The 288,358-nt window shown below is 44.0% G+C and overlaps 2 protein-coding genes across 2 annotated transcripts in view; both read left to right on the forward strand.

Moving 5' to 3' along the window:
* The first annotated feature begins 35,031 nt into the window (after positions 1–35,031).
* RPS6KA3 (ribosomal protein S6 kinase A3) lies at positions 35,032–210,702 on the forward strand. Its single transcript, XM_077294621.1, has 22 exons — positions 35,032–35,343; positions 66,840–66,893; positions 164,400–164,516; positions 166,237–166,318; positions 171,731–171,811; positions 172,618–172,697; positions 174,198–174,304; positions 174,631–174,668; positions 176,777–176,919; positions 179,815–179,885; positions 181,709–181,797; positions 183,083–183,147; positions 184,095–184,197; positions 186,916–187,040; positions 190,802–190,924; positions 195,127–195,216; positions 196,223–196,381; positions 197,778–197,939; positions 199,570–199,646; positions 200,979–201,096; positions 205,856–205,996; positions 208,063–210,702. The coding sequence occupies exons 1-22, from the start codon at positions 35,281–35,283 to the stop codon at positions 208,186–208,188; spliced, it is 2,214 nt and encodes a 737-aa protein (XP_077150736.1). The 5' UTR covers positions 35,032–35,280; the 3' UTR covers positions 208,189–210,702.
* A 59,244-nt stretch (positions 210,703–269,946) lies between these two features.
* The window catches only part of EIF1AX (eukaryotic translation initiation factor 1A X-linked), a 19,350-nt gene continuing 938 nt past the window's right edge, over positions 269,947–288,358 (forward strand). The window contains exons 1-7 of the mRNA XM_077294622.1: positions 269,947–270,197; positions 276,641–276,724; positions 278,814–278,917; positions 279,424–279,474; positions 286,247–286,328; positions 286,408–286,499; positions 288,285–288,358. The exon at positions 288,285–288,358 is cut by the window's right edge and continues 938 nt beyond it. Coding sequence (XP_077150737.1) covers positions 270,182–270,197; positions 276,641–276,724; positions 278,814–278,917; positions 279,424–279,474; positions 286,247–286,328; positions 286,408–286,499; positions 288,285–288,290 — 435 coding nt within the window. The 5' untranslated portion in view covers positions 269,947–270,181 and the 3' untranslated portion in view covers positions 288,291–288,358. The remainder of the gene's footprint in view (positions 270,198–276,640; positions 276,725–278,813; positions 278,918–279,423; positions 279,475–286,246; positions 286,329–286,407; positions 286,500–288,284) is intronic.

The raw sequence follows: 288,358 nt of genomic DNA on the forward strand, positions 1-288,358 counted from the left end.
AATTGGAAGAGCAGATAGCATAGCCACCTTATCTGGCGTGTCAACCTTCTTCAGCAAAGATACATCAAAAACTGAATTAATTTTCCAGGACAAAGCAATGTTTAATCTCACCGCTGCAGAGTTGACAATGTGAACCACTTTGAAAGGTCCTACGAACTTCGGCCCCAACTTTTTAGAAGGGATCTTCAAATGCAGATTCCTAGAGGACCACCAAACCATGTCCCCAACAACAAACCTTGCCTGTCATGGTTCTCAATGGCAAGAGAACGTAGTAAAGCATACAAAAAGGACTAGCTCTTGGAAGATGGGAACTCGAGCTGACTGTGAGCTAAACCTACCGCACAAATAACAGTGGCCGGGTAGCGTGCCTACGTTTTATCCCTAGACGCCCAGCGCCAGCCGGAGAACTGACTGACCCTAGCAGAGGAAAATACAGACCTGGCTTACCTCTAGAGAAATTTTCCCCAAAAGGCAGACAGTAGCCCCCACATATATTGTCGGTGATTTCAGAGGAAGTTGACATACGAAGTATGAAGATAGGTTTAGCAAATTGAGGTCCGCTTACTAGACAGTAGGAAGACAGAAAAGGGAACTTCACAGTCAGCTGAAAACCCTTTCAAAACACCATCCTGGAATTACTTTAAGACTCTAATATCAACTCATGACACCAGAGTGGCAATTCCAGCTCACAAGAGCTTCCAGCCTCAGAAATAAACAATCACAGAGAACTGGAACAAAAATGCAAAACAAACTTAGGACTACAAGTCCAACTTAGCTGATAGTAGTCTAGGAGCAGGAACATGCAACAGAAAGGCTTCTGGTAACATTGTTGGCCGGCATAGAAATGACTGAGGAGCAAGGCTAAATAGACAACTCCCACATCCTGATGGAAACAGGTGAACAGAGGCGATGAAGCACACAAGTTCAGTACCACCAGTGACCACCGGGGGAGCCCAGAAACCAAATTCACAACAGTACCCCCCCCTCAAGGAGGGGGCACCGAACCCTCACCAGAACCACCAGGGCGATCAGGATGAGCCCTATGAAAGGCACGGACCAAATCGGAGGCATGAACATCAGAGGCTGTCACCCAAGAATTATCCTCCTGACCGTAGCCCTTCCACTTGACCAGATACTGAAGTCTCCGTCTGGAAACACGGGAGTCCAAGATCTTCTCGACAACGTACTCCAACTCACCCTCAACCAACACCGGAGCAGGAGGCTCAACGGAAGGCACAACCGGTACCTCATACCTGCGCAACAATGACCGATGGAAGACATTATGAATAGAAAAAGATGCAGGGAGGTCCAAACGAAAGGACACAGGGTTAAGAATCTCCAATATCTTGTACGGGCCGATGAACTGAGGCTTAAACTTAGGAGAAGAAACCTTCATAGGGACAAAACGAGAAGACAACCACACCAAGTCCCCAACACAAAGACGAGGACCAACACAACGACGGCGGTTGGCAAAATGCTGAGTCTTCTCCTGGGACAACTTCAAATTGTCCACCACATGCCCCCAAATCTGATGCAACCTCTCCACCACAGCATCCACTCCAGGACAATCCGAAGACTCCACCTGACCGGAAGAGAAACGAGGATGAAACCCCGAATTACAGAAGAAAGGAGAAACCAAGGTGGCAGAACTAGCCCGATTATTGAGGGCAAACTCCGCCAAGGGCAAAAAGGCAACCCAATCATCCTGATCCGCAGACACAAAACACCTCAAATAAGTCTCCAAGGTCTGATTAGTTCGCTCGGTCTGGCCATTAGTCTGAGGATGGAAAGCAGACGAAAAAGACAAATCAATGCCCATCCTAGCACAGAACGCGTGCCAAAATCTAGACACGAATTGGGTTCCCCTGTCAGACACGATATTCTCCGGAATACCATGCAAGCGAACCACATTTTGAAAAAACAGAGGAACCAACTCGGATGAGGAAGGCAATTTAGGCAAGGGGACCAAATGGACCATCTTAGAGAAACAGTCACACACCACCCAGATGACAGACATCTTCTGAGAAACAGGGAGATCAGAAATAAAATCCATGGAGATGTGAGTCCAAGGCCTCTTTGGAATAGGCAAAGATAACAACAATCCACTAGCCCGAGAACAACAAGGCTTGGCCCGAGCACAAACATCACAAGACTGCACAAAACCTCGCACATCTCGCGACAGGGAAGGCCACCAGAAGGACCTAGCCACCAAATCCCTGGTACCAAAGATTCCAGGATGACCAGCTAACGCAGAAGAATGGACCTCCGATATGACTCTACTGGTCCAATCATCAGGAACAAACATTCTACCAGGCGGGCAACGATCAGGTCTATCCGCCTGAAACTCCTGCAAGACCCGACGCAAGTCTGGGGAAACAGCAGATAATATCACTCCATCCTTAAGGATACCTGTAGGTTCAGAATTACCAGGGGAATCAGGCTCAAAACTCCTAGAAAGGGCATCTGCCTTCACATTTTTAGAACCCGGTAGGTAAGAAACCACAAAATTAAACCGAGAGAAAAATAACGACCAGTGCGCCTGTCTAGGATTCAGGCGCCTGGCAGACTCAAGATAAATCAAATTCTTGTGGTCAGTCAATACCACCACCTGATGTCTAGCCCCCTCAAGCCAATGACGCCACTCCTCAAAAGCCCACTTCATAGCCAAGAGCTCCCGATTACCAATATCATAATTTCGCTCAGCGGGCGAAAATTTACGAGAAAAGAACACGCAAGGTCTCATCACGGAGCAGTCGGAACTTTTCTGCGACAAAACCGCCCCAGCTCCGATTTCTGAAGCGTCGACCTCAACCTGAAAAGGAAGAGTAACATCAGGCTGACGCAATACAGGGGCGGAAGAAAAGCGGCGCTTAAGCTCCCGAAAGGCCTCCACAGCAGCAGGGGACCAATCAGCAACATCAGCACCCTTCTTAGTCAAATCAGTCAACGGTTTAGCAACATCAGAAAAACCAGATATAAATCGACGATAAAAATTAGCAAAGCCCAAAAACTTCTGAAGGCTCTTAAGAGAAGAGGGTTGCGTCCAATCACAAATAGCCTGAACCTTGACAGGGTCCATCTCAATGGAAGAGGGGGAAAAAATGTACCCCAAAAACGAAATCTTTTGAACCCCAAAAACGCACTTAGAACCCTTTACACACAAGGAATTAGAGCGCAAAACCTGAAAAACCCTCCTGACCTGTTGGACATGAGAGTCCCAGTCGTCCGAAAAAATCAAAATATCATCCAGATACACAATCATAAATTTATCCAAATATTCACGGAAAATGTCATGCATAAAAGACTGAAAGACTGAAGGGGCATTTGAAAGACCAAAAGGCATTACTAAATACTCAAAATGGCCCTCAGGCGTATTAAATGCGGTTTTCCACTCATCCCCCTGCTTAATTCGCACTAAATTATACGCCCCACGAAGATCAATCTTAGAGAACCACTTGGCCCCCTTTATTCGAGCAAACAAATCAGTAAGCAGTGGCAAAGGATACTGATATTTAACCGTGATTTTATTCAAAAGCCGATAATCAATACACGGCCTCAAAGAGCCATCTTTTTTAGATACAAAGAAAAAACCGGCTCCTAAAGGAGATGACGAAGGACGAATATGTCCCTTTTCCAAGGACTCCTTAATATATTCCCGCATAGCAGCGTGTTCAGGCACAGATAGATTAAATAAACGACCCTTTGGAAACTTACTGCCCGGAATCAGATCTATTGTACAATCGCAATCTCTGTGCGGAGGTAGTGAACCAAGTTTAGGCTCCTCAAAAACGTCACGATAATCAGATAAAAATTCCGGAATCTCAGAGGGAATAGATGACGAAATGGAAACCAAAGGTACGTCCCCATGAGTCCCCTGACATCCCCAGCTTAACACAGACATAGCTTTCCAGTCGAGGACTGGGTTATGAGATTGCAGCCATGGCAATCCAAGCACCAACACATCATGTAGATTATACAACACAAGGAAGCGAATAATCTCCTGGTGATCCGGATTAATACGCATAGTTACTTGTGTCCAGTATTGTGGTTTATTACTAGCCAATGGCGTGGAGTCAATACCCTTCAGAGGTATAGGAACTTCCAGAGGCTCTAAATTAAACCCACAGCGTTTGGCAAAGGACCAATCCATAAGACTCAAAGCGGCGCCAGAGTCGACATAGGCGTCCGCGGTAATAGACGATAAAGAGCAAATCAGGGTCACAGATAGAATAAACTTGGACTGTAAAGTACCAATTGAAACAGACTTATCAACCTTCTTAGTACGTTTAGAGCATGCTGATATAACATGAGTTGAATCGCCACAATAGAAGCATAACCCATTTTTTCGCCTAAAATTCTGTCGTTCGCTTCTGGACAGAATTCTATCACATTGCATAATCTCTGGCGCCTTCTCAGTAGACACCGCCAAATGGTGCACAGGTTTGCGCTCCCGCAAACGCCGATCAATCTGAATAGCCATTGTCATGGACTCATTCAGACCTGCAGGCACAGGGAACCCCACCATAACATCTTTAATGGCATCAGAGAGACCCTCTCTGAAATTCGCCGCCAGGGCGCACTCATTCCACTGAGTAAGCACAGACCACTTACGAAATTTTTGGCAGTATATTTCAGCCTCATCTTGCCCTTGAGACAGGGCCATCAAGGCTTTTTCAGCCTGAATCTCTAAATGAGGTTCCTCATAAAGCAACCCCAAAGCCAGGAAAAACGCATCCACATTGAGCAACGCAGGATCCCCTGGTGCCAAAGCAAATGCCCAATCCTGAGGGTCGCCCCGGAGCAAGGATATTACAATCCTGACCTGCTGTGCAGGATCTCCAGCGGAGCGAGATCTCAGAGACAAAAATAATTTACAATTATGTTTGAAATTCTGGAAGCGAGATCTATCCCCGGAGAAAAATTCAGGCAAAGGTACTCTAGGTTCAGATATAGGAGCATGAATTACAAAATCCTGTAAACTTTGAACCTTCATAGCGAGATTGTTCAGACCTGTAGCTAAACCCTGAGGATCCATTTTCATCAGGTGAAGTCAGAACCATTCAAGGATTAGAAGGAGAGAGAGACGAAGGCTGCAGTAAGCAGAGAAGCTAGTGAATCAACTAATGAGCAAACTCAGAAAAAAAAAAAAAAAATTCTCTGCAGACTTCTTTTCTCTCCTTTCTTCTGCCAATAATTTTAACCCTTGGCCGGCCAAACTGTCATGGTTCTCAATGGCAAGAGAACGTAGTAAAGCATACAAAAAGGACTAGCTCTTGGAAGATGGGAACTCGAGCTGACTGTGAGCTAAACCTACCGCACAAATAACAGTGGCCGGGTAGCGTGCCTACGTTTTATCCCTAGACGCCCAGCGCCAGCCGGAGAACTGACTGACCCTAGCAGAGGAAAATACAGACCTGGCTTACCTCTAGAGAAATTTTCCCCAAAAGGCAGACAGTAGCCCCCACATATATTGTCGGTGATTTCAGAGGAAGTTGACATACGAAGTATGAAGATAGGTTTAGCAAATTGAGGTCCGCTTACTAGACAGTAGGAAGACAGAAAAGGGAACTTCACAGTCAGCTGAAAACCCTTTCAAAACACCATCCTGGAATTACTTTAAGACTCTAATATCAACTCATGACACCAGAGTGGCAATTCCAGCTCACAAGAGCTTCCAGCCTCAGAAATAAACAATCACAGAGAACTGGAACAAAAATGCAAAACAAACTTAGGACTACAAGTCCAACTTAGCTGATAGTAGTCTAGGAGCAGGAACATGCAACAGAAAGGCTTCTGGTAACATTGTTGGCCGGCATAGAAATGACTGAGGAGCAAGGCTAAATAGACAACTCCCACATCCTGATGGAAACAGGTGAACAGAGGCGATGAAGCACACAAGTTCAGTACCACCAGTGACCACCGGGGGAGCCCAGAAACCAAATTCACAACACTTGCCTCCCTTCTTCTCTTGTCAAAATATTTCTTAGACCTCCAATTAGCCTGTTTAAGATTATGGCACACACTGATCCAAACCCTTTCCAAATTTCCAGAAAAACTCTCCTCCTCAGGCACCGCCGCTCCAATCCTAGAAAAAGGACCGAAAGATGGATTCTTCCCAGTACAACAAAAGAAAGGAGAACACCCAGCCGAAGAAGACGTATGACTATTGAGAACAAACTCAGCTAATAGTTGATATTCCGACCACATCTCCTGATTGTCCGCTACAAAACATTTAAAAAACTGCTCAACGTCCTGGTTCTTCCTCTCGGTCTGTCTATTGGACTGCGGATGATAGCCCAATGAAAATGACAAATGAACCTTAAGTCTGTCACAAAAGGCATGCCAAAAGCGAGCCACAAACTGTGGTCCCCTATCGGAGACAATGTCCATGGGAACACCATGGAGTCTGACAATCTCTTTCACAAATGCCCTGGCTTAGCGCAGGGTAATTTATTGAATGGGACCAGATGACACATCTTACTAAACTGGTCCACAACAACCCAGATAACAGAAAAACCCTCAGAAGACCGGCAGGTCGGTGATAAAATCCATTGCAAGATGCGTCCCTGGAGAACTAGGAACCTCTAACAGGCAAAGCAACCCTGCCGCCGGGGCATGAGAAGCCTTAGACTTAGCGCACACGGTACACTGACGCACCACTTGACAATTTCTCTTAATCACCCCAGCCCCAAGAAACGCCGACCGATCGACTTTCTTGTTTCAGCAATCCCTGGATGACCCGCCAAACAAGAGTCATGACATTCCGTAAACAAAGCTCTCCTCAGAGCTTTAGGAACAAATAATTTCCCATATGGAGTGTTAGTTTGTGCCGCATCCTGGGCTTTAAGAATGCTATTTTCCAACTCAGAACCTAAGGGCTCATTTCCACATGCGAGGCACACGTCCGTATCTCGCATGTGGAAACCAAGCTCTGGCGCCGGCACTTTGGAGCGGAGCTGTGCAGCTCCATGTGTTCCTATGCGGCCGCACGCTCCGCTCTGCAGTGCCGGCTCCACAGCTTGGTTTCCACATGCGAGATACGGACGTGTGCCTCGCATGTGGAAATGAGCCCTAATGCTGCCACCACTCCTCTCTGCAGAATAGATTCTTCCTTTTCAGTATTAACTGCTGGGGAAAACCTTCGAGACAAAGCATCAGCTTTAAAAAATTTTGTCCCAGGGATATATGTCACAAAGAAATGGAACCAGGCAAAAAACAATGCTAGCCACCTAGCTTGACGGGCATTCAAACGTTTAGCAGCATCCAGATAGATCAGGTTCTTATGATCAGTAAAGACTTGTATAGGATGTATAGAGCCCTCCAAAAAATGTCGCCAATGCTCAAACGCAAGCTTAATAGCCAGCAATTCTCGGTTCCCAACATCGTAGTTGAGCTCCGCCTCTGAAAATTTCTTAGAAAAGAAAACACAAGGATGCACCCCATCCTCTCCCTCCTGGGACAGAACAGCCCCCACTGCTACTGATGAGGCACCCACCTCTACTAGAAAGGGCTTAGTCTCATCTGTCTGGATCAAAACAGGAGCAGAGTTAAACCTCTCCTTGAGATGCTCAAAAGCCTTAACAGCCTCAGGGGACCATTGGACAGTATTGGAACCCTTCTTAGTAAGATCAGTAAGGGGTTTTGCGATAACAGAAAAATTCTTTATGAATTTTCTATAACATTTAGCAAACCCCAAAAATCTCTGAATCAACTTCAAGCATTCAGGTCTAGGCCACTCCAATACCGCCTGAACCTTCACCGGGTCCATCTCAAAACCATCACTGGAAACAAAGTACCAGTAATTTTCTGTACCACAAACTCGCATTTCTCCAGTTTAGCAAAGAGTTTGTTTTCTCTCAGAATCTGCAGAACCTCACGGACTCTCTGCCAATGCAACTCCAGATCGGGCGAATAGATCAAAATATCATCCAAATAAACAATCACACTCCTACCAATCAACGGCCTCAGGATGTCGTTAATGAAATTTTGAAAGAATGCCGGAGCATTTGTAAGGCTGAAAGGCATAACTAGACACTCAAAATGACCTTCCGGGGTACTAAAGGCTGTCTTCCATTCATCGCCTTCTTTAACCCGCAGCAAATTATATGTCCAATGGAGATCGATCTTAGAGAATCACTTGGCTCCAACTAATTGGTTAAACAAATCCTCAATTAGCGGCAAGGAGTAAGGATTGCGCACAGTGATCTCATTAAAGAAGTTGTCCACTACTATAACCTTTTTTTTTTTTTTTCATAAATCTTGCTATTATGCGCCACTGAAAACATCTACTGTGTTTATTTTAGCAATATTACCTTTTATCATGCTGTAGCAGCACATCTTTAGTGCTGGATTCAGCTCTCATGGGGTTAATCGACAACTTCCTTTCTCCTGAGTTATTGTTCTCTAATACTACAAGTTCCATGATGCATTGCACTGCTACTAAGCACGAACCTAGCACACCCACTCCAAAACACACCCAAACCCCTCCCTCCTCTCCCCCCTCTAGCTTCAAAAAGATTTGTGATGTCATTTCTGTCCAACCTCCTCTTTTACATTTGTCCAACCCACACTCACACACAATAGAGGGATAGATAGATAGATAGATAGATAGATAGATAGATAGATAGATAGATAGATAGATAGATGAATACATACAGATATCTCTATATATCTGTCTATTTCCATAGATATGTCCATATCCATGTTTCTAAACCACTTCACCCCTGGAGCTTTTTTGTTTTCGTTTATCGCTCCCCTTCTATCCAGAGCCATAATTTTTCCATCAATATGGCCATGTGGGAGCTTATCTTTTGCGGGACAAGTTGTACTTTTGATCGACACCATTGGTTTTACCATGTCGTGTAACAGAAAATGTGAAAAAAATTCAAAGTGCAATGAAATGGCAAAAAAAGTGCAATCCCACACTAGTTTTTTGCTTGGCTTTTTTGCTAGGTTCCCTAAATGCTAAGGCTGTGTGCACACGTTGCGGATTTGATTGCAGATCCGCAGGGTTTTTTGCCGCACTGAATTGCATCAAATCCGCAGTGTAGTGCACAACCAATGTAAGTCTATGGGAGCCGCAGAATTGTTGTGCACATGCTGTGGAAAAAGCCGCACCAAAACGCAGCTTTTTTTCTCGCAGCATGTCACTTCTTTTGTGCGGAACTGCAGCGTTTCTGCACCCATAGACTTTCATTGACTTGGGCACATCCGCAGCAAAACCGCAGATGTAAAAAAGATCTGCAGTTTTGCTGCGGATGTGGGTCCGAGAAACGCTGCAGTTCGGGAGTAGGGAAGTGTGTGGGCGGTGACGGGGTGCGTATATGTGTGTGCGGGCAGGGTCTGCGGGCTGATCGGATGTGTGCGGCGCTGTGCGGGACTGTTCGGGTGTGTGCGGCGCTGTGCGGGACTGTTCAGGTGTGTGCGGGGTCTGTGGGCTGTTCGTGTGTGTGCGGGGCTGTGCGGGGGGTCTTTTGGGGTGTGTGTGCAGGCATCATCCGATGGGACTACAAGTACGCAGCATCCAATCTGCAGCTTATTCGGATGTAATCCGGACAGTGGACACACCCTACGCTATCCATACATCTATCAATAGATATATCTATCCAGACACATCTACAGATAGATATATGAATAGATAGATGTATGCATCTATAGATCTATCTATATGTAGATCTGTCTATCCATTTCATCTATCATCTGTCTATCTGTGTGTTTAATGGAGTGTGGGTTGGACAAATGTAAAAGAGGAGGTTGGACAATAATGACATCACAAATTTTTTTTTTGTTCAATAATACATCTTTATTTACCTTTCAAAAATACACCAAAACGCCTAAAAAACGCGCAAAAACCGCAACAAAAGCGAATTAAAAAATGCATCAAAACTGTGCAAAAACCTGCATAAAAAACGCATCAAAACTGAAAAAAAAGCATCAAAACCGCACCATAATTGCATCAACATTGCACCAAAAACTGCATCAAAACTGCGCAAAAACTGCACCAAAAACTGCATCAAAAACTGCATCAAAACTGCACTAAAACCACACCAAGAACTGCATCAAAAACCGCACCAAGAACTGCATCAAAACCGCACCAAAACTGCAAACTGCACCAAAACTGCACCAGGTTTTGATGCAGTTTTTGGTGCAGTTTTGATGCAGTTTTTGGTGCAGTTTTGATGCTTTTTTTGGTGCGGTTTATGCGCGGTTTTAATGCCGTTTTTAGGAAATAAGTAAATAAACGGAAAATGTGCATGATTTGAATGGAAACATGCATGAAAAAACGGATTCCAAGGCCGGATTCATCATTTCACAGCTCAGTTTCATACTTTGCCGGATCCGTCGCTGTGCGTTTTTTCGCCGGACAAAAAAAACGTTCCTCTGTATGTGTTTTCCATCCGGCGGCAACAGCTTTTTTGACGGAACCGGTAAAAAAAGGATGAAACGTGTGGCCATCAGGCGCAATCCGGCGCTAATACAACTCTATGAGAAAAAAACCGGATCCGGCGGAAAAAAATTGATCCGTTTTTTTCAAAACTCGCCGGATTGTGCCTCACGGCAAAAACCTGATATGTGAAAGCAGCCAAATACATGGATAGATACATCTATGTTTCTATAGATATATCTATAAATATATCTATAGATAGATATATCCATAGATATATAATAGAAAGGCCAATGTTTCTAAGGCCTCTTTCACACTAGCGTCGTGCACTGCACATCGCAATGCGTCGTTGTGGAGAAAAAACGCGTCCTGCAAAGTTGTCTGCAGGATGCGTTTTTTCTCCATAGACTTTTATTAGCGACGCAGCGCGACGGCCCCTTACCGATGCTAGTGTGAAAGCAGCCTAAGGCTACTTTCACACTTGCGTTTTTAGCAATCCGTCTTTTTCGGAAAAAAACGGATCCTGCAAATGTGCTCGCAGGATGCGTTTTTTACCCATAGACTTGTATTAGTGAGGGATCGCGACGGATGGCCACACGTCGCGTCCGTCGTGCAACGGATGCGTTGTGTTTTGGCGGACCGTTGGCACGTCCCTCGTGTCTGCCATTTTCTACCGCGCATGCGCGGCCAAAACTCTGCCCCCTCCTCCCCGGACTTCAGAATGTGTAGCGGATGCGTAGAAAAACTGCAACCGCTGCCCACGACGTGCACAAATTTCACAACGTGCGTCAGTACGTAGGCCCGACGCATAGCGATGGACCCGTACCGACACAAGTGTGAAACAGGCCTTAATGAGCGTTTAATTTAATAAAAACCGGAAAAAAACGGCGTGGGCTCCCGCGCAATTTTCTGCGCCAGATGGGGAAAGCCGACGGCCGGGGGCCAATATTTGTAGCCTGCTATGAATATCAGCCAGCAGCTGTCTGCGTAGCCTTTACTGGCTATTAAAATAGGGGGACCCCCCAAAAAAATAATGTGGGGTCCCCCTATATTTTATTGCCAGAAAGGCTACGCAGACAGCTGCGGGCTGATATTCATAGCCTAGAGAGGGGCCATGGATTTTGGTCCCCCCCGGCTACAAATACCAATCTGCAGCCACCCCAGAAATGGCGCATCTGTAACATGCGCCAATTCCGGCACTTAGCCCCTCTCTTCCCACTCCCATGTAGCGGTGGGATATGGGGTAATAAAGAGTTAATGTCACCTTGCTATTGTAAGGTGACATTAAGCCGGGTTAATAACGGAGAGGCGTCAATAAGAAGCCTATCCGTTATTAATCCAATACTAATAAAGGGTTAATAAAACACACACACATTAGGAAAAAGTATTTTAATATTCTTCATTTAACCATACTTGCCATACTTCAGCCCCTGCAAAAAACGTAAAATAATAAACCGTATACTACCTGTCCGCCGTAGTCCAATTAATAACGAGTGTCCCACGACGATCTCCCCTATAGAACAGTGACATCGGGTGATGTCACTGCTCTATAGGACCCTCAGTGACACACTGACAGGATACAATGGCTCCTGCAGTGCATCACTGAGGTTACTATAGTTCACTGGTCTCACTTTATGGCAAAAAGCTGCGTGGGAACTTTCTCATACAGCATGCCATAAAGTGAGACTAGGGACTATTTTCTCACAGGGGCGTAGGAATACATTGTGGGGAATACATTGTGGAAGGATACCTTCCTCCCCTCATTGTGTTCCTGGAACCCCTCAAGAGTGGTCGCATTTTGCAGATGCTCCTGCTCTCCACGGGAGATCGTCGAGGGACACTCGTTTTAATTGGATTTCTGCGGATCAGGGAGTATATTGTTTGCTTATTATTTTAATATTTTTTACAGATGACAATGGCTTCGGGGATCAAAGTGACAAGTGATGGTGAGTATGTACTCTGTTATATGTACTGTATGTCTGTATGTTTGTTGTATGTCGCATGATGTCACATGTTGCATGTTGTCGCATGCTGCATGTCGTCACATGGCGCATGTTGTTGCATGCTGCATGTCGTCGCATACTGCATGTCGTCGCATGTCATCACATGCTGCATGCCGTCGCATGCTGCATGCCGTCGCATGCTGCATGCCGTCGCATGGCACATGTCGTCGCATGGCGCATATCGTCGCATGGTGCATGTCGCATGCCGTCGCATGGCGCATGTCGTCGCATGGCGCATGTCTTCGCATGGCGCATGTCTTCGCATGGCGCATGTCTTCGCATGGCGCATGGCGCAGCATGTCATTGCATGGTACATGTTGCATGCTGTCGCATGGCACATGCCGCCGCATGGTGAGTGTCGTTGCATGGTGCATGTCGCCGCATGGTGCATGTCGTCGCATGCTGCATGTCGCATGTCGTCGCATGGTGCATGTAGTCGCATGGCGCATGTTGTCACATGGCGCATGTCGTCGCATGGCGCATGTTGTTGCATGGCGTTGCATGCTGCATGTTGTTGCATGGCGCATGTCATCGCATGCTGCATGTCGCATGGCGCATGTCATCGCATGTCGCATGTCATTGCATGGTACATGTCGCATGGCGCATGCCGCCGCATGGTGAGTGTCGTTGCATGGTGCATGTCGCCGCATGGTGCATGTTGTCGCATGCTGCATGTCGTTTGTCATCGCATGGTGCATGTTGTTGCATGGCGCATGTCGTCGCATGGTGTGTTGTATGTATGTATGTATGTATGTATGTATGTACTGTATATGTGTATTATTATTTTTTTTATTACATTCAACACATTAGCCGAATGATGGGACTACTACTGTCCCATCATTGGCTAATGTGTCACTCACTGCCACTGTAGCAGGCAGAGCCCGATGGGACTTGTTGTCCCGTCGGACGATGCCTGCACACAGAGACAGACAGACACACACACACCACCCCCCAGCACATACCGGTCCGCACAGCGCCGGCGCCCGGGACCGCACAGCGCTGGCGACCGGGACCGCACAGCGCCCGGGACCGCACAGCGCCGGCGACCGGGATCGCACAGCGCCCGGGACCGCACAGCGCCGGCGCCCGGGACCGCACAACGCCGGGGACCGCACAGCACCGGCACCCACCCGCACATCCCTGCCTAGCCCCGCCCGCCCCCAGCACAGCCCCGCAGGCAGCCTCAGCCCCGCCCACAGCCCAGTCACTCTTTATGAGTGACTGCTGTCTGTGGAGTCTGGGGTCACGCCTGCTACTGACGTCACGTCAATTTCCAGAGTCTGGAAATTGACGTGACGTCGGCGGAAATGAGCGGCGGCTGAAGCCTGGGGGTCACGTGACCCGGACTCAGGCACCAGCATAGCGCCGCTCACAGGCGAAAACGGCTAAAGAAGGTATTTACACAAATCATCAGGGGCCCCGGGGGGATACATAGGGGGGTTAATTGAAAGTAGTGGACAACCCCTTTAATCTCACTGAAATCCAGACACGGCCTAAGACCCCCATCTTTTTTTTTTTTTTACAAAAAAGAACCCCACAGCCACAGGGGACTTAGAGGGTCTTATATGACCTGCAGCAAGACTAGTCTGCAAGTATTCCTTTAAGGCCTCTCTCTCTCGGGAATCGTCAGATTAAATAAACGACTCTTAGGGAGAGTAGCAAGTGGGACGAACTCAATAGCACAATCGTAATCTCTATGGGGTGGTAGAGCTTGTGACTCCATTTCTGAAAATACTTTCCAGAATTCCTGAATGGCTTCAGGTAGCTCATTTTTCACAACATCAGCAATGTGTACATCACAACATTTTCCATAACACTCCTGACCCCAGGATCTTATCGTACTTGATGGCCAGTCCAGTACAGGATTGTGCATTTTTAACCAGGATAACCCCAGGACAACTGGAAAAGGCAAGTTATCAAGTACAAACAAATCTAAAGATTCCTGGTGTTCCATATTCACAGTGAGTGGAAACCCGGTGACCTTTCGAGAAACACACCCATGCTCTAGAGGAGTGTTATCAATCACCACTACAGGAAAAGGGCATGATAAAGGTACAGAATCAATCTTATACTTGTCTAGAAATTGTTGATCAATCAAATTAAGTGCAGAACCACAGTCCACCATCACTTGAAAATCAATCGAATGACCACGACAAGTAGAACTACCAGAAAAATAAACTCCTGCCGACCGTAAAAATGCAATGCGAAAGGGAAGGTTATTTCGATTGACCTTTTTTTCTCTTTTCCTTGTTTATGCGACCTTCACATTGCTTAATAAAATGGTCAGCCTTACCACAATAAAGGCATAGCTCCTCAGAGAATCTTCTCTGCCTTTCCTGGGAATGAGAGGACATCACCCCAAGTTGCATCGGCTCCCAACAGTCAACGGGGCTCTCCAGCAAAATTGAAACCTTCTCCTCATTCTGTCTACCTCTCAATCTTCTATCCACCCTGATAGCTAATTGCATAGCAGCCTCAAGCGTAGCAGGTACAGGATATGCAATGAGCAAATCTTTAACCCTGTCATTCAAACCTGCTAAAAACTGACTCTTGAGTGCTGGATCATTCCAGCTGACCTCTGCAGACCATTGTCTGAACTGGGTACAACATCTCTCAATGTCGCCAGAACCCAGTTTCAGCCACCTGAGTTCTGCCTCGGCTGTAGTGACCCGATCAGGATCATCATATAATACCCATATAGCAGAAAAAAACGCTTCTACTGACATCAAACAAGGGTCATCCGGACACAATCAAAATGCCCAAACTTGTGGCTCACCTCGCAATAATGACATAATAATCCCCACACGCTGTAATTCAGCCCCTGAAGACCTGGGTCTAAGCCGAAAATAAAGTAAACATGCATTTTTAATTGAAAAAAATTCCTGCCGTTTTCCAGATAAACATTCAGGCAAACCCACCTTAGGTTCTTCAGAGCGGATGCCAGGGCAATTCCTCACGTGCTGTTGTAAGCTGGCAACTTCCAACGTTAACCCTTGCAGACGCTGAGCAAGATCTTGAATGCTGTTCAGGTTGCAGAAATCCGGTGGTTTTTTTTTTTTTTTATACTTCTTTCTGTCTGGACAAACTGTTATGGCTCTGCAACACAGGACCAAGATAGAAGGGGGAAAACTGACCCTGCACTATGAGTAGGCTGAAACCCTACAATGGAGTGGGCGACCCATTCCTTGCGAATAGATCCACCGACGATCCTAGGTTAATCTCAAGCGAAGACCTATAGATAAGGGGAAGAGGTTCCCTAAAAGAACTAAGGACTGGGTATAAAAACGGGTCACCTCCTAATAGAAAACACAGTGAAGGCTGCAGAAACCAATAGAAAACAGAAACTAAGGCTAGCAGAACCAGAGGTACCAGCACTGCACAAATAACACACAAAGCAAAGCACCAAGCTAGAGCTCAAGCAGATTAACACTGTTGTCCAGCAAGGACTGGGAGGGAGGTGCTGGTTAATAAAGAGTGATACAAACACCTGACCCAAGACAAACCCACCACCAGAGGAAAAAGACCAGCAGCCAGAACTCCACAAGAAAATGGCGGATAGTCACAAACTAAACAGATTCTAACACCAGGAAGCTGAATTTCAACTAATATACAATCCCCAATTACAGGGAGAATAAGATAAAATAAAGTATTTAATGTTGAAATGCCATCCAAAGGGCTTTTATGAAACTATGGGAGGTACAATTATGTGAAAAAAAACCCTGTCATGGTTAGGACATCATTAATATGATGTTCTCTCGGGGTTAATTTTGCTGGCCTCCCTTTTGATCTGGGAGGGGTATTTATACTCACTTCAGACTAAAATTCGCTTCGCTGTCAGCTATACTTTCTGTTCTAGTCTGTGTGTCTGACCCCTGGAGTGTGTGCCTGGTTTTGCAATTATTTTCTTTGCTCTCCGTGCGTTACTCTGTTTGTTTTTCTGGATTTATCACCTCTGGCTTCACTTCTGACAATCCCCTGTCTCACCCCTTTGGTACTTCATTATCTTCTGGCTCCGATCTTAGCTTGTTCGACTACTTTCTTGTGTTTATCCTTTCTCTGTTCCCTGGCATCTGGCTACACCCCCAATCACCTCCCACTCTGTCACATTGTTCAGGTCCTATTTGTACCTGCTTAGTAACACGACGTTTTGTTCAGCTCCCTTGCTGCTGTGTTAAAGGGAACCTGTCACCCCCAAAATCGATGGTGAGGTAAGCTCACCATCATCAGGGGCTTATCTACAGCATTCTGTAATGCTGTAGATAAGCCCCCGATGTTACCTGAAAGAGGAGAAAAACAGGTTATATTATACTCACCCAGGGGCGGTCCCGCTGCGGTCCGGTCAAATGGGTGTCTCAGATCCGCTCCGGTGCCTCCTAGCTTTATTCCATGACGTCCTCTTCTGCTCTTCATGCCGCGGCTCCGGCCTGTTGAGGGCAGAGCAAAGTACTGCAGTGTGCAGGCTCCGGGCCTCTCTGACCTTTCCGGTGCCTGCGCACTGCAGTACTTTGCTCTGCCCTCAGCAGGGCAGACAAAGTTCGAATGCACCAGAGCCGCGGCGTGAAGACCAGAAGAGGACGTCATGGAATGAAGATGGGAGGCGCTGTACCAGACCTGAGACACCCATCGGAGCAGGACCGCCCCTGGGTGAGTATAATCTAATGTCTTTTTCTCCTCTTTCAGGTAACATCGGCGGCTTATCTACAGCATGTAGTACTGTTGTAGGAACTCAAGGATTCTGATAACGTGGGGCAATGAACAGACAGAGACGGGTTTCTTTAGTGCAAATAGTGTATTTGTACAACAGCAATAACACCCAAAACAATATACTGATAACCCACAGTGTCCTGGAATGAAACAAGTCCTTGAAACATATACAGCAAATCGGCAGAGTTCTTAAGGCAGAGTCCTCACCAAGGTGATCAAACGGCGAGTGTGACAGGTGACGTGGTGCAGATCCAAACACTGTGTGAGTCAAATCCAGGTATGAAGTAAACACAGGAAAATCCAGAACAAGTCCACAAGTTTATCCCAGGTGTGGCATGAACACAGGTAAGTCCAGAAACTAGTTCACAAGTTGATCCCAGGTGTGGCATAAACACGGGTAAGTTCAGAAACAGGTTCACATTTAAGTATTATACTGGTGTTTCTTCCAACAGCTCCCACCGGGGGGAGTAAATGAAGGATTAAGTAGCAACACACAGTCCAGAAACAAAGTCCAGAAACATAGTTCCAAAAATACAGTTCTTACCTGAAGGAATGAACCAAGGATTAAGTTCCAAGTCAGCAGACTAATGATAACATAGAGAGTGTAGCTTACATATGCAGGGAGTGTCCAGAGCCAGAGGTAGAGACACACTCAGAACCAGCAGCTGAGCTGAAGGAGAACAGAATCAGAATACTCCAGCAAAGAGGCTGACACCTGACCCAGGTTTTAAACAAGCGAACAGGAAGTAGGGCAGACAAAAACAGCAAACTCCATCTTAACAAAGGGCAAAATCATTCACAAGGTGACTTGGAAAACCCGGAATACTGACACAGCATTACATTAATGCTGTAGATAAGCCCCTGATGACGGTGAGCGTAACTCACTATCGATTTTGGCGGTGACAGGTTCCCTTTAAGCATTTCCCACAGCAGTATTACCCGGGAACCATGACACCCCGATATATAAAAATAACTGTTAAAGGGGTTGTCCACTACTTTCAATTAACCCCCCAATGTATCCCCCCGGGGCCCCTAATGAATTGTGCAAATGCCTTCCATTGCCGTTTTCGCCTGTGAGCGGCGCTATTCCGGTGGCTGAGTCCGGGTCACGTGACCCCCTGGCTGCAGCCGCCGCTTATTTCTGCCGACGTCATGTTAATTTCCAGACTCTGGAAATTGACATGACGTCAGCAGCAGGCGTGACCCAGCCTCACAGTCAGCAGTCACTCATCAAGAGTGACTGGGCTGTGGGCGGGGCTGGGGGCTGCCTGCGGGGCTGTGCTGGGGGTGGGCGGGGCTGTGCTAGGGGCGGGCGGGGCTAGGCAGGGATGATTGTGCGGGTGCCGGGGGTCTGAGTGCCGGCGCCGGTATGTGCGGGCGCCGGGGGTCTGCGTGCCGACTCCGGTGGTCTGCGTGCCGGTGCCGGTATGTGCGGGCGGTGCTGGGGTCTGCGGTGGGTCTGCTTTGGGGGTGGTCATTTGTGTGTGTGTGTCTCTGTGTGCAGGCATCGTCCGATGGGACTACAAGTCCCATCGGGCTCTGCCTGCTACAGTGACAGTGAGTGACACAATAGCCAATGATGGGACAGTAGAAGTCCCATCATCCGTGTGTTGAATGAAGAAAAAAAAACACATACACATATACAGTACATACATACATACATACAACACACACCATGTGACATGTGACATCATGCAACATGTGACAACATGGGACATGTGACAACATGTGACATGCAACATACGACATGCAATGACATGCAACATACGAGTACATGTGACAACATGCGATGACATGCAGCATGCGGCATGCGATGACATGCAGCATGCGGCATGCGACGACATGCAACATGCGACAACATGCGACATGCACCATTCGACATGTGACAACATGCGACGACATGCACCATGTGATGACATGCAACATGCGACATGCGGTGACATGCAACATACGACATGTAACATGCGATGACATGCGACGACATACAACATGTGACATGCGACGACATGCAAAATGCAGCATGTGACATGCGATGACATGGAGCATGTGACATGCACCATGCGAGGACATGCAACATGTGACATGCACCATGCGACGACATGCACCATGCAACGACATGCACTATGCGACAACATGCGACGACATGCAACATGCGACATGCACCATGCAGCATGCACAATGTGATGACATGCGACATGTGACAACATGCGACGACATGCACCATGCGACATGCACCATGCGACGACATGTGACATGCAACGACATGCACCATGCGACATGCACATGCGGCGACATGCAACATATGGCATGCAACATGCTATGACATGCAGCATGCAGCATGCGATGACATGCGACATGCGATGACATGCGACGACATGTACCATGCGACGACATGCAACATGCGACGACATGCAACATGTGATGTGCACCATGCGACATGCGACGACATGTGACAACATGCGACGACATGCACCATGCGACATGCACCATGCGACATGCACCATGCGACGACATGCGACATGCAACATATGACATGCAACATGCGATGACATGTGACATGCAGCATGCAACATGTGATGACATGCGACATGCGATGACATGCGACGACATGCACCATGCGACATGCACCATGCGACATGCACCATGCGACATGCACCATGCGACGACATGCGACATGCAACATATGACATGCAATATGCGATGACATGTGACATGCAGCATGCAACATGCGATGACAAGCGACATGCGACGACATGCACCATGCGACAACATGCGACATGCAACATATGACATGCAACATGCGATGATATGCGACATGCAGCATGCAACATGCGGAGACATGCAGCATGCAACATGCGATGACATGGAACATGCGACGACATGCAACATGCGTCGACATGAAACATGTGACATGAACCATGTGAAATGCACCATGCGACGACATGCAACATGCGGCAACATGCAACATGCGACGACATGCAACATGTGACATGCACAATGCGACATGCACAAAGCGATGACGTGACAACATGCGACGACATGCACCATGCGACGATATGCACCATGCGACGACATGCAACATGCGACATGCAACATATGACATGCAACATGCGATGATATGCGACATGCAGCATGCAACATGCGGCGACATGCAGCATGCAACATGCAATGACATGCAACATGCGATGACATGCACCATTCGACGAGATGCGCCATGTGACGACATGTGACATGCACCATGCGACATGCACCTTGTGACGACATGCGACATGCAACATGCGACGACATGCACTATGCAACATGCACAATGCAACGACATGCAACATGCGACATGCAACATGACATGCAACATGTGATGATATGCTACATGCAGCATGCGACATGCGACGACATGTACCATGCGACAACATGCGACATGCAACATGCAACATGCACCATGCAGCATGCACAATGTGATGACATGCGACATGTGACAACATGCGACGACATGCACCATGCGACATGCACCATGCGACAACATGTGACATGCAACGACATGCACCATGCGACATGCACATGCGGCGACATGCAACATATGGCATGCAACATGCTATGACATGCAGCATGCAGCATGCGATAACATGCGACATGCGATGACATGCGACGACATGTACCATGCGACGACATGCAACATGCGACGACATGCAACATGTGATGTGCACCATGCGACATGCGACGACATGTGACAACATGCGACGACATGCACCATGCGACATGCACCATGCGACATGCACCATGCGACGACATGCGACATGCAACATATGACATGCAACATGCGATGACATGTGACATGCAGCATGCAACATGTGATGACATGCGACATGCGATGACATGCGACGACATGCACCATGCGACATGCACCATGCGACATGCACCATGCGACATGCACCATGCGACGACATGCGACATGCAACATATGACATGCAATATGCGATGACATGTGACATGCAGCATGCAACATGCGATGACAAGCGACATGCGACGACATGCACCATGCGACAACATGCGACATGCAACATATGACATGCAACATGCGATGATATGCGACATGCAGCATGCAACATGCGGAGACATGCAGCATGCAACATGCGATGACATGGAACATGCGACGACATGCAACATGCGTCGACATGAAACATGTGACATGAACCATGTGAAATGCACCATGCGACGACATGCAACATGCGGCAACATGCAACATGCGACGACATGCAACATGTGACATGCACAATGCGACATGCACAAAGCGATGACGTGACAACATGCGACGACATGCACCATGCGACGATATGCACCATGCGACGACATGCAACATGCGACATGCAACATATGACATGCAACATGCGATGATATGCGACATGCAGCATGCAACATGCGGCGACATGCAGCATGCAACATGCAATGACATGCAACATGCGATGACATGCACCATTCGACGAGATGCGCCATGTGACGACATGTGACATGCACCATGCGACATGCACCTTGTGACGACATGCGACATGCAACATGCGACGACATGCACTATGCAACATGCACAATGCAACGACATGCAACATGCGACATGCAACATGACATGCAACATGTGATGATATGCTACATGCAGCATGCGACATGCGACGACATGTACCATGCGACAACATGCGACATGCAACATGCAAAATGTGACATGCACCATGCGACATGCAGCATGCTACATGCAGCATGCGACATGTGACAACATGCGACATGCAGCATGCGACATGTGACGACATGCGCCATGCAGTGACCTACGCCATGCAACATGTGACATCATGCGACATGCACCATGCGACAACATGCACTATGCGATGACATGCAGCATGCAATATGCAACATGTGACATCATGCGACATGCCACATACAGTGCATACATACAGTACATACATACAACATACATATAGACATACAGTACATATAACATAGATTACATACTCACCATCACTTGTCACTTTGTTCCCCGAAGCCATTGTCACCTGTAAAAAATATTAAAATAATAAGCAAACAATATACTTGCTAATCCGCAGAAATCCAATTAACAACAAGTGTCCCTCGACGATCTCCCGTGGAGAGCAGGAGCATCTGCTGATGCGACCTCTCTCCAGGGGCTCCAGGAATACAATGATGGAAGGTATCCTTCCACAATGTATTCCCCACAATGTATTCCTACGCCCCTGTGAGAAAATAGTCCCTAGTCTCACTTTTGGCATTGCTGTGAGAAAGTTCCCACGCAGCTTTTTGCCATAAAGTGAGACCAGTGAACTATAGTAACCTCTCAGTGATGCATTGCAGGAGCCATTGTCTCCTGTCAGTGTGTCACTGAGGGTCCTAGAGAGCAGTGACATCACCCGATGTCACTGTTCTATAGGGGAGATCGTCGTGGGACACTCGTTATTAATTGGACTACGGCAGACAGGTAGTGTACGGTTTATTATTTTACGTTTTTTGCAGGCGCTGAAGTATGGTAAGTATGGTTAAATGAAGAATATTAAAATACTTTTTTCCTAATGTGTGTGTTTTATTAACCCTTTATTAGTATTGGATTACTAATGGATAGGCGTCTTATTGACGCCTTTCTGTTATTAACCCAGCTTAATGTCACCTTACAATAGCAAGGAGACATTAACCCCTTATTACCCCATATTCCACCGCTACTCGGGAGTGGGAAGAGAGGGGCTAAGTGCCGGAATTGGCGCATCTTACAGATGCGCCATTTCTAGGGCGGCTGCGGACTGGTATTTGTAGCCGGGGGGGCCAATATCCATGGCCCCTCTCTAGGCTATGAATATCAGCCCGCAGCTGTCCGCGTAGCCTTTCTGTCTATGAAATATAGGGGGACCCCACGTCATTTTTTTGGGGGGGTCCCCCTATTTTAATAGCCAGTAAAGGCTACGCAGACAGCTGCGGGCTGATATTCATAGCAGGCTATAAATATTGGCCCCCGGCCGTCGGCTTTCCCCCTCTGGTGCAGAAAATTTCGTGGGAGCCCACGCCATTTTTTTGTTTTTAACTGAAACATATTGTTCATTAACCCCTTTCTGCCAGCTGACGGAATAGTACGTCAGCTTGCAGTATCCCCCGCTTTGAGGTGGGCTTCGGCGGTGAGCCCACTTCAAAGCCGCTACATGTCAGCTGTTTCAATTCAACAACAAAAAATGTACATGATCGCTAAACGGCATAGCGAGAAAAAAAAATCAAAAGCCAAAATTATGTTTTTTTGGTCTCCGCGACATTGCATTGAAATGCAATAACGGGCGATCAAAAGAACGTATCTGCACAAAAGTGGTATTATTAAAAACGTCAGCTCGGCGCGCAAAAAATTAGCCCTCACCTGACCCGATATCTCAGAAAATATAGACGTTACGGGTATTGGAAAATGGCGCAATTATTTTATTTCTTTTTAGCAAAGTTTGGAATTTTTTTTACCACTTAGATAAAATATAACCTAGACGTGTTTGGTGTCTATGAACTCGTAATGACCTGGAGAATCATAATGGCAGATCAGTTTTATGCTGTGTGCACACGATGCAGATTTGGGTGCAGAATTTTCTGCACAAAATCTGCATCTCCTTGCAGAAAATGCAGCTGCGTTTTTTATGCATTTTTTCACGTTTTTTTCATGTTTTTTGCGCGGTTTTGATGCGGGTTTTTTGTGTGGTTTTGATGCAGTTCTTGGTGCGGTTTTTGGTGCGGTTTTTGGTGCGGTTTTTGCGTGCTTATGATGCAGTTTTTGCTGCAGTATTTGGTACGGTTTTTTGCGTGGTTTTGATTCAGGTTTTGGATGCTTTTTTATGCAGTTTTTGGTGAAGTTTTGATGCAGTTTTTGGTGCAGTTTTGATGCAGTATTTGGTGTGGTTTTGATGCAGTTTTTGGTGCGGTTATGATGCAGTTTTTGGTGTGGTTTTGATGCAGTTTTTGGTGCGGTTTTGATGCAGTTTTTGGTGCAGTTTTGATGCAGTTCTTGGTGCGGTTTTGGTGCAGTTCTTGGTGCAGTTTTGATGCAGTTTTTATGTGTTTTTGGTGCATTTTTTATGCAATATTTGGAGCAGTTTTGATTCAGTTTTTTGGTGCGGTTTTGATGCGTTTTTGATGCAGGTTTTGCTGCAGTTTTTGTGCGCTTTTGATGCATTTTTTTATTTTTTTTGGTGCGGTTTTTGCGTGTTTTTTGTGCGTTTTTGTATGTGTTTTTGAAAGCTAGATAAAGATGTATTATTGAACAAAAAAAAAAGATATGTGATGTCATTATTGTCCAACCTCCTCTTTTACATTTTTCCAACCCACACTCAATTACACACAGATAGATAGACATATTGATGATAAGTGAAATGGATAGACAGAGCTACATATAGATAGATCTATAGATGCATACATCTATCTATTCCTATATCTATCTATAGATTTATGTGGATAGATATATCTATTGATAGATGTATGGAAAGTGTAGGGTGCGTGTCCACTATCCGGATTACATCCGAATTAGCTGCAGATTGGGTGCTGCGTACTTTTAGTCCCATCGGATGATGCCTGCACACACCCCAAAAGACCCCCCGCACAGCCCGACACACACCTGAACAGTCCCGCACACACCCGAACAGTCCCGCACACACCCGAACAGTCCCACACAGCGCCGCACACATCCAAACAGTCCTGCACACATCCGAACAGCCCGCAGACCCCGCAACACCTCAACAGTCCCGCTCAGCGCCGCACACATTCGAACAGCCCGCAGACCCCATCCGCACACACATACACGCACACCGTCACCGCCCACACACTTCCCTCCTCCCGAACTGCAGCGTTTCTCGGACCCACATCCGCATCTAAACTGCAGATCTGTTTTACATCTGCGGTTTTGCTGCGGATGTGCCTGACTCAATGAAAGTCTAAGGGTGCAGAAATGCTGCAGTTCGGCACAAAAGAAATGACATGCTGCGTTTCGGTGCGGCTTTTTCCGCAGCATGTACACAACAAGTCTGCGGCTCCCATAGACTTACATTGGTTGAGCACTAAAATGCGGATTTCATGCAATTCTGTGCAGCAAAAAACCCTGCAGATCTGCAATCAAATCCGCAACGTGTGCACACAGCCTTAGCATTTAGTGAACCTAGCAAAAAAGCCAAGCAAAAAACAAGTGTGGGATTGCACTTTATTTGCAATTTCATCGCACTTTGACTTTTTTTCACATTTTCTGTTGCACGACATGGTAAAACCAATGGTGTCGTTCAAAAGTAGAACTTGTTCCGCAAAAGATAAGCCCTCACATGGCCATATTGACGGAAACATTATGGCTCTGGAAAGAAGGGGAGCGATAAATGAAAAAAGCTCCAGGGGTGAAAGGGTTTAGAAACATGGATAAGGACATATCTATGGAAATAGATATAGATATATCTGTATGTATCTATCTATCCATCCCATATCTATCTATCTATCTATCTATCTATCTATCTATCTATCTATCTATCTATCTATCTATCTATCTATCTATCCAGCCATCTATTTATCTATCTATCTATCTGTGTGTAATGGAGTGTGGGTTGGACAAATGTAAAAGAGGAGGTTGGACAGAAATGACATCACAAATCTTTTTGAAGCGAGAGGAGGGAGGGGTTTGGGTGTGTTTTGGAGTGGGTGTGGTAGGTTCGGGCTTAGAGGCAGTGCAATGCATCATGGAACTTGTAGTATTAGAGCACAATAACTCAGGAGAAAGGAAGTTGTCGATTAACCCCATGAGAGCTGGATCCAGCACTGAAGATGTGCTGGCACAGCATGATAAAAGGTAATATTGCTAAAATAAAGACAGTGGATGTTTTCAGTGGCACATAATAGCAAGATTTATGAAAAAAAAAATATTGTAGTGGACAACTTCTTTAAGGAAACGGGAATACATTTTAAAATATATTTCAGTGGTTACTTGTGGTTGTAAAAAAAAAGAGAAAATGTGAAAAACAGACACACGTTACCTCTATTTTCTCACCAATATTGCCCAATAACGGCAAAAAAGCTAAATAAAAGTGAACATTAAAAAAGCATGAAAAAAAGTTGCTAAAATGTTTTGAATATCTGAATGAGAAAAAAAATCAGTTCTTTAATCTGCATGTACATGTAAACAGCAATGGAAAAATGCCACATTGATAGTATTTTTGTAAAAAACAATGCAATACTAAGTTAAAACTGTTGTCCCAAGGTATCAGCTATCCATAGGATAGGGAAAATATACTGATTATTAGGTGTCTGACTGCTGGGTACCCGTGTTTGCAAAAATGAGGCTCTGTAGATCGGCACAGAGCGACAGTAAGGCCACAAAGCAGACTTACCGTACATATACAGGTGTATAAAAAGTATACTGATGTTTGCCTGCTTTAAGGATGCAGCTGGACAGGTCTTAGATGGGAGATATAAGATGGTCAGCTTTGGTAATGTCAAGCCCGGAGAGAAGGCTCCAGGAAAGCAGTGCTGAGAGTTTTTTTTTTTAATGGGTTCAGATTTTTGGAGTGGCCAGATGAGCTAGATGGGACTGGCAGTTCCCATATTGCCATGCCAGGGTTTGACTGGATTATTTAAGGCAGCTCACAGGTATCAGTGTGTGGAGTGAAGGACAATGTTATGTTGTTTAGTCTCTGTCAGAGAAAGAGCTGGACACTTATCTGAATGGGTGAGTGTGCATGTGCCTGTATTTAAATATTTATTTTACTCACTTATACACTTATGTACCACCATTAATTCCACTGCGCTTTGCAGACATTATCGGCACTGTCTCCATTGGGGTTCACAATCTAGATTCATTATCAGTATGATTTTGGAGTGTAGGAGGAACCTGGAGTACCCGGAGTAAACTCATGGATAAGATACAAACTCACTGCAAATTTTGTCCTTGGTGGGATTTTAAACCACGTCCCCAGTGCGGCGAGGCTGTAGTGCTAACCACGGAGCCCCCGTGCTGCCCAGTATATTGACTTTTTTTTGTTTACTGTTTTACTGAGAAATGGCTCACTGTTTTGACCTAAGAACCTTGTGCCTGTGCATACCGAAGCATCTACCAGAGAGTCGCACCCCTACACTGAATAAGAGCAACCTTTAAGTTTATGCCAGGATATTGCCTTGCTTCAAATTTTATTATTATAATAATTATTTTTTGTGAAAATGCTTATTTTACCAGGGGCTGCTCCACTAACACCTTTTAAGATTTGCAGGAAATATTCATTAAAAGATCCAAGTACTTTAGAGAACTTGCTCTCATGCGGTAGTTTTCACAAAAGTTACTATAGATCGCATGCAGAATTATTAGGCAAGTATTTTGACCCTATCATACGTATGGATATTTTCCAAATCCAAGCTGTATAAACTTGAATGCTTATTAGATAAAGCAGATCAAGTGATGTGTATTTTGGGCAATGAGGGGGGTTGTGGCCTATTGATATTAACATCCTTTATCAAGATGTCCAGAATTATTAGGTAGCTTGTTTTATCAGGTAAAATGGTCCAAAAAAAAAAATATTTAACCGCTTCTGTAAAGCTAAAACTTGTTATGTTTTACAGAGGGTTGCAGAACTATTGAAATTGCTAAGATATTGGGGCGTTATCACAGAACCATCAAATGTTTTGTTCAAGTCAACAGGGTCACAAAAACATATTGAGAAAAAAAGGCACATCTTTGAGAAGAATGAAATATGAAGCGACCAGGACCCATTAGTCTCCACTGCTGTCATATTTCAGAACTGCAAACTCCCTGGAGGCCCAGAAGTACAAGATGCTCAGTGCTTAGAAACATGGCCAAAGTAAGAGAGGATGACCCAACCACCACTGAACCAGACACAGAAGTGGAAATGTCAAGACTGGGCCAAGATATATCTGAAGAAAGATTTTTCAAAGGATTTATAGACTGATGAGATTAGAGTGACTCTTGGCGGACCAGATGGATGGGCCCGTGTCTGAATCAGTAATGGGCAGACCTCCACATGAATTCAGACCCTACCAAGGTGGAGGTGGAGTCCTGCTATAGTCTGATATTATCAAAGATGAGCTACTAAAGTTGGCCCTTTTCAGGTTTAGCATGGACTCAAAGTCAACTCCTAAACCTACTGCCAGTTTTGAGAAAACACTTTCTTCAAGCAGTATACTGTTCAGGAAAAAAGACTGAATCTTTCAAGAAAAACATGATTTGTATACAGGATAATGCTCCATCAAGGCATCGAAATCTCCACTGGTCGGCTGCCAGTAAAGGTCTTAAAGAGTACTTGACATCACGATTTAACCTGTTAATGTAAAGGTATGACCGTAATGGGCCTGTTATACTGATTTAATGGATACCTGTAGTGAAAAAAAAAATCCATAGCCTGGTTCTTGTTTAATTCATCTTCTGGTGCAATAGCCTCTTTGTGCATTGGGACGGGACTGTGGGGCGGGACTGCTGGTAGGTTCTTTGGCTCTGACGTGGCCCCTGCATTTGTCTTATCCTCCTTTTTTAAATTTTGCACCAGTGCCACCTTTGTCCCGAGCGGTGCTAGCACACATTTATGTCCCAGCGTTCTCCAATAAAATAGCGCCAGAGGCAGCGCACTCTCACATTGGGATCTCAGCTCGGTGACAAGTAAAAATCTCGATCTGTGCATGCGCTGCCATTGGCGCCATTTTGCTGGAGACCTTTAAGTTAATCTGAGCATGAAACTGATCATTGACCTTGTGCTTCTAGACAACATCTGTTTGAGTCTAATAATACTATCAAGCATGTACCAAGTTACAGCCCAAAAACTACAGTCTGGAAATGCACGGAACTATGTACTAAGTAGTTAAAAAATGATGTTTTACTGTGCTGGAAACAATATAATTTACACTCAATTGAGTGCAGCTGATGCTTTTTGTGTCATACAATTTCCAGCATATTTTAACAAGGCATTATGGACTTTAGCCAAAATGACTTTGCGGTAGTTGTAGCATCAGCTGTTTCTCACATTACAAATTCCTTCCCCTATTCTTTTCATACATTTGCTTATATTGGGAAGTATACGCTTTGTTTCTACATCTTGTGAACTCTTCTTCTGCATTATGTGCCTTACAAACTGCTTACAAAAGACTAAACACGAAAACTTAGCTGTACGATGCACCTTCTTCCTTTGACAAAGCTGCAGATTGGCTTCACACTGATTTTAATAAACAGTAGATGCTTAAAAAAAAAAATGTTGAGCGTTGTGTTTTATGGGAACTGCCAGCAGCCCGCAGCTGGATGGAACCGCCATCTGATATGATCTAACCATTTGTATAATCCCGGAAAATGGTCAATGTCACAGCAAAGCAAACAACTCAGAGCAGATAAGACACTGCATTATAACTAAAGATGAATGAATATGACTGGAGCCACAACATGAACAGGAGCACAATACACCCAGAATCAAAATAATGATAAATTAGTGACCTTGGATATTGCCAACGACTCATGCAAATACTGTAGATTGTGAGTTTCACATAAGCATACTGTAGATCGCCATGATGATCTGTGGACTAAACATGTATGGTGACACAGTTAGGTCTGGTGAGTGGTTGTGTGCTGAAAAACCTGAGCTCAGGTGACTTATGCCAGGATAGAGAACGCACACTTATCAGGTGACGTGTGCGAGGATTGGAGATGCATACTTATCAGGTGACTTGTGTCAGGATAGGACACACACTTATTAGGTGACTTGTGTCAGGATAAGAGGATGCACACTTATCAGGTGACTTATGCCTGGATAGAGAACGCACACTTATCAGGTGACTTATGCCTGGATAGAGAACGCACACTTATCAGGTGACGTGTGCGAGGATTGGAAGATGTACACTTATCAAGAGATACAAAAATTGAAAGGAACGGATGGCACTCACTGGTTAAAAAAACTTCTTTATTCCAATACTTTAAAGCATTGGGAGGATGGGTGCAGGAGTGGAATGGACGACAGCCGTTTCGCGCTGCAGTGGCGCTTCTACTGGTCACACAGGTAAGTAAGACTGACATCACCTCTTAACAGAGGGAGGCAGCTAAACCCCACCCCCGGTGCTTGAACACATGTGCAGCAGCTATACTTAACAATTAAAATACATATAGAAAACAAATGAAAACAATAGAAAAACACAATGCATACTTATCAACAGATTTGTGTCAGGATAAGATGAGCACACTTATCAGGTGAATTGTGTCAGGATAGGAGGACACACACTTATCAGGTGACTTGTGTCAGGATAAGAGGACACACACTTATCAGGTGACTTGTGTCAGGATAAGAGGACGCACACTTATCAGGTGACTTGTGTCAGGATAAGAGGACACACACTTATCAGGTGACTTGTGTCAGGATAAGAGGACGCACACTTATCAAGTGACTTGTGTCAGGATAAGATGAGCACACTTATCAGGTGAATTGTGTCAGAATAGGAGGACGCACACTTATCAGGTGACTTGTGTCAGGATAAGAGGACGCACACTTATCAGGTGACTTGTGTCAGGATAAGAGGACACACACTTCTCAGGTGAATTGTGTCAGAATAGGAGGACGCACACTTGTCAGGTGAATTGTGTCAGGATAGGAGGACGCACACTTATCAGGTGACTTGTGTCAGGATAAGAGGACACACACTTATCAGGTGAATTGTGTCAGGATAGGAGGACGCACACTTATCAGGTGAATTGTGTCAGGATAGGAGGATGCACACTTACCAGGTGACTTGTGTCAGGATAGGGGGACGCACACTTATCAGGTGACTTGTGTCAGGATATGAGGACGCACACTTATCAGGTGAATTGTGTCAGGAAAGGAGGACGCACACTTATCAGGTGAATTGTGTCAGGATAGGAGGATGCACACTTACCAGGTGACTTGTGTCAGGATAGGGGGACGCACACTTATCAGGTGACTTGTGTCAGGATAAGAGGACACACACTTATCAGGTGAATTGTGTCAGGAAAGGAGGACGCACACTTATCAGGTGAATTGTGTCAGGATAGGAGGATGCACACTTAGGTGAATTGTGTCAGGATAGGAGGACGCACACTTATCAGGTGACTTGTGTCAGGATAGGAGGACGCACACTTATCAGGTGAATTGTGTCAGGATAGGAGGACACACACTATCAGGTGAATTGTGTCAGGATAGGAGGACGCACACTTATCAGGTGACTTGTGTCAGGATAAGATGAGCACACTTACCAGGTGACTTGTGTCAGGATAGGAGGACGCACACTTATCAGGTGACTTGTGTCAGGATAAGAGGATGCACACTTATCAGGTGAATTGTGTCAGGTTAGGAAGACGCACACTTATCAGGTGAATTGTGTCAGGATAGGAGGACGCACACTTATCAGGTGAATTGTGTCAGGATAGGAGGACACACACTTATCAGGTGAATTGTGTCAGGATAGGAGGACGCACACTTATCAGGTGAATTGTGTCAGGATAGGAGGACGCACACTTATCAGGTGAATTGTGTCAGGATAGGAGGACGCACACTTATCAGGTGAATTGTGTCAGGATAGGAGGACGCACACTTATCAGGTGAATTGTGTCAGGATAGGAGGACACACACTTATCAGGTGAATTGTGTCAGGATAGGAGGACGCACACTTATCAGGTGAATTGTGTCAGGATAGGAGGACGCACACTTATCAGGTGAATTGTGTCAGGATAGGAGGACGCACACTTATCAGGTGAATTGTGTCAGGATAGGAGGACGCACACTTATCAGGTGAATTGTGTCAGGATAGGAGGACACACACTTATCAGGTGAATTGTGTCAGGATAGGAGGACGCACACTTATCAGGTGAATTGTGTCAGGATAGGAGGACGCACACTTATCAGGTGAATTGTGTCAGGATAGGAGGATGCACACTTATCAGGTGAATTGTGTCAGGATAGGAGGACGCACACTTATCAGGTGAATTGTGTCAGGATAGGAGGACGCACACTTATCAGGTGAATTGTGTCAGGATAGGAGGACACACACTTATCAGGTGAATTGTGTCAGGATAGGAGGACGCACACTTATCAGGTGAATTGTGTCAGGATAGGAGGATGCACACTTATCAGGTGAATTGTGTCAGGATAGGAGGACGCACACTTATCAGGTGAATTGTGTCAGGATAGGAGGACGCACACTTATCAGGTGAATTGTGTCAGGATAGGAGGATGCACACTTATCAGGTGAATTGTGTCAGGATAGGAGGATGCACACTTATCAGGTGAATTGTGTCAGGATAGGAGGACGCACACTTATCAGGTGAATTGTGTCAGGATAGGAGGACGCACACTTATCAGGTGAATTGTGTCAGGATAGGAGGACACACACTTATCAGGTGAATTGTGTCAGGATAGGAGGACGCACACTTATCAGGTGAATTGTGTCAGGATAGGAGGACGCACACTTATCAGGTGAATTGTGTCAGGATAGGAGGATGCACACTTATCAGGTGAATTGTGTCAGGATAGGAGGACGCACACTTATCAGGTGAATTGTGTCAGGATAGGAGGACGCACACTTATCAGGTGAATTGTGTCAGGATAGGAGGACACACACTTATCAGGTGAATTGTGTCAGGATAGGAGGACGCACACTTATCAGGTGAATTGTGTCAGGATAGGAGGATGCACACTTATCAGGTGAATTGTGTCAGGATAGGAGGACGCACACTTATCAGGTGAATTGTGTCAGGATAGGAGGACGCACACTTATCAGGTGAATTGTGTCAGGATAGGAGGACGCACACTTATCAGGTGAATTGTGTCAGGATAGGAGGACGCACACTTATCAGGTGAATTGTGTCAGGATAGGAGGATGCACACTTATCAGGTGAATTGTGTCAGGATAGGAGGATGCACACTTATCAGGTGAATTGTGTCAGGATAGGAGGATGCACACTTATCAGGTGAATTGTGTCAGGATAGGAGGACGCACACTTATCAGGTGAATTGTGTCAGGATAGGAGGACGCACACTTATCAGGTGAATTGTGTCAGGATAGGAGGACGCACACTTATCAGGTGAATTGTGTCAGGATAGGAGGACGCACACTTATCAGGTGAATTGTGTCAGGATAGGAGGACACACACTTATCAGGTGAATTGTGTCAGGATAGGAGGACGCACACTTATCAGGTGAATTGTGTCAGGATAGGAGGACGCACACTTATCAGGTGAATTGTGTCAGGATAGGAGGATGCACACTTATCAGGTGAATTGTGTCAGGATAGGAGGACGCACACTTATCAGGTGAATTGTGTCAGGATAGGAGGACGCACACTTATCAGGTGAATTGTGTCAGGATAGGAGGACACACACTTATCAGGTGAATTGTGTCAGGATAGGAGGACGCACACTTATCAGGTGAATTGTGTCAGGATAGGAGGATGCACACTTATCAGGTGAATTGTGTCAGGATAGGAGGACGCACACTTATCAGGTGAATTGTGTCAGGATAGGAGGACGCACACTTATCAGGTGAATTGTGTCAGGATAGGAGGACGCACACTTATCAGGTGAATTGTGTCAGGATAGGAGGACGCACACTTATCAGGTGAATTGTGTCAGGATAGGAGGATGCACACTTATCAGGTGAATTGTGTCAGGATAGGAGGATGCACACTTATCAGGTGAATTGTGTCAGGATAGGAGGATGCACACTTATCAGGTGAATTGTGTCAGGATAGGAGGACGCACACTTATCAGGTGAATTGTGTCAGGATAGGAGGACGCACACTTATCAGGTCACGTGTGTCAGGATAGGAGGACACATAATTGCACCAAAATGATCAACTTGCCACATCTTTTGATGCAAAATGCTGACATCAACAAATAAAAGCCACTAGGTAGAGTATTACACATTAATATCATGGGATCTGTTTAGAATGGATAATGTGAAGGATCCAAGCAGACACTGGAAATCTTAATGGAAACCTCTAAATTGTGGCAGCTCTGCAGTAATAGAAAAAATGTATAACAGAAATACCACTTTAAATACATTTCTAAAGGCCTAGAATTAGAAAGTCACTCGTTTTTCACTAGGACATGAATTATTATGGAATGAATTGGCGGCCATATTGTTACACCGCAGAATGGTGACCGTGCCGGGGCCAGTGAGCATGTGCAGTAGGGCTGTGCTGCTGTGACCTGGAGATGTGTGGTGCAGGTACCGCCACCTCACCGCTGCACATGCCCACTTGCCCCGGACCGATCACCTTCTGTCAGGGTGACAAGGCAGCGGTAATTTAATCCCATAGTGATGAACTTTCTGAAGAAAATTAATGTGATTTACTATCAGTATTTAGGAAATGAATTATTCTAGCCCTTTTTTTCATTCCTTGAGTACGTCTTTAACCACTGAATGTTGGTGTGAACAGGGCCGACATATCTACGTTTAATACTCAGTTTTTTTCCAATTCATTAAAGAGAAAAACTGAAGTCAATCACTAGCAGCGCGGGCACCAGCAGCGATCACATCAGTCAGGTTTCTGTTAGCCAGGCACAGTTTCCCAACCGAATAATTAAATATTTCCTTTAGCCCCCCAAATTTTTCCGTTCATCATAAATCTGCTGTCACATTACTATGGTATGGACAGATTTACAAGTGTACTATACACCTCTAACCTCATATTGAATCACAGCATACAATATAACAGGACGTATTTTAATTTCTTAAAAATAGCAAGAGATAAAAAAAAGTCTACAACAAAAACCGCAGCCGAATTTAATTGATTCTGAAACTTAAGCGCGCACTGCCACAACCAAGATGGCCGCCCACACGGACACTGCTGGCCATCCCACACATAGCTCCGCCCCATTCTTCTGCTCTCTATCACCTGGTGGCCTTAGACCGAAGGCGGGGAATGCAACGCCCACCCGATGACGTCACCATGACGTCGGGAACGCTAGCTGAGAACGGCAGGTACTTCAGAGGACGCCATGTTGTGAGAGGAAGTGAAAATCAGTATGTGAGTGAGTGTGACTGGAGAGGAGCTGCGCTGGAGCGGTACGCGTTCGCCCGCTACCGGACAACCGACAACGGAGCCAGCAGTAAAGCGGGCGCCCAGCTGAGAGAGCCGGCTCCTTTTGTCCCCTCTTTGAAAGCTGTACGGGAAATCCCAGGGCACACCGCTGCCCGTCCTGCGCCGGGGAAGATGCCACTGGCGCAGCTGGCAGACCCGTGGCAGAAGCTGCCGGTGCAGAAAGTGGAGAGCGAGGTGAGCAGGGAAGGAGAGGGCGGAGGCGCGGGCATGTTGTGTCTTGTCAGCTGCGGCAGGAAGTGAGCGGGGAAACAAAGTGACGGATCCGGAGAAGTTTGTACCGGGCGGCGCGGCGGCCACTTACTATATATGGTGATCACTGCACCGGGGACTGTGCCCCGACCGGCGACTGCACCGGGGACCGTGCCCCGACCGGCGACTGCACCGGGGACCGTGCCCCGACCGGCGACTGCACCGGGGACCGTGCCCCGACCGGCGACTGCACCGGGGACCGTGCCCCGACCGGTGACTGCGCCTGGGACTGCGCCCCGACCGGCGACTGCGCCTGGGACTGCGCCCCGACCGGCGACTGCGCCCCGATTGGCGACTGCACCGGGGACCGTGCCCCGACCGGTGACTGCACCGGGGACTGCACCCCGGCCGGCGACTGCACCGGAGACTGCGCCCCGACCGGGGACTGCATCGGGGACTGCGCCCCGACCGGGGACTGCGCCCCGACCGGTGACTGCACCCCGACCGGTGACTGCGCCCGACCGACGACTGCGCCCCGATTGGCGACTGCACCGGGGACTGCGCCCCGACCGGGGGCTGCACCGGGGACCGCGCCCCGACCGGCGACTGCACAGCGGCATGGGCTGGACTTGACATGTTGCTTGAATGTGGCTGGCTAATTGACTACACAGGACTGTGCCCAGCTAGTGACTGCATAGGGCTGTGCCTGCAGCAGGGCAAAGGTGACAGCAGATGATGGTGTGACACTTGTCAGGAAGCAGGTGACAGTTAAGGAGGAGTTCACACAGCGTTTCCCTCAATTACATGTCTAAGTGACTGATCAATGGAACAATCTAAGAGGGGAAGAAGTTATACAAATGAGTGATGGTCATCATCCCTGTGATCAGAATCACCACCGCCTCCCATCCCTGGGATCGTATCGAAGAAACTTCATTGATCAACCCGGTGATTGATCGTCGTGGGTCACAGTGCAGTAGAAATCACTACGGTATATGTCAGCCACCTCCTATTTATAGTATTACATTCATTCATGCATATGATTGCGAACTTGGAGCAGGAGGCACATGACGAATCACCGTGGGCTGACTAATATGGTAGTGCAGCCTACAGAAATGACAGGAGGATCTAGGTGGCTGGTAGCCCTGGCGATCCATTGTGTCCATCGGCTGCTTTCCATATGTGCTGTGTGATGTATATACTATGTATATATGCTGAGCGGACGCCACCTTTTACACATGCAGATGAACTCTCCTTAACGAGCGCCGATCAGCAGTGTCAGAAGATGATCAATAATAGTTTCATATCCTTTTTTTTCACTTAGTGATTGAGGGCTTTGTACAACTGATCACTGTGGATCCATCACTCCCATACGGTGTACACTGTTGTCAGAAGCCTGTTCTCTCTCTACTGACAACGATCATTTTTATTCCCGCAGAGAAGATGCAATCAATGTGTGAACGACCATTCAGCCGATCATTACTTTGGTCAGGACAATAGTGTTCCCCCTTTACAAATGCATATGGGATTAATATACGGGTTTAAGGCAAATCTACATCACTATGGGGTTAAGTAAGGTTTCTTTGTCACTCAATAGACACAATACTACTACTTTACCACAGGCTGGGCAATTCTATATAATAATTAATCCTTCTGTATAGTAGTGCAGGTGACCAGATCGTAGGCGCACCCCGCATGTGCAGAATTGTCTGTAGGATTTTTTTGGCACAGATGTTGTATGTGAGCGGTTCTTTGTTAGGCGGACTGATCTGGCGGTGACCCCAGTTCTGATGTCCTTTTCAACCTCTAAACCTGGCCGAGTAATTGGGCATTAGAAGGCTATGGAGAAGAGCCAGAAAGCAAATTCCCTGCTGCTGTCATCTCACTGTGTGCTCATCTGTAACTTGAGGACCATTAATAGCATTCATCTCCCCTAAAACAAGTCAGTCTGGCAGGGAGAGGCAGTGGATTATTTATGAGGTTGGAGACCTCTAGGCTCTTACATTTCTCTTCTCCTGTTTCTGGAGGATGAGGGGCAAGTTGCTGCAGTGAGGTGTTTGGCCCCCTTTGTTCTCATTTTCTCCACCAGACAAGAGGTTTGAATCACAGTTCATCTTCTCAGCAAGTGTCAAAAATGTAGCAACATGCCGCTTCCTGAATTAGAAGGATTTGCTCCTCTATGGCAGCAGGGTGCGGCTGCAGGGGAGTCTAGTAGTGACATCGCAACGTTACTCAGATTCTCCTCTGATCTTGCAACATCATCTGTGGGTGGTAATGAGTGTGCAGGAAAGATGAAGAGTATCCAGGATGTTTGGTGGTGCCTGCCAGTGTAACGCAAGCATGGGGCTGTGTGCACAGTGAAATCTGCTCCCGGGAGATCATCCTGAATTTTTGCTAATTGCTATGTAATCTGAGTGACACATGCGATACCATGCCATTAGCAGCTTGTCAGACATATCTGCACAGGATTCTGTCAACAAAATGAAATCAGAAAAAATTATATATTTTTCCAAAAAGGTTATTAATCAATTTAAATTATTTGCATAAAGGCAATAAAGTGGAGAGTTTTATAACGACCTGTAGTATTAACCCCTTCATGACCTTGGGATTTTCCATTTTTACGTGTTCGTTTTTCTCTCCCCTCCTTCCCAGATCCATAACTAATTTTTTTTTCCGTCAATTTGGCCATGTGAGGGCTATTTTTTTTGCGGGACGAGTTGTACTTTTGAACGACATCATTGGTTTTACCATGTCGTGTACTAGAAAAAGGGAAAAAAAATTCCAAGTGCGGTGAAATTGCAAAAAAGTGCAGTCCAACACTTGTGTTTTGTTTGGCTTTTTGCTAGGTTCACTAAATGCTAAAACTGACCTACTATTATGATTCTTCAGGTCAGTACAAGTTCACAGACACCTAACATGACTAGGTTATTTTTTATCTAAGTGGTGAAAAAAAAAGAATTGCGCCATTTTCCGATACTCGTAGCATCTCAATTTTTCATGATCTGGGGTTGGTTGAGGGCTTATTTTTTGCGTGCCAAGCTGGCGTTTTTAATGATACCATTTCGGTGTAGATACGTTTTTTTGATCACCCGTTATTGCATTTTAATGCAATGTTGCGGCGACCCAAAAAACATAATTCTGGCGTTTTGATTTTTTTTTTTCTCGTTACGCAGTTTAGCGATCAGGGTAATGCTTTTTTTTTTTTTTTTTTTTTTTTTTTTTAATTCGGGCGATTCTGAACGCGGCGGTACCAAATGTGTAGGTTTGATTATTATTTTTTTTTTTAATTGATTTATTTTGAATGGGGCGAAAGGGGGGGGTGATTTAAACTTTTTATATTTTTTTTTTTTATTTTCTCACATTTTTTTTTTTTTTTTATACTATTGCCATGCTTCAATAGCCTCCATGGTAGGCTGGAAGCTGGCACACCACGATCGGCTCTGCTACATAGCAGCGATCTGATGTTCGCTGCTATGTAGCAGAAATGCAGGTGTGCTATGAGCGCCGACCACAGGGTGGCGCTCACAGCTGCCCGGGGATCAGTAACCATAGAGGTCTCAAGGACCTCTATGGTTACTATTCAGAAGCATTGCCGACCTCCGATCATGTGACAGGGGTCGGCAATGCGCTCATTTCCGGCCGCCCGGCAGGAAGCGCCGGTTAAATGCCGCTGTCAGCATTTAACTAGTTAATAGCGGCGGGTGAATCGCGATTTCACCCGCCGCTATTGCGGGCACATGTCAGCTGTTCAAAACAGCTGACATGTCCCGGCTTTGATGTGGAGCCCTGCATCAAAGCGGGGGTTCTGACCTCGGACGTACTATCCCGTCCGAGGTCAGAAAGGGGTTAAAAAAATCTACTAGAGCCTTAAATAGCTTTAAGTGTGTGTATGTCCTGCATAGGATAATTTGATTTTTCAAGTTTTAAACGTTTTCTTTTGAATATCTTCGATGCTAATATGACATATATGGTTTTGTTCAGAATACAATTTTGCTTTCTCTCCCTGTAATATTTTTAGCTTTTGAAGCAGTTTTGCCTGAAATTATTGCAACAATATGGGAATTGAAAGCACAACTAAATATTGTACAGCTTCAGATCCAAAATTAGCCAATCACAGATGAGGTTCTTGTGACCAATCATAACCTGGATATGGCAGCCAATTACATTGCATCACATCTGCTGCTTTGTTTTATCTGTTGGTCTATCTTGTGACTCATACTGTAAAGTTTTATGATGGGAGGCTTCAGATTTTTGTCAGCGGAGGATCGTGTGCGAGTTGTGGTGCTACATGAAGAGGGTTATACTGGCCCCCAGATCGCAAGGAAGGTCAGCTGTAATCGGAGTACAGTTGTAAGAATTTTGCAGAAACATAAGCAGCCTGGAATTACCCAGGACAGGCCCAGATCTGGTCAGCCCAGAAAGTCAACTAAAAGGGAGGATAGAGTACTGATTAGAACATCCCTTGCCAATCGAAAGCTCACCTCTCCTCGGCTTCTGCGAGAATGGCAAGAAAAGTGCAATATTGAGGTAGCAACATCAACTATTAGGAAGAGATGTTTGGAAGCAGGATTGAGAGGGTGCAAGGCCCGAAAGAAGCCATTGATCACAGCCATACAAAGACAAAGGCGAAAACTGTGGGCATTGAAATATTTAAAAAGGAGGAGTGGGAAAAAGTGCTATTTAGTGATGAAAGCACTTTTTGCATTTTAGGAAATGATGGCAAGTCTTATGTGAGAAGGTTCCCACATGAAGAGTACAAGCCAGAGTGTTTAAGCTTCTCTGTGAAACATGTAATGAAAGTAATGGTCTGGGGCTGTATGGCAGCCAATGGTGTTGGAAGAACAAGGTTGCTACTATTTACTGGCCAGCTCAGTCCCCGGACCTCAATCCAATTGAAAATTTGTGGCACAAGGTATCATTAGAGATATCTAGGAAACAGCCAAGGACCAAGAGTGAGTTGATTGAGGCTCTGATACAGGCCTGGAACCACATCATCACTTGTGAACATCTGCAGAAGCTTGTTCACTCAATGCCACAGAGATGCAAGCTGGTGCTCAAGAGCAAAGGCTGGCCAACAAAGTATTAGACGCTAAAGATGCACTCAAAAGGCCCTTTTCAGGACTCTGAATTAAATACCTTGTAGATTGTGAGCCTTCGCGGGCAGGGTCCTCTCTCCTCCTGTACCAGTTATGACTTGTACTGTTTAAGATTATTGCACTTGTTTTTATTATGTATACCCCTCCTCACATGTAAAGCGCCATGGAATAAATGGCATAATAATAATAATAATATTATTTATATAGCGCCAACATATTCCGCAGCGCTTTACAACTTATAGAGGGGACTTGTACAGACAATAGACATTACAGCATAAAAGAAATCACAGTTCAAAACGGAACCAGGAGGAATGAGGGCCCTGCTCGCAAGCTTACAAACTATGAGGAAAAGGGGAGACACGAGAGGTGGATGGTAACAATTGCTTTAGTTATTTGGACCAGCCATAGTGTAAGGCTCGGGTGTTCATGTAAAGCTGCATGAACCAGTTAACAGCCTAAGTATGTAGCAGTACAGACACAGAGGCTATTGACTGCATAAAGTGTATGAAAACATGATGCGAGGAACCTTTTTTTTTTTTTTTTTTTTTTTTTTTTTATTTATTTTTATTAGGCCACACAGGGATAGTTAGGTTAATGCGTTGAGGCGGTAGGCCAGTCTGAACAAATGCGTTTTTAGGGCACGCTTAAAACTGTGGGGATTAATTGTATTAACCTAGGTAGTGCATTCCAAAGAATCGGCGCAGCACGTGTAAAGTCTTGGAGACGGGAATGGGAGGTTCTGATTATTGAGGATGCTAACCTGAGGTCATTAGCGGAGCGGAGGGCACGGGTAGGGTGGTAGACTGAGACCAGAGAGGAGATGTAGGGTGGTGCTGAGCCATGGAGTGCTTTGTGGATGAGGGTAGTAGTTTTGTACTGGATTCTGGAGTGGATGGGTAGCCAGTGTAATGACTGGCACAAGGTAGAGGCATCGGTGTAACGGTTGGTGAGGAATATGATCCTGGCTGTAGCATTCAGGACAGATTGGAGCGGGGAGAGTTTGGTAAGAGGGAGGCCGATTAGTAGAGAGTTACAATAGTCCAGACGAGAATGAATAAGTGAGACAGTAAGAGTTTTTGCAGAGTCGAAAGTAAGAAAAGAGCGAATTCTAGAAATATTTTTGAGATGCAGATAAGAAAAGCGAGCCAGTGATCGGATGTATATGTATGTTCATTCAGACCAAAAGTTTGGACATACCTTCTCACTTAAAGACTTTTCTGTATTTTCATGACTATGAAAATTGTACATTCACACTGAAGGCATCAAAACTATGAATTAACACATGTGGAATTATATGTATTATATGTATGTACTGTATACTTAACAAAGTGTGAAACAACTGAAAATATGTCTTATATTCTTGCTTCTTCAAAGTAGCCACCTTTTGCTTTGATGACTGCTTGCACACTCTTGGCATTCTCTTGATGAGCTTCAAGAGGTAGTCACCGGGAATGGTCTTCCAACAATCTTGAAAGAGTTCCCAGAGATGCTTAGCACTTGTTGGCCCTTTTTGCCTTCACTCTGCGGTCCAGCTCACCCCAAACCATCTCGATTGGGTTCAGGTCTGGTGACTTTGGAGGCCAGGTCATCTGGCGTAGCACCCCATCACTCTCCTTCTTGGTCAAATAGCCCTTACACAGCCTGGAGGTGTGTTTGGGGTCATTGTCCTGTTGAAAAATAAATGATGGTCCAACTAAACGCAAACCGGATGGAATAGCATGCCGCTGCAAGATGCTGGGATAGCCATGCTGGTTCAGTATGCCTTCAATTTTGAATAAATCCCCTACAGTGTTACCAGCAAAGCACCCCCACACCACCTCCTCCATGCTTCACGGTGGGAACCAGGCATGTAGAGTCCATCTGTTCACTTTTTCTGCGTCGCACAAAGACACGGTGGTTAAAACCAAAGATCTCAGATTTGGACTCATCAGACGAAAGCACAGATTTCCACTGGTCTAATGTCCATTCCTTGTGTTCTTTAGCCCAAACAAGTCTCTTCTGCTTGTTGCCTGTCCTTAGCAGTGGTTTCCTAGCAGCTATTTTACCATGAAGGCCTGCTGCACAAAGTCTCCTCTTAACAGTTGTTGTAGAGATGTGTCTGTTGCTAGAACTCTGTGTGGCATTGACCTGGTCTCTAATCTGAGCTGCTGTAAACCTGCGATTTCTGAGGCAGGTGACTCGGATAAACTTATCCTCAGAAGCAGAGGTGACTCTTGGTCTTCCTTTCCTGGGGAGGTCCTCATGTGAGCCATTTTTTTTTTTTTTTTTGTAGCACTGGATGGTTTTTGCCACTGCACTTGGGGACACTTTAAAAGTTTTCCCAATTTTTCAGATGGACTGACTGACCTTCATTTCTTAAAGTAATGATGGCCACTCGTTTTTCTTTACTTGGCTGCTTTTTTCTTGCCATAATACAAATTCTAACAGTCTATTCAGTAGGACTATTAGCTGTGTATCTACCAGACTTCTGCACAACACAACTGATGGTCCCAACGCCATTTATAAGGCAAGAAATCCCACTTATTAAACCTGACAGGGCACACCTGTGAAGTAAAATCCATTTCCGGTGACTACCTCTTGAAGCTCATCAAGAGAATGCCAAGAGTGTGCAAAGCAGTCATCAAAGCAAAAGGTGGCTACTTTGAAGAACCTAGAATATAAGACATATTTTCAGTTGTTTCACACTTTTTTGTTAAGTATATAATTCCACATGTGTTAATCCATAGTTTTGATGCCTTCAGTGTGAATTTACAATTTTCAGTCATGAAAATACAGAAAAATCATTAAATGAGAAGGTGTCTCCAAACTTTTGGTCTGTACTGTAAATAAAACTAAATGGAATATAGCCATTTAGTGAATATTATCATGAACAGAAATCGTTAACAGCTTTTGGAAAAGGAATTCATTTTGGCTTGCCTGCCTTATTGGATAACTATGGCACAGTGCAGCAAATCTTGTGAAAACTGATCAACTGCCTTGACAGGGACTTCTGTGGGCATAATTATAATTAAACTCATGCAGCACTGCGTAGATTAGATCATTAGCATCAAATTTGTGGCGGTCCAATAGCCAGCAATCTCCACAGCTCAGCTGATTTTAGGATATGTCATCAATAGTTTTGATGCCTTCAGTGTGAATGTACTATTTTCATAGTAATGAAAATACAGAAAAATCTTTAAAGAGGTGTCCAAACTTTTGGTCTGTGCTATGTATGTATAAGCCAACCCCCCCCCCCTCCTAATTTTGCAACCAATAACTGGGAAAACTTATTGACTCGAGTATAAGCCTAGGGTGGAAAATGCAGCAGCTACCGGTAAATGTCAAAAATAAAAATAGATACCAGTAAAAGTAATATTGAGACATCAGTAGGTTACCGTAAATGTTTTTGAATATCCATATTGAATCAGGAGCCCCATACAGTTCATGATGGGCCCCATAAGATGCTCCATATTTAAAATATGCCCCCATATAATGCTGCACAAAAGCCAATTATGGCTCCATATTAAAATGTGGCACATATAATGCTCCATACAGTTCATTATGGCCCCATAGATGCTCTATATAACAATGTGCCACATATAATGCTGCTGCAATAAAAGACACTCGCCTCTCGTCGCTGCTCTTCAGCGTCTCGTCTCTCCGCACTGATTGTTCATGTCAGGGGGCGCGATGACGTTTTAGTATGCAGGCCGCCCTCTGCCTGAACAGTCACTGCAGAGGATGTGGAAGACGGAGCAGCGGTGGAACGAGGAAAGGTGAGTATGTAATACTCACCTGCTCACGGCACGGTCCCTAAAGCTTCTCCCGGACAGATGGTCTCCAGCGCCGGCAGCTTCTTCCTCTGTTAAGCGGTCACTGGTACCGCTCATTATAGTAATGAATATGCGGCTCCACCCCTATGGGAGTGGAGTCCATATTCATTACGTTAATCAGCGGTCACGTGGTACCGCTCAACAGGGTAAGAAGCTGCCGGAGACCATGGGACCTGCAGGGACAGGAGCAGGTGAGTATGTGACCGTCGTCGCTTACCCGACTACCCCCCCCGCCAACCAAATTGTCCCAAAAGTCAGGGGTCGTCTTATACGCCGGGTGTGTGTGTGTAATATATATATATATATATATATATATATATATATATATATATATATATATATATATATATATATATATATATATATATACTCACTCACTCACTCACTCACTACTTTATTAGGTACACCATGCTAGTAACGGGTTGGACCCCCTTTTGCCTTCAGAACTGCCTCAATTCTTCGTGGCATAGATTCAACAAGGTGCTGGAAGCATTCCTCAGAGATTTTGGTCCATATTGACATGATGGCATCACACAGTTGCCGCAGATTTGTCGGCTGCACATCCCAAAGATGCTCCATACAAGGCAGGATGGATCCATGCTTTCATGTTGTTTACGCCAAATTCTGACCCTACCATCCGAATGTCGCAGCAGAAATCGAGACTCATCAGACCAAGCAACGTTTTTCCAATCTTCTACTGTCCAATTTCGATGAGCTTGTACAAATTGTAGCCTCAGTTTCCTGTTCTTAGCTGAAAGGAGTGGTACCTGGTGTGGTCTTCTGCTGCTGTAGCCCATCTGCCTCAAAGTTCGACGCACTGTGCGTTCAGAGATGCTCTTAGGCCTACCTTGGTTGTAATGGGTGGCGATTTGAGTCACTGTTGCCTTTCTATCAGCTCGAACCAGTCTGCCCATTCTCCTCTGACCTCTGGCATCAACAAGGCATTTCCGCCCACAGAACTGCCGCTCACTGGATTTTTTTTCTTTTTCGGACCATTCTCTGTAAACCCTAGAGATGGTTGTGCGTGAAAATCCCAGTAGATCAGCAGTTTCTGAAATACTCAGACCAGCCCTTCTGGCACCAACAACCATGCCACGTTCAAAGGCACTCAAATCACCTTTCTTCCCCATACTGATGCTCGGTTTGAACTGCAGGAGATTGTCTTGACCATGTCTACATGCCTAAATGCACTGAGTTGCCGCCATGTGATTGGCTGATTAGAAATTAAGTGTTAACAAGAAGTTGGACAGGTGTACCTAATAAAGTGGCCAGTGGGTGTGTGTGTGTGTGTGTATATATATATATATATATAACACACACACACACACACACACACACACACACACACACACACACACACACACACACACACACACACACACACACACACTTACTTGCTTCTGTAGTCTTGGTGATTTATGTCTAAGAACTCTTGTCTAAAGAGAAAAAAAAATGTAGAGGTGCACACAAGGTAGAGCTTGATTGATAGGGATCCCATCACTTATAAAGGAAAGGCTCCTATAGCTTTACTAAGGATTAGCCCATTGGGGCAGATAGGCCTATAACAGTGATTAAAAAATGTCAAAAATCTGCAATACGTACGTCGCCTGCAAACTTTGTGAGTTTTGCCTTTCAAAAGAGCATGTCAGGTGTGAAGCTTTTAGTCTGCGCTATAAGGCTACATTCACACATTCAGTATCTGTAAGCCTAAATCAGGATTGGAACAATCAGAGGAAAAGTATAGTAGAAACACGTCACCACTTCTCTGTTTTCTTACTCCTAGTTTTGGCTTACAAACACTAATTGTGTGAACATGGCCTAAAAGCTTTTGAGTCATAATGACAGAATTTAGTCTTACAAAAATTGAAAAACTGATGACGGGTGAAAGTTGGCATGTACTTGTCTTGGCCACAGTATAAGGCTACAAACATACATCAAATTAATACTAGAACTGCTACCTATGTAACTTGTCTCCCATAAGTGCCCCAAACCCTTTCTCGGGCATGTCACATTGGAGGTGATAAAACACTTATCCAACACAATCTTGACTATAAACTGGTCAGACCTGTTTTTTAACTGTTCAGCAGACATTGTACAGCTTAGCCAAAAATATGTACCGTAGTTTTTTGTTGTTTTTTTTTACACTAATGGGAATGGCATGTCTTCACTTTGTTGCTTACATATTTTTCATTTTATTTTTCAACAATTTACTGAAAGGGGCATGGCTGTCTCCTGGTTATTCTCTGCCACGTATATAGAACACTATACAGTACATTGGCATTTAGCTTCGGAGGCACTGTGTGCCCTGTTCATTAAGACTGCTGTTGTGCATGCTAGTTTTAGGACTTATGCATACGTGGTTTTGCTGCGTTTTTTTTGTGCGCTTTTCTAGTGGAGAAAAAAAAAGTTGCACGCTCCTGAAATCTGTGCGCATACCCTTAATGATCAGTAGTAATGAGGTGAAATGTGCCTAATTTCTTTAAAGGAAATCTGTTACCAGGTGTTTCCTATGTAATCTGGGAGCAGCATGATGTAAGGGCAGTAACCCTAATTACAGAGATGTGTCACTTATTGTGCCGTGTTTTTCTGTTTCAATATAATCAGTGTTTTATCAGCAGGAGATTAAGATCACAGAACTGGCCTCTTGCATCCTAGTCCAACCACCGCCAGCACTGATCAGCAGCTCTCTGTCACCATACATGGTACACAGGAAGCTGTGGTGTGGACGGGGTTATACACAGCTCAACATCTGACCTCTGCTCAATCTGCAGCAGAGAATGACTATCATAACTGCTATACCCAGTAAACTAAGTTATTCATCCCAGGAATCAGGGTCTCTGCCCCCACATCATGCTACTTTCAAACTACATAACAAAGACCTTCAGACTAATTCCCTTTGAGCGAAATGGACACATCTTACAACTGGTGTGCTTTACTGCCAGTGAGTAGCAGACACTTTCGCAGAAATCTACACCACCAAAATGACATACATTTTTATCGGTTAGATGGGCAGTTTAGCCACCCACCATCCCTTTCAATGTCCCCCTATTTTGGCAGAGCTGGCTGGGACTGGTGTAAAAATGCCAAAAGTCGCAACATTTTTTTTTTCAGCTACCTTGATTAGCGCAAAACTTTACAAAGTTTAAAGGTGTTTTATATCTGAAAACTGGGGAAGACACCTTTTGTGAAGCAGTGCCTACATGAGCCATTTTAGATAAGGTAAAATCCTTAAGGACATATGGCCTAAATAGATACGCAAGCTTTTAAATTCCGCAGTTTTGACTCTCCCCAAATCTCTGCCAGCGTCTTATTGGCGATTAGCAGGGAGCCCCAGTCCCTGACGCCATGCTACACTCCTTTTATAACATTGATTCCCAAACCAGGCAAGGATAGACTAGACTGTAAAAACTATAGACCGATTGCCCTTCTCAATTCAGATGTTAAGATATTCACAAAAATTGTAGCAATGCGTCTGAATTTATGGTTGTCGTATATGATCCACAAAGATCAAGTGGGATTTGTCCCTTTTAGACAAGGCAGTGACAACACCAGAAGGGCAGTTGATCTTATAGAAACAGTTAAAAAAAAACAAAAAAAAAACTGGGGAACCCACTCATCTCCTGAGTTTAGACGCTGAGAAGGGGTTTGATCTCACTTGGCCTTTTATTCTTAAAGGGCCACTGTCACCCCCCCCTCCAGCCGTTATAAACTAAAAGAGCCACCTTGTGCAGCAGTAATGCTGCATTCTAACAAGGTGGCTCTTTTAGTTTTAGGTTCAAGCATACCCCAAATAAAACGTTTTTATACTTAGCCACAATTCCTGTCTCTAGCCAGGTAGGCGGGTCCTCACTCCCCAGCTTGGCCAGCTCCTCTGCTGTCACTCACATCTTCCTGCGCTTTCGGCGCCGCCCCCTCAGCGCTGTTATCGTTTCAAATCCGGCGACTGCGCTGTGTACTGGTGTCCTGCGCAGACGCAGTAAGCTCTGGCCGTCTGATGTAATGGCTGATACCAGAGAACAAAAGACATCCACAGAACACCAGGATGGATCTGCTGCACAGCAAATAGCTGTAGGACCTGCGATGACGTCACTGCCATGTGATTGCCCTAATCACAAGGAAGTGACATCATCGCAGGTCCTACAGCTATTTGCTGTGCAGCAGATCCATCCTGGTGTTCTGTGGATGTCTTTTGTTCTCTGGTATCAGCCATTACATCAGACGGCCAGAGCTTACTGCGTCTGCGCAGGACACCAGTACACAGCGCAGGCGCCGGATTTGAAACGATAACAGAGCTGAGGGGGCGGCGCCGAAAGCGCAGGAAGATGTGAGTGACAGCAGAGGAGCTGGCCAAGCTGGGGAGTGAGGACCCGCCTACCTGGCTAGAGACAGGAATTGTGGCTAAGTATAAAAACGTTTTATTTGGGGTATGCTTGAACCTAAAACTAAAAGAGCCACCTTGTTAGAATGCAGCATTACTGCTGCACAAGGTGGCTCTTTTAGTTTATAACGGCTGGAGGGGGGTGACAGTGGCCCTTTAAGGCCCTTGGAACATAATGGCATAGGAGGCCCTTTTTTAAAAGCTGTAGAGGATTTATTCTCTAGTCCGTCAACTACAATATATCTTCCTCATAGCTCCTCTAAGCCAATTAAGATAAAAAATGGCACCAGACAGGGTTGCCGGCATTCCCCTCTACTTTTTGTTTTTTGCATTGAGCCTTTGGCTGCAGCCATTAGAGCATCACCAGACATTAAAGGAGTTCAGTTTAAGGGCGGAGAATTTAAATTACCGTATTTTGCGGTTTAGAAGACACACCCCAAATTTTGATGAGAAAAGTAGAAAAAAAACAACTTTTTTTTTTTTATAAAATAGTGGTGCTTCTTACAATCCAGGCATCTTATTGCTTGCCAAGGGTGGTGGCTGCGGTGAAGCGGGGTCCTAGGGTCGCTGCTGGTGTTCGGTGGTGCAAGCCGCAGGGGAGCAGGGTTGCTGCTGGAGGAGGCAAGAGTGCCTCTGGAGGTGTCCAGTGGTGCAGGGTTTCCGCCAACATTTTGTGAAAGCCCAGAGCCTCTGCACTGTTTATTATGCGGTGGACTCTGGGAAAATGGCTGCCAGGGCGGCGCATGCGCAGATAGAGTTCTTGGTGCTGAGATCTCCATCTGTGCCTGTGCCACATCGTGGCCATTTTCCTGGAGACATTGCGTAGACAGGCGCAGATGGAGATCTCAGCTTTCCTCCATCTGCGCCAAGTTAGACGATGGACCCCAGAAGAAGAATGGCGACTGCCATATGCTACCGCTCACTGCCGTACCACCACCGCACGCTGCTGTATCACCACCGCACACATGGGCAGGAAGATGTCATAGAATTCAAGGTCGGTAATGTTGGCTAATAATAAAAAAGAAAAGATGGGAGGACTAGCAGCACCTAACTTTGTTCTTTATTATTGGGCCTCACACCTCAGCTCGATCCCATTGTGGTCTTCTAAACCTGCCTATATGAAATGGATGGAGATTGAAAAATTATGGTTAGCCCCAGCTCACCTTAACTCCCTGATCTGGAATGGGGCCTACAATTCCCTGTCAATAGACCTATTGGGTCCAATGATGCACACCAAAAATATATGGAGGGTCTGCGCTAAAAAATGCAATCTGACACCAATGAATTCTGCCCTTCCTTCCTTTTCCATACGATTTTCCATGGAAGTTTAACCCACTCATTTACAGGGGTATGGACTCAAATCTGGCTTGTTTAACTTCACTGACATAATTATACAATGCTTATTCGACACTCCTATGATGAGCTGAAAACAAATTTCTCCCTACATTCTCTTACATTATTTCAAATATTAAAATTAGGCACTTTGCCTCATCATTATTCCACCGTACTACAGACCTCCATTCCTACCTCCTTCGAGAGACTGTTTAAGAATAGTTCAATAACAAGGTTTATTATCTAGTATTTCCAATATTCTACAGGCTCCAGACACAGATTCCGTAATTAGACACTCTTATATGCTCAAATGGGAGGAATACCTGGATAAAACACTGACCGTTGTAGAATGGAGAAATGTTTGGACCAGAGCAGCCAAGACTGCAACTTGTATTTCATATACAGAAAATCAGTACAAAATCCTTCATCTCTGGTACCATACGTCTACATTTTTACATAAAATGGACCCATCTATTCCTTCTCTTTGCTGGCGTTGTCCTGTCTAGAGGTCCTATAGTTCTAATTTTTTTGGGTAAGTGCTGTTTTTAAAATGGTATCACTTCTGGAGGTTTTCCAATATATAGGACCCTCAGCGTCACTTCAAACCTGGATAAGTCCCTCAAAAAAAATAAATTTTGTACATTTCCTTGAAAAATTACTGCTACATTTTTCATGTTTAAACCTCCTAAAATGCTAACAAAATAAAATAACATTTTACTTGTGGTGCTGATATAAAGCAGACATGTGGGAGATGTTTATTAATGTTTTTCTATGGTATGACTATCTGGATTAAAGGGATATCATTCAAAGTTTGAAAGTTGAGATATATTATTATAATAATAATAATAATAATAATATTATCCCGGTCACGAAGTGGTTGAGAGGTTGTCCAAGTACTGGACATCTTCTTTAATTTTAGTTTCAGTGGCAGTGATTCTTGTCATTTACATGCAATGATTATGACTGTTCTGAATAGTCAGATTCCCTGCAGAATTGGACCACGTGCGCTGTCCTGTAAGCTCTGCTTGCTGTGGTGCTGAAGGTGTGAGCAGTGCCCCACTGTGATCCATAATCTCCAAGGTTGTATGGAGCTGGGATGCAGTCATGGGCATGGAAGAAGTTGTGGCTCTCAGCTGCTGGCCAGAGATCTGTGTAGCTTGTTTGACAGTCTTCCTGTTTATGTCTAAGAGTGAAAAGCAAATGCATTAAAGGGAACCTGTCACCACGTTTTTGGAAGATGGGATAAAAATAGCGTTAAATAGGGGCAGAGGTGGGCGTTACATTAGTGTGTGTGTTATGCGTTTATTACCCACCTAAGTTGCCGAAATAACTTTGCAAAGTCTCCGTTTTCGCCTGTCAATCAGGCTGGTCAGGTCGCATGGGCGTTGTCTTCCCCCAGATTTGGCGTAGTTTTCCGTTGGTGGCGTAGTGGTGTGCGCATGCCCAAGGTCCGGAATCCTCTTCCAGGGGATTTAAAATAGCGCGGTGTTCGTTATTGCATTGGTGATCGGTGGGCGCGGCCATCTTCCTTTGGCCGCGCGTGCGCAGAAGCGGCGCTCTGCTGGCCGCGGCTTCAGGAAAATGGCCGCCGCGATATCCATCTGCGCACGCGCGGCATCCCGCGGCCATTTTCCTGAAGCCGCGGCCAGCAGAGCGCCGCTTCTGCGCACGCGCGGCCAAAGGAAGATGGCCGCGCCCACCGATCACCAATGCAATAACGAACACCGCGCTATTTTAAATCCCCTGGAAGAGGATTCCGGACTTTGGGCATGCGCACACCACTACGCCACCAACGGAAAACTACGCCAAATCTGGGTGAAGACACCACGCCCATGTGACCTGACCAGCCTGATTGACAGGCGAAAACGGAGACTTTGCAAAGTTATTTCGGCAACTTAGGTGGGTAATAAACGCATAACACACACACTAATGTAACGCCCACCTCTGCCCCTATTTAACGCTATTTTTATCCCATCTTCCAAAAACGTGGTGACAGGTTCCCTTTAAAAAAGACCTGCTGCTGCATTACTGTGTATAGTAGACTGGATGTGTAGTGAATTACTTACAGTTTAGTTTTTGTTTTTCACTGAATTTTAATTACATTTTCCAAATAATTTACAGAATACATAAACTTTAGGAAGGTAGCATACAATATGTAACTGTATAACTTGTCAATCTGCCATCGATAAAGAATGGACTCAGCACTGAAGAATCCACATCTTGTAATCCTATTTAGACACAGACAAGACCATAACAGGGAGGGGGGGTTAGAGAATATTTCTAAATGCACAGATTGCAAGAACTGCTTTTTGTATCCATGACTATGAACAATCTTTGTACCCAATATGTGTCCCAAAGAGTCCAGACTGCTTCAAGGAGATCGACTATTATTAAGTTTGGCTTTAAGGTATTCCATGCTTTGTACATCTTGTATGCGCGTGCAGTGGTACTCCACATAGTATAAAACATTTCTTCAAACATTTTAAAAAAAAAATTAGATTCAAACAAAAGTAAAAGGCAATTGACACATTGGGTCAGGCTATGTACAATTATTTAGGACATGCCGTTCATCTCCTAAAACAAGATATTATAGTAATAAGTCAACCTCAATACAGGTATGCAAAATGGAATTAGTAATGGGTTAACAGCCGTTATAATACATAGGACAGTAGGCAGCAATCAGTAATGTATAATATCCTCACGAGCTCCTTTGCTTTTCCCCTCTTAGCTCCTCTTCCCACAATTGCATACAAGACTTTTCCCATGCAGCCACCCTACTACTCTATACCCCAATAAATCAGTACCGTGGAATCCTTCAAAAGGAACCTGATGACCCACCTCTTCCTACAAGCATACAACCTGCAGTAACTGCCGTTCCACCCTCGTTTTTTTTTTTTTAAGATTACTTGTTTTTTTTTTTTTTTAATGTACACCCTTTTTTCACTTGTAAGGCACCATGGAATAAATTGCGCTATAATAAATAATAATGTTCAAAATTTATAGTAGTAAAACCAACAGTATCTCCCATACAGTTTATCCTACCATCTTAGTAGATCCATGTATACTAGCTGCATAGCAGCATGTGGAGAGACAAAGTGACAAAGACACATAAAGCTGTATCAAGAAATGTAGAAAATGTGATTGGTAAATACATACCTATAGAGAGAGGTTTGCCTGACCAACGGCATCCCAAACCCCAATGTGCGTTTCGCCTTGCTCAGAGGTTGTATGTGAAAAAAATTACCGTAGTATTTTACACCATGTGCAGTACCATTGCACTTGTTTTATCCACCTGGGCAACCCCCAGGTGGATATGTATTATATATTGCTGTTTAATTCATAGGGTGCATCCCCATACTTGTTGATGGATCCATATAAAGATTATTGTCCTATATATTTCGGATACGCGTGTGTAATTCAGTACTTGATGGGGGGGGGGGGTTACCAGCCTCCGTTTACATGCTATTAAACTTGAAGTGGTCATGGGTAGCTGAATCAAAAGCTTTTGGGATTTATGGTTTGCTTGAACCTGATTATTGAGCTGGTAGAATTTGGGATCCAAGAGTATCAGAAAACCCATGACCCTAAAAATGAGTCTTAATTTTCCAGATACCTTGAATACCTGTACATGACCAAAATAAATTATGTAGGTCACACATTATTTCCACCCCTGCAACAATAGGTGGGAATATCAGGATTCAATTTGTCATTGGGAAAAGAGGTATTATACCAGAACATAAGTACGGTACTGTAGTTTAAATTGATTTTCCCTGTAGGTGAAGCATAAGTCTTGGCTGCTCTTCTCCATAGTCCTTGAGAGGTACTAGGACCGAGGGATTCCCCCTAGAAATGATCTCTAAGAGGCCTAAAGCTAAAGATGACACATTTCCTTTGTATTTTAGGAAAAAAAATCTTTTCATCTTCTACACTTGAAAAATTGCAAAAAGGAAAATGGGTCGATGCTAAAGTTTGCAAAGGAAGAATTTGGTTGGATCGGGGGATAACCGTAATTTTTTAATCTCCATCTAGCTAGAGAATATTCTAAGCTTTTTCATCCATATTTTATACCCAGTGCCAGGAGTGCATCATAGTAGGAGGAGAAATATACAGGGAAGATTTTGCCACTTTAATTTTTTTTTTTTTTTTAATTATTCATTTCTGGGTTTAAGTATAATGTTGCAGTTCACAGTAAAACATAAGGCACTTTTTGCTGCCGGGACCTTGACTACATGACAAGAGAAACTCCCCATCGCTATGTATTATAAGCCTCATTACGTATCTCGCACACAACATTTTTGGAGCTAAGCATCACTGCTAATGACAGCACGGTGGCGCAGTGGTTAGCACTACAGCCTTGCAGCGCTGGAGTCCTGGGTTCAAATCCCACCAAGGAAACCATATGCAAGGAGTTTGTATGTTCTCCCCGTGTTAGTGTGGGTTTCCTCCTGGCTCTCAGGTTTCCTCCCACATTCCAAAGATATACTGATAGGTGATTTAGTTTGTGAGCCCCAACTTGTTTTCCAAGCCTAAAAATGGAGCACAAAGCCATAGCACGTGATACAGGTTCGATGTGGATGATCGACGTTGTAAAGAGCAAACATTTAAATGTGACTCTAGGGTGAACAAACAAACCCGCTGTCAGCCATTTAGTAGACAGATGCGATGACTGGTCCTGTTTACAGGGGGTGTCTTTTTTTTTTTTTTTTTTTCATAAAGGAGGGGAGAGACCAATTACAGCAAAGACAATATACCATATATACTTGAGTATAAGCCGAGAATTTCAGCCCCAATTTTCTTTTTTTTTAGGCTGAACTTGCCCCTCGGCTTATACTCGAGTCATTCCCAGGGGAGCAGCAGCCGTATAATAATACTAACTTGCTCCTGGCGCGGTGCAGTCCCTGGTTCTCCGGGTGTCGGTAGCTTCTTCCGGTATTGAGCAGTCACATGGTACCGCTCATTACAGTAATGAATATGGACCCGGCTCCACTCCCATAGGGGTGGAGCCGCATATGCATTACTGCAGGTGAGTATAACGCAGTGCCTGATATTCACATGTTCCCCTGTTCTGCCGCTGCGTCTTCCCCGTCCTCTGCAGTGTCGCTCAGGTCAGAGGGCGCGGTGATGCGATTAGTGTGCGCACCGACCTCTGCCTGAACAGTCAGTGCAGAGGACGGGGAAGACGCAGCGGCGGCCGTCGGTGGAACGCGGACTGGTGGATATACCAAGTGTCGGGGGCTTGAGAGGTGAGTGTTTTTTTTTTTGTTTGTTTTTTAAAAAAAAAATATATATATATATATATATATATATATATATATATATATATATATATATTATATATATTTTCGAGTATATACGGTACATATATTACATTTAGTTGTTATAGGGGTTGTCCCATAAACTACATTTATCCATTATCAATCTCCATATGTGTTGGGCGTTAAGCTGCTGAGATAGTGATTCCAAGAGAGTGGGTCTCGCAGGCCCCTGTGTGAATAAAGCATTAGTGAACATGTGTGACTATGGTCCATTACATGTCTATCATTCCTGTATGGTCGCACATGCTCATTAGCTCACCATTATTTCTTGTTCTTGACATTGCTTGAGTCCTCTGTGCTTACATTTCTCACCTTTGCTGCGGTATGATGTATGCTGTCTAAGGGACAACCCCATTAAGGTGCAGGTTTTCTGCTGTCCCTGCCAGGTTATGGCACTTCGGAGAGCATACAATGTGTATGGATTTTCATGGAACATTATCTGCGATAAACACGGATTTACAATGTGTACAATTTATGACGTTGCTGGTGTATCCCTCGCCTCCTGCACTTTTATGACTGCGCCCTAAGAGAGCATTTATTACATATTGGATGATAAGCCCAGAATGTCCTTCAGATTCCTGTGATAAACGAGCGCTGGTTACGGCAAGTAGTTTTACATTTTGGTCCAAAAGAAATGGCCCTCGATGGTTCCTATTAATTCTAATGGACAATAAACAGCTGTCAGCGTTCATACGCGACCCGAGCTTCAGGGAATCTACTGACAGATTCTGACTTGTCAGTTTTATTCGTGCATAAATGGATTTCTTAGCCTGGCATGCATGGCATCGTCCTTTCATTGTTCCATGATCAGCGGAGATATTCTTTAGGACAGATGACATGTATTTATGACATGGCATCTTGAGCGATGTTCATAGTCACGCTGACACCAGCGTATATGAAGAGAATGCTGCGATGTGTGAACGTCCACTTGAAATTGTGAGCAGCAGCTGAAGTCAATGTGTTTCTGTGCGGATGAGCCAGCAGAAGGATGTTCTGCTCAAGTGGACTCCTGTGGAAGTGAAAATCCAGACTCCAGAGGTTTGTTAGGAAGGTGGAAAATTACACTGAGTTTAGGGAGCAACCCGGATCCGCTTCTAAGATAAAGGGCCTATTGTTTGTGCTGATCTGCTGTAATTGGGGGCTGTAGGTACAGGAATTTAGGTGCCCTACGTCATTTCTGCCAGGCATTTCCACCTAGCTGTAATGAGTGATACAGTAATTGGGCAGGACTGCACAATTTCCACATTCGTATGAGATTTGACGCTGTAAATATCCAGAGTAATATTGTGGTGACACATACGTGTGAATGTTATGGCGCTTGCCTAAAGCTATAAGGCACAGTCATAGTATACGGTCCTGTCCTATCCTATCTTGCCTGGAAGAACATTTTTATTTAACCCTCTCCACTACGTAACTGTATAAGGAGGATGCAGTCTGAGGGTTTCCTGTAGTCATTCATTTTCCTGACTTCTCACATTCTTTTCCTTTTTTGCTTTTGATCTCGCTGCTCAATACATTTTTCATTCGCAGAAACCATTCTTTCTCAGCATTTTATCAATTCGGCATGAACATCTGGTAATTCCCCATGAATACGAGACATTAGTCTGCATTGAATGATCTTTAGTGTAAAGTCACTGTCTTATTTGGTAGTCACGCAATTACAAAGTAAGCGTTATACTGAAGAATACATTAAAGTAGATGCATTTTTCAGGGGAGAACTTTCCCTAAAGGAATCGGATTCATGCTAACCCTCCTGAAGGGAATTTATGTAAGTCTGAAGTTTTTGCTTAGCCCTTAGTGACGGAGCCAAATTTTTGAAATCTGACGTGTCACTTTATGTGGTAATAACTGCAATGCTTCAACAAATTCCCGTGATTTTGAGACTGTTTTTTCGTGACACATTATACTGTATAATAATGGTAAATTTAGGTCAATATGTTGTGTTTATTTATAAAAAAAAAAATATCAAACATTTGAGAAAAATGTTAAATTTGCAATTTTCAAAATTTTAATGATTATCCCTTTAATCCAGATGGTCATACCACAGCAAACCATTAATAAATAACATTTCCCACATGTCTGCTTTACATCAGCACCATTTGTAAAATGTTGTTTTATTTTGTTAGCATTTTAGGAGGTTTACAAATGTAGCATCAATTTTTCATTTTTTCAAGGAAATTTACAAAAAAAATTTTTTTTAGGGACTTATTCATGTTTGAAGTGACTTTAGGGGTTTCATATTGGGAAACCCCCAAACATGATACCGTTTTAAAAATAGCACCCCCTGACATATTGAAAACTGTTGTCAGGTAGTTTATTAACCCTTCAGGTGCTTTACAGGAATTAATGCAAAGTGGTATGACAGAAATGAAAATGTATTTTTACCACCTAAATGCCACTAACGTCTGAACAGAATACTACAACCGTCAGACTCTCTAAGGCCACTATTTGGTCGTGAATTGCCATCGCAAACATCAGTACCACAAAATCATGATCTGAGGGCACCAATTGGGATAAAAAGGAAGCCCCTACACTGTTAACCATTTATAATGATGTAGTAACTATTGACAGCAGCATCTAAGGGGTTAAACAGATTTGGATGGTGCAAACACTGATCATGGCTGATACAGCAAGTTGTCAGCTATAGTGTACAGCTGCGGGATTGCTACCTGTATGGTGAGGCTATTCTCATCTCAAAGGGGTTAAATTTTGCAGCATTTGATGAACATGTAACTCTTTACGCTAAAGTCATAGGTTGAGGACAAAAATAAAGAGCATTTCTGATTTTTCTCAAAATTCTTCAACGATATGAGCCATTTTTTGAAGAATTTGGCATATAAAAAGTCACACATCACAAAATAAAACCAAAAAAAACCTTGCTCCAGTGGACTCTGTAAATGTTTACTGTACTTGAGGGGAGGGAGAAGAGAAGCTGGATGGAGACTGAATCGGGCAAGACGCCTTGCCACCAGCTAGCTTTATTTTTACTCTAAAACGCGAGTGTCTGACTCGTGTCATCTGTGGCTCGGGCAGCATGAATCTGATTCAGGTTCCCTATAGAGATATCGGCTTAGTATGACATTTTAGGAACAATGATCCCCCAAGAAAAGCATGCAAATAGCTATGTCCCGAAAGAAACGAAATTTGTCTCTCTAGCGCCACTTAGAGGTAGGTACACTGTATGTCTGTCTGACAATTAAAATGGCCTGACAACATGACCAGAATTATTAAACCCATCACCCATGAATTCACGGGGTAAATATTGTATGTTTAATTTTTCTACAATTTCCTGTCCAGGGGCAAATTTTCTAAAATGAGCAACTCATTTAAGGTTCAGTGGACACTAAGGCTGTGTTGCCGAAAAAGTAACACATTGGAATTTCTTTGCGAATTCTCCCTGTTTCAACTGCTAAGCATTAAATGGGGTGAAAACTGCAATGAAAATTCATGTAATTGAACGCATGCTACAGATTGGTAATCCACACCGTACTTTCACTTTCGGAAAACATTGGAGCTTTTTGTCAGAGGTGGCTATTGAGAGCAGGACGCTTGGATAGAACCACATTTGGATATAGGAGAGAAAGTATAAAGACTCAACCAATAAGGTACAAAGGTAAAAATACTGAATGTTAAAAAGTCTGACAACAAAAGGGAAAAATTGTTTGTTCTCATTGATGATTAGCTGCAGCCGGAGGTCCGACAGTGGTTTATTCATGGTCGCCTGTTCAGGACACATGCACAACCCAACAAGCACTCTCCGACAGGTGTACAGCCGCCATTATGCATGCCAGATTGGGTCAGCAATTGCCATGTGTGAATAGTCCTGAAGTTCATCCTACCCGATTAGAATATCTGTGGTGCACTGGTCAATAACTGGACTTTAAACTTTTTAATACAGACATTGGAATGTGTGATCCTAATAAGTCTGAAATGTTACAATAGGGCGGTAGAAATATTAGATTCTCCCAGCAAAGAAAAAGGAAGTCTTAGGAAATGACACAACGCGTCATCAGGTACTCAATATATTAGTTATAAACCACCTGATGTCTTCTTTGTAAGAGCATGCCATCTCCTAATGTATCGCTATGGTAAATCTCATGCCTCCTGCTGCCATGGGTAAACGTCCAGGAAACAGATCTATTTTCAACTATTCTTTCTTCCCGAAGGCTACCATGGAAACACATGATCCTTTACCCTCTGCTATATCAATATGCATCTTCATTATTTTACCAGCTCTTGCATCCTTTGTTTTTTTTACGCTGTATCTAAGGCTACTTTCACACTAGCGTTAACTGCATTACGTCGCAAATCCGTTTTTTGCCGAAAAAACGGATGCGTCAAAAAAAGTGAAAAACATATGCAACGCATACAGCATTTCGACGGATCCGTCGCAAATCCGCTAAACGTTTCCGTCAATACTGGATGCGTTGCATACGTTGCATCCGTTTTTACCATCCGTTGCATCCGTTTTTACGACGGATCCGTTTTTAAAATGGGAGGCTCCCAAATTTGATTGGCTACTGGAAAATATGGAAAACTATATAGTTACTGTTTTTACAGCCCATCTTTGAGGGTTTTAGTTTTGTGGCAGCGATGGAAGGTGTTCTTGTGAGGATTGCTAGTTTGGTTACCGACGTTATCTTTGAGACGAATCGCCTGGATATCATAGTGCGGGAGAAGGAGGCGGCAGCGGAAAGACGTAGGATGCTTCTGCAGCAACGGAGACGGAGGCGACTCTGGATACATCAGATTAATGAACTACGGATGATGATAAAGGGATCCAAACCCTAACCCTACCCCTAACCTCACACCTAACCGTTTAATGAACATTTTCTGACAGTCATAGTGCCACGTATATAAGTGCCACGTATATAAGTGCCACGATATTTCAGTGCCACGTATATCACGTAAATGCCACGCTATTTCAGTGCCACGCATTTAAGTGCCACGCATTTAAGTGCCACGTATTTACGTGCCACGATATTTCAGTGCCACGTATAACCACGTGGTTATAGTATTTATAGTACGTGGCACTTAAATACGTGGCACCTATATACATGGCACTTAAGTACGTGGCCATATATGTGGGGTTGAAGGCCCAGGCCAGGTTTATATAGATTTGGGGGTGTCTGGCCAATTGGCAACAAAATCCAGCTTCTGAGCATGCTCAGTGTAAAAAAACGTATTGCAGCGCTGCATTGCGTCATACGACGTGTCCCGACGCATCCGTCGCTCATCGGCTTCCATTGTAGCCAACGACGCATGCCGCAGGATGCGTCGCGACACGTTTTTTAGGCGGAGACAAAAAACGTTACAAGCAACGTTTTTTGCCGACGACGTGTCGCCAAATTTCGACGCATCCGTCGTACGACGCACACGACGTATGCCAATCCGTCGCAATACGTCGCCAATACAAGTCTATGGGGAAAAAACGCATCCAGCAAAAACTTTTGCTGGATGCGTTTTTTCTGAAAAAAGACGTTTTGAGACGTAATGCAGTTAACGCTAGTGTGAAAGTAGCCTAAGCTGATAATGTCAGGTGATATTTGGCCCATATGTAAAGGAGATTCCTGTGAAGGCTTCACTCAAAAGGAGGTTCTTAAAAAATGTTTCTTGGCTCTTTACATGAATGACTGAGTATATCAGTCGGCTGCTGCTTACTTGCAGTTGTGAATTTTCTGACTTGATTGGATTGTATTTAGGATATGTTGGGGATTTTGTCAGGTTCTTGTGTTCAGCTCTAAGGTTTCACAACTTTGGTCATGGATGGAAATGCCAATGTTCATTGAAGGCATATTAGCTGGTTTTGTCTATTTAAATGTTGTTTATTTTAATTAAAGGGAACCTGTCACCATGAAAATGCAGAGTAATCTGCTGGCACCATGATATAGGGAGGAGGGCAGGGCAGATTGATGTGTAATTTTATGAGGAGATTCATTATAACCCATGCTTTCATCATTTTAAACCTCTGCTTTCTGAGATTTTCAGTCCAGTGAGCAGTCCTATCAGTGACTGACAGCTGTCTTTTTACATGCAGAGGTAGCTGTCAGTCACTGATAGACCACCCACCGGGGGAGAAGATTAAATGATGAAAACAGAGGTTATGCTGAGTCTTGTCATAAAATTATGTATCAATCTACACTGCTTTATATCATAGTGATGGCATATTGCTTTGCATTTTCTTGGCAGCAGGTTCTCTTTAAATTTCAATTGTATTTTATTTGCTTTTCGGTTATAGTATACTGGTGTGTTGTGTCGAGCGCTTTTTTGGTGGACAGTGTGAAAGCGGCCAAATACATCGGGAAGTTTTTATGCTGAATGCGACAGTTCTGTCCGTTCTTGCATCAAAAAAGTGTATCATGACTGACCCCATATTATGTATTTTGGACCGTTTCTGCTCCTTGCCAGATAGGCAGCAAAGGCTTAGTGGAGAGACAGAAGCCTCTTCATGGGTCTGGAGAGCCCTGATGAGTGGCATGCACCTCGCCATAAATCATACTCCAGCTCTTTGTAGAGTAGGATTTTTTGCGCAGTAAGCGCTGCCGCTCATCTTGAATTTGATGTCCCACCCAAGCTCTACACCTTTTCTCAGAGCTGGCATGAGACCGCCAAAAGTAGCGCATTTTTGGTGCAACTTGTAGTTGTGCCTTAATTTTGGGACTCTTCAAAGCTTTTACACTAAAATTCTGGCATGAAAGCTTTAATGCATCAGGCCCTTTAAGTCCAATTTCCATGCCCATTGTTTTTTCTAACCTAATCCTCTGTTATTGACTTTGGCAAAGAAGGGAATAAGTGGTGGTGGTTTCTGTGACCTAATATGATTGACAGCATCACTCATCTGATCACTTTGGACAGTTAGCTTGTTGTTGTTGTGGCAAATTTAAAGATTAGAGTAGATTTCTATTAAGGGTTTCATGTGGATTTTCCCTTGACATACCGTAATTGTTTCAGAACACGCTGTTTTGTTTTGTTTTTTCTTTTCATAGTACTTTGTGTTCAGCTTCTTCACACATTATTATAACTCAGAGCGCAGGGATTGCTTGGTACTTAGCACAATGTTTCATAGTAGTTTTTGCCTAAGCACAATTGTGTGTTGTGCTGGGCAATATATGTAACTGGCTATTATATTTGGATTCCATTAGATTCCTTTTACAATGGCATGTAACAGTTTGTGCACAGCTAGTCAAAATTATGGAGTTGCAGAAGATGAAATGGCCTAAAGTTAAAGATGACACACTTCCTTTGTAATTTAGGAGATAGATAGATATAATTCTCTATTTTAAATTTTAAAAAGTATAGAAAGGAAATTGGCCTATGAACAAGTTTGGGTACCCTTTGTGTGCTCAGATAACTTTGACCAAGGTTTCAGACCTTTAATTGGCTTGATAAGGTTATGGCTTGTTCACTATCATCGTTGGGAAAGGCTAGGTGATGCAAATTTCCCAACTTAATAAAAACCCAGCCTCCTCTAACCTTGTGCCCAAAAACAGCAGCCATGTGTTCCAAGCAGCTGCCTAACACTCTGAAAATGAATATGGTGGAGGGCCACAAAGCAGGAGAAGGCTGTAGGAAGATGGCAAAGCGTTTTCATGTTGCTTTTTCCTCAGTTGGAAATGTAATTAGGAAATGACAATTAAGAGTAAAGGTACCTTCACATTAAGCGACGCTGCAGCGATAGCGACAACGATGCCGATCGCTGCAGCGTCGCTGTTTGATCGCTGGAGAGCTGTCACAAAGACCGCTCTCCAGCGACCAACGATGCCGAGGTCCCCGGGTAACCAGGGTAAACATCGGGTTACTAAGCGCAGGGCCGCGCTTAGTAACCCGATGTTTACCCTGGTTACCAGCGTAAAATGTAAAAAAAAAAACAAACAGTACATACTTACATTCGCGTCCCCCGGCGTCCGCTTCCTGCACTGACTGAGCGCCGGCCCTAACAGCAGAGCGGTGACGTCACCGCTGTGCTGTACTTTCACTTTCACTTTACGGCGCTCAGTCAGTGTGGGAAGCGGACGCCGGGGGACGCGAAGGTGAGTATGTAGTTTTTTTTTTTTTTTTACATTTTACACTGGTAACCAGGGTAATTATCGGGTTACTAAGCGCGGCCCTGCGCTTAGTAACCCGATGTTTACCCTGGTTACCAGTGTAAAACATCGCTGGTATCGTTGCTTTTGGTGTCAAACAAGACGATACACGCCGGTCTGACGACCAAATAAAGTTCTGAACTTTGTTCAACGACCAGCGATATCACAGCAGGATCCTGATCGCTGCTGCGTGTCAAACTAAACGATATCGCTAGCCAGGATGCTGCAACGTCACGGATCGCTAGCGATATCGTTTAGTGTGAAGGTACCTTTACAGTGGAGGTCAAGATAAGGTCTGGAAGACAAAGCTAAATTTCAGTGAGCGCTTCTCAAAGGATTGCTAGAGGCAAAATCAGAACCCACGCTTGATTGCAAAAGATGTTCAGAAATTAGGAGACTCTGCAGTTGTAGTACATTGTAGTACTGTTCAGGGACATCTCCACAAATATGGCCTTCATGGAAGTTATCAGAAGAAAACCTCTCCTGCATCCTCGCCTTTTAAAATTTTAGCTTCAGAAGTATGCAAAAGAACATCTAAACAAGTCTTATGCATTTTGGAAACAAGTCCTGTGGACTGATGAGATTAAAATAGAACTCCTTTGTTCTTCCACAAGATCAGTTGGTGAGTCTTTCTGTTCAGCAGCAACGTATTCTATTTGTCTGGGCGGCAGCCACCCGTAGAAGTATTTTACATTTATAGGCACAGGATAGTACGCCCTCTTTGAGCTTAATTAATACAAATGTAGTCTGTTTTCAAGATGGACTGGATAGTCCATACTGAATAAAGAAAAATACACTGAACGGTTTTTATTTACATGGTCCTCTTTAATTAATGCTCAGACATTATCTATGCGCCAGGCGATTCATGGTTGCTTCCAATTTACAGACTGGTACATGAGAGAGCAAATGGACGGCCAAACTCCTGTCAGGCTTGAGTGATATTATTTTATGAAGATGCAGTGTGTTGCGGGGAGGGAGGGAAGTTGGTTATAATTATAATACTCTGTCTAAAAATAGAACTCCTTGGCCACAATGATCAAAGGTGAAGAAAAGAGCGCAGAATTTCAGGAAAAGAACATCTAGCCAACCGTTAAGCATGGGGGTGGATCAGTTATGCTTTTGGGTTGTGTTGCAGCCAATGGCACTGGTAGAAGGAAGAATGCACCAAGAATTTGTTGAAACTTCATTGAATCCAAACATAACACCATCTGTAAATAAATTACCTCCAAAGGCGCAAGCTGAAGGTTTTACAATGGCCCTCACAGTCCCCTGATCTGAACATCATTGAAAGTCTGTAGCTAGACCTCAAAATAGCAGTGCATGCAAGACGCCGACCCAGGAATCTCACAGAGCTGGAAGAATTTTCCAAGGAAGCATGGATGAAAATCCCTCAAACCAGAATTGAAAGACTCTTGGCTGGCTACGTAAATCATTTACAAGCTGTGCCACTAGGTACTAACCATGCAGGGTGCCCAAACTTTGGCATCGGCCTATTTTCCTCTTTGTAATTTTTAAAATGTAAAAGATATATATATATATTTTTTCCCCTTAAAATACAAAGGAACTGTCATCTTTAGCCCTTTTAGACATAATTTCATGTTCAACTTGCTTAACTGTACACAATAACAGTAATTTTGCCTAGAGGTGCCCAGACTCTTACATGCCACTGTCCATGCTGGTTATGGCTGTGCCTGGTGTTTATTACTCCCTTAAACACTCGCCTACAGTACCCAGAGGAAGCTCCAACTAGTGCCCTGCTCAATAGCCGCAATCTCTTCCGCCATGTACAGGCGAATCCAGTTGACTAGTCTGAGCTGATGCCACTGAACACTTTAGGTTAATGCTCTTAGGGACTTGGAAAAACAACATGGGGCATCATAACAAGTATGTAATAGTAGTATCTGGACACAATAACGACCCTTTTAAAGGGTTAATCTAGCTCCACTTCCATGGAAATGAGTGGTGACTGTGACATCGCATCTACAGATATCAGCTGGCATGCGAGTGACAGGTTGTGTGCATCTAGATGTGATTTCACTGGCCCTTCTCTCACCGACACACAAGCGAGTGGAGTTGTATTGCACCTTCTAAGCTTTACTTCTGTGAATTGGCTAAAGTTGGATTCAAAATCTAAGGCAACTTAGGGCTAGATGAAGGCAGTTAATCTTTGCGACTGGTGGGAATCTAAAGTCCAAGACCCATCTAATCACCATTTCTGACCTGCTAAAAATTGATTAAAACGATGTGACAATACAAGTTGCTAGTATGGAAAAAATATTTCAGTGAGTGGCTTCTTGACAAAAATGGGCAGCACGCTGATGGTATCCTGAGGTTTATCTGTGTAAAGTCCATTTTTGAAAAGCTTGAGAAATCTCCATAATTTTGTTTTAGGCTATGTGCACACAGTGCGTTTTCCCGCTCAGAAATGGGCCAAAAATGCTATAGAATCCTTATGCAAGCTAATTCAATGACAATCTTGTAGTGTTGTGCACATGATCAGTAATTTTCCTTGAGTATTTGCAGTGCGTTTTTTTTTTTCTGCAGCATGTCAGTTCTTTGTGTGTCTCTTCAGCGTTTTTCACCCATTGACTTCAATTGAGTCAGTCAAAGCCGCAACAAAAATGCAGGTATAAAATTGTTTGCTGATTTGCTAAGTGTTTGTGTTTCATTGGCTCCCTATGGTGTTTCCCACGCTGTCATCTGTGTGACAGCGTGGGAAACACCGGCGTGGTTATTCTTATCGGCAGTAATGCTACTGCCGGTAAGACTGTTGGTCAGAGCGCTGCGGGGTCATGCTGTCAGATGTCAGGGTTACCCTTAGCGGCGACTTGCGGTAAAACGCTTACCACAGGTCAGCAGGTGTGGGCTGATGAGACTACTCCTCCCATCGGGCTGCGTCTGCTGTAACTGATAACAGCCGCTGATGGGAGACGTAGTATCTGCCGGGGCCTGTGCTCAGTTAAAAAAAAAAATAAAAAAAATAAACTTCATTTTTGCAGCAGCGTTTTTCCTGCCAAGAGATGCAGAAACCTTGCAGAAATTTCTGCAAGCAAATACTCAACGTGCGCACATAGCCTTACTCCGAAACGGTGGCATCGTAGAAAAAATGTACTTTGAAAACCTGGCTGTGGACTAGTCTGCGGTAGGTACCTGGCCGCTTATTCCCACCTCGATCCCTTTAGGTGACCGGTTCACACATAGAGACAGTCTAGACTCAGCCAGGGAGAAGTCACCAGGGACCAGCCTCAGACTAGCCATCCCTGACAGTCTCCAGCCACAGAGTAAAACATGCATAACTGCACTAATGCAGCCCGTGTCTAATCCATGCTACCCGTGGTCTGAGCAGCATGAATCTGATGACCTGTTCCCTTGAATTTTTGGGGGGCATTATGTATTTTTGAATAGTTTAAAATGAAATGTTTAATGATGTATAAGACTAATAAAATATTTTTTTATTACAATTACAGAATGGACAGCAGTTTGCAGAGGAATCGATGTGTGAAGATGACAATGAAAACAGTGTAAGTTTTCTTTAAATATTGCAATGAGTAACAAACGCGTAAAAAAATTTGTATACACATTGTAACCTTAACGAAATATCACGTTGCGCTTCCTGGTTCCCATCGGCACCCTGTGATGTGATTGCATGGTGCTGATTGGTTATTATGGCACATGGGAACCTGCTGGAGGCCCCTGTCACCACCATCTAGGTACACCTCTCAAGATGGGCTGTATGCTGAGCCGCAAAGGAGATGGAAATTTACACTATATAGAATAAGCAAGACTACAAAAGATAGTCGGTGTGTATGTATGTATATGTATGTATATATATATATATATATATATATATATATATATATATATATATATATATATATATATATATATATAAAATGTTGAATATCTTATTAGAATAATAAAATCTGAATCCATACAGCTATAGTAGAGGTTAGAGTCAGTCATCAGACGGGACCTGATGAGTTTTGTTTTACCCTCTTTCTGTTCACAAGAGACACAAATGAGTTTTATAGCAAAGCGTTTAAAGAGGTTGTTCACTACTTTTTCATGACTAATGAGTCCTATACTGAATTACTTGAATTTAGCATAACTTTTCATGTTTGTGTATTTGTATTATGTCATACAAGTCATATTTATTTTGGTACTGGTCACTGGTTTATGAAGAGATTTGCTTATTTAGATATAGTCTGTCACACACAAAACTGTTTAAACCTAGCACAGCACTGTGTATGGGACTTGGCCATAATGGGGGAAAAAAAAAAAAGTATCTTTAATGTCCAAATCCATTACTACGTGGCCAGAAATAATTTTGTATTAAAATAAGCTAAAGAGTTGCTAGATGGAAATCACGTAGATGGCAAGGTGCACTGAGCGGCTGAGCCACACCATGTGTGCACCAAGTAGCTCTTTAGCATATTTTAATAAAACAATTATTCCTGGTCAACGCAGCACAAATATGAACTACGGACCGGTACTGAAATGAATGGTATAGATTGCTCTCATGTACTTTACTTGTTTTTAGTGGACCACACCTTTATAACTTGCAGATCAGTGAGTGTCCCACCGATGGGACCCGCACCAATTAACAGGGAAATTTTATCCCCAATACAAAATGGAGCGGCAGGTTTGAATCCGACCACATCTGCATTCACTCGCCTGAAAAAGCCGAGCCAAGTACTCTGATGCCCAATAGTGAATGAATGGAGCAACAGCCAAGCGTGCCCATTATCACTACATTCTCAATTCGGGGATAGAAGTGCCCCACTCTGACGAATGGTGCAGGTCTTAGTGGGTGGACCCCCATCAGGATAGGCGATAACTTCTTTTTACTGGACAACCCCTTTAAGTTTGCATGTAAATGTACCACGTTAGAGATATGTAACTAAGCTAGAAATAAAGTGTTCAGCCTCCAGAGGTGATAAGGTTCTGTACTGTGGTAGAGTGTATTTAGCAGAAACCGTTCATAACTGGAAGAAACAGTTTTATTAACCCCAACTCTGTACAAAATGCCTATTCGAATGCTGATCGTGTCTGATCGCCATCCTCTCGGTTGAGTTTGTTAGACTTGTTGTCTTTATATTTTGTGGCACAGCATAGTACATTTAAATAATCTGGCATAATTCAGTGGGTGAATTGAGTGAAATAAGGCCTCTTTCACACTTCAGTCTTTTTGTTCCAGTCAAAATCCATCGTTTTGTGGAAGAGAAGGAAAAAAAAAAAAAAAAAAAAAATCTGATCCAGCGAATTTGCTCGCTGGATCCATCTTTTTCTCATAGACTTGTATTAGCGACGGATTACGTCAGATGGCCTCATGTTTTGTTCGTCATGCCCTGGATCCGTCGGAATTTTTTTTTTATCCGTCATCTGGAGAGGACGGACAATGTAACGTTTTTGTCTGCGTCGAAAAGTCGGACAGCGACGGATCCAGCGGCGTCCGTCGTTGGCTAGAATGGAAGCCTATGGGGGCAGGATCCGTCGCTGTCCGTCAAATGACGGAATCCAGCGACTGATTCCGTTTTTTACACTAAACATGCTCCAAATCAGTATTTAGTAGCCAATTGGCCAGACAGCCCCAAATCTATATAAACCTGCCATGCGGCTTCATTCCTCAATGTGCCAGCAAGAAGCATATTAGCAAGAGCCTGCCAGCAACCTGCCTGATGGATAGATGCATAGATGGTCACAATATTTGCTAGCACTCCTTCCATTTCTGCCACTTGCTCTACAACCTCTCAAAGATGGGGTGTTAAAGCACTCAATATATAGGTTTCCATTATTTTCCAGTAGCCAATCGCGTTCGGGAGCCTCCCATTTGGAGATATGAAAAAACGGATCCATCGAAAAAACAAACGGATGCAACGGAACCTTTTTTTTTTTTCGACGGATCCGCTACAGTAAGCATGCAGTCTAAATAGGCTACCAATGAGTGAGCAAAACTCTCATTCCTTAAAAATGTCTTTTGTGTGAAAGATCATCTCTCTCAGCAGCACATTGCCCCGTGTAAATAAGACTTGCGCTGCTGAGAACAGTGGCAGCCTATGTACACTGAACAAGCTTTTACAGATCACTCAGTGCGCATGTGAACTGTGGTCTAACTGTGTAAACCACCGACAACCAGGAAAATGTTGTCGGTTGCGAATGTTTTAATGCTGCTTCCTCTTTGGAAGATAATTTCATTTCGTTTAGCAACTAAATAATATCTTCATTACTTAAGTTCATAGTTATTAGCAGTCTAGTAGCGCCTCCCTTCAGTACCGTGCAGTACTACATCTACCTTCTCTCTACCTGTACAAGAATCGGCCACTGTAGATCAGAGGAAGGTGTAATTTCTGTGGTGCCCTGCGTTTTGTACAAATCCTGTAGCTTGTAACTTTTATATGTAAGCATTTGTTTTATCTGTTAGTTTCCTACTTCTTTTCCTTTGATCTTCACACTTATTTTTTTTTTTTACCTTTTGCATTGTGAAACAATTCCTAGTTTTCCATGGAATTATCGTATTTTGTTGCAACGTTTTCAGCATACTTTGGCCTCCCCAAATGGAATAGAGGGAATGTGTATGACTAGTGTTTAACCCCTTAACAACCAGAGCTATTTTTGGTTTTGCATTTTCATTTTTTGTTCCCCTTCTTCCCAGAGCCATAACTTTTTTTTTTTTATTTTTTTTAGTCAAAATGGCCATGTGAGGGCTTGTTTTTTGCAGGACGAGTTGTACTTTTTGAACGACACCATTGGTTTTACCATATCGTGTACTGGAAACCGGGAAAAAAATTCCAAGTGCTGTGAAACTGCAAAAAAAGTGCAATGCCACGGTTGTGTTTTTTTTTTTTTTTTTTTTTTTTTTTTTTAATTACCATGTTCACTAAATGTTAAAACTGACCTGCCGTTAAGATTCTCCAGGTCATTACAGTTCATAGACACCAAACATGTCTAGCTTCTTTTTCATTTAAGTGGTGAAAAAAATTTCTAAGTTTGTTTACAAAAAAAGCGCCATTTTCCAATACCCGTAGCTCTCCATTTTCGTGATCTCGGGTTGGGTGAGGGCTTATTTTTTGCGCGCCAAGTTGGTGTTTTTAATATTTTGGTGCAGATATGATCTTCTGATCACCCGTTATTGCATTTTAACTCAATGTTGCGGCGACCAAAAAAAACATTAATTCTGGCATTTTGACTTTTTTTTTTTTTCCTCCTTATGCCATTTTAATTCATTCATTTAATTCATTTTTTGTTTGTTTTATTTTTATATTCGGGCGGTTCTGAATGCAACGTTACCAAATATATGTGTTTCTTTTGTTTTTTATTTTATTTTGAATTGGGTGAAAGGGTTTTTTTTTTTTTACGTAATATTTTTAAAAACCTTTTTTTTTTTTTTTTTGCATGCTTCAATAGTCTTCATGGGAGACTAGAAGCTTCCATAATCTGATCTGATCACCTCCTGTATGTAGAACTGATCACCTGTATGTAGCAGAATTGTTCACTTCCTATGAGTGCTAACCATCGGGTGGTGCTCATAACAATCCAGCAGTGACAACCGTGGAGGCCGAAAGTGCAAGTTAAATGCAGCTGTCAGTCATATTTATATTTAATTCAGGTGAGGGTGAGGCGCCCTCTGCTGGATGTTCTCATGAACTGCAGCCTTGGCAAAGTTCCCACGCTCGAGTTCATGTGAGTTCATCCTGCAGAGGGCGCCTCACCGCGACTCAATGTAAGTACAGATCACCCAGCTTTCCTTTCAGCACCCGGGGTTTACAGGTACGAGCGAGTGCTTTAGCACAGCTCCTGCCTGTAAATTGATTTAACCCCTTCAGATGGATTTACTTCGTGGGACGTGACAGATCATCTGAAGGTACGTATACTGTTGGTTTATTATTTTTCAGAGCGAGGGTCTTCAGGTGGATTGAGAGAGCAATAAAATATTAAAACAACCTGTGTGTTTATTTCATTAAAATACTTTTTAATAATGTGGGTTTTTTTAACCCTTTCAGACAACTGGATTAATAATGGAGAGGTGTCATAATTGACGCCTCTCCATTATTAATCTGGCTTAATGTCACCTTACAATAGCAAGGTGACATTAACCCTTCATTACTCCATATCCCGCCGCTACACGGGAGTGGGAAGAGAGGCCAAGTGCCAGAATAGGCGCATCTTCCAGATGTGCCTTTTCTGGGGTGGCTGGGGGCAGATGTTTGTAGCCAGGGGGGGCCAATAACCATGGACCCTCTCTAGGCTATTAATATCTGCCCTCAGTCACTGGCTTTACCACTCTGGCGGAGAAAATTGCGCGGGAGCCCATGCCAATTTTTTCCGCCATTTAACCCTTTATTTTAGCAGCTACAGCGCCCAAATTTTGCACATACACACTACTAACATTAGTAGTGTGGAATATGCAAAAAAGGGGGATATGAGATGGTTTACTGTATGTAAACCATGTCTCATATCCTGTCGGGTTTGTGAAGGAGAAATGAAAAGCCGGCAATTGAATTACCAGCTTTTCAAATATATCGCGCTGAATTAAAATATATATATATATATATATATATATATATATATATATATATATATATATATATATATATATATATATATATATATATATATATATATATATAATTTTTATTTATTTTTTTATTTATTTATTTATTTTTTTTTACGAGCATTTGAGCCCATAAATCCATTAGATGTCGGTTTTGCAAGCCTGCGAGAAAATGTTGCAGTACGGATGCCATATGGATTACATGCGGAGGATGCCATGCGCAAAATACGCTGACACACCCTGCCTACGGATGACATACGGACCACTATTTTGGGGACTTTTCTGCGTATTACGGCCGTAAAAAATGGACCGTATTTTTATACGCTGAGTGTGAGGCCGGCCTAAAGGTCATTGTGAAGGGAGGAGAGGAGTTCAGCCTAATAACATAAGATCCACCATTGGCTATAGTGTAAACCTGGGCTGGGGACTATGGTCTCTAGCAAAGGTGCATTTACGTTACACAATGAGCGGGAAACTTGTTCTTCAGATTAAATGATATTTTTGGTTTGCAAGTTCATTGTTGTCAACAGCACATATAAACAGGTGTAAAGAGGACCTGAGCTCCTGAGAACAATGGCAGCCTACATAAAATTTATTACTGATGGTTCTGTGCACGTCTGAAGCGCAGTCTGCCTGTGTAAACGACCGCTGACAAGCAAACGTGTTGGTCAGTGGTCATTTTAATGTCGACCATCTGCAGATTTAAGTGCACCTTTAAGTCTTTTTGCCCTGTGTAAGGGTATGTGCACATGCTGCGGATTACTCTGCAGATTTTTCCAGACTGATTTTTGTAAATCCGAAGGTAATCCGCACTGCAGATTTCCTGTGGAATTACCGCAGATTTACTTGTTGTGTTTTTTTTTTTTTGCAGATTTTACCTGCGATTTTACACCTGCGGATTCCTATTATGGAGCAGGTGTAAACCGCTGCAGAATCTGCACAAAGAATTGACATGCTGCAGAATAAACAACGCTACATTTCCGCGCGGTATTTTCCGCAGCATGGGCACTGCGGATTTTGTTTTCCATAGGTTTACATGGTACTGTAAACGCATGGGAAAACTGCTGCAAATCTGCAGCGGCCGATCCGCAGCATGTGCACATACCCTAATAGTTGTAGACTTGGGTCTACATTTTCCCCATAATGCAGCCACCCCCTACTAGATCCTCCTCAGGGGCTGGCCCTGTTACTCCTCATGTATCCATTGAGTCTTTGCTCACCTGTATTATACTCACATTCTGCACTTTTTGCGCTGGTATCGTTATTGAACTAAAGGCTGATGCAGTCCCCCTCAGTTGGTATCTGTATATTTTTAATGTTTTTGTCTACTTCTCCCATCTACTATATAATTATCTAAGGGTCACTTCCGTCTTTCTGTCTGTCCTGTCTGTCTGTCGCGGATATTCATTGGTCGTGGCCTCTGTCTGTCATGGGAATCCAAGTCGCTGATTGGTCGTGGCAAAACGCCCACGACCAATCAGCGACGGCCATAGTCTGGCAGCGAAATGGCCGCTGCTTTACTGCCCTGCAGTCAGCGCTGAGCGCTCACACAGGGTTAATGCCAGCGTTAACGGACCGCGGTGTAACGCACTCCATTAACGCAGCTATTAACCCTGTGACCAACTTTTTACTATTGATGCGGCATATGCAGCATCAATGGTAAAAATATCTAATGTTACTAATAATAATAATAATAATAATAATAATAATAATAATAATAATAAAAAAAAAAGAGGTTATCGCCTTCAGATGTGGCGCCCTGTCCTCGCCAGTGCAAGCGACAGGTTCCGGTGCCAAGGATGCTATGCGAGAAGGACCTGCCATGACGTCACGGTCATGTGACCGCGACGTCATCACAGGTCCTGTGCTCATACCAACCCTGGGACCGGAAGCTGCCGCGTGTACCGCACACAGGCGCCAGGACTTCAAGGGGCCTTCGGAAGGTGAGTATATATTTATTTTTTATTTTAAGTTTTTTTTAACCACGCATATAGTGCCCACATTGCTATATACTAAGTGGGCTGTGTTATATACAACGTGCTCTGTGCAATATACAACGTGCTCTGTGCAATATACAACGTGCTCTGTGCAATATACAACGTGCTCTGTGCAATATACAACGTGCTCTGTGCAATATACAACGTGTTCTGTTATATACTATGTCACTGTGCAATATAGTACGTAGCCTGTGCTATATACTACCTACATATTCTAGAATACCCGATACGTTAGAATCGGGCCACCATCTAGTTTGTTATATAAGCTAAAGCAGACTGTTGCTTTTAATAGGGTTTATTCTCATTGTAATCTGGTGGTGGTGATGATGATCAGAAATTTTGAGTCTTTAGTCCTGGGGTGTCAGATTGAATATTGCAAGATATTTTTTTTTTATTTTTATTTTTTCTAGGCAACCTGACAGGTCTGATAACCCTGTTAACCAGTAGATATAGGGTTAATCTGTAAGTTCATAGCATTATGAAAATGCCCAGCCGCTATACTGAAATTGCTGCACCTGGGAGAAAATTAACTTTATTCTTCCCAGGAGCCACCGATTTTTACTGGTGCAGTGATCACTACACTGTGATAAGTGTTTGCTGTAAGCACACCTTGATACTTTGACTGACAGCTGGCTTTGCACTGCTGCGGAACTGAGCTGGCTGTCAGTCACTGCCGGGGTGTACTTACAGCTGCCCCTGTAAGCAGTGACTGGAACTGCTCCCGTCATGACTGAAAGCCGGAAGAATAAAGTTCATTTTCTCCCAGTTCAGCGCTTTCAGTAAATCGGCCGGCATCGTAACTCTATTAACCTGCTGACTGATACCATATCTGCAGAATAAGGGCTTGTTTCCACTTGCGAGAAACACTTCCGTGTCTCGCATGTGGAAACCAAGCTCTGGCGCCGGCACTCCAGAGCGGAGCGTGCGGCCGCATAGGAACACATGGAGCTGCACACTCCGCTCCAATGTGCCGGCGCCAGAGCTTGGTTTCCACATGTGAGACACGGACGTGTTTCTCGCAAGTGGAAACAAGCCCTAAGAGTGTTATCTGACCTGACAGGTTCCATTTAAGTCATTTAGTCCAAAACTATGTCCACAGTAAGTCATATTCTCTCATCATTTCTATTCGCTAATTGCAGAACATTTTTGTGCTATTTTGGCTAATAATAATATGGATCTGTAGCTGCAATTTGTTTTTGTTGTGACTGCTGTCTGTGCCATATAGTATATGTGGGTTCCACCGATGAGACTGGCATGTATCTAGTCTTTATTGTACTGCAATATATTGCATTTCATTTGTTTTTGTTTGTTTTTTTTCATTAATTTTATTTGTTTTTTGACAAATTGTGAATTTTCTTTCTTTGAGATAGTCTTTATTACTCCAAGAAAGATCTCTGCATTGTATCTCTGTTGTGTAGTCACCTGTAATGTGAACGAGTAACGGATTTCCTGGGGAAGTTTCTAGCTCTTGGCATCGGGCCTCTGTAATCCTTAAGACTTGGAATTCTGAACATTAAGAAGGCTTCTCCTAGACATGTCTAACCTCAAGCCTTGAAACTGCAGGATTCCTGCAAGTGCAAATTGCTGCCTGATTTATTATGAGGCCGCATTCAAGCTCCATCACTTAATTTAGAGCTGCAATGTTACGAAAACTTGTTTTGTTGTGAATTGTTTGCAGTTGTACACAAAAAAGTCATCTTTTTGATTTTCAAGGCAATGTCACCTTCACCAAGTAACCATAAAAAAACAAAATAACTCGTGCCATTAATGGAATGCATAACTAACTAAAAGTATTTTGTAGCATCAATAAGACATTTGGGTATCAATTCCATAAAGTAACAGAACTACTTAGCTGTTGAATGCCATGATGCGCCAGTGCTGCCGTGGAGGTGTTCCCCCTCTGTTTACTTTTCTGCATCGACTGCATCCCGACTACTAATGCGACTTCTTCAGCCTATTGACCCAGCACAAAAATGCTGAAGTTGCTTATTAGAAACCCCTTTTAGTCCTCTTCACAGTAGCATCATGACTTGCTGTAATTTCAGATTAGAACCAAAATGCTTATAATAGATCCTTTTCCAATAGATTGACTATAATAAGATGCAGTTTTTGTGTTTTGCTACCTCACAACCTGGAATTTCACTTTTTTTTTTGCAACTGTGAACATTTGTTTTTCTGGTTATTGTGAAGCAAACAACAAATAAAACAACATTACTGAAAACCCCTGTGTGCACAAATATTCCCCCCTAAAGTCAGTATTTTGTAGAGCCTCCTTTTGTGGCAATTACAGCTGTCACTTTTGAGAAGTCATGCAGGGATTGCCTGTTTGGTAACCAGTCGCTTCGTGTGTTGGGGCTGTCGAAAACCCTCGAGACATGCAGCCGCGGTGACACGAGCATGCTCAGAATAGCGCCTTAGGCTACTTTCACACTAGCGTCGAGTGACGTACGTCGCAATCCGTTTTGTGAAAAAACAGATCCTGCAAATGTGCTTACAGGATGCGTTTTTTCCCATACACTTGTATTAGCGACGGATCGCGACACACTGCATCCGTTATGTGACGGATGCGTCGTGTTTGGCGGACCGTCGGCACAAAAAAGGGTACATGTAACTTTTTTTACATCGTGTCCGCCATTTCCGACTGCACATGCGCAGCTGGAGCTCCGCCCCCTCCTCCCCAGACATTACAATGGGGCAGCGGATGCGTTGAAAAACTGCATCCGCTGCCTCCGTTGTGCTTTTATTTCACTGTATGCGTCGGTATGTCGGCCCCGTACCGACGCTAGTGTGAAAGTAGCCTTATCCGTGTACTCTCACTTAGCACTGATGGTTTTTTCTGAACAGCTATCTTCAAGTCTGACCACAGAGTCTCAATTGGATTAAGGTCTGAGCTTTGACTAGGCCACTCCAAAACATTTACACGTTTCCCCATAAACCACTCAAGTGTTGCTTTAGCAGTATGCTTTGGGTCATTGTCTTGTTAAAAGGTGAACCTCTGTTCCAGTCTCAGATCACTGTCAGACTGAAACCATTTTTTCTCAAGGATATCCCTGTTTTTCGCACCGTCCATCTTCCCCCTCGACTCAGACAATTTTCCCTGTTGCCGAAACACTTCACTACAGAATGACGCTGCCACCACCGTGTTTGACTGGGGATTATGTTCTTCGAGTAATGAGCTGTGTTGGTTTCGTTCCAGACATAGTGTTTACCTTGGTGGCTAATAATTCAATTTTGGTCTCATCTGACCACTGCACCTTCCTCTGTACATTTGGGGAGTCTCCCACATCTTTTTACAAACTCAAAATGAGCCTTACGATTTTTGTCTGCCCACTCTTCCATAAAGGCCACCTCTATGGAGTGTATGGCTTATTGTGGTTGTATGGACAGACAGTCTCTGCTTGGGAACTCTGCAGCTCCTTCAGGGTTACCCTTAGTCTCTTTGCTGCCTCTCTGATTAATGCCCTACTTGCCTGGGCTGAGGGCTTTGATGGGCGGCCCTCTCTTGGCATGATTGTGTGGTACCATATTGTTTCCTTGTTATGATTTAATGGTGCTAATCAGAGATAGGGATATTTTTTTTGTAACCCAACCCTGATTTTTACTTCTCAACAACTTTGGCCCTGACTTATCTCCTCGGTCTTCATGGTGTTTGGTTTGTAGTGCCTCTTGATTAATGGTGTTGCAGAGAAGGTGTGTATATACTGACAGACCATGTGACACTTTGCACACAGGTGGACTTCCTGTCACTAATCATGTGACTTATGAAGGTAATTGTTTGCACCAGAAATTTTTAGGGGCTTCATGGCAAAAAAGTGAATATATATGCACATGCCAATTTTTAGTTATTTGATCTCATTAATTTGACTATTTTTCTCACTTCACCAACATAGACTATTTAATGCTGGTGCATCACACACTAATTGGATTACAAAAATATTTAAACACAGGTTGTAATGTAACAAAATGGGTAAAAAGCTGTTAATACTTTTGCAAAGCACTGTATTGGTAATTTTGTTAGTTCTAATGACTACGACTAGTTAGCGATTGCCGATGGCTGCTACAGCGCAGGCGGGGGCCATCTTGGAGGAGGAAACTTTTTTTTTTTTTTTTTTTTTTTTTTTTCCTCCCTCTAACCAGATGGTGCTGCCAGGGCCTGTGCAGTAGTAGCTATCAGTTAAACCGCAACCACAAGATGGATTTTATCAACCATGGGTTAGAATCGGGCCACCATCTAGTCTTTTTAATCAGTATAATGGCGCCAGCCTGACACTGTAGGTTACTGTGCACAATCCTGCTGACAGGTTCCCTTTAAGATGTTCCTCTTTGCCTGCAGTGATCACGTGCCAGTTACATCACTATGCACACTTCATATTCCTGGCATCATGGCTTTCTGTTTTATCCCATGGGGGGGATCCTGCTCTATGAAGTTTATATACCCCAATAGGCCATATGGACAATGGCTATGTTCATGAAATAACCCATATTAAAGCACTTGTCTCCTGACTCGCATTGATGGCAGTGGCATTGCCTCATGTATCTTTGTGCTGAGGCGATAACTCGCGGTGTTTGTCTTCAGTGGCAGCGAGGGGTGGTCACAGCTTATTTTATTCTCCCTTGTGGGTGGTAGTAGTCGCCCTTCGTGATACATCACTGCTTCTCTGGACTCCTTTTCTCCATCACTTGTTTCCATTTCTGTGGGATATGTTTGATCTAGGTTGTAAATATTGTTTTTTGAGAACATATTTACTGCTGACAGAATGTATATACAAGTTTAGTAAAATTGTTGAGAAAATGAGCACAAACATGTCAGTCACATGCAGCCCAAAATAGAATCACTGTGTACATCCCGAGGATTAATCTTCCTCCTCTAATGTCTCTGTAAGGAAAACATAGAGGTAAGAGAAGATTTGAATGGTGGCCAAAGCCATACTTTCGGTATTGATGATTTATTGGGCCATGATCAGACATAGTGGATTTAGTTCTTATAGTTAAAATATTCACTACAGTACAACGTAAATTAATGTGTTTTTTTTTTTTTTTTTTTTAAATAAAGTGAATCAGTTATTGGAAGATTTCAGGGCATCTTGAAGAACTATTTCTGCTACATCGGAGTATAACCTAAATGTCAGAAATTTGCATTAACCCCTAAATGACCACCGATACGCCTTTTAATGGCGGCAGTTAAGGGTACGTATTCCTCAGCACTGCTTTTTAACGGCGCTGATAAAGTTATAGCGCCCCCCCACATATGGGGTATCGGTGTACTCTGGAGAAATTGCACAACAAATTTTGTGGTCCATTTTCTTCTGAAACCCTTGTGAAAATAAAGTTTGAGTCTAAAGTACATTTTTTGTGAAAAAAGTAAAATGTTCATTTTTTTCCATCCACATTGCTTTAATTCTCATGAAGCATCTAAGAGTTAATAAACTTCTTAATTGTGGTTTTGAACTCCTAAAGGGACGCAGTTTTTAGAATGGTGTCACTTTTAGGTATTTTCTGTGATATTGACCCTGAAACTCACTTCAAATGTGAGGTGATCCCTTAAACAAAAAAAAAATGGTGTTGTAAAAATGAGAACTCACTGGTTAAAGTTTAACCCTTATAACTTCCTAACAAAACAAATTTGTTTCCAAAATTGTGCTGATCTAAAGTAGACATGTGGGAAATGTTATTAAATAACTATATTGTGTGATATGACTGATTTAAGGGCACAAAAATTAAGTTTTAAAAATGAAAGTTCGCCAATTTTCTGTTTTTGTCATAAATAAATGCAAGTTGTCGAAGAAATTTTCCCACTAACATGAAGTACAATATGTCACAAAACTTTCTCAATCAGTGGGATACGTTGAATTGTTCCAGAGCTATAACTTCATTAAGTGACTGCTTATAATTGTAAGAATTGGCTTGGCCATTAAGGACAAAATTGGCTGTCACTAAGGGGTTAATCATCATAGTTACATAGTTATTGAGGTTGAAGGAAGACTTTAAGTCCATCTAGTTCAACCCATAGCCTAACCTAACATGCCCTAACATGTTGATCCAGAGGAAGGCAAAAAAACCCCATGTGGCAAGGAGTAACTCCACCATGGGGAAAAAAATTCCTTCCCGACTCCATCATGATGTACAGTTCCAAAAGAAAATAATTTGTACAATAAAGTACCATCATGCCTGTTTGTTTTTTTTAGCAGCTGTTTAAATAGAAAAATTTTAAGTTGCCATACTTGCTATTGGAAAATATATGTTGTCTTCTGTGTGTCCCCCCCCCCCCCCCCCCCAAGTTACCGTACATATTAGTATACACACATTTGGTTTTGATCTCTTTATTCCTTCAATAATGTCATTAACATTTTCTCACTGGTATTAATAAGATCATGTTCAATTGGAAATAAAGATTTTACAGATGAAGTTTGAACGGAAATTGTTATATCCTGTGTTTATGGGCTAGGCCTGCTATACACCAAATTAAATGTTACTATTTAAGTTTTTTCATTTCCGCTATTAGTATGTCATTTTACACCACGATACTACTTTATTGTAATCTGGTCAAGTGTCTATAGAAAATAAAACAAAACCATGTTCATTTTCCAAAAGACTCTTACACAGGGGATACTGTGCGCTAGGTTATAAAGCTTTTGCAGCCCTGTATCTGGAAGGGCACATTGAGGCGTCCATGATTATGCGCTGTGATGTCTGGACTGGCCACTGATCACATGACCTAAAGTCTACAGCCCCGTATATGCCTACGAGGCTCTTGTGTTCGGGTCAGTAGCCATTCAGGCCCTCTAGACATCTTGGTCTGTACTCGGACATTGATATCTGTCTGCCTGAATTCGGCCATACATGCAGCAGTGAAGTACGGTAAATGTCAAACGTAGAGAATTGTCATTTGCATAACTCGAGATAAAAGGACCCGAAATAAGATATCCGGACCTTTACTCTTACCCACAGATCATCATCAGTGGTGATGAATCACGTCAGAGGCCATGTCAGGCCGTTTAATTAAGCATGGTATATATTTCAATGTTTAAGTTTAAAGGTTTTGCCTTCTCATAATATATGCATTATTACTTTGGAGGTTTGTTACAGCCATACATAATGTCACTGTACAGATGTGACTGATGAATTTTAGGTGATCATTGGACACAAGGTAGCAGTTAATTAGATCTTTTTTCGGCAAACTACGATCTCTCCTGCCTACGACATATATATGATTGCTCGATTTTAGCTGAGCATTTATGTGTATTCAACTAGTTATTAATATAACTTATATAACTAGGAAATAGGAAAAGGCTGATGCCATGGGTAGCTCCCCTGAAAACACAAGAATCGGGCATTGAAATTCCAACCACCCAGTCCTCCTTTACCCCAGCATCCCTTATTGAATTGCTCACCAGATGGTTTTCCAGTCCCATTGAATTTCTGTTCAGAACCACTTTGATGTTTAATGGCCTTTTAGCCTTTAAACAGCCAAACTTCTATGATCACCTGTCTCTGGAAAGAATATTCTAGCTGGCCGTATACATGATTCCTATCATTCAGTCATCCTTTTCTAGATTCTATTATGTGGGAGACAGCACAGACTTGAATTAGTACAGTTAGTGTCAATTATCCCAGTCAGGATGACCCTACAGAGATGACCTTTTTTGTGAGCAAATCTAAAGCATATGTTAATGGCTAGTTCTCATTCTAACGATACAGGCTACAAATATAAGAAAAGTGTTAGTCTCAAGAATGGTTGAACATTTTAACAAGCAGAACATTGCAAAATGTCTTGTATTTACAATCATTATTCAACAATACCCATTTATGAAATGGAATAAACCTAGAAGTATTTCATAATTTCTACCAGCGCAGTTAAAACATCTGGCCACTGGCTTGGAAGTTGATTCTGACTTACAGTTTGAGTACTTTTTAATTTATACTGTTTCTTGTTTAGAATATCTGATATTACAGAAAGTTTCTAAAGTAAGGCAGGTCAGTTTTGAAAAAAACTAACAGCAGCAGTTTCTCTTCCTGTTGACAGGGCGGGGACTACTAGCATCATGCTGATTGACAGCCTTCTCTCTGCTGCCTAATTGGACGAAGCCAGCTGTCAATCAGCATGATGCCAGTAGTTCCGCCCTGTCAACAGGAAGAGCAACTGCTGCTCTGTTGGACAGGGAGTAGATGAATCTCTGGCAGGAGCAGTCAATGACATCGCTGGGTACAACAGACACGTAGTTGCCTCTGTTAGCTTTCCTTTTTAACGTCCTGGATATCCCCTTCATAAAAAAAAAAAAAAAAAAAAAAATAGCATTAGATAGGATAAGTTTTGCAAATACCCCTTTAAGACACATCTTTTATGTATTATATTTTAAATATTTTTAGTTGTGATTTTATATTTTAAAGAAATCTTTAGATTATTTTTTTTCTTCAAAGATATTTTAAAGAGTGTCTTTAAAGTCCAAAATAAACCCTTTTCTTCCACTGTCCCCATCCCTCTATTTATACCAGTACTGCAGTATATTGGCCCCTTCCTTTGTGCAGGGAAGTAACTGTAAAATACAGTAGTCTGTTTTTATCTTTGGATGAAGACATCTCTTCCTGTTGCTCACTGCCTTGCATGTTACTTTCTGCTCCTCATACAATCCTATGTGCGTTACATTGCCTCCAACTCTGCTGAGATGCCGCACAGCACAAAGCTATTAGGGAATGGATGCTGCACATCAGTGTGGGCTTCTCATTTGTCTCATTATTTCATGCTGACACCGCTTAATATGTTACGCTTCTATCAAGGATAAACAGACAATGAAAAATATCCCCTAGCTGTTTCCTATTGAATGGACAAGTAATTCTTGTAGGTTGTTGGTTTTGTTTTGTTTTTTGTTTTTTTGTTTTTTTTATTTGTGCAGAACGGGAGCTAAGTTTGTGAAAGCTTTTATTCACATAGTGTTATATGAAAATGTTTGATACAAGCAAAAATTGCCCATAGATTTCCGTTCACCTATCAATTGGCAAATCTGCACAATAGTATGTAAAGGGGGTGTCTGGCCTTGGGGAACAAGTTCTATATGACTTCAGCCTTCACAATCGCATGCACTGCACGTTGTGGCGATTCTCCGGGTACAGGCAAGTATGTGAATTGCATAAATGCAGTTACATGCCACCTAGACAAGCGAGGCCACACAGGCCTTGTTGGAATGTATCCAGAAATATGCAAATTGCAGCCACATGACCACCTGCATTGTGAGCGCTGTGAGGATTCACAAGTCTGCAGACTTGTACCCTAAGGCCATGTTCACACGATCCTTTTTTTGCTGCGGATCTGCAGCTGTTTTTAGGCTGCAGATCCGCAGCCGTTTTCCATGCAGGGTACAGTACAATGTTACCCTATGGAAAACCAAAACCGCTGTGCCCACTATCCTTTTTTTCGCAGGCAAATCCGCGCGGATTTGCCTGCAGAAAAAAAGGACCATGTCTATTCTTTCTGCGGATTCCGCTCCTGTTTTCAACATGCACCAATAGGAAAGTGCTGTTGAAAACCCGCAGAGGAATCCGCAGAAGAAAAAGCAGGAAAATCAGCGCTGCAAAAGCACCGCGGTTTTGCACTGCGGATTTTCAAAAACAGGACCTGAAAAATCCGCAGCAAAAAAAGGATCGTGTGAACATGGCCTTAAGGTACCTTCACACTAAACGACTTTGCAACGAGAACGACAACGATCCGTGACGTTGCAGCGTCCTGGATAGCGATATCGTTGTTTGACACGCAGCAGCGATCTGGATCCCGCTGTGATATCGCTGGTCGTTGCTGAAAGTCCAGAACTTTATTTGGTCGTCAGATCGGCGTGTATCGTCGTGTTTGACACCAAAAGAGACGATGCCAGCAATGTTTTACAATGGTAACCAGGGTAAATATCGGGTTACTAAGCGCAGGGCCGCGCTTAGTAACCCGATATTAACCCTGATTACCATTGTAAAGGTAAAAAAAAAAACACTACATACTCGCCCTCTGATGTCTGTCACGTCCCAAGCAGTCCGCGCTGCTGCTCAGAGCTTCCTGCACTGAATGTCAGTGCCGGCCATAAAGCAATGCACAGCGGTGACGTCACCGCTGTGCCCTGCTACTGCCGGCGCTTACACAGTGCAGGGAAGCTGAAGACGAGGGACGCGACAGACACGGCAATGTAAGTATGTAGTGTTTGGTTTTTTACATTTACACTGGTAACCAGGGTAAACATCGGGTTACTAAGCGCGGCCCTGCGCTTAGTAACCCGATGTTTACCCTGGTTACCCGGGGACTACGGCATCGTTGGTCGCTGGAGAGCTGTCTGTGTCAGCTCTCCAGCGACCACACAGCGACGCTGCAGCGATCGGCATCGTTGTCGATATCGCTGCAGCGTCGCTTAATGTGATGGTACCTTAAGGCTATGTTCACACTTTGCGTTTTTTTTAATGCAGATTTTAAGCTGTTTGCAAAACAGTTTTTTCTGCATTTTTGCTATCTCTTGTGCATGTTGATAGCTTAGTGGCCCAAAAAAAAAGCCTGATTGAACTTTCTTGGGTTTTTGCAGCACAAAAAAATACCCGTGTTTTTGTACTTACCCATTGCTTCCTAAAGGTTAAAAAACGCTGCAAATATGCTGAAAAATCACTGAAAGTGACATGCTGCGATTTTCCAAATCCGTCAGCAACATAAAACCAATCTCACTCTGCTGGGGCTGTAATTTCAGCGTAAAATTTGCATTAAATAGGCTGCAAAAAAGGCAACGTGTGAACATAGCCCAAGACTGCGCAACTTCTTTGAAGCGTACCTGCCACGAGGTCAAAAGTGGTCACTTTTTTTCTATTTTTTTTTCTTTCAGTTTTCTATACAAGCTTTTTTTTTTTCTCTCCTTATGCAGATTTTTGTTGTCTGTACAATGGGGTTTGGCTCACTGGATTCTGTGGGGGGCATGTCTATTGTCTGCTTAGCAAAATTCCCCTGCAAGTCTCGCATCGCCCCCCTTGGAAAATGCCATAAAAATTTTCAGGCAATAATAAGACCCAGATCTCTGAAACCATATGGAGAATTGGCCACTGTTGACAGGTCATCTTTAAGGGGAGTTTTCAAGAATTTATTTTTATTTCATAGACTCCCACGGAGTGAAAAATAGGTCGTTACTTACCTTCCTTTCCTGCAGCGAAATCTCTTTACCCCTGCCTACAGTCTGTGCTGACAGGTTGCAGCCTTGACGTGATTGGACAGCACAAGCGAGTGCAGTGTTTGTCTGCAGCGGTTAATCTGACGTCATCACTGTAGCCTGTCTACAAATATGATGAAAAGCCGATGCTGGAGCACTGAGGTTTTCCCAGTGGGGGAGCCGAAGTATAAAAATCATTCCTGGAAAACGCCTTTCAGGATTTTGTTGCCAGATACCACAGGCGCTTTCAAAATTCTTGTTGGAGCAATGCCTTAATAGATCAGAACTTTTTTTGCCAACGTGGGGGGGACCTGCCCAAAAATAGGTTGGAGATTTTAAAGTTGCCTCTTAAGTTAGGCTACTTTCACATTTCCGTCTTTTGCAGACCGTCACAATGCATCGTTCTGTGGAAAAAATGCATCCTGCAAAGTTGCCTGCAGGATGCTTTTTTTTTTTTTCACATAGATTTGTATTACCGACGCATCACGACGTATGGACACACGCTCCATACATCGTGCATTGGATGCGTCGGTATTTGGCGGGCCGTTTTATCTAAAAAACGTTCCAGGTGATCGTTTTTTTTCGTATGTTGTGTCCTGCATTTTGAACTGCGCAATTTTTCTGCAGGATCCTGTTTTTTCCCACAGACTTGTATTGGTGACGGATGGCCATCCGTTTCATCGGTCGTGCGCTGGACCCGTCGGAAAATAGCGGTCCGTCTTGCGGAGAAAAGCTCTCTCTCTCGTTCTCTCTCTCTCTCTCTCTCTCTCTCTCTCTCTCTCTCTCTCTCTCTCTCTCTCTCTCTCTCTCTCTCTCTCTCTCTCTCTCTCGTGAAAGAGCCCTAACTTTCATCTAATTTTGTAAGCTCATTGCTATGGGGCTATTGTAGGTATTTGAAGCCGAGTTTTGACCTACTCGCTCCGCATTGGAGGTAATGTAAATGACTCATTGCCGCTGCACAGATCAATACGGGGCCATTAAGTGTTCAGCAAGCGATAGCTTCCTCCATTAGGACAGCACCAGAAATAGGCCTGTTTCCAGACTGCTGATTCCGCATTCAGTGCTCTTGCTTAAGTGAGGACATCAAGCAGTGTTTTATTTTTAAGGAGGAAACCTACGCATCCTGCGTCTCGTAATGTGTCCAAATAAATCTCCTGACATCCTGTCGCAAATATTGCGTTGTCAGGGCTGTGTCCACAGAATACTTCTTATTCTCCCGTGTGAGAATGTTAAGCTGGGATTGTTCTGCTATAAGCGGAGTGGTCAGAAAAGGGGGGGGAAATATTTGGTGAAGGCTGAACAGTTAGTTTTCAAAGTAAAAGATGGAGCTTTTCTATAGGCTATATTCACATGTTGCGTATTTTTTTTGCAAACTAAAGGCCCCGTCTCACTAAGCGATTTACCAACGATCACGACCAGCGATACGACCTGGCCGTGATCGTTGGTAAGTCGCTGTGTGGTCGCTGGGGAGCTGTCACACAGACCGCTCTCCCCAGCGACCAACGATCAGGGGAACGACTTCGGCATCGTTGAAACTGTCATCAACGATGCCGAAGTCCCCCTGCAGCACCCGGTAACCAGGGTAAACATCGGGTTACTAAGCGCAGGGCCGCGCTTAGTAACCCGATGTTTACCCTGGTTACCAAAAAAAACAAACACTACATACTCGCCTTTCGGTGTCCAGGTCCCTTGCCGTCTGCTTCCTGCTCTGACTGAGCCGCCGTACACTGAGAGCGCAGCGGTGACGTCACTGCTGTGCTCTCACTTCTCACTGTACGGCCGGGAGTCAGTGAGAGCAGGAAGCAGACGGCAAGGGACCTGGACACCGAAAGGCGAGTATGTACTGTTTGTTTTTTTTGGTAACCAGGGTAAACATCGGGTTACTAAGCGCGGCCCTGCGCTTAGTAACCCGATGTTTACCCTGGTTACCAGTGAAGACATCGCTGGATCGGTGTCACACACACCGATTCAGCAATGTCAGCGGGGCCTCAACGACCAAAAAAAGGTCCAGGCCATTCCGACACGACCAGCGATCTCGCAGCAGGGGCCTGATCGCTGGTACGTGTCACACATAGCGAGATCGCTATGGAGGTCGCTGTTGCGTCACAAAACTTGTGACTCAGCAGCGATCTCGCTAGCGATCTCGCTATGTGAGACGGGGCCTTAAAGGTACCTTCACACGAAACGACATTATAACGATATCGCTAGCAATCCGTGACGTTGCAGCGTCCTCGCTAGCGATATCGGTTCGTTTGACACGCAGCAGCGATCAGGATCCTGCTGTGATGTCGCTGGTCGCTGAATAAAGTCCAGAACTTTATTTGGTCGTCCGATCGCTGTGTATCGTTGTGTTTGAAAGCAAAAGCAACGATACCAGCGATATTTTACACTGGTAACCAGGGTAAACATCGGGTTACTAAGCGCAGGGCCGCGCTTAGTTACCCGATGTTTACCCTGGTTACTAGCGTAAAATGTAAAAAAAACAAACAGCACATACTCACATTGCGTCCCCTGCAGTCTGCTTCCTCCTCTGACTCAGCGCCGCAAAGTGAAAGTGAAAGCAGCACAGCGGTGACGTCACCGCTCTGCTCTCACTGTACGGCGCTCAGTCAGTCAGGAAGTGGACGCAGGGGGACGTGAATGTAAGTATGTGCTGTTTGTTTTTTTTAGATTTTACGCTGGTAACCAGGGTAAACATCGGGTTACTAAGCGCGGCCCTGCGCTTAGTAACCCGATGTTTACCCTGGTTACCAGGGGACCTCGGCATAGTTGATCGCTGGAGAGCGGTCTGTGTGACAGCTCTCCAGCGACCAAACAGCGACGCTGCAGCGATCGACATCGTTGTCGCTATCGCTGCAGCGTCGCTTCGTGTGAAGGTACCTTAAGGGTATGTTCACACTGGGCGTTTTTGCTGCCTTTTTTATGCTAATTATAAGCTGCTTTGTTCCAGTACCAGCAAAGCTTATGAGATTTCAGAGGTGTCATGCAGTTTTTTTTTTTTTTTTTTGTCGTCAGGATTTTGTGCTTTGCTGCGTTTTTTTTTTTTTTTTGTACATGGAGCATGTCACTTCTTTCAGCGTTTTTTTCAGCTTGTTTGCAGTGTTTTTCACCCATTGACTTGAATGGATGGTGATGCAACGCTGCAAAATGCAGGTTGACTTTTTTTTGTAGCGCTGATGTCAGGATGTTATCTGTCAGACATCTAGATGGCAGGTTGCATGATGTGACCATACAGCCTGTCATGCAGCAGATACACTGAGCAGCGGACCTCCACCCCATTCGAATGGGAGACTCGAACATACAATGTTTGCCAGGCTGTCATGTGCATGACACGCTGCAAACACCGCTTCTGATAGGCGGTAAAATCATCCCTGCCAGTCAGAGCCGCGGTTCCCACGCTGTCAAGACAGCGTGGGCGCTCAGCTCTGATCGGAGGTATGAAGTGTTTTCCTTTGGTCACTGGTGTCCCATCACCTGACTACACTGCCCATCATCCGACACCTGCTGCCGCTAATAACAGTGAGAGCAGGAGCAGCTGATGGGAGTATTCATCAGACGGCTCCTGCGCTGTAAATAAATTAAAAAAAAAAAAAAACTTCTTGGGTTCCCCTGTATTTTTGATAACTAGCCATGCCAAACTCACAGTTGGGGGCTGCAACCCTCAGCTGTCAGCATTACCAAGGCTGGTTATCAAGAATAGAGGGGTCCCCACACCATATTTTTAAATTGGGTAAATACCGGTAGTTTTTTATTTTTATTTTTTTAAATGCCCCCTCCCCCTTACGTCACGTGCAGCATTGAGTGTTGTGTACCCCTTTAAGAATATTGTAGATGGCCACATTTCTATATATGATTTGCCTTTGGGACTCTTGCAATCAACTCTTTGAAATGGTTTTCTTTGTTACGCATTCATAAAGGCAAATATATGTCCTCTGTAGAAGAGCACCTGCCAGTGAGGATTATTTACAAGGGGAAGCAGATTTAATTGGACTAGAAGAAACTATGCGATCATATCATGGCTGGATAGGTTACCGTATATACTCGAGTATAAGCCGACCCCCCCTAATTTTGCCACAAAAAACTGGGAAAACTTATTGACTCGAGTATAAGCCTAGGGTGGAAAATGCAACAGCTACCGGTGAATTTCAAAAATAAAAATAGATGCTCCATACTGTTCATTATGGCCCCATAGCTGTGCCATATAGTGCTCTGCACCATTATTGCCCCATAGCTGTGCCATATAGTGCTCTGCACCATTATTGCCCCATAGCTGTGCCATACAGTGCTCTGCACCATTACTGCCCCATAGCTGTGCCATATAGTGCTCTGCACCATTATTGCCCCATAGCTGTGCCATACAGTGCTCTGCACCATTACTGCCCCATAGCTGTGCCATATAGTGCTCTGCACCATTATTGCCCCATAGCTGTGCCATACAGTGCTCTGCACCATTACTGCCCCATAGCTGTGCCATATAGTGCTCTGCACCATTATTGCCCCATAGCTGTGCCATACAGTGCTCTGCACCATTACTGCCCCATAGCTGTGCCATATAGTGCTCTGCACCATTATTGCCCCATAGCTGTGCCATATAGTGCTCTGCACCATTACTGCCCCATAGCTGTGCCATATAGTGCTCTGCACCATTACTGCCCCATAGCTGTGCCATACAGTGCTCTGCACCATTACTGCCCCATAGCTGTGCCATATAGTGCTCTGCACCATTACTGCCCCATAGCTGTGCCATTTAGTGCTCTGCACCATTACTGCCCCATAGCTGTGCCATACAGTGCTCTGCACCATTACTGCCCCATAGCTGTGCCATATAGTGCTCTGCACCATTACTGCCCCATAGCTGTGCCATACAGTGCTCTGCACCATTACTGCCCCATAGCTGTGCCATATAGTGCTCTGCACCATTACTGCCCCATAGCTGTGCCATACAGTGCTCTGCACCATTACTGCCCCATAGCTGTGCCATATAGTGCTCTGCACCATTACTGCCCCATAGCTGTGCCATACAGTGCTCTGCACCATTACTGCCCCATAGCTGTGCCATATAGTGCTCTGCACCATTACTGCCCCATAGCTGTGCCATACAGTGCTCTGCACCATTGCCCCATAGCTCTGCCATATAGTGCTCTGCACCGTCCATTATTGCCCCATAGCTGTGCTGCTGCTGCTGCAATAAAAATAATAAAACACATACTCACCTGTCTTGCTTGCAGCTTCTCGGCGCCATCTTCCCGGCGTCTCTCTGCACTGACTGATCAGGCAGAGGGCGGCGCGCACACTATATGCGTCATCGCGCCCTCTGCCTGCAGTCAGTGAGGAGAGAGAGACGCCGGGAAGATGGAGACAGCGCCCGGCGTGTGGAACGCGGACAGGTGAATATGACATTCCTACCTGCTCCCGGCGTCCCGCTCCTTCCCCCTGCCTGTGTTCGGTGCCGCAGCCTCTTCCTCTGTCAGCGGTCACCGGCACCGCTTCATTAGAGAAATGAATAGGCGGCTCCGCCCCTATGGGAGGTGGAGCAGCCTATTCATTTCTCTAATGAGCGGTCCCACGTGACCGCTCAGGGGAAGAGGCTGCTGCACCCGGAGACCGTGGGACGGGCAGGGGGAGTGACAGGATCGCCGGGACTAGGTAAGTATGCCTCAGCGCCCTCTCCCCCTCACCCGCCGACCCTGCCACAGACCGTGACTCGAGTATAAGCCGAGGGGGCACTTTCAGCCCAAAAATTTGGGCTGAAAATCTCGGCTTATACTCGAGTATATACGGTAATTAAATTGCTGTAATCTGGTCACTGTGTCCTTCCTGCATGTCAGGGTGCGTCAATCTAAATCTGTAGAGACACTTTCCATCCCTCTAATTTAAGAGGTTTTTTGCTTTAAAATCTTAAATGGATGTGTTCTTCTTTGTCAGCTTCCATGCCGGCTGTAATGTCCCTCATTCACACTGTAATTACTCCCAGCAGACTCTTGTGCCAGAAGTGGTCTGACTTGCAGATTTTTATTGCGTCCATGACTACGTTTATGCACTTTGTGGTAGTGTCGAAGCAAGGAATAAAATGATTCACTTAGTCAGTGTGCTTAATATGTCTAGAGGACAAAAAGATGACTTGATGTACTCTGAAGTATACAGAGGATGTGGGACACACCGAAATCCATTTAGAGTATATTTACCCAGAGCACTGTGTTGGACAACACATTTGGTGGAGCATGCGGCAAAGGTCTGACCCCATCATCTTATACCATAGAACAGAAGTGCTTACAGATGAGCTAGGCGTGTATTATTGCTCATGGGAACGTGTATTTACCTTCTCGTTTTGGCTTTGCTACTGATTAAAAGTAAGGCGTCTTGTTTGTTTGCCCTCAACCTTGTGTTAGTGAACTGTCTTGCGTGTTGCTGCTTCTGCTTTGTGGTTTTCAGAATCTGTGGGATCATATCGCTGTCAGCCATTGTAGGACTCGAGCTTCCTGCTTGGATCTCATGTCCGGCAATATCTCAGTTTGTGCACTGAGTTTTTTTGTTTTTTTTTTGTCAGAGGAAAAGGATCAGGAGTCCTTTGCTAGCAATCTCTGACTCTCCCCTCACAGGAAATTTTCTAATTGCCGGAACAGCTGGTAGCAGCAAGAACTTAAGGGGTTTGGCCTTCCTCTTTAACTTGTCAGATGTCGGTGCAGGACAGTCTTAACAATATGGTTTTATGGCCATGTTAAAGTTTTGGGGTCTACGGATACGTTCTTTAAGGGTAAGATTTTGTTCTGTTGCTCCCTCCTTTCCTTTTGTGTATGAGGGTAGTACAGTGACAAGAGGTGCGTTGTCATAAGGTGACATGTCTCTTCTTGTTCTACATGGCTGTGTATTGTTGTCGGTTAGATTTTCAGCAACTTCTTGAACGGTGGCTCTAGTTTTTTATATTTTATCTGTGTACTCTTATGTATTGTTGGCTTTTGTGTCTTGTTGTCAGTGGTTGCTTAGTATGTGTGGTCCCTGCGGTCAGTGTATGACCATTGCTGCATTTGAGATGTATGATAATAAATATATATAAAAAGGGCCAGATCTACTAGATTGTGATCGTATTGCACAATATCTGCCTACACGGAGGGGAGACCCTGGAGCTGCCTGCGTCTATGGTATACGTCAGCTGACATTTCAGGGAAGTGAACTCGCTTATCACTGAGTTCAGATATTTTTGTGAATAAAATGATTCATTTAGTTTGAGGTGTCACATTAGGCCACATTACACAGGTCACACAGTGAAGTGAATTACATTGTGTGACGTAGCCGTGACTGTGGCAGGCAGGTTTCTTGCTGTAGACGTAGTAAATGGGTAACTACTCAAATCATATACAATTGCCGGTATCACAGAGAGAGGATTATCATGGTGGGTATCTGCCAGAAAGTAACCTAGCAGTTTAGATTGCTGATGTCAGTGTCAGAAACGACTGACGCATTAGTCTGACTTGTCGTGTGACTCGTGATGCCAGTCATCATTATCTGTGCAGAGCCTACAAAAACGAACCTACGATAACTCCACACATTGACTCTGCACTGCTGTTGGTATTCATTCATACATCTTGGTCTAATTTAGCAGCACGGGATAGCTACTGCCGCCAGGTGATTCTCACTTTCACAGCTGTTTTATGTGTTTTTTTATTTTTTATTTTATTTTTCTTTCTCCTTCAGTTGCTTATTAAATAGCATTAAATACCACTTTATTCAACCATTGCCATCTTCCTGTGTTAAAGCGGTGCACCATGCCATTTTTGCTAGCTTTTGAAGTTGTTTACCTTAGGATTATATAGCTACGTTCATACTGTGCATTTCTTCGGCAGTTCTCTTTTTTTTTTTTCCCTTAATTTTTTCCTGAAGAAAAGAAGCTACGCTTTACAGTACCAGCAAAAGTTGTGATAGATCGGAAATCTCAAGTACACGCTTGTTTTTTTGTTTTTTTCCTGAAATTGAGCACTGCAAAAATCTGCAGTATATCAATTTCAGCATTTTGCAGCGTTTTTTTCACCCTTAAAAGCTATGGGAAAAGTGCAAAAAACAACACAGATTTTGCTGCATTTTTGGAGCAGCTAAATCTTATTAAACATGTACTGTAGACAAATGTACGTGTAATCCTCACCAAACAAACACGGCAAAAGCTCCCAATACACAGTTTGTATGGTTTGGTGTCTTTAGGGTACAAATAGTAACATTACAGACCTGTCCTGTACCCTCAGTTCTGTCTGCGGACAGCCTGGTACACTAGAAAGAGAAAGTGAGCAGATCTAAAGTTGTGAGTAATTTAAGAATTAACTTTTTTTTTTTTCCTACAATTTCTATAAGGAGTCAATTGGGTAGTCCTGCATCATGATCGACAGCAATGTCTGACTGCAGTTAGCTGGAAGGTTGGCAATCCCTGAATAAGACCGCCCACTGGACTCCTAGTGATTGAGCATAGATTTGAATTGATAAAATTCTAACGAGAGCTACCCTTCAAAAAGAACCTGTTGCCACGTGTGTCCCATGTGGGATACGGCCACCACCTTTCAGGCCTGATATATGCCCCCAATCTGGCCAGCAGCAAAAGGAAAAACTCCCTTTATTATACTCTCCTACGGGGCGGTAGGGTCCTATGGGTGTCGCTGTCTTGGTCCGGTGCCTCCTGTCTTCTTTTGATGCAGTCCTCCTTCTATGCTTAGTGTGGATGACATGTCCTACAGTGTCCCCGGCAAATGTGCTTTTTCTCTGACGCCCATGACGGCACCACGGAGAGGGGATCCGCCCACCAAGGACAGGAAACCTACAGATAAAAAGGCGGTACCACTCTCCCGCATCAGTTGGTTTCCTGTCCTTGATGGGAGACCTACAGCTTACCAACAGGAAGACGTCGTTGGATTCCGGGGCCAATCAGTCCGACTCAGGCAGCGGGGGTCCCCCTGCCTCGGCTGGTGTGGTGACCCCAAGCGCCACCGCTGGGGCTAGTAGGCCTTTAGTGTGTGCGGGGGAGGTGGCATGGAGTTCGCGGCCACCTCCTCGGGTAAGATGCTGCAGCAGCAATAAACATCTAGGGGGGTCCCTCTGATTGCAGGGAGAGTGGAGCTCTCCCTCCTGAAGCGTAAGGGTACTTTCACACTAGCGTTTTTTGCAATACGTCGCAATGCGTCGTTTTGGCGAAAAAACGCATCCTGCAAAAGTGCTTGCAGGATGCGTTTTTTCACCATTGACTAACATTTGCGACGCATTACCACACGTCGCAACCGTCCTGCGACGGTTGCGCTGTGTTGTGGCGGACCGTCGGCTGCAAAAAACATTCCATGTAACGTTTTTTGCCGCCGACAGACCGCCATTTCCGACCGCGCATGCGCGGCCGGAACTCCGCCCCCACCTCCCCGCACCTCACAATGGGGCAGCGGATGTGTGGAAAAACAGCATCCGCTGCTCCCGTTGTGCGGCGCATTCACTGTTAGCGTCGGTATGTCGGCCCGACGCTCTGCGATGGGCCGAGTACGACGCTAGTGTGAAAGAAGCCTAAGCCTGCAAGCTGCAAAAGCCGGGGCCTCCGGTGTGCAGCATGAAAAAAAAAAAAAAAGCCGCATGCTGCCTCTTCCAGAATCTTCTCCAGAGAGCCCGGGGCTGAAACCTTCCTGGGGGGGTCCCTCAGCCACAGAGACCAGTGAGTGGACGAGGCTCCTGGGTGGAGACGCTTCCTCCCGTGGCAGAGGCACTCTGCGCCAACGCCGGCTGGCAAGCCACCGCTACCTCTGTTGCCAGGCCAGACTGATCCAGAAGAGGCGGCAAAGAGGGACGAGACAGGTAACAGGCTGGATTCCTGGATCTCATGGGGCAGGAGAGAAAATCATTGACAGCAATGCAGCATTCCTGATGGGTCGCCGCTTCCCTTCATGATGGGCTCTCGGCGTTACCAGCTCCCCCTGTTTTTTTTAGCAGGTATGGAGCCAGCACAGGTAAGTGCATGGTGGAATGTTCTGTTGATAGTCTCATGCCTTTGTGCCAAAGCTGTGCTAGAGCCTCATGTGCGAGGTATGTTTTCACATATACACAGCTAGGCCTTGGACCTCTAGGCTATAATAAGGCCATAAGTCAAATCATGAGATGTAGATTGGACATAAGTTAGTTGCATGTCTTGTCTGCGCAGAGCCTTATGATTGGACTTCAGAGTGACTTTTTGGAAGCATGTTTTTCATTTTATGTTTTTTTTTGGTTGATAAACGGGTGTCTCACTTTTCTTTGCAACTTAACTACTCTATGCCTTGGGAGAATACATGGTGTTAATGGAGCACTTTGTCTCCATGAAGACTGCCCTTCAGCTGCGGCTCATTAGTTAGCTCCTTCGGGTGGGGTCAGTCTGACAAATGAGATGTACTATTCAGAGTGGAGGCTTATCAGGATCTCTGAGAAATTGCTCTTTTGCTTGTAACTGGGCCTGTTTGGCATCTTCAACCTGGAGGAACTTCTGTTCAGGTTCCAAGTTAGAAGAGGGAGTTTCCAATAACAGCTGTGTTAGAGTTTCTGACCAAGGGGTTGGAACAGGGGCTAGCCACAAATACTTTAAAAGTTCAAGTCTTGGCTTTAAGGGCCCTGTACAATTACGACCCGGCTGGGAATCGGGGGATATCCAGGTTCATCAAAGCGTTGGCCAGGTCTAGACCCATCCCCTCTCGGTTTACTCCTCTTTGGGACTTAAACTTGGATCTTATATCCCTATCCAAACATCCTTTTGAACCCCTCTCAGAGGCTTCTCTGGGAATCTGTCCCTTAAAACATCACTATGAATCGGTGGGTTTCCAGGTTCATCAGGGCAGCAGGTAGATCGTGACCACTTCAGTAAAAGTTACCCCTCAATAGGATTTATATTTGGTCCTTAAAGCCCTGACTAAACCTCCCTTCGAGCCCTTAGGAAATATCCCATTGAAATTCCTATCCCTCAAAACATCCCTGCTCGTCGCCCTCATGTCTGCACGTAGAGTTAGCGACATACAGGCTCTATCTGCTAACCCTCCTTAAACACAGTTCTTGGAGGATAGGGTTGTTCTCAAAATAGACCCAGCATGCCTCCTGAAGGTAGCATCCCGGTTTCATAGAACTCAAGAGATATCTCTTCCCTCCTTCTGTCCCAACCCTAAAAACAAGGAGGAAGAATCCTTACACACTAGATGTCAGGAGATGCCTCATGCATTACATAGAAGCCACCAGAGAGAGTAGGGAGGATGCCTCTCTGTGTTTCAGGGTCCCGAAAGGGGAAAAAAACCTCCAAAGCTACTTTGGCAAAAAGGATCACGGATGCCATCAGCCTATCATATTCATCAAGTGGAATGTCCGTCCCGGGAGATGTCGAGGCTCACTCAACGAGAGCAGTAGCAACTTCTTGGGCGGAGAAGGCCAGAGCTTCAATTGACCAGATATGTACAGCTGCTACCTGGTCCTCACCATCTACATTCTATAGGCACTATAGATGGGACCTTATCTCTTCTTCAGACCTTACCTTCGGTAAAAGGGTTCTGGAAGTGGTGGTCCCTCCCTGAATGTACAATCTATGCAAATCTCTCTGTGGTGCCGTCATGGGCGTCAGAATACCGATAACAGTATTTCTGAGCCCATGACGGCACCCGTACATTCCCTCCCTTCATTTATGGGTGTGCACACTAACATGGTGCCATATGCTATTTATATGATTAAGTCACGCGGTATCTCAAGTTAAGTAATGTTAAAACTAATACCCTATTCCATAGTCTCCCATCGTTCTCTAGTAAACAACTGATGCGGGAGAGTGGTACTGCCTTTTTATCTGTAGGTTTCCTGACCTTGGTGTGTGGATCCCCTCTCGTGGTGCTGTCATGGGCTCAGAGAAATACCGTTATCGGTAAGAACTATATTTTTCACAAGTGTACTTATCTTCCCTTGTCGAGGGCAGAGCAAAGCACTGCAGTTTTCATGTGCAGGAAAAGGTCAAGGAAACCCGACGCATGTGCACTGCAGTACTTTGCTCGGCTCTGGTCAGGGCAGAGACGTTCCCCCTGCTCAGAAGCGCAATGCCTGGGAGACTATGGATGACAGAGGACGGCATCTCAGGAAGAGAGGAGGCATCGGACCAAGACAGCGACGCCTCTCTGACCCTACCGCCCCGTAGGGGAGTATAGTTAATAAAGGGTATTTTTGTTTTGTTGGGGGTAGATATACAGGATGTTAGCATGCTATATTTCAGGGCAGAAAGGTGGTGGCCGTATCTCCCATGGGACAAGCCTGGTGACCGGTGGTTACTGCAGGTTGTAGGCTTGTCGGAAGAGATGGGTCTTCAGGCTCTTTTTGAAGGTTTCGATGGTAGGCGAGAGTCTGATGTGTTGTGGTAGAGGGTTCCAGAGTAGGGGGTGATATGCGAGAGAAATCTTGTATGCGATTGTGGGAAGAGGAGATAAGAGGGGAGTAGAGAAGGAGATCTTGTGAGGATCGGAGGTTGCGTGTAGGTAAGTACCGGGAGACGAGGTCACAGATGTATGGAGGAGACAGGTTGTGGATGGCTTTGTACGTGATGGTTAGGGTTTTGTACTGGAGTCTCTGGGCAATGGGGAGCCAGTGAAGGGAATTGACAGAGGAGAGAGGCCGGGGAATAGCGGGAGGACAGGTGGATTAGTCGGGCAGCAGAGTTTAGAATAGATTGGAGGGGTGCGAGAGTGTTAGAGGGGAGGCCACAGAGCAGGAGGTTGCAGTAGTCAAGGCGAGAGATGATGAGGGCATGGACTAGGGTTTTTGCAGATTCTTGGTTGAGGAATGTACGGATTCGTGAAATATTTTTGAGTTAGTCGGCAGGAAGTGGAAAGGGCTTGGATATGTGGTTTGAAGGAGAGATCAGCATCAAGGATTACCCCGAGACAGAGCTTGTGGGACTGGGGAGAGTGGGCAGCCATGCACTGTAATGGATAGGTTCATTGGGGGGGTTTTGTGAGATGGGGGAAAGATGATGAATTCTGTTTTGTCCATGTTAAGTTTCAGAAATCTAGCGGAGAAGGAGGATGAAATAGTGGACAGACATTGAGGGATTCTGGTTAGTAGGGAGGTGATATCTGGTCCAGAGATGTAGATCTGTGTGTCATCAGCATAGAGGTGATACTGGAAGCCATGAGATTCTATGAGCTGTCGCAGGCTGAAGGTGTAAATGGAGAAGAGCAGGGGCCCAAGGACTGAACCTTTTGGGACTCCGACAGATAGGGGGCGAGGTGAGGAAGTGGGGTGTGAGTGGGAGACGCTGAATGTACGGTCTGTTAGCTATGATGAGATCCAGGATAGGGCCAACTCTGTGATGCCAAGGGATGAGAGGGTCTGTAATAATAGGGAATGGTCCACTGTGTCAAAGGCAGCCGACAGGTCGAGGAGGACAGAGTAGTGTCGCTTGCTCTTGGCGGTTAAGAGGTCATTGTTGACCTTAGTTAGGGCAGTTTCAGTGGAGTGGTGTGACCGGAAGCCAGATTGTAAGCGGTCGAAGAGGGAGCAAGAAGAGAGATGGGAGGACAGTTCAAGGTAGACGTGGTGTTCCAGTAGTTTGGAGGCATAAGGGAGAAGTGATATAGGGCGATAGTTAGATACTAAGGATGGGTCAAGAGAAGGCTTTTTGAGGATAGGTGTGATTGAGGCATGTTTAAAGCTTGAGGTGAAAACGCCAGTTGTTAGTGATAGGTTGAAGAGATGGGTTAGGGTTGGGATGAAGACTTTGGTGAGGTTTGGGATGAAGTGGGATGGGAGCGGGTCAAGTGCACAGGTGGTGAGATGCGATATTGAGAGTAGAGTGGAGAGTTGATCTTCTGTTATGGTGGAGAAGTTGGATTTGAAGGTGGAGGGCTGGGAAGTCGGGAGGAAGGGCTCTGGGGGTTGTTGACCAAAACTGTCGCTGATGTTATCAATCTTCTGCTTGAAAAATGAGGCAAAGTCTTCAGCTGAGATAAGTGGGGAGGGAGGAGGTGCTGGGGGGACGGAGGAGAGAATTGGTAGGGAGAGATGCCAGCCCTTGCAGTGCGATGCGATTATCGCACAAGTTATACAGCAGTCTGGCTCCTCCCTAACAGTCCGAGTGTCATCAGTGTTTTTACCATCTGAGTTTGGTTAGAATTTCATAAGTTTTTCTCGGATGAAGGTTCCCCATCAAACTGTCTGTTAAAAACTACTGTACACAGACTGCATCTGAGTGCTCAGGGCTGTGGAGTCGGTAAGCAGACTCCTCAGTTTCCCTGACTTCAGACTCTAACTCCGACTCCACAGCACTGGTCACTACTGAGCATGAGCATAAAGTGCAGCACAGATTCATCTCAACTAAAAGAGCCAAGATCCTGAAATCTGGAACAGAACAGACATTTATAGGACATTTCATAACTTTCCCAAATTATTATAAAAACCGTTATAGCTCATCCTGCACTGAACTACTGAACCCAAGTTATTTATTTTAGGAGTCGGTCCATTTTATTCCAACAACACCAAAATGGACACCGACTCCACAACGGACTCCACAGCCCTGTGAGTGCTGTCAAATTTTTTCATGGACCTATAGACTTGCAAAGGGGAAATCCGAGACTCAGATCAAAATTAGGCCCATCTCCGTGATTTTGTGTGGATCACTCAGTTTGCGAAAATATATTGACATGTGAACTTGTCAAAGCTTCTAAGATTTTCTAGGCAGACATTGCCAAATATGATTATTTTTTTATTATTTATTATGATTATTTCCTCGGCTTCACGAAAATGTTGGCAATCTTTTTCCTGAAGTGGTTTTGCCTTAGTTTTTTTTTTATGGCTGTTCTGACACCAGCGGCGCTTTTTTTTTTTTCTGTTTTTTCCTAATGTGAGCCTGCTTCACTCACTGACAGGGTGGATGAGCAGGCTGCTTTTAACCCCTTCATGGTTTGTGAACATTAGCACTGTAATTTTTCCATTGCTGTGCATTGTGTTCTGCTTAAGTGGTGGTTTTGCAGTGCTTTTTTTTTTTTTTTTGAGGAGTTCAAGGCCAAATCCTCCTGAAAGACTTCTTGTGCGCATGCCCTTAAGGTACCGTCACATTAAGCGACGCTGCAGCGATAGCGACAACGATGCCGATCGCTGCAGCGTCGCTGTTTGATCGCTGGAGAGCTGTCATACAGACCGCTCTCCAGCGACCAACGATGCCGAGGTCCCCGGGTAACCAGGGTAAACATCGGGTTGCTAAGCGCAGGGCCGCGCTTAGTAACCCGATGTTTACCCTGGTTACCAGCGTAAAAGTAAAAAAAACAAACAGTACATACTCACCTGCGCGTCCCCCAGCCTCTGCTTCCTGACACTGACTGAGCTCCGGCCCTAACAGCACAGCGGTGACGTCACCGCTGTGCTTTCACTTTCACTTTTTAGGGCCGGCGCTCAGTAAGTGTCAGGAAGCAGACGCTGGGGGAGGTATGACGCTGGGTGAGTATGTACCGTTTGTTTTTTTTACTTTTACGCTGGTAACCAGGGTAAACATTGGGTTACTAAGCGCGGCCCTGCGCTTGGTAACCCGATGTTTACCCTGGTTACCAGTGTGAAACATCGCTGGTATCGTTGCTTTTGGTGTCAAACACAACGATACACAGCGATCGGACGACCAAATAAAGTTCTGGACTTTATTCAGCGACCAGCGACATCACAGCAGGATCCTGATCGCTGTTGCGTGTCAAACTAAACGATATCGCTAGCGAGGACGCTGCAACGTCACGGATCGCTAGCGATATCGTTTAGTGTGACGGTACCTTTACTGTCGTTTCTTGTTTGTTTTTTTTTCACTCCATTGAATTATAAAGAAACACCTAGTGTTTCTTGAAGCAAATAGCTCGTAAAGGCGTTCAGACATCTTTTGAGCCTTCCTTTTGATTTGTAGTATAAGGGCCCCTTCACACTGTGCAATCAAAGTCTGAACGAGCGTTCGATTTGTGACGTTTATCCGTCCTCGTTCCGAGGTTGCAAAGTGTGACATGGCGTTACGATTTGCGACGCAGCCCAGCATCGTATGATGTGAAAGAAAGAGCAGAACTTTCTTTCGTCGTAAATGTCTCGCTGTGGCGGTCGAAATCGTAGTATGTGACGGCGGTCATACGAGCTCGTAATGCGACTACGTGGGTTGGGCTTCCGCATACCTGTCTCCTGATTGGGCGTGACGTTTTAGCACGCCCATGCTGGTAATACGTCACGCTCGGAGTCGTAGGACTATGGCGGTGTGAAGGGTAGCGTACGATTGCGATGCGTGACGTTCACATCGCAACTACGTCAGAAAAAGCGTTAACATCGTAGAGTGTGACCGCTGGCTACGAGCTCGTACTGCGATGTCGAATATGACGCAAATGCGTCGTAATCGTAGCAGAATCGACCAGTGTGAAGGGGCCCTAAAGTACCAAGCGTATGCAGAATCGAAGACGCCAGAAGAATGGACATCGCTTCTTTTAACTGCTTGGTGTTTTTTAAAGCCTGAAGTGGTTAAGACATTTAACACACTGAACATATGCACAGCAAGGCATTTTTATACAGAAATGTTATTTTTTGAGTGTTTTCTAATAAGTTTTTCAGGTAGATTCCTTTTTTTTTTTTCTAAAAGACGTCGAAGACTTAGACTTTATTAGAGGAGGGCAGAATGTGGTACAAAGTAGTTTTGTCAGCATTTACTATATTCCCATTGAATTCTCATCTGGCTCTGACCCTGAGATTCCTGGCTCTTTCCCAAAGGGCTGTATACTGTCGAGAGCCTCTTGTGAAAAATGTGGCGGCCATCGTAGTCACTAGTGACCAGACCATGCTTGTGGTGATGGTCCAGGCATTATTTGCAATCTTAGGACCCCATTACATATGAAACTAAATTTGGAGGAACTAGCCACTGTAGGTGGGGCCGCCTAACTACCTATTGTATGGGGGCTTCTAAATCTTCTGTAACAGGATTTCGGGGGAGAGAATTTAAATGCCCCATCCCTTTGTTGTCAAGGGTGAGACATGCCTCTTCCAGAGGTGTGAAGATGCATAAATCCAAGGTTCATTTGTGTAGGGAGTTGGGAAAGATGTTTGTCTCATGTGTACAGGCCCTTTTTAGATTTGATTTTGCGCTTTTGCATTTTTTTTTTTCTTAAGATGTTGATGCCATTTACAGATATTCATATTTGGCGATCTTCGTCACTTCCGTCATGATACTATTTCAGTAGGATCATTGAATCTTTAATATCACGTTAAAGCAATCCTATAATGATTCCCCTTTATTTCACATTTTCATGCTATTCCCCTGCATTTGAGACTTTTTTCCTACAGAATTGGTAGTTTTTCTTTGCTGTGCTGGGAAATGGCACACATCAATACTATAACCTGCTGTAATTGTCCTGTAGATGCACCAGAGGAGAGGTTAGCGAGGACGTAGGACTGAGCAGAAGAGTTCTAGAATTTCCAGCACAGGAAGGGCTGGCCTAGTGTTCAGTGTGCCCATCTTAGTCACTATGACAACTGGGTGACTAGAATTAGTCTAGCCCTCAAAATATTAGGATATTTCATTTCATACAGTTCATGAGCTGCTGTCCTGCGGCTGAGTCACAGTGCAGAGAATAGTGAATAGGTACAAAGGGAATATAATCTGTAATGTATGGGAAAATGTGCAGAGCAGTCACCGTAACACTGTGGCACCTATGTGTACTTGGGTAGCACTGAAAAAAGCATCTGCATACCTGTTGTATGTAGATTTAACGCTCACAGCATTTATTTGCTGGTGGAGAATAAAAAAAATAAGTGAAAAAGAGAAAAGATGCTACATAAAATATAGACTTTCCATCTGCTGAATACATGTAATATAGCCAGAATTAATAGAAGATAGAGCGTCACTTTATTATTATTCATTTTTATAGCGCCATTTATTCCATGGAGCTTTAAATGTGAAAAAAGGGGGCATACATAGACAAGTACAGTAAACATGAGCAATACTTTAATGTATTATTACATTTGGTAAACATGGTGTTCTGCATAAATCCTTTACGGTACGGCCACATGGGATGACAACTACAATGCAACTGAATCCGCATCGGCATGTGATCTGAGGTTTCCACTTGTAACGTAACAACCTTTTATATTTGTCTTTTATGTATTCTATAGCTGAAAATTGAAGCTGCTAGGTACCCAAGTATTTATATGAGCGGTATTGTGATTTATGCTCATGTTTGCATCCTGCGTGGGTCTAATGTTTCAGAGCCTTATCGACACCAGCAGCTCAGTACAAGCAAGCCATAAATACACAGGTGCTTCTCCTACAACTAGAATATCATCAAAAAGTTAATTTATTTCAGTTCTTCAATACAATAAGTGAAACTCGTATCTTATATAGTCATTACAAACACGGTGATCCATTTCAAGTGTTTATTTCTGTTAATGTTGATGATTATGGCTTACAGCCAATGAAAACCCAAAACTCATCTCAGTAAATTATAATAATTAACTAAAACACCTGCAAAGGCTTCCTAAGCTTTTAAAAAGGAAGGTCCCTTTTTCTGGTGTTTTTAGAAGAAAGTAAATTATGCATTTCATTTGGAAATCAAGGTCCCAGAGTCTGAAGAAATAGTGAAGAGGACACAATCCAAGCTGCTTGATGTCTAGTGTGAAGTTTCCACAATCAGTGATGGTTTGGGGAGCCATATCATCTGCTGGTGTAGGTCCACTGTGTTATCAAGACCAAAGTCAGCGCAGGAGTCTACCAGGAAAATTTAGAGCTCTTCATGCATCCTTCTGCCAACAAGCTTTTTAGAGATAGAAATTTAATTCTCCAGCAGGACTTGGCACCTGTCCACACTGCCAAAAGTACCAATACCTGGTTTACAAACAACAGCATCACTGTGCTTGATTGGCCAGAAAACTCGCCTGACCTTAACCCCATAGAGAATCTGTAGAGTATTGTCAAGAGGAAGATGGGACACCAGACCCAACAATGCAGATGAGCTGAAGGCTGCTATCAAAGTAACCTGGGCTTCCATAACACCTCAGCAGTGCCACAGGCTGATCGCCTCCATGCCACGCCTTTTTGTTGCATTGCCTGTTTGTTGGGCTCTCCATGCTTGTCGTGACTGTCACACAGCCACGACACATGCATCTGTGGCACCGATCAGCTGATCGTCCAGCGTGATCCAGGAAGCCGGGTTCTCTGCAGGTTTTTCGGCAAGCGCTATAGCTTGACAAATAAGAGGGAATCCGAGCTAATTCGCTCATCTCTTTCGCGCTCAGCTTCTTTGGAGCTTTTCCATTGACTTGTAAAGTACTGAGCATTTTCTAAGCAGAGAACACCAGAAGAAGGATCCTGTCACTTCTTTTAACCTCTTTTTTTCCATTTTTAAAAACCTGAAGCACTTTAAGATACTAAAAAGCTTTTCCATATGCACATTAGGCTTAAAAGCATTTTCTGATAGGTTTTCAGGAAGTTTCCGCTACAGAATCCTCCTGAAAACTAGGTTGTGTGCACATGCCCCAATATTCTTGGGAATACAGTTTGCCATTGTCGTGATCACAGGTACCTTAGACCTATGTATGCTGCTTTCCACTATAGAAGCAAATATGCTACTGGTTTAGTTGCCTGACTTGTAAATAAAGTCATAGGGAAGATGCGGATACAGCAGACAAGGCGCATTATCTCTAATAGACACCACAGCAGTGTCACACACTCGTCAGCTGGAACTAAAATTATCTGGGAGTACATACATAAGTATCTCGCCTTTTGTGAAGATGATGTGTTGACACATCTGTCTGTGCCATGTAAAATCCTTTGTGATCTGTGAAAACACTTAATGCTATCATGCCGAGCAGCGTCAAGGTGCGATACCAAGGTGTAATCTACAGAACAGTGTCTTGGGGGCTTCAATAAGAAATGGTATATGCACAGTAATGCTGAGTTCTCCTACGTGATGTCTTGAAAAATTGCACTTTTACAGAATATTACTACCTAGGTGAATAACACTGGAATAACATTTCAATTCCACCCCATTATTTGAACAGTCTTATTGAACTTTCATATGAGTAATGTGGGGGTCTCATTTACAATAAAAAGTTGTGCTTTATAATATTTTCTCTCTGCATTTATATCATGAATAACTTGTACACTGCTCAAAAAATTAAAGGGAGCACTTAAACAACAAAATGTAACTCAAAGTGAATGTGAAATCAACCTGTCCAGTTATGAAGCAACATCGGTTGTGACTCAATTTCTCCTGCTGTTGTGCAAATGGAATAGACAACAGGTAGAAATGACAGGCAATTAGCAAGATAACCCCTATAAAGAAGTGGTGCTGCAGGGGGTGACCACATAACATTTCTCTGTTCTTGCCTCTTTTGGCAGTTTTGGTCACTTTTTCATTTTGTCATTGCGCTCACCCCTGGAGGTACTATGCAGTAGCATGAGAGTGTTTACAACCCACAAAAGTTGCTTAGGTAGTGCAGCTCATCCAGGATGGCACATCAATGTGAACTGTGGCAAGGTGCATGCCCAGGTGTTGTAGAGGTCATACAGGCACGTGGAGGCCACACACTACTGAACATACATTTCCTTGTCTTTAGGCATTTCCACTGAAGTTGGACCAGCCTGGAATTTGGTTTTCAACTTTGATTTTGAGAATCATTCCAAATTTTTGTTCTATTGTTCTCATTGCGTACTACTATGTAATGAATAAAGATTTGCAACTGGAATATTTCATTCAGTGATATCTAGGATGTGCTGTTTTCCCTCTTGTTTTTTGAGCAGTGTAGTTTGCCTCCAAAGATGAACCCTTCTTGTCTTCCTATTTGTCTGAACAGTCCAGACAGGACTTTGTTAGGAGCAAAGGTTAGTTCTAGAATGCAGGCGAACAGAAACAGACCTAAGTTCATGATGTCGTATAACTTTGTCATGCTGTTATATTTTTATTACATTCACTTTTTCAGGATCACATTGTTAGTTGCAGTGTTTGATGATACATATATCTCTCTCATGTTTCTTATAGGCCAGATTCTTGGGAGGATCTGCATTTAATGAACCCTATCAGAATAATCCCGTATTTACATCCTAGTATTGATACAAGGCATAAAATGTGATTTTTAGATGCTTTGCATTTTATCACTTTGAAATAATTGCCTACAAGATTTAGAAGGAGCCTTTGTTTTCAAATGATAAAAGATAAGTGAGGAATAATAGTAGAAGGTTGACATGATGGGCCTGAAGCATTAGAGAAACTGTACAGCAGCGTGAGGCAGTGTCTACAACCCACAGAAGTTGCTCAGGTAGTACAGCTCATCCAGGATGGCACGTCATTGTGAGCGGTGGCAAGAAGGGTAACTGTCTATCAAAGTGTCCAGAGCATGGAGCAGATACCAGGAGACAGGCCAGGAGACGTGGAGGGGGCCATAGGAGGGCAGCAACCCAGCAGCAGGATTGCTTCTACCTTTTTTTTTTTTTTTTTTTTAACCCCTTAACGACCTTTGACGCATACGCTGCGTCATGAAAGTCGGTGCCAAAACGACCTATGACGCAGCGTATGCGTCATGGAATGATCGCGCTCCTGCAGATCGGGTGAAAGGGTTAACTCCATTTTCACCCGATCTGCAGAGACAGGGGGAGTGGTGCTTCAGCCCAGGGGGGGTGGCTTCACCCCCCCGTGGCTACGATCGCTCTGATTGGCTGTTGAAAGTGAAACTGCCAATCAGAGCGATTTGTAATATTTCACCTAAAAAACAGGTGAAATATTACAATCCAGCCATGGCCGATGCTGCAATATCATCGGCCATGGCTGGAAAACCTGAAGTGACCACCCCCCACCCCACCGATTGCCCCCCCAGTGCTCCGGTGCGTGGTCCGGTCCCCTCCGTCCTGTGCTCCGCTGCCCCGTGCTCCTGCCCGCTCCCCCGTCCTGCTGTCCGCTCCCCCCGTCCTCCGATCACCCCCCCTGTGCTCAGATCCACCCCCCCACCACCCCTTCATACTTACCGATCCTCCCGGTGTCCGGCCGTCTCCTCGCTGGGCGCCGCCATCTTCCAAAATGGCGGGCGCATGCTCAGTACGCCCGCCGGCCGGCAGATTCCTTACAGGTACATTTTGATCGCTGTGGTAGGTTCTACCACAGCGATCAAAATAAAAAAAATAATAAATAAACCCCCCCCCTTTATCACCCCCATAGATAGGGACAATAATAAAATAAAGAAAATATATATATATTTTTTTTTCCACTAGGGTTAGGGTTAGAACTAGGGTTAGGGTTAGAACTAGGGTTAGGGTTATGGCATGTGCGGATTTGGCAGCGGATCGGCCGCGGATCCGCAGCGGATTGGCCGCTGCGAATTCGTAGCAGTTTTCCATCAGGTTTACAGTACCGTGTACACCTATGGAAAACCAAATCCGCTGTGCCCATAATGCGGAAAATTCCGTGCAGAAACGCTGCGTTGTATTTTCCACAGCATGTCAATTCTTTGTGCGGATTCCGCAGCGTTTTACACCTGTTCCTCAATAGGAATCCGCAGGTGAAATCCGCACAAAAAAACACTGGAAATCTGCTGTAAATCCGCAGGTAAAACGCAGTGCCTTTTACTTGCAGATTTTTCAAAAAGTCGTGCGGAAAAATCTCACACGAATCCGCTACGTGGGCACATACCCTTAGGGTTAGGGTTGGAATTAGGGCTAGGGTTGGAATTAGGGTTACGGGTGTGTTGGGGTTAGGGTTGTGGTTAGGGGTGTGTTGGGGTTAGGGTTGGGATTAGGGTTATGGCTACAGTTGGGATTAGGGTTAGGGGTGTGTTGGGGTTAGTGTTGAAGTTAGAAATGAGGGGTTTCCACTGTTTAGGCACATCAGGGGTCTCCAAACGCAACATGGCGCCACCATTGATTCCAGCCAATCTTGCATTCAAAAAGTCAAATGGTGCTCCCTCCCTTCCAAGCCCCGACGTGTGCCCAAACAGTGGTTTACCCCCACATTTGTGGTACCAGCGTACTCAGGACAGACTGGGCAACAACTGTTGGGGTCCAATTTCTCCTGTTACCCTTGCAAAAATAAAAAATTACTTGCTAAGACATAATTTTTGAGGAAAGAAGAATGATTTTTTATTTTCACGGCTCTGCGTTGTAAACTTCTGTGAAGCACTTGGGGGTTGAACGTGCTCATCACACATCTAGATAAGTTCCTTGGGGGGTCTAGTTTCCAAAATGGAGTCACTTGTGGGGAGTTCCTACTGTTTAGGCACATCAGGGGCTCTACAAATGCAACGTGACGCCCGCAGAGCATTCCATCAAAGTCTGCATTCCAAAACGTCACTACTTCCCTTCCAAGCCCCGGCATGTGCCCAAACAGTGGTTTACCCCCACATATGGGGTATCAGCGTACTCAGGAGAAACTGGACAACAACTTTTGGGGTCCAATTTCTCCTGTTACCCTTGCAAAAATAAAAAATTCTGGGCTAAAAAAATATTTTTGAGGAAAGGAAACACATTTATTATTTTCACGGCTCTGCGTTATAAACTTCTGCGAAGCACTTGGGGGTTCAAAGTGCTCACCACACATCTAGATTAGTTCCTTGGGAGGTCTAGTTTCCAAAATGGGGTCACTTGTTAGGGAGCTCCAATGTTTAGGCACACAGGGGCTCTCCAAACGTGACATGGTGTCCGCTAATGATTGGAGCTAATTTTCCATTCAAAAAGCCAAATGGCGTGCCTTCCCTTCCGAGCCCTGCCGTGTGCCCAAACAGTGGTTTACCCCCACATATGGGGTATCATCGTACTCAGGACAAACTGGACAACAACATTTGGGGTCCAATTTCTCCTATTACCCTTGGAAAATTAAAAAATCCTGGGCTAAAAATCATTTTTGAGGAAAGAAAAATTATTTTTTATTTTCACGGCTCTGCGTTATAAACTTCTGTGAAGCATCTGGGGGTTATAAGTGCTCACTATGCATCTAGATAAGTTCCTTGGGGGGTCTAGTTTCCAAAATGGGGTCACGTGTAGGGGAGCTCCAATGTTTAGGCACACAGGGGCTCTCCAAACGCGACATGGTGTTCGCTAACGATTGGAGCTAATTTTCCATTCAAAAAGTCAAATGGCACGCCTCCCCTTCCGAGCCTTGCCGTGCACCCAAACAGTGGTTTACCCCCACATATGAGGTATCAACATACTCAGCAGAAATTGCCCAACAAATTTTAGGATCCATTTTATCCTGTTGCCCATGTGAAAATGAAAAAATTGAGGCTAAAAGAAATTTTGTGTGAAAAAAAAGTACTTTTTCATTTTTACGGATCAATTTGTGAAGCACCTGAGAGTTTAAAGTGCTCACTATGCTTCTAGATAAGTTCCTTGGGGGGTCTACTTTCCAAAATGGGGTCACTTGTGGGAGCGCTCCAATGTTTAGGCACACGGGGGCTCTCCAAACGTGACATGGTCTCTGCTAGCGATGGAGATCATTTTTCATTCAAAAAGTCAAATGGCGCTCCTTCCCTTCCGAGCCTTACCATGTGCCCAAACAGTGGTTTACCCCCACATGTGAGGTATCAGTGTACTCAGGACAAATTGGACAACATCGTTCGTGGTCCAGTTTTTCCTTTTACCCTTGGGAAAATAAAAAAATTGTTGCTAAAATATCATTTTTGTGACTAAAAAGTTAAATGTTCATTTTTTCCTTCCATGTTGCTTCTGCTGCTGTGAAACACCTGAAGGGTTAATAAACTTCTTGAATGTGGTTTTGAGCACCTTGAGGGGTGCAGTTTTTAGAATGGTGTCACTTTGGGGTATTTTCAGCCATATAGAACCCTCAAACTGACTTCAAATGTGAGGTGGTCCCTAAAAAAAATGGTTTTGTAAATTTTGTTGTAAAAATGAGAAATCACTGGTCAAATTTTAACCCTTACAACTTCCTAGCAAAAAAAAAAAATTTGTTTCCAAAATTGTGCTGATGTAAAGTAGACATGTGAGAAATGTTATTTATTAACTGTTTTGTGTCACATACCTCTCTGGTTTAACAGAATAAAAATTAAAAATGTGAAAATTGCGAAATTTTCAAAATTTTCGCCAAATTTCCGTTTTTTTCACAAATAAACTCAGAAATTATCGACCTAAATTTACCACTATCATGAAGCCCAATATGTCACGAAAAAACAATCTCAGAATCGCTAGGATCCGTTGAAGCGTTCCTGAGTTATTACCTCATAAAGGGACACTGGTCAGAATTGCAAAAAATGGCAAGGTCATTAAGGCCAAAATAGGCTGGGTCATGAAGGGGTTAAAGGAGAAACCGTGCTATAGCTCAGCAAAATGACCTCCAGCAGGCTGCTCTAACTGTTAGAAACAGACTTCATAAGGGTGGTATGAGGGCCTGATGTCCACAAGTGGGTGTTGTGCTTACAGCCCAACACCATGCAGAGCGATTGGCATTTGCAGAGAACCCCAAGATTGGCAGGTTCGACATTGGCGTTCTGTGCTCTTCACGTATGAGTAGGTTTGCACTGAGCACATGTGACAGTCTGGAGACGCCGTGGAGAACGGTCTGTTGCCTGCAACATTCTCCAGAATGACCAGTTTGGCAGTGGGTTAGTAATGATGTGGGGAGGCATGTCTTTGGAGGGCTGCACAGAGGTACTGTGCTAGCCAGAGGTACTCTGACTGCCATTAAGTACAGGGATAAGATCCTCACACCCATTGTGAGACCATATGCAGGTGCAGTGGCCCGTGTTCCTTCTGATGCATGACAATGCTAGGCCTCATGTGGCTGCAGTGTCATCAGTTCATTCATGATGAAGGCATTGATGCTATTGATTGGCCGGCCCGTTCCCCAGACTTAGTTAAGTCCATATATATTTGGACAGACATTTTTCTAATTTTGGTTATAGACTTTACCATAATGAATTTTAAACAAAACAATTCAGATGCAGTTGAAGATCAGACTTTCAGCTTTCATTTGAGGGTTTCCACATTAAAATTGGATGAAAGGTTTAGGAGTTTCAGCTCCTTAACCCCTTTACCCCCAAGGGTGGTTTGCACGTTAATGACCGGGCCAATTTTTACAAATCTGACCACTGTCCCTTTATGAGGTTATAACTCTGGAACGCTTCAAGGGATCCTGATGATTCTGACGTTGTTTTCTTGTGACATATTGTACTTCATGATGGTGATAAAATTTCTTTGATATTACCTGCGTTTATTTGTAAAAAAAAAACTGAAATTTGGCGAAAATATTGAAAATTTAGCAATTTTCCAACTTTACATTTTTATGTTCTTAAATCAGAGATGTCACACAAAATACTTAAGTAACATTTCCCACATGTCTACTTTACATTAGCACAATTTTGGAACCAAATTTTTTTTTTTTTGTTAGGGAGTTATAAGGGTTAAAAGTTGACCAGCATCTTTTCGTTTTTACAACACCATATTTTTTATTTATTTTTTTTTTATTTTTTTTTAGGGACCACATCTCATTTGAAGTCATTTTGAGGGGTCTATATGATATAAAATAACCAACTGTGACACCATTCTAAAAACTGCACCCCTCAAGGTGCTCAAAACCACATTCAAGAAGTTTATTAACCCTTCAGGTGTTTCACAGGAATTTTTGGAATGTAAAAAAAAAATATGAACATTTAACTTTTTTTTTTTTTCACACACAATTTTGCTTCAGCTCCAATTTGTTTTATTCTGCCAGAGGTAACAGGAAAAAATGGACCCCAAAAGTTGTTGTACAATTTGTCCTGAGTACGCCGATACCCCATATGTGGGGGTTAACCACTGTTTGGGCACATGGCAGAGCTTGGAAGGGAAAGAGCGCCGTTTGACTTTTCACTGCATAATTGACTGGAATTGAGATGGTGCGCCATGTTGCGTTTGGAGAGCTACTAATGTGCCCAGAAACCCCCCACAAGTGACACCATTTTGGAAAGTAGACCCCCTAAGGAACTTATCTAGATGTGTGGTGAGCACTTTGACCCACCAAGTGCTTCACAAGTTTATAATGCAGAGCCGTAAAAATAAAAAATCATATTTTTTCACAAAAATTATCTTTTTGCCCCCAATTTTTTATTTTCCCAAGGGTAAGAAGAAATTGGACCACAAAAGTTGTTGTGTAATTTGTCCTGAGTACGCTGATACCCCATATGTGGGGGTAAACCACTCTTTGGGTGCATGGCAGAGCTCGGAAGGGAAGGAGCGCCGTTTGACTTCTCAATGCAAAATTGACTGGAATTGAGATGGGACACCATGTCGCGTTTGGCGAGTCCCTGATGTGCCTAAACATTGAAAGCCCTCACAAGTGACACCATTTTGGAAAGTAGACCCCCCTAAGGAACTTATCAAGATGTGTTGTGAGAGTTTTGAACCCTCAAGTGTTTCACTACAGTTTATAACGCAGAGCCGTGAAAATAAAAATTAATTTTTTCCAGCAAAAAGGGTTTTTTAGCCCCCCAGTTTTATTTTCCCAAGGGTAACAAGAGAAATTGGACCCCAAAAGTTGTTGTCCAATTTGTCCTGAGTATGCTGATACCCCATATGTTGGGGTATACCCCTGTTTGGGCGCACGGGACAGCTCGGAAGGGAAGGAGCACTGTTTTACTTTTTCAACGCAGAATTGGCTGGAGTTGAGATCGGGCACCATGTCACATTTGGAGAGCCCTTGTTGTGCCTAAACAGTGGAAACCCCCCAATTCTAACTGAAACCCTAAACCAAACACACCCCTAACTCTAATCCCAACTCTAACCATAACCCTAACCACACCCCTATCCTGAACATGCCCCTAACCCTAATCCCAACCCTAACCACACCCTTAAATCCAACACGCCCTTAAATCCAATACGCCCCTAACACTAATCCCAACCATAACCACAACCCTAAATCCAACACACCCCTAACACTAATCCCAACCATAACCCTAACCACACCCCTAACCCTGACACACCCCTAATCCCATGCAGAGAATAATGGTATGCACTCTGATCAAAAGATACGAGGTGCTGGTAAGACGGACCTGGAGGCCCTGAAAGTCATATAACCAAAAAATTACCGCACACTCGGACTCGATATGATGCAGAAAAGTGTCCAACAAGTTTATTACAAAAAAAAAGTTGCCATGGAATAAGCAGTAGTACAATGAATTCAGATTAGACCAAACCCAACGTTTCGACCCACAAGGGTCTTATTCATGGGGTTACTTGGTTTCCAGTAGTGCGTATACAGATGGCAAAAAGAGGAAAGCAGGTAGGCAATCTTTTAGTATAACTCCTGACACTATGGTGTCACAGGAAGGCGCATCGGTTACCAGCAGTGCGTATATAGAAGGCAAAAACGGGAAGGCAGGTAGGCAGTGTTTTAGTATAACTCCTGTCACTATGGTGTCACAGGAAGGCACATTGGTGTCAACAGCAATACACTGCACGAAGATGAAGGCAGATAGTGAATCATTGAATAGCCCGGGGTAGCGTTGTAACGCATAAGTTGTGCCTGTTAGGGCTCGGAACTGCAGTACTTCCGTATGGAACTTAATGTAGTGTACTGAGGAAAGAGGGGAGGTAGCGAGTCCACACACCCTCACTGGTAAGGCAGGATTAGACGTGCTGGACCTGTATTGTCCATGAGTCAGAGTACATCTATGCCCAGATTGGTAGGATGCACTAGGGTGACGGGGGATCATGAATATCCTGGCTCCCGGGGTACTGCTGAGTCTGATGCGATGGAGTGTAGGAGCGGCACTCCCGTGCCTTGCTCAGGGTGATGCACGGGAGTACACCGGGAGCCAGGATATTCATGATCCCCCGTCACCCTAGTGCATCCTACCAATCTGGGCATAGATGTACTCTGACTCATGGACAATACAGGTCCAGCACGTCTAATCCTGCCTTACCAGTGAGGGTGTGTGGACACGCTACCTCCCCTCTTTCCAGGACGTCATCCTGACAGCACCCTGGAGGACGTCCTCCTCCCCTTGTTGGGACAGGAAACACACAAGTTTAAAAGGTTATGTCCCACCCCTAATCCTCAGTGTTTTTCCTGTCCCTGCAAGGAAAGGACGCACGAGTGAAAAGCTGCTAGCTTACCAGAGCTCAGGGGGATCGTGCGGCTTGCCAATATCCTTCCCCCTGTCAAGAGGCTCAGGGCAGACACCCTCCGGTGGGGGGTCCCTCTGCTCCAAAGACCAGGAGTGGACGAGACTCCTGGTGGCAGCCGCTCCTCCCGGTGGGAGGCTCTCGGCTGCGGACGCCATCCACGCTGTATGGAGCAGCGTGGTATCCAGATCAGCGTCCCTAGGCGGAAGTGACCAGGACGGCGTCACTTCCGGTTTTCGGCATCCGTTACCGTCACTTCCGGTAACGCTGCACTGAAGGGGGAAAGCGTGCGTTCCACTGTGGAACGCATATCGGTTGAAGCGCTCCTGTTCGGACGCTTCAAGCTGCGGGGACCTGCTTCACTCAGCGCTCCTGTTCCGACGCCTCAGCGCTCCTGTTCCGACGCCTCAGCGCTCCTGTTCCGTCGCTACAAGCTGCGGGGACCTGCTTTACTCATCATGGATGCAAGTATGCCGGTCGAGGAGGTGGTAAGTGTGCATAGCGCAGACCCCTATCCGCACCTAGAAGCAGGTCTACCCCAGCGCTTATCCCTATCTTATGTCATTTAAGGATAAGGGAACCCCTGCTGGCCCCTCTGGTTCCTCTGGTCAGGCTAGGAGATCCGGCAAGGCCTCGGGAAAATCTGCTAGATGCCCTATCTGTAATGCGAAGCTCCCGGATTCCCACGGAAAGACTTTGTGTGCAGATTGTACGTCTAAGGTCGTGAGGGACGAACAGCCGACATTACTGTCCGAGATGAGATCCCTTATACGTGAGGAGGTACAGGCTTCGTTATCCAATATGTTGCAGAAGCCCAGTCCTATTCCCAGCCGCAAGAGGGCCAGACAGGAACGAGAACCAGAGTTTACTTCTGAGGACAAGTCTAATTCAGAGGACTTCGTCTCAGAGGAAGAGGGCGAGCTTCCGTCAGGAAGCCAAGACCACCAAAGAAAATATCTCTTCCAGGCAGAAGAGACAAATGATCTGGTGCAGGCAGTACGGTGCACCATGCAGATAGAAGAGACTCCTAAACCACAGTCCAGGCAGGACCTGATGTTTGGGGGACTTATGTCACATCAGCAGACTGTATTCCCCGTTAGCGAGCACATTAAAGCCATGATAATGGAGGAGTGGAAGGAAGCGGAACGCCGGCTGGTGTTATCCAAGGAGTTCAAAGCTCGTCTACCATTTGAACCTGAGGACGTAAAACTGTGGGAAGAAATCCCTAAGGTTGACGTTCCAGTGGCGAAGGTGGCTAAAAAGACTGCCATACCTTTTGAGGACTCTTCAAGCCTGCGCGATCCCATGGATAGAAAGTCTGACATCCTTTTGAAAAGAGCCTGGGAATCTTCCGCGGCTCTGATTAAAACCAACATAGCGGCTACCTCGGTAGCTCGCTCTATGTATCTTTGGATGGGTCAATTGGAAGAACACCTGTCCAATAAGACCCCGAGATCTGAAATTTTAAAATCCATCCCTATTATGAGGTCCGCCACGGCTTTTCTGTCCGATATGACTGCTGAATCAGTCAGATTCTTGGCTAGGAGTGGTTCGCTATGGAACGCGGCTAGGAGGGCGGTCTGGTTAAGATCCTGGTCTGGGGATAGTGCTTCCAAATCTAAGCTATGCTCAATCCCCTTCTCCGGAGCTCGAGTATTTGGGCCTCCTCTGGATACTATCCTAGAGTCAGCTTCGGATAAAAAGAAGGGGTTTCCGGAGGACAAAACTAGGAAACCTCAGTCCTTTCGAAGGGGATTCCCCTTCCGAAGACAGACTGACTCTAGTAGATCCCATAGAGGATCTTATAGAGGCTCCCGTAACCAGGGCAATAGAAACAGAAGTTTCTTTTTCAGTCCCTCCTCAACATCTAAACCGCAATGACGCCACACTTATAGGGGGGAGGCTCCGTCACTTCGCGCACAAATGGGCCCGAATCACTCAAAACAATTGGGTTCTTCGGACTGTCAGAGGGCTACCGTATCGAATTTTACTCTCCTCCGCCAGACAGATTTATCGCACCTACGGTTATATCGCGAGACTCCCCAATGATGATAGACCTAAAGGACATGCTGTCCTCAGAGGTCATAGTGCCAATACCACCTCGGGAAGTAAGCCAGGGTCATTATTCCTCCCTTTTCTCCATCGCAAAACCATCCGGGGAATCTCGCACTATAATAAATCTGAAGCCTCTGAATGCCTGGGTGAGGTACAAGAGGTTCCGTATGGAGTCTATCCGGTCGGCGATCCTTCTCATAGATCGGAATGCCGTGATGTGCACTCTCGACCTGAAGAGTGCCTACTATCAGGTCCCAATCCACCCCTCGTCTCAGAAGTTTCTGAGGTTTGCGGTAGTTCTGCCATCCGGGTCCTGTCACTACCAGTTCCAGTGCCTTCCGTTCGGGCTTGCCTCAGCTCCCCGTATCTTTACAAAGCTGGTGTCCGAGATCGTCGCTTTCATAAGAAGTCAAGGGATCATAATAGTCCCATATCTCAACGACTTCCTCCTGGTAGCAAGAACGCCAGAGATTCTATCAGATCACAGGAACCGAACCATTTCGGTGATGGAAAAATTAGGATGGGTCATAAATTGGAAGAAATCCGACCTAACCCCAGAACACAGAAAAACATTTCTGGGAGTGTATCTGGACTCGACGAACAAAATATCTCTCCTCCCCGAGCCCAAGCTGGAAGCAATACAGTCCCAGATCCGGATCCTTTTAAGCCAAGGAGGGTCAATAAGAGTGGCCATGAGAGTCCTCGGCCTAATGACTGCCTGTATTCCATGCGTAAGATGGGCTCAGTTCCATTCCAGGCCGCTGCTGAAACTAATCCTGTCCAAATGGGACAGACGTCTAGCTTCTCTGGACAGAACCTTGAGACTAACTCCTCTGGTAAGAGAGTCTCTCCTTTGGTGGACAGAACCAGAAAACCTAAGGAAAGGGGTATTACGGTCTGCCGAGCCCCACGTAGTAGTCACTACAGATGCCAGGGGCTGGGGAGCTCACTTAGAAAACAGGTTCCTTCAGGGAAGATGGCCGGAGGAAGTCTCCCAGAGCTCCTCCAACTTCAAAGAACTGTACGCTGTTTGGGAAGCTTTGAAGAGGAACCGACACATCCTGGAAAATCGCCATGTCAGGATAATGTCCGACAATGTGACAACAGTCTCTTTCCTGAAACATCAGGGAGGCGCAAAGACACCATCTGCTTCAGAAACTGGCGGATCGGATATTTCGGTGGGCAGAAAGATCGGTTCTTTCCATCTCAGCGATTCACCTGGAAGGGTCCCAAAACATCATAGCAGATTACCTCAGCAGGAGAAGGGTGTTCCCAACAGAATGGGAACTCAACCAGGACATCTTCCAGGAGTTGTCTTCGCTGGGGGACTCCTTGCATAGACCTATTTGCAACCAGGAAAAATTCGAAGGTCTCAAAATTCTTCTCACTGAACCCTCGAGATCTTCTGGAAGGGATAGACGCTCTGAGCCAGGTCTGGACGGAACCTCTCTCATATGCTTTCCCTCCTCTGGCATTAATCCTGGCTGTTCTCAGGAAGATCAAACAGGATCAAGCCCGGGTCATATTGGTCGTCCCATACTGGCCAAGAAGGAGCTGGTTCTCCCTTCTACTACAGCTGGCAATAGCAGATCCACTAGAGCTTCCTCTCAGACCGGATGTCATCCACCAAGGCCCGGTTCTTCACCCAAATCCAGAGAAACTCCATCTCTCAGCATGGATCCTGAGCGGCTCATTCTGAAAGCAAAGGGCCTATCAAGTCGAGTGATAACAACTATCAAGTCCAGTAGAAAGCCTGTTACTTCAGCAATCTACCTTAAAATCTGGAGGCGATTCTGTCTGGAAGGTGGCAGGTCTGAGGTTACGGCAGGCACTCCTGACTTACCCAGAATCCTAGATTTCCTTCAGGCTGGGTTTGACAAAGGTCTCAAACCTAGCACCTTGAAGGTGCAGATTTCGGCACTTAGCTCCTTCCTAGACTATCCCCTAGCCTCTCACCCGTGGATAGTTAAATTCATCAGCCACACAGAGGTTGCGCCCTACTATTAGGCATTTATCGCCCTCTTGGGACCTTAATCTGGTCCTTAAGTTCCTCTGTAAGGACCTTTACGCTTCTTCCATTGATATGCCCATTTCGGTACTCACTCGCAAAACGGCATTTCTAGTGGCAATCAACACGGCTAAAAGGGTGGGGGAAATTCAGGCCCTGTGTACTAGGGACCCGTACCTCCAGGTTAGAAGACGATTGCCTAATTCTTAAACTGGACCCCTCCTTTATCCCAAAAGTAGGAACAATTAAAAATAGAAACCAAGAAGTCGTGTTGCCATCATTCTGCAATAACCCCACTAATGCTAAAGAAAGGGAATTACATTCTCTGGATGTCAGGCAGGTGGTTCTAGACTACCTGGCAGCTACCAGCTCTTGGCGTACTGATCCGAATTTATTTATTCTATATGGGGGAAAAAATAAGGGTAAGAAGGCCTCTAAGGCCTCTATCGCTCGGTGGATCACGTCCGTGATCTCGGAGGCCTACCAGTCTCAAGGGGTCCCTCCCCCAGAGGGTCTCCACGTACATTCTACCCGTGGGATAGCTACTTCTTGGGCAGAGAGGGCAGGGGCCTCTTTAGAACAAATTTGTAAGGCCGCGACTTGGGCTAGTGCCAACACTTTTTGTAAACATTATAAACTTGATGTTTTGTCTGGTCAACATACTGCGTTTGGGAGAAAGGTTCTCCAAGCGGTAATCCCACCCTGAGGAGGTGCTTTGGTACTCTCCAGGGTGCTGTCAGGATGACGTCCTGGAAAATAGGTATTAAGCTTACCGTTAATGATGTTTCCAGGAGTCCATCCTGACAGCACTAGTAGTTCCCTCCCTTCAATATTTATATCATGTTTGTGTAAATCTGGCATGTATGTAACATGTTTCTAACATATGATGTAATATGTCTGGATTCAATGTATTATGTTTGAAGTCTTCATTAAACTTCTTTTCTGCATATCCTTGTAGCGGTTCTTGTTACAACACTGAGGATTAGGGGTGGGACATGACCTTTTAAACTCGTGTGTTTCCTGTCCCAACAAGGGGAGGAGGATGTCCTCCAGGGTGCTGTCAGGATGGACTCCTGGAAACATCATTAACGGTAAGCTTAATACCTATTTTCCTCAGTACACTGCATTAAGTTCCATACGGAAGTACTGCAGTTCCGAGCCCTAACAGGCACAACTTATGCGTTACAACGCTACCCCGGGCTATTCAATGATTCACTATCTGCCTTCATCTTCGTGCAGTGTATTGCTGTTGACACCAATGTGCCTTCCTGTGACACCATAGTGACAGGAGTTATACTAAAACACTGCCTACCTGCCTTCCCGTTTTTGCCTTCTATATACGCACTGCTGGTAACCGATGCGCCTTCCTGTGACACCATAGTGTCAGGAGTTATACTAAAAGATTGCCTACCTGCTTTCCTCTTTTTGCCATCTGTATACGCACTACTGGAAACCAAGTAACCCCATGAATAAGACCCTTGTGGGTCGAAACGTTGGGTTTGGTCTAATCTGAATTCATTGTACTACTGCTTATTCCATGGCAACTTTTCTTTTTTGTAATAAACTTGTTGGACACTTTTCTGCATCATATCGAGTCAGTGTGCGGTAATTTTTTGGTTATATGACACCCCTAATCCCAACAGTAAATGTAATCCTAACCCTAAATTTAGCCCCAACCCTAGCCCGAAAATGGAAATATATAAATCTTTTTAATTTTATTATTTTTCCCTACCTAAGGGGGTGATGAAGGGGGGTTTGATTTACTTTAATAGCGGGTTTTTTAGTGGATTTTTGTGATTGGCAGCTGTCACACCTAAAGATGCTTTTTATTGCAAAAAAATAGTTTTTGCATCTCCACATTTTGAGAGCTATAATTTTTCCATACTTTGGTCCACAGTCATGTGAGGTCTTCTTTTTTTTGTGGGTCGAGTTGACGTTTTTATTGGTACCATTTTTGGGCATGTGCCTTTTTTTTTTTATCGCATTTTATTCTGATTTTTGTGAGGCAGAATGACCAAAAACCAGCTATTCAAGAATTTCTTCGTGTTTATAGGGTCAGATCGCTGATCTGACACTTTGCACAGCACTGTGTCAGATCAGCGATCTGACAGGCAGTGCTCCTGGCTTACCAGCGCCTGCTTCTGGCAGGCGCTAGTAAGCCACCTCCCTGCAGGACCCGGATGCAGCCCTGTGGCCATTTTGGATCAGGGGAGGTAGGAGACCCTCGGAGCTACAAGAGCACATCGCGTTGTTCCGAGGGTCTCAGGGATGCTTCCCTATACCACTGGAACACTGCGATCATGTTTGATCGCGGTGTTCCAGGGATTAATGTGCCAGGTCCGTGACCGCACCTGGCACATAGTGCCGGACATCAGCTGACACTCGGCCGGGTTCCCCCCGTGAGCGCAGCCGATCGCATATGACGTACTATCCCGTTGGTGGTCATACGGGCCCACCCCACCTCGACGGGATAGTACGTCATATGTCAGAAAGGGGTTAACATGTGCCACCCTGTTTTTAATGGGACCAAAAGTAATTGGACAATTGACTCAAAGGCTATTTCATGGACAGGTGTGGGGCAATCCCTTTATGTCATTCTGAATTAAGCAGATAAAAGGCCTGGAGTTGATTTGAGGTGTGGTGCTTGCATTTGGAAGGTTTTGCTGTGAAGTAAACATGCGGTCAAAGGAGCTCTCCATGCAGGTGAAACAAGCCATCCTTAAAGGGAACCTGTCACCCCAAAAATCGCTGGTGAGGTAAGGTCACCGGCATCAGGGGCTTATCTACAGCATTCTGTAATGCTGTAGATAAGCCGCCGATGTTACCTGAAAGAGGAGAAAAAGACGTTAGATACTTATATGATGGTGAGAAACTGAATAAGCACGATGTTAATATTTTACAACAGTAAAGTTATTGTTCCGAATTGGCTATTTATGAAGGCGCCGGGCCTCTCTGACCTTTCCGGCGCCTGCGCACTGCAGTACTTTGCTCTGCCCTCAACAGGGCAGACAAAGTACGCCTGCGCCGGAGCCGCGGCGTAAAGACCCGAAGAGGACGTCATGGAATGAAGATGGGAGGCGCCGGAGCGGACCGGAGACGCCCATCCGACCGGACCGCAGCGGGACCGCCCCTGGGTGAGTAATCTAACGTCTTTTTCTCCTCTTTCAGGTAACATCGGCGGCTTATCTACAGCATTACAGAATGCTCTAGATAAGCCCCTGATGCCGGTGAGCTTACCTCACCAGCGATTTTGGGGGTGACAGGTTCCCTTTAAGCAGCGAAAACAGAAAAAACCCATCTGAGAAATTGCTACCATATTAGGAGTAGCAAAATCTACAGTTTAGTACATCCTGAGAAAGAAAGCAAGCACTGGTGAACTCATCAATGCAAAAAGACCTGGGAGCCCATGGAAGACAACACTGGTGGATGATCGCAGAATAATCTCCATGGTGAAGAGAAACCCCTTCACAACAGCCAACCAAGTGAACAACACTCTCCAGGAGGTAGGCGTTTCAATCAGGGCTGTGGAGTCAGTAAGCCACAGTTGCGACTCCGACACCTGGATTTCATCAGGTTCCGGCTCCGACTCCTTCATAAATGGCCAATTCGGAACAATAACTTTACTGTTGTAAAATATTAACATCGTGCTTATTCAGTTTCTCACCATCATATAAGTAATCAGACCACTTAGCGCATAAACTATATTTATTAGAATACAATTAGAATATAGCAAATAACTTTTATAAACTTTTCTTAACTCTTGTAAGTAAATATGCAATAAACACTGTTACGCAGTTAATAAGAAGAAATCTATAAATTTGTCCTCAGAAAAAGTATTGCCTCTGTCAGATCCTCCTTCATGGATGCCCTCAAATCTGATCTACCGTATTTTCCGGCGTATAAGACGACTGGGCGTATAAGACGACCCCCCAACTTTACCAGTTAAAATATAAAATCTTCTTAAAAGTCGGGGGTCTTCTTATACACCCTATGTCGTCTTATAGGGCCGGTGAATATGTGCCTTTTGGGGGGGGGGAGGGAGTGATCCTGATGACGAGGGGGCGTCTCACAGGAAAGTGAGTATCCCATCCCCCATTACCTTATCGTAGCGGTGCAGCGTGGGGGTCTCAGTGCTGGGAGTGGCGGCGGCGGCTGCTGTGCTCTGGTGCGGCGGCTGCTGTGCTCTGGTGCGGCGGCTCCTCTTCTGTGTGGGGCCTCTGTGCTGTGGGGTGGCGGTGGCGGCGGCATATCTTTATCCAGTTGGGGCTCCTCCGGCATCTCCTTAGCCCTGGAGGCACCGCCGCAACTCCATCGGTGCAATGCAGCGGCCATTTTCCCGGAGGCAGCTCAATAGGTGCGATGCGGTGGCCTCCGGGAAAATGGCCGCTGCTCAGATTCAGATCTCGTCCCGAAATCTCGGGACACGAGATCTGAATCTGAGCAGCGGCCATTTTCCCGGAGGCCACCACATTGCACCGATGGAGTTGCGGCGGGGCCTCCAGGGCTAAGGAGATGCCGGAGGAGCCCCAACTGGATAAAGATACGCCGCTGCCGCCGCCACCCCACAGCACAGAGGCCCCACACAGAAGAGGAGCCGCCGCACCAGAACACAGCAGCCGCCGCCGCTCCCAGCACTGACACCCCCACGCTGCACCGCTAGGATAAGGTAATGGGGATTACTCACTTTCCTGTGAGACGCCCCCTCGTCATCAGGATCACTCCCCCTCCCCACCCACCATATACACCGGCGTACAAGACGATTCCCGGCGTATAAGACGACCCCCGACTTTTAAGAAGATTTTCGGGGGTTAAAAAGTCGTCTTATACGCCGGAAAATACGGTAATTATTTTGAGAGCAGAGAACAACCTCTCTACACTAAGTTGGGTTGGTGGCAAAGCAGTAACCACTCGGGCAACATCTCTGACAATGTCAGGATACAGAGGAATCGCTTGTTGCACTGTTATTTTTTATGAACGGTCAAATTTCTCAATTTCTTTTAGTGCACATGAAAAATTCTGCTGAAATGTACTGGCTGTGTTCTTTGATGGGGATGACTCTTCTTCTATGCGGGAACGCTTTGCATGGTCCTTGTGATCCAAATATTTTTTGAAATTAAATTCTTCATCAGTTGATGAGGGTGAAGATGTGGCAGGACGACCAAATTCTTGTTCCTCCTGACTGTTCTGCAACCCTTTCATCCTTACTGCTATTTCAAACAGAGCTTCTTTTCCTTTAGTTAGCTGTTGATCATCTAGAAGAATCCGATGCATTGGGTCGACATAAACAGCTGCCAAAAGAATGTTATTTTGTAATAGTAGCTCCTCTCTCCGTTTCATTGATGTAGCAATGCCACTTGCAATTAACCCTCCTCTTTGGGACAGGCGAAACATCAGGTTCTTCCACTCCTTTAAGAAAATACCTGGAGTTAAGTCCTCTGCTTGTAATTTTTTAGTCATTGTAAATGGGTGCTCTAGCAATTTTTCCAGCTCAGTCACCTGATTCCACTGACTTTCATTTAGTGTCAGTTGAGGGTTGGCCATGTCTACAAGTACTGCCCCATCGTGTGGCTTGATCAATAATTGCTCCTTTTCCAGCACGTCTCTTCAAAATTGAGTCAACTTTAGGGGTTCTGGCAACAGTAGCCAATTTTCTCACCTTGCCAATCAGTGCAGCAGCATGTCCTTCTTGCAGACTGTCTCTTATAGCCAGCTGTAGCGTATGCACAACACAGCGCATGTGATGAATGAAAGAACGTATTGACACAGTTTCAACAAGATCATCTAAACTATCATGTTGCTGTTTATCTGAAGCAACTTCAGTTTGCTCCTCAGTTACAATACTGTGTTCCTTTATTTCAAACATTTGTGTCTGTGGACCCAGAATGTTCTTCTAGCTGCTGGTCACCATCATTACTTTCATTCATTAGCTTAATAGTACTTATCATATTTGAAGCATTGTCAGCTACGACAGAAAGAACTTGCTCTTTAAGTTCATAGTCTTGCAGAACCTTTTCCACCAAGACCTGGAGAAACTCACTGTGTGATGAGCTTTGGTGTCTTTTACTGCCGCAGGGCCGCACTTAGTAACCCGATATTTACCCTGGTTACCATTGTAAAAGTAAAAAAAAAAACAGTACATACTCACCTTCTGATGTCTGTCACGTCCCCCGGTGTCCGCGCTGCTGCTCAGAGCTTCCTGCACTGAATGTGTCAGTGCCGGCCGTAAAGCAAAGCACAGCGGTGACATCACCGCTCTGCTTTAGGGCCGGCGCTTACACAGTGCAGGGAAGCGGACGCTGGGGGACCCGACAGACACCGGAATGTAAGTATGTAGTGTTTGGGTTTTTTTTACATTTACACTGGTAACCAGGGTAAACATCGGGTTACTAAGCGCGGCCCTGCGCTTAGTAACCCGATGTTTACCCTGGTTACCCGGGAACTTCGGCATCGTTGGTCGCTGGAGAGCTGTCTGTGTGACAGCTCTCCAGCGACCACACAACGACGAAACAGCGACACTGCAGCGATCGGCATCGTTGTCTATATCGCTGCAGCGTCGCTTAATGTGACGGTACCTTTAGAAATGTCTCTATCTCCAGCAGAACTGCTTATCACTGTTGTTCATAGTTTGATAAAACATATGAGTAACATTAATAAATTCATATGAAAGTTCAATTATGAAATATTAATACTTTTTTTTTTTAAAGCTGGAGTCGGTTAATTTCTACCGACTCCGACTCCAACCAAAACTAACTCCGACTCCACGACTCCGACTCCACAGCCCTGGTATCAATATCCAAACCTACCATAAAGAGAAGACTGCATAAAAGTAAATACAGAGGGCTCACTGCACGGTGCAAGCCACCCATAAGCATCAAGAATGGACTTTGCTAAAAAAAAAAAAAAAAAAAAATCTAAAAAAGCCAGCACAGTTCTGGAAGAACATTCTTTGGACAGATAGAAACCAAGATCAACCTCTACCAGAATGATGGAAAGAGAAAAGTATGGCGAGGGCGTGGTACATCCCATGATCCAAAGCATACCACATCTGTAAAACACGGCGGAGGCAGTGTGATGGCTTGGGCATGCATGGCTGCCCTTGGCACTGGGTCACTAGTGTTTATTGATGTGACACAGGACAGAAGCAGCCGAATGAATTCTGAGGTATTCAGAGCCATACTGTGTGCTCAGATCCAGCCAAATGCAGCAAAACTGATTGTCCATCTGTAGTATGAAACGACAACCAATGACCCAAAACATAAAGCCAAAGCAACCCAGGAGTTTATTAAAGCAAAAGAAGTGGAATATTCTTGAATGGCCAAGTCAGTCACCTGATCTCAACCCAATTGAGCATGCATTTCACTTGTTAAAGACTAAACTTCAGACAGGCCCACAAACAAACAGCAGCTGAAAAACACCGCAGTGAAGGCCTGGCAGAGCATCAAAAAGGAGGAAACGCAGCGTCCGGTGATGTCCATGAGTTCAAGACTTCAGGCAGTCATTGACAATTAAAGGGTTTTCAACCAAATACTAGAAATGAACATTTTATTTAAAATTACTGAATCTGTCCAATTACTTTTGGTCCCTTTAAAAACAGGGTGGTACATGTTAAGGAGCTGAAACTCCTAAACCCTTCATCCAATTTTAATGTGGATACCCTCAAATGAAAGCTGAAAGTCTGAACTTCAACTGCATCTGAATTGTTTTGTTTAAAATTCATTGTGGTAATGTCTATAATCAAAATTAGAAAAATGTTGTCTCTGTCCAAATATATATGGTCATAACTGTAAATCCAATTAAGCACATCCGAGGCATCCTGTCTCGCACCATCCACCAACACACTGCTGCACCATAGACTGTCCAGGAGTTGACTAATTCTTTAATCCAGGTCTAGGAGGAGATACCTCGGGAAAACATCCACCGCTTCATCAGCAGCATGCCTAGGCATTGTAGGGAGGTCATACAGGCAGGTGGGTGCTACACACTACTGAGCATCATTTCCTTGTCTTGATTCATTTACACTGAAGTTGTCAGCCTGTAATTTGATTTTCCTCTTTGATTTTGAGCATCATTCCAACTCCAGACCTCCATGGGATTTTAGTTGTGATTTGCGTTGATCATTTTTGTTCTGTTCTCAACGCATTCCACTACATAATGAATAAAGATTTGCAACTGGAATATTTCATTCAGTGATATGTAGGATGTGGTATTTGTGTTCCCTTTAGTTTTTTGAGCAGTGTATTTTGTAGGGAATCTGCTCTCAGACGCTGGTACACACAGGAGTCCGATTTAGTTGGTTCAGAACAAACATAGTGTTTATTAAATGTTCGTATAGCATTATGTTTACAAACTAAAACAGCCTCTTCTGGGTGAAAAAGTACAACAGCACCAAGAATGGAAAATAAACAGTCCACATGAAGCATGGTCTCGCCTGGTTTTAAATGACACTCTTCGCTTCTAGCAGACACTGAGCCACACAAGCAGGGTCTTCCACTGTGCACCCACACCACCCTAATGACACAGCTGGACTTTCTTATATCTGCCATATTAGGGTGGGAATATGTGAGCAGCCAATCCCACTCATCTGACTACACGTAAACCTGGCCCTTGACAAGCTCTGTTAATTCTATGAGCACTATACTTTCCGGAGCCTGCTTTTTCAGTTTGTCATCAATTGAGGTTACCAACCTCAGTGATGGGGGGGGGGAGAAAAAATATATATATATATATATATATATATATATATATATATATATATATATATATATATATATATATATATATATATATATATATATATATATATATATATATATATATATGTATATATATATATATATATATATATATGTATATGTATATATATATATGTATATATATATATGTATGTATATATATATACGCATACATATATATATATATACGCATACATATATACGTATATATATATATATATATATATATACGCATACATATACACGTGTGTGTGTATATATATATATATATATATATATATATATATATATATATATATATATATATATATATATATATATATATATATATATATATATATATATATATATATATACACACACACACACACACACACACACACACACACACACACACACACACACACACACACACACACACACACACACACACACACACCTCTAATGCCTGAACGGCGTGGCAATGTTTCGGATATGGTATCCTTTTTCAATGGTTTGGGAAGCGTTGCTCGACAACTGTGGTAATATTGGATGCTGTTCCAATGTCCTTCTGTCTGTCTGTCTGTCTGTCACGGATATTCATTGGTCGCGGCCTCTGTCTGTCATGGAAATCCAAGTCGTTGATTGGTCGTGGCAAAACGCCCACGACCATTGCCACGACCAATCAGCGACGGCCATAGTCTGGCAGTGAAATGGCCGCTGCTTTACTGCCCTGCAGTCAGCGCCGAGCGCTCACACAGGGTTAATGCCAACGTTAACGGACCGTGGTGTAACGCTCTCCGTTAACGCAGCCATTAGCCCTGTGTGACCAACTTTTTACTATTGATGCTTAATATGCCTCCATCACACCTATCCTCAAAAAGCCCTCTCTAGACCCATCCTCTGTATCTAGCTATCACCCTATATCACTTCTCCCTTATGCCTCCAAACTACTGGAACACGTCTACCTTGAACTGTCCTCCCATCTGTCTTCTTGCTCCCTCTTTGACCGCTTACAATCTGGCTTCCGGTCACACCACTCCACTGAAACTGCCCTAACTAAGGTCACCAATGACCTCTTAACCGCCAAGAGCAAGCGACACTACTCTGTTCTCCTCCTCCTCGACCTGTCGGCTGCCTTTGACACAGTGGACCATTCCCTATTATTACAGACCCTCTCATCCCTTGGCATCACAGACTTGGCCCTATCCTGGATCTCCTCATACCTAACAGACCGGACATTCAGCGTCTCCCACTCACACACCACCTCCTCACCTTGCCCCCTATCTGTCGGAGTCCCGCAAAGTTCAGTCCTTGGGCCCCTTCTCTTCTCCATTTACACCTTTGGCCTGGGACAGCTCATAGAATCTCATGGCTTCCAGTATCACCTCTATGCTGATGACACACAGATCTACATCTCTGGACCAGATATCACCTCCCTACTAACCAGAATCCCTCAATGTCTGTCTACTATTTCATCCTTCTTCTCCGCTAGATTTCTGAAACTTAACATGGACAAAACAGAATTCATCATCTTTCCCCCATCTCACAAAACCCCCCCCAATGAACCTATCCATTACAGTGCATGGCTGCCCACTCTCCCCAGTCCCGCAAGCTCGCTGCCTCGGGGTAATCCTTGACGCTGATCTCTCCTTCAAACCACATATCCAAGCCCTTTCCACTTCCTGCCGACTTCAACTCAAAAATATTTCACGAATCCGTACATTCCTCAACCAAGAATCTGCAAAAACCCTAGTCCATGCCCTCATCTCTCGCCTTGACCACTGCAACCTCCTGCTCTGTGACCTCCCCTCGAACATTCTCGCACCCCTCCAATCTATTCTAAACTCTGCTGCCCGACTAATCCACCTGTCCCCCCGCTATTCCCCGGCCTCTCCCCTGTCAATCCCTCCACTGGCTCCCCATTGCCCAGAGACTCCAGTACAAAACCCTAACCATCACGTACAAAGCCATCCACAACCTGTCTCCTCCATACATCTGTGACCTCATCTCCCGGTACTTACCTACACGCAACCTCTGATCCTCACAAGATCTCCTTCTCTACTCCCCTCTTATCTCCTCTTCCCACAATCGCATACAAGATTTCTCTCGCATATCACCCCTACTCTGGAACCCTCTACCACAACACATCAGACTCTCGCCTACCATCGAAATCTTAAAAAAGAACCTGAAGACCCACCTCTTTCGACAAGCCTACAACCTGCAGTAACCACCGATCAACCAAACCGCTGCATGACCAGCTCTATCCTCACCTACTGTATTCTCACCCATCCCTTGTAGATTGTGAGCCTTCGCGGGCAGGGTCCTCACTCCTCCTGTACCAGTTATGACTTGTTTTGTTTAAGATTATTGTACTTGTTTTTATTATGTATACCCCTCCTTACATGTAAAGTGCCATGAAATAAATGGCGCTATAACAATAAATAATAATAATAATAATAATATGCAGCATCAATAGTAAAAAGTAGGGTTGAGCGAAACGGATCGGACAAATTCAAAAATGGCCGACTTTTGGCAAAGTCGGGTTTCATGAAACCCGATCCTAGTGTGGGATCGTCCATGAGGTCGGCGATCTGTGCGCAAAAGTCGCGTTTCGTATGACGCTTTCAGCGCCATTTTTCTGCCAATGAAAGAGGATGCAGAGTGTGGGCAGCGTGATGACACAGGTCTCGGTCCCCACCATCTTAGAGAAGGGCATGACAGTGATTGGCTTGCTTTCTGCGGCATCACAGGGGCTATAAAGGGGCGTGCACGCCGACCGCCATCTTACTTCTGCCGATCTTAGCATAGTGAGAGGTTGCTGCAGCTTCATCAGAAGGGATATAGTTAGGGAGGGAAGATTAACCCCTAAACTGCTTGTGCTGTAGCGATTTCCACTCTCCAACACCACCTTTTTTTTGCAGGGACAGTGGAGGCTATATTTTTGTGCATCAGCTCTGTAGCTTATAAGGCTCCCTGATAGCTGCATTGCTGTTTGCATGCTGCTGTGCAAACCAACTGCTTTTTTAAAAGCAAAAATTCTGTTGCTCCTTCCTGCACAGTTATCTTGTTTATTTGTCCACACTTTTGTGTGCAGCAGTCCTTTTTATTGCTGCCATACTTGTCCCGAGATCATTGTAGGGAGATTGAAAAAATACAAGGACTGTAGTACAATTTAATATATCTTCCAGCCCCTTTCTGCCACTTACATTGTGGTGTTTTATACACTGGGCCTGAGTTTTGGTTCAGTCTCCAAAAAAAAAAAGTGAGATTCAAATTCTCACAAAGTGGAGATATACCTCAGTCCTGTTAGTTTGTCGTATATCAGCCAGCCACTTTCTGCCACGTACATTGTGTTGTGTTATACATTGGGCCTACTAACTGTGTCTGCCACTCATTACAGTTTTCCTCCACTGAACAAAGCAATGCCGCCTGTTTAGTCCTGTTACCACATTTGAACTGCGTTTAGCCCACTTTATTATTTGGGCCTACTAACTGTGTTTCCGCCTCACCCTGCCCAATGCCCAGCCACTGCTAGGTGAGTCTGCTGGTACATTGACCCAGACCACTACATTCCCCTTGCACTCTACACAGCCAGAATCTGACCCTGCTGAAAGTTAGGTTCCCCTTCTCGCATACTATACCACCTTACACGGGGACAAAGAGGAAGGTGCAGATGAAAGTGCAGGTTCCTTCATCAGGTGGGGGGGGGGGGCGGCATACTCGTTGGCAACGTCACTGGCACAGGGCCCTTCATAGTACCACAAAGTGTCTCTGCCAGTGGGAGGCTCCACCCGCCGTCAAACACACCACCGCACTATGAGGGGCCCTGTGCCAGTGCCAACGAATGGGCCCCCCCTGCTTGCTCAGGATCACAGCACAAATACTTACCTTTCGCGAAACCCGACTCAATCCGAAAAAAGTAAGTCGCTCAACTCTAGTAAAAAGATCTAATGTTACAAATAATAATTAAAAAAAAGTTATTCTCACCTTCCGACGTCGCACGCTGTCCTCGTTAGTGCAAGCGGCAGGTTCCGGTGCCAAGGATGCTATGCGAGAAGGACCTGCCATGACGTCACGGTCATGTGACCGCGACGTCATCACAGGTCCTGCGCTCATGCCAACCCTGGGACCGGAAGCTGCCGCGTGCACCGCACACCAGCGCCAGGACTTCAAGGGGCCTTCGGGAGGTGAGCATATGTGTTTTTTTTTTTTTTTAAAGTCTTTTTTTAACCACGCATATAGTGCCCATATTGCTATATACTACGTGGGCTGTTACATACTGCGTGGGCTCTGTTATATACTACATCTCTGTGCTATATACTATGTAGCTGGGCAATATACATCGTGACTGTGCAATATACAACGTGACTGTCCAATATACTACGTGGCTGTCCAATTTACTACGTGGCTGTGTTGGTTCTGTTATATACTACATCGACTGCAATATACTACGTGGCTCTGTTATGTACTACTTGGCTGTGCAATATACTACGTGCCTCTACAATATACTACGTGTCTGTTACATACTACTTGGCTCTGCTATATACTAGGTCGCTGACCAATATACTGCATAGCTGTGCCATACACTGCGTGGCTGCGCAATGTACTGCGTGGCTGCGCAATGTACTGCGTGGCTGCGCAATGTACTGCGTGGCTGCGCAATGTACTGCGTGGCTGCGCAATGTACTGCGTGGCTGCGCAATGTACTGCGTGGCTGCGCAATGTACTGCGTGGCTGCGCAATGTACTGCGTGGCTGCGCAATGTACTGCGTGGCTGCGCAATGTACTGCGTGGCTGCGCAATGTACTGCGTGGCTGCGCAATGTACTGCGTGGCTGCGCAATGTACTACCTACATATTCTAGAATACCCGATACGTTAGAATCGGACCACCATCTAGTGTGTGTATATGTGTATGTATATATGTATGTGTATATATACAAACTATATATATATATATATATATATATATATATATATATATATATATATATATATATATATAATTTTTTTTATTTATTTTTTTTTGTTATATTATACATACACTACTTGTAGTGTCATACAAAGGTCCAGTGTTAAGAGAAGGAAGTGCTGTCACAAGACCCACATGATTGCAAGTCACATTGTCTCGGTCCTTAAGCTACGTTGAGTTCAGAGTTTAGTATAAACTGCTTTGTTCTTGTATTTCTTTTGCACATTGCTGGCATATTTTCTTGTGATTATGTGGAGTTTTATGAGCCATAAACATCAGTGTCTTGTGGCTTTAGATCAGTACAGCTTCATGCATGGTTAATGTCCTGATGAATGCCCTCAACTTTTCACGTACTATTTTAGGCTTGTGATGTCGTCTTTCATTCCCTTAAATGATTTTCTGATGTTTAGTTTGTTTTTATGCTAGGTATCGCCCTTTAGGCTGTGTGCACACATTGCTGATTTTTCGCGTTTTTTCCCGATAAAAACGCTATAAAACCGCAAAAAAAAGCATACAATATGCATCCCATCATTTAGAATGAATTCCGCAATTTTTGTGCACATGATGCGTTTTTTCCCGCAAAAAAAAAACGCAACGCGGTAAACGCAGCATGTTCATTAATTTTGCGGTTTTTTTGCGGATTTCCCACTATAAAATGCATTGGGAAATGTCCGGAAAAAAACGCACCAAAAACGCGTCAAAACCGCTGCAAAAACGCATGCAGATTTATTGCAGAAAATTTCAGGTTTTTCTCAGGAATTCTCTGCAAGAAATCCTGATGTGTGCACATAGCCTAATGTCTGCTGGTCGTCGCCTATGCTTTTATTGTAGGGCGCATTCAGATGACCGGTTTTGCATACACAAAAAGCTGATAAGTTAAACAGGCTGCTTCTGTGTAAGTTCCAGTTATTTATAGTTCCATGGATTCTCTGCTTCTGGTCCACAAAACCGCAATAAACAATACTTGTAAGGAATTCACCATAACAGATAACATGGATCCGTTTAAAAGAAAACCCCCCCAAAAAATGTGTGGGTAGTTGCATTGAATCAAGTACCGTAGTTCCATGTGTCTTTTTTTAAGACTGTGTACATCATAGAAATGCTGCCATGTGAATATGACCCATATTGTAATGTTTAGCATAGACCTGCAAGGAGACCACATTTGCACAGATTTGCACTTTTAGTTGTAAGGTTCTGTACAGATTTAAAAAACCTTTCTCCAGAAAACAGTGCCACACCAATGTCTAAGTGGTTTGTGGTATTGCAGTGCGGCACCTTCAGTTCTGTGAGGTGGGTCACAATAACACACTCATCCCATGGTTTAATGTAGCATTGTTTATGGAAGAACACAGTACTTTGTCTAATCTTGTATGCAGGGGCAGAATTTGCAGCAGATTTTTGGGGGCAGAAATTTCACTGCGTATTAAAATACGAGTATTATGGATAAGATTTTAGGAAATGTCATTCGGTCTGTGGAGAACATCTGCATCCTAAAGTGATCATGTCACTGCTCTACAATAAAGCCTCAAAGAAATCTATACTTTTTAATGTGTTTTTATGCCATATTTTTGAACATTCCCGCACTCTTAAAGGAAATCTTTGTTCCAAAAATTACCTATTGTGTAAGGCTATGTGCACACGATGCGGATTTGTTGCCGATCCGCAGCGGATTTTTCCGCGCAGAAACGCTGCAGATCCGCACACTGATGTACAGTATAATGTTAGTCAATGGGATAAAAAAATAGCTGTGCGGAAAAATCAGTGCGGAATTGCTACGGATTTCAAAGAAGTGCATGTCACTACTTTTGTGCGGATCTGCAGCGTTTCTGCACTCCATGTTAACCCCTTCATGACCTTGCCGTTTTTTGCAATTCTGACCAGTGTCCCTTTATGAGGTAATAACTCAGGAACGCTTCAACGGATCCTAGCGATTCTGAGATTGTTTTTTCGTGACATATTGGGCTTCATGTTAGTGGTAAATTTAGGTCGATAATTTCTGAGTTTATTTGTGAAAAAAACGGAAATTTGGCAAAAATTGTGAAAATTTCGAAATTTTCACATTTTTAATTTTTATTCTGTTAAACCAGAGAGTTATGTGACACAAAATAGTTAATAAATAACATTTCCCACATGTCTACTTTACATCAGCACAATTTTGGAAACAAATTTTTTTTTTGCTAGGAAGTTATAAGGGTTAAAATTTGACCAGTGATTTCTCATTTTTACAACAAAATTTACAAAACCATTTTTTTTAGGGATCACCTCACATTTGAAGTCAGTTTGAGGGTTCTATATGGCTGAAAATACCCAAAAGTGACACCATTCTAAAAACTGCACCCCTCAAGGTGCTCAAAACCACATTCAAGAAGTTTATTAACCCTTCAGGTGTTTCACAGCAGCAGAAGCAACATGGAAGTAAAAAATGAACATTTAACTTTTTAGTCACAAAAATGATATTTTAGCAAAAATTTTTTTATTTTCCCAAGGGTAAAAGGAGAAACTGGACCACGGACGTTATTGTCCAATTTGTCCTGAGTACGCTGATACCTCATATGTGGGGGTAAACCACTGTTTGGGCGCACGGCAGGGCTCGGAAGGGAAGGAGCGCCATTTGACTTTTTCAATGAAAAATTGGCTCCAATCTTTAGCGGACACCATGTCGCGTTTGGAGAGCCCCCGTGTGCCTAAACATTGGAGCTCCCCCACAAGTGACCCCATTTTGGAAACTAGACCCCCCAAGGAACTTATCTAGATGCATAGTGAGCACTTTAAACCCCCAGGTGCTTCACAAATTGATCCGTAAAAATGAAAAAGTACTTTTTTTTCACGAAAAAATTATTTTAGCCTCAATTTTTTCATTTTCACATGGGCAACAGGATAAAATGGATCCTAAATTTTGTTGGGCAATTTCTCCTGAGTACACCAATACCTCACATGTGGGGGTAAACCACTGTTTGGGCACATGGTAAGGCTCGGAAGGGAAGGAGCGCCATTTGACTTTTTGAATGAAAAATTATCTCCATCGTTAGCGGACACCATGTCGCGTTTGGAAAGCCCCTGTGTGCCTAAACATTGGAGCTCCTCCACAAGTGACCCCATTTTGGAAAGTAGACCCCCCAAGGAACTCATCTAGAGGCATAGTGAGCACTTTAAACCCCCAGGTGCTTCACAAATTGATCCGCAAAAATGAAAAAGTACTTTTTTTTCACACAAAATTTCTTTTAGCCTCAATTCTTTCATTTTCACATGGGCAACAGGATAAAATGGATCCTAAAATTTGTTGGGCAATTTCTCCTGAGTATGCCGATACCTCATATGTGGGGGTAAACCACTGTTTGGGTGCACGGCAAGGCTCGGAAGGGGAGGCGTGCCATTTGACTTTTTGAATGGAAAATTAGCTCCAATCGTTAGCGGACACCATGTCGCGTTTGGAGAGCCCCTGTGTGCCTAAACATTGGAGCTCCCCTACAAGTGACCCCATTTTGGAAACTAGACCCCCCAAGGAACTTATCTAGATGCATAGTAAACACTTATAACCCCCAGGTGCTTCACAGAAGTTTATAACGCAGAGCCATGAAAATAAAAAATAATTTTTCTTTTCTCAAAAATGATTTTTTAGCCCACAATTTTTTATTTTCCCAAGGGTAATAGGAGAAATTGGACCCCAAAAGTTGTTTTCCAGTTTCTCCTGAGTACGCTGATACCCCATATGTGGGGGTAAACCACTGTTTTGGCACACGTCGGGGTTCGGAAGGGAAGTAGTGACGTTTTGAAATGCAGACTTTGATGGAATGCTCTGCGGGCATCAGGTTGCATTTGCAGAGCCCCTGATGTGCCTAAACAGTAGGAACTCCCCACAAGTGACTCCATTTTGGAAACTAGACCCCCAAGGGAACTTATCTAGATGTGTGGTGAGCACTTTGAACCCCCAAGTGCTTCACAGAAGTTTATAACGCAGAGCCGTGAAAATAATAAATGTGTTTCCTTTCCTCAAAAATATTTTTTTAGCCCAGAATTTTTTATTTTTGCAAGAGTAACAGGAGAAATTGGACCCCAAAAGTTGTTGTCCAGTTTCTCCTGAGTACGCTGATACCCCATATGTGGGGGTAAACCACTGTTTGGGCACACGCCGGGGCTCGGAAGGGAAGTAGTGACGTTTTGGAATGCAGACTTTGATGGAATGGTCTGCGGGCATCATGTTACGTTTGCAGAGCCCCTGATATGCCTAAACAGTAGAAACCCCCCACAAGTGACCCCATTTTGGAAACTAGACCCCCGAAGGAACTTATCTAGATGTGTGGTGAGCACTTTCAACCCCCAAGTGCTTCACAGAAGTTTATAACGCAGAGCCGTGAAAATAAAAAATAATTGTTCTTTCCTCAAAAATTATGTTTTAGCAAGTAATTTTTTATTTTTGCAAGGGTAACGGGAGAAATTGGACCCCAACCGTTGTTGCCCAGTTTGTCCTGAGTACGCTGGTACCCCAAATGTGGGGGTAAACCACTGTTTGGGCGCACGTCGGGGCTTGGAAGGGCGGGAGCACCATTTGACTTTTTGAACGCAAGATTGGCTGGAATCAATGGTGGCGCCATGTTGCGTTTGGAGACCCCTGATGTGCCTAAACAGTGGAAACCCCTCAATTCTAACTTCAACACTTACCCCAACACACCCCTAATCCTAATCCCAACTGTAGCCATAACCCTAATCACAACCCTAACCCCAACACACCCCTAACCACAACCCTAACCGCAACACAACCGTAACCCTAATTCCAACCCTAATCCTAACCCTAATCCCAACCGTAACCCTAATCCCAACCCTAACCACAACTGTAACCCCAACACACCCCTAACCCTATCCGTAACCCTAACCACAAGCCTATTCTTAACCCTATTTCCAACCCTAGCCCTAATTCCAACCCTAACCCTAAGGGTATGTGCCCACGTTGCGGATTCGTGTGAGATTTTTCCGCACGATTTTTGAAAAATCTGCAGGTAAAAGGCACTGCGTTTTGCCTGCGGATTTACAGCAGATTTCCAGTGTTTTTTTGTGCGGATTTCACCTGCGGATTCCTATTGAGGAACAGGTGTAAACCGCTGCGGAATCCGCACAAAGAATTGACATGCTGCGGAAAATACAATGCAGCGTTTCTGCACGGAATTTTCCGCACCATGGGCACAGCAGATTTGGTTTTCCTTAGGTGTACATGGTACTGTAAACCTGATGGAAAACTGCTTCGAATTCGCAGCGGCCAATCCGCTGCGGATCCGCGGCCAATCCGCTGCGGATCCGCGGCCAATCCGCTGCAGATCCGCGGCCAATCCGCTCTGTGTGCACATGCCATAACCCTACCCCTAACCCTACCCGTAACCCTAACCCTACCCCTAACCCTACCCCTAGTTCTAACCCTAACCCTAGTGGTAAAAGAAAAAAAAATATTTTCTTTATTTTATTATTGTCCCTACCTATGGGGGTGATAAAGGGGGGGGTTTATTTATTATTTTTTTATTTTGATCGCTGTGGTAGAACCTACCACAGCGATCAAAATGTACCTGTAACGAATCTGCCAGCCTGCAGATTCGGCGGGCGTACTGAGCATGCGCCCGCCATTTTCCAAGATGGCGGCGCCCAGCGAGGAGACGGCCGGACACCGGGAGGATCGGTAAGTATGAGGGGGTGGTGGGGGGGTGGATCGGAGCACAGGGGGGGGGATCGGAGGACGGGGGGAGCGGACAGGAGCACGGGGGAGCGGACAGGAGCACGGGGGAGTGAACAGGGGGACGGAGGGGGGTACCTGACAGAACGGATGACTGGGGAGGAGATCGGGGGCGGTGGGGGGGGCCAGTACATGATTTCCAGCCATGGCAGATGCTATTGCAGCATCGGCCATGGCTGGATTGCAATATTTCACCATTTTCATAGGTGAAATATTGCAAATTGCTATGATTGGCTGTTGCACTTTCAACAGCCAATCAGAGCGATCGTAGCCACGTGGGGGCAAAGCCACCCCCCCTAGGCTGAAGTACAACTCCCCCTCTCCCTGCAGATCGGGTAAAATAGGAATTAACCCTTTCACCCGATCTGCAGGGATGCGATCATTCCATGACGCCGCATAGGCGTCATGGGTCGGGAAGGGGTTAAAAATCCGCAGTGGCCAAAAACCGCACAAAATCCGCAGTGGCCAAAAACCGCACAAAATCCGCATCAATTCCGCATAAAAACCATGGTAAATCTGCAGCTACTGATTCTGCCAGGAGATGCGGGTTTTGTGCAGAAAATTCTGCACTTCTTTTCCTACGTGTGCACATAGCCTAAATGAGGATTTTGGGCAACATTTATATTTTAAAAATGTTTTGCCGAAATAGAAATTTAGCTATTTTCACACTGGTCATTGTACGTCCTGTCTTCTCAGGGTTTTCAGTGAGGCCGGCCTCACACTAGCGAGTTTTACGGACGTATGAGCGCATAAACTACGTCCGTAAAATTCGCATTACTCACGGCCCAATGATTCCCTATGTCCCAGCTCCTATCTGCCGTATATTACGCATCCGTAATATACGGTCTTGTACGGCCGTAGAAAATCGCAGCATGCTGCGTTTGTCACCGTATTGCGCAAAAAAATCGCCAATGAAAGTCTATGGGGTCGAGAAAAATACGGATTCCACACGGACCAGCAGAGGGCGCCTCACCGCAACTCAATGTAAGTACAGATCACCCAGCTTTCCTTTCAGCACCCGGGGTTTACAGGCACGAGCGAGTGCTTTAGCACAGCTCCTGCCTGTAAAATGAGTTAACCCCTTCAGATGGATTTACTTCGTGGGACCTGACAGTTCATCAGAAGGTATGTATATTGTTGGTTTATTATTTTGCCAAGCGAGGGTCTTCTGGTGGATTGAGAGAGCAATAAAATATTAAAACAACGTGTTTTTCATTAAAATACTTTTTAATAATGTGTGTTTTTTAACCCTTTCATACAATTGGATTAATAATGGATAGGTGTCATAATTGACTCCTCTCCATTATTAATCTGGCTTAATGTCACCTTACAATAGCAAGGTGGCATTAACCCTTCATTACCCCATATCCCACCGCTACACGGGAGTGGGAAGAGTGGCCAAGTGTCAGAATAGGCGCATCTTCCAGATGTGCCTTTTCTGGGGTGGCTGGGGGCAGATGTTTGTAGCCAGGGGGGGGGGCAATAACCATGGACCCTCTCTAGGCTATTAATATCTGCCCTCAGTCACTGGATTTACCACTCTGGCGGAGAAAATTGCGCGGGAGCCCACACCAATTTTTTCCGCCATTTAACCCTTTATTTTAGCAGCTACAGCACCCAAATTTTGCACATACACACTACTAACATTAGTAGTGTGGAATATGCAAAAAAAAGGGGGATATGAGATGGTTTACTGTATGTAAACCATGTCTCATATCATGTCAGGTTTGTGAAGGAGAAATGAAAAGCCGGCAATTGAATTACCGGCTTTTCACATATATCGCGCTGAATTAAGTATTAATACAGAATATATATATATATATGTGTGTGTGTGTGTATGTATCCGAACATTTGAGCACACAAATCCATTAGATGTCGGTTTTGCAAGCCTGCGAGAAAATATCGCAGTACGGATGCCATACGGATTACATACGGAGGATGTAGTACGTCATAGCCGATCGGCCGCGCTCACGGGGGGAGCGCGGCCGGGTGTCGGCTGCATATCGCAGCTGACATCTGGCACTATGTGCCAGGAGCGGTCACGGACCGCTCCCGGCACATTAACCCCCGGCACACCGCGATCAAACATGATCGCGATGTGCCGGCGGTGCAGGGAAGCATCGCGCAGGGAGGGGGCTCCCTGCGGGCTTCCCTGAGCCCCCCGCAGCAACGCGATGTGATCGCGTTGCTGCGAGGGTCTTACCTCCCTCCCTGCCTGCTCCAGACCCGGATCCAAGATGGCCGCGGATCCGGGTCCTGCAGGGAGGGAGGTGGCTTCACAGACGCCTGCTCAGAGCAGGCACTGTGAAGCAGCCTGCACTTCTCCCAGATCGGTGATCTGTCAGAGTGCTATGCAAACTGGCAGATCACCGATCTGTATTGTCCCCCCCCTGGGGCAAAGTAAAAAAGTAAAAAAAAAAATTTCCAAATGTGTAAAAAAAAAATAAAAAAAAATATTCCAAAATAATGAAAAAAAAAAAAAATATATTATTCCCATAAATACATTTCTTTATCTAAATAAAAAAAAAAACAATAAAAGTACACGACCCCACCTATAAAACTGCCCCACTAGTTAACCCCTTCAGTAAACACCGTAAGAAAAAAAACGAGGCAAAAAACAACGCTTTATTACCATACCGCCGAACAAAAAGTGGAATAACACGCGATCAAAAAGACTGATATAAATATCCATGGTACCGCTGAAAACGTCATCTTGTCCCGCAAAAAACAAGCCGCCATACAGCATCATCAGCAAAAAATAAAAAAGTTATAGTCCTGAGAAAAAAGCGATACCAAAATAATTATTTTTTCTATAAAATAGTTTTTATCGTATAAAAGCGCCAAAACATAAAAAAATGATATAAATGAGATATCGCTGTAATCGTACTGACCCGAAGAATAAAACTGCTTTATCAATTTTACCAAACGCGGAACGGTATAAACGCCTCTCCCAAAAGAAATTCAGGAATTGCTGGTTTTTGGTCATTCTGCCTCACAAAAATCGGAATAAAAAGCGATCAAAAACGGTCACGTGTCCGAAAATGTTACCAATAAAAACGTCAACTCGTCCCGCAAAAAACAAGACCTCACATGACTCTGTGGAGCAAAATGTGGAAAAATTATAGCTCTCAAAATGTGGAGACGCAAAAACTTTTTTGCTATAAAAAGCGTCGCTGGTTTCACACTTGCGTTTTTGTCTGCAGCGTTTTTTGCACAAAAAAACGCATGCGTTTTTTCCCTATATTTAACATTGAAAACGCATGCGTTTTTTTTGTACACGTTTGGTCGCGTTTTCAAACGCATGCGGTTTTTTTCTGCATGCGTTAATTTTCAGAAATACAACCTGCAGTATTTTCTTGGTGTTTTTAAAGCACATGCGTTTGTTTGCGTTAAAAACGCATGCATTTTTAATCGAAAAAAAAACAGAAAACACACTGAAAAGCCACCCACCACCATCAAGGTGGTAAAGGGATCCAAACCCTAACCCTAACTCTACCCCTAACCTTACCCCTAACCGTTTAATGAACATTTTCTGACAGTCATAGTGCCACGTATTTCAGTGCCACGTATTTCAGTGCCATGTATTTCAGGGCAACGTATCACGTATTTCAGTGCCACGTGTTTCAGTGCCACGTATTTCAGTGCCACGTATCACGTATTTCAGTGCCACGTATCACGTATTTCAGTGCCACGTATCACGTATTTCAGTGCCACATATTTTAGTACCACGTGTTTCAGTTGCACGTGTTTCAGTGCCAAGTATTTCAGTGCCAAGTATCAGTGCCAAGTATTTCAGTGCCAAGTATTTCAGTGCCACGTATTTCAGTGCCACGTATTTCAGTGCCACGTATTTCAGTGCCACGTATTTCAGTGCCACGTATTTCAGTGCCACGTATTTCAGTGCCACGTATTTCAGTGCCACGTATTTCAGTGCCACGTATTTCAGTGCCACGTATTTCAGTGCCACGTATTTCAGTGCCACGTATCACATATTTAAGTGCCACGTATTTAAGTGCCACGTATTTAAGTGCCACGTGTTTAAGTGCCACGTGTTTAAGTGCCACGTGTTTAAGTGCCACGTGTTTAAGTGCCACGTGTTTAAGTGCCACGTGTTTAAGTGCCACGTGTTTAAGTGCCACGTGTTTAAGTGCCACGTGTTTAAGTGCCACGTGTTTAAGTGCCACGTGTTTAAGTGCCACGTGTTTAAGTGCCACGTGTTTAAGTGCCACGTGTTTAAGTGCCACGTGTTTCAGTGCCACGTGTTTCAGTGCCACGTATTTCAGTGCCACGTATTTCAGTGCCACGTATTTCAGTGCCACGTATTTCAGTGCCACGTATTTCAGTGCCACGTATTTCAGTGCCACGTATTTCAGTGCCACGTATTTCAGTGCCACGTATTTCAGTGCCACGTATTTAAGTGCCACGTATTTAAGTGCCACGTATTTAAGTGCCACGTATTTAAGTGCCACGTATTTAAGTGCCACGTATTTAAGTGCCACGTATTTAAGTGCCACGTATTTAAGTGCCACGTATTTAAGTGCCACGTATTTAAGTGCCACGTATTTAAGTGCCACGTATTTAAGTGCCACGTATTTAAGTGCCACGTATTTAAGTGCCACGTATTTCAGTGCCACGTATTTCAGTGCCACGTATTTCAGTCACGTTTAGGGGTAGGGTTGGGGCTAAAGTTAGGGTTGGGGCTAAAGTTAGGGTTGGGGCTAAAGTTAGGGTTGGGGCTAAAGTTAGGGTTGGGGCTAAAGTTAGGGTTGGGGCTAAAGTTAGGGTTGGGGCTAAAGTTAGGGTTGGGGCTAAAGTTAGGGTTGGGGCTAAAGTTAGGGTTGGGGCTAAAGTTAGGGTTGGGGCTAAAGTTAGGGTTGGGGCTAAAGTTAGGGTTGGGGCTAAAGTTAGGGTTGGGGCTAAAGTTAGGGTTGGGGCTAAAGTTAGGGTTTGGATTACATTTACGTTTGGATTAGGGTTGGGATTAGAATTATGGGTGTGTCAGGGCTAGGGGTGTGGTTAGGGTTACCGTTGGGATTAGGGTTAGGGGTGTGTTTGGGTTAGGGTTTCAGGTAGAATTGGGGAGTTTCCACTGTCCAGGCACATCAGGGGCTCTCCAAGCGCGACATGGCGTCCAATCTCAATTCCAGCCAATTCTGCGTTGAAAAAGTAAAACGGTGCTCCTTCCCTTCCGAGCTCTCTTCCGTGCGCCCAAAAAGGGGTTTACCCCAACATATGGGGTATCAGCGTACTCGGGACAAATTGAACAACAACTTCTGGGGTCCAAGCTCTCTTGTTATCCTTAGGAAAATAAAAATTTGGGGGGCTAAAAATCATTTTTGTGGGAAAAAAAAGATGTTTTATTTTCACGGCTCTGCGTTATAAACTGTAGTGAAACACTTGGGGGTTCAAAGTTCTCAAAACACATCTAGATAAGTTCCTTGGGAGGTCTAGTTTCCAATATGGGGTCACTTGTGGGGGGTTTGTACTGTTTGGGTACATCAGGGGCTCTGCAAATGCAACGTGACGGCTGCTGACCAATCCATTTAAGTCTGCATTCCAAATGGCGCTCCTTCCCTTCCGAGCTCTGTCATGCGCCCAAACAGTGGTTCCCCCCCACATATGGGGTATCAGCGTACTCAGGACAAATTGGAAAACAAATTTTGGGGTCCAATTTATTCTGTTACCCTTGTAAAAATACAAAGCTGGGGGCTAAAAAATCATTTTTGAGAAAAAAAAAAAAATTATTTTCACGGCTCTGCGTTATAATCTGTAGTGAAACACTTGGGGGTTCAAAGCTCTCAAAACACATCTAGATAAGTTCCTTAGGGGGTCTACTTTCCAAAATGGTGTCACTTGTAGGGAGTTTCAATGTTTAGGCACATCAGGGGCTCTCCAAACGCAACATGGCGTCCCATCTCAATTCCAGTCAATTTTGCATTGAAAAGTCAAATGGCGCTCCTTCCCTTCCAAGCTCTGCCATGCGCCCAAACAATGGTTTACACCCACATATGGGGTATCATCGTACTCAGGACAAATTGCACAACATTTTTTGGGGTCCAATTTCTTCTCTTACCCTTGGGAAAATAAAAAATTGGGGGCGAAAAGATCATTTTTGTGAAAAAATATGATTTTTTATTTTTACGGCTCTGCATTATAAACTTCTGTGAAGCACTTGGTGGGTCAAAGTGCTCACCACACATCAAGATAAGTTCCTTAGGGGGTCTACTTTCCAAAATGGTGCCACTTGTAGGGGGTTTCAGTGTTTAGGCACATCAGGGGCTCTCCAAACGCAACATGGCGTCCCATCTCAATTCCAGTCAATTTTGCATTGAAAAGTCAAATGGCGCTCCTTTCCTTCCGAGCTCTGCCATACGCCCAAACAGTGGTTTACCCCCACATATGGGGTATCAGCGTACTCAGGACAAATTGTACAACAACTTTGGGGGTCCATTTTCTCCTGTTACCCTTGGTAAAATAAAACAAATTGGAGCTGAAATAAATTTTGTGTGAAAAAAAGTTAAATGTTCATTTTTATTTAAACATTCCAAAAATTCCTGTGAAACACCTGAAGGGTTAATAAACTTCTTGAATGTGGTTTTGAGCACCTTGAGGGGTGCAGTTTTTAGAATGGTGTCACACTTGAGTATTTTCTATCATATAGACCCCTCAAAATGACTTCAAATGAGATGTGGTCCCTAAAAATAAAATGGTGTTGTAAAAATGAGAAATTGCTGGTCAACTTTTAACCCTTATAACTCCGTCACAAAAAAAAATTTTGGTTCCAAAATTGTACTGATGTAAAGTAGACATGTGGGAAATGTTACTTATTAAGTATTTTGCGTGACATATGTCTGTGATTTAAGGGCATAAAAATTCAAAGTTGGAAAATTGCAAAATTTTCGCCAAATTTCCATTTTTTTCACAAATAAACGCAAGTTATATCGAATAAATTTTACCACTAACATGAAGTACAATATGTCACGAGAAAACAATGTCAGAATCGCCAAGATCCGTCAAAGCGTTCCAGAGTTATAGCCTCATAAAGGGACAGTGGTCAGAATTGTAAAAATTGGCCCGGTCATTAACGTGCAAACCACCCTTGGGGGTGAAGGGGTTAAAGGAGAAATCCGGTGATCTTTGTTTTTGGTTTTCCCCTCTAATAATCTAATTTTATCCATTCAGTCCTTTCCCACCCATGGATACTATGTAGGCCAGTTTTCGCCCTGTTTTCCGCAGCTTTGTTCAATTGCTGGTTGTTCATTTTTGATGGTGTCCAGTTAGTTGGCCTTTGGTCTTGTCTCCTTTTACCATTGACAATTCCCATTAGCATCTTCTTTTCTATTGAATTTGCATGTCCAAAACTCTGGGCTCATCAGGAACATCTTTGTTCGTGTTCCTAGTTGTCCATGGGAATCGTAGAAATCTTCTCCAGCACCACAGCTCACATGCATCAATTTTTTTTCTGTTTGCTTTCAAGAGTGTCCGTGTCTCACAACCATATGTTGCATTTGGGAACATAATTGCAGTGATCAGTCTGTTTCACGGTGACTGAGATGTCCTTGCACTTACAACTTTGCTCCATGCTGACCATAGCCGAATGCCCTAGTGCCAATTGACGTGTCAGCTCTGCTGTGGAACCACTACTGTGAACAAGGTACCCAAGGAAAACAAAGCTATCGACCACTTATATTTCTTCATTTTTTTTATCTTTATGTGGACCTCATTTGTGGTAGTCATAATTTTATCTTGTTGTTCACATAAAGTCTCATCTTCTTGTTTTCTTTTTTCAACTTCAAGATCCGCTTCTTTGGGTCCTTTTCACTTTCTGCCAGCTGAGATGTATCATCTGCGTATCTCAAACTGCTGATGGTTTTTCTGCCTATTTTCACTCACAACTTCCTCATGATTACTTTTTTTTATAGAGGTTGAAATGAAAAGTAGAAAGGATGCCTCCTTGTCCTGTGCCCTTTATGCTGTTGAACCATTCTGCATCTCCATAACTGGTTTGCACTGTACCCATTGTTGCAGAGTGTCCTGATCAACCTAATCATGTGCACCAGCATTTCTACCTCACTCAGTGCTTCTCAAAGCTTATCATGCTCAACACCATCAAAAGCCTTGGTATAATCAATGATGTACAGATGGAGCTTCTTCCTATGCGCCCTTGTCTTTTCCCTGCCCTTACAGAATGTTGCTTGGACGTCATAAATTTCTCGCTCCAGGATGTTGCCCAAGCGCTCCTGAATGATCTTCAGAAGCACCTTGCTGGCGTGGGCGATCAAGGCAATTGTTCTATGGTTGGCACAGTCTCTGGCATCCCCTTTCTTTGGCAGTGAGATGAAAACTAAGTTTTTCTTGTACTTTTGCCATGTGCAAGTCCTCCAGATCTTCTGGCGTAGTGCTCAGTTAGGCTCTTGGGACTGTTTTGCGCAGCTCTGCAGAATTACCAACAGACAGATGATTTGCTGTTTGGCAGTTATCAACACCCAATCCTCTTCACTTTCCAGTAGTTCTGGTTCCTCATCGCTCCCATGCTGGTCATGATGGTCTGTGCTGGCACTGACATAAAGATTCTGTGTTCTTCCCATCTCTACTTGATGTCCTGCTGGAGTTTCAATTCCATCACATTCTTTGGGTGTTTGACGTGCTAAAAAGGCTTCTTGTTTCAGCATGGAAAATAATTCCCTTGTGTGACTGAGGAATTGATAATTATCCGAACCACTGTCTGCCTGGTAGCGTCTTTTTGTGGAGAAAATTGATCCTTTCCATTTTTGCTATCTGAGGATGTAGTCAGTCTGGTTGTGATGTTGTCCATTTGGGATGGCGGAGTGAAAGTGTTGGTGATTCTAAGCTTGTTCTCATTGCAGAACAGCACAAGGCAATCCCCAGCTGCATTCCTCTTCCCTAAGCCTTGTCTGCCGACCACTCCTGTCTGCTCTCCATCTATAACTTTTGATGTTAGTCAGCCATAATGTAAGTTAGACCTTTCTTGAGGTTCTGGTGTGTGTGTGTGTGTGTGTGTGTGTGTGTGTGTGTGTGTTCTATGGACCTGAGCGTAGATGTCCTCAATGTCCTGCTCTGACTTATCTGCTTTTGTTGCATAGACTTGGATAATGGTAACATTTAGAGGTCTCACTCTGATGCGATGACCATGACCCCATCATTCATGTACTTCGGGTTCTGTACTTGCATTAGAATCCTTTTCTTGGACACAATAGCGATTTCCCTTTTTATTTTCTGTCTCATTGCCGGAGTAACTGACCACATTTGTGACCTGTCGAATTAAAATGTGTATTGGCTGCGTGGAGCAGAGAAGTTTTTCAATTTTCTCAACATTAGTCTGAGACTCAGAATTACGCAGGCTGGCCTCAGAGTCTCCTAGACTTACACTGAGAAAGTGACCTCTGCTCCACACAGACACCAAGCGATTCATTCAGCGGGTCACAAATGTATTTTTTTCTTGCTTGTATAGCACCATTGATTCTCAGTGCTCTTTACATCCATAATCATGCAGTCACGTGTCACCATAGCGGTTCTGGAAACTGCAGAAGACGACAATTGGTAATAATTGCAATACACAATACGATTTGCCAATAGAGGGCAAAATAGGAAAAAAAAAAAAAAAAAAAAGCTGACTACTGCTTCTTTAACACAGAAACCTGATTTTTAACCATTAGGTCAGTTTCTGAAGACTGGTTTCCTCTAGGCTATGTGCCCACGTTGCGTTTTTTTATTTTAAGCGTTCTCACCGCATTTTTCTCGCAGCGGAAACGCTTACAAAAAAAAAAAACGCTAACAAAAAGCATCCCATTAATTTTATTTGCATTCTGCGATTACTGGGCCCATGCTGCATATTTTTCTGCAGCGGAATCGCATCATGGAAACATACGCAGCATATTCATTAATTTTGCGGAATCGCGGCGATTCCGCCGCCATAGACTTGTAATTAAACACATGGGAAATAACGCTTAAACGCAACAAAATCTGCATGCGTTTTCTCTGGCAAGGGTGTGCTGTTTTAAGGAGGAAAAATATGCTTCTAGTCTGCAACATGGGCACATAGCCTTAAACTCAACTAAACGTAGTACATGCGGTTTTGTTAGTTTTTATTAAACCGTTCTGGGAAATGCTCCTGTGGTTGCAGATGCAGACCTAAAAATGGATTTAGAAGTAGCAGACTCTGATCCAGTGATGGTTGCCCTATGTCTGCCAGTGCTCACACGATAGAACAATGCCTTGTGAACACCAGTAAGAACAACGCTAATGTCACTGGAATAGCTCCACTTCTGGTTGTACATGGTGTTCTTAATGTATTTAGGGGCACTGTTCCATTTAGGAAGGGGTTGTTGAAGTAGACAGTAACACTAAGCTGGCCATGTGCATGAGATGGCTGTTGGCTGAACTATTGCTCAGCTTACAGCTACCTCTCCTGAGTCCACCATATACTGGGACACTCTGCTGTTGAAATCCGACTGCCTAATCCTTGTATCCTCTGATGTAGCCTGTTGGTGGACAGTCATGAGGCCTTCTTTCACATTAGATGATCTGGTGATCCATTGACATAAACAGGTTGAGCAAACGTATCTAATGTATATGATCTCACTGTGTGCATTATGTATGTACAACATGTTATTCTTACTACCCCTGTGCTCTGACCTCACTTTTGTACATGTCAGTACTGTAAAACATTCACAATTACTGCACTGTGACATCGCTGTGTGCATCACTATGCTCAATATCCTCCTAACAGTTATTGTCCATGTGCTGCATCCCAGCACTGTGATATGGCAATGGCTAGCATTTCACTGGTGTGCTCCTTTGTTTATCATTACATGTAAAGTTTGGTGGCCCTATTACAGATTTGGCTTTGGAGCCCAATAACTTTCAAGTCATGCTGCCTATATAGACTTCTGTTACATACACTTACAATCCCATTGTTTTTCTTCAATAAAGCCGATCAGGTCTTTTTTATAAAAACTGCTGCGAAGCCAAAACAGGTCACGTTGTGGTAGTAAATAGACATCAAATTCACTTCGATTTGACTTCTGGTTACTTTTCTACAGTAAAAATACATTGGTTACATTTTACTCCATACTAATAAGACCCAAACGGATATTTCCAGATAGTGGAGCCACTAGCTAGTACTGTGTTCCTTCTAGGGAACCTGATGGCTGATGCTACCCGATCCACAAGCGGCATCTATCAGACCGGCTGCACGATTTCAGCCATTTATGTTCAACTCTGAAACTCCGCATTACAGAGAAAAACAGTGTAAAAGCCGCCAGGAGACGAGAGAGTTGGGTCCCTGGCAGCTTCTCCCACCCGCTGCCCTGTAGTGACAAGTCTCTCCACACACATATATGCAGGGAAAGACCTGTCACACTAGGAAAGTGGGCAGCAAGAAGCCACCGGGGACGCACCTTTCTGACTATTCTCCAGTGCTGCTTGGTCCTCTGCGGCTTCTAAAGTAAAGTATGTTTTTCGCAAGTAAATTTTTGCACTATGCTTTCAAACGTACCATTGCAGAAAAATAAAAATTGCGACATTTCTAGAAGTCACAAATTACCGTAGTTGACAGCATCCAGGTAATTAAAGGGAACCTGTCACCACGTTTTTGGAAGATGGGATAAAAATAGCGTTAAATAGGGGCAGAGGTGGGCGTTACATTAGTGTTTGTTATGTGTTTATTACCCACCTAAGTTGCCGAAATACCTTTGCAAAGTCTCCGTTTTCACCTGTCAATCAGGCTGGTCTGATCAAAAGGGCGTGTTGTCTTCCCCCAGATTTTGCGTAGTTTTCCGTTGATGGCGTAGTGGTGTGCGCATGCCCAAGGTCCCGAATCCTCTGCCAGGGGATTTAAAAGAGCGCGCTGTTCGTTATTTCATTGGTGATCGGTGGGCGCGGCCGTTTTCCTTTGGCCGCGCGTGCGCAGAAGCGGCGCTCTGCTGGCCGCGGCTTCAGGAAGATGGCCGCCGCGATATCCATCTGCGCACGCGCGGCATCCCGCGGCCATTTTCCTGAAGCTGCGGCCAGCAGAGCGCCGCTTCTGCGCACGCGCGGCCAAAGGAAGATGGCCTCGCCCACCGATCACCAATGAAATAACGAACAGCGCGCTCTTTTAAATCCCCTGGCAGAGGATTCGGGACCTTGGGCATGCGCACACCACTATGCCACCAACGGAAAACTACGCAAAATCTGGGGGAATACAACACGCCCTTTTGACCAGCCTGATTGACAGGCGAAAACGGAGACTTTGCAAAGGTATTTCGGCAACTTAGGTGGGTAATAAACGCATAACAAACACACTAATGTAACGCCCACCTCTGCCCCTATTTAACGCTATTTTTATCCCATCTTCCAAAAACGTGGTGACAGGTTCCCTTTAAACTATGCCCACATTGTCTAGCAAACCCCAATATGTTAACGACTGAGAAAACTATTGGAAAAGCCTTAATGAACTTGGAGCAAAAATAAAATGCTAAAAACCTTACTCAAAAATAAAACTGGCAAAAAGAATGCTAAATCGAGGCATGTGTTTTGGTTTCTGTGTTTAATCATTTTATGCTGTTACTAGAGTTATCCAAGATTTGTCTGGGGTTTGTGTAATTATGGGTTCCTCTGGGTTCTCTTCTATTACCCATCCTTTGTGCTAAGGTAGAAGGAAACCGTGTGAGCACGTTTTTACATATGAAAGTAGTGATATCGCTATATAGGTGCAAGTCCGCCAATAAAAGTTATACATGTATATGTAGCGATCTGTTTTGCCAGTTATGAGAAATAATAATCTAGAAGCCATGTACAAGTCAGGCTAGAAGTGCACTTGGTGCGTTTCAGTGCACATTGACTGCTGCTTCCAAGTGCAGCGTTGCCCCCAGTGCACTTCCAGGTGGATTTACATGTTGTTTTTTTTTTTTTTTATGACCAGCACATCCGATCTCCAGAACAACAAAAAAGTATCACTTATATAAGGTGACAAGTGGCTATACAGCCATACTTCTACTTCCATATGTAATTTGCTTAGAGGTTCCCTTTAAAAGGAATCTGTCAGCAGGACTGTGCACAGTAACCTACAGTTTTTGCACAATCCTGCTGACAGGTTCCCTTTAAGTAGCTTCCTATGAAATCTTATAACAGGGACATTAGATTGTAAGCCTTTTAGGGGGACGGGGACTGATTTGAGAACTAACTGGTGGACAGCAGTGTGCTAATATACAGACACTGAGATGTAAAACCTAAAAAAAAAAGTATACATAAAGGTATTTTGGATCAGGTATAAAATGTTAGAATGGTTAAATACTGCCAGGCGTTGGCCACCATGGGGTTAATGTTAGAATATAATGGGAATCTGAACACAATGCTTCCATACAAAGTATACAAGAAAGTAAAGGTAGGCATAGTAACTTGTGCGCTGAGTAATCAGGTGTATTGTCAGATGAATGGCCATCTACTGATGTAACCGTATTTCCGCTTAGCTGCAGACTTTAAGGCGAGGAATTCTGGCTTTGAGGAGGAAATACAGTTGGCAACCTTGTTGCTGATTGCACGGTATGCTCAATGTGCAGATCTTATAGAAAACTACATATGTGCAATGAGGCGCCAGAAATGAGGATGGGGCCATTATTACAGTATGTAAAAGAAAAGCTGCCATTTTAAAGGGCACCACAGGCCCTAGTACAGTCAGCGCGTTTCACATTGGATTTGATCTGTTCTGTTATCTACCTTCATGTGCCCTTAAGATAAAAGTGTGATGCTCTGCTGGATTTCTACATTTCATTCAATTAAAAAGTGATGATGTGAGAACCACGAGGGAACGCAGAGATCGACACTGACCACAGGCAACATTGAAATCACCAGGAGACAAAAATCAAAAGCTGCATTGCCATTACTGAACGCAAAGCAGCGTCTTTTGTGCGGTCTTCACTGTGCTGTGTCTGTGACTAGGTGTAACAATGCTGTCTGTGTTTCCTAACATACAGGCTGCATCTCTCGTGGCCTGGTTAGCAGGGTAGAAGACCCAGCAGACGCACATTCATATGATTTGCGTTTTTCCCTTCTGTTGGCAGATGGCGTGTTGGAATGCCATATGTTATGAGGGTCGTATGAATGAGTAAGAAATTAAATGGCATTTGACTGTGCAGTGCTGTATAATTAATCACAATGAATTGTGTGCGTTGTTACCAGCCTACTATTACTTTCAAGTCGCCTTTAAAGAGGGGCTGTCAGGGTCAGGACATGTATGTTTTCATAAATACTTGTATTTCCCAATTCTAGAGCACAGTGACCTTCATCAGTTATTCTTCCTGACTGTGTACGAGGGGCGTTCATTAAAGATTTCCCCTGACCCACTTCCTGTGGACTGAGAGCAATGACACTTGGCACTGGTAATAGGCTATGTGCACACGTTGCGGATTAGGCTTAGGAATTTCTGGTGCGGATTCTGCCTCTCCTGGCAGAAAACGCACCTGCGTTTTTTTGTGCGGTTCCGCAGCGTTTTTTTGTGCGTTTTTGCTGCGGATTTCTTGTGGACTTGCTGCGTTTTTCACCCCTGCGGTTTTTTATAATGGAATGGGTACAAAACGCTGCAGATTCACAAAAAAGAAGTGACATGCTACTTCTTTTAAACCGCAGCGTTTCCGCACCGGATTATCCGCAAAGTGTGCACAGCTTTTTTTTTTTTCTCTCATTGATTTACATTGTACTGTAAATCAATTGCGGATCTGCAGCGTTTCTGCAACTGCAAAAAACGCTGCGGATCCGCAGAGAATCCGCAACGTGTGCACATACCCTTAGTCCTTCTCTACATAGGGGCCACCTAGGGACACACTTCTCCCATCTCTTCTATTTGGATGGTGTGTTCATCAATAGCAGAGTGGGGTCACCCTGGAATTGGAGCTGTTTGCACTGAAGTCAAATTACATGTGTTACATAGTTATTAAGGTTGAACTAAGACTTTAAGTCCATCTAGTTCAACCTAACATGCCCTAACATGTTGATCCAGGGGAAGGCAAAAAAAACCCCATGTGGTAAGAGTAAGCTCCACCATGGGGAAAATTCCTTCCCGACCCCACATATGGCAATCAGACTAGTTCCCTGGATCAACGCTTTATCAAGGAATCTAATATATATACCCTGTAACATTATTCTTCTCCAGAAAGGTATCCAGTCCCCTCTTAAATTTAAGTAATGAATCACTCATTACAACATCATACGGCAGAGAGTTCCATAGTCTCACTGCGCTTACAGTAAAGAATCCGCGTCTGTTATTATGCTTAAACCTTCTTTCCTCCAGATGTAGGGGATGCCCCCTTGTCCCTGTCTCAGGTCTATGATTAAAAAGATCATCAGAAAGGTCTTTGTACTGTCCCCTCATATATTTATACATTAACATAAGATCACCCCTTAGCCTTCGTTTTTCCAAACTAAATAGCCCCAAGTGTAATAACCTATCTCGGTATTGCAGACCCCCCAGTCCTCTAATAACCTTGGTCGATCTTCTCTGCACCTGCTCTAGTTCAGCTATGTCTTTCTTATACACCGGAGACCAGAACTGTGCACAGTATTCTAAGTGTGGTCGCACTAGTGACTTGTATAGAGGTAAAATTATGTTCTCCTCATGAGCATCTATGCCTCTTTTAATGCATCCCATTATTTTATTTGCCTTTGTAGCAGCTGCCTGACACTGGCCACTGAATGAGTTTGTCATCCACCCATACACCCAGGTCTTTTTCATTGACGGTTTTGCCCAGAGTTTTAGAATTAAGCACATAGTTATACATCTTATTACTTCTACCCAAGTGCATGACCTTTCATTTATCCCCATTAAAGCTCATTTGCCATTTATCAGCCCAAGCTTCTAGTTTACATAAATCATCCTGTAATATAAAATTGTCCTCCCCTGTATTGATTACCCTGCAGAGTTTAGTGTCCTCTGCAAATATTGAAATTCTACTCTGAATGCCCCCTACAAGGTCATTAATAAATGTTAAAAAGAAGAGGGCCCAATACAGACCCCTGTGGTACCCCACTGCTAACCGCAACCCAGTCCGAGTGTGCTCCATTAATAACCACCCTTTGTTTCCTATCCCTGAGCCAGCTCTCAACCCACTTGCACATATTTTCCCCTATCCCCATTATTCTCATTTTATGTATCAACCTTTTGTGTGGCACCGTATCAAAAGCTTTTGAAAAGTCCATATAACTACATCTACTGGGTTCCCTTGGTCCAGTCCGGAACTTACCTCTTCATAGAAGCTGATCAAATTAGTCTGACATGAACGGTCCCTAGTAAACCCGTGCTGATACTGGGTCATGAGGTTATTCCTCTTCAGATACTCCAGTATAGCATCCCTTAGAATGCCCTTCAGGATTTTACCCACAGTAGAGGTTAAGCTTACTGGCCTATAATTTCCGAGTTCAGTTTTTGTCCCCTTTTTGAATATTGGCACCACATTTGCTATACGCCAGTCCTGTGGTACAGACCATGTTATTATGGACTCTTTAAAGATTAAAAATAATGGTCTATCAATGACTGTACTTAATTCCTGCAGTACTCGGGGGTGTATCCCATTCGGGCCTGGAGATTTGTCAATTTTTGTGATTTTTAGACGCTGCCGTACTTCCTGCTGGGTTAAGCAGGTAACATTTAATCGGGAATTTTTATCACTAGTCATATTGGCTGCCATGGAATTTTCTTTTGTAAATACTAATGAAAAAAAGTCATTTAGCATATTGGCTTTTTCCTCATCCTCATCCACCATTTCACCCAGACTATTTTTAAGGGGGCCAACACTATCATTTTTTAGTTTCTTACTATTTATGTAGTTAAAGAATATTTGGGGGTTATTTTTGCTCTCTCTGGCAATGAGTCTGTCGCAATCTTTGCTGCCTTGATTTGCTTTTTACAGAATTTTTAATTTTCTGAATTTATTTAATGCCTCCTCACTACCTACTTCCTTTAATTCTCTAAATGCTTTCTTTTTGTCACTTATTGCGCCCCTTACATCTCTATTTAGCCATATTGGTTTCCTCCTATTTCTAGTATGTTTATTCCCATACGGTATATACTGTGCACAGGTCCTATCCAGGATGCTAATAAATGTCTCCCATTTTCTTTGTGTATTTTTGTGTCTCAGGATATCGTCCCAGTTAATTGCACCAAGATCCTCTCTCATCCGTTGGAAATTTGCCCTCCTGAAGTTTAGTGTCCTTGTCACCCCTCTACTACACATCTTATTAAAGGAGACATGAAAACTTATTATTTTGTGATCACTATTCCCCAAGTGACCCCCAACCCTTATATTTGATATGCGGTCTGGCCTGTTGGTTAATATTAGGTCTAGCAGTGCCCCCCTTCTTGTTGGGTCCTGAACCAGTTGTGAAAGGTAATTGTCTCTCATAGTTGTCAAAAACCGATTACCTTTGCTGGAACTGCAGGTTTCTGTTCCCCAATCTATTTCAGGGTAGTTGAAGTCCCCCATAATAATGACTTCTCCTTGAGTCGCAGCTTCATCTATTTGCTTTACGAGGATATTCTCCATTGCTTCCATTATTTTTGGAGATTTATAACAAACCCCTATCAGTAATTTATTATTTTTTCCCCCTCCCCTTATCTCCACCCACAGGGACTCTACATTTTCATTAAATTCACCTATATTATCACGCAGGATGGGTTTTAAGGACGATTTTACATACAGACACACCCCTCCCCCTCGCTTATCTGTACGGTCATTTCTGGAAAGGCTATAGCCCTGCAAGTTAACAGCCCAGTCATGGCTCTCATCCAGCCATGTTTCAGATATCCCCACCATGTCATAATTATGTTCCAATAACATTAGTTCTAATTCGTCCATTTTGTTGGTGAGGCTTCTGGCATTAGTATACATGCACTTGATGTTCCTCTCTGTACCTCTATTCTTTCTTAAATTACTAACTGTTCTAACTCCACCCCCCATGCCACCGCCACCCCCAACTTCCTTATTTGTGCCCAGGTCTCTATCTGCACTATCTTCCCCTCCTATAAAATGAATACCCTCCCCCCCCCCCCCCAATCCCTAGTTTAAACACTCCTCCAACCTTCGAGTTATTTTCTCCCCCAGCACAGCTGCACCTTCCCCATTGAGGTGCAGCCTGTCCCTAGCGTAGAGCCTGTAGCCCACTGAGAATTCGGCCCAGTTCTGCAGGAACCCAAACCCCTCCTTCTTACACCAATTCTTGAGCCACATTAACCTCCCTAATCTCCCGTTGCCTCTGTGGCGTGGTACAGGCAGTATTTCGGAAAATACCACGTTGGAGGTCCTTGCTTTCAGCTTGCAGCCTAATTCCCTGAAATCCTCTTTAAGGACCTTCCACCTACCTCTAACTTTGTCATTTGTGCCAATGTGCACCATGACCGCTGGGTCCTCACCAGCCCCTCCCAGTAATCTGTCCACCCGATCAGCAATGTGAATTGATGATGCCAGTTCCGGGCTGCATCATGTGATGGGGAATCATCACTATAAACCTCTTTCAGCTCATCGTACGTCTCCTTTGCTGTGCGGCCTTTCAAATAAAGGAACTTGATGACTCTGTATTCCACTGAGTGCATTATCAAACCTCACACCACTTCAGCACCTGTAGAATGAAGACCGCTATCAGTTCTGAGTTGCAAATTGCCACGTAACCTATAGAGACTTGTATCATTAGACATATGCAGAGTTAGTCCTGTGATAAAGAAGTGGGTCAGAGGAAACTAATGAACGCCCCTCGTAGCAATAAGTTCAGTACTGAGCATTCACATCTGCCTTGTAAGTTTTGTTTTTTCCCCTGTTGGCACCGATTGGACTGTATCATTCAGGGTATGAGCATGAGCAATACCCAGGTGTTTCATTCATGTATTACCAAGAGAAATAGCAGAAGGATGGCAAACTGAAGAGTTCTGGAGGTGTTTACTTATGCAGACATATAAAGATAGCTGGGGATCCTCAATATTCTGGAAATGCCACTACCGTAATCCCTGGTCACTTCACATATTTTTCAGTAAGGGGTTCTTTTGCATAGCTGTAAAAAAAAAAAATAAAAAAAATGTATGTATATATTGGGACAGCACTAAAAGTTAAATGGGGGCAATCAATCCATACTTGCCAAAATATAGTAGTAAAAAACGGAAGGCAGCACTGCAAAAAGTAGTTTCAAAATAAGGTGGACTTTATTAGGTTCTTAACCTTCACCATCTTGCAATTTTCCATTTTTTTTTTTTTTTTTTTTTCCTCCCCTTATTCCAAGAGCTAGAACTGTATTCCTCCGTCTCCATAGCTGTATGGCTTGTTTTTTTGAGGGACAAGTTGAACTTTTGAATTACACCTTTAATTTTCTCATGTGATGGAAAGTAATTTCTCAAGTGCGTTGAAATTGCAAAAAAGTGCAATTTCACAATTTTTTAAATTTACATTTACTATACTGTAAAACTGACTTGGGACCGTGATTCCACAGACCAGTGCAAGTACGCAATACCAAAGATCTATAGGTTTGTTTGTTTTTTTATTTAAAATGGTGAAAAAAAAATTCAGAAATTTGTCAGAAAAATTTGTCACCATTTTCCAAGATCTGTAGCGTTTTTATTTATCAGGACTGTGTAAGGGCTTATTTCTCCAGTCACTTTTCACGACAGCAGTATCGGAGGATGTCACCCCGCCCTAATAGGGGACAGGAAACAAAGAAGTTAAATACCCTCCCCTTCTTGCAACCACCAGTGTTTTTCATGTCCCCTATGGGGCATGAAGAGGTTCTCAGATAGTGCTGCCGTGGCCGGCGATCGGAGCACTGTTACTTTAATGGCCGGGCAGTCTAGGTCGGGGGCTCCGCTCTCCTCCTCCGGTGACTGCTCCCATCTCCGCAGGCTCTGCGCGACTTGGGACCCTCTATCCCGCCCTTCCTGCGCCTCCTCGTGGGGCAAAGCAGGGCGGTAAGGCTCACCGGGGTCCTCTCATGGCTCCCCGGCTCTCTCTCCTTCCTCCTCACTGCCACTGTAAGTGACGGGCACTGGAAGTGACGCGTCCGAACTTACGGTTTAGCCTCCATGCGCCGGAGCGCGCGCCGACCGGCGTTCCAGGCCTGCAGCAGCCATGACAGGCGATCAAGTTGCATCACCCCCTACGAACCCTTTGAGGAGGAGGAGCACAGTATTAACTGGCGACCTCGATGTGCATATATTCCTGGTCGGGGGAAGCCTTGTAAGGCCTCTGTCCCTTCTGACTGGTGACTAACTGACCCTATGGACTGCAACAAACCCCTGCACTCTGCTTCTGCAGAGCCCAGCGTTCACCCATCTACTGTAAGTAGAGGATGAGGTCCCTTGCTGTCCAGTTTGTTATTATGTGACTTAGTCCGCCTTTCTCTCCCTTTCTAGGGAGACCAGGTCCCTGCCCCTAAAAAAGATAAGATGCCCAGCCGCAAGTGTGGTACATGTGCGACCAAGCTTCCCTCAGCTTATAAGAAAAAGCTCTGCCAACCATGCACGGATGAAGTACTGCGTAGTGAACAGCCCTCTTTCCTGGACAATATCAGAACCCTGATCAGACAGGAGGTCCGATCCTCTATGGCTGCCCTGTCTAAGGCCCCGACACCGCAGCCTCCTCCTCCTAAGAAAAGGAAGATGGCTCCTATTGTATCTGACTTGGGCGGGATCCATACCTCGAGTTCAGAGGACTTTTGGGAGAATGAGGGTTCTACTTCCATATCTTGGGAAGAGAGGAGATATTTTTTGTCAGTTTTGGGGTTGGAAGAGCTAATTTCCATGGTGAGGGGCACCATGGGGGTGGAAGAGGAGGTAGCGAGTCATTCCGTTCAGGATGACATGTTTGGAGGGTTAAAACCTAGGACCCCGAAGGGGTTCCCTATACACGAGAATATTGAAAACCTTGTCCTTCTTGAGTAGGGCCTACCTGAGAAAGGTTTGAGTGTCCCATTAGAATTGAAGAATTGTTTCCCTCTGGAGGGGGACTGTTCTTTATGAGAAATGCCTAAGGTGGATGTACAGGTGTCCAGTGTAACCAAAAAAAACTGCTCTACCCTTCGAGGATTCCTCGCAGCTCAAAGATCCTATGGATCGAAAAATTGAGACAAATGTGGCCTCCACATGTGTTGCCAGATCCCTATTTCTCTGGTTACGTACCCTGGAAAATCACCTTTCTCAGGGGACATCTAGGGAGGAAATTCTAAATTCCCTACCATTACTTCAGAAGGCAACAGTGTTCCTGGCGGATGCTTCCGCTGAATCTGTACGGGTAACCGCTAGGTCTGCAGTTCTCTCCAACTCTGCTAGGAGAGCTCTATGGCTTAAATCCTGGGGAGGTGACTTAACTTCTAAGTCCAAACTGTGTGGTATTCCCTTTCAGGGACATTATATGTTTGGGCCAGCCCCCGATGACATCCTAGACAAGGCTACGGATAAAAAGAAAGCTCTTCCGGAGCAAAAAAAAGCTTGAGGAAACGCTTTTTTTGCCGCCACCCCCCCCCCCCTTCCCCACCTCGTGAGCAAGTCCCCCAGAGGGACTACAGGGGCAAAGGTAAATGTGGTCATTGGAGTTACCCCGAAGAGGGTAAAGCTAGGAACATCCTTGTTCCCCAACCCCAGCAGACCCCTGAGAAACAATGACTGCTCTCTGGTCGGAGGCCGACTCTCGGGGTTTCCACCACAAATCAGTGGGTCCTGCATACCATTCGGGAAGGCTTGAGGTTAGAATTCGCGAGTCCTCCTCCTCACCATCTAACAATTACCTCCCTACAGTCTCCACACCTTCGGGGATCCCTCAATGCGGATATTCTCGATCTGCTTCAGGCAGGGGTAATCTCCCGGGTACCTCCTCAGGAAATAGGAGAAAGGCCACTATTCTCACCTATTTTTGGTGAAAAAACCCTCTGGTAAACACCGGGTTATTATAAACCTGAAACCCCTAAATCAAGTAGTGAAATAACAGATTCAAAATGGAATCCATCAAATCAGCAATCCCGCTGATTGGCCAGGACTGGGTAATGGCTACGTTAGATCTGAGGGACGCTTACTATCATGTGTCGATACATCCCGACCACAGGAAGTTCCTCAGATTTGCAGTGTCCCAAAACCATCGAGCCAGCCATTATCAGTTCAATGTCCTTCCATTCGGAGTCTCATCAGCTCCACGGGTCTTTATCTGAAATCACTGGGGTGGATTCCGAACTTGGAGAAGTCGGACCTCCATCCATCTCCAAGGAAAAAATTTCTAGGAGTTCCTCTGGACTCAAGGAAAAGAATGTCCTTCTTACCCAGGGACCGTCAGGACGATCTCGTCCACAGGATCTCCAGGTTCAGGAGCCAGAATTCTCTGACCCTAAGGGACTCTGTCAATCCTGGGTTCGTTGACATCCTGCATCCAGGCAGTCTTCTGGGCCCAGGCCCACACAAGAATCCTTCAGACCCACATTCTGATGCATTCAAAAGGAAGCCAGAATGCTTTAACCAGGAGGATTCCCCTCCCCAATCACGTAAAATCCTCCTTCTCATGGTGGCTGAACTTCCAGAACCTTCAAAGAGGAGTCAGCTGGGATCAAATGCCTCTAAAGGTGCTCACAACAGATGCGAGCCAGAGAGGTTGGGGCACCATAATAGAAGGTTCCCACTTCCAGGGGTTGTGGCCCCCAAGCATCAGGTCCAGATCCTTGAATCTGAGAGAACTGAAAGCGGTGGAGGAGGCGCTAAAAGCCGCATCTGTCCTCATCCAGGGTCACCATGTACGGATAATGTCCGACAACACAACTACGGTGGCCTACCTCCGACACCAGGGAGGCACGAAATACACCAGCCTAAAATCAACCGCTGCAAGGATTTTTTCCTGGGGAGAAAGACCTCTCCTGTCCATCTCAGTAGTACACATAAAGGGGTCAGACAATGCCACGGCAGACTACCTAAGCAGGAGAGGTTTCCATCCTGGAGAATGGTCCTTGAACCAAGAGGTGTTCCTATCCCTAGTCCGGAGATGGGGAAGTCCCAATGTGGATCTGTTTGCCAACAGTCAGAGCACAAAGTCGAACACTTTCTTCTCCCTCCACCTCTCAGGCGGGGCACAGGGACTGGACGCCTTCTCCCATCCTTGGAAGTTTGCTCTGGCATACGCCTTCCCACCAATTCCCATGTTGCCAAGAACGTTACAGAAGATCCGGACAGATCAAGTCACAACAATTCTGGTAGTACCGATGTGGCCTGGAGGAAGCTGGTACGGCGCAGTAACAGACATGTCTCTGGAAGGCCCGATACTTCTACCTCAGATAGTAGACCTTCTTCAGCAGGGACCACTGCTACACCCAGACCTACACAGGCTGAAACTGGCAGCCTGGTTACTGAGGCCGAGATTCTGAGAGCTATAGGTCTCTCAGATGACGTCATTCAAACCCTACAAAAAAGTAGGAAACCAATAACTAACGCCATCTATGGCAAGGTTTGGAAAAGATTTTCATCCTGGTGTGCCCCGAACAAACCTGATCCATTCCATCCCAACATGGCTCAAATATTAGAATTTCTCCAAAAGGGACTGGAGTTGGGGCTCTCACCTAGCACCCTAAAAGTTCAGGTGTCGGCACTGGGTTCCTTTTTTGATCAGGATTTAGCAGGCCACCGTTGGGTTAAACGTTTCATGACTAGTGTTGAGCGATACCGTCCGATACTTGAAAGTATCGGATAGTATCGGCCGATACCTGAAAAGTATCGGATATCGCCGATACTGATACCTGATACCAATACAAGTTAATGGGACACCAAGTATCGGAAGGTATCCTGATGGTTCCCAGGGTCTGAAGGAGAAGAAACTCTCCTTCAGGCCCTGGGATCCATATTAATGTGTAAAATAAAAATTAAAATAAAAAATATTGATATACTCACCTCTCCGGAGGCCCCTGCACCTTACCGCTGTTAGCCGGCAGCCTTCTTTGCTTAAAATGAGCGCGTTTAGGGCCTTCCATGACGTCACGGCTTCTGATTGGTCGCGTGCCGCTCATGTGACCGCCACGCGACCAATCACAAGCCGCGACGTCATTCTCAGGTCCTAAATTCCTAGAATTCTGGCTGAAGTTATGGTTGGACTTGTCCCTTCAGGCGCTGCATGCTCATAGAAATAGTTTGGGGTGAAATCTTGCTGACAGGTTCCTTTAATAAATTGCATATATTTTTTTTATTTATTTTTTTTTAAATGACATACCCTAAAATATTCTGAAAATATGGTGTTAGTCTGTGGTGCTAAATACCGTAGGTCTTAAAAGAATAGCAATAGTGGCAATGATAGAATCTATCAGATAATATAGGTGACCATACACATTAGTTATCACTGATTTTATTGGGAGTGTCCAACCACCTCTGGGGCATCCCGATTCTTCTCCCTTAGCAGATTTCTGAGAAAGAAGGATCTGAGGTGTCTAGGAGAAGCATTTTCTGCACGCTCCGTCCAACAATGTGGGAGCTTTACATGGGGGCAGGATATAATTGCCTGATATCTGTATGAGGTGTATGGCTGCCCTACGGCCCCCTTACTGTGTATGAAGAATTAAGAGGACCATTGTGCGGTGTTTTCTCATTGTTATGGTGTTGCAGGTCACAGACTGATCTTCGCATCTATCTGACATATACTTTACTACATGGACATAGTCTGGCCTCAATTCTCAACCTGTTCACACACGTCATTGCTATTGATGATTAGTCTGAGCTTTTATAGCCTTTATTATTTTAGTCTCCATAGACAGTGTAAATTGTCATTGATAGTGAGGCCACTTTTTGGAAATTGTTTTGCCACAAATGCTTGTAATTGGTGATGTGCACCCAGTCATCACTCATTACCACGGAAGTGCTACATTTACATTAGCTGCCTTTTCGGTTATATATTTTTTTCCAAACATTAAATGCCATATATTAGTACATGACTACAATGTGTATAGAGATCAGCCAATCCGATTACAGTTTTCTTTTTTAAAGGGAACCTGTCACCACGTTTTTGGAAGATGGGATAAAAATAGCGTTAAATAGGGGCAGAGGTGGGCGTTACATTAGTGTGTTTGTTATGCGTTTATTACCCACCTAAGTTGCCGAAATACCTTTGCAAAGTCTCCGTTTTCGCCTGTCAATCAGGCTGGTCTGGTCAAAAGGGCGTGTTGTCTTCCCCCAGATTTTGCGTAGTTTTCCGTTGGTGGCGTAGTGGTGTGCGCATGCCCAAGGTCCCGAATCCTCTGCCAGGGAATTTAAAAGAGCGCGCTGTTCGTTATTTCATTGGTGATCGGTGGGCGCGGCCATCTACCTTTGGCCGCGCGTGCGCAAAAGCGGCGCTCTGCTGGCCGCGGCTTCAGGAAAATGGCCGCCGCGATATCCATCTGCGCACGCGCGGCATCCCGCGGCCATTTTCCTGAAGCCGCGGCCAGCAGAGCCAAAGGAAGATGGCCGCGCCCACCGATCACCAATGAAATAACGAACAGCGCGCTCTTTTAAATCCCCTGGCAGAGGATTTGGGACCTTGGGCATGCGCACACCACTACACCACCAACAGAAAACTACGCAAAATCTGGGGGAAGACAACACGCCCTTTTGACCAGACAAGCCTGATTGACAGGCGAAAACGGAGACTTTGCAAAGGTATTTCGGCAACTTAGGTGGGTAATAAACGCATAACAAACACACTAATGTAACGCCCACCTCTGCCCCTATTTAACGCTATTTTTATCCCATCTTCCAAAAACGTGGTGACAGGTTCCCTTTAAAGCTGTTCTGGAATAATAGCTGTGATGTGATTGGCTGCTCTCTGCTCCTGCTATAGTTCTGATATCAGTTTTGTCATATTACTTGTTACTTCATACAATACTACCTGAGCTGCAATAGTGTGTATATTAAGACACTGTCAATAGAAAAATATGACAAGGCTTTATTGCCCTAGTTTTTACTTTTTCAACGACCTTTAAAGATGCAAACTGATCATCTCCTAGAGCAGGGGCCCCCAACCTGTAGCTCATGTGGCTCGCGGTCCCATGAATCATGGCTCGCGGCTGTCTCCGCTTGGTGCATTAGCTCCAGTTCTAGCAAACAGGTATGAAGAGCACATCTGAAAATGGTGAATTTAGTGAGCAGCCCTGCACAGAAGAGCAGATCTGCATGCACATATTCTGGTATTAGGGGTTTTGAGATGATTTAAGTATGGTACGCTGGAGACAAGATGATACCACCTGTCAGAGGAGATGTTTGAAGCTGGATGTGACAGTGTCTTGGGAGTGCTTTATAGAAGAATACTGAATGGGGGGTCTTGTAGGAACCCCTGGATCTTGGTATACTACTTTGGGGTGGTTGATTTTTGTGGAAAAGCTTTGGTTACCATTATTCCTGTTATGGGGGGCTTTAGTTGCCACTATTGTGAGGGGGGCGGGAGCTGAATGTGGCTCTCAAGGTCAGAAACGTTGGGGACCTCTGTTCTAGAGAATGTGATTATGCCAGGTATTCATATTGGTGACGTCCGTCTTGTGGTTGCTAATTTCTGCCATGTTCTGTGCATCATCTTCTGTTCTGCATCCTACAAATAGATTGTGAAATATATTCCTGTTCATGGCTGGAGTCCATCACTGAGTACAGAGGCCCTGGTCTGCTACGTTACATTATCACCAGAACAATTCATTGCAGCCCTGATACGAGGTGTTAATGCTGTAATATCATGTCATTCATCATTTTGGTGATAAACTGCTGCTACTGCGAGATGGCTCAGCCATTCTGTATTAGTCACGCTACACTTTGGTTTGCTGGATGTATTTCCTTCTGATTTTTGTACTTTTAATTTCCATAGGATGAAGGGAGTATAAATGAAATAGCAATTACACATCATGTTAAGGAAGGACACGAGAAAGCTGACCCCTCACAGTTTGAGCTTCTCAAGGTACTTGGACAAGGCTCATTTGGAAAGGTGAGTTTCATCCATACATATGTTTTATAATAGCATTCATGGGCCACATCAAAGCTACTTTTTAGCAGTCTGGCATCTCCAAATAGATTGAATTTAATGGATTCAGAATAAAAAGTGCATAAAAAGTATAAGTGTCTTTAATTAGTTTATAATAAGCAGCAATATTTCATCTGTTTGACGATGCTTGACTTCTAAAATGTGACATCGCTGTTGCTCTACCCTGGAGTCTAGCGGTGATTGTAGGGAACCTGCAACTTGATTGAATGAAGCAGTGTCTGACTGCACCATTGTAGCCAGGTATGAAAAGTCGGCCGGGTACCATAGGGATGGATCGGATTAGTCCGCCGCAGTCCCAAACTACTTCTCCCCACCTTGGCCCAGTGGATTGGTGGGTTTCTGTCATCTGTGAACACAGAGAGCGGTCAGTCACCTGGAGTGGTGTTGGGAGAAGCTGGCTGAGGACCGGGCCGGACTACTTGGATCTCCTTATGGTCCCTATTTGGATTTGCAAACTGAACTTTCTAAAATGCCACAACATCCCAGAGATAGCCATTGCTGGCTTTCATCCTGCAGCCCAGCCCGGACTCATGTAGCCTGTGGTTGGGGCCACATGAATGTTGTGACAGACTCCTGACCATTTGTGCACACTGTCTACCATTCTGCTCCACCTATGGTCAAATAAAGATATATGGTGGGAGCAAGTTAGTTATGGTCCACATACATGTGTCATTACCTTAAATAATGTATTTTCTGCATAGAAGTCTATGAGCAAGCAGCCAGAGTGATAGGAAATTAGAGCTGGTTCCTGGTGATGGTCACATTAGGGAACAAGTATAGCGCTAGACAACAGTAATCAGTGTCTATAGTTCAGAAATGCAATGCACATCATAACCTCAGGATGGCTCCGGAGACAGGTGCTGCTGCCTATTTTCTGATGATCTTGACTTCCCAAGTTCTTGATTTTCTGATGTTCTTGGGATTAAAGAATATAAATGCCTCTGCGAAACGTTTGCATTTTTGAGTTTTATTCCTAAATTTGCCTTGTTCAGAGTTCTTGTTTTTCTGAACGTTGCTGGCTGCTCAATGAGTTCACTGATAATCAGTCAGTCAGCTCCTCCTGCCCGGAGAGTCTGTACGCCAACATATTTGCTATTAGGCCCTGTAGAGTGTTCCTGACTTCCCCCGCACTGTGATCAGCTGTTCTTAGCGGTGGATGGGACCAGGATTTGTTCATTTTGAGATTCCCCATAGGATGAAACATTTTGCGGGTTCTTACCTCTACCAATACAGGGGGTCCCATGGTCACCTACCTCTTTTACATCTGTTTCCCTTAGTAGTTCATATAGGTAGGGGCTATATAATCAACCTCGGGCTTGTTCAGTGTGCCGTGTAGTCCCAGAAAATTACAGTAATAGTTGCTAACATGTACAGAACAAATTGCCACTGCAAGAAATAATCAGCTATGATATCACATAAAGGAAATCTATTAAGGTGAGTGTGACCCGTCGGGTATTCCCGTGTCTACCCATCACCACAGGAAGCGGGACTGAAATGGACCTTTTGTCTGAAAGAAGTGTAGGTTTTGGCACATAAAATAAGTCTAAGTACTGAGCAGCTGCTCCCCTAAGGGCCGCCGTTTCAGCCTTGTAATATTGGAAAACGAATCCTTGCACTTTTCTGTTTACTTTTAATAACCGCAGAATCCAATCTTTTATTACAGGTATTTCTTGTGCGGAAAATCTCAGAATCTGATGCTGGGCAACTATATGCAATGAAAGTATTAAAAAAAGCCACACTTAAAGGTAAGTCAAATATTGGATCTTTTTTTTGCTCTGCTCCTGGTGTTTAGCAGGTGCGTTGTATGGCTTCCTCCAGCCTTAGGCTACTTTCACACTAGCGTCGGGCTCGGTCCGTCGCAGTGCGTCGGGCCGAGGTCACCGACGCTAGCGTTGTCTCCGCCGCACAACGGGGGCAGCGGATGCATTTTTCCAGCGCATCCGCTGCCCCATTGTGAGGTGCGGGGAGGTGGGGGCGGAGTTCCGGCCGCGCATGCGCGGTCGGAAAAAGCGGACCGTCGGGAGAAAAAAACGTTACATGTAACGTTTTTTGCTCCCGACGGTCCGCCACAACACGGCTCAAACGTCGCACGACGGTTGTTACGTGTGTCAATGCGTCGCTAATGTTAGTCAATGCAGAGAAAACGCATCCTGCAAGCACTTTTGCAGGATGCGTTTTTTCGGCAAAACGACGCATTGTGACGTAATGCAGTTAACGCCAGTGTGAAAGTAGCCTTACTTATATTTCACAAGCACTGCGTTACCTGGAGCCCAAATATGTAGAATAAGAACGGAGCAATCTGCCTATAATAAATGGAGCAGGTGGAGTGATTGGGTCTCGATAACCTTTCATTGCCCTACTGATGCATTACCCTGAGCTGCTGCGTATGAGGCATCATGCTGAGCTGCCGTGTATGAGGCATCATGCTGAGCGGCCGTGTATGAGGCATCATGCTGAGCGGCCGCGTATGAGGCATCATGCTGAGCGGCCGCGTATGAGGCATCATGCTGAGCTATTACTTAACCAGAATTTCTGCAGCCTGAGAAACGCCTGCCTTGTAATTGAACACTGTCATAACAGGTATGGTGCCACATAGCAGCAGCTGATAATGCCCATTGGGAGTGCTCCCTGGCCAAATTTTGCCAGTAGTATCTCCGCTTTACCCCACACTTGATCATTTGCCACCACACGTGGGCATGAGTTTTTGCTGTGTGCTACCCCCACTCTGAGGGACAGAAGCCCCACACCTCAAGGCTCTCTGATATAGAGTGAAGTGTGACATTAGTGCCCAGATATCGGTGTTGCATGTTCAGGAATCCTACATGTCGTTTGACTGTTGTGTGTATTTATGTGACCTGTAATTATCTTTGGGTGGCCCCTCATATATAAGTCATGATCTGCAGGAGAGTCTCCAAAGTATCTTACCGCTTCTGATTTTTTTGGCCCATGAATCATATTGCGAACAGTGTTTGGTTTGACAGAATCGGCCTTCACAATTGGGTGTAATCCTGTGTGTGTTGCACTTGCAGTGCATCATTTCCGTGTTATCTGCCTAGGGGTTGTCCAGTTTTTTGCATTGTGGGTGGAAACTGCAAATGTTACAAAATAAGAAACAAACAAACAAAAAAACCCTACACAACCGCACCATGTACTCGCCTCTTCAACCCCCTGCTGATCCAGGCCACTAATCGACTGCTAGGTGATGGGGAAACAATGTGAGTGCTGGAGGTTTGTAGGCAAGCGAGGGAGGGACCCCCAAAGCATCTGTGCTGGATCACAGGGGAATAGGAGAGGTATCACTGTCTTTTAATAACTATAAATAGATATACGGCACTCTGGATATGGTGCTCAAGTAAGAGTTCCACTCCGTATCAATGAATCTGTGAAGTACTCAAAAAATCAGGAAAAATATATATTTTTTTTATTTATAGGTAGCAGTGAGCAAACGTGCTCAGATAAGGTGTTATCTGAGCATGCTCGTGGCTAACCAAGTATCTTCGGCGTGCTCGAAAAATATATTCGAATCCCTGCGGCTGCATTTCTCGTGGCTGTTAGACAGCCGTAACACATGCAGGGATTGCTTGTTTGTCATACATGTAGTTGCGGGGACTACACGCCAAAGACAGTTAGCACACAAGCATGCTCAGATAACACCTTATCTGAGCATTTTCACTCATCACTATTTATAAGGCAATCCCAAAATAAGTAACGTTTAGGCCCAATAACATGGGCCTTTTTCAAACTGTGTGTTACACCAGAACAGACACAAAAGTATCAGTACAATCATATATTTGTGTGTTTATACGAATATATGTATAGATGGAGAGAGATATACATAAAGGGGAATACAAAAGGTAAGTACCAAAACAAATAAATAAAAATTACGATCTTAAATTGATGGAGACAATAACCTATCGCAAGGAGAAATACTTATGACAGAATGTTAGTCCTTATTCTTATAAGATTGTACAGATATTTATATTACGGTATTTCTCTGTTCTTAGGTCAGAGTTTGAAAAAGGCCCATGCTTTAGGGCCGAAACATTGCTATTTTTGGGATTGCCTTATAAATAAAAATATATTTTTCCTGTTTTTTTTTTTTGTTTGTTTTTTTGGGTGCCAAGAACTTCATAGATTCATTGTCTTTTAATAACATTTGTGCTTTGTTTTTTGTGATTTTATAATACCACATAACCAACCAGCTCTAAAGGAATGGAGATGTCCTTACACAGTAGTGAGCAGGTGGGAGGCCCGCAGCTCCAATTCCGGGAAGTCCTGCTGAAACTAATATAAATGGTTGCAGAAAAGCACACCACAAATACAGATCAATGACACACTGCTGAAATCGGAGTGTCTGTCACCACTTCATGCTGCCCCCAGAGACCACAGCATAAATGTGCCAACCGCTTCCCTTTAAAGTTCTAATGGAAATTTCATCCATGAATGATAATGGATAGTCAATATGCTGTGTGGCCTGGACAGCAATAATGGATTGCGCATAGATAAAGAATGAGTCAGAAATTGCTGCTTAGTTGACATAGATTAGCAATAACTAGTTCATTGAACTCCATCATTGATTATCAAAAGGTGCTACCATCCTTCCTAAAAGCTAAAAATCACTTAGGCCCCTTTCACACATCAGTTTTTTTTTGCCGTCAGTCGCAATCCGTTGGCTCGGCGGATCCATTGCAGATTGTGAAAAACTGATGCGACGGATCTGTTTTTTCGCCTGATCAGACTAGCTGATCCGGCTAATTGGATCCTAAAAAAATCAGAGCGTGCTCACTTTAAAAAAACGGATTCCGTCATTTGACGGAACCGGCACCATAGGCTTCCATTCTAGCAAACGTTGGACGGAGACCAAAAACGTTACTTTGTCGGATCTGGCGAACGACAGATGAAACGTGAGGCAATCCGTTGCTAATACAAGTCTATGAGAAAAAAAAGATCCGGCGGCATCAGTCGCTGGATCCGTTTTTTTTCAAAATTTGACGGATTGCGACTGACGGGAAAAAACTGATGTGTGAAAGGGGCCTTATCGTTCTAAGCATTAAAATATATTTTTAAAGTGCTGTGTCCTCTTCTTTTTCTTGGTCACTTTAACTGATGGTTGTCGCTGGATGACAAGCCACTGTGAAACATGTAACCGCTAATCCCTGTTGGTCATGGCGTGCTGCTCATAATTTTCTGTATTCATCTGTTCACACCTATGTCTTTGCTTTTTTTTTTCTCTGGTTACTGCTAGGCAAAATTAGTTTTAACCGTTACCCCAAAATTCCCTTTATTAGATCTCTTTGACTTTAAGGCCATGTGCACACGTTCAGGATTGTTAGCGTTTTTTTCGCGTTTTTTCGCTATAAAAACGTGATAAAAATGCGAAAAAAAACGCTTACATAAGCCTCCTATTATTTACAGGGTATTCCGCATTTTTTGTGCAAATGTTGCGATTTTTTCCGCGAAAAAATCGCATAGCGGAAAAAAAAGCAACATGTTCATGCGGAATTGCAGGGATTCCGCACACCTAGGGGTCCATTGATCTGCTTACTTCCCGCACGGGGCTGTGCACACCATGCGGGAAGTAAGCAGATTATATGCGGTTGGTACCCAGGGTGGAGGAGAGGAGACTCTCCTCCACGCACTGGGCACCATAAAAGTGGTCAAAAAATAAGAAATAAAATAATAAACAGTCCTATACTCACCCTCGATGTATTCCCGCCTCCTCGCACGCTGCCGTTCGGTTCCTGTAGCTGGTGTGCGCTGAAGGACCTCGCCGAATGACGTCACTGTCCTGTGATTGGTCGTGAGCGGTCATGTGACCGCTCACGTGACCGTGACGTCACGGGAGGTCCTGTGCGCACAGACCAGCTAGAAGAGGAGCCAGACGGCCGCTGAGGAGATGTCTGGGTGAGTATAAGCATTTTTTTTATTTTTTTTATTATTTTTAAACATTCTATCTTTTACTATAGATGCTGCATAAGCTGCATCTATAGTAAAAAGTTGGTCACACTTGTCAAACGCTATGTTTGACAAGTGTGACCAACCTGTCAGTCAGTTTTCCAAGCGATGCTACAGATCGCTTGGAAAACTTTAGCATTCTGCAAGCTAATTACGCTTGCAGAATGCTAAAAAAAACGCGAAAAAAACGGAAAAAAAACGCAAAAAAAAAAATGCGGATTTCTTGCAGAAAATTTCCGGTTTTCTTCAGGAATTTTCTGCAAGAAATCCGCAACGTGTGCACATACCCTAAGGCTATGTGCACACGTAGGAAATGTGGTGCAGAATTTTCTGCACTAAATCTGCATCTGCAGATTTGATGCAGTTTCTGTGCAGTTTCTGTGCAGATTCTATGCAGTTTCTGCGCAGATTCTATGCAGTTTCTGTGCAGTTTCTATGCAGTTTCTATGCAGTTTCTGTGCAGTTTCTATGCAGTTTCTATGCAGTTTCTGTGCAGTACAATGTAAATCAATGTGAAAAAAAAAAGCTGTGCACATGGTGCAGAAAAATCTGCAGCAGAAACGCTGCAGAACTGCACAAAAGAAGCGACGTGCACTTCTTTGAAATCTGCAGCGTTTCTGCGCAGATTTTTCTGCACCATGTGCACAGCTTTTTTTTTTCCCATTGATTTACATTGTACTGTAAATCACAGTGCAGTTCTGCAGCGTTTCTGCAGCAGAAAAATCTGCTGCAGTTCTGCACCAATTCTGCACTAAATCTGCATCGTGTGCACATACCCTAAAGGGGTATTCCCATCTTCAGGATCCTATCCCAATATGTAGTAGGTGTAATAATAATAATATTAGCAAATACCTCCCATTAGAAATGTAGTATAGTTCTTCTGATTCACTTTGTGTCTTTTCTCATGTGCGGGCATTGCAGTAGCTTGGGTATCCATGGTTACGACCACTAGCAACAAGCAACCTATAACTATTTGAGTTGTCGAAGCCATGGATACCTAAATTACTGCAATGTTTGTCAGCAAGAAAAGCTGGGCAGACTGCTACTCCTGCCATCGGCGGATGAACGACCTGCCTAGACACAAAGGGCAGACTACGATCTATAGGAACACGAGATGGCATGAAGGATTTCTGGCTGCACCAATACGGTTGCCATCAAGCTTTAAAGTGATATTGTGTGTTGTTTGTTTTTTCACCCCACAGTTCGCGATCGTGTTAGAACAAAAATGGAGCGTGATATTTTAGTGGAAGTTAATCATCCGTTTATTGTCAAATTGCACTATGGTGAGTAATAGATTTCTGAGTGCTGATAGAATGGCACCAGCTGCTCGCATGTCCCATCCTGCGCTCATGTAATGCCTCTGCTTCTTGTTAGCAGTTACACTCTGTGCAAATGCCTAAATATGTCAGGAAGTATTAGCCCACAGGAGCAGGTTCTGTCTGTACGAGGACTACCCCAACGACACATTTATTTTCGCCATTGTACTGCTCTGTGTCTCTCGCATTACAATGTCTTTGATCTCCTCTTTGATTCTGCACGGTTGCCACTTCAATGTGCAGTCTGTTCTGCAAGCGTAAAGTAGTACAGCTTATTTGCCTTCACATCGCTTTAATTACGGTTTCATGCAGATGGTACTTTGCATAAAATATAATTTACGTTTCTCGTATTGTTTGCAAACTTGAAAGGAAATGCATGACAATAACACAAAGAAAAGAAGGTGTTAGATATGTGGAAATAAGACGTTTTACCATGTATTATGTAGAGAGGACCTGTCTATAGTAAATACAAATAATTCTGGAGCAGCTTTTCTAAGACCGCTCCATTGTGCAGCCCCTCTTATTCCTCCTGGAGATGTATGAATAAACTGCCAACGGGGTGTGTCCATGTACTGTACATTCCGTATACTGAGACTGCTGTGCAGGGACTGAGCTGCTAAAAAATATTCAGACTTCTAAAGTATTGCAACTTAAATTATTTAAAGAATAATAATGTAATATTACAGGGCGCTTTGATGATACTTGCTCTTTTTAAGCACAGCCTGTATAAAAACAAAACAAATGTTTTAATGATTTCTAATCTCTTGTTCCAGCTTTCCAAACAGAAGGCAAACTATACCTAATTCTGGATTTTCTCAGGGGTGGGGATTTGTTTACACGCTTATCCAAAGAGGTAGGTTTTTTTGTTTAATAATCCTTTTCTTTTGTCAAGCAGTTTAAAATACAATGAAAGGTAAATTTTCTCCCTTATTTAACATTAAAATAATTCACTGCTCACTATTATACTTGTGATCAGATGAACCACAAAGAAGCTCTCCTTGCCGGGCCTGGCTCCTCCACTTCTTTAGGTTCGATATGAAAGAGCCAGTCTCTAGTCCTGTTTATGAAGGGGTCTGGCTGAACTACTCCCTTTTATAAGAATAAAAATCTTTATTTTTATTTAGCGCTATCATATTACACAGCGCTTAACATACATTATCATCACTTTCCCCGAAAGGGCCCACAATCTAAAGTTCCCTATCAGTGTGTCTTTGGAATGTGGGAGGAAACCGCAGTGCCCGGAGGAAACCCACGGAAACACGGGGAGAACATACAAATTCCTTGCAGATGTTGTCTTCGGTTATAACTGAGCGAGCCTCTGCATCAACCATAACCGAGAAGGAGACTGGCTTCAAGATGGCCAGCCCCCTTCACACACTGCACTAATGACATGTTGCAGAAAACTTTTTTTTTTTGTATGAAATCGTGGCCAGTAGCGGAGCTGTCGGTGCCAGCGATGATATCTTTTCTCGCAGCATATTTCTTGATACAGTTAAAATAGTGAAAAATGTCTACTTTGAAGCACAACTAAGGTTTTTTTTTTTTGTATGTTTGTTTTTTAATTCACAACCCTTTGAAAAAAAACAAAAAAAACAAAAAAAGTGTTAACTATGCTTCTTTACGTGCACACTCATAAAAACTCGTTATCGCACAATGCCATCACAATCAAGGAAAAAGTGTCGTCCAAACGTTCCTCTGTATGATCAGCGCTAATAATGATGTAGTTGTAAGCTGACAGATTACTTTGTGATGTGCAGAAAGCGGAATGCTTGGATATCACAGATCATCCTATCCTGGCTTTCTTCTAGGCCCTGTAAATTAAAAAATAAAATAAAAAAAGGTGCGGAAAGTTAATTAAGAGTAAAATAAAAAAAGGAAATCCTTAAAAATACATAAAAATGTATTTATTTGGTGAAAGATTGAATCAAAAATAAAATTCACCCTTACAATGTGTCAGTCTGAGAGAAGTCATCCAAAACCCTTTGGTCTTTAAAGGGATCCACAAGATGTTACATGTTATATCCACAGAATAAGTCATTAATTTCTAATAGTACATGTATAGCGTCAGACAGTGGTGATGTGTCCATTTGGTACAGAAGCCAGTGGGGAAGCGGCAATCTGACTGAATTTTTAGGGCAGCTTTTTCTTAAACCCTGGATTTAGTAACTGCTACCCTCCTAAATTATAGAACGTAAGACAGATGAGAAATGTTAAAAAAGCCTTTGTGCTTATTCTGACTATTGGACATACAGATAGTAGTATGATATTTTCCACTATTAGAGTGAGTTTTATAGTTGGTTACAATCAGGGTAAATGATGGATATTTTAATTGTTTGCTTATTTCGGCTGGTAGGTAATGTTCACTGAAGAAGATGTGAAGTACTACCTGGCAGAATTGGCACTTGCATTAGACCATCTTCATACACTTGGTATAATATATCGGGACCTTAAGCCAGAAAAGTAAGTTCTTTGTACTTATGACTTGACACATCCCTATATATCTGGAGAGCTAAAGAACCATACAATGCCACTTTTCCTTATGTCTGTAATTGAATTTGTCGTATCCAGTTGTTCTCTGCTGTTCCAGCTTCGCTGTATCTTTGTAATGAATCTTGGGTCTGGACTGAAGCCAGGTGACCCACTCTTGTATGGTATCGGAAGGCTGCCCTATATGATTATATTATGTAGTTGACTGACCTACAGAACAAGTGGGCTTCATTCATAAAAATGATTATTTGTTTTCCTAGTAAATTAAAACCTCAGTTTTGACTTTTTTTTTTTCCTAGTATATTGCTTGATGAGGAGGGTCACATCAAGTTAACAGGTACGAATGAATACATTTTACAGTAAAGATCTGGTTTGACATTTTAAAGCATAAATGAATCTTTTAGGACTTACTGTAAAGTCATGTTAGAATAGCTGTAAGATATATTTTTTTGCGCAAAATCCACCCACCTAGCATGATTGACAGCTCCTCCATACTTCTGCTGTTGAAATCTCACAATGCTCAGTACAAGCTGCAGCTGTCAGTATTCTCTTGTCTTCTGCTGTAGTCATAAAATGCTCTTAAAGAGGATATTGGATCCCGAACTTCAAGTATGAGTGTAAAGCCCCTTTAATGCTTATTACGTTATGTTTCTAGTAGATTTTCAATGACACATTAGTGAGAAAACGTTTTTTGAAGTTTTAGTCTCAAGTGCATTGAGGCTGGCGCATCACTTCTCAAAAGTGCTTTGTACTGATATCTTTGTTAGGAGTCCTATATCCTCCTAAGGGGAGAGTCAGGCGGCCACATAACCATTCCGAGCATTGCGATCCTGAGTTGTCTGCACTCCTGACCCGAGCGTGATGGCTACATAGGAATACAGGCTGTCCTGCTTCTGTCGGGGGGGCAGATGGCCAGTCCGAGAATTACATTGCGATCCTCGTCCGAGTTCTACGACCGTCTGTCTCTCCACTTAAGATCAGGATTGTACAGCCATTCTGACAAGGAATACCGTCCTTGTCAAGTGTAAAATAGCTAATCTGTGCAGTTTGTTTTGTGAAATTTGACAAATCCACGTTAAAGGGGTTACATATAAAAACAAAAATGGGGCCCGCACACCTTTAGTATTAAATGAATGCACTGGTGCACAAACGTTATGTGGTCAATATACTAAAATACACATACACAATGCATCAGCACTGCGACTAATGAATACATGAGGTCTAAAAGGTGCGATATAGCTGTAAATATTTAAAATGCAACGTACTTGACTTTTTTGAAGAAATAGCACAAAAGCCATCCTACCACTTCAAGGTGTAACTTTTAATATGGATAGTACCTAACACTATATATTCTACCTCCCCATGTGCCAGTTCAGCCTCATGTAATTGGGGAGGCTGGTTTGGCACATGGAGAAGTGTGACTGATCAGAAAAAGCTAACTAAGTACGTTGCATTTTTAACGTTTACAGCAACATTGCGCTATTGGAGTTCAAGTACTCATTAGTCGCAGTGTGCTGGCGCATCGTATATTTATGTGCACTTTAAAGGGGTTGTCCAGTACTACTATATTGGTGGTCTAGCATTGTGATCCATTGCAGAGAGGAACAGCACCACTCAGTCAGCTGTGTAGTGTTTGCAGTGCGGTACTGCAGATCCACCCCGTTCACTCTAATAGGGGCTGATTGCAGTGCCTGGGCGCGGGCTGTGGGCACGGCTTACAGGTATCGCACATGCTTCCTGGCTTGCATGTTTCCATACAATGTCATTAGTAGCACTCGCCTCCTGCTATGAAAGTGAACAGCAACAGAGAACCCTTCTGTGTGTCAACCACAGAATGGTACAGGAAAGATAAATATCTTGGTACAGTGTTAGCCAGTAGATAGAAAAATATTTAGAATTGAGTCCTTAGTGGTTGATACCTTTTTAATGGCTAACTGAAAAGATGGTAACAAATTGCAATTTGTTACCATCTTTTCAGTTAGCCATTAAAAGGTATCAACCACTGAGGTCTCTCAATTCTAAATATTTTTCAACTACAGAATGGGAAATTCTAGCTAGGTATGACACTTTAGTCAGTCAATTCTTAAGGCATAGCCTCTACTAGAGATGGATATTGGCGTCCTTATTTTACCTTTTGTTCATGGTGTGATGGGCCCTCAATTAGGGTCAGACTGCGACATCCACTTTCTGTTGGTTCTTTGTTTTTGGAAGGTGGGGTCTAATTTAATTACATATTTTTATATTTATGGCCTGATCTGTAACAGAGGCAAGGCTACAAGCAAATACGAAATACATTTATACTGCAACCCTCAGATGGACGTTAATCAGCAAAAATGGCCTTGTTTCCTAGCAGACTATTAATTCTACTTACCGAATGTCACCTTTTATTTTTCAACTGCAAATGTGAGCCCATTGTTGTAGGTATATCTGTGTCTGTCTTATTAGATTTCGGTCTCAGTAAAGAGTCTATTGACCACGAGAAGAAGGCATACTCTTTCTGCGGGACAGTGGAGTACATGGCTCCAGAGGTTGTAAACAGACGAGGCCATACACAGAGTGCTGACTGGTGGTCTTTTGGTGTCCTCATGGTAGGTGTCTTCATTCAGAATGCTTTCTTCATAGTATTTTTTACATCTTTTCACCTATTCTGCACTGGTTTTGGCAGTATATAGTGTTTTATTATCATGTCCTTTTTCAGTCAGTCATGCAATAATCCTTGACCTCTGATGAGGAGAGAATGTACTGTGTGCAATACTTGAGTTTGTGGCCATATTTCAGTCGAGGGATAATGACTATTACCATCTTTTGCATCATTAATAACAGGGAAAGCCTAGTCTTTGTCTTCACTGCAGCATTCAGTTCAGTGTCCTAAGCCTCATAGACAAAAGGTTGATGGAGCATCTAATCTAGAGTTGTAGAACCATTAAAAAGAAACTTAAATTGAGTTAGTCACCCCCCAAAATGCATTTTAAATGGCCTCTATAAGAACCAAACTAGCAGTGCCCCCATTACTGGTACAATGCCTGAGAAAATAACCTTTAATTCCTATGTAATGTAGGTGGCTTTGGTGCACCCTTAGTGTGGCCTAATGTTTGGTGCACCGTTTCACCTCCTCATTTGCATATTAAGGCGCTTGCCCCACTTGTGATTGACAGTGAGCACTTTGTGTGTGCTGTCGCCATGTGTGCAGCCACACTCGCAGTGGCCAGTCATATTTTCCCTGACTTTTTTCTTTTTTTTCTTTTGATGCCACTCACTGCCCTTTCTTGCCATTTTATGGTAGCGAGCTGCGTCAGAGGAAAAGTGACAGGGAGATAAACGCGCCCTACAGCTGTGTGCACACACGCCAGCAACATTCAAACAGTTCTCGCTCTGGGAAGCAAGCACGGCCAATCAGAAGCATGGATAGGGTCGTAGCATGCAAATGAGGAGGTGTAACCGTGCACCAAATTCTTGGCCACACCAAGGGTGTCCAATCCCTAGTTACTTACACATGAAACCGGTTATTTTCTCAGGTACTGTACCAGCAACAGGTACCCTGCTAGCATGGTTGTTATAGGGGCCAAGTCCTGCAGCACTGTGCAACTCATGTGAAATGCATCTTGGGGGTTTTCTGAGACTTGAAAATCCCTTTACGTTTGTAAACCACATACGGTAGGTGTTATGATGCGGTGTTTGGAGCAAGCACTGTGCTTTCGTTGGGTTTGCAATGAGACAATGATAAACGGTCTGAAGAGCGCAGGAAAGAGACACAGACGAGAGATGGGGTTAAACCACCACGCGTTTTGACAGAGGATCCGTCTTCATCAGGTGGATGTTTGTTGGGTTTGCGGCTTCTGGGTCAGTGGTTTAATAGCTCTCCACGTTTTCTGCCTGCAGTACGTTACCTACAGATGGCATTAACCGTACGTGGGGAAATGAACCTAAATCCTGTAGCATACATGCAGGCTGCAGCCATCTGCTTATGGTGCATAGACTGAGAAGGGTCTGCACAACTTGCCAGATTTTTCTTCACTTTCCAACATTGGTTTGCCTTTAGTATTTAGTAACTTCCTAGCGAAAACGCATGAAATACCGAGGCTGTGCTGTGTTTACATTTCTTGAGTATTCTAAATTAATTTTTATTCTTAGTTGCCCTCACTTTCCATTGTTTGCTTCACGGGAGAATGTCCCAATTTTATCAACCATCCAAGTTCTTAAAATGTGAATTGGAGCAAATCCAAAATGCAAAAAAATAATGAAAATCCTTTAAAATGACGGCGCCTCTCATGTGTTTCCTGGAGAGCACCATGCATGGCTCCGATCTCCGGACCCGTGGATGATTTTTTTCTGGGCTTCCTCCAGTTACCCTTGCAGCTTTATGCTCAGTGTGTACTGCCATCTGTCCACACCCCATGTCAGATCAGGCGGGACGTTTTTCAGAACTTGCTGAACTGGAATTGGTCAGAATATTCTGGCAAATTAATGGACATTTTTTCATGAGTGAACTTTAAAATCTTTCTCAGTACTAGTTATTAGAAGCGATAACATCCAAGCCTGGGCTTCCACGTCATTAAATGGGGGAACACATCTTGTGTGTATGACGTCAGCTGGACCCGTTTCGTCACGGCTGCTAGAGAGAAGGATCGGCACGTTCTCATCGACCCTACACCTCTAATTGCTGTGGAGTGAATGGCAGTAGTTCTCCCATACTCATGCATGCTCCTTTTGCAGAGAGTGCATTTGTTCTCCATGGGAAGAGAATAGCTGCTGCCAGTCTCGATTTGGTATGTTACAATTCTACATGCCTGATCCTCCTTTCTCCTGCCATCTCAGTGAATATTCTGGACATCCCCTATACCCATGTGTGTGGGGGCATCCTTATATTGTACGCGGCCTCTTCCTCCATGGAGCTGGGTATTGAGCACAGTTTAGATAAATGGCTCTGTTATATGCAGTATAGCTCACCACATCCATCATGTGGCCAAGACGACACATTAGCCATTCCATGACAATTTTGTTAATGGGCTATAATGTACATCTTGATTAATACATGTAGTAATTACAACTATGCTCATCAGTTAGCTTCCATCATATGCCGTGTGGTGTTCCTCATCCTTGATAAATACTACTGGTTTATTGTCCTAAAGATCTTGCATCTAAATTAGTCATGCCCAAATGTATCTAATTCATGTGACCCTTTGCGGACAAGTGTTCCTTTGTTTCCCTCGCTGCGTTCTGTGCTAGCCGCCCGTACCTCCTTATCTTTCTCTCCCAGAAGATATAAAAATAACCCCAGTAATGTACCGGGAGCAGCTACTGATTAGACTGGAGCCTCCGCATGGAGTAGATTTAGTGCGCTGTCAGATGGGGGCTCGGAAAGTGTCCTACCCTAATGCATTGCGGAGGGAAAGTGTTTTTCCACTGCTGGATGAAGACTTTTCAGCCTTTCCAATACAAGCAATGTCAGTCTAATGCCTTTTGTCTACATGTTTTGCCCACAGTTTGAGATGCTTACGGGTACCTTGCCATTTCAAGGAAAGGACAGAAAAGAAACTATGACCATGATTCTGAAGTGAGTAGTCGTACATGGGCCTGGTGTTAATGTAATCTGTATGTGAGGGCTACATTAGTATTAATGTATTGGGTGACTGATGCTGTAATCCTGCCCCTTCCTAGTAAATGTGTGGGCCGTTGGTTGTGCTCGTCAAGTGGCCCACCCTCCATGTCGGTGAGAGGATAAAGGACATCTTGATGCACAGGTTTGCTGTAGAAATCATATTTCTGCTGCTGGAAACCTCTGTGTGAACCAGAGCAGGTTTAGGAAAATGGGAGAGCTGCAAAGTGGAATCTGAATGTGACAATTGGCTCTTGGGGGGACCAGAGGGGCCGACAGCTGGCACCAGTAGACAGCATTCTGCTGGCTGGTGGGCAGCAGTGGGCGCATGATTATTCCCCTGTCTGATCTTCATTTAATCAGCCTAGTGCACATCACATTCGACATCTACATTTTCATAGGCCCCCATTCACCAGACGGAGGTCCGGCAAGTATGCATCTCGTTAAGATGGTCCTCGTCACTGCCTTGGCATCTGATGTAACTTGTAAGGAGTTAAAGGGGCTCTGTCAGCAGAGTCACTGATAAAATGAAGGACCGCCGCGAGGCAGGGCCAATCGTTCACATACACCTTCCCACCTGCTTGTTTTTCCTCAATTTCCATCTGCCTCTTTTTCCATTGACAGCTCTGGCTTCATAGAACCAGAGAACAGCAGATATAGATGGAAAACCATCAGGTGGAAAGTTGCATATGAATGAATGGGCGCGCTGTGAAGCCCTGGGCTCCTGCACTTGGTTTGAACAGTCATTCCTTCCTGACAGAGCCCCTTTAAAGTCGGCCCACTACCCAGGGTTGTAATGCTATTTGTCTGCAGATTAACCCTATAGCTGCAGGTAAATGGCATTTTTGGTGATCTCCTGAATATAAAGCCAAGCGTTTATTGGTAAATGATGGGGACAATAGATTCCCAGGAGGGGTGATTTATGCGGTACTATTCTCCTGCTTCTGCGCACAGTGTATTCTGCTGTACAGGAAGCTCTGCAGCATGTGTTTCCCATACAGAGAGCCAGCGGCGTATACTGTGCAGTACGAGGAGCCATTATATCCATACTCGTATGTCAGGGTTTCTGATAACTCAGCCATGTAAGAAGCATTCCCGGAAGCAGACAATTCTTGGTTAGTAACTTAATTTGTGCCCCCCATAGCAGAGAAAGGACTAACTTCTGTAACCCCACTCCTGGTTGCTGGGACTTAGAAGCAAACGGCCTGGCACTACTGCTGCCCTCTGCTTTTACATACCTTCCATAGAAGTGAATGGTTGTCACTGAAACATCCATGGTTTTGCGGCAGCAGCATAGCTCACTTATTATTCAGTATCTGTTACTCCATTTCATTTTTACAGAAGTTCTGCAAAATGGCGCGGCTGCACTGATATTTTTTTTTTTTTTCTTTTCTTTCTTGCAAACCCGCCTATGGTTGGGACCTTAAAAGCAGTAATTCCCAACTCGGCCATAAAAGGCATAGATGGAAATAACCATTTAATGACCTCTGTAGCCGGCCTCTTACAGGCTTTTGTATACTGCTGCACAGAAAACAATGATACTGCTTTTTAGGAGGTTTTCCACTATTATATTGATGACTGGACATTGTGTGAACCTTTCCTGCTTCTAATTCTATAATGTCTAGGGTGGGAATTACCCATCTTTACATGACAGGATTTTTCTTCTGGTTGACGTGCGCTATGGCCAAGTCCTTAACATTGTTGCGTCACTGACAAAACTCCCGACTTTTCTTCCTTTACCTTCACAAGTCTTGTTAACTGTGATTTGTCTGATTATCCAGGGCCAAGCTTGGGATGCCTCAGTTTCTTACTCCAGAAGCTCAATCTCTCCTTCGTATGCTTTTTAAGAGAAACCCCACCAACAGATTAGGTGAGTGATTCTAGTTAATAAGGATCTCTGGGATCTCTTACTTATTGAGTAAATGTTTTCCAGGTCGGCTAAATTCACATGTCCCGTAATCATCAGTTAGAACTGATCCAGCAGCAATCCGTTTGCAAAAAAGTTGTGCAGACATAACTTTTCTTTTTTTTTTGTCCGCCTGAAAAAAATGCATTTCAGCTGGATCTTTTTTTTTTTTTTATATGCATTGAAGTCTATGTAAAATGGGTCCGTTATATAGCCATGTCTTTTTATCCCTTATGAAAAGGAACCATTTTTTCCTTACTGGAGGTGGACGGCTTAATATTTAACATTTACTACAGGACGTGGGAGCTGTCAAGTAATCATCTATGTGAAACTGATCCAGTAAGCAAAAAACAGATCCTTTTCAAATGGGAGAGAAATGGATTTTCCATAAACTTAAATGCTACAAAAACGGATCCAGTTGAATTATTTTTTTTTCTTCAGGTGGTTAAAGTTTTTTGCACATCTTTTTTGTGAACAGATTACTTCACTATCCGTTCTAACTGATTACTGCACTTCCTTGATCGCCTTACATGAACTTCTTTTTTTGTACTGATAATTCATTTTGTTGTGTAGTCATTTTATCCTTTTGCACCAAAGGACTGGCTTGGTTATCTTTTGTTCATTCTACTTACATATCTGATATAATCAAGCTGAGCTGCAGTGTAAAGCAAATGGGCAATGTAGCAATCCGAGTCAATAATCAGCATGTAGGTGACTTTCAGACTATCTGATAATTGCCAAGCTAACTTGAAGCCACAAAGCACAAATCTGTGAACTATTCTACTATTTAAAGTTGACAACTGGACGCTGCCTCTGATTTTTCCACCCTCCCTACCTGTGCCTCATACAGCGGCCAAGCAGGGCAGGAACTATAGAATAGTGATGTATCCCTTAGGCTACATGCACACGTAGAGTAAATGGATTCAGTTATTTCTGCACCTTTTCTGTGTGTCTCGGCAGGGAAAATTTGCATTATTGATGCATTTTCTGACTGTTTTGATTGAGGTCAATGGTGAAAAACGCCCAGAGAATTGACCTGCTGCAGATCATTTTCAAATCTTCAAGTTAAAAATACTCAACGTGTGCTGACACTTCCGGTTTCTCATTCACTTTGCTGGCATCAGGATTGCTTCATGTTTTACTAGCAAATCTGCATGGCAAAAATGCACCAAGTCTGCAACGTGTGCACAGGCCCTTACAATGTCTAATCACAACACTATCCTTTCACCTCCCACTTCTCATTGTACAGGAGCCGGACCAGACGGCGTTGAGGAAATTAAAAGGCATCCTTTCTTTGCAACAATTGATTGGAATGTAAGTGCAGTGATATTAAGGAATATATAAGATACTAGATGGTGGCCCGATTCTAACGCATCGGGTATTCTAGAATATGCATGCCCACGTAGTATATTGCCCAGCCCACGTAGTATATTGCCCAGCCCACGTAGTATATTGCCCAGCCCACGTAGTATATTGCCCAGCCCACGTAGTATATTGCCCAGCCCACGTATGTCACAGGTTAAAAAAATAAACATATACTCACCTTCCGAAGGCGCGTTGTAGTTCTGTTGTCTGTGTGGGGTGCAGGCGGCAGCTTCCGGTCCCAGGGTGTGATGACGTCGCGGTCACGTGACCATGACGTCATGGCAGGTCCTTCTCGCATATCATGCTTGCCACCGGAACCTGCCGCTTGCATGGAGCGGTCACCGGAGCGTCGAGAGGAGCTGGAAAGGCGGCGGAAGGTGAGTATATAATTTTTTATAATTTTTTTAATTATTTTTAACGTTGGATGTTTTTACTATTGACGTTGCATAGGCAGCGTCAATAGTAAAAACTTGGTCACACAGGGTTAATAGTGGCGGTAACTGAGTGAGTTACCCGCGGCATAACGCAGTCTGTTACCGCTGGCATTAACCCTGTGTGAGCGGTGACTGCGGGGAGTATGGAGCGGGCGCCGGGCACTGACTGCAGGGGAGTAGGGGCGGACTAATCGGACTGTGGCCGTCGCTGATTGGTCACGGCAGCCATGATGGGCAGCTGGCGAGACCAATCAGCGACTTGGATTCCATGACAGACAGAGGCCGCGACCAATGAATATCTGAGACAGACAGAAGGACAGACAGACGGAAGTGACCCTTAGACAATTATATAGTAGATTTCCTAATGTGTGCAGATGACGCAGTCTTGGTATTTTACACTGCTTTTCTTCTCGTCTGGCAGCTTACATAAATAACTTTTTTTTTTTTTTTTCTCTTTTGTAGAAATTGTATAGAAGAGAAATCCAGCCTCCATTCAAGCCAGCCACAGGTGGTCCTGAAGACACATTTTATTTTGATCCAGAGTTCACTGCAAAAACACCCAAAGGTAAGAGGCTTTTCTTCAGTTTTCATTCTGTAATCGGTAGGGATTTAGTATATACGTGACTGCTTAGAGAAAGGTTTGGATTGACGGCAAGAGACGGTCTGAGCGATGTTATATTTACTGTATTCTCCGGCTGCTTCGCTGGAAATAATGAGGCCCTGAAAAGGTCAGGAAGCTTTCAGCGATTGCAGTCTCATCGTTTGCTACCTATAGGGCTATGTTCCCACATGTGGACATGGTTTGGGTTCTAACCTGTTTTACAGATGCCTGTTCCAAATATGCCAATTGCTCTGTTAATTGCATTTTCTAATCTTTTATGACTTTTTGGTTTGGGCTTGACTCAGTGTATTTGTTGCAAATTTTACATGCTTTTTTTCTTTCAGGCTCCCCATACAAGGGGAAATGCACACAGAAAACCCCCGCACTGTTCCACAGAGTTTTTATATTTGCAGTGAGAATAGAATCACATTCCCTTTACCTTACCTGATAAAGGGGTTGTCCGCTTCTTTTATATTGATGAACTATAGTTATGATCCATATCGGTGAAGGTGCAACACCCAGCCGTTTTCCGTGCCAGAACTGCACAACATATCTGTCAGCTCTACTGGGGCAGCGGCCGGGTACTGCACATCGCCCCCTATTTGAATGAATGGGAGCAGAGCTGTAGGACCTGTCTGCAACCACGATAAGTTGTCAGAGCTGTGCTCTTCTGCTGCACTACTGACATCAGGCTGCAGAAACTGCTGATCTATGGCGGTGCCGGTGTCACATCTCCACTGACAGGAGATTGGTGATTTATCTCGGAGAGAAGTCATCACATCAGTATAGAATGGGTGGACAACTCCAACATATGCAGTGTTTGTACAATGTGGCAACATGGCCTACTAGTCCAAAAATGTGACCATGCTTTAACGCATAGTGTTTGTATTGCGGTACAGGAGAGCAATTGGAGTCTGACAATTGTACATCTTGTGCTGCGTGTAATCCTGTTTAAGGCTCTGTTCACACTTTGCAGTCATGTTGCATTTTCTGCTTCGATTTTCCAAAATTGCAGAAAAAGTGTGAACACAGTCTAATGGCTTTGTAGGGTTTTTTTTTTTGTTCTAATAAAGATTATAATATGATGGGCTGTTTGTATTGCCCATATAATTCTGTAGCCTGTTCTGATACACCTCTGTGTTGAACCGCTCCTCTGTTATTCCTATTAGAAATGTATTCTGGTACCAGTTAAGTGTATGTACGCTGTCCAGTGAGTGCGCGTTCAAAAACTAGGAAACCAAAAACAGACCCCTAAAAATTAACTTTTATTAGTATTTTAAGTGTGGGACTCAGTTCTAGAAAAACATAAACAGAGATACTAGAGGGTATCAAGGTGATATACTGTAGTTTGGGTTAGTCTCGTTATGCCAGGTAGCTAAACAGGTAGACCTATCCAGTCCCTAGTAATCTTTTACCTGGCAGTGGAGGTTGGCACCCTAGTTATTGTGAAGTGGCGCCCGTGCTCAGTCATTGTCCCTAGTAACCCTATTTATACCCTCTGCAAATAACAAGACACAATACAGATATTAAAAGGATGGAAAAGAATACAAATAATGTATATACAAATTCATCTGACAGTTTAGGACAGATGTTTGCGAGCCATGTCGGCATTATCCAGACCAGAGCTTACAGATAGGTGACTGCCTTTGAGAAAGGACTGTTTTTAACGGGTCCGAAACGCGTCAGGCGTTGGGGGTCCCCCCGTATGTACTGTTTTTACTGATGAAGATGTCTGAATAAAGAAAATTATATTTTTTTTTAAGAAAAGGACTCCTGTGCCAGAAAAATCCTTTGTTTCTTTAAGTGACTGTGACAGGGCTCCCTCACCTTGGTGCAATCTCCAAGGGACACAGTGAACTACCTATCCTGAGGCAGTTTAGTCAAAACAATGTCCAGCTGTCAATTTGCCAGAACAGATCAGTCTTTTTTTTTTACATAAGATATTGCTCCGCCGTATGTCATACCCACTTGTCCAATCCCCAGGAAAAAAATTCTACATGTACATACAAAAATATCAGTACTTGATAAGTAGCCCAATAATTCAGAGCCATAATCCCCCTGTCCAAATCCTGACAGATTATCCATCAATGATGCATAATATAAGCGGGGGGAAAAGTGACGTTTACCATTAGTAGTCCAGACGTGTTTCCACCTGTATCATTCAGGGTTCATCAGGGGACCGGTGGGAAACATCAGTCTCTCTCCATATGGCCAGACAATGCGCTGTGTGCATGCAAAAATGCAATGTGTGAACATGGCCTTATAGTTCAGGTCATTAGACACACCAGTGTGTACGGTCTTTTTTTCCCAATATTAAAGTACTTTAAAAAAAAAAAAAAAAAAAAACTAAATACATTTTTACATGCTTTATCTGAGGATGCATCTCAGTGATCCCGAGCAAATAATTGTAATATCAACTCACTGGCTCCAAGCAGAGATTTTAATAATAAGGCGTTGAATCACAAGGTATTTTAGAAATGTGACACAACTCTTCATTAAGTGGTGATTAAGCTGTAGTTCAATAAAACCAGAAATCCGGTTAAAGGGAACCAGCTTGAAAAGATAACTTTTAGCATATTTGTCTCTTCCTATTAGTAAAGTATGTATAATAACGTCTCTGCTGGCTTGTAAGTACTCTCCGCTGTGTTCAGTGTTGTTTTTATTCTTTCTGCTTTTCTTTAGACTCCCCTGGTATTCCAGCTAGTGCCAACGCACACCAGCTCTTCCGTGGATTTAGCTTTGTGGCTATTTCTACTGAGGAAGACAACCAGGCTATACAAACAGTTGGCGTCCATGGCATTGTTCCGGTAAGCATGTGCTTTGAAGAGCTGCCTGCATAGATGAGGCTTAATCCAACCTGTAATTGGTGTTAGATGCATTTTTAGAAAAATTATATTTCTGCATAAAAGAAAATCTCATTCTAGAATTAAATCCTGTAAAAAGACCTCGGTTCTGCTAGGGAACACTTTTACATGGTCTCAGAGATATACAATATACTGTATTTGAAGCTGGCACCAAAATGCAGTCAACCACGCATTGGTGCCCCTCTCAAATAGGCGCATACTGCCAAAATGATGTCCCATGGAGCTCAATGTGAGTCCGTCTGCATCCATAGCCAATGGCCCGGTAATCACAAACATCTGAATCCTGTTTTCTGCTGCTTTAGAGAATAAGCCCAGACGAAGCCACTGACAGTAACCTAAAACACTGTGACCATAGCCTGATTCATATATCTGTGTCTTGCATCCACGAAAAAACAGATGGTCTTTAAGCTTTGTGGTGAGCCATTTTTCTTAAGTTTGGGCTCTCCAAGTATTTATCGTAGACTTCCCTTTTTTTATATGGAAAAAAAAAATCAGCTATATTTTCCCATGTGTTTTCTAGCAACTAGTCCATGATTTTTTTTTTTTCCTCTGATCCTTCACTTGAATTGGTGAGTGCTGTCTGCCAAATGGGGCAGGGTAGGACCGATCAGTGCCCTGGTGTGTAATGTGTCTCTGGAAGTCCGGACAAACACTGACTTGTGTGAGCCCCGAATAGGATGAGTCTGTCTTCCTAAGATGCCATAACGTTCTGATGTGTTTCACATTGGTAAAAAATTATTTCCTCTCTTAAGTTCCTAAAATCTGTATCTATCTGTTCTCTAAACATATATATAACTTCCGCTGTGTGATGTTTCAACATTCAGAAGTTCCTGCTTTTGCTTGGGTTTTCTATAACCTAACTTTTTAAGTGCTTCACATGTTGTGATAATGGCTGTATAAAGATGGAGGACATCAGCTACGGTATCATTCATTAGATTTCCCTGTATGACTTTAATTGTAGGCTGCACCAAGTTATGGTTCTGATTTATGGGGCAGTAATCAATAATGATTAACTCACACTGAAACTTCAGTTCCAAGGAAGAAAATGGTGATCATGCTGGTAAATATCTGTCATTAGCCAGCAGCAAACCATAAATGTGTACTTAGCATCCTGCTGAGGTCAATGAATGATTTTCACTGAGCACGCATTGCATTCAACAGAAAGGATCTCCGGTACTTCCCAAAATATGTTAGAAAAGATATCCCTGCAGCACCTTATGTCCTGAGCACACCCTGTGTGGCAGAAGAAATTATCTATACCCCGGAGTATTTGGGATCCAGCGCAGGGTATTACTGATGTGACATTAAATATACCAAATATTAATTAATTTGCATATTCACAACTGCAGAAGCGTTATGTCAGCAGGAAAAATGGCTGCATATGTGTGTTGATGTGAAGCATAAGCAAATGTTCCTAGAACTAACAGATGTCCGCTTTTCTACTGGGAAAAGAAACTGGAAATTTTGTGTGTGACAAGTCTCCATTTCTCAGCCAGCGCTGGCAGACACAGGCCAGCTGAAGAAGGGCCTGGACTAAAAGGATGAACGGCTGTCACTATTAAATTCCTTTATTGGGGCATGCTCACATCTGATGGTCCCCTTTTGCAGTGTGAAATGTGTGTTTGTTTCCGAACACATTTTAATGCAATTCTTGAGATCTGTGCCATTCTGATTGGGAGATTTCAGAATAGAGCATGCTTGGGAAAACATGCCTTAAAGAATATGGACATTTTTTTTTTTTTTTTTAATTTATGTATTTGGGTTAAAAATAAATTTTTCACTTGGGTTTGATTAAAAACATTACACCATTTCCCATGCTTAGTATCGGTGTTGAACTAACTATTGCTACCTGCGGAGAAAGTCAACTGAGACCGTCAGTGAGCTCATTCTGATGGGAGATTATAACTCGTAGGTTATTAATTGGTTAAACTATAAATAGAAGATTGAACTTCTTCCCTTTTTTCTTTCATTTAAAAATAAATACATTGAAAATATAAGCATATGAGGTGTTGCCGATAAATTTAACCCCTTAATGACAGCCAATACGTCTTTTAACTGACCTGAGATATAAGAGAATAGCCTCTCCATACAGGTGACAATCCTGCAGCTGTCGGTTGTGCACTATAGCTGACAACTTGCTGGATCAGCCATGATCAGTATTTGCACCTTCCAAATCTGTTTAACCCCTTAGATGCTGCTGTCAATAGTGACTACATCATTATAAATGGTTAACAGAGTGTGGGGGCTTCCTCTTTATCCCAATTGGTGCCCTCAGATCATGATTGTGTGGTCCTGATGTTTGCTATGGCAATTCACGTCCAAATAGCAGCCTTAAGGTACCTTCACACGAAACGACTTTGTAACGATATCGCTAGCGATCCGTGACGTTGCAGCGTCCTCGCTAGCGATATCGTTTAGTTTGACACGCAGCAGCGATCAGGATCCTGCTGTGATGTCGCTGAATAAAGTCCAGAACTTTATTTGGTCGTCCGATCGCCGTGTATCGTTGTGTTTGAAAGCAAAAGCAACGATACCAGCGATGTTTTACACTGGTAACCAGGGTAAACATCGGGTTACCAAGCACAGGGCCGCGCTTAGTAACCCGATGTTTACCCTGGTTACCAGCGTAAAAGTAAAAAAAACAAACAGTACATGCTCACCTGCGCGTCCCCCAGCGTCTGGTTCCTGACACTTACTGAGCGCCGGCCCGAAAGTGAAAGCACAGCGGTGACGTCACCGCTCTGCTGTTATGGCCGGAGCTCAGTCAGTGTCAGGAAGCAGACGCTGGGGGACGTGCAGGTGAGCATGTACTGTTTGTTTTTTTTACTTTTACGCTGGTAACCAGGGTAAACATCGGGTTACTAAGCGCGGCCCTGCGCTTAGCAACCCAATGTTTACCCTGGTTACCCGGGGACCTCGGCATCGTTGGTCGCTGGAGAGCGGTCTGTGTGACAGCTCCCCAGCGATCAAACAGCGACGCTGCAGAGATCGGCATCGTTGTCGCTATCGCTGCAGCGTCGCTTCGTGTGAAGGTACCTTTAGAGTCTGACGTCTCTAGTAATCTGTTCAGAAGTTAGCGGCATTTAGGTGGTAAAAATACACATTTTCATTTCTGTCATGCCACTTTGCATTAATTCCTGTAAAGCACCTGAAGGGTTGATAAACTACGTGACAGCAGTTTTCAATATGTCTAGGGGTGCTGTTTTTAAAATGGTATCACATTTGGGGTTTTCCCAATATATGGGACCCCTAAAGTCACTTCAAACATGGATAAGTCCCTAAAAAAATAAATTTTGTAAATTTCCTTGAAAAAATGAAAAATTGCTGCTACATTTTTAAACCTCCTAAAATGCTAGCAAAATAAAATAACATTTTACAAATGGTGCTGATGTAAAGCCGACAGGAGGGAAATGTTGTTTATTAATGGTTTGCTGTGGTATGACCATCTGGATTAAAGGGCTAATCATTCAAATTTAGAAAATTGCGTCTTTACACCCCCTGCGTCTTCAACGTCACTACTTTTCTTGTCCATTGTATCTGTAAACCAATTACCCAGATCAGACTGTTGTAGAACTAGAAGGTCTCTGTATAGTGATTTGCATTTGTTACAAATGGTTGACGTGGTGTTCCCTGTAAAGCGCTTGTGTTGTGATTATGTTGCACATGTATTATGAGAATTATTAATAGGGACATTCATATTTCAGCTTCATAGGAATAGCATCCAGTTTACTGACGGTTATGACTTGAAGGAAGATATTGGCGTTGGCTCCTATTCCATTTGTAAAAGGTGCATTCACAAGGCCACCAATATGGAGTTCGCAGTAAAGGTAAGGTTTGTCTCAATGCAACAGAGTTTTGGAAAAATGTGTATAATGCGATTATTCTGTTTCTTTAATCAGTTCCTATAGTACAAATGGTCTCTGCTGCCACATTTACACTAGATTAGAAAAGACAAATAAGCCATTAATCATAATGCAGATTGTTATTACTGCAGAATAAAGTGTCTTTACCCTTATATCTTTTTCTAGGCAGTCCTGAGATGTTGTAGGATCACTGCCATCTGCAGATAACTGATGTGTATGTGCCCACTTGTAGTTTTCTTAGTCATTGGACCCGATTCTTTTAGTCATTGGACCCGATTCTTTAAGACTGGTGTTTTGTGCTCCAATCTTAATCCCTCCACGACCTATGACGTGTATATATACTCCGTGCGGGCTCTGGCTCTGAGCCTGCATGTTTTCCAGCACGTCAGCTGATTTCATGCTGCTGTCAGTCTGACCGTGTCATTTAACAAACTCGCGCCTGAAGCGCATCACAACCCCCTCCTCCATTGGCACCTGTGTCACTATGACCGCGGGGCGCCGATGGTTTGCATGACAATCTGGGACCTGCAGGAGACACCTGTGGTTGTCATTGCTGGGTTGCTAGGATTGCCACCTCATGACCAGTGCACATAGCAGATAAGCAATTGGATGATCGCACCTTCTAGTCTCACATGGTGACTACTGAAACATGTAAAAAAAATAAAAAATTAAATATAAAAAAAAATAAAAAAAGTTCAAATCACCCCTTTCAAAATAAAACTATTAAACACATTTGGTGTTTCCGCTTTCAGAAACACCCTGTTTATCAAAATACCGAGAGTTCATCAGATCGGTATATGGCGTTACAAGAAAAAAAATCAAAACACTAGTTTTTTTGGTCTCTGCAGCATTGCAATAAAATGCAATAATGGGCGATCAAAACGTGTTTACCCTAAAATGGTATTAATAAAAATGACAGCTCTGCACACACAAATAATCCCTCACCCAGCCCCAGATCCCAAAAAATGGAGGTGCTACGGGTCTCGGAAAATGGCACTTTTTTTTTTTTTTGCAAACTTTGAATTATTTTTTCGTCACATAAATAAAACAAAACCTAGACATGTTTGCGATCTGTGAACTCATAATGGCAGGCCAGTGTTAGCATCTAGTGAACATGGTAAAAGAAAAAATAAATGTTGATTTGCACTTTCTTTTTGCAATTTCACTGCACTTTGAATTTAGTTCCCGTTTTCGAGTACACGATATGGTAACACAAAAAACCAAGGGTGTGTCATTCAAAAGTTAACTCGTCCCACAAAAAACAAGCCCTCAAATGGCCATATTGACTGAAAAATAAAAAGTTGTGGCTCTAAGGGTATGTTTCCACGTTCAGGAAATGCGTAGAGCCGCAGCGTCAAACACGCAGCGTCCAGATGTGACAGCATAGTGGAGGGGATTTCATGAAATCCTGTCTTCACTATGCATTAAGATGCATGCGGCAGACCCGCGGAAACGGACATGCGGCGCGTCTTTTCAGAACGCAGCATGTCCTTACAATGCGCAAACAACGCAGGTGACCTGCCAGTGACCTCAGGTGCAGATTTGGTGCAGATTTTACCTGGGTAAAATCCTGACCAAATCCTGATTCAATCCTGAACGTGGACACATACCCTAAGAAGGGGAGCAAAAAAGGAAAATGCAAAGACTGAAAAAAAGCAAGGTCATGAAGGGGTTAATGATGGGTGTACAGGATTAAGATGCGCCTTACTCGTTAAGAGAGACACTCCAGTTAATGAATTTGGTGCATTTTATCGCTGTGGTTGTGTGGTTCGCCAAAAATATTAAGTACGGTACATTTCTCGCGTAAGTTACACCACTGACATGACTTATCTCCAGAGGAATTTGTTGGCTGGGCTTTGGGGCTCTGTTTTGCAGGGCTTGACCTGTAAATGCCAATGGTTCCACAAAACATTTCTAAACTGTTTTACACCAGAAATCCGGCAAAAAAAATATTCTTTTAAAACAAATTAAAAAGATGCCAATGGCCGACACTCCATATTTATTTCAGTGGGCATTTTTCTGACTGTACCTTATGTTGAGATCCATGACCATGCCGATGCCTCTTACTTTTCCATTTGAGATATGAGCAGGGTGTAACTAAGTGTTGTCTGAATACCTACCTATACCTGTGCCTAGCTGGTGACTGCAGTAGGTGTCATTAGTCATACTGCCTGAGCCTCCGCGCATGAATCGGAGCTTGGCTGCGCGATTGCAGCCATTTTGAAAAGCTGGCCGGTGACCTTGAGGGGAGTTGTAACTAGTGCGGTGCGGCCCCAGCTGGCTTTTCCTTACCGCATTCTAATTGACTGGTTTCTCACTATGCACATGGAGCAGGACAGTAAGAATCTGCCCGGGGCCACACTAGGTCTCTTCCTATAGTCGTCGGACAACTTTTCAACTTTCTCTGAAACACTGCTGCATTTCAAAGAAAGACTTGCCTGACTGCAATCACACCGCCAGGCTCTGATACATGCTGCCTTTAACATCCGGTGAGAGGGACGGTTACAATTATATGCAGCTGTAGCCGTCTTGTGGCAATCAATACCTGAACACGAAAATCTGAGGCACAGATACCACCTGCGTTTCACAGTTCTTCATTTTATGAACAAACAAAGGGAATTCATCACCACAATGGATCCTATCTGATGCAAGCAGGAGCCGATGGGCCCCTTGATTATCATAGACTTTGTTCTGGTTCTGTTAGTTTATTTCTTCCTTTATCATAAACTAAAGCAAATGGGCATGATGCAGAAAATTTTTCTGTTTTTAAAAGTGAACAATGGACCTCAGACGCATAATAATCAATGGGGCCCCCCCCCCACACTCCTGTTTGCATCAGTTTTGCAATGGATCCATGATGGACATTAATTCTAATAGTTTGTTCCTAAAATCGAACAGACAAACAAAATTCCCGAACTCCTGTTGACTTTCCACATCGCACAGAGGTTTTTGTGAGTTGGAAGTCACTTTTACAGTGTAGTGTATGGAGCCTGGTTTGGCGTCTCTATGGACTTACATTGTAAGGCCGGAGTCGCACCAGTGTTCTCCGTATGATCATCCGTGTGTAATACGTTTACAATGCGATGATGCGATTTTCTCGCACCCATGTATCCGTATGACATCAGTATGGCTTTACATTTCTCACTGATTTTCCCCATTGAATTTAATGGCTCAGTGGGCTGAAGTGAGGAAAATGTGTGCGTATTTGTCACAAGCTAGACGGATGATCCGTGTGGTGTCCGAGTTTTTCTCACACCCATAGACTTGCATTGGTGAGTCTCAGGCAATATATACGTACAATCGCAGCATGCTCCAATTTTACACGCACGTCGAATACACCTGAGAAAAGTGATGTGAGCTGCTCCATAGATTAACACTGGTCCGAGTGCTATGTGATGATTTCTCGCATAGCACTCGCCCATATTCTATAGTAGTGTGACCCCGGCCTAAAAGCGACTTCTGATCCACACACAACCCCAGTGTGAACCGTCTAGTCGGAACTGAAGCCATGTGAGGGTGAAGACTTTTTTTGGGAATGCTTCCTTAGGCCACGTTCACACTTTGCAGCGTCCCTCTGCGGGTTCTCCCGCAGCGGAATTGATAAATCTGCAGGGCAAAACCGCTGCGGTTATCCCTGCAGATTTATCGCGGTTTGTTCCGCGGTTTCACTCCTATACTATTGATGCTGCATATGCAGCAATTTCCATAGGGTTTACATGTAAATGGAAACGCTATGGAAACTGCTGCGGACCCGCAGCATCAAAATCGCCGCGGTTCCGCGGTAAAAACCGCAAAGTGTGAACATGGCCTTATGCTGCTTTGATTTGCTGCTAGCAAGCTTGCTACTTGGCTAGAACTACATTATGACTGTGATGGTGTGATTGTAAGGTCGCATTGTTGCACTGCTAAAATTGCAAGTAATGATTGTGAATGTGGTCACTTTGCAATAAATTTGGATCCCCGGTGACTGTCGTGTTTTGGTAAATTACTGGTTTCAATGCGACCACATTTGCTTACATGCTAATGATGTAACCCACAAGTCACCAGGCAGGACTAACCTTGATATCTGACATCTAGTGCATATACTTTACTGTATATTACAATATTTGGTGTCTTTTTTTTTTTATATATATATATATCTTTTTTTTTTTTTTTTTTGCTCAAAGATTATTGATAAGAGTAAGCGAGATCCAACAGAAGAAATTGAGATTTTGCTACGTTATGGCCAGCATCCAAACATAATCACTTTGAAAGATGTAAGTTTGATTTATTTATTTATTATTTTTATTTATTTTTTTCATTTTACCTAAATGAATTTACTAGCTCAAAATGCCCAGATTGAAAATGCATTTCATATTTCTTCATTCTAAACCTAAATAGAGGTTTCTGTAAGCAGAATCCATGATATTTTGTGATTTGGGTAATATTGGTACTGTTCTGTAGCATGAATTTGTAAGTGACATATAACCATTAAAAAGTAATATTCGGTTATGGTATTCTTGATAATTGCATCATAAGTTGCCATGTAACATTATTAAAACGTGCAAATAGTAATGACAATTGGGTCTCTGATCTTTAAAGGGAATCTGTCATCAGGTTTTTGCTGCCTAATCTGACAGCATCATGATTTATGGGCAGAGCGCTTTATTCCAGTAATGTATCACTTACTGTAGTTTTAATAAAATCCCAGTTCTATCAATAGGAGATTCACTAGAGGACTACTTGGCCTGCTGCTGAGTAATCCAACCATGCTTCCCCCCCCCACATACACACACAGATTAGCAGCCTTCTGCCTATGCACAGTGTACACACAGCTGCCAATCAGTGGTGAGGACGGGGTTATACAGAGCTCAGCATTCAGAGATCCGCTAGATCTGCAGCAGAGAAAACGTTTTTTCATCAAAACTGCAGTAAAGTGATACAACTGTGCAATCCTAATCTCTGCCCTACATCATGCTGCTCCCCGATAGGGCCTATTGAGAATCCCTTTAAGTGTATTGTATCTACATACAAGGGTTTGTATAATAAACTGAATTTTTGTCTCCATGAGGAATAAAGTAGGGAGCTTTTAATGAGGTGTTACCAGGAAGTGAATAAATTGCCTCTGCGTCCTTATTTCGTAGACTAGTCACTTCCGCACTACTTGTAGGTTATTGTAACGAATGATTGTCCTGCGTCTGATAGATTGACGACGCCTGAACTCAGTAAGTAGGGGAAGGACAATGTGAAAGATGTACTAATATATGGTCTTCTGTGTTGCAGGTGTACGATGATGGAAAGTATGTGTATTTAGTAACAGAGCTAATGAAAGGAGGGGAACTTTTAGACAAAATCCTGCGTCAGAAGTTCTTCTCAGAAAGGGAAGCCAGTGCCGTGCTGCACACTATAACCAAAACCGTAGAATACCTCCATTCACAGTGGGTAAGGAACAGAAGCACGCGTCTAATGAATTTTCCAAGAAGATTGTCAGAGATTGCTGTTAAAGGGAACCTGTCACCCCGTTTTTTCCGTATGAGATAAAAATACTGTTAAATAGGGCCTGAGCTGTGCATTACGTGTATTTTGTGGACCCCGATTCCCCACCTATGCTGCCGAAATACGTTACCAAAGTCGCCGTTTTCGCCTGTCAATTAGGCTGGTCTGGTCAGATGGGCGTGGTGACATCGCTGTTTCTTCCCCCAGATCTTGCTTAGTTTTCCGTTGGTGGCATAGTGGTTTGCGCATGCCCAAGTCCCGAATCCACTGCACAGGGGAGGGAAAAGAGCGCGATCTGCGCTATTCCCCTGGTGATCGGTGGGGGCGGCCATCTTCCTGTGGCCGCTCGTGCGTAGATGGAGCGCTCTGCTGCCCGGGGCTTCAGGAAAATGGCCGCGGGATGCCGCACGTGCACAGATGGAGATCGCGGCGGCCATTTTCCTGAATCCGAGATGCAAACTCTGCTTCAGGAAAATGGCCGCCGCGATATCCATCTGCGCACGTGCGGCATCCCGCGGCCATTTTCCTGAAGCCCCGGGCAGCAGAGCGCTCCATCTGCGCACGCGCGGCCACAGGAAAAGATGGCCGCCCCCACCGATCACCAGGGGAATAGCGCAGATCGCGCTCTTTTCCCTCCCCTGTGCAGTGGATTCGGGACTTGGGCATGTGCAAACCACTATGCCACCAACGGAAAACTAAGCAAGATCTGGTGGAAGAAACAGCGATGTCACCACGCCCATCTGACCAGACCAGCCTGATTGACAGGCGAAAACGGCGACTTTGGTAACGTATTTCGGCAGCATAGGTGGGGAATCGGGGTCCACAAAATACACGTAATGCACAGCTCAGGCCCTATTTAACAGTATTTTTATCTCATACGGAAAAAACGGGGTGACAGGTTCCCCTTAATGGTTCGCTTAATCCATCCCTGTGGCTACTTTATGGCTTTGTTCAAACAAGCACGATATGTTTGTGATCAGCTATAAGACATGATAAAGCTTCTTAGCATGGAGTGGTAAAATGTCAGCAGGAACACGGAGCTCGTGCTAAGGGGGCTGACCACACGGGGCGCGCTATAATGAAACATATGCCATATTTATCAGTGGATTGCACCCTTTACACTACGGAGGATGAAATCCATAAATGTAACAGAGGCTGGATTCCCACTTGTAGTTATTGGTGCACCTTAAAGAAAGGACTAACTCCCTGTCTACGGGCTCCACTTCTGACTTTGTATAGGACAGTGGTATATCAGATGCATGACAATAACTCAGTTTTTGGTTTTTTTTAGCATTGGGCTCAATAAATGTAAGCTCTTACAATGTCACTTTGTTTTTGGCAGGTGGTCCACAGAGATTTAAAACCCAGCAATATTCTTTATGTGGATGAGTCTGGAAATCCGGAGTCTATTAGAATCTGTGACTTTGGATTTGCAAAGCAGCTCAGGGCAGAAAATGGTTTGCTGATGACTCCTTGTTACACGGCTAACTTCGTTGCTCCTGAGGTAACTGTCTACTACTTGCCTTATTGCTTGCAGAAGAAACATACTGCGGTTTAGTGCAAACCCCGAGATCCCCGCTCAGGAACCGGAATCAGGAAGATCAATACATAAATACATATCTAATAAATATACAATATATATTCATTGGAGCAAATAACTTCACCGTTTTGGTTGCACTTTGATTGCGCTGCTCTAATTGTCTGAGATGGAAACGTTTTCATCATCTCCAGCTTTTCTACACTTGTATCAGCAACATTTAATTTCTAAAATCTTTTGGGCCATTTTTTCACCTCTGGGAAACACTTGTGGTGATCTTCATGGAAATGTTCATTACCTGCAGTTTTCTTTTGGATTAAGAATTGTCCGACATTATTTAAAAGGCACGTTCTCATTCTCTATTCAGGGTTCCATATAAAACGCCCTACAATCTCCGCTCAAAGTTTTTTTTGTTTTTTTTAAAGAGGTTACCACACCCTAATATCATGGAGAATAAGTGTTTTCCATGATTTTATTATTGATAAAAGATCCTTGTAATCCGCCATCAATATCAGATCGATTGGTGGTGGTGTCAGAAATACAAAAACACCGATCAGTTGATTGAAAAAGAGGCAGGCCATTGGAAGTGGCACAGCGCCACAAATAGTGGTACAAGCTTCCTCCCATGCACTTGCACTGGAGAGAGCTTGCAGTACCTTTTATAGCCACAACACAATGTGCAGCGCTGTGCCACCTCCAGTATGCTGTGGCTTCTGTAAAGGGAGGCTACCATCAGAAAATGATCTTATGCTTAAATTAGGTTTATGTGAAGAATTGTATTTTAAATGTTGTTTTTGTCCTCGTCAGTCAGTCCGTACTAAAAATAAAAAGAAATCTTGCAATTTTCACACTGGTTACTTGTACATAGCCACAATGAACTGACCTCAAAGCATCTGAGCAAAGGTCCTTGTGTAGTGAGGGGAGGAAGCGAGCGGAGACCTCACCTATTGTGATCTGTGGATCCTGTGCCTGTCATTGTAATCCAACCTCTGAAAACATGGATCCTTGCTGAAAAATCTTCCTGAAAGGACAAAGTCTAAGAAAAAAAAAAAGCCTCGGTGTGAAACTTGAAAGATTACTATTTATTTTTTATATAAAGATTATGATATGAAAAATTTAAAAAATACACAATTTTTTTTTACATTTTCTGGTGATTGCTTCCCCTTTATAGAGAAAACGAATTCAGAATCTTTCCAAATTAATATTAATAAGAAAAGCCTATCAGTATTACTGTCCTTTGTGTATTAAATAATATATATGTAGAATGGAAAAAGCATGGCAATCCATAAAGAAAATGATGCCGCTCCCAGGCCTCTACTATAAGAAGCAGAAGTGGCGAGGAGCAGCTGGTCAAGCCGGCCCTAAGGGACCTTTTAGAAGATGTCAGAAAGTGCAGCAGATGCCCTGTAGAAATGTGCAGGTCTCTTATTAACATTTCTCATTGTAAGAGCCTTCTTATAGAGGAGGTGAACGGCTTTTTAGTGTGCTTTGTTTTCTCCCTAGTTAATGATGGTATAATATTCCTGCAATATATGAAATGACTAAATCACTGCTGAATGTATCTGCAGAGGTATTTACACTTCTCTTGGGATTTCAGGTATTAAAGCGTCAGGGTTATGATGCTGCGTGTGATATTTGGAGCCTGGGCGTTCTCCTCTACACCATGCTTACTGGGTGAGTGGCCATACCTGATGTATAATGATGTTAAGCTGCATAGTAGCAAGTATTAACCACTTCCTCTATATTGCCAATTTCCATTTTTGCTTTTTCATCTTTTCCTCCTCATCTTCCAGGAGCCATAATTTTGTTGTTCTTCTGTCCAGGAAGACTAATGAGTATTTTTTTTTGCTTATATAGGCAAGTTGTATGTTTCCATGATGTGATTTATTTTACCACAATGCACTGTAAAATGAGGGGAAAATTCCAAGTATCTTGAAATTTCAAAAAAAATCTGTGTATTTTGGAAATGCATTGTATAGTAAAAATGACCACGAATGTCCACGTCAGTACTATTCTGGTGATGCCAAACTTTGTCCAATTTTTTTTATTTTTTGGTGGAGAAAAACAAAATCGGAAAATTATTGAAATGAAAAAATGAATAAAAATTTTCATCATCTGATTGTTTTCCATGTTTCGTTTTTCGTGTTCTGAAATGTGAGGCCGTGTTTGTTTTTGTGGGTTGACCTCTTTATTGAGGCCATTTAGACTGAGATCTGACATTTTGATATTTTCTTACTGATGTTTCGCAGCATTGCGGTGACCAAAAAAATAGCAAATTGGCGTTTGAAATTTCTATTTTTCTGTTTACCATTTAGTTTTAGATTTAACTTTTATGGACATGGCAGTACCACACATGGCTTTTTTTTTTTTTTTTTTTTTTTTTTTTTTAATCTTTATTTTTAGTGGGCAAAATCAGGGTGACTTTGAATTTTTATGTTAATTTATTTTTTGTTTTCATATTTTTTATGCTTGTTTTTTTGTGTGTGTGAGAACGTAGAATGAAGCACCCCCTTGCCGGCGCACTGTTGATGTTCCTGTCAGATACAGTGGCATTTAACAGTTACAAGTGGTGCACCACTCCACCTGCGTCTCTTAGAGGCAGATGATGGCTGTAACACACAATCTGCTGGGCATGGCGCGGGGTCAGCCTGTGAAGGCCGCTCCACATATCTGCTCCTGACTTGTGCCTTACATGTATGCCGGATGTTGAGAAGAGGTTAAATCCAAAACATGAACAGTAGTTTACTTAAATCCTTTGGGAAAATAGACACCATTCTTTTGATTCTCATTTTATTATTAGCCGCCAATGTTTTGTTTGTTTGTTTTTTTTGTTTTCTTTGTTTGCATGGGTTTCGTACCCCAATTTACTCTGTCCATAGATGTACTACTGGAGATGTGAGCTGCACTAGTGACAGTGAATAATGTCTGTAAAGCGCTGCAGAGTATGTTGGTGCTACATAAGCACTATAAATAAGTAATAAATGTACTGTGTATATTGATTTGCAGATATACCCCATTCGCAAATGGACCTGATGATACTCCTGAAGAAATATTAGCAAGAATAGGTAGCGGAAAGTTCTCGCTAAGTGGCGGTTACTGGAATTCAGTTTCCGATATTGCTAAGGTCTGTTATCTATCCTTTTCTTTATAAAATCAATTGCATTCATAGCAAATTTATTCCATTCTGTCTCTTTCAAACTGTTATTTGTTGCTTTAAGTTGTGTAAATACATATATTCTATTTTTTTTTCTTTTGCTTTTAGTATTCGTGTAAGGCCGGGGTCACACTACTGTAGAAAACAGCCGAGTGCTATGCGAGAAAACATCACATAGCACCCGGCCCAGTGCTAATCTATGGGGCAGCTCTCATCAGCGTATTTGTTTCTCAAGCGTATTCGGCGTGCGCGTAAAATCGCAGCATGCTGCGATTGTCTCCTAGACTCGCCAATGTAAGCCTATGGGTGCGACAAAACGCACAGCACTCAGACCATGCATGTGCTTTCCGATTTTTACACACCGATGTCCTTTGAAAAGCCAGCAATTCTGGCAAAAATTAAGAGACCATTGCAAAATATTCAGTTTTTCTGACTTTTCTCTTTATTCGTATATTTTTTAGTAAAATGTAAATTGATGTTTTTATTCTATAGACTTCTGACAACATGTCTCTGAATTTCCAGGCAATAAATTTTGTATTTTTTTTTGTATTTTTCAGACCTCAAATAATGGAAACAAAACAAGTTCATAGTCATTTTGAAACAACAATACTGATAAATCTAGATAGATATGGAGAGATTACATACAGTAAATACACATAGAATAGATAGGTGTCATTGACAAATACAATTAGTACAGTCTGTGCAGCAGAGCGAAATCCAATGGCTGGGGGCTGATGTTTATAGCTTGGGAAGGAGGTAATATCCATGGAGCTTCCCAGGCTATTAATATCAACTCACAGCTGAATACTTAGCCTTTACTGGCTATTAAAATGGGGGACTTCCAAAAAAAATGTTGAGCAAAGGCTATGCAGACAGCTGTGGGCTGATACAAATAGCCTAGGAAGGAGCCATGGATACTGTTCCCTCCCCAGGCTAAAAACATCAACTCTAAGATTTGCCAATTCTGGCACTTGGCCTCGCTCTTCCCACTTGCCCTGTAGCTGTGGCAAGTGGGGTGATAGTTGGAGGGTTGGTGTCACCTTTGTATTGTTAGGTGACATCAAGCCCCGAGGTTAGTAATGGAGAGGAGTCAATAAGACACCGTCCGTACTAACCCCATAGTCATAAAGTATAAAAAAAAAACAGCAAAAAAGTCCTTTAACCCCTTTATGACCTGAAGTATTTACGTGTTTTCGTTTTTTGCTCCCCTTCTTTCCAGAGCCATAACTTTTTTTTTTTTTCTTGTCAATATGGCCATGTGAGGGCCTGTTTTTTGCGGGACGAGTTGTACTTTTGAACGACACCATTGGTTTTAGCATATCCTATACTGGAAAACGGGGAGAGGGGGGGGGGGATAGAGAATCAAAGTGCTTTGAAATTGCAAGAATAGTGCAATCCCACAGTTTTTTGTTTTGTTCTTTTACTATGTTCACTAAATGCTAAAACTGACCAGGCATTATGATTTTCCAGGTCATAGATAAAAAAGTACCTATACATGTTTGGTGTCTAAGTGGTGAAGAAGAAAAAATTCCAAACTTTGTTAAAAAAAGAAAATTGTGCCATTTTCTGATACACATAGCGTCTCCATTTTTCGTGATCTCGGGTTGGGTGAGGCCTTACTTTTTGCGCGATGAGCTGTCATTTTTAATGATACTATTTTGGAGCAGATACGATCTTTTGATCGCCCATTATTGCATTTTACTGCAATGTCGTGGCAACCCAAAAAACGTAATTGTGGCGTTTTTACTCTTTTTCTCGCTACGCCAATTAGTGATTGGGTTAATCCTTTTTTTTATTGATCGGGCGATTCTGAACGCGAACGAAATGTGTATGTTTGATTGTTTTATTATTTTATCTTGAATGGGGCAAAAGGGGGGGGGATTTTAACCTTTTATATTTTTAAAAACATATATATTTTTGTTTTTAACTTTTGGCATGCTTCAATAGTTTCCATGCAAGACTAGAAGCTGCCATAACCCAATCGGCTCTGCTACATACAGGCGATGCTCAGATTGCCTACATGCAGCAGAGTTGCTCACTTGCTATGAGGGCCGACCACCTGGCAGCGCTCATAGCAATCCGGCAGTGACAACCATAGAGGTCTCCAGGAGAACTCTGGTTGTCATGCCAATCGATCGTTGACTTGCGATCACGTGACAGGGGTCACCTATGGGTGGATTTCAGGCACAATTGCCAAAAGTGCATGTTAAATGCCGCTGTCAGCATTTGACAGCAGCATTTAACGGATTAATAGCTCTGGGTGGCTCGCGATTCCACCCGTGGCTTTTCCGGGCACATGTCAGCTGTTAGAAACACTGCCGGAGCCCACATCAAAGGGAGGGAGTGTGACATGTGCGTACTGTTACGCCCAACATCATTAAGGGGTTAATTGAAAGAAATACTGACTCCTTTTAATAAATTTTAATTAAACTACACTTACATCGCCCAGACGCCATTGTCTTCTGCAAAAGAGTTAATATAACAGCAATATTCCTCACCTTTCTCCAGAGATTGATTATCCATTTGTCCCATGACAGGTCTAGCTGTGCTACTTCTAGATCTACATCTAGGCAGGCAGTCATGTTTCCATTGCATCGACTGGACTTTAGTCTCGGGATCATAGTGATGGACCCAGCTTTCATCCTGTGTGATCAGTCTGTTGAAAAAATCAATCCTCCTGGTTTCTGTGGCACATCGTCAATAGAGCCTGAGAGCATTCGACTCGTTCCTGCTTCTAAAAAGGTGCGAGCAGCCGGGGAAACCCAGCGAGCGGATACCTTATGCATGTGAAGATGGTCTTGGATGATTTTTTTCCATGGACCCCACACTAGTCTTGACATTTTCGGCTAGGTTGCGAATGGTTATGCGGTGATTTTCCAAAATGGTGACCTCCACTTGCTGGATGGTGTGTTCATCAATAGCAGAGTGGGGTCGCCCTGGAATTGGAGCTGTTGTACCAAAGTCCGACCACAATAGAATTGACAATGCAAGTTCTTGACCAAATCATATGATGGGGAATCATCACCATAATCCTCTTATCTAATCGTACATCTCCTTTGGTGTGCAGCCTTTCAAGTAAATGAACTTGATGACTGCTCTGTATTCCACTGGGTCCATTATCAAACCTCACACCACTTCAGCACCTGTAAAATCAGAACCACGTATCAGTTCTGAGTTGCAAATTGCCATGTAATCTATAGAGACTTGTATCATTAGACACATGCCGTTTCAATGTCCTGTGCTAAATAGAAGTTGGTCAGGAGAAATCTTTAATGAACGCTCCTCGTATATAGGATGTATACCAAATCAAACTGTATTTACCTGTGTCTTATGGATGGAGTGAGTGTATCTGTGGGCAACAATAATGTGAAGCTTGGGGAACCACGCTACATATTTCTTAGTTCTCGGAAATTCCAGCTGGTCTGAATTATTACAGCAGTCATCTCAATCGTTACTATAGAACTGATGCGCTCTGTATGGTGCAGTTTAGATCTAAGCTTACAGCCTGAATCCTTGGGCTTAGAGCGAACCTGTCAGCAAGAATTTGCTAAGTAAACTACAGGCGTTGTCAGTGTTAAAATTATTAAAATGAAACCTGGGGTGAAGAAATCGGTCTTGTGGTTGTTGTGTAATCAGTGTTAGAAGTTTTCAGTTAATGAGATTCTTGTGCTGCAGGGCGGGACTGTGGGCCGAGTCTCATCTTCCTGCTCTAAGCCAGAGAAACCGAGAAAAGACCTGTCCACAGGCCGCCTCATAGCACAAACAGTCTGTCTCTCGGTCTCTATGATAAGGAACATGTTTGTGCTTCGGGGCGGGCTGTGGGCAGAGACCTTTCCTTGGTTTCTCTGGCTTGGAGCAGGAAGGTAAGACTCTGCCTACAGTCCTGCCATGAAGCACGGTCATATCAGTAACTGAAAACCTCTAACACTGATTACACAAGAACCACAAGACTGATTCCTTCACCTCCGGGTATCATTTAAATCAGTTTAACAATGCCAACCTGACAATGCCTGTAGTTAACTTGGCAAAATCCTGCTGACACTCTCTTTAAATGTTGCTTTTTTAACATTTGTGGGGTTTGTTTTGTTTTTTTTACACATTATATATTTTGTTCAGTGGAATCTGTCAGCAGGTTTTTGATATGTATTCTGAAGACTGCATGATGTATTAGGTACAACAGATTTCAGTGATGTATCACATGTCCAGCTGTGTGCTGTTCACTTACAATGAAGGTTTTGTCTTCTGGTGGTTATCATTGTCTGGGCTACAGCAGCAATTGCATGCTGTTCTGACTCCGCCCCTTCCTGTGATAAGCAGCTCACTGTCTGTACAATATATATATTCAGTCTGTTTAATGTCCTGTGTGAACATGCTCCTACACATTGCATGTGTACCAACTTATACTCCAGTTAATTTCTTTCAATATATAGATACACAGCCTGGTATAGGCGGGGTTAGCTTCCTCAGCTCTGCTGCATTGCTAAATCTAAAAACTGCTGCACCCCGTAATCTAAGTGATACATCTTTGGATTTAGGTTCTGTTTGACTACATCATGCTTCTGTCAAATGAGTTAGTAAAAATCTGCAGACAGATAACCTTTAATTTGTAAATTGGTTGTGACTTACAATGGGTGTGCATTACTTTGATGTCGCTTTTCTGTAGTAGTATTCATGCCGGTATCTATCCACGTTATGAATGTTGAACTCAGACTGGTTTATGCTTTATTAGGATTTGGTGTCAAAAATGCTTCATGTGGATCCACATCAAAGATTAACAGCAGCCCAGGTACTAAAGCATCCCTGGATCGTGCACTGTGACCAGCTGCCTCAGTTCCAGCTCAACCGTCAGGATGCTCCTCACCTAGTAAAGGTAAGAAATACTGCGTATAAGTGTGTATGTATGATTGAGAAGGCATGTAGGACTGTTATATGGACAGGACTGATTTCTAATTAGATTCTCTAACCCTGAAGCGCTGAGATAATACAGAGCTTCCAATTCAAGATCCTTTGAGTATCAATTGCAGATGGCGTTTCTCTAGCTAGAGGACCTAGGACTGATTTAATTTAGAACTGTGCAATGCTTTATTTCCCCTGTGGGGGCACTGTGGTGAAATTGAAGAAATGCCAGCAATTAAAGCCCCTTTGGGAATCCCAACATCCAAACCTTCCTGCGATTTATTTTTGGGAGACCCTACTAATAAAGGAAGAGTGTCCATTATGAGCAACTCTTTAAACTATAAACTAGCTGGGAAATGTATTACAATCCTTAACTACCTGTGACGTTCATCATAGATCACTGAGGTGTGTGGCGTCGGCTCAGGGGCTCAGCCCACTTCAAAAGTGGCACATGCCAGTTGTGTTACAAAGTTGTCATCTGTCAAGAGGGGCAGCGGCTAGAGAAAGCTTCGATCACTGCTGTTAACCACGGTCAATCAACGTCAGTAGCATTTTAAATGGCCGCACCCCAATCTGTGTTTCTGTGGCAGCTGAGGACCTGATGAAGGCCCAAGTGGCTGCAACCTTAGCTCTATGAAGCTCGGCCAGAGGTTGGCGTTCCTAGGAAAAGCACAATTGCACTGATCGATCACCGATTTCAAGTTCCCAAAAAATAAAAAGTCATGTTTCAAAAATATTGTAAATTTTCCCATAAAAAAAAAAGTCGAAGATTGTGTATCTGAAAGTCTGGCAATAAGGAATTTATGTATACGTTATATGCCAAATAAAATCTAAATGCCAAAATTGATATTTTTGCTTCCTACATTTCAATAAGGTATTTTATTGATGCCATTTAGGGGTACACACAAGTACAGCTCCGGAAGCAAATCACGGTTTCTAGTTGATCAACTACGTAGACGGAATATACAAAAGTTATGTAGAATTATATTGTCTTGTCATTTTTACTGCCTTGTAAATACAGTAAAAAGGCCAAATTTTATAGGTTTTTTTTTTTACCATTTCACCCCACTTGTATCTTTTTTTCAGTGCATGGTTTGGTAAAATGAGTGACGTTATTCAAAACAACAATTCTGCCCACACAAAAAAAAAATCACAATGTGGCGATGTCAATTGAAGATTAAAAAAGTTATGGCTATTAGAAGAAAGGGAGGAAAGCGAAACAGGGTGTAAGAGCAGAAATTGTCCCGGTCCTTAAAGGGTTAAATATGAACAAGCATGGTCTACAGTCCTATAGTTGTAGCACTGTTATCAGTCACCAAAACCTGAATGTGTTCCAGCTGTTACTTGTCAGTATCGGCCACAGCTTGCAGGAGCCTCAGGCAGTTCTCTGATCGTGTGGAGGTCCTCCGGTGTTCCAGCTTTGGAAAGAGAGGGTGTGAAGGCTGCTGCACCCCAATACTGCAGTGAGGATCAGCAGCTCCGATTTCTTTTAGTCCTATAATGTTGGCCTGTGTCAGTATGGCAATCACAGGGTTGAATGTGAGTAGTTGAAGCCCCAGCTCATGTTTCGTCATTGTACATGGGGCGAGGACCAGGGCAGAATTCTCTGCGGTACAGATTGGTGTCGCTCTCCTGCTGCATTGCAGTGTTAGTGATCATATATAGACTCTTATGTGCCGTGACCTCCAGGTGTTAAATAATGGGAACAGGACGCCCTGCTGGAAACCTTGTGTTAGTGCACAAAACTATACATTGTTTGATCTGGCTATTGGCCCCTGTCTATTATGGGATGGATTGTGTGCCTAATCTTTCTGAATTTGTAGGTTTCCCGTCTCCAGACTGGGGGGTATGTACGGGTAATATACCATGACAGATGGGTTGTTTTCTGTTATGGAGTATACGACTTACATGAGTGCATGTCTATCCTTTCTATCGTCTTTCCTGGTGATATTTGTTCCTATTGTATTGTTACATTTGCCCTATGTCAGAGGCGTCCCCTATTTCATGTGTTTATACTGACGTGTTCTCTGTCCTCTATAGGGAGCTATGGCCGCGACATATTCTGCTTTGAACCTCAATCCATTGTCTCCAGTGCTGGAACCTGTTGGCCGTTCCACTCTCGCCCAAAGGCGAGGTATAAAGAAGATTACCTCCACCGCCCTGTGAACGTCTGTCTACAGAGTGCTAGAGCTGAAGATCCACAGCACAAACCCAAGCCAACAGAGATAGCACATATCAAAAAGAGACCCTCCGGCAGGCACCTGCTCTCTGCCGGATCACCATCAATGCTGCTGCTTTTTGTCTGTTCTCTCTTTACCTGGTTGATGGCAACCCTTGTACCTTACTGACTCAAATGGCCAGTCTGTGATATGATACAAGTGTAAGACTGGTCCTCCAACAATGCGGAGCAATAAGACTTCCCTCCTCCCTGGCATGAAGAATACACTGAAGCAATGGCAACCAATATTTTTTTATAGGGAGAGTTTTTAGTCGCCCATTTCAGTGGGATGTAGATACTCTCTTTATTTTCAGCACTTATGTGATTTCAAAGCGTTGTTCGTTAAATCCTCGTCCTTCGTGCCATGCAGATGTGTTGGCTTATTTCATGGCCGTTTTCCATGTTTCATTCGTTGCCTGATTTCTTACTGTGTCCTCAAATTTACCTCTGTTATGTTTTTTTTTCTATTCAGTTAATGCCTTGCATTGGTTTCACAATGTCGTCCTGTACGGTCTGAGACGCCCACAGGAGTGGCAGTGCATCCTCAGAAAGTGCAGCCATGTCACTGCGTCTGAATGTAACACGATCCAACACTTACCGGAGAACATGAGCCTGTTCTCTAAAGAAATGGCAGTCACTGGTATTGACTGGCCCGCGCGCTATGACTTGGCACAAATGACTGCAGCAGCAGGACTTGATAAATCACGTACAGCCGATGTGCAGCATCATCCTGTTAGATCCATGCTCTACTGCCTTTTTTTGTAATACTTCATTTGATGTTGTGTTTTAATGCCATGAAGCTTTTGGCTGAACAAAGCCACCAGAAAGCTCCCCAGCCTTCATTCTAAAACTTAGTCCAAGCATTAGCTCTTATCAAATCATGTAATCCTTGCCTCAATTGTGTAATCAGGGCAGTGATGGAAGCATCATTCCTACCGCAACTGGTTAGATGCTTGTAGGTTATCTGTGATGTAAGCGTTCCTGTGCAGGCCGCCATACCGATAACTTACCCCATATGTATACGTGGGCAGTGATGACATTGCGTGTACAGGGGGTCTCCGCTTTCCTGCCCGGTGATAAAGCAGTTGAGGGAGAGACCTTCTCTTATCTATCTTCACTTCCGCATTGTATTATAAGCAAGCAATAGAACAAGTAAGCGTCCATTGATTTTTATTTTGTCCTAAAATCAAAAGTTGTCCATGTCACCAATTCTTTCCAATGAACTGCGGTATGACCGTATGGCCATCGGAGCTGTGTGCGGATGAAATACTGAGCGGTAACTTATCCCAGCAGCCTGTGGAAACCCGGATTTAATCCGTGGCAGTGGTGACGGGCGACTTTCCTTCTATTGTTCCATTTTTTCTTATTAACTTCATCCCCCCCCCCCTTCAAGCAGTTTTGAGCTTTAGGTATATACGTTATTTTTTGCCTGACAAACCAGTATGTGATTTATTTTTTTAATTAATTTTGCCATTTAGATTTTTCTTTATCACTGCAGAGTAAATGTCTGGAGAGGCGACATTCTTGAAGGAAATGTCACCAGGTTTGTTTGTGGTTTTTTTTTTTTGCAACCTGGTCTGAGAGCAGCATGATGTATCACTTACTGGAGGCTGGAGTTTTGATAAAATCCCTGTTTTCCCTGCTGGAGATCTAGCAGAGCTCTAAATGCTGAGCTATGTATAACCCCGCCCACATCACTGACAGTTTTCTGTATGTACTGTGCATAGGCAGACAGCTGCCAATCAGTGGTTGGACTGGGTTATACAGAACTCATGAATATAAAGGATTACTAGTCCTATAGTGATAATCTCCTGATGATAAAACAGTGATTTTATCAAAACTACAGGCCAGTAAGTGATCCATTGCTAGAATCAAGGTCTCTGTCTCTACTTTCTGGTACTCTCAAATTAGGTGGCAAAAACCTGATGACAGATTCCTTTTAATTAAACTGTATTGTATAACGGATGAGTGTTCTCTTGTGAAAATGATGTGTTCTATGACTTAATTCCACCACTGAATAAAGGGACATTGTACACAAAGGGATGTAATTATTTTGGAATTACTGTATCTCCAGTGGGAGGGGCTGTGTAACTTTTTTTTTATTATGAATCAGAGAATATTTTTCTACAGTTATTGTACAATCCTTCTTTATATTAGACTTTGCATGGCATGTCAGTACCATTATCATACTTGAAGTAGAATTCTGTATTTCTCCCTTTTGCCATCATCCAATTTTTGGAAGACGCTTATCAATGCTTCCATTGCAGTAAACTAGAGTACAGTGTCATAGTACAAATAAGTGAGAATATCTCTCATCACCTGCATTGAAATTTAACCATAAATATCCACTATGATCCATTCTTAAAGGTAACCATTGCTTGTACATATATGTTAATCAGTTTTGTAATCTTCTAAAGAAAATCCAGACATTTATATAATAAACTTTCAAATACCTACATGAACTAGGTTTGTGGTGTTTGAAGTATGATTTTTTTTTTGTTGTTTTTGTTCGATTTGCTTTTGAAGGAGTTGTCTTTGACAATAAATGTGTAGTATTAAGAATGGGGTCTAAGGGTTTGTGCACAAAATGTCTTTTTCGGTCAGATTCTGCCTGAAAAAGCAATAGAAAAATGCCAAAAAGTGTGACTGCCAAAATGACTTATTGTCCATAGGGCAACAACTTTTTTTCGCTTCTCTTAACCATTTCATGAATTGGCTAAGAGAAGTGACCAGCCCATACTTAAGCGGCTTAATACCGTGTTGCATATATGCACAACAATTTTCAAAAAAAAAAAACTCTTCAGGAAAACAGGTCTGTGGATGGAGTTCCTGGGTTGGCTTTTTATATTAAGCCATGTGGCAAGGCCCTCTTAAAAGATCGATATTGACTTTTAAAATTGCTGATTCAAAGTTTCCGTCCTCTTTCTCCTGAAGAGGCATCAAGAGGATAACTGCATATTTAAATTACCAGAAGAGTGTTGCATGGCCTTTAAATCTCCTTACATGGACTTAGTGCTTCCCACAAGGAGAAATGTTGCCCCTTAAAACCCCTAAAAGTACTTTTAACTCAAAAACCTGGTATAAATAGTTAATTTTGTGATCACACATTCATTTTAAGATGACTCCTAGTTCCAAAGGGGGGGGTGACTACCAAGGTGGATTCTGGGAGCAAGATCGGATCCTAAGCCTCAACTGTGAGGCCTCTGCTTGGTCTCTCGTTGCCTCTGCTCGGTCTCTCGTTGCCTCTGCTCGGTCTCTCGTTGCCTTCTGGTTTGGTGGGTTGGGGATGATATATTAGGGGCCCTTCACTTTTGGAGTGGACTGTGATTTCCCGCATTCTTGTGCACTTTTTATATGGCGCTTGTTCACTATTCTTTTTTAACCACACTCGAAGGTAGAGGACAGTTCTCTGCCTCCTAAAGGAAATCTGTCACCCCAAAAATCGTATATGAGCTAGGGCCATCGGCATCAGAGGCTTATCTACAGCATTCTGTAATGCTGTACATAAGCCCCCAATGTAACCTGAAAGGTAAGAAAAACAGGTTATATTATACTCACCTAGGGGCCGTCCCGGTTCGTTTCGGGAATGGTGTAGATAAGCCCCTGATGCCGGTGGCCTTAGCTCATATATATGATTTTTGGGCTGACAGATTCCCTTTAAGGAAAAAAATTTAAGGAGGTGGCTAGGGAGACTTATTGGCCTTGCAATGCTCATTAAGAAATAAATGTGCAAACAACCATTTCACAGAAAAGAGGGTTTCTAGTCCCATATATTGGAAGTAACGTGAAGGACAGAGCTTTACAAAGAATATAACTGCACCATCTGCCAGCTCTGTAAAACCAGAGGGGAAAAAGCAAAAGTACTTACCAGTAAATATATTTTATAATTTTTTATTTTTTTATACTTACAATGGTTCTCGCCAGGGCTGTGGAGTAGGAGTTGGTGTCCTTTTTGGTGGAGTTTGGATACGTTGGGTACAGTAGTACAATGCAGGATGTGCTGTAAGTGTTTTCATAAGAATTTAGGAAAGTTATGAAATTTCCTATAAATGTCTTCTGTTCCTGATCTAAGGATCTCGGCTTTTAGTTGAGATGAATCTGTGCTGCACTTTATGTACATGGTCAGTAGTGACCAGTGCTGTGGTGTTGGGAATCAGGGAAATTGAGGAGCCCGGAGATTTAGTTTACTGACTCCACAGCCCTGGTTCTCGCTAAAGTTTATTAATAAAGCTAATTCATTTTTGTGAGACTGTGGTAAAATATGAAGCAAAGAAAATCCATGTTTCCCTCTTCTGCAGTCCTTTAAAAGACTGCACAGACCCGAGAAGCCGTTTTCTTCCAATCACTATTGCCACAGGAGCACTCGTGAGAACTGACTAGCGCCTCCGCCTGAAGTAACAGGTTACAGATAACAGCCACTGATTATTTTCAGAAGGACTAGAGAAGCAATAATCTGTAGCCCTCCCTTCCTGCCAGCATAGCTCTGCCCTGCCTCCAGCACTAACGGCGTATTGTACCAGTAGAATACTCTGCTCCTGTATACATCTCTTCTTGGCCAATTTATATTCTGCCATGTAGATCAATGACTGTGTGGATGCTTACATCATTGCTCTGCTGGGTTTCAGCAGCAATCAACAGTCCACCACAATGGAGGTTGTAACTAACGAGGTCTATTTTATGGGGACAACATTACTATATAGGGGCACAAAGGTAGACGCTATTTGGTGGCCTCAAACTGAGATGTTACTGCTGTATGGGGGCATGATGGGGGACAGTAGTACTATAAAGGAGGCACTGAGGAAATTATACTGTTTCATGAGGGTACAAAGGATGTTACTACTGTATGTGAGGCAAAAAGTATTGCTTATCACTGCGGTATGAGGGTCACAACAATGACACTACTATACAGGGCAGGAGCAGAGACTTTGCTGTTAGGGACCATGAAGGGAGAGATCACTACTGCGTGGGGACACAAGTGAGATTTTAGTTTGATTACCTGTAGGACACAAAAGGGTACTAATATCAGGCACTGAGGGTGTGGGGGTGGAGGGCACTATAGTGTTTGTGTAGAGGTGATGGAAAAGTGATGAACCGAAGAGGTCTGAGAGTTGAAATTCTGCATAGATTAGTCATGGCTGGGAGTTCTCATGGAGGTCTGTGTTGGATGAAAAAAATAAAGGAAAATGCAGTAATTCATTCCGAAGATGTCATATTTACTGTATTCACTTGAAAAGTATGCAGAGCGGTACTGTTGGTAATTTTGGTCTTGTATAGTGGTTTTTATTCTGGAGCATTATGGTTAGACTAGATGGTGGCCCGATTCTAACGCATCGGGTATTCTAGACTATGTATGTATATAGCAGCCACATAGTATATAGCACAGGCCACGTAGTATATAGGAGCCATGTAGTATATAACACAGGCGATGTAGTATATAACACTGGCCACGTAATATATAGCAAAGCCCCCGCAGTATATAACACCGGCCACGTAGTATATAGCAGCCATGCAGTATATCACATAGCCACAGTAGTATATAGCACAGCCACGTTGTATATAACAGAGCCCACGCAGTATGTAACACAGCCCACGTAGTGTATAGCAATGTGGGCACTATATGCATGGTTAAAAAAGACTTAAAATAAAAAATAAACATACTCACCTTCCGAAGGCCTCTTGAAGTCCTGGCCCTGTGTGCGATGCACGCGTCGGCTTCCGGCCCTAGGGTTGGTATGAGCGCAGGACCTGTGATGACGTCGCGGTCACATGACTGTGACGTCATAGAAGGTCCTTCTCGCATAGCATCCTTGGCACCGGAACCTGCTGCTTGCACTGCCGAGGACAGCCGCGATGTCGGAGGGTGAGAATAACCTTTTTTTTCCCGTCTCCCATGACAGCACACCTGAGAGAGGGATCCGCCCAGTCAGGACAGGAAACCTACTGAAATAAAAGGGCGGTACCTCTCCCTCGCTTCAGTTGGGTTTCCTGTCCTGATGGGAACCCCTTGTGCTGTATCCCGCTTTATTAAATCCTGTAGTAGGTCTAGACCGATAAAACTTCAGAGACTTCCCCCGTGGGATTTAAATCTGGTATTAAATGCTCTAACCAATAGTCCATTTGAACCCCTGCAGGAATCATCATTAAAGATACTCACTCTTAAAACGGTCCTCCTGGTTGCGTTAACATCAGCCCGTAGGGTGAGCGACTTACAGGCCCTGTCCGTCTCCCCTCCTTACACGCAAATTTTTGATGACAGGGTAGTACTCAGACCAGATCCGGCATACCTTCCAAAAGTTGTACTTAAATTTCATAGAAGTCAAGAGATTGTGTTGCCCTCCTTTTGTAATAATCCTAGGAACCCAGGGGAGGCAAAATTTCATACACTGGATGTGAGGAGGGCTATTGTGCAGTACATATCCTTGACTAATCAGTGGAGAAAAGATCAATCCCTTTTCGTAGCCTTCCAGGGTAGTAGGAAAGGATATGGGGTATCCAAGGGTACTATTGCTAGGTGGATTAGGGAGGCTATTTCATTATCCTATGCTTCCTGTGGCGCCCCGATCCCTGATGGCATCAAGGCTCACTCCACCAGGGCCGTGTCTACTTCCTGGGCTGAAAAAGCAGAGGTATCGATAGATCAAATTTGTAAAGCCGCTACCTGGTCCTCTCCGTCTACCTTCTTTAGACACTACCGGCTAGATCTATCCTCCTCGTCTGACCTTACCTTTGGTAGAAGGGTGCTACAAGCGGTGGTCCCTCCCTAAGGTGGTTCTTTCTCCAAAAATCTCTCAGGTGTGCTGTCATGGGAGACGGGAAAACACCAAGGTTACTTACCGGTAGCCGGTTTTTCCGGAGCCCATGACAGCACCTGTATATTCCCTCCCTTCTCTTTTTCACCCTTTGGTGCGCACTTTTTAGCTGGGTGTATTTTGTTATATTTATAATGTGGTGATGGATTACCATGTACTAACCAAAAGGGCCTCTCATGCTCTGAAAACCAACTGAAGCGAGGGAGAGGTACCGCCCTTTTATTTCAGTAGGTTTCCTGTCCTGACTGGGCGGATCCCTCTCTCAGGTGTGCTGTCATGGGCTCCGGAAAAACCGGCTACCGGTAAGTAACCTTGGTGTTTTTTTATTATTATTCTTATTTGTAACATTAGATCTTTTTACTATTGATGCTGCATACGCATCTATAATAACAATTTGGTCTCACAGGGTTAATAGCTGTGTAACCGGAGTGTGTTACACTGCGCTCCGGTAACGCTGGCATTAACCCTGTGTGAGGGCTGACTGGAGGGGAGTATGGAGCGGGCACTGACTGCGGGGAGGAAAGAGCTGCCATTTTGCCGCCAGACTGTGCCCGTCGCTGATTGGTCGTGGGCGTTTTCCCACGACCAATCAGCAACTTGGATTCCATGACAGACAGAGGCCGCGACCAATGAATATCCGTGACAGACAGAAAGACAGACGGAAGTGACCCTTAGACAATTATATAGTAGATTAGGAAGTACTGTATATTCAGTTTAATATGTGGCCATAGTATGTCGGTAGTATTTGGCCCTTGTATAATGGGTTTTCTTTAGTAAGGCTGGGTTCACATTGCATTAATGGTGTCCGTTAGACGGACCACGTTACACCGCATATATACGCGGTGTAACGTAGTCCGTTACGGCTGCCATTGACTGCAATGTCGGATGCATCTCTAGCGCACGCCCACAATGGGCGTGCGCTAGGGATGTGCCATCATTGAGTGACGGACCCTGAGACGCGGGCTGCAGCGTTTCCGAGTCCGTCACTGCTAGCGCAGATAGAGCTAGCAGATGCTCTATCTGCGCTAGCGCGATGTAAACGTCGGCACTTGCGTTAAGAGCAGCCGGTTAGCGTATGTGCTGAACGGGCTGCTGCTAACGCAGTGTGAACCCAGCCTAACAGTTTAGTAATATTTGTTATTTTGTTAACGGTTTGTGTTATTTACATGCATATTATACAGCAGTGTTAGAAAATTGGTGAACTCTTCAGAATTCTCCATATTTCTACATAAATTTGACCTAATGCTACAACAGATATACACACATCTCCTAAAATGAGATAAAAGAACAAAGTCAGAGAAATTACCAGTAAAAAATAGCTTTGTATTATTGAGGAAATAGCATTTGAGTGGTAAAAATGTGAACATTTGCTTTCATTCTATACATGAACAACTGCATCTAAACGTATCTGGTAATTAAGTCCTGTATATTGGCTTGGAGGAATTTTAGCCCATTCCTCCGTGCAAAACTGCTTTAAATCTGAAATGCTGGTGGGTTTTCTCCCATGAACTACTTAATTCAGGACCTTTCACAACATTTCTATATGATTTATTCTTCTTTAACCCATTCACAACATTTGACTTAACATTTACATAAATCGGGAATGAGTTCCCACAAAACTACGTAAATTCATGTCATGGTGATATTGCAGGCACAGGACCTGTGCCCGCACCATTGCTGCCTCTGTAGCTAAGCTTTAGTTATAGCCAAGCTCCGGCTGTCATGGTCAGGAGGGGGTGCCCGCACTGTCGGTGCAGCATGACAGGTATAAAGCCTTGCGATCCATTATACCAGGGATCAGACTGAAAAAAGTTAGTCCCATAGAGCGACTAAGTTAAAAAATCATAAAATATATGAAAAATGTATTAAACCAATAAATATAAAGATCGTAGAAAGAAAAAAGCGCAGAAAGAGCTAAATACAAAAACTATCTTTATTTCACATACAAATTGAAGAGTATGCAGGGGGATACAAAAAATGAAGTGGCTTAGAGCCAAAAACATAGGGCACCACGGATAGGCAATAAGCAGGTACTTAATGTGAGCATAAATACCATTTACGGTAATTGAATAGCATTAACCCATGATACAGATACTTGAAACTAATACTGGTCTTAAGTTCATAATAAAGTGCTAAGTGCAGATCATATAGAGACCAAAGTTTAAGCAGCGATTAGAATACATGATCCAGCTAAGGACATTGCCATTTTAGCAGGGCTGTACTAAACACTGCGCCAAGCGATAGTGCCACTTCCCTCTACGTGCGTTTCAGCAGGCGTGCCACCTTCTGGGTTTCTAGTAGCTGTCTTTATCAGGGATTAATGCTATTCAATTTAATGCTATTTATGCTCGCATTAAGTACCTTCTTGCTGTCAATCTATGCGTTTGGCTCTAAGCCACTATTCACCTTTTTTTTTTTTTTTTATCCCCCTGTATACGCTTTTAAATTTGTATGTGAAATAAAGATCATTGCTTTTGTATTTAGTTCTTTGTGCGCTTTTTTTCTTCTTTGTACGATCTTGCTATATAATGGCGCAGAACCTTTTATAGTCCTGTATAGGTACTTTTAGGTATAATGCTATGTTCGTCAATGTACATATAAGTATTTGGTATCATACCAGAGGTTAACTTCTAATTACAATACATGTGAATATTTTTTTTTTAACAAATATACCTATTTGGTATCATCGCATCCGGAACAACCCGACCTATAATACTATCACACTTCGTAAAATAAAGTAGTAAAAAAAAGTGGCAATACACTATACTTCTTCATCATACCACCAAAAAAAGGTGAATAAAAAGTCGAATGTTAATAAAAATGGTATAGCTGTAAACGCCATCTTGTCCCGCAAAAAAACAAGCCGCCATACAGCTCCATCAGTGGAGAACTAAAAAAAGTAAAGTGATGTAAAAAAAAAATTCTCATTTCTATAATAGTTTCTGTGTAAAAGTGCCAAAACATAAAAACAAATCATATAAATGTGTTATTGCAGCAATCGTACTGATAGAGAAAGCGTTCTCGATCACTTTTACTATATGGTGAACGGCATATAAACAGCAAAAAAACAGGTCCTTAATTGTTGTTTTTTGTTCATTCTGCCCCTCAAACATCTAAATAGAAAGCGATCAAAAAATGTAATGCGCCTGGAAATGGTACCAATTAACCCCTTCATGACCTGCGGTATTTTGGGTTTTCGCTTTTCATGTGTGATAGCGGCCAAACATAAAATAAAACTAGTATTGCTGTAATCGCATCGGCCCGAAGTACAAAGCCGCCTTATTTCCTATACCACACGAGAAACAGAATAAAAAAAAATTAAACCAATTCTTGACCTGCTGTTAATTTGTTCATTTTTACCTCTGAAAGACCGCAGTAAGGCTCAGCTCACATTTATCCTGTGCTCTATGCTGAGCACTTACACCGGAGTTTCCATGTAAATCTCTGAAATCTGTGATTCATACTGAACCCCCGATGGAATAATCCCTATAATGAGGCAGATGAAGACATTGTGGACTTTGGTCTATGATCCAGCGGTGTCCATCTTTTGGTGTCATCAGGGTGTCGTCCACAGTTTTGTGCACCTCTGAAAAGGACACAGTTGAACAGAGGACAGACTGAGTCCAGAGTAACTGCTGCCTCATGGTGAATGGATCCGTCAGGGGTTTCATCTGAGTCTCCTTATTCGGAGATTTAGATGTAAACCACATTGAAATTGCTCAACATAGACCACAGGATATCGTTACTGGTAGCACACAGGCTCTCAAATTGCTATGGCTCCTCGCCAGCGACTTCTGCTCTTCCAAATGCCCCCCCTCCCTTCTGAGCCCCACAGTGTGCATAAACCACATCTAGCACTCGCAGTTTGGCATTTCTGTAGCGATTAACTACCTAATTTACGGGTGCATGTCTCCAGAAGCACGAGCTGGGCAGTACAACGTACTGGTGATTATAGCGTACTGGTCACTATAATGGCAGAGTTGCAATTTTTACTCGGCAACATTCACTGCTGCTTGTTTCTGGAAATTGACCATGGAGTCAAAATCATCACTACACCTGTAGATAAATTCCCAGATGGGTGTAATTTCCAACATGGGATCAACTGAGAAGGGATCCTGCTTTTCTGGCACTTAGGGGCTCTGTATATGGAGTCCACAAACTATTCTAAGAGATTCTCCTAGAGTTAAATAGTGTGCTCCTCCCCTCCTGAGTCTCGCCATGTGACCAAGGAGTACTGTACAGCCTCATATGGGTATTTTCATGCTCAGCAGAAATTGTGACAAGTTTTGGTGCCATTTTCATTAACTTCCATATAAAAATGTAACATTTGGGGCTAAACAAGATTTTAGTGGTAAAAATCTTTTCGTCACTACCGAATGACACAATTCTGGGAAATACTCATGGTGTCAATATGCTCACAGCTCCCTTAGATGATTTCATTGAGAGGTGTAGTTTGTAAAATGAGGTAATTTATGGGGGGTTCTGTTGTTCTGGCACCTCATGGGCTCTGCCAATGTGACATGGCACCCTCAAACCTGTGTGGCAAAATTTGCACTATAATTAATATGGTGCTCCTTCCCTTCTGAGCCTTCCATTGTGTCTGATAAGTAATTCCTGATTACATGTAGGGTATTGTCGCACTCAGAAGAAATTGCACAACAAACGATTAGGTTTATTTTTTCCTAACAGCCTTTATAAAAATTAAAAACTTAGGGCTAAAACAACATTTTAGTGGTCAAAATGTAATTGTTCTTTCTTAAACGCCGAATGGTATAAACTTTTGTGAGGCACATGTGGTGTCATCATGCTCACCGCACCAGTTAAATTCATTTCAGGGTGTGGTTTGTAAAATTGGGTCACTAATGGAGGGGTTCTGCCCTTCTCGTACCTCAAGGACTCTGCGAAGGTGACATGGCATCCTCAAACCCTTCCAGCAAAATCTGAACTCCAATATGGCGCTTCTTCCCTTCTTAGCCTTGCACTGTCTCAAAAGTAGTTTTGACCACAAATGTGGTATTGGCATACTCGGGAGAAAATGAATAGTGCAATTTGTTACACAATTTCTCTTATTATCCCTTCTGAAAATTAAAAACTTGGGGCCAATGCAACATTTTAGTGGAAAAAAATGTGTTATTTCCATTTCCTCAGCCTAATGTTATGAAGCACCTGAGGGGTAAACATGCTTACTACATGCTAAGATTAATTCCTTGAGAGGTGTAGTTTCCAAAATAGCATCCTTTGGGGGGGTTGTTGCTGTTTTGGCATGTCAAGGGCTCTTCCAGTGTGACATGGCATCCGTAGTCTATTCCAGCCAATATTGAGCTCCTGAATTCAGTTGGTGCTCCTTCTCTTCTGAGTCCTGCCGTGCGCTCAAACAGTAATTTATTCAGTCGCCATGACAGCACAACGAGAGAGGAGATCCGCCCTTCAGGGACAGGAAACCTACAGACCTAAAAGGGCGGTACCCCTCCCGCATCAGTTGGTTTCCTGTCCCTGACAGCGGAACCTCTTCAGGCAGGCCTAGTGAAGAAGGTCGAACATATGAAGATCCCACTCCTGACACGCCGATGCAGGTAGCGGGGGTCCCCTACCTCAGCCTGTTCAGGGGGCAGGAAGCACCACACGGCAGGGGGACTGCCTGTGTAGGTGTCAGCAGGAGGAAGCAGCCTTAGAATATAGGCTGGCTTCTATGGTGGCTGCAGCTGTACCTGCTGTGTGAGGGGCTTGGTGCTGCGTCTGCCCGTGCCCTGCGGTGGGGGTCCATATCGGTCCGGGGGGTCTGCTGCCATCCTGGACCGCTTCTCTGCTTGCCGGCCGGTGCGGAGTCCGGAAGGGGCATGTCCGGATGACACGGCGGGCGGCGCGACTTGATGACGCGGCCGGGCATGCGCAGTAGCGCCGTCTTCCGGCCGATGGTGGCGCCCGGCGTCTGGGGCGTGCCTGGCCCCGGGGGGGTCTGTCGGTCCAATCGGCGGGCAGCGGCGCCACAGCACGGAGCAGCGGACCCTAACGATATTCATATCGTCACCGGCACCTGGAGCTCCCTGCTGACCCCCATCCGGGGGCGGTACCCTGGGGGCATGGAGGAGGCTCTTATTTAAGGCTGCGCACATGGGCTGCTAAGTGTTCCGGACGCAGTCCATAATGGAGTCGCCAGAAGGAACTCAGAGCGGCCAGCAGCAGCAGCCACTTCAGTCTGAGAAGCCTTGGAGAAGCTCCCAGCGTCGGTCTAGTGGCAGTAGCCGCGCTGGTGGAGCTAAAGGGGCCCAGAAACCAAGACCAGAGTCCTCAAGCCGTAAGGAATCATCGGCTACGAAGGACCCCCCCGTCTACGGTACCACTCATTTCTGGCTGGGTAAGTGATCTCCGTGAAAGTTCACTTATTGATTGATTGTTCCCCTTATATTCCCTCTCTCCTCACTAGGGGAGGAAATGTCTAACTAAGGCCAAACATAGGCAGTGTGCCGAATGTGCAGAGCCGCTTCCGGATGGTCATTTAAAAAGATTATGCAAATCCTGTATACAACAGTTACTACAGGAAGAGGCTCCTGATCTAACCTCTGCAATAAAGGAGATGGTTAGACAAGAAGTTAGAAGTTCTGTGAGATCCAGGTCTCGTATAACAGAAGTTAAAAAGTCATCCCCTGTATCAGAAGTGTTATCGGACTCTGGGGAGCTGAGCTCGGGGTCCCTTCCATCATCTGCCTCCTCTGAGGAATTGGAGTCTAGTCAGGCCTGTCTGTCCCTTGATAGTTAACCATCTGGTTAAGATGGTCAACAGTACAATGGGGATAGAGGACACCCAGTCGGAGTGCTCCATTCAGGACGTTATGTTCAGGGGTATAGAGCGAAAATCTCGAAGGGCCTTTCCAGTCGTCGATAAGATTAAGACACTGATTTCAAAGGAATGGAAGAAGCCCAAGAGAAAGGGGTCACTTCCGCCTGCATTTAAAAGAAGATATCCCTTCGAGGAGGAGGCTTCATCCTCATGGGATAAAGTCCCGAAACTAGATGCGGCAGTCGCCAAAGCGTGCAAAAAGACATCTCTCCCCTTTGACGACCTGGGGAGCCTAAAGGACCCATTAGACAGGAAAGCTGATAGCTTCCTTAAAGGAGCCTGGGAGACTTCGGCTGGATCCTTGAGACCAGCTATAGCAGCCACCTGTACAGCTCGGTCCTTGATGGTATGGTTAGGTCACCTTGAAGATCAGCTCAGGGATAAAGTCCCCAGATCTGAAATGCTAGCCTCTATGCCTATAATACAGGATGCTGCAGCTTTCCTCTCAGATGCGTCAGCAGACTCGGTCAGATTGGCTGCCAGGTCCTCAGCGTTATCTAACGCAGCCAGGAGAGCACTATGGATAAAATGCTGGCCAGGGGACTTGCAGGCCAGAACAAAGTTGTGTAGCATTCCCTGCAAAGGAGCTCATTTATTCGGACCTGTCCTGGATGAACTGTTAGAAAAAGCGGGAGATAGTAAGAAACGCTTCCCTTTTCTAGGAAGACCCTTCTACAGACGGGACTCCAATAGAGCATGGTCTAACCGCAGAAGGCCCAACAGGGATTCTAACAGATACGACAGTAACAGAAGAAGGGGTAAAGGATTTATATTTAATCCTTCACGAGATTTCAAAAAACCACAATGACTGGCGGACCAGGTGGGGGGTAGGCTTTTGGCCTTCTACCCGGCCTGGGTACAGATCACGAGCAGTCCATGGATTCTAGACATTGTGAAAATGGGCTTAAAATTCGATTTCCACCATATTCCTCGAGACAAGTTTAAGGTGACACCTGTTCGTTCCTCCTCTACAGAGCAGTTGGTGCTGGAGTCAGAGGTCCGGGAACTCCAACAGAAGAAGGTTCTGATTAGAGTCCCTACAGAAGAGGAAGGTAGGGGGTTCTATTCCCCTCTGTTCCTGATCAAAAAGCCTGACGTTTCATATCGCACCATTATTAACTTAAAAGGACTGAATAATTTTTTGTTGATTCCATCCTTCAAGATGGAATCAGTTAAAACGGCAATAAAGTTACTTTTCAACCATTGTTTTATGGTAGTCTTAGATCTCAAAGATGCCTACTACCATGTTCCAATACATGTAGATCATCAAAAATTCCTTAGGGTGGCGGTTTCACTTGCCGGCACGGTAGAGCATTTCCAATATCAGGCACTTCCCTTCGGAGTCGCTGTTGCACCCCGGGTGTTCACAAAAATCATGGTGGAGGTTATGGCACACCTGCATGAACAGGACATATTAATAATCCCATACTTGGATGATTTACTGATTGTAGGTCATTCAGAATCACATTGCAAGGATCAGCTAGAGAAGGTGATGAGAGCATTGCACAGGCTAGGCTGGATTATCAACCTTAAAAAATCACGTCTACAGCCCCTAACATCACAAGAGTTTCTGGGGTTTATTATAGACTCTGGTCGGCAGGAATGTCGCCTGCCGAATACAAAAATAGCTAAGATTCAACGACTAGTCACCAGGGCAATCGGCAATCCCTTAGTGTCTTTGAGAAGTGCAATGTCGCTCTTGGGTTCCCTCACTTCTTGTATCCCGGCGGTTCTCTGGGCGCAGTTCCACACCAGGACACTACAGTGGGACGTCTTACACAATTCCTGTCGTCTAGAAGCTCACCTCGACAGTAAATTTTCACTTTCTGCGGAAACTACGCATTCACTTGTTTGGTGGACACGCGCCTCGAATCTCTGTAGGGGGGTTCCTTGGACAAAACATATATCTAGAGTATTAACTACTGATGCTAGCCCTAAGGGTTGGGGGGCTCACTTAGGGGAGGATTGCATTCAGGGGCTATGGTCTCAGTCGGAGCAGGACTCATCCTCCAATCTGAAAGAACTATTGGCCGTACAAAACGCCTTAAATAGATTCCTTATACCCCTACAGGGTCGACACGTCAGACTGTTATCGGACAACAGGGTAACCGTGGCCTACATTAATCGTCAAGGAGGTACGCGATCCAGTTCATTAATGAAGGTCGCAAATCATATTTTTCAGATGGCCGAAGAACATCTTCTCTCTCTAACGGCTCTTCATATAAAAGGAAGTCTCAATACCAAAGCTGACTATCTAAGCCGCAACAAGCTCAAACAGGGAGAGTGGTCGCTGAATCCAGCTATCTTCGAGCAGATCATACAGATGTGGGGTTGTCCAGAAATAGACCTTTTTGCCAGCAGAGGGAACAAAAAATTACATCAATTCTGCTCCCTAAATCCAAGAGACAACTCATATGCAGTAGACGCTTTTCTGATATCATGGCACTTCAGTCTCGCTTATGCCTTCCCCCCTCTAAACCTAATCCCATTAGTTCTGAGGAAGATTCGGGAGGACAGAGCCCGGGTAATCTTAATAGCCCCATTTTGGCCCAAAAGAGCATGGTTCCCTTGGCTGAGGAAGATGTCTGTCTGCCAACCGTGGATTCTTCCAGAATTGCCAGATCTGCTCTCCCAAGGCCCAATCCTTCATCCGCGAGTAGCCAACTTACATCTAGCGCCATGGAGTTTGAGAGGTTGTTACTAAGGGGGAAGGGATTCTCTCAGGAGCTAATAAATACGCTCCTTAAGAGTAGAAAACCCTCTACAACAAACATCTATGTTAGAGTGTGGAGAAAATTTCTATCAAGTACGGGGGCTCAGATTGACCAAAAACCATGCATAAATCAGATCCTTGAATTTTTACAGAGAGGTCTAGAGATGGGCCTGGCCACAAGTACTCTGAGTTCAAGTATCGGCTCTGGGGGCGCTATACAATTTTAACTTAAACCAGCAACCACCATACTAATAGTAGGTGAAAAAGAGGCATAGGCAAATGTAAAAACATATATATTTTATTAGCAACTGATAAAACAAACAAGACAAGGATATTCATGCAAGACTGATTGCAGGCAGAGCAGGACAGTGTAACAGCATACTAATGAGTAATTAAAGCCGTACAAAACGCACCAACTATATCAAAAAGTGCCTAGTGCAGTTGGAATAAATTACCATATCATATTAAATCAGCCAATTGAAAAATAAACACGCACAATTTAATGCCCTCTGCTTAAATTACTACAGGAAAAGATTTCTATATAAAACTCCCCAAAGGAAAAAATTACCTATCTTTAATGGGGGCCCAAAATCTCAAAATTAGTTCTCCTGAGCAGCATAACATTATTAGAAAGTGTCTAGTGCATCTGAGGTAAAGTGCTGTGTCATATCATTATTTCTAATGGCAAGTAGCAACCATTACTCTTAACTAAATCCTGAACAGCATATTACTTACATAAGTATGCTTTCCGGCCTGCGTGCTCCTCAGTCACCCCGACAGCGCCGTTTCGCCTCTGTGGCTTCCTCAAAATAGGGGCATATGTGTACGCTGTAAAAGGCCAATGCCTTTATACCCCCGCCCACAGCTGAATCTAATGTCGGCGTGCCCGGCATATAATTGCGCATGCGCCGATGACGGACTTCCCCAAGACAAACAGTGACCTCCTATCCTCCGCGCCTGGAACGCAAAGCGTGACACGCTCTGCGTCGCCTAATTTGAGCGGAGGAGGAGAGCACAGGGTCGTCCCCAATAGCGCATGCGTCAGCCGGACAGCGAGATCTTTGAATATACTTTAGGCAATACTAAAAACGCATGGACAGTGGGCATTTTATAATGTGAACAAACAATAAATGAATCCCTAGCGTGCAATCAGTCTTGCATGAATATCCTTGTCTTGTTTGTTTTATCAGTTGCTAATAAAATATATATGTTTTTACATTTGCCTATGCCTCTTTTTCACCTACTATTAGTATGGTGGTTGCTGGTTAATGTTGTCTTTTGAGGTGGTGAGTCCACTATTGGATTTTGTTTATATAACAATTTTAACTTAGCCAGCAATCACTGGATTTCTAGGTTTTTCAAAGCAGTGACTAGGTCCAGACCAATCATAAAACAAAAGTTAGTCCCATGGGACCTAAATCTGGTACTCTCAGCCTTAACGCAAGCCCCATTCGAGCCTATTGATACTATCCCTGTAAAAATCCTTTCTATCAAAACAGCCCTTTTGGTCGCACTCACATCTGCAAGAAGGGTTAGTGATCTGCAGGCACTTTCCAGACATCCACCATACATGCAGTTTAGGGAGGATAGAGTAATCATGAAACCTGATCCCCTCTATCTTCCAAAAGTTGCTTCAAAATTCCATAGATTACAAGAGGTAGTCCTACCTTCGTTTTGCTCTAATCCTACCAATGATAAGGAATGTAGATTTCATTCCTTAAATGTAAGAAGATGCCTCCTTAGATATATTTCTGTTTCGAATGACTGGAAAAAAGATGACTCCTTGTTTGTAGCTTATCAGGGAGTGAGGAAGGGTCTTAGAGTATCTAAAAACACCCTAGCCAGATGGATCAGGGAGGCGATCTCTCTCGCTTATACAGCAGGTGGCAACGAAGTTCCAGATGGTATAAAGGCACACTCCACGAGGGCCGTAGCATCTTCATGGGCGGAGAGAGCAGAAGTATCGATAGAAGACATATGTAAGGCGGCCACATGGTCTTCTCCATCTACCTTTCTTAAACACTACAGGTTAGATCTGGGTAGTTCCTCAGACCTCACGTTTGGGAGAAGGGTACTTGAGGCTGTTATCCCTCCCTAATCTTTCTTATTTCTCTGAAAGTCTCTCGTTGTGCTGTCATGGCGACTGAATAAATACGTACGCTACTTACCTGGCAGCAGTGTTTTTTCAGGAGCCCATGACAGCACCCTTATATTCCCTACCCTATTCTTTTCTTGGATGATGCAACACTTTTCGTGTTTTTTCCTCTTCCATGTTCACTCATATAATAAAATGTACATAATTGTATGCTGCATCTGTGTTACTAACCAAGGTGGTCCTCTCATGCTCTGGAACCAGCTGATGCGGGAGAGAGGTACCGCCCTTTTATGTCTGTAGGTTTCCTGTCCCCTCTCTCGTTGTGCTGTCATGGGCTCCTGAAAAAACACTGCTACCAGGTAAGTAGCGTACGTATTTTCCACCACCTATGGAGTATTTGCATATTCAGGAGAAATTGTACAACAGATTGTACAGTTCATTTTCTCCTGTTACCGTCGTGAAAATGAAAAATTTGGGACAAAACCAACATTTTTTTGTGGGTAAAAGGTGTTTTTTAATTTTCATGACCCAACGTTATAAAATTCTGTGAAGCACCTGTGGGTTCAAAGTGCTCACCACACCTCTAGATATGTTCCCTGAGGGGTTTAGTTGCCAAAATGGGGTCACTTGTGGGGAATTTCTACTGTTTAGGCACATCAGGGGCTCTCCAAACGCAACATGGTGTCCGCTATAGATTCCAGCCAATTTTGCATGCCAAAAGTCAAATGGTTCTCCTTCCGAGCCCTGCCGTGCGCCCAAAGAGTTGTTTTCCACCACATATCTGCTATTGTTGTACTCGGGAGAAATTGTACAACAAATTGTATGGTCCATTTCCTCCTGTTACACTTGTGAAAATGCTAAATCAATATTTTTGTGGGGAAGTGTTACATTTTCATTTTTTTTCTACATTGATTTAATTCCTGTGAAGCACCAGAAGAGTTAATTCACTTATTGAATGTGGCTGTGAGCAGTTTGAGGGGTGAATTTTTTAAAAATTGACACTTTGGGGTATTTTCTGTCATATAGGCCGCTCAAAGTCACTTCAAATGTGATGAGGTCCCTAAAAAAAAATAGATTTTGTTGGAAAATTATTGCTGATCAGCTTTTAACCAGTGTGTCATACCTTGGTTTCTGGACTCGATCCAGTGACTTCCTTGCTGTCTGATCGACGTCCCTCACTGCTGAGCCTACAGCCTGATTGGTCTCTATCCAACTGCTGATGGTTATTTTGACGTTTCTTTCCTTTCTTTGGTTTGCATCTATTCAGAAGTCTCTCACTTCCCTAATAGGATCTGTCCTATCATTTATTGGGAGGAGCTATTCATACTTGCCTTGTACCTGCCTTCTTTGCTGGCTATAATTTAACCCCTTCACCCCCGGAGCTGTTTTCGTTTTTCGCTCCCCTCCTTCCCAGAGCCATAACTTTTTTTATTTTTCCGTCAATATGGCCATGTGAGGGCTTATTTTTTGCGGGACGAGATTTACTCTTGAACGATACCATTGGTTTTACCATGCCATGTAACAAAAAACGGGAAAAAAATTCCAAGTGCGATGAAATTGCAAAAAAAGTGCAATCTCACACTTGTTTGGCTTTTTTGCTAGGTTCACTAAATGCTAAAACTAACCTGCCATTATGATTCTCCAGGTCATTACGAGTTCATAGACACCAAACATGTCTAGGTTCTCTTTTATCTAAGTGGTAAAAAAAAAATCCAAAATTTGCTAAAAACAAAAATAAAAATTGCGCCATTTTCCGATATCCGTAGCGTCTCCAATTTTCGTGATCTGGGGTCAGGTGAGGGCTTATTTTTTGCGTGCCGAGCTGGCGTTTTTAATGATTCCATTTTGGTGCAGATACGTTCTTTTGATCGCCCGTTATTGCATTTAAATGCAATGTTGCGGCGACCAAAAAAAGTAATTTTGGCGTTTTGATTTTTTTTCTCGCTACGCCATTTAGCGAACAGGTTAATCCTTTGTTTTTATTGATAGATCGGGCAATTCTGAACGCGGCGATTCCAAATATGGGTAGGTTTGATTTTTTTTGTTTTATTTTGATTGGGGCGAAAGGGGGGTGATTTGAACTTTTATATATATATTTTTTATTTTTTTTATATTTTTAAACACTTTTTTTTTTTTGTTTTGGCAGGCTTCAATAGCCTCCATAGGAGGCTAGAAGCATGCACTACACGATCGCCTCTGCTACATAGAGGTGAAGCACAGATCACCTCTATGTAGCAGAAATGCAGGGTTGCTTTGAACGCCGACCACAGGGTGGCGCTCAAAGCAATCGGCCATCAACAACCATAGAGGTCTCAAGGAGACCTGGTTGTTATGGCAATGCACCGATGACCCCCGATCATGTGACGGGGGTCAGCGGTGCGAGCACTTCGGCCGCGTGGCCGGGAGCGCTAGTTAAATGCCACTGTCAGCGTTTGACTGCGGCATTTAACTAGTTAATGGGCGCGAGCAGATCGCGATTCCGCTCGCGCTCTTTGCGCGCACATGTCAGCAGTACAAAACAGCTGACATGTCGCGGCTTTGAGGTGGGCTCACCTCAAAGCAGGGGATCTGCCAGCTGACGTACTATTCCGTCAGCTGGCAGAAAGGGGTTAAAGGGCCACTGTCACCCCCCCCCCCCCAGCCGTTATAAACTAAAAGAGCCACCTTGTGCAGCAGTAATGCTGCAGTCTAACAAGGTGGCTCTTTTAGTTTTTGATTCATTTATTACCTCAAAAAAGCGTTTTAAAAATTGGCCACACATACCAGATATTATACCTGGAGGCGGTCCGAAGCGTCCTGTATGAATCCCCCAACTGCCGTCACTCATCTCTTCAGGGCCGATGGTCCCCGCCCCCTGAGCGCTGTTATCGTCTGAAATCCGGCGCCTGCGCTGTGCGTGCCTGCCTGGGGAATGCGCAGTGTTCATTGTCAGTGCGGCCACACTGTTGCTGAATTCCCCGCCCCGCACTGTTGTTCATTATGCACAGTGCGGGGCTGGGGTTCCTGGGCATGCGCACTGCGCTGTTTAGACGCTCCCCAGCTCCGACGCTCCCCCGCCTTCCCAGGAACCCCAGCCCCGCACTGTGCATAATGAATAACAGTGCGGGGCGGGGAATTCAGCAACAGTGTGGCCGCACTGACAATGAACACTGCGCAGGCCCCAGGCAGGCACAGCGCAGGCGCCGGATTTCAGACGATAACAGCGCTCAGGGGGCGGGGACCATCGGCCCTGAAGAGATGAGTGACGGCAGTTGGGAGATTCATACAGGACGCTTCAGACTGCCTCCAGGTATAATATCTGGTATGTGTGGCCAATTTTTAAAACGCTTTTTTGAGGTAATAAATGAATCAAAAACTAAAAGAGCCACCTTGTTAGAATGCAGCATTACTGCTGCACAAGGTGGCTCTTTTAGTTTATAACGGCTGGGGGGGGGTGACAATGGCCCTTTAAGGTTGATGGATGTGTTGAGTTCCAGCTCCCTAGCTAGGGGATTAACTTGCCTGGTTACTCTCTGTTGCTTTTCCTGCAATTTTTGTGTGTTCCTCCCTAGTACACTTTCCTTTCCTTTTATGTTTAGGGTCTGGGAGGTTTCCACGTCTTCTGTTTTGTTTTTTTTTAATCTGATTATTTCCCTCAGTCTTTTCTGTGTGACTGTGTGAACATGTTCATGGACCTATGCCTCATCCTCCGATTTGAGTATTTAATTCTATAAGTATTATTTCTTTAGTGTTGCACTATTGTCTACAACAGTGTTCCCCAACTCCGGTCCTCAAGAGCCACCAACAGGTCATGTATTCAGGATTTCCTTAGTATTGCACAGGTGATGGAATTCTTGCCTTTCTAGGTAATGCAATTATCACCTGGACAATACTTAGGAAATCTTGAATACATGACCTGTTGGTGGCTCTTGAGGACCGGAGTTGGGGAACACTGGTCTACAGTGAGGGTGGTGCAGTTAAGGACATTCAGTGTCAGTCAACATTGAGTGGGGGCGCCATTTTGTAATCTTATGGTGCCAGCCTCCGCTGTCAGGCAGAGACTTTCCTAGTCTGAACAGGGACGTGTTGTGTACAGGCACAACGTGTCTCCTGGTTTGTTCGCAACTGGTGTACGGACATAAATATTAAAAGTTTAAAAATTCTGAAATCTGAAACCAAAATTATAATATTTTCACAAATAAACGCTAAAAAATATTGGCCTAAATTTACCACTAACATGAAATACATTAGGTCAGGAAAAACAATATCAGAATCACTGGGATACATTGAAGCATTCCAGAGTTGTAACCTGGTAAAGTGACTTTGGTCAGGATTGTAAAATTTGTAACAGTCAGGAAGGTGAAAACAAGATGGGGCTGAAGAGTTAAAGGAACAGAAAGGTGTAGAGCTTGAGGAGCGGAGCAGAAAGATATTTGCATTTCTAGGAAAAGATTTAGTAGATTTATAGTAGGCCCAGATGCAGCAAAAGAGGCCCAAACCATGATACTACCATCACTGTGTTTCATAGATCGTATGACGTGTTTATGCTGTAATATAGTGTTTTCCTCTCTCCAAACGCTTCTAATATTAACTAAAAATCTCTATTTCGGTCTCAACTATTCACAAAAGGTTGTCCCCATAGCTTTCTGGCTTGTTCACGAGATCTTTAGCAAACTGCAGATGGGCAGCTATGTTCTATTTAAAAAGCAGTGATTTTCTCATTGCTCGCTATTGTTGTTCAGTGGTGTTCTTATGGAGGACTTTTTAACATTAGCTAATGCGATCGCTTATGAAAAAAGAATAAATAGCCCAAACTGTGAATATTTCTCGGAGCACTGTTCATCATCCAAAAATGGAAGTAATATGGTACAACTGCAAATTTACCAAGACATGGGTGACCACCTCAACTGACATCCCAAGCAGGAAGGGCAAGAAATACAGAAGCAGCCAAAAGGCCCGTGGACACTGGAGGAGCTGCAGAGATCCACAGCTCAGGTGGAAGATTCTGCCCACAAGACAAGTATAAGACTGGAATCACACCAAATGTGCCACAAATCTATACAATAGACCCCTTTTGTTTTTGTTGTCCTTGTTTATTAAAAATATGTCTGACAGGCTTAGTTGAAGCACAAATAAGCAGGTTCTTTTAAATTGGGTCTTATCTCAATGTTTGGGGATCCTTACACAGTTATTGTGAATCCAAGGCGGCGGAGATGAATGTAGGTCCATCCACTTTTTATGCGAATGGCCACTAATGGATTTCCGCCATCTGTATGGTGCATTACGCAGCCATCCAGACAGGTTTTTTGACTGCTGTCGGATGAGCATCTCTACTTTTTATGTACTTTTGGAGGCAGTGTGACAGTCGGATAACATTCAAGGACAAAAAGATGCAGAAGTGTATAGTGATCCGGTTAGGTGACCCCCTACCATCGACCTGATGCTAAGGCTTGAGTAGTCTCAAACGCTAAGGGGTAGAAGTGCCTGAGGAGTTTTGACCCTGAGGTGCCCTAACTTACTGGGGGAGGGACCCCAGTTGAGTTTCATGGTACATTTGCACAGCACTTTTCTTTTACACTTTGAAGCACACGTCTTTATTCCAGACCTTTCGGCTAGGATACAAGAATTTTTTCGATCTCCTGGCTGAAGGTCCAGGCAGTACACTGTCTATTTTAATTATTTTCACTGTCTGTCCTAGAAATAACGACTTTTATGGATCCGGCTCTTATGGGTGCTCTCCTGATCAATAGAGGTGGGGTAAGGTAGGAAGTGGCCATTAGGCTCTGCTCCCCATTGCAAACCACTGGTTCTTCTCTGGGATTGGAGGCAATGCAGACTGAGATCTTCATAAACGTCATCAACATGAAGCCATGGGTCCCTGACACTCGCTGTGGCATTCTTGTAATTTTATTGGTCTCTCTTATGTTTTTGTAATGAGCAGTGATAGAACTCATGTTTGTGTACTTTTTTTCTGGTACTGCTCACATTTTTTAAGCACACTCACATGAAGAATACACTCTTGGCCTTCACAAAAAGTAAAAAAAAATTTTAAAAAGTGTCACCAAAGCCTGATTCAGAGAGATGCCCTGCAAAGGTTCTAACCAGAGATGACCGGACCTTTTAAGGTTCAGTTCGGTTTGATTCGCCAAACGTTTAGACGTTCGTCGAACAGTTCGACAAATGTACCCGAACCCCATTAAATTTAATGGGAGGACAAACCAAACATATACACAACACCTTACGGGGTGACATAAAGCTTCCAAAACAGTTACAATTATGGGCAGACACCATGAAAAGTGTCATCAATTGACCAACAGTAGAGATTTGCAAATGGCACAGCATCAGTCAGCCATGGTGCATGCATGAGGTATCACGGTCTGGGCCAGAATTTACAGCTTTGAATTGAAGTTTCGATGAGGACATGGTGGTTAAGGGAGAGGTGTAAACCTTCATAGCGAGGAGCCCTGATACCACATGCAACACCTCCAATTTTTTTTTCAGCCACACTCAGATGGCATAAACATCAGTTTCATACAGTACTATAAGTAGAATATTAAAAGAAAGTAACACAGGTAGTTGACTGATCAATTTACCCAGAATAGAATCTTTTCAAATGGCACAGCAGCAGTCAGCCATGGGCCATGCATGAGGCATCTGGGTCTGGGCCAGCATTTACAGCTATGAATTCAAGTTTCAATGAAGACCTGGTGGTTAAGGGAGAGGTGAAAGCCTTCTTAGCTGGGAGCCCTGATACCACATGCAACACCTCCCCAAAAAAAATTTCCAGCCGCCCAAACAGCAATTTCATACAATAATTTTGGTAGAAAAATGTAAGGAAAGTAACACAAGTAGTTGAGTGAAAGTAAGTTTGTGGCCGCAAAGCGAACATGCCTTACTGATACCGTAGGTGTAGGCCGCAGGCTGGGATGAGGGAGTGTCCGGGTGTCTCTGGGTGCCCGGCGGTTGCTGGCCGGTGCTGCGGGTGTCTCCGGTGCCCAGTGCTGCTGCGTGGGTGTCCGGCGCTGCCTGGGGCTCTGACGACATTTTGCGACAGGCCAGAGCCCCGCCACTTCCACAGTTCCATGTGCGGTGGTCTCCGGGAATATGGCCACCACCGGGAGCGGCACGTGCGCAGATGGTGATCTCAGGACCAAGATCTCAAGAGATGAGATCTGAGCGCTGAAATCTCATCTCTCGAGATCTTGATCCCGAGATTACCATCTGCGCATGCGCCGCTCCCTGCGGTGGCCATATTCCCGGAGACCACCGCACATGGAACTGTGGAAATGCCAAGGCTCTGTCCTGTCGCAAAATGTTGGCAGAGCTCTGGGCAGCGCCGGACACCCATGCAGCACCAGAGACACCCGGAGCACTGGCGAGCAACCGCCGGGCACCCAGAGACACCTGGCAGCAGCACAAGACCCCCACAGCAGCGCAACGCACATCGGAGCCCCCCCTCATCCCTGCCTGGGGCCTGCAGCATCACCCCACTCCTGCCTCCTCCAGCAGCCGACCCTGGGACCCGGCTTTACTGCAGCCACCACCCCCGGTAAGCAATAAGATGCAAGGAATATTAGAAGCACCACCATTTTATTAAAAAAAAAAAATTCTTATTTTTCTCCTCAAAATTTGGGGTGCGTCTTATAATCCTGAGCTCCTTATTATCTAAAAAATACGTTATGTTGGAAAGCGCAAACGGTGTGAGACATGTCCACTGCTCCTGTCAGCACCACTATCCATACACAGATGTTAATTTCACCGCCCTCCAAATGCGATCGCTTCGGGCCTACTTCTAGTATGCTTCATAATAATGAGATCACAGACATCGATGCAAGCACCATGTGACACACATTATACAAGTCTGGAATGATGGCCCGAAAAAAGGTGAAGAAACCTCAACTTCGATATTGTTATACTGTAAGAAGCATTGGTTCGAGTTTGCAAACATGTACGAAAAGTGGACATTTAAAGATTTTAAATGGGTGAATTGAATTGGAGCAATGACACGAAAGTTAATAGACTACACTCTGATAGGTGCAAATGGGTCTGAAAAAAGAAGGGAAAAACAGGCTAATGGATGGAGAAATTGATGGAGGAAGTCTGATGAAATTGGCTTGTTTCACAGGCACTGAATACTTGACCAGGACTGATGGTGGTCTCAATGCTGAGCTACAGTTATATGAAAAAGTTTGGGCACCCCTATTAATCTTAGGCTTAATGTTTTATAAAAATTGCTTTTTTTGCAACAGCTATTTCAGTTTCATATATCTAATAACTGTTGGACACAGTAATGTTTCTGCCTTGAAATGAGGTTTATTGTACTAACAGAAAATGTGCAATCTGCATTCAAACAAAATTTAACAGGTGCATAAGTATGGGCACCTCACCAGAAAAGTGACACTAATATTTAGTAGATCCTCCTTTTGCAAAAATAACAGCCTCTAGTCGCTTCCTGTAGCTTTTAATGAGTTCCTGGATCCTGGATGAAGGTATTTTTGACCATTCCTCTTTACAAAACAATTCCAGTTCAGTTAAGTTTGATGGTCGCCGACCATGGACAGCCCTCTTCAAATGATCCCACAGATGTTCAATGATATTCAGGTCTGGAGACTGGGATGGCCATTCCAGAACAGTGTAATTGTTCCTCTGCATGAATGCCTGAGTAGATTTGGAGCGGTGTTTTGGATCATTGTCTTGCTGAAAGATCCATCCCCTGCGTAACTTCAACTTTGTCACTGATTCATGAACATTATTGTCCAGAATCTGCTGATACTGAGAGGAATCCATGCGTCCCTCAACTTTAACAAGATTCCCGGTGCCGGCATTGGCCACACAGCCCCAAAGCATGATGGAACCTCCACCAAATTTTACTGTGGGTAGCAAGTGTTTTTCTTGGAATGCTGTGTTTTTTGCCCGCCATGCATAACGCCTTTTTGTATGACCAAACAACTCAATCTTGGTTTCATCAGTCCACAGGACCTTCTTCCAAAAAGAAATTGGCTTCTCCAAATGTGCTTTTGCATACCTCAGCCGACTCTGTTTGTGGCGTGCTTGCAGAAACAGCTTCTTTCGCATCACTATCCCATACAGCTTCTCCTTGTGCAAAGTGCATTGTATAGTTGACCGATGCACAGTGACACCATCTGCAGCAAGTTGATGCTGCAGCTCTCTGGAGGTGGTCTGAGGATTGTCCTTGACTGATCTCACCATTCTTCTTCTCTGCCTTTCTGATGTTTTTCTTGGCCTGCCACTTCTGGCCTTAACAAGAACTGTACCTGTGTTCTTCCATTTCCTTGCTATGTTCCTCACAGTGGAAATTGACAGGTTCAATCTCTGAGACAGCTTTTTGTATCCTTCCCCTGAACAACTATGTTGAATAATCTTTGTTTTCAGATCATTTGACAGTTGTTTTGAGGAGCCCATGATGCCACTCTTCAGAGGAGATTCAAACAGGAGAACAACTTGCAAGTGGCCACTTTAAGTAGCTTTTCTCATGATTGCATACACCTGGCTATGAAGTTAAAAGCTCAATGAGGTTTCAAAACCAAAAAAAAGTGCTTTAGTAAGTCAGTGAAAAGTAGGTAGGAGTATTTAAAACAAGAAAATGATAAGGGTGCCCATACTTGTGCAATCTGCATTCAAACAAAATTTGACAGGTGCATATTTTCTGTTAGTACAATAAACCTCATTTCAAGGCAGAAACATTACTGTGTCCAACAGTTATTAGATATATGAAACTGAAATAGCTGTTGCAAAAAAATTTTTTTTATAAAACATTAAGCTTAAGATTAATAGGGGTGCCCAAACTTTTTCATATAACTGTATATGTTAGTATCCTACAAGATGAGTTACTTCGTACACTCAAGTACTATGGGTATGAAAAGGGTGACTTGGTGTTCCAACAGGACAATTCCCAGAACAGTATTCCGAGATTGGCAAAGAAATGGTTCAATGATAATGAAGTAGAGGTGCTGGATTGGCCCCTACAGTCCCCAGACTTCAACCCAGTCAATCGCTTGTGAGTAGAATGGAAGAAAAACCTGTACACATACCCAAATTAGTCAACCAGTATGCCCAACTTTGGTAATGTGTAGAAGAGACCTGGGGTCAGATTTTTGGTTGAAACATGCTTGAATATGATCAAGAGCATGCCCAGAAGGATTCAGGCAGTGTTGAAAGCTAAAGGTAGATTTACAAAATACTAACAAAATATAAAAAATTAAAATGTAGATCTTTAGGAGCAAAACAGTAACAATCCAGTGACTTGACAAGAATCTGCATAACTAATCATATGCTAAATAGATATATATAATCATAAAGCACCAGTCTAGAATATACCTGAGAATATGTGACTCTCCCCGGACACCACAAGGGCATCCACACAAATGGACAACTCCGGATAAATGAGACCAAAAAGAGATGGAGTAAAAAAGTCCCAAACAACATAGTTAAAAGGCAAATACAAAATTTATTAATCAATAACACATGACAACTATAAATGTATATCTGCTGTATGCAGTATATACCAAACAGGAAGGTATAGTAGAGGAAACATATCGATACATCGGGTTACATGTGGTCAACACTATTCATCTCTGGGGTACACACTAATCAATGTATATGTCAAAAAGAAGGGGGTCCTAAAATCATATAGTGACTCTCGTCAAGCAGCCATATACATGTCACAATATCCCCATAATAGTAACTCAAAGACGTTTACGAAAATGTGTGCTTACCCATAAATAGGTCAGAGGAGTAGACCACACTGCACCCGATGGCCCCGGACGCGCGTTTCGCGGTTAGCTTTCTCAACAGGGGTTGAGAAAGCTAACTGCGAAACGCGCGTCCGGGGCCATCGGGTGCAGTGTGGTCTACTCCTCTGACCTATTTATAGGTAAGCACACATTTTCATAAATGTCTTTGAGTTACTATTATGGGGATATTGTGACATGTATATGGCTGCTTGACCAGAGTCACTATATGATTTTAGGACCCCCTTCTTTTTGACATATACATTGATTAGTGTGTACCCCAGAGATGAATAGTGTTGACCACATGTAACCCGATGTATCGATATGTTTCCTCTGCTATACATTCCTGTTTGGTATATACTGCATACAGCAGATATACATTTATAGTTGTCATGTGTTATTGATTAATAAATTTTGTATTTGCCTTTTAACTATGTTGTTTGGGACTTTTTTACTCCATCTCTTTTTGGTCTCATATGCTAAATAGTTGCAAGTCAAATTTAACTATGAGATATCCAAGAAGATTGTCTATAAAATGATGTAGTCTCATGTTCGAAGCAGTAGTTGATGGTGAGATATGGAGACTGAAAGTCAAAAGTTCAAAACATCGTTACCCTTTTGCCCTTTGGTGTATTTAGAACATGTTAAATCTTGTGATTAAGCTAAACATTTGACGCCTTTTTTCTGTATATAAAAACAATGTGAGGAACGTTCCTCAGAAAAAAAACAGACAGAAATAAGTTCAAATTTTCTCTTATGAAACACTATTGCCCTCCAGTGGTCACAAACTGCGTAGTTTCACTGATGTAGGGCACTCAATGCATCTCGGCCTGCGTAGAGAATAGTTTCTCTGAAATGAAAAGTTTTATTTAATAGCTTCCTACCATATTTTCAGTGCAGTACCATTATAGTTTGCTTGCATGTTTCCCTTATATGTATGAAGGAAGATTAAAATTTTTAACTTTTTCATGAGCTGCAAATGAAAGCAAGTAAAAGCAGTAAGTCTTATTATGAAGCTAATGCATCCATCAATATATGCATTTAATGCACTCCACTAAACTCCTGATAAACAATAATGGCAATAAATAGAAGGACATTGCAGCGCACAGCATAGGCCCAAACTGCTGATAAAACATCTGACATATGAGCACCAGAGAACACAAGATGAAGGATATGTATGAGATTGAAAGCATATTAGCATTTGCCTAATTATAGTTCTGTTTTTGGGGAAAGTGAAATAAATTTCACTAACGTCTCAAAACCCAGTCTGGAGATGCCTTGTACAATTCAACATTTTGGTTACAACTCTGATCAAACCAAAATTTAACTGACAGTAGTCACTTGCAGGCGTGCCCTTAAAGGAAGACTACTAAGAAAAAATTAATTAACAATTTCCTTGACCCCTGCTACCCTTCCTCAGTCTCATTTTTCCTTTGATATTCTTATGTCTTATATTACAATTAACACTGACAAATATGTAAAGAATACTTGACCCAGAGACCCAGTTATGTCCAAGCAAGTTTAAAACCACCCACCACTCCACCCTCTTAGCAGTAGGACAAATATACAGTTATATGAAAAAGTTTGGGCACCCCTATTGATCTTAAGCTTAATGTTTTATAAAAATTGCTTTTTCTTCAACAGCTATTTCAGTTTCATATATCTAATAACTGTTGGACACAGTAATGTTTCTGCCTTGAAATGAGGTTTATTGTACTAACAGAAAATGTACAATCTGCATTCAAACTAAATTTGACAGGTGCATAAGTATGGGCACCCTTATCATTTTCTTGTTTTAAATACTCCTACCTACTTTTTACTGACTTACTAAAGCACTTTTTTTGGTTTTGTAACCTCATTGAGCTTTGAACTTCATAGCCAGGTGTATGCAATCATGAGAAAAGCTACTTAATGTGGCCACTTGCAAGTTGTTCTCCTGTTTGAATCTCCTCTGAAGAGTGGCATCGTGGGCTCCTCAAAACAACTGTCAAATGATCTGAAAACAAAGATTATTCAACATAGTTGTTCAGGGGAAGGATACAAAAAGCTGTCTAAGAGATTTAACCTGTCAATTTCCACTGTGAGGAACATAGCAAGGAAATGGAAGAACACAGGTACAGTTCTTGTTAAGGCCAGAAGTGGCAGGCCAAGAAAAACATCAGAAAGGCAGAGAAGAAGAATGGTGAGACCAGTCAAGGACAATCCTCAGGCCACCTCCAGAGAGCTGCAGCATCAACTTTCTGCAGATGATGTCACTGTGCATCGGTCAACAATACAACGCACTTTGCACAAGGAGAAGCTGTATGGGAGAGTGATGTGAAAGAAGCCGTTTCTGCAAGCAAGCCACAAACAGAGTCAGCTGAGGTATGCAAAAGCACATTTGGAGAAGCCAATTTCTTTTTGGAAGAAGGTCCTGTGGACTGATTTAACCAAGATTGAGTTGTTTGGTCATACAAAAAGGCGTTATGCATGGCGGCAAAAAACACAGAATTCCAAGAAAAACACTTGCTATCCACAGTAAAATTTGGTGGAGGTTCCATCATGCTTTGGGGCTGTGTGGCCAATGCCGGCACCGGGAATCTTGTTAAAGTTGAGGGATGCATGGATTCCTCTCAGTATCAGCAGATTCTTGACAGTAATGTTCATGAATCAGTGACAAAGTTGAAGTTACGCAGGGGATGGATCTTTCAGCAAGACAATGATCCAAAACACCGCTCCAAATCTACTCAGGCATTCATGCAGAGGAACAATTACACTGTTCTGGAATGGCCATCCCAGTCCCCAGACCTGAATATCATTGAACATCTGTGGGATCATTTGAAGAGGGCTGTCCATGGTCGGCGACCATCAAACTTAACTGAACTGGAATTGTTTTGTAAAGAGGAATGGTCAAAAATACCTTCATCCAGGATCCAGGAACTAATTAAAAGCTACAGGAAGCAACTAGAGGCTGTTATTTTTGCAAAAGGAGGATCAACTAAATATTAATGTCACTTTTCTGGTGAGGTGCCCATACTTATGCACCTGTCAAATTTTGTTTGAATGCAGATTGCACATTTTCTGTTAGTACAATAAACCTCATTTCAAGGCAGAAACATTACTGTGTCCAACAGTTATTAGATATATGAAACTGAAATAGCTGTTGCAAAAAAAGCAATTTTTATAAAACATTAAGCTTAAGATTAATAGGGGTGCCCAAACTTTTTCATATAACTGTATTGTCACCCCCACTACATATCACTGCGACTTCAGGGGGCAAAACAGTAATGGCAGATTCTGATTTTTCTACTGCTTGTTGATGCTATTCTGGTTCCATTTCTCCTTGCAGCAAACTGTCTTCTCTGAGTAGCTGGATCATTTATGTTGAGTTTATGGAGCTGTGATGGGCAGTCATCTCCACATCCCTAGTTAGTGGCCCTGACTTTGCTTTGTGCTGATGCTGGCTCTGAGTATAGGTGGCATGTCTCACTAACCCCAGAGCTTGATGTCAGCAGACATTACACAGCTGACATCAACCCCAAAGGTAAAGGGCCAAAATTGGTGCAGCTAATGAATGCGTCATTTATGTTGCAGCTGAGGGCTGGTGTTATTAGTCTGGGATGTGGCCAATGTATATGGCCTCTTCCCAGGCTATTAAGATGAGCCCGCAGTTATCTATTTAGCATTTGCTGGTTATTAAAAATAGGCGGGACCCCACGTTATTTTTTGGGGGGCGATCCCCCTTTTTAATAACCAGTAAAAGCCATGCAGACAGCTGTGAGCTGTTATTAATAGGCTGGGAACCTTTATGGATATTGGCCCCTTCCCAGAATAATAACACCAGTCCCCAGGACTCTGCTTTCCCTCATCTGGTTAGTAAAAATAAAAGGGGAAGCCACACCATTTTTTACATTTATTTATTTAATGCATGCTATTTCCAGACAGTGGTGCTGACTACAACTGTCAGCAGTGTTGCCTGGTCTCACTGATCGCAAGGAGACTTGGCAAGTATGATGACAGTTGTTGTTAGCGCTGTTCCAAGATGGCTGATGCTGACTACAGCTGTGATGATAGTTGTAGTTGGAATGCCCGCCAGGGCTGTGGGGTACTCAGTACCGGATCTTGTACTTAAAGGGATGTGTCACGGCGGCGGTGACCCAGTCCGTGGCTCTGGGTGCCCAAGTAAAAGGGACGGTCTTTAAAGGGGTTTGTAAAGTAATAAAAGTTTGTGACGCCACCTGTGGAACTCGGTCAGGGGTGACCGATGCTGCTTAAAGGGGTCCTCTGGGGTGATGTTATGGCAGCAGGGATGGTATGGCTTCCCACAGGTGAAGCTGGGTCCCCAGGGCTCCCGATATGTTTGGCAGGAATGGTGTTGTGCCGAAAATAAACGGAGGACACAGAGTTGCAGTCTCTTTACCTGGTTTACTGATGTAGACAGTCACAGTCCAGGGTACCAGCAACAGGTGTTGGTGTGGTCCGGTCGGCCTGGAGGCAATGGTGGATCCCTCCCCCAGGTGAGGTTCGTAAGCCTTCCTTCTTGCGCTTTTATGCAAGTTCCTTGCTGCCTGTGGCTCCCTTACAAGGTCCTCTCTCTCCTGTCCTGGGACAGTACCCGTATGGTGGGCAAGGCGAGCCCTTTTACAGGGTCCCTTTCATGACCTGGGCTCTGTGTACTGCTGCACCTTCGGGTGTGGGTGCGGACAGACTACGTAGTCTTCTGCTCTTCGGTTCTGCTGTGGGACGTGAAGTACTACACAGCCTCTGGCTCCCAATGCCCGGTTCCTGCGCTTCAGCTCAGAGGGTTCCCGGCAGGGTCGGACTGGCCCGCCGGGATACCGGTGAAATGCCCAGTGGGCCCTGACCCAGGGAGGAGGAGAAGGAGGAGGTGGAAGAAGAAGAAAAAAAAAGACGCGGGCCCTCTAAATCTTCGGGCGGCGCCGACCGCTGCCACGACCAGGGCCCCCCGGTGCCGGCGCTGGCATCGGGCCCCCCTTCTAATACTCACCTCTCCTCGTTCCGGTGGCAGCTGCAGTGTCTTCAGCGCCCTCTGACTCTGCGACGTCTCAGGGCAGAGGGTGCGATGACGTCATCACTGCGCGCTCAGCCTCTATGTCCTGAGCGTTGCAGAGCCGGAGAGACGCTGAGTGCACCGGACCTGCGCTGGGAATGGGAGAGGTGAGGATTTTTTTTTCTTCTTTATGTCTGACTGGGGCCCATAATAATTTATGAAGTAGCAGGGGGGGCATACTACTGTGCGGGGGGGCATAATACTGTGCAGGGGGAGGGGGGGCATAATACTGTGTGGGGGCATAATACTGTGTGGAGGAGCTGGGGGGGAAATACTGTGCGGGGCCCGGTGCATAATACTGTGTGGAGGAGCTGGGGGGAATACAGTGTGGGGCATAATACTGTGCGGGGGCATAATACTGTGTGGAGGAGCTGGGGGGAAATACTGTGCGGGGGCATAATACTGTGTGGAGGAGCTGGGGGGGGGAAAATACTGTGCGGGGCCCGGGGCATAATACTGTGTGGAGGAGCTGGGGGGGAATACTGTGCGGGGCATAATACTGTGTGGAGGAGCTGGGGGGAAAATACTGTGCGGGGGCATAATACTGTGCGGGGGCATAATACTGTGTGGAGGAGCTGGGGGGAAATACTGTGCAGGGCATAATACTGTGCAGGGGGCAATAATACTGTGCGGGGGCATAATACTGTGTGGAGGAGCTGGGGGGAAATACTGTGCGGGGCATAATACTGTGCGGGGGGGCATAATATTGTGTGGAGGAGCGGGGAGCCCATAATACTGTATGGAGGAGCTGGGGCATAACACTGTGTGGAGGAGCTGGGGGGGCATAATACTGTGTGGAGGAGCGGGGAGCCCATAATACTGCATGGAGGAGCTGGGGCATAATACTGTGTGGAGGAGCTGGGGGGGCGTAATACTGTGTGGAGGAGCGGGGGTCCCATAATACTGTGTGGAGGAGCTGGGGGGCGTAATACTGTGTGGAGAAGCGGGGGTCCCATAATACTTTGTGGAGGAGCTGGGGGGCATAATACTGTGTGGAGGAGCTGGGGGCATAATACTGTGTGGAGAAGCACGGGGCCCACAATACTGTATGTAGGAGCAGGGGGCCCATGATGTGCTGTATGGAGGAGCATTACATGGGGCCCATAATACTATATGGAGGACTATGAGGTGCCCATAATACTGTATGGAGGAGCATTATATGGGGCCCATAATACTGTATGGAAGAGCATTATATCAGGCCAATAATACTGTATGGAGGAGCATTATATGGGGCCAATAATACTGTATGGAGGAGCATTATATGGGGCCAATAATACTGTATGGAAAAGCATTATATGGGGCCAATAATACTGTATGGAGGACTATGAGGTGCCCGTAATACTGTATGGAGCACTATGTGTTGACCATAATACTGTATGGCGGACTATGAGGTGCCCATAATACTGTATGGAGGACTATGTGGTTGACCGTAATACTGTATGGAGGACTATGAGGTGCCCGTAATACTGCATGGCGCACTGTGTGGTGCTTATATTTTGTACTATATCTGTTTTTTTATCTGTGCATCAGGAATCGTGGCATATGTTAAAGGGGCCCATGAAAACCTGGAGCCGACCCTGGAGACAACGCACATCAAGATGAATACCGGCTGCTACTGTGACAGGGCGCTCTTCTCTGTGACAGGCCTTGTGTTGAAGTCACATAGCAGTTTTGTTAAATGACTCCTGCAGCCTTTGATAGGCCGGCGGTCTTTCAATGTTACTGCTATGTGACGTCAACGCACGGCCTGTTACAGAGCAGAGAGCCCTGTCACAGCTGCAGTCGGCAGCCATTGTAACGACCACGCCGAACATGAAGCCAAAAGAGGATGCTGGGGAGTGCAAGAAGGTGAGAAGAATCCCCCCCTCTGTAGTTGGGCTAGGTAGTGGCCATAGGGACGGACATAGGGGCCCAGGGAGGGTACATTAAATAAAGGGGCCCAGGATGAGGACATTATTACTGGAAGGAGCCCAGGATAGGGACCTTATTAAGGTGGACATTGGGGTCCAAGATGGAGACATTAAATAAAGGGATCAAGGATCTGGCACCTTATTAAATAAAGGGGTGACATAATTACTGTATTGAGGTCAGGATGAGGAACATACATTATTGGTTTATGGTGGCAAATGGGGACATAATTGTTGTAGGGGCCAATCAGGGGACATTATTACTGCTGTAATTTACTTTTGATCTTACTGTCTCCCATGGGGAGAACAAAAGGGTCCTGCTACTGAGCTGGGTTGCACTATGTCTTTCTTTTCTTCATCTGACATAGTATAGAAGTCGAGGAAAATAGTGGGGAATGTGCTCTGGAAGCGATCAGCTATAGCTAACTGTGTTATTTTCTGCAGAGGCGAGTCTTTGCTGGAAGAATTAATGGCGGTCTGCACTGGATGAAGAAAAAAGACCTCAACTACAGATGTCACCGGTGAGTCAGTGTGTTGCTTGTACACTTACACTATATACTGTGTACAGAGCTCCTTTGTATAATGTCACTGGTGATCACTGTATTATGTGTACACTGACACTATATACAGAGCTCCTGTGTGTAATGTCACTGGTAATCACTGTATTACCTGTACACTGACACTATATACAGAGTTCCTGTGTATAATGTCACTGGTGATCACTGTATTACCCGTACACTATACAATATATACAGAGCTCCTGTGTATAATGTCACTGGTGATCACTGTATTACCTGTACACTGACACTATATACAGAGGTACTGTGTACATTGTCACTGGTGGTAATAACAGTGTTGTTAGTATTGTGGTTTGTATTCATAATCAATATTGTAGTATTCGGGCACTGTGTGTTGGTAATTTGTGGTCTGGTCACGGTGTGGCAGTATTTCCCCTTGTATGTGGTATCATGTGGTCCCTATATGCTGGTAATATTTATTTGTATTTATTTTTAGTCATTTATATAGCGCTATTAATTTCACAGCGCTTAACAGACATTATTGCCACTGTCCCCGATGGGGCTTACAATCTAGATTCCCTAGCAGTATGTCTTTGTAAATGTGGGAGGAAACCAGAGTACCCAGAGGAAACTCACGCAAACACGGGGAGAACATACAAACTCATTGCAGATGTTGTCTTTGGTGGGATTTGAACCCAGGACCCCAGCGCTGCAAGGCTGCAGTGCTAACCTCTGAACCATGCGGCCCTAATATGTCATATTATTCGGTCACTATGTGGTGGTAATATGTGATCTGTTCATGGTGTGGCGGTATTTGTCCCTTGTATGTAGTATTATTCGGTCACTATGTGGTCTGGTCATGGTGTGGTGATATTTCTTCCCTGTAGGTGGTAATATTGATCTTGGTATAGTGGATTGTGTTGTGTATGGCGGTCATTTGCCCTCTCTGATATTAATTAGGAGAAGATTCTTTATTTCCATTAGAGTTTTAATGCTTTGTACACAGCGGCGGAGATGAACTTACAGGGGGTTTCCTGTGGAAAAAAGTAATCACCTCTCCACAGGATAAGTGATAACGTATTGATTGGTGGGGTCTGACTGCTTGGACCCATTCAGCAAAATGTGGAACCTTTTATCCCCATTAGACTGGAGTGGCATGTCCGACTAGATCACTGATCCATTCATTCCCTCAGTGGCTGCACTTGTTTTTTTCTGGAAGCTCCAAATAGAATGAATGGAGCTGCGGTCAGACATCCCACCTGCCGCTGCATTTTAAAATAGTGCTAAAAGTGTCTTGTCAGGGATAAAACTTCCCCATTCTTCCGATCGGTGCAGTTTCTAATGGTTGGACCTAAGCGATCACCTATCCTGTGGAGCCCATGGATCGGTGATAACTTGTTTTAACCAAGAACCCCATTAATGTAAACTACCGTAATTATACATCCCAGTTATTGGGGCACACGGTAGATGTGCTGCAGCCGCCAGTGTTTTACAGCCGATGCTCCACTATAATGACAGATATTTGCATATAGCTGTAGGGTGGGCCCCTAGAGTCCATTCCCTTGGTGGGCCCCAGACACCTCAGTCCGACCCTGGTGCCCGGTCACAGTTCCCCTCAGAACTCCTTTGTTCTCCTTTGCTTCTCCCCTCTCACACTTACTATCGATGCAACCCATCTGGTTCTCTTCTGTCCTGGAGCTGCAGCACCACACGTGGCTGCACGGCCTCATTCTCTGCTCACACTCCTCTCTCCTTCACTGTCTCCACTCAACTCCCTGGATCAACTCTCTAACTCCTCCTCCAGACTAGAATATATATTTATCTGGGGGAAGCTCCCCTGAATCTGGGTTCAGAGCTCACCCTTCTGGCCTGGATTCAGAATGTGTTGCATGTAGATGTATTACCTGTTAAAGGGAATCCTCCTTGCCTCCAGGCATGACATCACCCTCCCAGAAAGGAAGGCAACATCACTGTAACAATCGGTTACATTTGCCCTCTGTTATAGAGAAATGAATATTCACTGCTCCCCACACCCATAATCGCCCCGCCTCTGAAGCCGGTGTTGAGAGGTGGGAGGGACTATGGCAGTGTGGAGCACTTAATATTCATTTTCTTTAATAGCTCCTATAACAGCAGATCGATCATGTGTGTCCGCTATTATGGAAAATGAATATTCACAGCTCCCAATGCCCATTGTCTCTCCCACCCCTATGTACTGAAGCCGGCGCCGGAGGGTGGGCAGTAGTGATGTGTGAAAGTGCTCATTTAAAGTGTTATCCGAGCATGCTCAGGTGTCATCCAAGTATCTTGGGCATGTACGGATAAGATGTTCAAGTCCCTGCGGCTGCATGATTTGCAACTTTAACAGCCACAAAACATGCAGCTGCAGGGACTCGAACATATTATCTGAGCACACCCAAGAAACTCGGAAAACACCCGATCATGCTCAGATAACACCTTATCCTAGCACATTCGCTCATCACTATTGGGTGGGACTTCACTATTGGGCGGGACTATAGGAGCGGACACATGTGTTAGCCGCAGCTCCAGTTCCTGCTGGGCAATCACGTGTGTCCGCCATTAAGGAAAATTAATATTCACTGCTCTCCACTCCCATAGTCCCAGACGTGAAGAGCAGCGAATATTCTGGCAGCTGACATCGGCGTATGGGGGCGCATGGCAGTGACATCATGAGCTGCTTATACACTGAAGTCAGCTGCCAGCATCAGAACAGGATGCACCGCTGCGAGGGAGCAAAGGGAAGGTAAGTAGAATCTTTTATTTTTTTATGTGTGGCATGATGGGGCCCATATATATCAGGATGGGGATCCATGTATACCAGTATGAGGATGGGGTGGCCATGTTTACCAGGATAGGGATGGGGCCATATTAACCAGGATAGAGGGCCATTCATACCAGGATGGGGAGCTACATTTACTAGGATGGAGGGCCATGTATACCAGGATGGGGAACCTTGTATATCTGGATAGGGGGCCATGTATACCTGGATGGGGGCTATATGTATCAGGATGGGGGCCATGTATACCAGGATGGGGTACCATGTATACCTGGATGGGGGCATATATATCAGAATGGGGGGCCATATATACCAGGATAGGGAACATTACCCCCATAACAGTGTCAGCAGCAGATCCCCAGATCCACAACTGTGCATCATGACCACATTTTTTGCTTCATTTTTTTCATATATTCCTCCTCTGAAACCTAGGTGCATCTTATAGTCAGAAAAATACTGTAATTTCATCTTGGGATTTCTCTAAAACAGCAAAACTGATTTTTACAAGCGCAGTAAGGATTTACTCAGCATTAGAGCACATTTACATATATCGAATTAGTTAGGGATATAAAATCCTGATGACAGGTTCTTTTTAAAATGGCTAGCTGTGTTAATATAGCTGGTAATAATAGTAGTATTGGCAGTCACGGTGGTAATGACACTGACAGCTGACACGGTAAGGCCCCCAAACACATCAGACTAATGTCAGCAGATCGATGGATTTGGACAATGGTTTAATGTGTATGGGTCGACTGATGGTCGGGGATAATGTCCATCGCAGATGTTCGATTATATCCCAGGGATAAGCTAGCAGCTTTCTTATAGTGAATAAAGGAGTGTCGGCTAAAATCTCTTCGCAAATCTACAGGTGAGAATCAAAAGGAAGACTCAGTAGATTTCCCACAGTGAGAAAACGGCTGAATCAGGAATGATGATTGTGTGGTGGACAGAACCTGGGAATGATATTGGGATGACTAGGAGGTGATGTCTTTAGAAGTTAAAAGGTGAACCAACACCTGCCAAAAGATCCATTTTTTCTCTGCTCAGCTCGAGAACAGGCAACTGCTGTTGTTGGAGGAGGCTCAACAGCGCCTGAAAGCTCTAGTCATGGTTGTAGCAAGTCCTATGTGTGACTGATTATCTCTGATATGGGAATTATTTTCTATGTTGCTGGAGGATCAGCGTATTGCAATGTGCACTCTCTGCAGCCTCAAAATAAGCAGAAGTTGTCCCTCTGCAAATTGCCTCTTCAGGTGGCCTCTATAGCGCCACCTGTTGGAAGTAGCGATCCTACAAGTCACAATCAACCCTCTAATGATTCTTTAGATATGACTTAGGAAAAGAGCCAAATCAGTATCTCAATTCGCAGACACGGTGTTTCAGGCTGTTGGCCCTCGTCAGTGCAATGCAAGAGAACTGATTTGGCTAGATGAGAGGCTCTGGACTGGGGTCTAAGGGGTAAGGTTTCTCCTTGTGGAGAGTGACATGCCAGCTCTGGCTTGTCAAGGTAAGGAGGCTTATTCGCCGTGCAATGTTCCTCTGGGAAATACAATATGCAAATTGCCTCTTCAGTGAAAAAGAGGACTTGAACTCTATAGCGCCACCTGTTGGAAGTAGCTATCGTAGTTGTCACAACACAAATTGACTAGGAACTATGGCTCTCTGTCAGCACATGCAATGGTATCACCTGTTCATGTGGTAAAAACAAACTGTCCAGCTATATGAGGAAAGCTCAAGCTGTATTCCTCCTTCTCCTGCATGAGCTGCTTTCTGGAAGCCATGACACCTTCTTGTAGTGCCTTGTCATTGTTATCATCACCATCATCATTGCCTTTTTTTTTATTATTATTATTTATTTATATATATAGCACCATTAATTCCATGGTGCTGTATATGAGAAGGAGTTACATCAAAATACAAATATCACTTACAGTAAACAAACATAAATGACAGACTGGTACAGAGGGAAGAGGACCCTACCCTTGCGGGCTTACATTCTACAGAATTAGGGGGAAGGAGACAGTAGGTCAGAAATTGCAGGAGCTCCGATGGTGTTCAGGTGGCCGTGTGGTCATTATAGGTTGTAAGGTTCTTTGAAGAGATGGGTTTTAAGGTTCCGTTTGAAGGATCCAAATGTGGTGGATAACCGGATGTGTTGGGGCACAGAATTCTAGAGGATGGGGGATCTTTGGGAGAAGTCTTGGAGGCGACTGGGAGAGGAGCGAATAAGTGTGGAGGAGAGAAGGAGGTCTTGGGAGGATTGGAGATTACGTGAGGGAAGATATTGAGAGATTAGTTTGGAAATATACGGAGGAGAAAGGTTATGGATGGCTTTGTAGGTCAGTGTTAGTAGTTTAAACTGGATACGCTGGGAAATTGGGAGCCAGTGAAGGGATTTGCAAAGAGGGGAAGCAGGAGTGTAGCGAGGAGATACATTAATTAGTCGGGCAGCAGAGTTAAGGACGGACTGGAGGGGTGCGAGAGTGTTAGAGGGTAGGCCACAAAGAAGGATGTTGCAGTAGTCAAGGCGGGAGATGATTAGGGCATACACCAGCATTTTGGTAGAGTGAGGGTTGAGGAAAGGAGGGATTCTTTAAATATTTTTGAGCTGGAGGCAACAGGAGGTGGCGAGAGCTTGGATGTGTTTGAAGGACAGGGCAGAGTCAAGGGTTACTCCGAGGCAGCGGATTTTGGGGACAGGGGAAAGTATGATTTCATTTATTTTGATAGATCAGGTAGGGAAGATATGCGAGATGGAGGAAAGATAATTAGTTCAGATTTGTCCACATTGAGCTTGAGGAACCAAGAGGAGAAGGAGCCTTCTATGCTCTTCTTATGTTGCACCATGAGTGACCCATGTGTGGAAACATGCATTCAGTTGTCCATTTGTGTGAAAACAAGTCCAAGTTCACCACAGTCACTCTTGTCCCATGTGGATTCTCTGTCCCATGTGGATTTGCCTGCCTTTTACAAAATTATGGCAAGCGTACATTGATGGAGGATACCTAGCCACCATTATTTTTTAAAAGCCGTCCCGATTCTGTAGTCTCACTTGTCTGAGATCATGATAGTAATAGAGGGCTGCTTTGGAAATGATATTATGCTGCAATGTGCACTCCATCATCAACAGCAGCAATTACGGTCAGGGACTTGGTATTTCTTTCATGTCTTAATCAGTCAATTTTTTGAATGGCAGCAATGCATTACTGCAAACAATACAGGTGGTGACAGGTGACTGCTCCACACCAGGCAGCACTTATGTAACACCTCCACATTCTCATCGACAGACATCTCCTCTTCCCCAAAAGCAATAACGCCAAGTTTTGTATAAAATGTCATACTGGATGGCTAGCTGAGAACTACAAATGGCCAATCTATGCCAGATACATTGTCGCTGAGATGCATTTGGCAAAAGTATCACGTTTCCAGCATTGTTTGCAATGTGCAAAAGGGTGGGCACCATAAATATAAAGAGATCAACTCTCTACATGCCTAGACTTTACAAATGTCATTACTGACATGATTATTCTTTAGAATTTTATGTAAAAATTAGGATTTGGGGGGATTGACTGGTGAGAATTCCCTTGGTAGACCCTTGCACAGGATTTGGCTCCAGCACCGTGATAGGCACAATAGGCTAAACATTTTCTTTTTACCCCTTGCTATGACAGTACCCATTAGAGAGAGAGGGATCCGCCCATAGGAACAGGAAACCTACAGAAATAAAAGGGGCAGCCCACCTCTCCTCCTCAGTTGGTTTCCTGTTCCTATAGGATCTAAGGACTAATACCTACGGAGAAGGAAATACCTGGGCCAAAGCATGCCGCCTGTGCAGTGTCCTTGAGAACGGCAGAGGCTGTGGTCTAGAAGGACAACCAAAAAAAAACGCAATACCCTAAAAAATAGCTTTTAATAGATAATGTTAAAATCTGATAGATAATTAAACAAATAATGACCACCAACACCAAAAACCCTAGGTCTCTACGGGGTAGATAAAGCAGCCGAGATATAACAGGAACTCTTTTGATAAAGAGAATATTTATTCCTGACTAGGTCCCTAATGTTAGCCCTGATAGAGCTCACACCTTCCTAACAGCGGAGGTTGGCACCCTAAAATTCGATATGGCGCCCCCGCTCAGCGTCGGCTATCCCTTCTTGCCCTAATTGGGCCCTAGCAACTATCCACGCCCAAGACCCAAACACCATACACACAAAATAAACCTAGGTCACGCTAATGTGAAACAAATAAAACCAATGCAGCATAAGTGATCTTATATTGAATATACCCCTACAATATTGGTTTTGGTCGTTTCGCTGTGGTCCAGAAGCAGCGTCGGGGGAGCCTTGTCTATCAGCCTCCTCATCTGGCAGGTATCCGTGAGTACCGGGTCTGGGGAGAGCCTTCCGGTATCACGTAGACACGCGGTGTGTGGTCGGGGTCTGGGTGAGGCCACCCCAACACACGCGATATCACGGGGAGCATCCGGTAGAAGCAGGGGTCCAGACGCCGCACACCCCGCTCCTCCATGGAAGCCAGTATCATCAGGGTGGCCGAGGGATGATGCGGGGCTGTGCAGTATGCCGGAGAGCGCTCCTGCCCTGGAAGTGATGGGATACTTCCAGGGGGAAACCGGAAGAGGCGGCACAGCCAGCGGGAACCGCGCCGGATTCAAAATATAAAATCGAGAAGTAATGGAGCCACTGGTGTGCTAAGGTGTCATCCCCACATGACGTGCACCCACCAGAGGTGGACTCTCAGGCACAGAGTGCTGGATCCAGATGCTCCAGCAGAGGTTCTGCGGACAGGAGTCGGAAGGCTGAGACTGCAGATACACCCAGGACTCGTCCTGCAGATACACCTCGTCCTCCAGAACCGGTACCGTATAGCTTCACTGGGTGAGTGTATGGGACTCTACCTATCTGGCTGACTTCTCCTCTTGCTATATACCCCTTTTTTCAGACCAAGAGGAAACAGAAATCAAAGCATAAAGAATGTGCCCTATATACCCAGCCCCTCCCTGACTCCTACCATAAAAGATTATGCCAGGGTTGCATTAGTAAAACAATGCAGGAGGAGGCTGTGGTGTCATCAGCAGACATCCGCACAATGATAAGGGAAGAGCTGCAGGCCCTGAGCCAGACCAGTATACCCCAGGGACACAAAAGTAAGAGGAAGGAGAGGTGCCCCATCTTTAGTTCAGAATCTGACAGTGACCAAAGGGGAGTCTCCAACTCCTCTCAGGCATCTTCATAAAACCTTAGCTTCCACTTCCAAATAGTCAGCTCTACCCGTGGAAGATGCAGGCATGCTATCGGACCCACTTGATAGCAAAGCGGAATCCTCACTAAAAAGATCGTGGGAGGCCACTACTGGAATTTTTAAACCAGCCATAGCCAGTACATGTATGGCTAGGTCCATGCTGGTATGGATCGATCCGCTGGAGCACCAAATTGACCAGAAGGTGTCCAGGGACAAATTGCTATCTGCTATCACTTTAATCAGAGGGGCGGCAGCATTTATGGCGGTTGCTTTGGCTGACTCTTTACGCCTAGCAGCGAGGTCGGCTGGTCTAGTTAATAACACAAGACACACCCTATGGCTTAAGAGTTGGAAAGAGGACACGCAGTCCAAGTCTAAACTCTGTGCTATCCCGTGTCAGGGTGAGTTCCTCTTCAGAAGTGTTCTAGACAAGATACTCATCAAAGCAAAAGGGAGAAAAAAGGGTTTTCCTAATCCATCTTTCCTATTCTATACTTGAACATTTAAGAGACAACCATTTAATAAAAGAGGGACATCGGAAAGACAGGGCTGTTGGACTACGAGGGAAGATAAACAAAAACGTGCCATGTTTAAGGGATCTTCCTTCCGGAAGGGTGGCGGAGGCAGACTGAGATTTTTTTCCCAAGAATGGGAAGCAATAACAGCAAGTTCCTGGATTTCGGATATAGTTAAAAATGGGTTAAGATTAGAATTCCATCAGATCCCCCATGAATCATTTATCATCACATCCCTCAAGTCGCCAATACAACAGGCTGCGCTTGAATCAGAAATTCGGAGCCTACTATCCAAAAAGGTCCTAATAAAGGTTCCAGAAGGCCAGGAGGGAAGGGGATTTTACCCCCCTTTGTTCCTGGTCTCTAAACCAGATGGGTCATTCAGAACAATCATTAATTTAAGGAAATTGAACACATTTATCCACAATCATAAATTCAAAATGGAGTCAATTAAATCCACCATTAAACTTCAGTTTCCTAGATGTACGATGGCCGGTCTGGATCTAAGAGATGCATACTATCATCTTCCCATACATGGCGAACATCAGAAATACCTCAGAGTGGTGGTGTCTTTCGCTGGAGAGATCCACCACTTCCAGTTCACGGCAATGCCCTTCAGTCTCTCTATGGCACCCCAAGTTTTCACGAAGTTGATGTTAGAGGTTATGGCTTTCTTACGTCAAAAGGACATATTAATTGTACCATATCTTGATGACTTCCTGATAGTAGGAAATTCGAACACCCAATGTAGAAACCGCCTAGCTGACACAATTTTGTCCTTGCAGGCATTAGGGTGTTTCATCAATTTCGAGAAATCCAGACTCGTACCACAGACCCTTCAGTCCTTTTTGGGGCTTCACCTAGACTCAACAAGTCAGAGGTGCCTGCTTCAAGAGGTTAATATATCACTCATAAAAGCGAAGGTTAAAGCAGCAATGAACAAACCACGGATGTCCCTAAGGGAGGCTATGTCCCTGTTAGGTTCCCTTTACTCCTGTATCCCGGTGGTCCAATGGGCCCAATATCCGGAAGCTACAGCATCAGATCCTCCTCGAAGAAAAGTGTTTGCGGGTCATCTTGGAGGGATAATAACTTTATCTACAGAAGTCTTATCCTTTCTGGTTTGGTGGTTAGATGATAACCATCTATATAGAAGTGTCCCATGGGTGGTAAGACCTTCCTGTATAATCACTACTGATGCTAGCCCTATTGGATGGGGTGCCCATATGAAAGATAATGTCACGCAGGGTCAGTGGAATATAAGGGAGTTACAAGAGTCATCAAACTTGAAAGAGCTAAATGTGGTTAGTTATGTGCTGCACCATTTTCTTCCACAGCTTCAAGGAGCGCACGTTAGAATCATGTCGGACAACACCACGGCTGTCGCCTATTTGAACAGACAAGGCGGGACACGATCAGAAAGCCCAATGTCTTCTGCAGAAAGAATTTTCAATTTAGCCGAAAGTCATTTGCTATCCCTCGCTGCTCTTCATATCAAGGGCAAGGACAATTCAAAAGCAGATATCCTAAGCTGCCATACGTTGAGGCAAGGAGAATGGTGTCTGAATCACCAAATATTCAGGAAAATTGTGGAGTTGTGGGGTCTTCCTCAAATAGACCTTTTCACCACGAGAAAGAACAAGCAGGTGCAGACATTCCCCTCCCTGAATGCAACAGATCATCCGGAAATAGTGGATGCCCTTCAAGCTCCATGGCAATTCAAGCTAGCGTATGCCTTTCCGCCAATAATACTGTTGCCACTGGTCATCAGAAAAATGAGGGAGGAGAGGACGAGAATAATCCTGATCGCGCCATTCTGCCCAAGAGGCAATGGTTCTCCAGTCCCCAATCTGCGCTCTCAAGGTCCATTTTTCCATCCTCAAGTTGAGTCTCCACTTGATGGCTTGGAACTTGAGAGGCAGTTATTAAGATCAAGAGGTTTCTCAGAAGGGCTAGTTAATACGCTCCTACAGAGCAGGAAACATTTTACAACAGAAATTTGCACTAAACTATGGAGAAAATTCTTGGAATTCCATACGGACACCTGCTCTAGGGAAATTCCGATTGCACCTATCTTAGTATTCCTGCAAAGAGGTAGAGATTTGGGCCTGTCTATTAATACGTTAAAAGTCCCGGTATCTGTTCTAGGGGCCCTTTTGAATCTGGTCCTGGATGCCCTAACAGGGCCTCCCTTTGAACCTTTAGACTCTGTTCCACTAAAATATATATCTCTAAATACAGCCCTTTTAGTGGCACTGACATCAGCTAGAAGGGTTAGTGATATCCAGGCGCTATCCATAGACCCACCTTTTCTATTGATATCCCAGGACAGTTTAATACTAAAGCTGGATCCCTCGTACCTTCCTAAGGTGGCAGTGAAGTTTCATAGATCACAAGAGATTTTTTATCCCGCCACTCCAGAAGAAGAAAAATTTCACGCCCTAGATGTGAGGAGAGCAGTCATAAAGTACATAGACAGATCTACGTATTGGAGACAGTGCAGGGCTCTGTTTATATCCTTTCAGGGATGCAAAAAAGGGTACGGAGTCACAAGGGGCACCTTATCTCATTGGATCAGGGATGCGATTTTGCTGGCATACTCCGCAAAAAATGAAAATCCTCGGGAGTGTATAAGGGTGCATTCAGCTTAAGCCATGGCATCTTCCTAGGTTGAGAGTACAGACATTCCAATTGAATCTGTATGTAAGGCTGCTACTTGGTCGACTCCGTCTACTTTCTATAATCACTACAGACTTGATCTTTCATCTTCTTCTGACCTAGCCTTTGGCACAGCTGTACTCAGCACGGTGGTCCCTCCCAGGTGATAGGTCTCTAGAAATCTCTCTAGTGGGTGCTGTCGTGGCGAAGGGTAAAAAGCCGGATTACTCACCGGTAATGCTCTTTTAGTGAGTCTACGACAGCACCCACTCACTACCCTCCCTACGTTAGTGGTAAATAATACACGTAATAATTTATAGATAAATAGATAGCAAGATAGGATTCCTGGATGTATAACTTTATATTGCCTTTGCCTAATACTGGGCGGTTCCTCTGACACTCTGAAATCCAACTGATGAGGAGAGGTGGGCCCCCCCTTTAATTTCTGTAGGTTTCCTGTTCCTATGGGTGAATCCCTCTCTCTAGTGGGTGCTGTCGTGGACTCACTAAAAGAGCATTACTGGTGAGTAATCCGGCTTTTTTACATCCATTTTACATCCATTGCTTCCATAATTCATATTTTCTTTATCAGCATCTTCATTTTTTGCAAAAATGTTGTATCTTATGGGCATTGACTGGTATGAAATTCCACAGTAAACCACTGTGCAGGCTATAATTTAGAAAGAAAAACAAAATAATGGCTTTGCGTAATTACAATTTTATGTACCATCATCCTCATATTTGGTAGAAATTAGAAATTTTGCAGAATTGTTTGGTGTGAAATTTCCCAGTAGGTCTGGACTTTTACTTGGCAATTCTAACACCTGGATATGTTTATTTGTGAACCATTCCATTGTAGATTTTGCTTTATGTTTGGGATCATTGTCTTATTGGAAGACTAATCTCCGTCCCAGTCTCAGGTCTTTTGCAGACTCCAACAGGTTTTCTTCAAGAATGGTCCTGTATTTGGCTCCATCCATCTTCTTATCAATTTTAACCATCTTCCCTGTTCTTGCTGAAGAGAAGCAGGCCCAAACCATGATGCTGCCACCACGTTTGACAGTGGGAATGGTGTGTTCAGGGTGATGAGCTGTGTTGCCTTTACGCAAAACATATCGGTTGGCAATGTTGCCAAAAAGTTTGATTTTGGCTTCATCTGACCAAAGCACCTTCTTCCACATGTTTTGTGTGTCTCCCAGGTGGCTTGTTGCAAACTTTAAACCATACTTTTTATGGATATCTTTGAGAACTGGCTTTCTTCTTGCCACTCTTCCATAAAGGCCAGATTTGTGCTGTGTACGACTGATTGTTGTCCTATGGACAGAATGTCCCACCTCAGCTGTAGATCTCTGCTGTTCATCCAGAGTGATCATGGGCCTCTTGGCTGCATCTCTGATCAGTCTTCTCCTTGTTTGAGATGAAAGTTTAGAGGGATGGCCGGGTCTTGTTAGATTTGCAGAGGTATGATACTCCTTCCATTTCAATATGATCGCTTGCACAGTGCTCCTTGGGATGTTTAAAGTTTTGGAAATCATTTTGTATCCAAATGCGGCTTTATCTCCACAACAGTATCACGGACCTGCCTGTTGTGCTCCTTGGTCTTCATGATGCTCTCTGTGCTTCAAACATAACCCTGAGACTATCACAGAGCAGGTGCATTTATACGGAGACTTGATTACACACAGGTGGATTATATTTATCATCATTAGACATTTAGGACAACATTGGATCATTCAGAGATCCACACTGAACTTCTGGAGTGAGTTTGCTGCACTGAAAGTAAAGAGGCTGAATAATATTGCACGCCCCACTTTTCAGTTTTTGAATTTCCACAAAAATATAAAATAACCAATAAATTTCGTTCAACTTCACAATTGTGTTCCACTTGTTGTTGATTCTTCACCAAAAATTTACATTTGGTATCTTTATGTTTGAGGCATGATATGTGGGAAAAGGTTGAAAAGTTCCAGGGGGCCGAATACTTTCGCAAGGCACTGTATGTGATCTGGTGTTAGATGGGAGCTGTTAATGTGTGATTCGTGAGTGGTGCAGAAGTGTAGTTTTTCCAAGAGGGGCGGTGGGGTGGGACATTTCAAGGGGGTGGAAGACCAAGGAAGACCTGCCCCCATGCCGTCCCAAAGCACAAACAGTCTGCCTATGATGAGGAACATGTTTGTGCTTTGATATATCACACCTGCGCACTATACAATATCTCAGAGCAAAAAATAGATTATATTGTCGGCTATAACTAGAGCAGCAGGGAAATACTATGCGCAGGGAAATATCGTCACACAGCCTAAATTAGAGTGCGTAAACATAAGATAAGATGTCAATTAAAAATTACTATAGCAAATTGAGTCTATACAATAGTCGCTAACGGATGAGGATATAATACTCCCATATTGTGAACACAACAAATAGTGCCAAAAGCATTATTATACTTAGGAATGGCACTTGTTCATATGTAAAAGCATAGAGGGAAAAGAGTCCTGCGCAGGACGTGACTATTTTCCCTCTATGCTGCACCATCTTCCACCTTTAACAAGTCGGGTAATATTTAACAGCTTTTTGATCGGCTCTATTATTTTCATTTTCAGCTGGATCTCATTGCAGTTTTTCATGCCGCACACTTCACTGCCATCTAGTGACCACTCCTTAGATTACATAGCAGTGATTTCCTTCTTTTATATATGAACAAGTGCCATTCTTGTTCCTATAAATATATATTCTGATGTAAGGGGATTATATTTTGTTGTGTGTAGTCTACCCTTTTTAGGATATAGGGCTGCAAAAGGTACTAAGGAGACACTTTTTTTTGTGTCCACCCATATTAGCAAGCCCATATAATTTTCTTATGGAGATACTCTATATGTGCAGACATATTGGATGAAAAAGAAGAAAAAAATCCTTTAAAAAATGTATATTCTTTTTGTGTCACAGCCTGACTTTTTTGGAGGTCCCATTTTTTCCACCTTCCTGTCTTTTTATGTTTCTTGTTTTAAAACATTGCCTCAATAAAGAAAAATTTTTTTATTCACTTTGTGTCACTTTGTGCCTTGTTAGGTAAATTAAATATGTATCTATAACTGAAGTGCTAATTAGTTGCCTATTTAACTTTGGATTATGGGATTAACACACAGTATAGTGCAGCCCCCCCCACACACACTATAATGCAGCACCCACACACAGTATTGTGCAGCCCCCACACACAATATAATGCAGCCCCCACAAACACAGTATAATGCAGCCACCCACACACAGTATATTGCAGCCCCCCACACAGTATAATACAGCCCCCACACAGTATAGTGCAGCCCACACACAGAAGAATGCAGCCCCCACACGCACAGTATAATGCAGCCCACACACGCACACAGTAATGCAACACACACCTACCTTACCTCTCCTCCTCGCTCCCCCGCAGCTCTGGCTTCTGCAGAGCATCTCATCAGCTCCACTGCTGGCACACGCTGAGACAGAGGGGGAGTGATGGGAGAGGGAGCGTTATTTGACACTCTCCTCTATCACTGCTTTCAACTGTATTGGCATCTTTGATGCCAATAAGTTGAATGTGCGATGCAGGGAAGGGGTGTGGCACTGAGCCCCTCTTACTCATGGGTCCCATAGTGGCCACTGGTTGGGGCCCCTGGAGCAGTGGGGGCCCTAGGCAGCTGCCTGGTCTGCCTGCCCCTAACACCGACTCTGCCCTGCTGCAATTAAAACCACCATGGGCTGAGGGGTGGAGTGCTCGGTCAGAGACCAATATACAAATAACAAAAGACTGACCATCACTTCCAAACAGAAAAACTGGTGTGTACAGGCAGGGCTGCCACTAGGCAAAATCTTCAGGGGATCCTTGAGACTCTGCCCAGGCTCCACCCCTCGAACCTTCCACAGTCCCACTGTCCTCTCTTGGAAAAACTCCTCTTCTGCACCACGTCCTCACCAATCACACATTAACAGTTCCCATCACCAGATCACATACATAGCCATCAGCTTTTGTTTTGGCCAAATGATTTTTTAATCCGCAACCATGACAAGGTAGACTCTTTTGGCAGCGCCCTAGTGTATTGTAACTTATTAAACATTTGTTAAACTATCCAATACAATTTTAGGTAGATTTTATTTATTTTTCAATTTTTAAAATGACCAATAATATCACATACAAGGGACAAATACCACCACACCATGACCAGACTACATATTACCACCACAGTGACCGAATAATAGCACATACAAGGGACAAATACCACAACATGATCAGACCACATATTACCACCAGTGACTGAATGATATCACATACAAGGTACAAATACCACTACACCATGACGTCTCTAGTTGAAGTCCTTCATCTTCGCTTTTCATCTTCGTCCAGCACAGACCACCATCACTTCTTCCAGCCAGGACTCAACTCTGCAGGAAATAACATAGTTATCTAGAGCACCACTAACCTCCCGATCTCTCGAGATCTTGGTTCCGAGATCTCCATCTGCGCAAGCGCAGCCCCCGTCTGGCAGCCATTTTTCCGGAGTCCAGTCCACCGCATAGGAAACCATGTCACTGCGGGGGCTCTGGGCTTTCACAAGATGTCGGCAGAGCCCCCATAGCACCGGACACCCACAGCATCAAACGCCCGCAGCACCGAACACCCGCAGTGGCGTGCCGCACCACACATCCGAACACCCCCCTCATCCTAGCCTGCGGCTGGTAATGTATATCTGCATTATAAGATGCACCCCAATTTTCCCCCAAAATTTTTTGGGGGGAAATACAGTGCATTTTTACCTTAAAAATGTTCTTTTAGCCCCAAATTTTATATTTTCACAAGGGAAAATGGATAAAAATTACACCAAAATTTGTCCCACAATTTCTGCTGAATGTACTATAGAAACACCCCATATGTGGCTGTACAGTACTGATTAGCCCCACGGCGAGACTCGGGAGGGACAGAGAGCTATTTGCAACCTGGAGTGTAGATTTTCTTAGAATGGATTTCAGACTCCGTATACAGAGCCCCTAAGTGCTAGAAGAGCAAAACCCCTGCCAAACATATGGACGCTAAATGTGGTTCAGACACACAGGGGCTTAGAATGAAGGGGTACATTTGGATATGGAGCACAGAATTCACTGAAGTTCTCTAGGGGGGCGAGAAGCAAATTAGCTTTTTCAGAGCCTTTGTAACTAGCAACAGATGACAGACATGAGTGGAGACTTGATTTCTTTTGTGGATTGAGTTGTAGCTTTTATTGGGAACATTTTGCATAATGTATGGGACTACATTTATCCTGTGCTCTATGCTGAGCACTTACTTTGAGGTTTCCATCTAAATCTCTGAGTAACGTGATTCAGATGACACCCCCAAGGGATCCAATCACTATAATAAGGCAGCAGAGTTACTCTGGACTCCGTTTGGCCTCTGTTCAGATGAGTTCTTTTCAAAAGTACACAACACTGTGATGGACAGCGTTTTCATGCACACTTAAATAGACGGACACCACCAGATCACAGGTCAGAAGGCGTCCACGGTGCCTCCATCTGCCCCATTATAGGAAATCTTCCACAGGGGGTCCCATCTGAATCATGTATTTCAGATATTTACAAGGAAACCCAAATGTAAGTGCTCAGCACAGAGCACAGGATAAATGTGAGCTGAGCCTTACTGCGAGGCAGAATGAACAAATCAACAGCAGGTGAAGAACTGGTTTTATTTTTTACGCCGTTCCTCATGCGGTATAAGTGATTAGACGACTTTATTCTTCAGGTTGGTGCAATTACAGAGATACCAGATTTATGTCTGTTTTTATGTTTGGCTGCTGTCACATACTAAAAGATGCTTTCTATTGCAAAAACTAGTTTTTTGCATCACCATATTTTGGGAGCTATAATTTCTCCATATTTCAGCTGACAGAATCATGTGATGGCTTGTTTTTTGTGCGATGAGTTGACGTTTTTATTGGGACTATGTTGGATCACATGACATTTTTGGATCCTTTCTATTCTGGTTTTTGTGGAGGCAGAATAAACATAAACCACTAATTCAGAAATTCTTTTTGGGAGGTTTATTTATGCTGTTCCACGTGTGGCTTAATTGATAAGGCAGCTTTATTCTTTAGGTCAGTACAATTACAGCTATACCATATTTATATTTTTTTATGCTTTGGTGCTTTAACACAATAAAAACTTTTATAGAAAAATATATTATTTTTGCCTTGCTTTATTCTGAAAGCTATAACTTTTTTTATGTTTCCACTGACAGAGCTGTATGGTGGCTTGTTATTTTGCGGGACAAGATCATGATTTCAGCTGTAACATTTTTATTTACATTTGTCTTTTTGATCAGGTTTTATTCCACTTTTTTTCCAGCGGTATGATGATAAAGCATAGTTTGGTACTTTTTTTTGTTTTTTTACGGCGCTCACAGGAGAGGTTAGCTAGTGTGACACTTTTATTGAATGCATTGCAGTGCATTATACCTATACTGAAAGCTTCTGACACCATGCTGTGAGCATGGTCTCAGAAGCTTTCCGTAGCTTTGTGACCCGGGGGGTCGTCATGATGACGCCAGGTCACCTTGGCAAAAATCGGGTTCCCACGATGACATTGCAGGGGCAGCTATTTGAAGGCAGAGGGAGCTTCTGTCCCTCCATCTGCCTCCTGAATGTTACAATTGCACTCGATCACAGCATTTAGGGGGTTAACATGCAGTGACTGTTCAAAGGCATGAAGGACATAGCACGTGATAGTGCAGGAACTGACACCAGCTCATGATGTGCTATAAAGGGGTTAAAGGACATATATGTACCATTTTGATATATTATTGTACTTTTAATATAGAAGCCGTTAAGAAGCAATTCCTCATTGAGGCCACTAGGTGATAAACCTAGTGGCCTCAGATAATATATCCACCTGGCCTCACATCTCAATAATTCACAGTATTGCCACTACTGATGGTTACATCTACCTTATCCACCACTATAACCTGAAGTTGTCTCGAGGAACCATTGTGTGATTCCAAGAAATGTGCAGCCAAAGTAGTAATAGGTCTACCCACCTTCTTGTCCTTCTGGGCACATGTGATGTTTGATATGTGTTGTTGGATTCTGCGTTGGAGCTCCTGAGTCATCTAACCTACATACAATTGGGGCTGCAAATAAGAACATATACCACATTCTTAGTTTGGCAATTTGAGTAAAACCGTGAATGAGTTTGGTTAGGGAATACCGCGATGGTCACACTTTTGTCCTCGACATGTGAAAAAATGGTACATCCATGACATGGGTACATACCCACCAAGCTACAGCCTCTACCCAGTGATTAAACTGGCCATCTGAAGTGACTAGAGGTAAGGGAATCCTTCAGTTATCTTGCTCTCTTAGCTATAAGTTTCGGTTGTTTGCTAATAAATGGAGCGCATTTGGGACCGCTAAGTAAAATTTCTCAATTCTTTTGTAGGATTCTATGTATGTCATCCCAATGGTTGTTATAGGGGTGACCACATTAATTGTAGACAAAGTGTCTCGTAGGGGTGGTCTAAGGAAGTCACAAATTCACTTCGGGATGAAAATTGGAAGGTACTTGCAATAACCTTGTGCGGATAGCCCCTCGCCTTAAAGCGTGATGTTAAATCTCTAGCCGCCAAGCAAAAGTCTTCCAGATTACTGCAATTACGTCTACCACGTACAAATGTAGGGATACCGTTGCGGACATGAGATGGATGGAAACTGTTGTAGTGTAAAAGGCTATTGGTGGCAGCAGCATTTTAAAAAAGTGATGTCTGGATGCGCCCTTCATTCTGTAATATTTTGAGATCCAGGAACTCCACATCTTTGGAGATGTTAGAGGTAAAAGTGACGTGTCACGGGTTGCAATTTAAATTGGAGATAAATTGATTGCATTCTGCCAGAGACCCTGACCAAAAGAAAAAATATCATCAATATAATGGTGCCACTGTAACACATCTTAAACGATGTTGCAAGACGTACATGTGTCTCCTCCCACCAACATAAAAATGTGTTGGGATATGAGGGAGCAGAGCGAGCAACCATGGCAGTCCCCAAGACCGGTTTGAAAAAGGTGCAGATGAAAACAAAATAATGGTTCTTCAAGATTATTATGGATACACATATATAAGGACTCAACATCCATTGTTACCAGCCAGGTGGCAGGAGGAATAGTCAGGCCATCCAATTGTGAGACCATTAGCATGTCCTCCATCGCTCCCTTGGACTTTGGACCCCCAAACCCTTTTTAGCCTCTGCCCCTGATGGGACCCCCAGTAGGGAGCGAGTTGCCTACCCACAAAACAGTCAATTCCCTGATACCTTTCAACCACTTTGAGTCATCGATGTTCCAGGGATCTCCCTGGGAAACCCAAGTCTGCATCAGGATCAGAAGGGAGTGCATAAACCAGTCCATTACACCATCTGCGCAGGGTAGATGTCTCCAGCTGTAACCACTTTTGGATGAGGTGCAGAAGATTAAACATTTGGGAATGAGGGGTTTGACATGGTGATATTCCCAACGATGGGTCAGCCCCAAGCTCGACAAGCTGTAAGGCTAAATCATAGTAGGTCTTTTGTGGCTCCCCTGTTAAGTATGGCACCAGGACTTCCACCCACTGCTCTGGTGGGTGTTTTCCCTAATGGCTACCTTTTTAAAAATGGTTAAAAGACCCCTATATCATCACCTTGGGTCATTTTCCGCAAGGCTCTTCTCTCCACCTTTCAGATAGAAAAATAATCAGCTGATTTTGGAGTTGGAGCTGCCGCTGTGCCATGAATCGCCTTGGTGAGTCATTCAATCTGCTGCTGCCTTTGTTGGATCTGTTGCATAAGCAGCTTACTTGTCTCCTGTTGTGCCAGCTGTTGCTGCTGCTGGGCTTGAACCGGTGTTTAATCATGTCCTCCATGCTATCTAACGTTGCTTCCTGGCTTATAGCTGCCTTCACCCAAGACATGCAGTACTTATGTAGCAGTCACGCGTGTTCCCTGGGAATGATGCCCGCATTCTCCACCAAATGTAAAAATGCTACTCGGAAATGATCTTGTATTACAAGAACCGTTTCTATTTAAAGTCTGGCTGGTTTATTGCAGTCTTCATAAACCACATCGCAGGAAACTCAAATACAGCCCTTCTCCGACATAAAGAAGAACACAAAGCAAAAAGACCATACAATAGTACTGGTTAGACCACGTGGCTTAGAGTCCAGCTTCTTAGCCCTTTAGGAAAGGCACTCAATTCAGGAGGACTGCAACCACCATACACACTGACTTGCGTGAGTCAAACAGGTCTCATTTTACAAAGTGAAAGACATGCAAAGGTGGAGATATAGTGAACAGCCATCTAACGCAACACTACAGCTGCTCATAAACTACTGTCATGGGCGATTAACCCCTTTTAATCCTATATGTGCTAAAGAATTACTCCAGGTTTATCTCCAATCCACTAGATGTTGGGACAGTCACCTAACAGATTAGAAGTTGTACATCTACTTTCTTACCATATCATCCCCCAACACTCCAGTGTCACCCTGCGTTGATGTCCCGTCCATTCAGTCACCAGACTGCTGATTGGCTGCAAGTCAGGTGACTGAATGGAGTGAAGGAGCCCCTGCAGACATATTTTTACAGCTCACATAGCAGCTCTTGCCTCTATTTTACCCAATTTTAGAGACTGCTGTCCAGATGCCACATAATACATGTCACAACAATGTTACATGACTCCCACTGGGAATAAGAGCTTTTTTTTAGGTCTTTGGAATTATTGTATGGAAAATGCAAATAACAGAAGACAAATATAACAGAAGACACACATGACAGAAGACACATAAGACAGAGGACACACGTAACAGCAGACATGCATGACAAAGGACATATATGACAGAGGACACACAAGACAGAAGACACAAAAGACAGAGGACACACAAGACAGAAGACATATATGACAGAAGACAAGCACGACAAAGGACATATATGACAGAAGGCAAATATAACAGAGAACATCAGAGACAGTTTTAGTGGACAACCCCCAGAGCCCTTCCTCCCAACTACCCAGCCCTCCACCTCCAAAACCAACTTCTCCACCTTTACAGATCGACTCTCCACTCTACTCTCAAGATCGCATCTCACCACCTGTGCACTTGACCCGCTCCCATCCCACTTCATCCCAAACCTCGCCACAGTCTTCATCCCAACCCATCTCTTCAACCTATCACTAACAACTGGCGTTTTCACCTCAAGCTTTAAACATGCCTCAATCACACCTATCCTCACAAAGCCCTCTCTTGACCCATCCTCTGTATCTAGCTATCGCCCTATATCACTTCTCCCCTATGCCTCAAAACTACTGGAACAACACGTCCATCTTGAACTGTCCTCCCATCTCTCTTTCTGCTCCCTCTTCGACCGCTTACAATCTGGCTTCCGGTCACACCACTCCACTGAAACTGCCTTAACTAACCTGCCCTAACTAAGGTCACCAATGACCTATTAACCGCCAAGAGCAAGTGACACTACTCTATCCTCCTCCTCCTGGACGTGTCCTTTGCCTTTGACACAGTGGACCATTCCCTGTTGCTACGGACCCTCTCATCCCTTGGCATCACAGACTTGGCCCTATCCTGGATCTCATCATACCTAACTGACCGGACATTCAGCGTCTCCCACTCACACACCACCTCCTCACCTCGCCCCCTATCTGTCGGAGTCCCACAAGGTTCAGTTCTAGCGCCCCTGCTCTTCTCCATCTACACCTTTGCCCTGGGTCAGCTCATAGAATCTCATGGCTTTCAGTATCACCTCTATGCTGACGACACACAGATTTACATCTCTGGACCAGATATCACCACCCTACTAACCAGAATCCCTCAATGTCTATCCGCTATTTCATCCTTCTTCTCCGCTAGATTTCTAAAACTTAACATGGACAAAACAGAATTCATTGTCTTTCCCCCATCTCATGCGACCCCCCCCCCCCCCCCAATGAACCTGTCCATTACAGTACATGGCTGCCCACTCTCCCCAGTCCCACAAGCTCACTGTCTTGGGGTAATCCTTGACACTGATCTCTCCTTCAAACCACATATCCAAGCCCTTTCCACTTCCTGCCGCCTTCAACTCAAAAATATTTCACGGATCCATACATTCCTAAACCCAAGAATCTGCAAAAACCCTAGTCCATGCCCTTATCATCTCCCGCCTTGACCACTGTAACCTCCTGCTCTGTGGCCTCCCCTCGAACACTCTCGCACCCCTCCAATCTATTCTAAACTCTGCTGCCCGACTAATCCACCCGTCCCCCCGCTATTCCCCGGCCTCTCCCCTCTGTCAATCCCTTCACTGGCTCCCCATTGCCCAGAGACTCCACTACAAAACCCTAACCATGACGTACAAAGCCATCCACAACCTGTCTTCTCCATACATCTGTGACCTCGTCTCCCGGTACTTTCCTGCACGCAACCTCCGATCCTCACAAGATATCCTTCTCTACTCCCCTCTTATCTCCTCTTCCCACAATCGTATACAAGATTTCTCTCGCGTATCACCCCTACTCTGGAACCCTCTACCACTACATATAAGACTCTCACCTACCATCGAAACCTTCAAAAAGAACCTGAAGACTCACCTCTTCCGACAAGCCTACAACCTGCAGTGACCAAGGATCGACCAAACCGCTGCATGACCAGCTCTATCCTCACCTACTGTATTCTCACCCATCCCTTGTAGATTGTGAGCCCTCGTGGGCAGGGTCCTTTCTCCTCCTGTACCAGTTGTGACTTGTATTGTTTAAGATTATTGTACCTGTTTTTATTATGTATACCCCTCCTCACATGTAAAGCGCCATGGAATAAATGGGCTATAATAATAATAAATAATAATAAAAGAGGACAGAGAAGACAGAAGACACAAAAGACAAAGGACACATATGACAGAAGACACACATGACAAAGGACATAGATGACAGAAAGCACAGGTGACAGAGGACACATATGACAGAGGACACAGGTGACAGAGGACACATATGACAGAAGGCACAGGTGACAGAGGACATATATGACAGAAGGCACAGGTGACAGAGGACATATATGACAGAAGGCACAGGTGACAGAGGACATATATGACAGAAGGCACAGGTGACAGAGGACATATATGACAGAAGGCACAGGTGACAGAGGACATATATGACAGAAGGCACAGGTGACAGAGGACACATATGACAGAAGGCACAGGTGACAGAGGACATATATGACAGAAGGCACAGGTGACAGAGGACACATATGACAGAAGGCACAGGTGACAGAGGACACATATGACAGAAGGCACAGGTGACAGAGGACATATATGACAGAAGGCACAGGTGACAGAGGACACATATGACAGAAGGCACAGGTGACAGAGGACACATATGACAGAAGGCACAGGTGACAGAGGACATATATGACAGAAGGCACAGGTGACAGAGGACATATATGACAGAAGGCACAGGTGACAGAGGACACATATGACAGAAGGCACAGGTGACAGAGAACATATATGACAGAAAGCACAGGTGACAGAGGACACATATGACAGAAGGCACAGGTGACAGAGGACACATATGACAGAAGGCACAGGTGACAGAGGACATATATGACAGAAGGCACAGGTGACAGAGGACACATATGACAGAAGGCACAGGTGACAGAGGACACATATGACAGAAGGCACAGGTGACAGAGGACATATATGACAGAAGGCACAGGTGACAGGACATATGACAGAAGGCACAGTTGACAGAGGACATATATGACAGAAGGCACAGGTGACAGAGGACATATATGACAGAAGGCACAGGTGACAGAGGACATATATGACAGAAGGCACAGGTGACAGAGGACACATATGACAGAAGGCACAGGTGACAGAGGACACATATGACAGAAGGCACAGGTGACTGAGAACATATATGACAGAAGGCACAGGTGACAGAGGACACATATGACAGAAGGCACAGGTGACAGAGGACACATATGACAGAAGGCACAGGTGACAGAGGACACATATGACAGAAGGCACAGGTGACAGAGGACACATATGACAGAAGGCACAGGTGACAGAGGACACATATGACAGAAGGCACAGGTGACAGAGGACACATATGACAGAAGGCACAGGTGACAGAGGACACATATGACAGAAGGCACAGGTGACAGAGGACACATATGACAGAAGGCACAGGTGACAGAGGACACATATGACAGAAGGCACAGGTGACAGAGGACACATATGACAGAAGGCACAGGTGACAGAGGACACATATGACAGAAGGCACAGGTGACAGAGGACACATATGACAGAAGGCACAGGTGACAGAGGACACATATGACAGAAGGCACAGGTGACAGAGGACATATATGACAGAAGACACAGGTGACAGAGGACACATATGACAGAAGACACAGGTGACAGAGGACACATATGACAGAAGACACAGGTGACAGAGGACATATATGACAGAAGACACAGGTGACAGAGGACATATATGACAGAAGGCACAGGTGACAGAGGACACATATGACAGAAGGCACAGGTGACAGAGGACACATATGACAGAAGGCACAGGTGACAGAGGACACATATGACAGAAGGCACAGGTGACAGAGGTCATGTCCCTCTTTGCATATGATCTATTTTCTACCATCCTCCTCCTCAGAGACCAACCCTCCAACGTTCCTTCAATTTCAATTGTTGTTTTGTCGAAAACTCTTCCTACAAATAAAGTTATCTCTTGAAAAAAAAACAGCGCTCATCTTATTGGCTGTGAGCGCCGTGATGCCTCTGACGTCACCTTGTTCCTCATCGTTGCTTCCGGCGTGAGGACGTTCTCTTTTACGCCTGTGCACGCCGGTTCCTTACGCACGCGGGAGACCGAGTAAGAAAATAAGCGTCTGTGGCCTGACGTGGTGTTGTTATCGCCCGAGCACCGGAAGGCGGAGTTGTCGGCGCTGTCCCTGCGCTCGTTGTACGCCCTGAACGCTTCCTGTACACGCACAGAGCCAGCCGGTATCACACACTATGCCTAAAAATAAAGGTGAGGCCCAGGGAAGGCTCGGGCGACTCGTGGTCAGTAAGGGCCCGATTTGGAGCTACAGGGAAGGAGCGCGGTGCTGGCTGCCGGGACACGCCGTGTATCCGCACCGGGAGCCATAGCGGCCTGTGCACGGAGGCGGACATGTGCCGGCACGGGGGTGTTACTGAGCTCCAGGGTGACAGCTGATAACAGGGAGCAGTAGCCCGCACCAGATGTACTTAGTGGTTTCCCAAGAGTATAAAGACAAGATAGATTGAGGGCAGGAAAGGGAACCGGCATACAGTGGTCCGGGTTCTGGTGGTTTCCTGCTGTTCTGTGGGGATTAAAGGGGCTCTCCGATGTGGGGGTCCCACTGCTGGTGCTGCACTGACCGGCAGAACGGGGCCCTTTTATCCCCTGGTAACTCGCATGATCAACCGCTGCTGCGCTCCCTGTGAGACTGTCTATTATGCAATCTGGTTTTTCCGGTAGCCCCATAAAGAATGAATGGAGCTGAGGCCGGCGTCAGTCCTGCCGCTCCACACTGTAACAAGGATAACACTTCCCTGTTCTGGGGATTGGTGGCGGTCACACGACCACAGCTCAGCAGGTTCTCACCTATCCTGTGTATTGGTGATCATTTGTTTTACTAGACAATCCGTCTCATGGAGGGTTGTTACTAAATATGTGTGTTAATATACCAACCTACTGCTGTCTTCTCCAGTATCCAGCGCTGTGCTTCTCCTCAGTGATGTCACCCTTCTGCACACTGTCTGGGTCACACTTCCCTCTGTGTTACCTGAAAGTGAACTCTCACAGTATAAGCCTATGGAGCGTCAGGCCGAGGCCCTTTAGGCTTACACTGGAAAAGAGACATTCCAGCTCTGGAGCATCTGAAGAACAGTGACGTCACAGAGAAGGAGAGGAGCGATCCTGGAGACAGTGGGGGCAGGTGAGTATATTAACACACACACACAGATTTAGTTAAAAAAAAATGATTCTTTAAATCTTTTCTACCATACCAGCATCACCATTGAGGCCGTCAATTGGTTGCAGGAGTCATGTGGATGGTAGGCGAGATGTAATTACTACAGGACTGATGGAGACCTACCAGAGTGGTGGGGGATTGGAAATGAGAGCTGGGTAGTCGGGCTAGCCCTTGGATATATAAGTGCTCCATGATTTTTCGTCCATGAATTACATGGAGAGCTCAGGTCTACAAGAGCCTCTTAAAGTTACAGTAAGTTCTCACTTATAGCGATGACTGCTGAACCCCTATGCCATCCATAGCTTATGGACTTCTGCTTTAAAGGGGTTGTCCAGGTTTATGCTATTAATAACCTATACCAAAGATAAGTCATCTGTATGAGAACAGAGGGGGTGCAGTGTGTCAGACTCCCACCAATCAGCTGGCTTTGGATCCATTATCTGAATGTAAACAGTAAATGAAACCGTAGCCCCATCACGCTGGTCGCTATGTAGTGATAGTTGCAGAGATTTTCACTTCAGCTCCTATTCTTTTCAATATTAAAACAAATTCTTTTTCTGCAAATTTATTTCAAGTATTTAAAGGAAAGACTATTCTGGTATCACCATAGGCATATTTAGCCGTAAAGCCAAGCTAATGGTTCTTCTTTACTGTAAAGTGTTGAAACAAAACTCAAAAAACATTCAGCTATTTTCCCCATTGCACCGCAGGTGGCATTAAATTCCTGTTTTCCAGTACAATATATAGTAACCTGAATGTTGTCTCTCAAAACGACAATTCATTTCACAAAAGAGCAAGTGGAAAATAAACAATTTGGCACTAAAAGGCAGAGGTGAAAAAATGTCTCTCTCCAAAGGGTTAAAGGGGTATTCTGATCCCAGTCACTCCTGGCAGAGATGGCAGCATTTGGCCATATGAGGAGACCAGTGGTGGTTGGGACTAAGGAAGCAGATCAGTGGTCTGTGCTACACTATATCCGTAACTGCCACAGAAGTGAGACCCTGAGTAGCGCCACGAGCTGCGCTGTTTATGTACCGCCCTAACCAGGAAAGGCCGAGGTTGGGGAGTAATGGGGTTTTCCAGATAATAAAGTTCTTGAAATGGTCGAAATTTGTGAAACAAACACTTTTCTTTTTTCTGCCTTGATTTTCTGCCTAGAGTCAGCTGGGTTTGACCATTTTCTGCTCCTTTATTTCAACATTTGAAATTCTGTTGTTTCTGTTTGTTTGACAGAAGGGGGTTTAGCTTCTTTGCTTCATTTCAGCTCCCTCAGAAAGGTCACCTCTTCCATAGCATTTCTAATTCACTCATCTAGCCAGGTTTCGTGACACTGGGAAGCCAGTCCCATGGGACAACAGCCCCAGAATAGGGTGCGGTCAGGAAACCCACTGCCAGCCCGTGCATCGTGTGAAGCTAGCCTTGGACTTAGTGTTGTAATCAGACTGAAGCGTATATTAGAAACTTCTGCATCATTTGTTTTCCTGCCACTATTTTATCAACATACAATATAAAATGTCAAGTATTCAGATTTAATGCTGATTTCAGACTGCCGGATCGTTAGTGTGCTCTCACATATGAATAGTCTACAGTCACTATTGCTGCCCAGAAATCCCTTTTAAAGATACTTTCACTTCGGGTAACATCCGTCACATTGCGTCGTTTTGGAGAAAAAAACGCATCCTGCAAAGTTGCCCGCAGGATGCGTTTTTTCTCCATAGACTTGCATTAGCGACGGATTGCCACACGTCGCATCCGTCGTGCGACGGATGCGTCGTGTTTTGGCGGACCGTCGGCACAAAAAAAGTTCCATGTAACTTTATCCGCATTTTTTTTTTGCGTTTTTTTTTCGCGTTTTTTTTTTAGCATTCTGCAAGCGTAATTAGCTTGCAGAATGCTAAAGTTTTCCAAGCGATCTGTAGCATCGCTTGGAAAACTGACTGACAGGTTGGTCACACTTGTCAAACATACTGTTTGACAAGTGTGACCAACTTTTTACTATAGATGCTGCCTATGCAGCATCAATAGTAAAAGATAGAATGTTTAAAAATAATAAAAAAAATGCTTATACTCACCCAGACGATCTCTTCAGCGGCGTCCGTTCCTCTTCCTATAGCTGGTGTGTGCACGCAGGACCTTCCAAGACGTCGCAGTCATGTGAGCGGTCACGTGAGCGGTCATATGACCGCTCACGACCAATCACAAGACGGTGACGTCATCACAGGTCCTTCACCGCACACCAGCTATGAGAACCGAAGCGGCAGCATGCAGCGGTGAGGCGGGGACATCGAAGGTGAGTATAGGACTATTTTTTATTTTAATTCTTTTATTTTTGGCCAATTATATGGTGTCCAGTCCGTGGAGGAGAGTCTCCTCTCCTCCACCCTGGGTACCAACCGCACATAATCTGCTTACTTCCCGCATGGTGTGCACAGCCCCGTGTGGGAAGTAAGCAGATCAATGGACTCCTAGGTGTGCGGAATCCCCGCAATTCCGCATTTTTAATGTACATGTTGCTTTTTTTTCCGCGATGCGATTTTTTTCGCAGAAAAAATCGCAACATTTGCACAAAAAATGCGGAATACACGGTAAATAATAGGAGGCATATGTTAGCCTTTTTTTGCGTTTTTATAGCGAAAAAACGCTAAAAATCCTGAACGTGTGCACATGGCCTCAGGGCTTCTTTTTATCATTTCCATTAAGTGATACTTTGTGCTTCATTATTTAGCTGTTGTTTTTTTTTTTTAAAGAGATCACAATATTTTACTTCTTTGATTTTATACATTTCCTGGTGTTTTGTAGTAAATAGAGAAATATTATATCAGAGAATATTCAGCAGCTAGAGAGTTGCTGACTTTGTCCTGATTGTGCTAAAAGGAGTATTCCTAAGTATAGACTAATGGAAATGTGACTCTAGTGGTGGACTATAGGGTCATAGGCTAGGTCATAAGGGTCTCAGATGGTCCATGTTGAGTTGGTGTTTTTGATAATGGTTCTTGGTAAAGCTCAATTTGGTCACTTGTGATAAAAAATCACCAAATGTCCAAAAATCACTTAGGGCACTTCAACCACTATAACACCACTCGTCCCATAAATATTATCATGGGACTAAGAAGAGATCCCACAAAATTCATATAAAATGAAAATATTTTTATTAACAATAAATAGATAAAAAACAGTTTATATTCCAAGATAACCGTAATAAGGGACGCCATAAATCATATGGACACAGATACTGAGCATAAATATATAGCAACCACCTATACTTAATACATAGTGATGGATAACAGAGATCCTATATCAGCGGTGCTAAGATATACCAGCTAAAGTCTATCCTATGAGAAGATAAATGGAGATCTGCAACAAGTCTATATACCAGGGACCCTGTGGGGATCTGGATCCCAATACCAAAATCAGCTTCAAAATGCCCCAGGCCATAATAGGCACCAAGTTCAATAGGCCAAAACAGCCCCAATATACAAGGGAATATTGGGCTGAAAACCGCTATTCTATAAGTATATACCTGCTGCAGAGCTTCTCCAGGTGTCCCCTCACCCGACGCGCGTTTCGCCGCCGGCTTCTTCCGTCAGCTTCACTGAGACGGTGTCTCACAGTTTGTGCAGAAGTCCTTTGGTTATGCAAACTGATTGTTGCAGCAGCTTTCCGGGTGGCTGGTCTTGCACAAACTTGGAGGTGAATATGTCGAGGTCCTGGTATGGTTACACATGGTCTGCGGTTGTGAGGCCGGTTGGATGTACTGCCAGATTCTCTGGAACTTCTTTGGAGACAGCTTATGGTAGAGAAATGAACATTCACTTCACGGGCAACAGCTCTGGTTGACTTTCCTGCAGTCATCATGCCAGTTGCACACTACCTCAAAACTTGTGGCATTGTGCTGTGATATACTGGACATTTTACAGTGGCCTCTTATTGTGGCCACCCTAAGGCACCCTGTGCTATAATCATGTGTCTAATCAGCATCTGGATATGACACACCTGTGAGGTGGATGGATTATTTTGGCAAGGGATAAGCGCTCACTAACACAGGTTTAGACACGTTTGTGAGCAATGTTTTTTGCCTTTTGTGTACAGAGAAAGTCTTTAGACGTTAGACAGTCTGCCCTCCTGATCTACATGTCTCACATTGGTGATTCCCCCTTTCTTTTCAAATAGGCTCTGGAGGCAGATTTTCATTCAGATCCATGTCCAGCCCATAGATCTTAACAGCTCATTTACATATTAAGAAAAATGTGGATTTCTGTAGAATAAGACATTGGATCGCAGATAACAAGGTATCATGCCCTTATAGACGGCTTTTTTTTTTTCACTTTTGGAGGGTGATTTATTTTAACTCCTGGGTCTCTGTTAGGCTACTTTCACACTTGAGTTTTTCAGCTTCCGTCACAATCGGTCGATTTTTGAGAATGCAGGATCCTGCGTTTTCCCATAGACTTGTATTAGCGACGGATTGTGACGGATGGCCATCCGTTTCATCCGTCGTGCACTGGATCCGTCGGAAAATAGCGGTCCGTCGTGCGGTGAAACGTTCATAGGAACGTTTTTTTCTGCACGTCGGAAAATCAGTCAGCGACGCATCCTGCGCTGCCTGTCGGCTATATGGACACAGGATCCGTCGCTGACCGTCACACACAGGAATCCAGCGACAGATCCCGTTTTTCCCCTCTGAGCATGCCCGGAAGGATTTTCAAATCCGGAAAAAAGTCTCTCTCTCCCCCTCTCTCTCTTTTACGTTTGACGTGTTGGAAGAAGCCACTGTAGTGTCCTTTTTATCTATGCATCGGGTTTTCTTCACCTTTTGAGAGGTGCCATTTTGGCCTCTGTCAGGCCTGTATACACTGGTATTCCTTTGGTTTTCATCTCTAGGGGAAAGAGTAGCAGACTGTTGTGTACGATCGTGTGCCTTTACTAATAAAACGTATGCTGTGGAGCAGGACTGTGGCGTCGGTCAGCCAAACCTCCGCCTCCTCAATTTCCCTGACTCCACAGCACTGGTCACTACTGAGCATGTACATAAAGTGCAGCACAGATACATCTCAACTAAAAGCCGAGATCCTGAGATCTGGAACAGAACAGACATTTATAGGACATTTCATAACTTTCCCAAATTCTTATGAAAAAAAATGTACATCACATCCTGCACTGAACTAATGTACCTAATTTATTATATACTTTAGGAGTCCTTCCATGTTATACCAACTCCACCAAAATGGGCACCGACTCCACAACCCTGCTGTGCAGTATGTTTTATTACCGTTGATGTCCAAGCCTTGCATTGGAGGCATAAATCAGGCAATCTTTCTAGCTTATGCCTCCGACTGAAGGCTCCGCTTGTTTGTACGAATAGCCTGAATTGTAATTTTCTTGTTCTCAACAACAATTTTATCCATGCTTTACTATTGGCTGTATGTGATATTTTATCATTGTCTAATTTCCATGTATTTATTTTTTTCCTCTTTAGGTAAGGGAGGTAAAAATAGAAGACGTGGTAAGAATGAAAATGAATCTGAAAAGCGAGAGCTGGTATTTAAAGAGGATGGGCAAGGTAAGAGATTCTCCAAACATTTTGTTGGTCTTAAGGTACCTTCACACTAAAAGACTTTACAACGATAGCGATCCGTGACGTTGCAGCGTCCTGGATAGCGATATCGTTGAGTTTGACACGCAGCAGCGATCAGGATCCTGCTGTGATATCGCTGGTCATTGCTGAAAGTTCAGAACTTTATTTGGTCGCCAGATCGGCGTGTATCGTCGTGTTTGACAGCCAAAGCAACGATGCCAGCAATGTTTTACAGTGGTAACCAGGGTAAATATCGGGTTACTAAGCGCAGGGCCACGCTTAGTAACCCGATATTTACCCTGGTTACCATTGTAAAAGTAAAAAAAACAAACAGTACATACTCACCTTCTGCTGTCTGTCACACGTCCCCTGCCGTCCGCTTCCCGCACTGACTGTGAGTGCCGGCCGTAAAGTAAAAGCAGAGCACAGCGGTGACGTCACCGCTGTGCTGTGCCTTACGGCCGGAGCTCAGTCAGTGCAGGAAGCAGACGCCGGGGGACGTTACGGACACCGGAATGTAAGTATGTACTGTTTGTTTTTTTACATTTACGCTGGTAACCAGGGTAAACATCGGGTTACTAAGCGCGGCCCTGCGCTTAGTAACCCGATGGTTACCCGGGGACCTCGGCATCGTTGGTCGCTGGAGAGCTGTCTGTGTGACAGCTCTCCAGCGACCACACAGCGACGCTGCAGCGATCGGCATCGTTGTCGATATCGCTGCAGCATCGCTTAGTGTGAAGGTACCTTTAGTTTACCTTTTAAAGAAGCACTCCTCCTCCCATCAAAATTTGTATCCTCTAGTGACATTGCAGTCATCATATTATATAGCACTGTGTACTTAGAATTGCTTATTTTGCCTTTCTTCCCAGCTAATTCTCTTTTCCATTAGGTCTATGACATCACGTGATTAGAAACTAACTAGCTGAATCCTTCTTATCTCTTATGTACAAACATGAAGTTTCTTTTCCCTGCATGACTCTTGAGTAACTCCAAAAGTCCCTGGCAGGGGGAGGAGGGAGCAGCTGGATCAGGAGTTGAAGAGGGAAATGAGAAATGCAGGGACATGAGACTTCCTCTTTCTACATAGAGCAGAGAAAAGAGAAGAATTAGCTGGGTAGAAAGGCAAAATGAGCAATTGTAAGTACACAGTGCTGTATAATATGATTGCAATATATTGAGAAGATAAAAACTTTGATGGGAGGAAGAGTGATTCTTTAATGGCATTCCATTACCCTAATGGTATGCTATCACACTGCAGATTTCTTACAGACATTTTTTTTAATATCCTGCTCATTATAGCGGAGCAGAAATTAATTCTCATGCCACTGGAACAACCCCTATGAAATGGTGGATGACATATGAAATGGATGCTTCAATCACAGACTATGCTCACGTGTGGCAGAACTTTCTAAGTGTTCGTTCCCATGTTGGGGAGTGTATTTCTGCAGTTTCCTATCCGCTAGCATATATGCTACGAAAAAAGGTGCAGATTTTACGTACAGTTCACTTTATGCTTTGCAAAGGCTGAAATACACACTGATGGCCGCAATAAGAGTTGACCGGCTGCAGACTTCAAATCAACGACCCTGGTCAGTTTTTGCTACCTCCCCCCCAACGTTTAGGAATGAGGTCTGGATAAATCTCATTAACGGTTAACAGTGGTACGGTAATATGCAGTGTATTTTAATCCAAGCATAACCGCAGCATAAAGTCTACTGCATTTACACCATGGGGGGAAAATACCAGCAATGTAGCTTTCCATATGTGATCTAGCTTCACTATTTTCTAGTCCTTATCTGCCTTGGAAACTTGTCAAGTTTCATCTACATAGTTTCTCAACTTGATCAGACTGATATAAGCAGGGACAGGTTAGGCTGGGTTATCTAAGCAATGTGATTAGGCCGGGGAACTATGAAGCACAGTTTACCTTTCCTTGTACAAGTTTGTGTACACCTCAGATGTGTTGATCACTGCTTTACTGGATAAATGTGAGCTATATAACTTGGGGTCTTGATTTATTTTCTGCATTTTTTTTAATGCTAGTGAAGTATATATTACATATTTATTTTCCCAGAGTATGCACAAGTCATAAAGATGTTGGGCAACGGCAGACTGGAAGCTATGTGCTTTGATGGTGTCAAAAGGTTATGTCACATTAGAGGAAAACTGCGAAAAAAGGTAAGTTACCTTATAGAATGGAAAGTGTTGGCGACCATAAGCCTCATGTGACCTGTAGCTCTCCAGGCGTTGTGAAATTAAGACTCCAAGCAATGTGATTTATAATGCTCCATACACATGCTGCAAAGCCGCCATGCGTCTCAGTATGAAATCTGATACAGCTGGGTTTTGTCGGAATCTATGGGTACAAGTGGGAGGCCGTATGGAGCGATAATGGCTTAGTATCTGAGAGGCTTAAGACTCTGCATCAGCTCTTCTAGTGTAGATGTCAGCTAACTCTTTGTATAGAAATGCATTGATAAGTACAAAGTCTTTATATTCCTCAGGGCATATGAACATCTTCAAGGGGGTACACACTCTAAATCTGTATGGAGCCTCACTGGTGAATCCAGCCGGTCCAATTATTACATGAGGGGCTATTCATTTTAATTTGGGGATTACTGAAGCAGATATCGGTTTACTAGTTTTGATGTGAACACTTATTTTATTTATTTTTTCTTCACTAGGTGTGGATAAACACGTCAGACATTATATTGGTTGGCTTACGAGACTATCAAGTATGTATTTTTGCGTCTCTCTGTTTTAGAAAATAAAATGTGCCCATCCTAGTGCTGCTTGTAAGGGTAGATGCATAAACCGACCGTTACCAGCAGTGGTGCCAAGTTCTACATGCTTTATTAAGAATACAATATTCTCCGCACAAAGCATAAACTTTCTACTGAATCAATAATCCACTTGATCACTTCCTATAGAGGTCTTCTGAGCGGTGAGTGCCAGGTCACAGTAATACAGATGTTTTTTTTTTGTTTTTGTTTTTTTTTACCATTTGGCATAAGCCAAATGTTATGCTATTCCAAATACCGGTATCTAATAAAGAAAATGCAGGTTAACCTTTTTGTAAACCATCAATGAATTGTTACCGGCTGTATCATGGAACTGGCAGTCAGATGGATAATTGCCATCTCCGCCTTCCCGATCGCTGTATACACTTTTCCATTTAACAAGCATTGTTAGACAGAATAAAAAGCGCTGCCAGCAGTTTCTCCTCCAGACCCAGCGCTCATGTGATTGCTGGGTGTAGGGAGGCAGAGCAGAAGCTGCTGGGTCATAATAAGTATGGGCTCAGGTATGCGGCCCCGTTACAGCAGAAGTTGGCAATAAAAATGTTAAAATGCACAGTGTGAAAGAAAAGATAAAACAAAACTAAAAAAGACAGTGGCGTCTAAATCACTATTTCTAGCCCAGCGTCAGTTAAAAAAAAAAATAATAATAATTTGCTGGGGGGGGAAAGCAATTTCAGAATATTTTTTAGCAATTGTAGTTAAAAAAGACAAGCTTTTTTTTTTTTTTTTTCTTTTCTTTTTTTAACGTTACACCCACCCATTTGTACTTTTTTCTATTATCGGCACAGAATATAAAAAAGTAATTAAAATTAATTGTTTAATTTTTCGAGCGGTAAGTTTGTAGAGCTGTTAACCCCTTCATGACCCAGCCTATTTTGGCCTTAATGACCTTGCTGTTTTTTTGCAATTCTGACCAGTGTCCCTTTATGAGGTAATAACTCAGGAACGCTTCAACGGATCCTACCGATTCTGAGATTATTTTTACGTGACATATTGGGCTTCATGTTAGTCGTAAATTTAGGTCGATAATTTCTGAGTTTATTTGTGAAAAAAACGGAAATTTGGCAAAAATTTTGAAAATTTCGCAATTTTCACATTTTGAATTTTTATTCTGTTAAACCAGAGAGTTATGTGACACAAAATAGTTAATAAATAACATTTCCCACATGTCTACTTTACATCAGCACAATTTTGGAAACAAATTTTTTTTTTGCTAGGAAGTTATAAGGGTTAAAATTTGACCAGTGATTTCTCATTTTTACAACAATTTACAAAACCATTTTTTTTAGGGACCACCTCACATTTGAAGTCAGTTTGAGGGTTCTATATGGCTGAAAATACCCAAAAGTGACACCATTCTAAAAACTGCACCCCTCAAGGTGCTCAAAACCACATTCAAGAAGTTTATTAACCCTTCAGGTGTTTCACAGCAGCAGAAGCAACATGGAAGTAAAAAATGAACATTTAACTTTTTAGTCACAAAAATGATCTTTTAGCGAATTTTTTTTTATTTTCCCAAGGGTAAAAGGAGAAACTGGACCACGAACGTTGTTGTCCAATTTGTCCTGAGTACACCGATACCTCACATGTGGGGGTAAACCACTGTTTGGGCACATGGTAAGGCTCGGAAGGGAAGGAGCGCCATTTGACTTTTTGAATGAAAAATTATCTCCATCGCTAGCAGACACCATGTCACGTTTGGAGAGCCCCTGTGTGCCTAAACATTGGAGCTCCCCCACAAGTGACCCCATTTTGGAAACTAGACCCCCCAAGGAACTTATCTAGAAGCATAGTGAGCACTTTAAACCCCCAGGTGCTTCACAAATTGATCCGTAAGAATGAAACAGTACTTTTTTTTCACAAAAAAATTATTTTAGCCTCAGTTTTTTCATTTTCACATGGGCAACAGGATAAAATGGATCCTAAAATTTGTTGGACAATTTCTCCTGAGTACACCGATACCTCACATGTGGGGGTAAACCACTGTTTGGGCACATGGTAAGGCTCGGAAGGGAAGGAGCGCCATTTGACTTTTTGAATGAAAAATTATCTCCATCGCTAGCAGACACCATGTCACGTTTGGAGAGCCCCTGTGTGCCTAAACATTGGAGCTCCCCCCACAAGTGACCCCATTTTGGAAAGTAGACCCCCCAAGGAACTTATCTAGATGCATAGTGAGCACTTATAACCCCCAGGTGCTTCACAGAAGTTTATAACGCAGAGCCGTCAAAATAAAAGATAATTTCTTTCCTCAAAAATGAATTTTAGCCCATAATTTTTTATTTTCCCAAGGGTAATAGGAGAAATTGGACCCCAAATGTTGTTGTCCAGTTTGTCCTGAGTACGATGATACCCCATATGTGGGGGTAAACCACTGTTTGGGCGCACCGCAGGGCTCGGAAGGGAAGGCACGCCATTTGGCTTTTTGAATGGAAAATTAGCTCCAATCATTAGCGGACACCATGTCGCGTTTGGAGAGCCCCTGTGTGCCTAAACATTGGAGCTCCCACACAAGTGACCCCATTTTGGAAACTAGACCTCCCAAGGAACTAATCTAGATGTGTGGTGAGCACTTTGAACCCCCAAGAGCTTCACAGAAGTTTATAACGCAGAGCCGTGAAAATAAAAAATCATTTTTCTTTCCTCAGAAAAGATGTTTTAGCAAGCAATTTTTTATTTTCACAAGGGTAACAGGAGAAATTGGGCCCCAATATTTGTTGCCCAGTTTGTTGTGTGTGCTGGTACCCCATATGTGGGGGTACACCACTGTTTGGGTGCACGTCAGGGCTCGGAAGGGAAGTAGTGACATTTGAAATGCAGACTTTGATGGAATGGTCTGCGGGCATCACGTTGCATTTGCAGAGCCCCTGATGTGCCTAAATAGTAGAAACACCCCACAAGTGACCCCATTTTGGAAACTAGACCCCCGAAGGAACTTGTCTAGTTGTGTGGTGAGCACTTTGAACCCCCAAGTGCTTCACAGAAGTTAATAACGCAGAGCCGTGAAAATAAAAAATAATTGTTCTTTCCTCAAAAATTATGTTTTAGCAAGTAATTTTTTATTTTTGCAAGGGTAACAGGAGAAATTGGACCCCAACAGTTGTTGCCCAGTTTGTCCTGAGTACGCTGGTACCCCAAATGTGGGGGTACACCACTGTTTGGGTGCACGTCGGGGCTTGGAAGGGAGGGAGCACCATTTGACTTTTTGAACGCAAGATTGGCTGGAATCAATGGTGGCGCCATGTTGCGTTTGGAGACCCCTGATGTGCCTAAACAGTGGAAACCCCTCAATTCTAACTTCAACACTAACCCCAACACACTCCTAATCCCAACTGTAGCCATAACCCTAATCACAACCCTAACCCCAACACACCCCTAACCACAACCCTAACCCCAACACACCCGTAACCCTAATTCCAATCCTAACCCTAATCCCAACCCTAACCACAACTGTAACCCCAACACACCCCTAACCCTATCCGTAACCCTAACCACAAGCCTAATCTTAACCCTATTTCCAACCCTAACCCTAAGGCTATGTGCCCACGTTGCGGATTCGTGTGAGATTTTTCCGCACGATTTTTGAAAAATCTGCAGGTAAAAGGCACTGCGTTTTACCTGCGGATTTACAACAGATTTCCAGTGTTTTTTTGTGCGGATTTCACCTGCGGATTCCTATTGAGGAACAGGTGTAAAACGCTGCGGAATCCTCACAAAGAATTGACATGCTGCGGAAAATACAACGCAGCGTTTCTGCACGGAATTTTCCGCACCATGGGCACAGCGGATTTGGTTTTCCATAGGTGTACATGGTACTGTAAACCTGATGGAAAACTGCTACGAATTCGCAGCGGCCAATCCGCTGCGGATCCGCGGCCAATCCGCTGCGGTTCCGCGGCCAAATCCGCACTGTGTGCACATACCCTAACCCTACCCCTAGTTCTAACCCTAGTTCTAACCCTAGTGGAAAAAGAAAAAAATATATATTTTCTTTATTTTATTATTGTCCCTACCTATGGGGGTGATAAAGGGGGGGGTTTATTTATTATTTTTTTATTTTGATGGCTGTGATAGAACCTACCACAGCGATCAAAATGTACTTTGTAATGAATCTGCCGGCCGGCAGATTCGGCGGGCGCACTGCGCATGCGCCCGCCATTTTGGAAGATGGCGGCGCCCAGGGAGAAGACCGACCGACTTCGGGAGGCTCGGTAAGTATGAGGGGGTGGTGGGGGGGGTGGATCGGAGCACAGGGGGGGGGGGACAGGAGGACGGGGGGAGCGGACAGGAGCACGGGGGAGCGGACAGGAGCACGGGGGAGCGGACAGGAGCACGGGGGAGCGGACAGGGGGACGGAGGGGGGTACCGGACAGAACGGAGGACTGGGGAGGCGATCGGGGGTGGTGGTGGGGGGGGGGGGGGGGCAGAACATGATTTCCAGCTATGGCAGATGCTATTGCAGCATCGGCCATGGCTGGATTGCAATATTTCACCATTTTCATAGGTGAAATATTGCAAATTGCTCTGATTGGCTGTTGCACTTTCAACAGCCAATCAGAGCGATCGTAGCCACGTGGGGGCAAAGCCACCCCCCCGGGCTGAAGTACAACTCCCCCTCTCCCTGCAGATCGGGTGAAATAGGAGTTAACCCTTTCACCCGATCTGCAGGGACGCGATCATTCCATGACGCCACATAGGCGTCATGGGTCGGATTGGCACCGACTTTCATGACGCCTACGTGGCGTCAAAGGTCGGGAAGGGGGGTTAATGGTGCATGTACGAAAAACCCATAAAATGCACTTGATCAAGAAGTAAACAGTGTGCTTTATGATTTTTTTTTTTGTTTGTTTGTTTTTTTTATTTGCAGTTGATTCCAATGCTGACAGATGCCACTGTAGCATTCATGTAAAGCATCTATTAATGTATGCAACTGATTAAACACATATATAAAACATGATCTGAACATGGCCTCAGAGTTTGTGCCAAGTTTGTAAGTTATCCTCTATCCATAGGTTTGGGAATAGCTTTCTAATCACTAGATGGTCCGACCATCCTAAGAAAAAAGGTCTGCCGAGCCCTATCTGAAATGAGTGGCGGTCAAACGTGCTCCTGCGCTCTATTCATTGTGGGACTGCTAGAAATGGTGAAGTACAGTGCTTTTTGGGGCAAGATTCTGTAGTTCTTGGTATCCGTGGGAAATTCCAGTTCGTACCTCCAGCGGTTACAAAGTTTCTACAAAATTTTGATAAACATAATTACTTATATGCACACATCATCCTATATTATTGGGCACATTAAGGATCCATACTATGGATAGTGAATAACTTAAAAGCACAGTGGCCAAGTGGTTAGCACTGCCGCCTTGCAGCGGCAGTCCTGGGTTCTAATCCCACCTTGGACAACATCTGCAAGGAGTTTGTATGTTCTCCCCGTGTTTGCGTGGGTTTCCTCCCACATTCCAAAGACATACTGATAGGGAATTTAGATTGTGAGCCCCATTGGGGACAGCGATAATGTCTGTAAAGTTCTGTGGAATATGTTAGCGCTATATAAAAATAAAGATTATTATCATCTTGATATAGATTGTTCAGGACTCAACTTTGTGGTGATGAATGTCATTCAGCTTCAAGAGGTTGTCTCCTGATGTGTCTTCATAGGAACCCCACTCCCAGCTTCCTGCTTGTTGGGTGCTCGTCTGATGACTGACAGTTCGGGCAGGTGGTATGACTGAGTCACTAGCCTGAACTTGGTGCTCTGAGTTTTATGTCGTTTTTTTGGCCATCACAACAGAAAATGTAATAAGACGTGACGAACATGTCAGATCTAATCTAAAACTACCGATGGAGTCATTGTGACTCCTTGCAATTTTTATTTCTCTTCTGTGACTACATTTTTCTGAATTCCGGCTTGCGACTCGGTGACTTTTACTCATTTAGGATGCAGAAAAAAATTTGTGACAATACATTTTTGAAAGAAAAAAAAAAAAAGTACGGTACCTTTTTTCAAAATTTACCTTTAATTACCAAAGGTAATGTTGGCTTAGACTTAGGATTAGCATTTTTGCAAATATACTTGACATATACTGGACATCTGTCAGTGAACTCTCGAATGGACTACATAATTTCTGTAGAATACGGCATGCAGTTTTGCTAATTGCTAAAATGGCTAGAAGAAGTGCGCTAAAGCCTGACGATATTTTTGCTATTTTGCATTTTATACATTCTATAAATTAAAGTTACAACAATACCAGGAGCAAGAAACTCTAAAAATAAATGAAAACAAGCCAGGAGTCAAAATGACTCCATGCGGTAGTTCTAGGAGGGGTGACCAGTCTGGTAGTCATAGTGTAAATAAGTCAGCACAAAAAAACAAGCTCCATCAACCACAAATTGAAAACATTTCAGGTCTTGGGAAAATGGCGACACAAAATAATAATAATAAAAAAGATGTAATTGTATAATAAAATGTATGAGGTCTTTAAAAGAACAACTCTTCTCGTAAAAAAATCAAGACTTCATACGACTACATCAATGAAAAAATAACGTTATGGCTCTTTGTAGAAGAGGGGAAAAGTGCAAAAAAAAAAAGAAAATTATCCATTCATGAATGATTTAAGAAATTGAGAATAACCTTTTCAAATTGTCACAAGATCTGAAGGTTACATCTCAGAATTTTAACAGATATAAAAGCTACTTTCTTTCTCCAGGACAACAAAGCAGATGTTATCCTAAAGTATAATGCAGATGAAGCCAGAAGTCTGAAGGCGTACGGTGAACTTCCAGAGCATGGTAATGAGAGCGGCAATACATGTCTCATTCATGGAGCTTAGTTGCTGGAATGCGATTCTAAAACTATTTTTCTTTTTAGCTAAAATTAATGAAACCGACACATTTGGCCCAGGAGATGATGATGAAATCCAATTTGATGACATTGGAGATGATGATGAAGATATTGATGATGTAAGTATCAGATGTTTATTCTAATGGATGTCTTGGAATGTCAAGTGCTCTGAATAATTTCTAACCTGGGTTAAGTAGAAAATTACTAAATTGTGATCACTTCTGGTGACTGATCTCAAAGCTTTTTGCAGAGTAGAATTGCATTTTCCTTATTGGTTTAGCTCTGATGAATTTATATTATGTATGACACACAACATTATGCCATTCAAAAGAGGAGAGAGGTCAAAGGGTTTTCAAAATATATTAAAGGGGTGCTTTAGTGGTTTGATAAGAGTTGAACACCTTATATACTCGTGTATAAGCTGAGTTTTTCAGCACATTTTTTGGGGGGAGTGGGAGCAGCAGGTCACAGGAGGCATGAGCCGGCTGCTGCTGCAAAGCCTGTACCCTCTGCTAAAGAGAGATGAATATTCACTGCTTTGGCATTTCTCTTATAGCGGGCACAGGCTTTAGCTGCAGCCGCCGGCTTCCAGCACATATCCTACTTACCTTCCCTTCGCTGTATCTCGTTCAGGCGCCTGCAGCTCTTCCGGCAGAGCGATCACATGTCCCCGCTCATTAAGGTAATGAATACTCTCCTCTCTCCACTCCCGTAGGCGTGGAGTGAATATTCATTACCTTAATGAGCGGGGACATGTGATCGCTCTGCCGGAAGAGCTGCTGGCGCCAGAACGAGATGCGGGGGAAGGTAGGTATGAGGTGGTTTGTTTCTTTGTTTGTTTGTTTTTTATAGGAACCATTCACACGAGGATAGGGATGGGGAGTCATGCATACAAAGATGGAGGATAAGGAGCCATGCATACCAGGATAGGGATGAGGGGACAATACATACCCAGCTTATACTCGAGTCAATAAGTTTTCCCAGTTTTTCATGGCAAAATTAGGTGCCTTGGCTTACTCGGGTCAACTTATACACAAGTATATACGGTAATTTCCAAAGCCTTTTATTCTTTGCCTGTTTGGTATCAGGAAGTGCTCTCCCCAATGTAAAAGTCCTACATGCAATCATTGCCCAGAGCTAAAATCTCGGTGTTGGGTATTGTATGTTTTGCATCCATGCTACTAGATGTGACTAATCTGTAGTCTCAAAGGGAACCTGACAGCTGATGCATGTTGCCTGAACCACAGCAGCCGCATGTATCATCCACTGGCTGTATTGTTTGTTAGGTACATGTGACTCTGAAACATTGCAGTGTTTCAGAGAAAAATATATATTTTAAATACTTCCGAGACCAAGCCAAACGGCAAACTAATCTGCTAGGTGGGTCCCTGGTGACTTCTCCTTGTACTGTTCCCTTGAGTGACAGCTCTCTCCCTGCAGGCATGTATAGGGAGAGACCTATCACTTTAGGGAAGCGGGTGAAGTCTGGACTACTGCCCCATGCGGCTCGGTACCCAGTGGGGTTTTTTTTGTCTTAAAGTATATATCTCTCTGAAACGCTGCAGCTATTCAGAGACAAACAAATACCAGGTGCTGATCATACAGCCAGTGCCTGACGCATTATGTCCAAACCACGGTAAGCATGTATCAGCTGTCGGGTCCCCTTCAAAAGGGGTATTCTAGTTATCACCTCTTCACTAGATCATTAGGGCCACGGTTGGAGCCCATGTCCTTTGTTCCACCCACCGAACAGCCTTTGCCACTAAAAGTTTATATTCCTGATGGACACCTTCAGATTACCTTCAGAGCAGCGTTCCCAGTCTACCTTGGCCCTTAAAATACTGTATATTTGTGTTCTACTATGGAATAATTGAAGTAACATTCTCTTCTGCTTGGTTTTGCAGATTTGATCCGGGGACATCTTTTCCATTCCACTTGCTGCAGATTGTTCGAGTTTTGATGTTTTTGATTTGAGTGA

Source organism: Ranitomeya variabilis, chromosome 3 (assembly GCF_051348905.1).
Source record: "Ranitomeya variabilis isolate aRanVar5 chromosome 3, aRanVar5.hap1, whole genome shotgun sequence".
NCBI classification, from domain to species: domain Eukaryota; kingdom Metazoa; phylum Chordata; class Amphibia; order Anura; family Dendrobatidae; genus Ranitomeya; species Ranitomeya variabilis.

Bases quoted from the DNA above. Each gene is read 5' to 3' on its own strand.
- RPS6KA3 (XM_077294621.1), top strand. From the start codon at position 35,281: ATGCCACTGGCGCAGCTGGCAGACCCGTGGCAGAAGCTGCCGGTGCAG. The intron at 176,920-179,814 runs GTAGGTGTCTTC...TTTTGCCCACAG, and splicing joins GGTCTTTTGGTGTCCTCATG to TTTGAGATGCTTACGGGTAC. The intron at 199,647-200,978 runs GTGAGTGGCCAT...ATTGATTTGCAG, and splicing joins CTCTACACCATGCTTACTGG to ATATACCCCATTCGCAAATG.